The sequence below is a fragment of the Pinus tabuliformis genome, chromosome 5_1, assembly GCF_031772625.1.
Source record: "Pinus tabuliformis cultivar Carrire ecotype Pingquan chromosome 5_1, CPIR1, whole genome shotgun sequence".
In the NCBI taxonomy this organism is placed as follows: domain Eukaryota; kingdom Viridiplantae; phylum Streptophyta; class Pinopsida; order Pinales; family Pinaceae; genus Pinus; species Pinus tabuliformis.
The window spans coordinates 450,033,494-450,277,286 of record NC_142305.1 but is presented as its reverse complement, the minus strand read 5'-3'; the positions used below and the strand labels follow the sequence as shown (position 1 = coordinate 450,277,286).

The window sequence follows — 243,793 nt, the reverse complement described above, 5'->3', positions numbered from 1 at the left end:
AACTTACATATGAGTGTCATCTCCATTGGTTTAAATGATTCCATGTCTATGTTTTCTACATTTTTAATATTCCAAGATTTGAGTAAATTGCATGAAAGAAATCTAATGAAACTCCTCCAAAATCATGATTATTATTAAATGGACACTTTATCCACAATTAGAATATCTATATATATTTAAATAAAACATTATATAAACAAAATTGCAAGGAGAAAATACATGAACACCACCATACAAAAGCTATAAAAAGAAAAAAGTTTACATCGAAAATTCTTGAACCAATAGGCTCCATAAATTACACATTAAAAAGAAAAACGAAATTATTATATAACATCTTGCAAAAAAACAACATGACAACAACACTATTTTTTACCAATTTTTTAAATAATTATTACATTTAACTAAAACTAATAACATCATAACAATACAAAATAAATTAATAACTAAATTAAACTAAACGACATAAAACACCAACTATACAACCTTATTTTATTTTAAATTTAAACATTCACATATTAAATAACATCCAACGTATAACACTTAAAAATTACAATATATCTATAAGCTTCCTAGGTCAAAGCTTTTATTGAAGAATCAACATAGACCTCGTATACCTACGAGTTTCCTCCAACAAAGCTTTTTTTAAATAAAAAATTGACATAGATGTTTCGTATTGAAAAGACAAACATGATATCCAACAAAATATGCATATATATAACTAAACACACAAATATAAAAGTTAAATGATACATTGTCCTGATTTTTTTATTTTTATTTTTATTTATTTTTTAATGTTTTTAAACGTTACGTCTCCCACTTCCTCCCAAACAATCCATATCGCTTCATATTTCTCCGTGCCGCCTAAATGCCAGGAAGACTGAACGAACACCTTTTCGTCTCCCCTGTGAACATTAATTTATATTATATAAACAAGAGTAAGTAGAATATGCAAATGAAAATAGGATCTACTCTGGACATGCGGGGCCGAGTGGCACCTCCCGCCCTCATTTATATTCTCCCGGCCTATTTCTACAGTGTTTTTTTAATATCTCGGGATAGGTAAGAGCGGAGCGGAGCAGAGCTGAAGGGGCTTAAAAACTTTATATTTTCCCGGCCAAGAAAACGAGATCGAAAATCTAGCCTCCGATGCAAATCTCGGTGGATTTTCGCCTCCATGCAGCTGCCCGGGTCATCTCTTGTCGCGATCTGCCCGCATTCCGGTCCCATTTCGGCTCCGGCGCAATTCAAAATCAATCCCAGAGCATTTGCTGAAGGTTCCGTTTTAGGAGGGTTTGGGGTCTATCGATTCAATTGTCTTCATTGGCGGGATTTTTCCGTTTTAAAGTTTTGTCTGGACGAAAGAGAGCGCAGAACATGCTGTGTGCATCATCAGCATGGGCACATATTAGTGCGTGGTTTCGCGACTACGATAGAGTGCAATCCCTGGCTGTTATTCTGCTATATATACAGGTAGTTTCTGGTTAATTTAATGTCAATTCTGTAAATGCATTGAATATAAGTGAGTATTGTTTTGGCTTAATGGGTCAATTGCATTTTCTACCTGGATAGATCACATGGTAGATGAATTTACAGGAACTCGACAAGTGCAAAATTAATTTAGGGTAATTTTAGCAAGTGTTGTAGAAAGACGACGGTTCTCTTTTTTGGGTAAATACTGCTCTTGTAACTATGCTTGTTTTGATTATTATTAATATAAAATATGGCACAGTATTTAATATAACATTCAATTTAAAAAATGGGCCGTGAAAGCAGATTTCTACTAGCAAAATGCGGCAGTCCAAAAGCCAAAGCACCACTTAGTGCGAAACAATATGCTTATGTCCAAACATCCAATTATGCCAATGTGAATTGTTGTTCTCAACATTACGAGAAACAAAAGAGACTGGACTATTGGATTGCCGTTATCAGAATGGTATATTGATCTAGTTAAGGATTGGTACATAAATTGAACAGTCACGTGTTCACAATCTGCACCAACTTGTTTGTTTGTGGCATTGTTGTGGGGTTTTCTGTGATCACGTTTTCTGCCTCGAATTGCCAATGCATGTCATCTCTTGTTCCATAGTACAAATCTGCAACCTCTCTTTTGACAGTGATGATTGAAAATTTTTAAGCAGCCAGTGCGGACCTCCCAAATGAATGGTGGGAATGTGAATGGCCAGTAAGTGTGGAGCCTAGATCTTTTTTGATGTGGGTATATGTTATGTTGAGTTATAGTAGATGTTCGGTCTTCAGTTTTTCCTAGTGTAGTCTGTGAATATTTCAATTTTTTTATAGCTTTGTTGAATGGTGTCTGTCTTTATTGTAAATGGCGCTCTTTTAAATGTGGCTCCTCTAGCTGGGGTGCGGTAGGGCATCGTCGACTATGTGGAGATTACAGGGAAAAACACAAAAGCCATTGTAGCGTTTCTCCATGTACATGCAAAAGGTCAAACCCTTCCAAGTGAATGCCTTGAATCATGTTCCGTGAGGGTAAAAAATGTGCACATGCCCACACCTCACCTTGTTGAGTCGCCACTGAATTTGAAATCATCATGAATATTGGCAAGCAAAAACCCTAGAATGCCGTCACACCATTGTAACTCCACAAAAGCATTGAAAACTGTAGTCGAACAAACATAGACCAGCATATGAACATGCTGTGTCACTGCAAAATTTCATCTCTTTGACTAGAGGTTTCCTGGATTTTAACTCTGTAAATTTTCAGAGTTAGGGCTGTTATGCAATAAACAACAATGGAAATATTACAATATTTCACTTTTTAAACAGCCCAGACTTCTAGGCAAGCCCGGGAGAAAATCAAAGTTCTGGAGCAACTTATCCCATATAAATCACATCTAAAAATTCACTTTTATGGCAGTTATCACAGCTATAGAACAACAGGTATAGCAGCAGCAAAACAGGTTAAATCACTTAATGATTGCCCTTTTACTTATGTTCTATCATGAAGACATATATAGCTATAAATAGCAATACATGAAGAATACCTGTCCAGAAAATCAAATCTGGAAAATGAATAAAGTTTTGGACAGGTGGAAACTTCATTTATATGCCCGAGAAGCACATGTACTTGCCATAGCCTTATCTCAAGGTTAGTACAAGTCCACTATCTTTCCAAAACCCTAGCTAGGAAAAATAAGAAAAATGTAGCTCAACCAAGGGGCTCCACTATGCAAAAATCATTCCAACACATCCTCGAAGGCAAGAAATCCTAGTGCATAATCCTCCAAGGTCACATCTCAACATCTCATCGTCACCAATATCTCCTCCACAAGTCTAAACCCTAGTCACAAGAGCGAACTCCAAATCAAGACAACCTCTATCCTGTCCATAGTTTCTCCTAGGGTTTCCTCAAGAACTCTAGTGAATCACTTGAAGAAGAGTATGGTCCTGATGATGAAAGGACTCTCCCCTTAGAGGTAAGAAGCTCCAAGATGATATAGATACACAAGGTTAGTCCACATGTCACCATTAAAAGCCTCCATGAACTCCATCAATCCTTCAAGGCATGTACTCCAAGTCCCTTGCAAGAACATTGTTGTAGCTTGGGCATCATCAAGCCAACTTAAACTTTCCAAACAAGAATCTAAGCAATCTTGTGCTATCTACCAATTTGTTAAGAGAATTCCAACTTCCGAGGGAATAATATTGAGTCAATACTCAACTTCACAAAACTTGCTACTTATCAACTATGCTCCTCGAATCAATAACTATTATCTATGAACAAACTATCACCCATGCTATCACAACCTCTTAATGCAAAGAATAGTACTCACTTGTTAATATGAAGCAATATAACCTTGGAACAAAAGCAACTTGCCAAATTCCATTATCCTTAAGATCAATATTATGGGCCAAAACCAATGGACAGCGGATCACGATCTCCTAACATTTGAGAAGAGTACATCTCCATGCAAGATTCAAGGGAAGTGTATCACATCAATCAAAGGTCCAAAGATAGAAATCTACATAAACCAACTCCTCGATATTAGAACAAAAAGCACATGGTATGGGTAACAACCTATGCAAGGTCATCAACATGCCAACATAAAAATCCGTATCATGCACATCAAATTCTCTGACAACTAAAACGACTTGAACCAGGTTAACTTGCTCAAATGGAGAGAATTTGTGGGCAATTCCATTTGTTTGAGACAATCCATGGGCAACTCTTTTACAAAGAGTCCATCAACCTTGTCCTTGCGCTCTACAACACTCTTATTAGTGGCTAACCCATAATCAATCTTAGGATCATCCTCCCTCAAGGTATTGTACCTCTCCTCAACTGAAGAAGTAAAAGGTGAATGGATGAAAGAAAGCAATGCAATAACTAACATATCTCCTAGGAGGTATACTCACTTTCACTGAAGGTTTGGGTGCTCTGGTATGCTTTTGAGGCTCCTGCAATGTTTGGGTAAGCCATCTTGGCTTTCTATGTTCTAAAGTAGAAGATGAGGGCATGTCCAATCATAATCTCACCTTAACTCACTTCGAATTTGACTCATCTTGAGTCTTTGAATTAGTTTGTAGAATGACCACCTTCTCTCTCTCTCACATCGATCACCAAAGGAGAATCCTATGAATTGGAAGATCTCACATCCTCATCAAATATTGCATCTTTGCATGCCACAGTCTACCACTATGCCCAAATATTGATCTTGCAAGTTGTAGAAGTATCATTGTATCCATCAACAAAAGATGCTATCACAACATCCATAATAGGTTTTGAATTTGACTCCATGGCATCCCACCATGTATGGGCCTCCTTAAAGCTAGAAGGCTCATCTAGCCTCTTATTGGAATGTTCAAGTGCTATTGGATTGACAAGTAATTTGTAAAGGCCATCTTCTCTCACACTTCCAGTCAAAATCGCTGAACTAGCCAGACTACAGTCATTGATGGTGTATACTACTGCTGTCCCTCAAATACAACTCTCCATTGTATCACTTAGCTCAAGAACATCTCTTGGAGGCATATGAAAATAAATAGAGACAACGCCTCTTACAGGAAAAGTTTCATCATCATTGAGCACCATGCTCATTCCTCCCTATTGGTCCTGGATTCTATTGAATAAACACTTGCCATATGTCATATGTCTTAAAGCTCCATTGTCTACATACCATCCAACTATAGACTGATGTAATGTTAGAAGACAAACAAGAGACCATGGCCATATTTGTCCTTAAAATTTGCAATATGAAGAAGATCCTCCACCTAACATAGGTGAAAAACAATGGCATCTAGTGAATAATCGCATAGATCTACCCCCTGACGCAACAAATCAAACACTTGTCACAAGTCCTCCTAGGCATCGCACATGTTGAAAATACATCCATAACAACCATCAATGTAGTGGATTCATCATCTCTCATCACGAGAGAAACCCATCAAAACCTTGCACAAGTGTAAGTGCTCATCTCAAGCAACCTAGGGTATCACACCTAACAACCTCAACAAGGCCAACACTTTCCTTATGTAATATCCAGATGAAAGACAAAGCTTCCTCTTACTCTAGAGGCACTTCTCCTGGGCATAAGCTTCACTTGAAATACAAGCTTCTTCTTACTGTTATTTAAGCCACAACAAGCTTTTATAACATGTTGAAATTTTCCTCCCATGAATTTCAATGCAAAACAGAAAATTTACTAAAGCTTTCCCAAATCTTAACCTTGTGAAGTTCAGCCTTTTGGCTGTTATGAAAGAGTGTAAAACAGCAGTGGAAAGAGCACAGTATTTCATTTTAGAAAATATATAAAACAAATCATATAAATTTCAGCCCTCTAGGACAACTTATCCCATCAAAACAAAATTTGGAAATTTTCTTTTACAGCAGTTATAACAGCAGGCATAGCAGCTTTAAAATAAGCCTTAGATTCTCTAATGAAGATGTCAAATCACTTGTCTTTTTACTTATGTCAAATCATCATGATATATATGGCTATAAGTAACATTACATGAATATCATATATGGCTGAAAATCATATTAGTGAGATGCACAAGTTTTGGACAGCTGAAAACCTTATTTATAGAAGAAGTACATGTACATACTATGTAGCCTTCTCAACCTAGCTCAACCAAGGAGCTCCACTATGCAAGGATTACTCCAACATATCCTAGGCAAGACTCCCTTTTCTCTGCCTCTCCATTAAGGATACCCTAGGATTTTATCGCAAAACCTTAGTCTCAAGCCTCCAAGTGATAAGCCTAACTCTTGACCAAGCTACTCCAAGAAGATTAAGAAAACCTAGTGACTCCAAGAGAGAGAGAACAAGTACAAGTCAAGATGTCCAAATGAATTTATTAATGTCCAACAGATGACATCATAACTAGGTCCATGGCAATGAAGAAGAGTATAGTCAGTATGACTACAATGTGGGAGTGCAAACACATCTCCTAAAGAAATGCTAAAAATAACATGCAGAGAGAAAGAAACCAGTGGTAGTGTGTATAAGAGACTGCGACGCGATACAAAATAATAATGGCTTGCTAAAAAGGAATGAGTGAGTGATATGGTAAGGTCTGACAATAGAGAGGGAAGCAAATTGGTTATAGGTTTGTTTTCGAAGTCTCCTAGGGCCAACAATGGATCTGGTTGTATGATCCTATGGGAGGTGTATGAGTGAGGGATACTCCTAGCATTAAAGGTTGAAAAGAAGAAACTCTGATAAGTCTCTCGCTGCTTTTATGGGACTGGGAGGTAGTCAGATGTGTCAGGGGTGCCTTGATGTTGAGTTGGTCCCTTTGGTGCTTTGAGAACCTGCAAGCTTATGTATGGTTTGACATTGTCGAACTGGTATCAATGGTATCTGTCCATCCGAAGGCTACTTTGAACCTTTGCCTGTCTCTTGTGACCCTAGTTTGACGAATCCACATGAATGTATGAAGTGATTGTCCTAGTCATCCCAGAGTCTGGCTGAAAATCTCCATAATGAAGAGCTAGGCATCATTGGTCTTGGTAATTGAAGAAGGTAGAGAGGGAGCCACTCGAATCTCGATATAGACAGTGTTAGCGTCCTCTGATCTCATAGTATAGGAGACACCTAAAAATGAGGTGCATCTTTGTCTTGGCTCTTGTAGGTGACACAATTGCAGATCCTAACCTGTTGAGGTATATGGTGGTTCATCTCTATTCAGAGTCTAAGTGACTTGGATGTACAATCTGTAGGTATCTCTCTAATGGCCTAGTTCAATACTTGTTGAGTCGACAAGAGGTGGCTCGATGCATTGACGGAGAAACTGAATGGGGGAGACGCTTTAGGGAGATTGTTAGTGACTGGAGAAGCTGAGAAACCTTTGAGAACCAACCCCGAGCCCATTTTGATGAGGGGGGATTTAAGGCAAGAGCCTTCAATGAGAAAAGAGCAAAATATGGATACCTCTCTCTCCAGTGTCTGAGTCTCTGAAAGACTGGACTCTATGAAGGAAAGAAACTAAATGAAAAATGATCTTGAGGCGAAATGGGTGGACATCGAGAATTATGGGACCTATAAGTGCCTCCATGTTGTAAAGTTTGAACGAGATGTCCTAAAATTGACTTTGAAAACATTGTCTCTCAATTATGGCTAGGGAATGCTATCCTTTATTAAGTCGAGGCTGGAGTGCCTCTCGCATACCAAAACTAGGTCCTATGAATTGTAATCCCAAGTAGGTGTAAGCATGGTGATCTCAATCTCATTGCCTTGATAGTAGAAATGTAAGTTTGTAAGAGGTTTCTTCGATGCATGCCTAGAACCTTGGTTTTACTCAGGTTGACTGTCAATTGTCAAGGATCACAAAAGCTCGACATTGCATCGATCTGTCTCTGTAATCCCTTAGGAGAAGAAGCCAACAAGACCAAGTCATCCGCAGAAAGGAGGAGCGAATTCAACGCCTGGTGTAGGAGACAACCATCCCCCTCCTAGGTATGCTCACGTAGGAAAGACTCAAACTCATAAATATAAATCTTGAAGAGGCAACCTTGTTTGACTTTGATTGAGCCATAACAAAACTGATTCATATAGTCTTATAAAGAGAGAGTTAATTTTCTCATACTAGATCTAATTTATATTACTTCAACAATTTATTAAAACTCCAAAAATTATTTATCTTAAATATTTCTGAATTTGCCGAAAAATAAATACATTAGTATATTAACTAAAAAATGCAGTGGAAATAAAATGAAGAGATCAATCACACCAAAACAACAAGTTTACACCCAACTCAATCTTCATTAAATTTCTCTAGAAAATTATGGGTTAGACCCATAGAGAATATATAGAAAAATATAGTTGTTGGGTACCTGGAAACTTGAACCCACTAGGAAAATTGACCTCAAAGAATTTGGCCTTTGTACGACACTTGCACACTAGAGAAATTGACCTCCCTGGCTAATTCTACCCTCTTCTTTAGCAACTCGGTCCCCCTTTTTCTTGAACACAACCTCCTTGAATTTCTCCTGAAATTCCTATGACACTTCTCCTCACTTCTTTTCACTTTAGTCAAACCTCTTGCTTTAGAGAAAAATTCTTCCTCCACAATTGTGTCTTCATCTCTCCCTTATGCTTATTTTATAATTTCATTAAGCCAAAATTCCTAACCCTAATCTCCTAAGTGATCATTGGCTAGGATTAAATCCTTAGCCTCACTTGAGATCAATGTTTGATATTGTTACTAAGTCACTAAATAATTTTATTATTTATCTTTGGAACTTTGGCCTAATAATCCATAATGAGTAATTAGATTAATTATTATACTTTTCCTAAGTTAATCTTAGGAAAGAAATCATAAAATCAGTTACTCTACCAAGCAAGCACGTAAAGAGACAATCAAATATCTTCTACATGCTAAGACACAAAGTCAATGTAGAACACCTTTCAAGGCTACTACAAAATCAACACTCCCTTCTAGCAAGGAAGGGATTTCCACCATCCTTAGCTTGTCTCTGTAAAACACAAACTTCCCATTCAGCAACGGCTTGGTGAGAATATTTGCTAACTGCTCCTCTGTTGAGATGCACTGCAATCTCGCAACACCTTTCTGGACCCTGCCTTTGATGAAGTGGCATCCGATCTCTATATGCTTGGACCAATTATGAAACATTGGATTCTCAAAGAGCTTAATGCAACTCTGATTGTCACAGTGAATCATAGTTGGCCCCATCTCAAGACCAAATAATCTTGTGAGCATTTGCTGAAGCCATATGGCTTCACAACTCGCCAAACTTGCTACCATGTACTCATTCTTTGCCTAGCTAAGTGCCATTGCGTGTTGCTTCTTTTTATACCATAAGATGATGATTGATCCCAAGCTGAAACAACATCCAAAAGTAGATTTCTTGTCCATTGCACTCCTTGACCTATCCAAATCTGTTTACCCCTATAACTCCACCCACCAACTTTGACATATCTTAGTCTAAAGTCCATTCTACCTCGAAGGCACCTCAACATATTCTTCACTGCCACCCAATGAACCTTCCTCAAATCCACCATGATTTGGTTGAGTGTATAAACTGTAAAGCATATATCCAACCTTGTTAACTGGATACATCAATGGCCCAATCAACGGTCTGTATAAAGTGGGATCCACCAACTCAACGTTAGAAGCACTTAGTTTTCTCAATTTGGTGATTATAGGTGTAGACATCGGTTTGCAATCTTCCATCCTAAACCTCCTTAAAATCTCAACTACATACTTGCCTTGCCCTAGGAAAATATCTCTTGGTTGCTGCGGCACCTCTAATCACAAGAGGTAGTGCATCAATTTAATGTCCTTCATCTAAAACTCCAAAGCAAGGTCCTCCTTGCACTTCCCAATGAGCCTCTTCGATCTCGTCAAGAAGAGATAATTAACATAGAGGACCAAGATGAGTGGCTCACCATCAACAAGTACATAGTAAGTAGGTATCCATCTATCTTATAGGCTTAAGTCTATATAAGGCCTTCTTCAATCAATATACATGGGACTCCCTCCCATGCACCTCAAAGTCCCAAGGCTACTCAATATACACCTTTTCGTCAATTACCTTATTAATGAAGACAGTCTTTACATCCAGTTGATGTATCCTCCACTCCATTTGTTAAAATTGGAAATTAGGGCCAAATTCTTTTTTGGGCAGCTCCTTTGAAGAAGATAATTGTGGCGTTGAATTCCCCTTTTTGAGAGGACCAAAATCAACCTAAAGATCATCAAATTTGGACAAGGAAAAATATGTTTTTGAAATTAAGCCCTCACAAGTGCAAATTGTCAAGGTCGGCTTGGGGTAAATTAATTAAATGGAACCCCTCTCCAAATCCTATAAAAGGAAGTGTCCTCCAACCTTAATTGAAACATCAATCACACATTTGCTTCTCTCTGAAATAGCTGCAAAAGGAAGGTGTCTCTAGCAAAGGAAGAACGGATTGGTTGACGTCTGTGCAGGGTTGTTTGATGGGCTGAGTCCCCTAGGCAGAAGGCTGAGCTTCTTAGAGGTAAGTCTGGGCTTATTTATGAACTGATCTGAGCATGTTTAACTTCATTACAGGTACGAGTTATCCCTGAGGTTGATCGCAGGCATAAGGGCAGAGCTGGGGTGGTTAGATGCAATGTCACATGGTTCAGGTTTGAGTTCAGGTTCGTCAATGATTAGGTTCGGTTTGAGTTCGAATTTTTTGATGAGGTTCGCTATTAGGTTCGTCTATATATACATATATTAATTTAAAATGAATTATATGATAGAATAGTAAGCAACCAACATCAGTAAACATCAAAAACGCCATCACGGACATGGAAACTGCAAGGATAAATTACAAGCTTGAGTTATGACATGAAGTTATGAGTTTTGATCTATGGACTTGGTCAAGGGCTTTGAGGTTCGCCAAACCTCAAATTTTTTTTAAGGTTCGCCAAAATTCGAACTTCAGGGTTAAAGTTTGACAAACCTTGTGACATAGGTTAGATGTATTTCTTATGATATGAAAACCCTCTCTTAAGTGGGCCGTACATTCTTCTCAGGCAGGCCGCATGTATTGTGTTGCTGAACAGTGGTGCGTGAGGGTAAATACCTGCCTAGGTAGACTGCAGACCTGTTTTGGTGAAGGCAGATTGGCGTCAAGGTGTGTGCCACATGCCCTAACTGGGAGTAACTAGCAACAACAATATTCTACAACCTAAGATCTAATGTATATATGTAGCCTTGAATGCTAGTTGGATGGTTGACCTGATTTGACAGATGATAGCAGCTCCTTGATAGACTGGAAGTAGCTCTAACCAGTCCAAGCTTCTTCTACAGTATGTCACCAACCTGAGAAGGTATATCTTGTCAGCTTCAGAAGTGCATCTATGATTGAGGGCACGTAGTATTATTGTACTGCTCTCTCTCTGCTGAACATTTGATAATAATAATAAGAATTGATCAAGGGTTTTCCCCATCTTGGGGTTTTTCCCTGGCTTGAGCCATATTCTTGTGTTCTCTTGTCTTGGCCTGCCTTCAACATTTTTTGTCTATCTTCTTTCTTCAGTTACTGTCAAAATGATTTAAGTGATTGCTAATGGAAATATAATGGATTGAAAAATGGGCTATATGGATTTTTGAAGTAACTGTCTTAAGCAAAGAACATGTTAACCTAAAATTAACATGGTATTAGAGGTAGGAGAGGACAAGCCCAAGCAAGAGTGAAAAAGAAAGCAATCACTGGAAGAACTTTGTTGACAAGACTCTATAGACTTTGGAATGCACATTTGCTCTGACTATAAAAGAAGAGGGTCTCGAAATCTTCAAATCAGAAAGAATGGAAGCAGAGGGAGAAACCCTTTAATTTTGATAGCCCTAATCAGAGACTCAATTACAGTCCAATATGTAAAGGACTAGTTCCCATGATCTCTGTGCCAGAAGTCTGAGGAGCATGTCAAATTGTCATTCAAGGCTGAGCATCTTATCAAAGAAAGCAATGCTATAGTGATTCAAATTCATATCAGTGACCAATCTTTATGAACAATAGCTCGCATCTGTTTCAGATCTATGGGTCGTTTACCTCAGGATCTCGCACTCTCTTCTGGACTATGGCTTGCACTATAGATATCTCTTTGCATCTCTGTGGTAGAGCTATTCCCTCCCTTATGACAGTCTTGAATATGCACAACTACATGCTTTTTATCCAACTCCTTTATATTGATATGATCCACATCTCAATGGTATCAATGTTGATTATTACAAGAAGCTATATAGTATAATGATTGGTCTTGTCTGCCCTGGCACTATAATATATCTCAAATGACTGTACTGATTGGATGACCCCTTTTGGCATCATGTATCAATTTTGGTTCAACATAACTTGCCATGTATTGATGAAGGATCAGAAGTATTATAGTCATGTATGTTTTTATTGCAGGCTTGCAGCATTTCTGAGTCATATTCAATTCAATAAAGTCTTGCTCATAAAGCTGTCTTGTGGAGTATTTTCGGCCTAAGAATTTAAGCTAAATCTGGTCCAGTTCTGGAGAAGTGAAGTTGAGCTCCTGATGTAATCCATTTTTGAGATTGATTCAGATGTCATCTGTCACCCTAAGTATGACAATGTTTGCAATCTCTGTCAAGGACAGACAGTCTCAATCATTGCACAAAGGTTCAGCTCCAGTATGTTATGCGTAAGGGTTTGATGACTCATTGAAGTTAATATCGTATGGTTCTGATTAATGAATTCAGTGGCCACTTCAGAGATCAAATTCTTGTAAGTCATCTGTCAGATTTGATGTCACTGGTCCAGTTGGGAAATCAGTCTTGAAATTGATCTAAGATTGTTCTCAAAGATTAAGGAGATATTTGTAAAAGTCATTCTATAGCATCAGTCTTCCGACATCTCTTGATCTTATCATCTTACGAAGATTCTCTTCCTACAGTAATCCTGAGGCGTCTCATCACAAGCGATTGTCAATTTGGTTAGCAGAGTAAGCGTCTCATCACAAGCGATATTTGTAAAAGTCATTCTATAGCATCAGTCTTCCGACATCTCTTGATCTTATCATCTTACGAAGATTCTCTTCCTACAGTAATCCTGAGGCACCAAGTACATTTTGCAACAATATTGATCCTCTTTCAGGTTTGAGAAGAAACGTGTTATATCTACGGCCTAAGAAATCTCAGTGATCTCAACATGTCTCTATAACCTCGTGCACAGGAATCATAGGAAGAGCAAGGGTTTGTTTTTGGAAGGTTCATCTATTAACCATCTTTGCAAGGAGAGAAGAGGTTCAATGAAGCCTTGTTTGTGGAAGATCAAAGAATACCAGGTACAAGCTCTTCATTTACAGACTCTCGACCCTTATCCAGAGCACCAGTTCCAACATCAAAAGACTTGTGAATAACAAATGTACTTATGACCCTTCACCCTCTAGGGCGTCTCATCACAAGCGATTGTCAATTTGGTTAGCAGAGTAAGAACTTGTTTTGAAGTGGTTACATCCGCGTCATAGTCATCTCATTTCTCTATATCTAATAAAGTTATGGAACCTTTGTGAATATGAATGTGATCAATTCATAATGTCAGGCCAGGAGTAACTCCAGTTTGGTAGAAAAACTCAGAAAACTGATTCGTGTATATTCCATAGGTAACCCATTGTTATATACAATAGGGAGTGATTGTTCAGTTCATCTCCCGATGACTGTTCACCTTCCCAATTTATTTATTTACATAAAATTCCCAATCATGAAGATTAGGTGTCAACATTCCCCCCCTTAATCTGAAGGGATGTTGGTGAGTCCAAGCATCATTCTGAATCGTTCAAGCTTTTCCCTTCCAAGTGCTTTGGTGAAGATGTCTGCAATTTGCTCATTTGTGGAACAATGACGGAGATGGATTGTTTTGGCCTCAACATGATGTCGAATCAGATGATATTTAGTATTGATATGCTTTGTTCGATCATGGAACTTTGGGTTCTTGGCCAACTTTATTGCAGAGGTGTTATCAATCATGAGTGGAGTTGATTGTACTTGTTTTACCTGCAAATCTTCAAGAATTTTCCTGAGCCACACAATTTCTTTCGTTGCTTCAGCTGTTGCCACGTATTCTGCTTCTGTTGTGGAATCTGCTGGAACTGATTGTTTGCGTGATCTCCAGGAGACAGCTCCTGATCCAAGACTCATAGCATATCCTGAAGTAGATACCCCAGTTTCTTTGTCTCCATCGAAGTCTGAATCAGAGTATCCAATCAAGCTGAAGTCGTCCACCTGTGTATACTTGATTCCAAGGTCTTGAGTTCCTTTCAAGTACCTTAGAACTCTTTTTGCAGCAGACCAATGTCCCTCACAAGGCTTTTGCATGAACCTGGAGAGGATTCCAACAGTAAATGAAATGTCTGGTCGGGTAGTAGTGAGGTAGATGAGACTTCCTACAAGCTGTCTATACTTTGTTGCATCCTCAAATTCCTTTCCTTCAATAGATGTGAGCTTAAAGTTTTGTTCCATTGGAGTAGAAAGAGGATTGCATTCTGTCATGCCAAATCTGTTTAACAAATCTCCAATGTATTTCTTTTGAGAAAGAAATATGGCTTTTGGATGTTGGGTTACTTCAATGCCAAGATAGTAATGAACATAGCCCAAATCAGTCATTTCAAAACTTTTCGCCAATTCCTTCTTTATGGATGCAATGTAGCTTTCATTGTTCCCTGTCATTAAAAGATCATCCTACATATACCACAAGATACACAACTGTTTTGCCAACTTTCTTGACAAACAAAGTTGCATCATCAAGATCAAAATGACAACTTTCTTGACAAACAAAGTTGCATCATCAAGATCAAAATGATTGAAGTTGAGTTTCAGAAGATGCTCAGTTAGTTTTTCATACCAGGCTCGCGGTGCTTGTTTGAGGCCATACAAGGACTTCACAAGTTTGCATACTTTATGTTCATGTCCTTTCACAACAAATCCTTCAGGCTGGGACATAAAAACATTCTCTTTTAGATCTCCATTCAAGAATGCAGTTTTTACATCCATTTGATGGACTTTCCAACCGTTCTGAGCTGCTAGTGCAAAGAGTGTCCGGATGGTGGCCCATTTTGCTGTGGGGGCAAAAGTTTCCTCATAATCGACCCCTTCCTTCTGTGCAAAACCTTTTGCCACAAGCCTAGCTTTGTGCTTGTCAAGTGAGCCATCAACTTTGTATTTGTTCTTGTAGACCCACTTGCAGCCAATTGGTTTGGTTCCAAATGGAGGATCAACCAGCTTCCAAGTGCCATTCTTTATGAGGCCATGCATGTGTTTTAATTATTTTCTGGTTTTTTTGTGAGGTCCTTTTCAATTTTCTTTTAATTTAAGTGTGTGAGGTTTACCATATTTGCATGAGTTGAATCTTTCAGCGATTATTATTGGTTAGTATTCCTTCTGTTGATGCCACAATATTACTACGACGTTTGAAACTACTATTATCTGACCTTATTATATTTTCTTGATTGAAATCATATAAGTATTGTCAGGGTTACCCCTGTGGCGTATTGCTGGTCAGCCTATAACGCCTAGAGTGGGAGGGCTTGTAAGTCCTCAGTGAATGTGTCCTTAGGTTGTTCAGTTGTGGGAAAAATGTGAGCACTAACACAATGGCCAGGTCAAAACCCACAAGGGGAAAACCTAACCACATTCTTCTTCTATTAGATATGAATTGTTCAACAAAGAGTACAAAGTACAATGAGAGATGAGTAGTAGCAGTTGATGCAAACACTGAATCAACCTTCAAGTTTTGCTCTTGCTCTCCAAGTCTCTCTCTCTCACAATCTTCTTCAAGTCTCTCCAACTCTTTCTCTCAAGTTGAAATTCTTCTTTCACAATGCACAAGTAGTGAGAATGAGACGATATATATATATATGAGGAGCAACAAATTATGGTCATAAAGAAGGAGCAATACGCATGCCTTGAGGAGTTACATATGCCATTTAGGGAGGTACACATGCCTCAGTGACTTGTGCCATCATGGAGACCATTGTGTGCCAGCTCGGTGTTATCATGGAGACCATTGTGTTCATTGAAGAGATGATCTCAGCATGAAGAAGAATCAAGGAAGAAGGATGACTGTGTCTTGGTTTGGGAGTGGCAACATAGGTCAAGGGTTTTGGTCTTGGTACTTTTCAATTGGAATCTCTATAAGAAGAATTTGTGCGGGTTTTCCTCTCAAAGAGTTAGAGGTTTTGGCCCTGGCAGAAAGCCAACATCTTGTGTTCTTGTCTCTTTTTGTTTTGGTAACTATTTGATGAAGTAAGAAAACACACTCTAATAATAACAAGAGAAGATTGTGCCAATAAGAAAAAGTAAAAAGTACCTTACGAATAGTTATCATTGTGAGAAGAATCATATTAGCCTTATTGCCCTAGATTCTTCAACATGGAATCAGAACTAAGGTGCTTAAGTCAAAGGAAGGGCATAAAGACACACCCAAGGATCAAGTTTCAAGAACAGCTTCAAAGCAAGTTGAAGGTTATCAAAGAAATCGATCAATATCTACATCAAAGATTGAAGAATCAGTCTACAACATCAATCTACACCAAAAAGGGCTTTTGTCTCTATGATCAAGCAAACAATCTACAACATCAAGACAATTTAGGATAAGTACTACAGTGAGACTAGTTTCAATCCTTATCTGAAGTTCTCGGATAATTTCATGATAATAATCTTTGGTTCTTGGTACCCACAGTCTCGATGCTAAGCTGTTGAATCTTAGTGCCACAATAGAAGATCACAAGGTGATTAAGTAATCTCAGTCAAAAGATAAAGTCTCGATGCTAGATCATAGCGCTCAAAACTCGGGTACACGGTAGCAGTTTCGGTACCTCTCACAGTCTTGGTCTATGTCATACCACAGTGATCTCAATAATCTCACAATGGCATGATCTCAACATACCAATGATAGTCACAACCTTGGATTGAATCCTTTTTATAAAGAGAACAATCTTGACAACTCAGATTCCCATAGCTTGATGATACATACTCGATGGCATATAAAAGCGGATCATCTACAACATAGTGCTCAGAAATAGGTCTCGGTACTATAAGGTGATGATCATAGCAAGTGACCTCGATACTCTATGATTCTACACGATGCTGCATGCTACAAGGTTCCATAGTCCACTTGTGTGATAGCAATACAGTGCCATCTTAAGTATGTCAACAATTTGTTAATCATAAGGATCAGATGTATAAGTCGAAGTATCTTGAAGGCAAGAAGGCAAGCTTCCTATCATTACAACAAGGATCTCATCTGGAGGAAGCATCAATACATCTGCTTCAACCACTTTCAACATGATCAAGGTGAAGATTTCATCTTCACATGACAAGTAAGTATTTTTCATTCTTTAATCAATTTTGGTTAAATGACTTCGTTTTGCAAGGAAATCGATAAGCTGGTTGGGTGACCGAAGGTCCTTGCATGAAATAAGGAGGACTGTCATAGTCCTCGTAGATAAGTGAAGTCATGAAACATATCAATGAAAAAGGTCTCCTTTGAATTCATGAGAAGGAACTCTTAAGGTCCTCTCACATAAACAATATTGGAGACATCAAAGAAGCTGGAAGAAGAATTATGAACATTACAAGAAAAGAAAGTTCATATCACTGGAAAGGATAGGAGGAGTTGAGGAAAAGAATTCCATGGTAAGAGGGAGTAAGAAATCATTAAGATAGTCTCTCTCACTGGCTCCTAAATCCTGCATAGGTTATGTCTACAATAAGATGCGGTATGACATCTTAGAAGCATTAGAAATAAAGACTCGTGACATCATCACGAGGGTAACAAAATTCATGGGATAAGTAAGTTACCTTATTCAACTTGTGATTTCTATGCAAGATAGAAGAAGACAAGTTGAGGGCAAAAGTGTTGAGGACTCAAACATTTGCTGGAAGGAAAGGAAGTTTGGAAAATTTTGGTACTCAGAAAGGGAAAAAGAGCATAGCTGAAATTCAATGCTATGGAAGTAAAAGATTATGTACTTTACAGGAAAGATTGTTCTTAGCTTAAGAAGGACAATAACAAGAAGAATAGAGAAGAAGTCCATTTCACTGAAGAAATGGAGGAAGCTAAAAGAAGGAAATCCAAGGAAGAGAAGCATTAGAAGCAAGAGCTCGTGACATCACCATAGGGAAACATGAAGGACCGCTGGAACAAAATCTATGGTAGTCAACTTTGAAGAATATAGCTCTTGGTGACCTCATTGAAAGATCAAAGGAAGAAGTCATCCAGGACAAGTCTCATCATACATTAGTCAAAAGGGAAACATCTGCTGAATAAGAATATGCAAGATAGAATTCTCATTGAAGGATTCACCGATCGAGAAAGGAAGCAAGTGTTTCATCAGAAACTCCAACTTGTGGAGTTCATGGGATGATGGTATGATGACATGAGAAATAAAGCAGATCAAGGGGTTGAAGATCTTTTCAATCAAGAAAGCTGCTTGAAGAAGCCTAGATGACCTAAAGGTAAAATGAAGTATGTATGCTTGTATTTAATATTATAAAGTCATGTCGTATGGTTGCAGGTAACATGGATCACTACTTCTATCTTGAGAAACATGATCAAGGGAAAATGATCTCCTCCTATGAAGGGATGCAGGAAGGCATATGTCACACTAGATGAAATCAACATAATATGTCCTCATATGAAGTATGAGGTGGTTGACTACAATTAAGGAACTCTGATTGGAAGCTCCTGGGAATGGAATGTGTAAGGAAGGAAGAGATCGTGAGATATGCAAACCATGATGAAGGCGATCAACATCCAAAAGACCAAGAAGATTTGACTAGGAAATCTCCCAGAAAGATATGAAGACTCTGAAAAAGATGGAGACCCTTGACAATGGATATCTTTGGGAGATGTGTCAACATGTATGTAGGATGTTGATACCTACAGGAAGATGTCATGATGAAGAGCCATCTTGTAAGGTACTATTTGATTTAATGTTATGTTTTGATTTCTTGAATAATATCTGGATGGGTTCATGCAAGGCTACTGGAACAAGAGTTGTAAGTGCAAGTACAACTAGCATTCATGTGGTGGACTGAGATTCTTGAAAGAAGCATGATGAGAAACAAGTAGCTATATGAAGAAGGTTCCAGATATGTACCAAGAAGACCACTTTCCATGAAGAAAGGAATGACATGACGAACCAAGAAGGAAAGTGATTGATGGCTAATGCCCTACAAGGAAGAAGCTCGACTAAATTTCATGACATCAAGGAAAGAAATTGATTAAGCAGTTAAAGGACCCATGAAGAAGAAGTTGCTGATGAAAAGGAGAGTCCCTAGTTAAGAGGGAGCTCTGATAAGTCCCTAATTAAGAGGGAGCTTGGGCAAGTCCTTGGTTAGAGGGAGCTTGGGTACATTCCTTTATAGGAATGGGCATATATTCCCTAGTTGAGAGGGAGAGATAGACACAACATTCTTGTCTTCGCTTGGGAAGAAAGAATGGAGGATTGGGTAATCATATGGAATCTGATGCTCTTTGATGATATGTAGGGCATCCAAGATAAGAGTAGGCAAGAGGAGCTATATTCTTTGAGGGTTGGCAAGCCAAGACAAGAATAGTCCTAGAAGGTCATACTCCGTAAACCCCTGGGTGGGTATGTACCTTGAGAGATAATGATGAAGGTGTCTATAGTCATTGGTCTCGCCAACATTATCCTCTAATCTGATGAAAGATAGCGCTGTTAGTCAAGGCCTTGCTGTGGAAACAATATTGGTTACCATGATGCTATACAGATGGATTACCGATCCGATTCTTCTTATGAGAAATTCTTCAGATTGAGAATGACAAAATACCATTATGAATACCTCCCTAGTTAAGAGGGAGTGTTGTAGAATGTAACTAGGTTCGTTCTTCATAATGACATGTAATTATTGTAAATGATGCAATGAAAAAAATAATTTATTATTGGCTGGGTTCATGGGTTTCATGAGCAAGGTATTTTTGTTTTTAAAGTCAATGTCATGTATGACCCTTCTTGGGCATATAAAGAATGTATCTAGGTCTACTAGTTGACTATAAGCCCTCCAATAGACAAGAACAATCATCCTCTTCTTGATGTCGGCCTCAGAATGTATACAAATGACAAGTCGGCTCACATATGGAGACAAACCCTTTCAAATGGTCATGTTGGCTCAAATGTAGGGGCAAACAACTATATATAGGAGCTTATACCCCTCACATTTCCACAATGAGAAATCTTTGCATATCTCTATAATTTCGGATGGTAGAAGCAGAAGACAAGTTCAGACTTCTTTTGAGGTTTTGGTAATGGAGTATGGACATACAGAAGTTCGGATTCTCTAAGGTTTTGATGATGAATCATAGAGAGAATCTTGCAAATATCTCTAGTCTCGTACAATAGATCTCTCTGTGGTCTCGAATGGGCAGTAGGCAAGTCAAGTTCGAATCTCTATATTTGGTGAGCAATCACAGTCAATTCGAATGGGACAATGAAGGGACAATAAGGACTAATGAAAGGCCAACAAAGTATTGCCTTCGGATATCATGAATTAAGGGTTTCAGTGCTACAGTAGAAGAACATCACTTGATAGAAGCATATATATACTACATCTCTGTTCTTTGAAAGGGTCACAGCTCGATGTTATCTTGGAGACCATTGTGTGTTCATTGAAGAGATGGTCTCAGCGTGAAGAAGAATCAAGGAAGAAGGATGACTATGTCTTGGTTTGGGAGTGGCAACATAGGTCAAGGGTCTTGGTCTTGGTCTTCGTTAATTGGAATCTCTATAAGAATAATTTGTGCGGGTTTTCCTCTCAAAGAGTGAGAGGTTTTGGCCTTGGCAGAAAACCAACATCTTGTGTTCTTGTCTCTTTTTGTTTTGGTAACTATTTGATGAACTAAGAAAACACACTCTAATAATAACAAGAGAAGATTGTGCTAATAAGAAAAAGTAAAAAGTACCTCACAAATAGTTATCATTGTGAGAATAATCATATTAACCTTATTGCCCTAGATTCTTCAACATTGGGTCCTCTAGACTAAGGACATACCCCAAAAATGTCGGAGGTTTTTGAAGCGACAAATCATTAAGTTTGCCTTGGAGATCCTCGTCATTGGATTCTCCTCGTCTAGATGTTTCCAATGGTATGTGGCACGCCTTGAGAGGCCTCCTAGGTTGAGAGATATTTGTGTTTGAAATCGAGGACCCCAGTTTGTGGGCTAAAACCAGTGAGGGTGGCCATATGGTTCCTACACCATGGTCAAAGGTCAAAGGGAAATTAAAAGAAGTTTATCTAAAATTAAAATTAAAATTAATAGGAAACGTTATTATTATTATTTTTTATATTTATAATGATTGGTGGAATTAGTAACGCGTCGACTCTCGTACTCGCGTGACACATGGTCTATCTCGACGGCTGCCACCATAACCTACAGGAGCAACTGCATCGCCCCCAAGCACGACGCAGAGGTAAGTTGAGGTTTGAACTTGTGACCAACACAATGGCACAAACACCTTAGCAGTGTGTTTGCTAGCCAATAGCCGCACCCGTGGAGGCACATTAAAAGAAAACATTATTAATTATTAAAGTATAAATAAAAAGGAGGGAACATTATTAAAAAATGGGTTAACATGACTTTTAAATGTTATTAAAAATAATAGATTAAAAAACGTTAATCTTAAGTTGTTAAACTAAAAATTCCCATGGTTTAACATGTTTTTTAAATGTTATTAAAAACAATATTAATCCTAAGTTAAACAAATGTCTCCCTAACTTATGGAGTTCGTTGGCATTATTGAAAGCCCCTCCAAAATAGGATCCCATCATCGATATGGATGAAAATGATTATTTCTTGAAATCTTTGCAGCTCTAAAATAATTTATGTTTGTGGATTCAACAAAGATCAGAAGGGAGAGGTTTTTTTGGGGAAGTTCTATTTTGTTTTGCTTTATTGCAAGATTCATTTGATCATCTTGGCTCTCATTGTGACCTCATTTTTGTACACTTCAACCTCTCATTAGGGCACCACATTGCAGAATAAATCGGGGCTTATTATTGCATTTCTCTTTTTGGGTTTCCAGGGATTCGTTTGGGTTTGTTAAGGGCATCCAATTTTGGAACAAAGATTTACTGTGGGAACAAGGCATATCTTTGGTTGTTTGACCTTAATATCTCTGACTTTTTTGAATGATTGCATCTTCAAATAGTGCGTACTTGTAGCAACACTTTAGGGCTCCATTTTGTTTGTTGATCTTAAGGGTTTCAGTGCTTTAGGGACAAAAAAACACCTCAGATCTCCCTCAAGAAGATCAAGGTCTACCAATTATCTTCAAGAAGTATTTCATTGCACTTCTCTTTGATCTTTGAAGCTGTGTATACATCAGTGGATAAGTGTCTTAGGAATGGTCTAAATCAACATTTCTGGCTAGAGCCAACTATATGATTTGTTAATATATAGTAGAGTCAAGACATATCTCAAATTGCTTGCACAATTATCTTGATACAATAAGTACCCTGGTGAATAAATGGTTGTTGCACCACACAATCAAGGGTTTCTAAAGTAAGTTGAGATATGGTGTAACCTATAACCATGAAAGGATTCTATTGTGATTCCAAAAATTAATTGTTGAACAAATTGCCCCAAACAATTAGGATTGTGAGTTCTAAAGTTTGTTTGTTTATGATTAATCTTTGTGGCATCACTTGTAGACATCATAGTATTAGTTATCCTTTTCAGAATCAGTGAAAAAGCTTCATATCTCCTGCAACCTACATTCAAGGATCAAATGAACTAATCCAATGATTGATTTATGATTTTGTTGAGAAACTTTAGTGTGAGCTTGCATACATATATTAATAGACCCATAGTCCAATACAAAGTCTGGATCTGTCATTGATTTGCTCTTAAGCACCCCTCACACACACACACACACACACACACACACGATTGATCTAGAAGAAACCTTTACCATGGTATAACAGTAAAATATTTACTTGGCCTTTATTACTAACAATAATACTTATTGATGATCATTAGAACAATGACTTCTGTTTTGCCTTGATTTGACAAGTGACAATAACCTAAAATAGTGATAGAAACCTTATAGACAGTGAGATAGTAATTTAGCTCCTATAATGTGACACTTGACCATTGTGACTTTACATTAAAGCTATATAACTATGACAAATTAGGGATCTCAATAGTGTCCTTGACAAAGATAGTGATACTTGTATAAGGTTGAGCTTTTGATATACAATGACTATTGGACTACACAAGACATGGACACAATGACACCTGTGTTGGAAATACTGAGAGGGGGGTGAATCGATATTTCTTTTTAATTGTTACTTTTACCAGTTAGATCACTTATATTTGTTGAAATTTGGTACCGGAGGATAGGTGCTTCGTTAAGGCTTTGATCTTTGGCCTAGGGAAAAGTGTCCAAAAGAATTTAATTTTTCTCCTAAAGTAACTTTATAATTTTTATAAAGTTAAATCTAATTTAAAAGTGACTTTAAGTGATAAAGTTATTAAGTCTAATGTTAAAGTGACTTTTATAAAGTCAATGAAAAAATTAGAAAGGAAAAGTGACTTTGGAAATAAATGACTAAGTGGGTCTTTATTAAAGTGGGGTGAATTAAAAAATAAAAAGTGAGATTTAAATGAGCATTTAATTTATGCCTTAGATCTCAATCTATTTCAGCCATTGGATTTAGGGATCACCCAAAAGTCACTTGGATCACCCAAAAGTCACATGGGGTTAGATTAAAGGAGGAAAAGGAGGAAAAGGTCATTCATTCTTTCATGAGCAGATTGAGAGAAGGAGAGCAAGAGAGATTTCTGAGCAGGGAGGAGAAGGATACAACAGCTTGGCACACATTCCAAGGCAGCAGTTGAGCAAATTTGTATAGCTGGTTCAGCACACAGTGAAAGGCAGATTTTGGCACGATTTTCGAGGAGTGGTTTGCACAAAAATTGAAGAGCAGTTTGCTAATTTTTTGCACGCAAAACGAGGGCCATACAACGCATTTAATGCTGGCCATACAACAACATTTAATGCTGAAAGTGGGCACGAAAATCGAGGAGGCCGTACAACATTTATTGCTGTCCTGTTTGTTGTAATTTTCAGTTTGTTGTGAGGCATGGGAAAAGAGATAAGTTGTAAGTTTGCTTGCTGATTTTTGCTGAATATTTCTCTTACTGTAAAAAGGCATTTTCCAGAAATAAAGAAGAGCTCTTTAACTGGTTTTCCCCAAGAGTTGTAGGGTGTTTTTTCCAGGGTCATGTTGACCAAAAATCTCAGTGTTTAAATGTGTTTTAATGGCTGTTTATTACTGCTGATTTTTATTTCTGCAATTTCTAGCGTTCTGTAAAATTTCCAGAATTTGTGTTTTCAGCAAATTTATTTTTTCCAGCTTGTTAAATGTATGGTTATGGGAAATGACATTTAACTATATGGGAGAAATAAGGAGAAACTGAAAACCGGGGTGGGAAATGAGAAATTTCTAGATGGTATTGGAGCTTGAGTGCTGAAGGACAGTTTGGGACAGCAAAAGGAAAAATTACAGCTATTGATTTTTCATTCAGAAAATTCCAGCAGGCTGATTTTTTTCATAAACAACAGTTTTATCTTTACTACAACAGTGCTATTTTTCAGTTTTAGCAAAGCAGGATGTCATTGGGATTGAGGGTGGAGGATAGGCTGGGTGGGCATACAAATTACAACGTTTGGAAGGAGAGAATGCAGAGTATCTTTGAGGAGGCAGAAGTCTGGGATATCATGGTGCATACCACACAGAACCCTGTTGTTGTGCCTACTGATGCTACTCAGTTGACAGCTTATAATAAAAAGAACAACAAGGGTAAGAGGCTGATTCTAGACGGAATCAAAGACCATTGCATTCCTCATGTGAGAGGAAAGAGCAATGCCCATGAGATGTGAACATCATTGTCCAATCTTTACCAGAGTATCAATGAGAACCGGAAGATGGTCCTGAAGGAGAAGCTGAAAAACATTAAGATGGGTAATGATAGTGCAGCTGAGAGATGTGTTGGCAACGATTGGAGAGGCCATTCCACCCACTGAGTTGGTGCGGATTGCAGTGAATGGCCTCCCTCGTTCATTGTTGAACTTTCCTGATGGGGTTTGTGCACGTGAGACCCTTCCCACATGGAAGAGGTTTTGGGATGATTGCATTCAGACAGAGATCAGGAAAGGTCAGCTTGGGGCAGCCAAGCCAGTTGAGCAGGATGAGGATGTAGTATTGGTGGCAGGAGGCAAGAAAGGCAAAGGGAAGAAGCAGACTTCCACAAGCAGTGGTGGGGGCAAAGGCAAAGGTAAAGGTAAACAGGGGAACACACAAAAGGACTATTCCAAGTTGAAGCGTTGGAATTGTCAAAAGATGGGACACTATGCAGTTGTGTGTCCGGAGAAGAAGAAGAAGAAGGGGAAGAACCAGGACGTGGCAGCTTCAGCAGAGATTGAGGACTTTGCAGGTCGTTTTGACCGGGAGTTTGCGTTCACTACGTATGAGTCCTCTAGCGCAGGATCACCTGCCACACAGGTTCAGAGGGAGCATGCTTTTCCCTCGATTAACGGAGCATCTTCAGGTATCTGGTATGTGGACAGTGGGGCTTCACGTCATATGACAGGAGTCCGTGAGTACTTCTCAGAGCTTTCAAAGAGTGGCACTGATATAGAGGTAGTACTCGGTGATGATAGAGTTGTTAGAGCAGTCGAGGTGGGGACACTGACATTTCAGAGGGACTCCAAACCTCCCTTGAAAGTGTCAGATGTTCTTTATGTGCCAGGGATGAGGAAGAACTTCATATCTGTCTCAGCTTTGGAGGACAGAGGATATGAGGTACTGTTCAGGAGAGGACAGGTGTTGATGTATCCTAGGGGCACTGCAGCTGATTCAGCTAGAGTGATAGGTGTACGCCATGCAAAGGTGTACAAGTTTGCATTCCAGCCCCTTTTGGCATTGAACAATAGTACCGACAGCAGAGCTAGCAGTTCTGAGCTGTGTGAGATTTGGCACCGCAGGATGGGACATATGTATCATGGAGCCTTGAGGACATTGCGGGAGATCACTACAGGTGTGCTAGATTTCAGTACTGATCACTTTGATACTTGCAGAGGTTGTGCGATGGGCAAGTTTGCCAAATCCCCTTTTCCCAGCAGTGACAACAGAGCGACTGGGATACTTGATTTGATTCATTCCGATGTGAGCGGTCGGATGTCTCATGTTTCCTTGAGTGGATATGAGTACTATGTTTTATTCATTGATGATCACTCCAGGAGGACCTGGATTTATTTCTTGAAGACCAAGAGTGAAGTCTTCAAGCGGTTTCAGGAGTTCAGAGCTCTTGTGGAGACACAGACAGGTCGAAAGATCAAGTCCCTGAGGTCGGACAATGGAGGAGAGTACACCCTTGGAGAGTTTGTTGACTATTGTGCGGAGGCAGGCATTAGGAGGGAGTTCACAGTTCCTTACAACCTCCAGCAGAACGGGGTTGCGGAGAGGAAGAACAGATCCATCATAGGGGCTGCCAAAGCCATGTTACATGATCAGGGGTTGCCATTGTTCTTGTGGGCAGAGGCCTGCAACACAGTTGTTTACTTGCAGAACAGGAGTCCGCATCGTGCCTTGGGGCACATGACTCCGGAGGAGGCTTTCTCTGGGAAGAAGCCTGATATTGGTCATCTTCATATCTTTGGTTGCATTACATACTCCTATATACCCAAGGAGAAGAGGACCAAACTAGAGCCCACCGCAGAGAAGGGTATCTTTGTGGGCTACAGTGAGACCTCAAAGGCCTTTCGGATTTACATTCCTGCACAGAGGAGAGTTGTTGTCAGAGGGGATGTGAAGTTCGAGGAGGACAGGGCCTTTAGGAGGTCACGGGAGTTAGAGTATCTGGATCAGCCAGACCCTCAACAACAGTTGAGTCAGTCACAGGGATCTAGTGGGCAGGGATCAGGAGGATCCGGAGGTACATCTATGAGGATGTCAGGTCCGTCAGTGAGCAGTGGCTCGCCGAGCAAGAGGGGTGGTGCTCCGGGCAGCATGCAGAGCAATTCACAGAGCAGGGGAGTCCACTGATGGACAGTTCACACGGTATCTCAGCTCCTACAGGTTCAGGTGCAGGCAAGAGGACAACAGACAGACAGTCAGGTGTTCAAGCTACTGATGGTGATGAGGAGGAGGAGTTTCATTCTCCTGTGGGAGAAGCATGCTCAGGGAAGAGGAAGCCCAAGTGGCTTCAGGACACCTTGAGAGATGCCTCATCTGTTGCTGAGCCGAAGAGGCCGGTTAGAGAGAGTAGACCACTTGAGAGGTTTTGTAGCTATATGGCGATGGTTACCAGCATCCTTGACTCTGAGCCTTCTAGCTATGAGGAGGCAGCTAGCCAGCAGGTCTGGAGAGAGGCCATGCAGGAGGAGTATTCTTCTATCATGAAGAATGATGTTTGGGAGGTGGTGTCGAGGCCTGAGGGCAAATCCGTGGTTACTTCCAGATGGCTTTACAAGGTAAAGCATGCTGCAGATGGCAACATTGAGAAATTCAAAGCAAGGTTTGTGGCTAGAGGGTTCTCCCAAGTAGAGGGAGTTGATTATGAGGAGACCTTCGCTCCCGTGGCTCGATATACTTCGATCCGCTCCATTATATCGATAGCAGCAGAGATGGGTTGGAAGATCCACCAGATGGATGTGAAGACTGCATTTCTCAATGGCTTCATATAGGAGGAGGTGTACATTGAGCAGCCATAGGGCTTTGAGGTGCATGGGAAGGAGTCCCATGTGTGCAGACTGAAGAAGGCCCTTTATGGCCTGAAGCAAGCTCCCAGAGCTTGGTACTCCAGGATAGATACATATTTGCAGGGGATGGGTTTCACAAAGAGTGAGGCAGATCCGAACCTTTACTTTATTGTGATTGGTGAGGAGCCTCTCATTCTGGTGCTGTATGTGGATGACTTGGTCATTACAGGTGCAGAGAGACTCATAGAGCACTGCAAGAGAGATCTTGCGACGGAGTTTGAGATGAAGGACATCGGCTTGATGCATTACTTTTTGGGCTTGGAGGTGTGGCAGGAGGAGGGGCATTTCTTCCTGGGGCAGGGGAAGTATATTGTGGACATCCTTAGCATATTCCACATGGAGGAGTGTAGACCCATGTCGACACCGATGATTACCAATTAGAAGAAGCTTCATGCTTCGGATTCCGAGTTGGTGGATCCCACATTGTACAGGCAGCTGATTGGTTCCTTGATGTATTTGGTTAACACTAGACCAGATATCTGTTTTGCAGTCAACACGATGAGTCAGTTTATGTGTGAGCCTAGGAAGGTTCACTAGGTGTTTTGCGGTACTTGCAGGGGACAGTGGATTATGGTCTGGACTACAGGCAGGGAGATGGAGTGAGATTGGCAGGATACACTGATTCTGATTGGGCAAGTTGTGCTTCTGATAGGAAGAGCACTTCAGGGTGTTGTTTTGGGTTGGGTTCAGCAGTAGTGTCATGGTTAAGCCAAAAGCAGCAGTCAGTAGCACTGAGTTCAATGGAAGTAGAGTATATGGCAGCCAGTCTAGCTAGTTGTGAGGCTATCTGGCTTCACAAGATGTTGTTTGGCTTATTCGGTCAGTCGTTGAGACCTTCAGTGATTTACTGTGATAATCAGAGTTGCATTAAACTCACGGAGAATCCAGTATTTCACGACAGATCAAAGCATATCGGTATCAGATATCATTTCATCAGAGACTATGTTCAGAAGGGAGCTGTGAAGCTTGAGTATATTTCCACTGATGAGCAGGTTGCAGATATTCTTACCAAAGCCTTACCACGGGGCAAGCATGTCTACTTCAGAGACAAGATGGGTGTGGTGAGGAACACCTTCCACGGTAAGAGGGAGTGTTGAGATTTGGTACCGGAGGACAGGTGGTTCCTTAAGGCTTTGATCTTTGGCCTAGGGAAAAGTGTCCAAAAGAATTTAATTTTTCTCAAGTAACTTTATAATTTTTATAAAGTTAAATCTAATTTAAAAGTGACTTTAAGTGATAATGTTATTAAGTCTAATTTTAAAGTGACTTTTATAAAGTCAATGAAAAAATTAGAAAGGAAAAGTGACTATGGAAATAAATGACTAAGTGGGTCTTTATTAAAGTGGGGTGAATTAAAAAATAAAAAGTGAGATTTAAATGAGCATTTAATCTCAGCCTTAGATCTCAATCTATTTCAGCCATTGGATTTAGGAATCACCCAAAAGTCACTTGGGGTTAGATTAAAGGAGGAAAATGAGGAAAAGGTCATTCATTTTTCCATGAGCAGATTGGGAGAAGGAGAGCAAGAGAGCGAGAAGGAGAGCAAGAGAGCAAGGGAGATTTCTGAGCAGGGAGGAGAAGGAGACAGCAGCTTGGCACACATTCCAAGGCAGCAGTTGAGCAAATTTGTACAATTGGTTCAACACATAGTGAAAGGCAGATTTTGGCATGATTTTTGAGGAGTGGTTTGCACAAAAATCGAGGAGCAGTTTGTTGATTTTTCTGCACGCAAAACGAGGGCCATACAACGCATTTAATATTGGCCGTACAACAGCATTTAATGCTGAAAGTGGGCATAAAAATCGAGGAGGCCGTATAGCATTTATTGCTGTCCTGTTTGCTGTAATTTCCAGTTTGCTGTGAGGCATGGGAAAAGAGATAAGTTGTAAGTTTGCTTGCTGATTTTTGCTGAATATTTCTCTTTCTGTAAAAAGGCATTTTCCAGAAATAAAGAAGAGCTCTCAAACTGGTTTTCCCCAAGAGTTGTAGGGGTTTTTTCCAGGGTCAAGTTGACCAAAAATCTCAGTGTTTAAATGTGTTTTAATGGCTGTTTATTACTGCTGATTTTTATTTCTGCAATTTCCAGCATTCTGTAAAATTTCCAGAATTTGTGTTTTCAACAAATTTATTTTTTCCAGCTTGTTAAATGTATGGTTATGGGAAAGGGCATTTAATTATATGGGAGAAATAAGGAGAAACTGAAAACCGGGGTGGAAAAACAGAAATTTCTACAATATTTAGAACACAAAATATACAATAAGAATAAATGCTTTTATTAATTTCTTCAATAAGTCAAGTACAATGTATGTAGTGCTCCAATCTTAGGTGAAGGCACCGATCTTCAATCTCCCAAGCTCCAACCTATATTTGCCAAGCACCGACTTGGACTTCCAAGGCTCGAACCTTGTCAATTTTGAGGCACCAACCTCAAGGGCTCCAACCCTATATTTGGTTCAGGCTCCGACTTGGTTTCTTGAGGACTCCGATCCTCTAGGGCGACAACCCTCACTTTACTTCGTCAAGATGTATTTGGTTATACTTCACGGCTCCCAATGTCTTCTTCAACAAGCCCTGTCAATCTTCACTTAGTCTTCACTTTGGTCTCCACGTTACATCATCAATGACAACCTTGATCTCTTAGAAGGTGTCACCACTGCTCTTCATCTTACCCAAACGCTTTCTCCAAGGTCACCTCATGATGACTAATGCATCATGGTATTCAATAAGGCTTCTCAACAAGATGTCTTCAAAAGGCTGTCCCAAGAATTCTCCAACCAAGGGTGTCTTATAAGTCCTTCAATCAATTGCACAAGTTCTGCACAAGGTCTTCAAAACAACTTCAAGTACAAGGTTTGCTGCAAACTCTTCTTCAAGGCTTCAAATCTGTTCAACAAATATGCTCTAGCAAGGTTTAAGTCTCCACAAAAGATTTTCCAAGAGCTGTCCCAATAATGGCTTGCAAGACACTTCAACCAAGATGCCTTAAGGTGTCTTCACAACGTTTCCTCCAAATGCTTTAAGATCTGGTACACTCTCTTTTTGAATAGTCTGTAAGATGTTCCTTAAATTCTTTTCTAAGGCTACTCAATGCACTTCTTTAATAGCCTCTTTTAATTCTTCAACCAAGTGTTTGAAAGTCTTCTCCACACTTTAGCTCCAAGGATGTCTTCTAAATGAGCCCAAAAATACCTTCAATCTGTTCCAGGATTGTCTTCAATCTCGCTTCGGTAAGTTCCTAACAAGTTTTCCTCCACTGGTAGCTTTCCATTGTTCTCTTGTTTCAGGCTTCAGTAGATCACTGTCCTCCACAGTTCTGGCCTCAGGTCAGCAATCTGTCTGGGTGTGAGTTCTGTGACAGCAGAAGTATAGGTCTCAAAAATCATCATAGAAAACACTTGTCTGAGCCTTCTGTAACTGTTTTGAGCCCTCCACACGAGATTGTCATCCACAGGCAGAGTTACCAACACGCTTGTCACAAAAACCAAGCCTCACAAACACAGTCACTAGTCTGCTATAATGTATTTTGTTGTAATGTGGTCTGCTGTAATGTATTCCTCCTTGTCTTCCTTAAAAAATTGCCCAAACAATAAACTTCAATGTCCTCCTCGGCCTCTTATTTGCCTCTGAGTTCTCCACCAAATTCTCTGTTTTCTTGATCGAAATTTCTGTGTTAGAAATGAGGGTCTGCAGTCTCTATTTATACACATTTTGTTGCTTGATTGAAGGGACATGTCTCTGGAGGTAGGCCGACTTGTGTCTTTGAGCATAGGTCGGCTCAACATTAATTATATTTTTCATAGCTTAAAAATTCAATATCTCACAAACTACTGGGAGTTTCGGGACAAATAAAGGCTTGTTAAAAAGAGGAAAAAAATCCTTTTTAAGATGGTCTAGGATCCATTTTGAAAGGATGCCTCCAAGGTGTCCAAAATAATTTTTCTTTGTGACTGTCCTTAAATTTTTTATGTGCAGAAGGTGATTAGGACAACAAGGTCATTAGGGCTTCTTTATTGTTATGACTCCAAGCTCTTCATCATAGTGTGTCATCATGTATGTCATCTTGATAGTGTAGCATCATGTATCCAATAATAGTGCAGTGATATGTCATCCATATGTCATAGTGCAACATCCATCAATTTTCCATCAAGTGATTTCCAAGTCCTTCATGTCATGTCTCCAATCATTGTCCATGTCATCAAATGTAATGTGTTGTCATTGTTCTTCAATAGAGCTAGTTAGGGCAAGGGCTTGTATATAAGGATTAGGGCTCCATACATTGTCATTAGGATTAGGCATCCTTATCAATCAAGAAGAGCTTGTCATCATGAGCAAGGATATCATAATATGCATGAGGTTATGGAATCTTCATGGTTAGCTCAAGGACATCTAGGGCAACAACATAGCTCACAAGAATTTGCCATCACTAACAATGCCATATTGACATCAATGACAACCTTGATTAACAACATGGACAACTTGACATGCGATAATACACTAGCAATGTTATGACAGTAATCTACGAAAGAGCACACTTGGCATTTGATAGTATTTTTTGGTACTTGACAACGTTCCTTGTACATGATGTGAAAATTTCCTTAAATTGCAGCAACTGGAAATTTATTCTAACTGATTAATTATGCAGTTTATTTGCTATGGAAAATAATGAATAAATCACATTGCAATACTTCACAAATAAAAACGTTGCGGAAATAAATTAGGCACTGAGAAATATAGAGCACACACGATAAAATTTGACAATTATTTGTAGACAATTGTCCCGAGAAAAACCCAATGTGGAAAAACCAATGTAGCAGATGAGGGTTCTATTATTATGCAACAATGAAAATTTGAGTACAATCTATGGATGCCCAGTTGGCTATCCAATCAACAAATATCTAACAAAAATTATTAGAGAGAAAAATCTCTCTCTCTCCACAAGCAATCCCGACCATTGGCTCCCTTTGAAAATTGACTGTCCAACCCTTGCGCAGGCCTTTTGCGCTACCTCTTTGTAGGCCCTCACACGTGTGGCTTAGATCAGCCATAGATCAAGCTGCCTTACCTGTCTTTGTTGTTGGAAGTGATTCTCTGGATCTTTGGAAGACTTTCTCGGCTTCTGGAAACTAAATTGACCTCCTCTCCAGCTAAATCGAGATGCTCTGCTGAAGCTATAACGTAGCTTCAATGTCGAATGCTTCTGTCACTTGTCGCTGACTCTCCGGAATTGGAGTCTCCTTTGGAATCATTGTCTATGTCCCTCACTGACTCTACTTCGCCTTTGGCTTGAACTCCTCTTCCCTGCTCGGCTATTGTTGCTGGATAGCTCGATTTGCCAAGGAAATTGATCTCTCAAGTGTATCTAGCTCCAACTCCATCGACTTGCTCTTATAATCTCTCGTTGGCTCACCAACAAGCATGATTAAATCCTCATCAACGGCTAAGATCATCTTAACTTAATTGAGGTATCGCTAGGTGTTTTCTCCTGAAAACTTTTTTTTTTTTGGGTTTTGGAGCTCTAGTGTTTCTAAGCCTCTTTGACCAAAGTCGAGACTAAAACGCTTGTCCGATGCTACCCAACTATAAAAAACTAACACATGTCAATTTCTTGATGATAATATTACCCTAAGGACATTGTGTGGCTTGATGTTACGAAAGTACTTGACTGACATAACACAATGATACTTGGTAGAGTTGGTTTTGGTATAAAAGCAGCAGTGACAGTGTGAGTGCAACAGGTAATTGATGTGACAACTAGGGTTTGTAGTACAACTAATGCAGAAACATATTCCAGGGTTTGTTGTGTAGTGGTTTGGGTTGGCATTGTGATTAAGAAGAGGCATGTTGGACGATGAATGTTGTTTGAGGGACAATTGTGCAATGGTCGGTTTGAGCGCAGGGGGATCCAGTCTGAAAATTATGAAACGTGGTCTGCCCGCTCTTTAGGGTGTTAGGGTGGTGCAAGGCAGGTGATTGGAGTCACCTTTAGGTTGGAGCTTGAGAACACCTCAGGGTGGCAGGGTGGTGCTAGGGCAGATTGTTGCCTGCACAGGGCATTGGAGTGTCTGTACAATTGCAGCTAGTACACAGGGTGTTGGAGCATCCATAAGGTTGGAGCCTGAGATCTAGGGCATTGGAGCGTCCTCCCAGTTGCAATTGGTAAACAGGGTGTTGGAGCATCCAACAGGTTGGAAATTGTAAATGAGGGGGTTGGAGCCTCCTTCAGTTGGAGTTGAAAACTTGATGTAATTATTTTTAAGACAAATATTAAGAAGCATTCGGTGGTTTTTGACCCAAAGGGGGTTTTCCACCTAAAAATCTCTGTCTACTATCTTTATTATTGTGCATTGTTGAATGGTGTTATTTATTGTTGAAGAATGTTTATATGTATCTGATGTTAATGATAATTAATGCTCTATAAATAAAATAACTAATTGTAAGTGAAATACAGATTCACCCCCCTAAGAATTTCCAACATGCACTTGGATTAGTTTACCCCCAATCGACTTAGCATGCATGCATATATATATATATATATATATATATATATATGTATGGTGTGGTAGTTGATCCAAGGCTCAAATGAGGTTTTTCTCATGCCTTTAGACATGGGAGGGCTAGCACCATCTTCAGTGCCCTGGAGCCGATATAGAGACTTTGTCACTTGGAGATCCATGAGACCCAGTTTTGTGTGCTAAACCCACATTTGGGGGCCACAAGATAATTTGCATCGAGATACAGGGGCTAACCCTTAGATCTTGAATTTCTAGAGGCCTTCTACACTTGTCACGACACCAAAAAGCCTCAACGTCAGCCTTCTAGAAGCCCACACAAACATGATGTCAACATTTCGACTAGCATTTGTGGAGATAAAATTTAAATTGCAAACACTACTAGGCCGAGTTGTGACCTAGGCGATTATTTGCACATTATTTTATGTTTAGTGGGGTTTGTAGGCTAAAATAGGTTATGTTACAATACATATATATTGGATTTCACTAAGATAGATGCACATTCCAATCTTCAATATTCAATTACAAATCTAGTTTGCTTGTTTTAGTCCTGTCTGTAGGTGATTTTAAACATATGGAAACTTTAAAGAAACTCTTAGCATGGTGCAAGGTAAAGTTGGTGAAAGAATTTGACATGAAGGATGTGATGCACTACACTTTGGGTCTAGAGGTGTGGCACATTCTCAGTGAGGATTTCCTTTGGAATCGGTATGTATGTAGTGGAGGTTCTAAAGAAATTCTAGATAATGGATTGTAAACCCATGTGTACTCTTTTTGTAGCCAATCTATAGTCCTTTGTTGATTCAAATTCATATTTGATTGATCCATGTGTAGAGGTAGTGGATAGGTTCCCTCATGTAAACTGAGACACGTCTTGGCATTTGTTTTGCAATAGACACCTTGAGTTAGTAGATGGTAGAGCTCAAATAGGTTCATTGGGTTGCTTCAAAATTTGCTTTGGTACTTGGAGGGCACATTGAATTTGGTCTGATATATGTTGGTAATGGAGAGTTGTTGCTGCAGGGGTTTACAAACTTTGATTGGATAGGTAGTGTTAGTGAGAAGAGGAGCACTTCAGGGACTTCAGGGCTTTGCTTCTTTGGTTTGAGCTCATGTATGGTTTCTTGTATTAGTAAGAAACAAACTTTAGTGGCATCTAGCTTAGTAGAGGCAGAGAATATGGCTGCTAGCTTTGCCAGTTATTAGTCGAGTTGACTGATTAGAGCTTGGACACTACCATGATTTACAATTAGAGTTGTATCAAACTCTTTGAGAATCTTGTGTGTTCAGTGTAAGTCATAACATGTAGGCCAAACCAATGTGTCCATAGAACTTTGAAGCACACTTGGATTGGGGAGCTTGTTTGGATATCTAGGAATACTTGAGAAATCCAATGGACCGAAGAATTTGGCCTCCCATGGCAACATATTTCTTCATCTCATATTCTTCAATATGAAAAGTTGATATGAAAATTTTAAAACTTGTTACAATCATACCTATTTTCCATATTAATGGAGTCACCAAGTGAAACTTCAAATGCCTTTAAACCTTGCTAGATGTCATCACCTCTACAAACAATAAGTCCCTTCAAAATTTTCTAGAGCAAGGCTCCGTTCCTTGGTTGAGTTTTTAGACAAGAAAGATCTTCACAAAAATGCCCTCGACAAATCACTATAGCCAATCTACTAAATATTAGGAACTAGACTTTGTGCTCAACGACACCAATTTATCACTTTGCCAGATGTGGACTTAGAAAACTACTAAGTCCTTTAACAAAGTGCAACCCTATGGGCATTTAACAGGATTGCAAGTGCAACCCTATGGACATTTAAAAGGATTGCCCATTGTCAAGACAATGATGCTCTCTTGTTTTAGGATGGTTACTTTTTGGCATAGGTGGGGAAACCCTAGAAAAGGTTGTTTTTTGATATTTTCTTTAGAATAAAATGGATGGTGGAATTTATGAAGACCAATGCCTATCCAATTGGGTTGTGGTTGAGATGAATGAACAAGAGGGTTTGAATATGATGAAAAGGTGTAGTTAGGTTGTTAACAATATGTTCTAGCTAACCACATATATATACATATTTTTTTAATTGAATTCTTTCAGATCCGTCACACTAAGTTTTTTGAATCGACATTTCGAGCTAGCAAGTGTGGCTTATCATCAAGACAATGATGATAAATTTGATCAAGACCAATAGTTTAAATAGGAGAGATTTAAATGAGACACACAAATAAATGTTGAGTCAAAGATGAATTTTAGGGGAATAAAATCTAAAAAATAAAAGAACCCTAAAAGAAGGAAAAAAGAAACAATATAGTAATATATAAAATAATAATAATGTAATAAGATATAAATATAAATAAATATAACAATACATTAATAACAATCTATAACAATCTATAACAATATATAACAATATAATATAAATAACTATATATATGTATATGCAAATTCTAGATATTATTAATAATAATAGGAAAAAGAATTATATATATATACACAACTACTACTACTATTAATCATATTATTTTTTATGTGTACCTTATTAGTTAAGTATATTAAGGTTATTATGAATATTAATATGTGTTCTTGTTTGTTTTACCTAGATTTTGCGTTTATCTCCTTATTTTAGGGTTAATCTCCTTAATTCTTTTTCCTCTTATTATTATTATTAATTTTTAATTTGCATATATATATATATATATATATATATAGTTATTTATATTATATTGTTATATATTGCGGTTATATAGATTGTTATTATTGTATTGATATATTTATTTATATTTATATCTTATTACATTATTATATATATTATATATATTATTATTTTATATATTACAATGTTGTTTCTTTTTTTCTTTCTAGGTTTTTTTTTGAGATTTTATTCACCTAAAGTTCATCTTTGACTTAACGTTTGTTTGTGTCTTTCTCATTTTAATCTCTTTCCTATTTATTTTGTTGGTCTTGTTTGGATTTCTCATCATTGTCCTGATGATGAGCCACTTGCTGGCTTGAAGTTGAAATGTTGATTCAAAAAACTCAGTGTGATGGATCTGGAAGAATTCAATTAAGATTATTCACATAGATCTTCTTCAATATTTAGAAAATTAAAAGTGGTAATAATGTGCAACCCTAAATAAGAAAGGGCCAATAAAGGCCTCTCCATTTGCATAAATAGTACTAGTGATATCCATTAAATGAATAGTGATTACAAGAAGAGATAAGGAAGGTGAAACTTCTACCTTGATGTCTTCTTATTAGAGCAAAATTGCTCTTCTTCAAACATAACACCACAATTTGTAAGCGTAATTTACAGCCATAGAATCAACCCATGCAAAATATGAAAAATGGTTTTATCCAATTAGTGAAGCCTAATAGGTTGGGCTTGAGGAAGGCTGAAAATCTTGTCTGCATACATTCGAATCTTTACCTTATGTTCTGAAAAAGGCTGGGTATCATTTAGGGGCTGCAAAACTTTGGGTTGTGCAGCTTGAGAAGCCTAACTGGAGGTTTCTATGGCTCGTCCTGATTTGGGTGGGCATTCAACTTTTGTGGGATAGTACCTTGGTGACCTTAACTGTCACACTAAATGTCTTTTTCTACTTGTGGTTTGATTGTAATGCCTACTCTATGAAGGTAAATTTTGGTTATGCATCCCTTACAAATCTAATAAATAAGGGCAATTTTTGGTATTGCAATGACTCATGACTCATAAGTATTCTGATTTGTGAGTATGTGATACTTTTCTATATGATCATTTTCACTTTTTATCGAATTTCTTATTTTATATACACACACTGTTGAAGTTAGCTTGGACATGTGCTTCCACATAGGCTTGGTGTCTTAGCATGTGGAAGTGGTTGAACACATGTTTTTTCCCAATATGACTATATTTATAAAGTAACTTTTACTTTGTGACTTAAGTTGCCTTAATGGAAGTTAAGTCACAACTGTTGATCTCAAGAGTGTAAGATTTAATCTTGGCCATCCATCTCCTTGGAGATCTAAGGTTAGGCATTTGGTCATAAACAGATAAAAGCAAGTTGGGGGAAAAGAGGTACAGAATTGAACACGCAAGAGAACAGATGAGGGTTTGAGGCTGAGAAGGAGAAATAATGAAGGAAGATCGAATTGCAGAGGCTGAGAGATTGCAGATCAGATTGAGGTCAAGTTTTCCAGCAGTGCATGCATCCCAAGGCATTCATACTGTACCATGTGGAAGTGGTTGAACACATGTTTTTTTCCCAATATGACGATATTTATAAAGTAACTTTTACTCTTAAGTTGCCTTAATGGAAGTTAAGTCACAACTGTTGATCTCAAGGATGTAAGATTTAATCTTGGCCATCCATCTCCTTGGAGATCTAAGGTTAGGCATTTGGTCATAAAGAGATAAAAGCAAGTTGGGGGAAAAGAGATACATAATTGAACACACGAGAACCGCTGAAGGTTTGAGGCTGAGAAGGAGAAATAAGGAAGGAAGATCGAATTGCAGAGGCTGAGAAATTGCAGATCAGATTGAGGTCAAGTTTTCCGGCAGTGCATGCATCCCAAGGCATTCATACTGTACCATGTGGATTCCGTACAGCCAGTACTGTCGTATGGACTGCCGTAAAACTGCATGCTGGGGCAACATTAATGTCAGATACGAGGTTGGACAATGTCGGAAGATTGCTGGGCTGAAATTTGGGCAGTTTTTCCAAGAATTTATGAGCTGTACTAGGTTCATTTATTGCTGTAATTGATTTCCTGATTTCTCTAAGAGCTGAGAATAATAAACATCTGTTTGCTGGTTTTTCCCCATTGGGGTTTTCCAAGGTGAAGGTTGTCTCATTTATTGTGTGTTTTTTATTTTACCTTCGCATAAGTTTTCAGTGTGTTGCTGTTCATGGAAATCGGTTTTGTGAAAATATTTGAATCCGGGCATAAATTTTATTGAAACATCAACCAGATCTGAAACCTATGTAAAACTTACACACACACAGACAAAGAAATAAAACTGGGGGTTTGACTGGTTGGTCTAGCAAGGGTGGTGATATTCTCAACAAGGGTTCAATCCCCCCAAGAGCGTGACATGTTTAGCCCTCTGAAAAATCAGGGCCATCATGGCTTTGTAAGCAGGCTGGGTATGGCAAAGTTCCTATTTCTAGTGCTAAAGGCTTTCCAACTCGGTGTTGATTGGGTGGCATGAATAAATTAAAAGGGAGGCAGTTTATTAGTTTCCTTTTTCATTTGAAAAAATACCTGCCATTTTCCTGTTTCTTAAAATTTTTGAAGTGGTATGTAATTTAGCTTCAGAACCAATGGACACATACATTTTCTGTGTCTGGTGAAACACAAATAGAACTTTCGTCTTTCCTTATTCCATCTGAATATCCAATTTTAAGAAGTTTTTTGACTAGGCTTTAGAAGCTAGAGAAGACTTATTTTGTTTTCACATATTCTTTTGCTGAAGCTGAAGCACAGACGTAAACCGTTTGAATCTCTGATTCTATAAATTATGAAGTAAAATGGCGAAGGAAGAATTGACAAAGAGAAGTAAGCCTTGAACATTCATTTAAAGTATTTTATTGGTTATCACAGACTTGGAAGGTCATCTAGCTACATTGAGATGAGTTTGCAGTGTTGAAATTTAAATAATATTTTGGTTGGGGTTTTCAAAATATGGGTTTGTAGAACATTGTTACCTGCATCTGAACAGTTCAGATACTCATTTCAATGAAAATTAAGTGTGGACATCAAATTTGGATAAATGGGAAACTGGTTTTTGCTTTGCTGGAGTTGACTAATTAATCAGTTTTCACAACATATTTGCCAGGTTATTTTTTTAAAATTATTGGTTTCATATTAATTTCTGATTACTTGATTGGAAATGTTACTCGGAGTTTGATTGGGAGGATGGATTTATGGATGGTAGAAGTAAGATTTCCATCCTTGACACAATTTTAATAATGCTTTCGTGTTTTCCTTTTTCAGATTGCATGTGCTTTGATTGGGTCTCTTGGTGCATGTTATACAGGCGTTCTGCTAATTAACTTGGCAGTGGCTTTATTTGCTTTAGTTGCTATAGAGAGTAGCAGTCAGAGTCTGGGTCGGACTTATGCAGTACTGCTGGCCTCTGCACTTGCTCTTGACATTGCCTGGTTTATTCTTTTCTCTAGTGAGATATGGTAAATCTCTGGATCCTTGCCACAATTTTTAGTTCATGGAATAATTTAAAACAAAAACTGTTTGAGTCTCCTACAGCTTATTCAAATTTGCTATACATCTTGTATATTTCTGTATATTGTGCATATTTTCATGAAAGCCAAGGACGTGTTTTCTGGAAAAATGATTCCATTAGTTGAATGTAAGCATATGTAAGCAAATTGTTAATTTTAGGATAACAATGGTATGTTGAATGTTCTATACTTAGAGCAATTTTACTTCAATTTTCTTTATTAGCCCAATATCATATCCAGTATAGCAATCACAGCAACATGTTGTAAAATGCAGATAGAACATAAACAATAACAGTACAAGACAAGCCAACACAAGGGGACACAAGATATGGCGCCAGCCATGGACAAACCCCAATGTGGGGAAACCCTTGATCAATTCTTCTTATAATTCTTCAAAAGTTCAGCAGAGAGAGGGAGTACAATTTACAATATTCACTTGCCCAAACTGATCAGACAAAACAGCAGAAACAGAAATCCCTAACCAGAAAGTCAACGCTGGTCAACAGTTCTGAAATTGACCTCCAAAACAGCTCAGTCAACCTTAGTCAACTCGGCCTCCAACAGCAAGATAATGCAGCCCAAAACAGTCCGAAAATAACCAGTCAAATCTGGTCAACAAAAGTCAACACAACAACTTAAATTAGGGCAGTCAACGCTGGTCAATGCAGGGATCCAACTGACTCGGTTTTTGTGCCCAAAACAGTGGCTTGCCCAAACAGAAGTCTCCCTCACAAAACCAAAGTCAAACAGGGTCAACGCTGGTCAAAGTCAACCTCCTAAAATTTCGTCCTCCCTAAAGTTTCGGCCTCCTGAAATTTCGTCCGCCCTGAAGTTTCAGCCTTCTGAAATTTCTGTCAAATCTGGTCAACACAGCAGCTAGAAAACACAGTCTTCCTTTCGCACATGTGGAGAGAGAGGCCCAGAAATCCGTACTCAATCAAGATGAGAGAGAGAAAGATGAATGAGATGAGATGCCAAAATGAGGAGGAGGCACCTTGTATTTATATGCAACGTTGAAGGCTGGAGGAGGCTAATTTGATGGTTGACCGACCTTGACAATTTGTCCATAATCAAAATAAATTCATAACTTCATTTGTACATGTTAGAATGGGATGATCTTTAGATCAATCCTACACCTCTCGGAAAGAGGAATCCAAGAAAAATATCAGCTGCCTCATAAGAGCTGTCCAAAGTGATGTTTGGCCCTAGTTGCCAAATTTAACACTCCCTCTCAACTAGGGAGAACATCCCCTACCAAACTGTCTGACAATCTGTACCATCCCTATCACTGCACCACTGTACTCTGTTGAACCATGAAGAAGGAAGAAATGGTCGAGAATGTATCATACCATTCTCCACTGACCCGAAGTCAGTCTCCAACAATAGAAGAGTGTGTCATACCACTCTTAATTAACCCGTATTCAATTTCCATTGATCCCAGATCAATGTCAACATCCTAGCATAGGTACGACAGTAGACAATGCGTCCATCGGTAGTACTATGGTCCCTATCCTCATTTCCCTACTCATTGGCCAGATGAGAGGTACTTCCCATGAGTCACGGACTGTAAGGGCAGGATGTGCCAGCAGGGGAAGGTGAACCATTCATCTTGCTCATATGCCATAGGGGAGGGTGAACCACTCAACCTATGCATATGCCACCATGGGGTATCACAGGGGAAGGTGAACCATTCACCTTGTACACAACGCACCACTAGGGGAGGGTGAGTCACCCTATGATCAGTCATTGCTCCAAGAAGTACCCTAAGCCCCCCGGAGCTCCCAGAGCTCAATATCCATCTCATACAAGACCCTCATAAGAGGGTCTCTCCATGACTCCAAGTCGTTAACAAAAGGTTAAGAATCTAACCTTCCCTAGGGACTTCGTAAGAATATCGACGACCTGCTCATTGGTCCCAATATGATGGAGCCTTATTGCTCCCCATTGTACCATATCCTAGATAAAGTGGTACCTGATATCAATATGCTTGGAGCGATCATGAAACATGGGATTCTCAGAAAGACGAATCCCACTCTGGTTGTCACAGAAGATCATGGTGGTATCCAACACATGTCCAAACAACTCACTAAAGAGCTTCCTCAACCAGACAGCTTCACAAGAGGCCAAACTAGCAACAATGTATTCAGCCTCAGTGGTGCTTAAAACAACCAACTTGTGCTTCCTGCTCATCCATGATATTGACGCAGAACCTAGAGAGAAGCAACATCCTGATGTGCTTTTGCAATCCACCACACTGCCAACCCAGTTTGCATCAGAGTAACCACGGAGCCTCACATTCCCGGTAGTGTATCTCAGTCCATAAGTGATTGTGCACCAGAGGTATCTCAAGATATTCTTGGTAGCAATCCAATGTATATGATGAGGCTCGACTATAAACTGAATCAATGTGTTCACTGCAAAATATATGTCCGGACGAGAGTTCACCAAGAACATCAGGGCCCCTATGAGTTGACGATACTCAGAAGCTATGTCACATGGTTCGAGTTCGACAACGACTAAGTTCGATTTGAATTTGAATTTTCCAATCAGGTTCGAATGAGGTTCGGCATTAGGTTCGACTATACATATTTTTCAATATATATATATATATATATCTATATATGACAAAATAATAGAAAATTCAAAATTCTGTTAAGATACTGCCCAAAATAGGATTAGAAACTACCAGAAGCTATGCCTTTCTGACTGCTACAGGACTGTACCCTAGTGCTATCATAAACGCTGACATACTTATGAAATCCATTTTTAGAATAGGTTGTAGCCATCCGTTTTCAGAATAGGTTGTAGCCTGTAAGTTATGCCTAAGATTGATTTCAATTGATTAGATGACTTCAGTAGTCAAATCTCTGGACTGTAATCATGCTCGAGTCCTAATGGTTAACGAGGGAACCAAAGAAGCCCATTAACTAAATTGTCGCTGTCATTATTTGAATTTGTCAGTTTGTCAAGGAGACTATCTGATTCCCATGGGTGCTTAGCCTCATATTAGTCTTGTATTTTAAGGAATTGCACTGCATTCAATTTTTTTTGCATTGCTTCAATTTGCTGATGCCAATGTGATATGTGCTGTGTATTTGGTTCTTGCCAGTTTCTTCCCCCTAGGGCCTCCCCTATTGTAGGCAAAGTTCAAACTGTTGATTTCCTGATGATGTTCTTCATTACCCCTATTAAACTATCACTGCTGATATTCGTCCATGGTGATGAGGTTTTCACTTGTCTATCTCTTTGATTGGAAACTATCTACATTATATTCAAGCTGCTCCTGTTTAGATTGATTTATAGGAAATCTGGGAACTCTACTCGGGAGGTTCAGGTAATTGAATAAGAAATTTGCATTTTTCTGACTTTTAGATGGGTGTCACTGCATGTACAATATATATCCAGGCTTACAATTTGTTATTAGAAAGTGCATTCTCCACATGGCACAAATTAAACCATGAAATTAAATTCCAATACTTGTATGTTCAGCAGTAATGGAACATTTTCCAAATCCTAGAGGCAACCTCAAATACGATAAGCACAGAGAATTTGACAATCCGATTTCAATCCATGGAGTGTTTCCTGATGATTACATGCATGATTGTTATTCTTAATTTTGATGGAGAAAGTTCACAGGAGACATTGACCACGTCCATGTCCCGCTATTAGGAAGCATTGGTTTAAGTATTTTCAATGTTGCTTTATGGATTTATGTGAATGCAACATCGTTTGGGGGATTGAACTTGTCAACTACTGCTTCTTGCCCCTTGTTTCCATACTCTTAAAGGCTGACGGGTGCTGCGTGCACACTGGTGACTGCAGTCAAGTTTCAACGCCGACGCCGAAGCTCGAACTCGAAGCGTGCCGGTGCAGCAAATCGAACGGAGGTGCGACTGCGTGAGGGTGCAGCAAATCACGACACTGCGTCACGCGTGAGCAACGTGACTGCACAGCCTACGACTCACAATTCCTCAACGCTCACTGCTCAAGCCTCAGGCTCACACTGCATGACTGCACGTCTGCACATCGCAATCAACTCAATAGGTTGAATGGAACCCTAAATCGAACCTTAAAAAATTCGTTTAAATTCGTTTCAGGTTCGTTCAAGTTCGTTCAGGTTCGAAAATGTTCGTTCAGGTTCGACTTCAGGGTCGAATTTCAGGTTCGGTGAACCTGAATGAATTTCAATTTTTATTTTATTTTTATTTTTATTTTTTATTTTTATTTTTTTATTTTTATTTATTATTATTTTATTTTTATTTATTTATTTATTATTATTATTATTATTTATTTATTTATTTATTTTTATTTTTAGTTTTTGTCTTTCGATAAATATATATATATATATATATTATTATTATTATTTTTTTTTTTCCAGGTTCGCTGAATTTCGAATCTGAACCTTCAAGTTCAGTGAACCCTGTGACATAGCTCAGAAGGATTTCCCAAATTGGGCCCGACAACATTTCCGCATAAGTTCTTGAAGGCAAGTTCCATCGGAGTAGTCACAGACTTGCAGTCCGCCATCCCAAATCTTTCAAGTAGCTTCACAACATATTTTCCTTGAGAAAGGAAAATCTCACTTGGCTTTTGCCAAAGCTCCAACCCTAGGAAGTAATGCATTAGTCCAAGGTCCTTCATATCAAATTCGGTAGCCAACTCTCTCTTACATTGATGAATAAGAGGGTTTGCACCTGTCAGAAAGAGATAGTCCACATAGAGTACCAAGATGAGAGGTCTATCATTCTCAACCTTAAAGTAAAGGTTTAGATCAACTTCACTTTGTAAATCCCAACTTCATCAATCATCAAATAGCTATCGATCCTCTCATACCAAGCCTGGGGTGCTTGCTTCAACCCATAGAGGGCTTTCTTCAACTTGCATACATGTGTCTGACGATCTTGAACTTTAAACCCCTCAAGTTGTTCCGCATAGACTTCCTTTTTAAGTGAACCATGCAAGAAGGCAGTCTTGACATCCATTTGGTGTAGATTCCATCTTTGCAAGGCAACAAGGGCTATAATCGAAGGAATGGTGGTGTAGCAAGCAACGGGTGCAAATATTTCATCATAATCTACACCTTCCTTTTGAGAGAAGCCTCGAGCAAAGAATCTGGGCTTGAATTTCTCAGCACTTCCATCAACACCATGTTTGATCTTGTAGAGCTATTTAGAGGTGACAACATATTTGTCTTGGGTCTAGGGACCACATCCCAAACATTATTCTTCATAACTGACTCGTACTGTTCGTTCATAGCATCCATCCATACTTATTGCTTCACAACTTCTTCGAATGAGCAAGGTTCAGACTGAATAATGGTGCTCATAGTATTTAAGTACCCTTGGTACCTATTCCCTCGATGCAACATGTCTCTTTGCGTCTTCGAGAGTTTCCCTCAGCGAGGAGGATCTCCTTTTGGAGGAGGAGGGTTCATGAGGAGGAGGATCAATGGGATCCATTGGTTCTTCAACATCGGGCATCAGCTCATCTTGCAAATCTCCCTGATTTCTTGCATCAACTTCTTTGTCCTTCCTTGGAATAGGAAGGTTGCTAATCTTCCTTAGGGCAACATCCTCATCGAAGGTGACATCATGACTCAACTCTACTTCTCTTTGACCAGGCACATAGATTCTATATGCCTTAAAAGTTTCATTGTAGCCCACAAAAGTTCCTTTCTTCCCAAATGCCTCCAATTTACTTCTCTTTTCTTTCGGCACATGAAAGTACACGGGACTACCAAAAGTTCTAAAATGAGAAACATCAAGTTTCTTTTTGGTGAAAACTTCTTCGGGAGTTTTGGAGGCCAATGCTTGATGAGGGCATCGATTTTGAATGTACACAACAGTGTTGGCAGCTTCTCCCCATAGGAACTTTGGAAGACCTTGATCATGAAGCATGGCACAAGTGGCTTCTATAATGGAACGATTCTTCCTTCCAACAACACCATTTTGCTCAGGAGTATATGCAATATTATTACTCAATATCTTGATCTTCTTCCCTATTTGATGTTCCACCAAGGCTTTGAAGGCACATAACCATGAGAATATTTTGTCCTTCGTCTTCAAGAAATATATTCAAGTTTTGCGAGAGAAGTCATCCACGAAGATAACATAATATAAATATCCTCCTAATGATGTCACAGGCAACATACCAGATAGATCAGAATGAACCAATTGCAAAATGTCTGTGGTCTTGCTATCACTTAAGGGGAATGGTCCCCTTGTATGTTTTCCCTCGGCACATCCCTGGCATACACCTTCATGCTCTATTTTGAATTCGGGCATACTTGTAATGATCTTCCTTGCATCGGGTAGAGCCATATAGTGAAGATGAGAAAACCTCCGGTGCCATAGTTTGGATTGAAGAGATGTTTCGCAAGACATGGCTCCCAGTGGACTTCCTCCAACTTGATATAAACTATCAACCCTGATTCCAAGAGTAAATGCTTCTTTGAATTTTTTTTGCCACACACGTACCTTTCTATCGATGAATGCCACCTTGAATCTTTTGTCTTCCATCGCTGAGATAGACACTAGATTCTTCTTTAGATCAGGTACATATAGTACTTGAAGATGAACGATGTTACCTTGATTCAATTGAAGGGTAACATTCCCAACTCCCTTCACGGGATAGTTGGCATTGTCTCCAAGGATAATTTCCAAATTTGTTTCCTTCTCTATTAGATTTGAAAGAGCTTCCGTGTACTTGATGAAGTGCCTTGAGGCACCACTATCAATCAACCAATTTCCCAAAGTATTTGGAGGAGAGGTAGTAGAGAGGGTAGATATAAGATAAAATTCCTTTTGCTTAGAATTTACAACATTAGACTCATTAGACGTGGAGTTGTTCTTTTAGAAACTCTATCATTTCCAAGTTGAGTAGCGGAAGGATTCCTTTTCCCTTTGTTGTTGAACCCGCCATTCCTTTGATTGTTGTTGTTGCCCCTGGAATGATTGTGATCATCATCATGAGATGTGTCCCTTCTATTTGGACACTCCTTGGCATAGTGACCAAACTTGTTTCAAACGAAGCGTCTTCCCTTCCTTCCATTTTTAATCCCGGTCTTCCTTGACTTTGCTTCATTGAACTTGCATTGTTCTTCCTCATGGCATGAGTAGAGAATGCGGTAGGATTATTCCTATTCAAAGGCATTTCCAATTCCATCATTCTTGTTTCTTCTTGAGAAAATCTAGACAACAATTCTTCAAAACTTGGAATTCTGTCGTTATTGAGAATAGTAGTGTTGAACACATGCCATTCGGGAGGAAGACCTCCAAGGGAAATGAGAGTGAACTCCCTGTCAGCAATAGCTTCACCAATCGAAAGAAGATCATTTTTGATCTCGGTAATCCTCATGATGTAGGATTGAATATCTTCACCTCTTCCCTTCTTTATATCCTTCAGCTTGTTCTTGAGGAAAATAATTTGATTTGCATTGCTAGATTTGAGCATGCCAACCAACTTGTCATATATCTCCTTTGATGTATTCAAATCGGAGATGTAAGCAACTAAGTGCCTATGAATAGAATCCTTGATGATCTTCTTGGCTTTGACTTCACCCTTCTTGTACTTTGTCTTAGTAGCAGCCGGTGCATTTGAAGGAGGTTCTAGAATCTTTCCATGCACATTATCCATGACATATTGCTCTTCTAAGGTGAAATCAAGAGACATCTTCCATGCATGATAATCAGACTTATCATGAAGCTTATCATCAGACTTGAAGTAGGGTGTGGAGGCCATTGATACTTGTTCTCGATCAATGATTGCTCCTCTTAGTGATCGCTCTTCACTCTTGCTTGGGCTTTGTCTTCACCTTAGCTCTGATACCATGTTAATTTTAGGATAACAAGGGTATGTTCTATGCGAGCAATTTTACTTCAATTTTCTTTATTAGCCCAATATCATATCCAGTATAGCAATCACATCAACATGATAGTAAAATGCAGATAGAACATAAACAATAACAGTAGAAGACAAGCCAACACAAGAGGACACAAGATATGGCACCAGCCAGGGACAAACCCCAATGTGGGGAAACCCTTGATCAATTCTTCTTATAATTCTTCAAAAGTTCAGCAGAGAGAGAGAGTACAATTTACAATATTCACTTGCCCAAACTGATCAGTCAAAACAACAGAAATAGAAAGCCCTAACCAAAAAGTCAATGCTGGTCAACAGGGCTGAAATTGACCTCCAAAACAGCTCGGTCAACCTTGGTCAACTTGGCCTCCAACAGCAAGATAATGCAGCCCAAAACAGTCCGAAAATAACCAGTCAAATCTGGTCAACAAAAGTCAACGCAACAACCTGAATTAGGGCAGTCAATGCTGGTCAACACAGGGGTCAAACTGCCTCGGTTTTTGTGCCCAGAACAGTGGCCTGCCCAAATAGAAGTCTCCCTCACAAAACCAAAGTCAAACAGGGTCAATGCTGGTCAAAGTCAGCCTCCTGAAATTTGGTTCCCCTGAAGTGTCGGCCTCCTAAAATTTCGGCCTCCTGAAATTTCGGCCAAATCTGGTCAAAATAGCAGCTAGAAAAGACAGTCTTCCTTTCGCACGTGTAAGGAGAGATAGGCCCAGAAATCTGTTCCCAATCAAGATGAGAGAGAGAAAGATGAATGAGATGAGATGCCAAAATGAGGAGGCACCTTGTATTTATGCAACGTTGAAGGCTGGAGGAGGCTAATTCGATGGCTGGCCGACCTTGACAAGTTGTCCATAATCAAAATAAATTCATTACCTATCACATAAGCGTAGTGTTTACTGCTATGACATTTGCTTTTGATATGATACAGTATCTATTTTCCACATTCATCTTTTTTTTTCAATGAAAATTATGTGTGGACATCAAATTTGGATAAATGGAAAAGCCGTTTTTGCTTTGCTGGAGTTGACTTTGAAATGTGTTATTTTGATAAATGGAAAACCTGTTTTTGCATTGCTGGATTTGACTTTGAAATGTTAAAGTGTTTTCTTGTGTTTGTATTAAATATCAAGTACTTCTTTGTATTAAAATTCAAATTCTTTATAGTTTTGACGAGGGAGACATTACCTATGACATGAGCGAAATATTTACTGCTATGATATTTGCTTTTGATATGATTGCCATATCTAATTTTCCACATTCATCTTTTTTTATGTTTTTTTGTTTTGTTTGTTTATATATATATTTAAATTCAAATTTTTATAGGGCAGACCATATACCAACCACAGCTTTGTTTGATGGATTGCATTTATCTAAGTTACAACATATGTGAAATATCAGTAAGCTCAATCTCTCGAGGTCCAAGGTTCTGACTGTTATATTTTTTGCAGGAACATCGAGCCCCTTCAATTTGGAAAGTTTTCAGTATTTTCACTAAAGGTTGTATTTTGGATGCAAGCTATTGGGTTTTCTGTTCGATTGATATCCTCATTCATATGGTTCCAGATATATAGGTTGGGAGTATCTTCAGATATTTCTTCTGTTTATCAACCTGCCGACTTTGAGAACAGGCCTGGTTTTTCAAATCCACCAAGTCCTGCTCATGCTAGACAAATTTCAATTGAGGATAATGTATTAGGAGGTTCTATTTATGATCCAGCTTATTACGCCTCTCTTTTCCATGACAAACAAGATCTTGGACCTTCCTATGAGGTTAGTATCTTCTGTTCCTCTGAAGCTTCATTTGAAGTATGTTTCTTGTCACTTTCTGTATCTTCTTCTAAGTTTTATATATCTCAGTTGTTGGTGAGAGTAAATGCATTATTAAATTGCACATTCACAAGCTAAGATTTTCCAGGTCTAATCTTTACTCTTAACACATTCGGCTGGGATGTATATGAAATTGATGTGGTTTAGCCAATCTGTCCTGTTCATCAGTCTGGTGTCTTTTTGATGTTGAAAATTTTACCTGCAATGAAATCACTTCCCTTGCACATAGGACAAACTAAGGTAATGGACATCGATGGGCAAAGTGTTGATATGATCTGTGGGATGTTTGTCTGTGTGTATAAATCTTCTGAGGCGGAGAAAAATTTAACATAAGAATTCTAACCTTGCTACAACACTGACCATGGGTTGTGTCAATGACAATGAGGTCAATGACAGGCATGCCCAAGCTTCAAATTTATTATGAAGGAACTTGCAAAGGATGTGCCCTTGGGAAAAATGTCAAGAAATCATTCCCTAACAGTGATAGTAGGGCTAAAGAAATTTTAGATCTGATTCATTCTGATGTTTGTGGTTCTATGTCTGCAAAATCTCTTGGAGGTGCCTTGTACTATGTATCTTTAATTGACGATTACTCTTGCAAAACATGGATCTACCTCTTGAAGACAAAAGATGAGTGTTTGACAAGTTTCAGGAATTTAAATCCCAAGTCGAGAATCAGTCTGGAAAGAAGATCAAGAACTTGAGATCTGGCAATGGAGGAGAATTCACATCCAAGGAGCTGGTTGCATTCTGTAAGGAAGCTAGGATTAAGAGGGAGCTGATAGTTCTCTATATTCCACAAAAAAATGGAGTAGCTGAAAGGAAGAATAGATCTATTGAAGAGTCTGCGAGAGCAATGCTACATGATCAAGATCTTCCCATGTTCCTACGGGGAGAAGCCATCATGACTGCTGTATACATTGAAAATAGAAGTCCTCATCGAGTGCTGAACAACTTGACCACTGAAGAAGCATTTATTGGACAAAAGCAAGTGTGGATCACTTAAGGATCTTTGGTTGTCTTGTATATATTCACATACCTAAGGAGAAGAGGAAGAAGCTGGATCCTTTAGGTAAGAAAGGAATCTTGGTTGGATATGGTGAATCGTCAAAAGCCTATAGAATCTACGTCAAGGACAACGAAAAATCAAGCTTGAGATGTTACCTTTGATGAAAGTGTTGCCTTCAAGAAGACCAAGGAAGCTCTCATGGATACCAATAAAGATGAACCTAAGGCCCATCAAGAAGGAAGCTTGGATCGTACTATTGAATCACCTGCTGATCCCTTGGAAGAACCTGAAGAACTGACTGAACCTATGGATCCTATCTTTGTTCCTGAAAGAGACCAGTTTGGTTAAGGACTACATTCCAAGATGCAAAAGGACATGTTGCTCCTCGAGGCACATTTATAGAAAGCAAGAAGCCTAAAAGATATTCTAGGTATGCAACATTTATGACAAAGCTTATTAATTTCGAACGTTCGACCTATGAAGAAGCATCTTGTCAGCATGTTTGGAGAGATGCTATGACAGAAGAATATCAATCAATTATGAAGAATGATGTCTGGGAAATCGTGCCACGACTCGAAGGAAAATCTATTTTTACATCAAAATGGATTTATAAGATTAAACATATAGCAGATGGAAGTATTGACAAATATAAGGCGATATTTGTGGCTAGAGGATTCTCCTAGAAAGAGGAAGAAGATTATGATGAGACCTTTTCTCTGACTGCCAAGCATACAAGAGTTAGATCTCTTCTTTCTATTACAACATCTATGTGATGGAATATACTTCAAATGGACATGGAGACTGCTTTCGTCAATGGTGTAATTGAGGAAGAGGTGTACATAGAACAACCTCAAGTGTTTGAGGTTCATGGGAAAGAGTCTCACGTATGCAGGTTGAAGAAGTCCTTGTATGGCTTGAACCAAGCACCGATAGCATGGTATTCTCGCATTGATGCTTATTTGACAAGGCTTGGTTTTGTCAAGAGTGAAGCTGATTCGAAGCTTTATATCAAAGTTGTGAAGAATAAAACTGTGATCTTATTACTATATGTAGATGACTTACTTCTTACAGGTGTGGAGCATCTCATTCCTAAGAGTAAGAGGGAGCTGGTTGCTGAATTTGATATATAGGGTCTTGGATTGATGCATTGTTTTTTGGGTCTATAAGTTTGGTAGGAACCTGGTGAAATCTTTCTTGGACAAGGGAAGCATGTCATCAAGATCCTGTAGAAGTTTTGGATGATGGAGTGCAAACCTATGGTAATTCCCATGATAACTAACATAAGGAAGTTCAAGAGATTTTGATTCTCATCTTATTGATCCATCCATGTACTGACAACTGATTGGTTCTTTGATGTACCTAGTTAATACTCGCTCGGATATTTGCTTTGTAGTGAATACATTGAGTCAGTTTTAGATGGAGCCAAAGCATGATCATTGGATTGTTGCAGAGCACATACTTAAATATCTTTGTGGTACTGTTGATTATTGTCTGAGGTACACTGCAATTGGTGAGACTCGGTTGCTAGGATACTCTGATTCTGATTAGGCTGGAATCGTTGAAGATGGGAAGAGTATGTCTGGTGGATGATTATGTTTGGGCTCTACAATGGTTTCTTGGATAAGCAGGAAGCAATTATGCCTGGCACATAGTTTTGTTGAGGCTGAATATATGGCTGGCTGTGCTGTTTGTTGTGAAGCGGTTTGGCTTTGAAAATTGCTTACCAGAATATTTGATCAGGTGCTAGATTCTACTGTGATATTTTGTGACAATAAAAATTGTATGAAGCTTTCAAAGAATCTTGTCTTCCATGGTAGGACAAAGCATATTGGTATCGAGTATCACTATATTCATGACTTGGTGCAAAGGGGAAAAGTGGAGCTTCGATATCTCCACTGATGAGTAGGTAGCTGACATGCTGACCAAGCTTCTCTCCAGAGGGAAATTTGTTTATTTTCTAAATAAACTGGGACTTGTGGAGAATGCCTCTTTGAGAGGGAGCATTGATTTGACTACATCATGATATTCTTCTTGTGTCAATTTGACTAGAATTAGGAATGCTATCCCTATGTCAATTTGACCAGAATTAGGGAGAATGGTTTCATGGACAGAGATTCTTCCAGTGTCTTGTGCTGTGACCAGAATTAGGGATGTTATCCCTGTGTCAAGCACATTGACCAGAATTGGAAAGAATGGTCCTGTGGATAAATAATTTCCTGTGTTATGTATTGTGACCAGAATTAGGGATGTTGCCCGTGTCAAGTAAATTGACCAGAATTAGGAAAATGATCCTAGAGGTTGAGTTGTAGCCTCCCAGCATGATGCTCAGATCACTTTCTAGATAGAGCTTGTTTGATTGATCTATCTTTGGTAGACTTTGTATATGAGTACCATGGTTGTGAGATACTGGTTGTTTGATGATGCTGGTAATGTTGATTCTGATTTGATAATGATGCTAATCTAGTCTTGATGTTTCCTTAGAAAACCTTTAACTTGTTGACATCTTGTTAGACATTATGAATACCTCCCTAGCTAAGAGTGAGTGTTGAAGAATGTAGCTATGGTCGGTCTTCATAATCCTTGACGTACTTGTAATACTTTGTAAAAACACAAAAATAAAATTGTTGGTACTTGTATAAGAATGTTCTTGGGTTTTTGATGCACAGAGATAGAAGGAAAAAAGACAATAACTAGAACCTGTAACACGGCCCTGAAAAGATGAATTCGGTCCAAGGAATTCAACCTCCTGGAAATCGGCCTCAGAAGTAATTTCACATGAAGAAAATTGACTCCACTGATCGCCAGAAAATCGGCCTCTGTGACCAGCAACTCGTCATTGGCAATTCGGCCTCCCCAACAACTGTGCCTCACTTCAACAACTTGGCCCTACGATCTCCACAACCCGGCCTCTTGGATTTGCCCTCAAATTCTCCCGTACTTCTCCTCCACTGTGCTTCAGTCCACTGAGCCACACGCACTAGAGAAAATCTCTCTCTTGTGACTCGCTGTCTTGAGTTCTTGTGTGCCTTCACCTCTTCGCTAGGTTTCTTTTATAATCTTCATTAAGCCTAAATCGCTAACCCGAACCTCTCTTCTAGAAGATCTTGGAGATCAATGTTTGAGATTATTTCTAAGTCATTTAAACAATTAAATTATTTGTTCTTAGAAAATGACTTAATAGTCCACAATAATTAATTGTTTTTAATTATTGTTTTTCGAAGTTAGACTTAGGAAAGAAGACATAAATCATTGACTCCACTAGGAAAGCACTTAAAGAGGCAATAAATCATCTTCCACCTGCTCAAACACCAAGCCTAAGCAGAAGACCTTCTGAAGCTACCACAAGCTTCAACAAGATTAACTGTGCAACTGGAAAGACAGCCATGTGATGGATGGCTGTGATCAGATGAGGAACATTCTCCATGTGAACTGACATCAGAACACTTTTTAATGAAGCATTTTGTAGTGATTCTAAGATGGATGTAAGAAGTTTTTTTAAGAAAGATATGGGCCAACCAATTTCTGCGGGGGCTGACCAAACTCAGATCTGGGGCCAACTTGGGTTAATAAGATCTGAGGGCCAATCAATGATAGAGGGAGTACTTTTAGTGGCTATTAGGAAAGCTGAAAATAACAATAACCTATCAGTGATATACAGAGCAACAGCATTAAACAAATTTAACTAGTCTTTAAAACAGGCAGCAGAAAATCTCTTTCAGGCATTAAAAGGAAGCAAGTGTTAAGATTTGGTAGGCAGCAAATTCCCAGAAGTATTAGAGCTGCAAGGTCCACTCCTGGAGATATCATTGGGCCTTTTAAATGGCAGAATGCAGGGCAATACATCATGCATAGAGCAGAACCCTCAACCTTCTGCTGGTTGTTTTAAAGGCTAGTTAAATTTCTTTTAGGCTGCTGTTCTGTATATAACTGATGAACTATTTGCTGTTTGCAGTCCTCCAAATAGCCCCTAAAAGTATGACTTCCATCGCTGGTTCAGAGAAGCAAGATGCAATATACCTATTCTTTTTAAAAATGCACTCAGTATGGTTATATATATATTTTCTATTCAGATTGGCACATGCTAGTGTCTCAAATATTACTAACACAAGCTGGCCCCCAGATTTATTTAACACAAGTTGGGCCCAGCTCCGAGTTTGGTTGGCCCATATCTTTCTAAGGAAATATATCCTCTTATTGCCATCTCAGAATTGCTAAAAGAATTCTTCATTACCAAGTGTTGAGATGGTTGGCTCATGTGGAGAAAGTTCCTCATCTATTTGCAGCAATCCATGGCATGGCTGCCTTTCCAGTGGCACAGTGAACCTTCCTTCAGCAAACTGTTCTTGTTGGACATGTAAAAGGGCACTCCCTGCTTTCAAAGTTGATGAACTGGAATTGATGTATTTTGAAAACAGTTAACATAGCCCCAGCTTCCTGGTTTAAGGAACCATACAGTTCCTTTAATTGCAACCACTTTGCACAAAAAATCTTGAATCTCATCTACTGTGGCTGGAATTTTGCTTGGTTCTATTTTTTCTGTTGAGGTATGAGAATAAGATGTTACACTTGTCAATAAAATAGGACTGAGAAAGCTTTTCTACCCTTATCTTTCTTAGATCTGTGATCTATCTGATCTTTCTTGGTTTTCTTTACCTCGAGCACATATGAAGTATCAATGACTGCCCTTTTGCCAATGTTATTTCTCTCTTCTAAATCTGCTTGTTTGCCAACCATCATTATTGGTTTAAGCCTCTTCTACCCTTTCCCAATTGTTATGTTTTTCGCTCTTGCAGCCAAAAGAACCTTGCCAGGATCCACTATCTGGTTTGCCTACATCTACAACATTTTGACTTACTACCTCTTACTTCACAAAATTGGACTATCTTTGGCAAGATCCAACATTGCAGGCAAAACATACCTATCGAGTTCTCAAATGTGGAAGTTCCATCTTTATTAGACTGTTGAAAGTGCAGAATTTATTTTTTTATGGTTTTTCAGTTTAAGCTTCCATAACAGATGGAATTGCTAGATAACTGGCTCTCAATGTGAGATACTGCTTGCTTGCTCTCATAATCCTTGTCTTCAAATTGTTCTATGTTTGACTGTGCCTCAAGATTGTTCTCACCACAATTCACATCAATGTAGTGATTTTGAGCTTGCTTGGATTGTCATTGAGTTCATCTCTCTTATGCAAAACAACATATGCACCCTCAATATTTCTTTCCCCTTGTAGACTGATTGTCATTTGTGATTCACTTCCACCGGGGTGGTCTTGATTTGGATTTCTAAAATGATGAGCTATGAGGGGGTTGTGGGCAGTGTTGGGGATCACCATTAGGTGTTGGTATTGCAATGGGACTTTGTGTTCTTCTCCTCACATAATTTACGATGTGCTTAGACCTTTAGATATCCTCTTTTTAATCAAGATTCACACAAGCCTTGTTAGGATTATCCTAGAATATTGTAGGTATCATTGTCTTTCATCTTGTAGAGAGGTGACATGAGGTTTAGGGGGCTTTTGGGGTCACAACAAATAAGTTTGTCTTAGTTATGTGGATTTAGGTCATCGGGGTTTCCTCCATCCCTTAGGATCTCTATTTTATAGTTTGGTACTTTTCACCCACCTCCTTAGATTTTGGTATTCACAGATATTTCGATGAGGAGTTGTACCATGACTTTAATGGACATCATAGAATACTTTTACTTGTGAATTGATCCTTTTGGGGGACTTCAAGGTTTGTATTAAGACCAAACGTATTCCCCTCTATGGTAGGGTAGAGGATGCATTTTGGTTACAAGCGATTGCATCAGAATCAATTGGATTGTAGAGGTTGTTGGAGGATGCCATCGTACCCCTCTTAACCTATGATAAACTGCTTTTGCATCTAGGGGAAAGCCATGAGCTATGGATCTTGAATGGTATCCCTTGTTTCCTTGATTGCAATAGATTCACGTGGTTCCCTCGTGACCCTAAAGTGGTTTGCACTGGGAGCATTAGTGTGGTAGACTACGTCTTAGCCAACAAAGACTTGCTTTAGTATATATTGCTAACACTCCATCACTTGGATACCTATAATTAACCATGCCATCGTCTCATTTTATTTTTGTGTTGATTGTAGCGCCACCTCACCTTGCTCCACCCCACCCTCTTTCCTTCTACGTCCTCCTTGTAACACCATATTTTTGATGATAGGGACGAAGATGCTTACGTTGCCCACCTTTATGAGCTCCTTTCCTCACTCTTCAGTTTTGATTCCCTTGAGTCTTCCTCCTAAGTACAATATGTGACCTTTAGCTTTTACCCCCACACGACCAATGCCACCACCTCCTATCCCATGACCAAGTGGTACAATGAGAAGTGTAAAATTTTTCATATACACCTTCATTATATCGTCTTTTGTAATCCCACCTCCTACACTAGTGCGGAAATCTTATCGGCCCTTCATAACAAATGCCTCTTCATATCTCGATGAAGATGTGAATTGCATGCCTCCTAGTTGTGTGTGGGCTATCTATTTTGCCAAAGTTTCCCATGGAATTGTACTTTGCCCCAACCAATGTCACATTTGTTGGTGTGCATTCTAAGCTTCAGCACAAGCATGGACATGTTATTGGTAGGACACGAATCTTTGAGGAAAGCTACCTACTTTCATGAACCCAAGAAGACCTTGTCGAATGTGGATATAACTTAGATGGATAAATGAATGCATGCATGCCTTGAGGGTATAAGGAGATGTTTGCTAGAATGTCTTCATTCATGACAATGGATGACATGAATTCATGGAATTTTTATTGCCCTTTCTCGATGCTCTACATTTTTTTATGACTTCATGAATATGCCATATGCCATATATTTATATATTCAAAGTTATATAAGCTTATATCATTTGTGTGTGTGTATTTATGTATGGAATAGGTTTATGTATTTTGTATGTATATTTGTGCATATATACATTTGTCTGTGTACTAAGTATTTACCAATGTTGCACGACTCACACTCATAAGAGTCGGCGAGGCATCGACTCGTCTACTTGTATAAGACTCGGGAACGACCCTTATAAGACTCGTATAAGACTCGTCAAAATACAAAAAAAATTAAAATGTGGTAAATTTTAAGCACAAAAAAGAAACTAATGATGATTCTAATCCTTATAAGCTATAAAAACCACAATATATGCAATAATTCATAACATCATCTCATATCTATAATGAGGAGTCAAATTCATGGCCAAGGAAGATGGACTTGAGCAAGATCAAATGCATCATTTATCATAAGCATGGGCATTGTGCATCATAGTGTCCAAATGAGAACAAGAGTAAAGGGAAGTAGTAGCAAAAGCAAATGGCAACCTTTGTAGAAACTCAAAGGAATGAGCTTTCTACCATATTCCAGATGATTTCTCGATTGCATCTTGCCTTTCTACCAACACATTTCCAAGGGATACTTGGTATGTGGACAATGGGGTATATTGGCATATGACATGAGCTCAATAGATTTTTCCAATCTGAAAGGGCACAACTCAAGGCTTCAAGTAGAACTTGGTGATGATGTCAAGTACTCAGTAGCAAGAGTCGGTACCATTCCCTTCTAGTTCCAATCAAGTAACCTTTTAGACTTTAACAATGCTCTGTTTGTTCCAGCTCTCATGAAGAACTTGCTTTCAATTTAAGTTATGGGGAATAGGAGCCATGCAGTAGAGTTCAAGACCTAGTAGGTCCTCACCAGGCTAAAGGAATCTAACCTAGAAGCAGCACAAGTGATAGGTGGTTAGTGAAGGCAATTAATACAAGTCGTAGGATGAACCTATTCGAGCCCTAGCACATAACAAAGATGGCTTGTATGAGTTGTGCCTGTGGCACAAGATGATGAGGTAGTCATAGGTATTCTAGAGTTCAGCATTTAGCAACAAGGAGTATGGAAAGGGTGCACACTTGGCAAGCATGCCAAGGCTATTTTCCCATGCAATGAGCATAGGTCTAAGGAGATTTTAGACTTGGTGCATTTGGATGTCTATAGACTAATTTTATTAGCATGAATATTAGGAAGCATGTAATATGTTTCATTTATCGATGAATTCTCTCAAAATATTTGGATCTACTTCTCAAAGACCAAGGATGAGGTCATTAGCAAGTTTTAGGAGTTCAAAGCTCTAGTTGACACCAAATAAGGAAGAGGATCGAAGTCTTGAAATTAGACAATGGGATTGATTATACCCCCAAGGAGTACGAGGGCTTATACAAGGAGGAAAAATCAAGTGGAGACTAATTGTTCCAAAAAACCCAAAGCAAAATGGGGTTGCAAATTGAAAGAACTAATCCATCATAGGGACTACTAAGGCCATAACTCACGACCAAGATGTGTGAAGTGAAGAGTTACTTTGGTAAAATAATTTTTTATCGAGTTTATTAGCTTTATTTTAAAGATGATTGATGGGGAAAGACTAGTGCCAAATATCCCAAAGGTCATATGGAGCTATGAAGGAATAAAGAGAACTTGTTATGGATGATAAATATTGGGAGAAATAATTGTTGTTATAACATGCAGAAAATTAGTAATGGTTGCAGATTTAATATGGTTGGAAATAAAAGAGTAAAAGGCCCTTCCAAAGAAGTGCTTGAATGAACTTGAAATAGCATTAAGACGAGCTCCTACTTTAGGCTGATAATCAATAACATATCTTGCAATGAAATGACATGTAATAGATAAGGTCTGTCAACCACTATGTAAAAGCAACAAAAGCCTTAGATACAATGCACCTCTTCCAAAGCCTTTTTCCAAGTGACAAAAACCACACTTAGCTTCAAATTCTTATTGCAGTAGCATTAAACATGAATCCTGGGAATATAAATCAATAAGAGACGGAAGATGGAATGCCAGACATAAGATGAAACTTTGCTAATCATATTGTCGTTCGAAGATCTTCAATACAAGCCAAAACCAAGAGAATATTGTTTCCTCAAACCATCAGTGGTTAATACCAATGTTGCACGATTCCCTCCAATCACCCTTTTCCTCCACCTCATTTCCAAAAAGAAAAAAAACGAATTTTTGGACAGTTTGGGGATTTTGCTGCCTGAAGGGTCTTATAGGGGTCTGATGGGAGTCTTGTAGGCTACCCGCTGATCTTATAAGGGTAAACGGGTCTTGTACAAAACCTGCTGGGTAAGGGTAAAGAACACGGGTTTAATGAGGGTTACCCGTCCTCCCTTCTGACCCGTTCTTACCCAAGGGTTTAATAAGGGTGGTGCTTCACTGGTATTTACACACATTATATATATATATATATATAATGGTGAATTTATTAAATGTTTTTGTCCTGGCAAAACATAGATTAGCACATTTAATTGGAAACATATTTTTCATGGAATAGTATGTGGGAAGTACCTCATAAGGGGTTGGGAGTTTCCAATTTCTGTGTTCTTGAATTGGGCTTCACCTCTAATTGCATTGATTTTTCCTAAATGAGCTAGATAATCTGCAATTCTGTTAAAAATTCTATGGCTTTATACACTTCAAATCGATTTCAGTATGAATTATCCATGTCTCAATGGATTGGGAGAAAGCATTTTCAAGCATTTTTTAAACATCTTTTAGAACATATGGATGTGGAATCGTAACTCATCCAACACATGAATCAATGGAATCTCGAGCTTCTTATTGAAATATTTGTTCTTATTCTCATCAACTTTGAGTTTCTTCTAATGACCTGTAGTGTTTTCACAATAGGCCATGATTCTAGATCACATTCTCCATCTTGCCCGACCATCTGTTATTTTTTTGTTGCGAGAATGAACTTATGGTTTAGAGACCCTATGGTAAATTTGAGCAAGAAAGTTTAGTTTGAAGCACACAGATTGAGTGAGGGTACTATGTGTGAGGGGCCACAAGAACAAAGACACGGGATCTCTCTCACTTTGCAATATCCCCCCTCAAGAAAAACCTAGTAATTAAAAGTAAAAAAAAATCTTACAATAGTAAATAGATTTTGCAAGCCCCCCAAAATACCATTCCTTGAACTCAATTCATATCAAAACAAGAAATTGATTGAAACACACAAACCAATTGTAAACACAGTCACACGTGATGAAGCTTTGCATGGATCCACGAAGAAGAAAAAAATACCTTTTAAGAAACATGCCCTTGGCACACAATAAATCTGCACAACCTATGTGAGGTTCACCTTGTTGGAAAGGATAGTTGTTGATGTACTATGTAGCATAGGATAGTTGTTGATGTACTATGTAGCATAGGTCTCCTCTGAATAGAGCGTGCAAGATGCAAGGGGATATAGAGAACATGTAGCAACATAAGGTGCTGTAGGTTGAGCGAAAACAATACCCCTGTAATGGTTTAAAGATAATAAATATTTCTTCCGCAAAATGGTATGAAATGCTAACTGTAAAACACCACTAATCCTATAAAGATCACAACAAAAATGCAGACTATCAATTGTGTAAATTTTTTCTCTTTTTGCAAACAAAATTACTGATTGGGAATATGTTGATATCCAACTTAGATTGAACCCTTTTTTTTTAACAGAACGGACTTCTGGAGATGAAATGAAATGAATTGGATTCCATAGCGAGCTTCAACACAAAGGGTTAGGGCTTGGGGAGACATAATCCCTTAGCTTTGATACAATGTTTAAGTTAGAACATACATGCTATAAGAATGTAGAATCTCTGTAGACTAACATGTAAGATAACCACAAGAGACTCTGAAATTGACGAGTAACCTCATTACCTTGTTACAATTGAATAGGAAAGAGTGATATCTCACATAGTGATTACAATGTGGACAAGAGCACATTATTTAGGGACATCTCTAGCCTGATTACTCCATTAATTACAGTCCACCAGGCCACCTTCATCACATTAATGAGAGGCCACTAAGACCACCTTTTAAATTACCACATTAGTGAAAAAGCATTAGGGTCTAACACTAATGACTCTCATATCCACTAAGTCAAGATTACATCAAAGTACATGGTGGTTGATGAATTACACCTACAGATATTGGATAGTCGAGTAGTTGCCCATTTAAAGTTGTTTGACTTGCTGTTATTTAAGTTTTGTTTCTTCAAATTCTATTTATGGTGTTGTTTCAAGCTTTTATAAAAGTTTATATGCATATGATGTTTAGGGAAATTGGAGTTTTGTTGGTTTGGCCTTTCCTTTTTTTATTAATTGCCCCTTCTTTATGTATATTTTTTGTCTATTGATAAGGAGGTCATTTTAATGTGTTGATTTGGTAATATTTTATCATTGACAATTGAGTTTCTACTAGGCCTTTCCACCCCTTTTGTGGATAATTGTGTTTTAATGTTTGTCCAAATTGTTCTTTCTTAATTTGAGCTACAAATTGAAATGGTAGCAGTTCAAAATTTTTCTATTGCTAGTATAAATATGTATTTGAAAATTGAAGTATGTTATCTGGAATATTTTTTTAATAAATAAAATAAGAATACACTATGGTTAACTTAAAATTAACCATAGTCTTAATAGATTAGTTCATTGCTCAAGTGTAATGAATTATTTTATTGTAGTTTAAAATGAAAGCGAACATTGACATATCAACACTGTCTAAAATGACAAATATGAAAACACTTAATTTTTTATCTATCACAAAAATATTTGGGTGGATGTAAAAATGTGAAAACAAAAAACATCAATGACATTTTTAAGTGGGCCGTCGTTGGTCATTGTTGTTTAGTCAAGAGTCATAAGGAAATTGCTATTAAATATTTTGAATAATGTATGATCTGTATGGATAAACAATTAGAATTCAAAGAAACTTATCAGCGCAACAGGAATGTCTTTAACCTTGTGCACCTTTCTTTAACAACTTTAAATGTCTTTTGTAGATTGACAAGCATTGTTTTAGGAGTAATGGTCCAAATGCTTCTCTTAGTTTTGGATCCTCCCATTTGAATTTTTGTGTAAGTAAATCTTTTTGCTTTAGTCATTGGAGGAAATATATTGATATTTTTTAGTGAAGCTTTTCCTTATGTGTTGGATTTAATTTATTACATTTCTTCATTGTAGAAAGTAATCTTACTCATTGGTAACTTGGGTTTCTAGTCAATATTTCTCTACAAGCATGATGTTATACATACTACATCAAATGCATTTTTTATTATAAATTCTTAATTCTTGCATTGCTATCAATTTTTGGGTTATGTTGTTGGTTTCAGTTCTTGATTAAGCACATTTTTATCCTGTATAGTGTGTGTTGGCTTAATGTTGCACCAAAATAGTATGACATTAAGACTGTATTTAGTTTAATCTTAAGAAGTCTTGATTAGTTTGAATGCCCTTGTTTAGTTTCAAATTCTTTCAATCATATTGTGACGAATACTATTATGAAACTAATCCTTACTGAATAATTTTGACATACTTGTAGAACCACAAATTTTGGACATTGTAAATATTGTATGAGTTAAAACTTTTGAGAACTTGTAAAATGTCTAGACTTTGTAAATGGAGATCGAATCTAAATTATCCATATTTAAGGATACACCCCTGTAATAATGTTACTTATGTGCCTATCGTGTTGTCACTTGCTTTTAGTGGGTTGTAGTCAAAACTTCCTTTTGACCAATTGAGTAGTAAATGATGTAAAGTTGGAGATATATCATATGTTGGATGATTCATTGATATTTCCACCAACCATATGAAAGTTGGATCAAGAGAAAGCAAACACTCAACCCTTTTTTATCGTCTTAGGTTGATCATGGAGTAAGTTAGGTCATTGAGTTCAGTCTTGCGTTGGCCTTACATATTCTATGTGACAACTCGAAATCGATTTCTGATAGAGTAATCTTGAAAGATTGCTTTAGTTTTACTAGGGATTGTTTATTGATAACAATGTGGCATGGGGGAGAGTGCGTCATATTAATTGATTGATGGGTTGCTTAATTGCCTAACAAAGATAAGGTGAAACAGAGTGACTAACAGTGCTTGAGGAATACCATTATTAAGGTCTATGCAATAATCAACAAGGGCATATGTTCTATTTGGAGCTAATCAAGAATTCTCTACAAAAGGAATAGGCTTCTTTGGTTAGAGATTGTGATGCTTTTGTGACACTCATTTGCTAGCCTTTAGATCTTTTTGTAATCTAGGCACATTTGAATGAATGCATTTTTTATTATGTTATAATGGTTGGGACCATAGTTTTAAAAACGGGATCGGTGACCGGACCGGTCCACCTAATAAACTAGGTTTCAAATCAGAACCGGTCAAACTGGGACCGGTTAGATCACAATGAACCGGTTTAAAAAAACACATGAAATAATTATTTTTAATGAAAACAAACTATTTTTAAGATTTAAAACCATGATTCCAAACCAATAGACACAAAATATGCAAAGTTTGCTCATATATATACCATGTAAAGGTGAATATATCAACAACAAAAATATATAATCAATGAGGCTCTAAATGGCCTTTAGAGTGAAAAAACAAAGCCTACAAACTATGGGGCCACTCACCTACTACAAGTCTACATATATGATAATAGTGTTCAGCATTATCATTTGAAATTTGTCATGAGTCATCGTGATCAAACTTACTTGGTTGAGTGTCAACTCCCAAACTTTGCAACTGCTTGAGTCACAAACTTCTCTATTGGCTCAGTGACTTGAGTCTCAAACTTCTGAAGGTATTTTGCCATAATAGGCCCTATTACTTCATTTGGTGCTCCACATGGCTTTACATGGCCTCCTATCCCAGCGAAGTGTTGCTTGAAGCTGTTAATGCCCCTTCCTTCAATAGATTTTTGGCAATATTTGCAGATCATTTTGCCATCAAGCATATCACAATGAGCCCATGCTACTTGGCTTTTGGAGGCACGATGACTACTACTTAGCTCAAACTCTCTACTGTTCCACTACTCCAGCAAAAACTCAACTCTCTCCAAGCTCCCAATCAAACTCACAAAAACTCCAAACGAGATGTGTGAGGCAAATGAAAGGGGTGAGCTCCTTTTAAAGGCCTGGAGAGGGTGTTTTTGGAGGGAAACAACCCTTATTTTCCCTCCAAACCACCTTGGAACCTTCCTAAACTGCGTTGTATGGGTCCTCCGTAGCCTTGGCAGTGAATAGACCGGTTTGACCATAAACTGGCTGGTTCCGTCCTAAACTAGTCGGTTAGCACCGGTTTATGTGATTTTTGGGCAAAGAGGTGGGTTAACCCTGGTTTTTCTACCGGTTTGACCCGATCGGCTAATGAAATGATTGGTTTGACCTGGTTGGTTAATGAACCAAGCGGTTTAACCTGGTCGGCTAATGAACCGACTTGTTTTTAAAATACTGGTTGGGGCCTCGAGTCAATAGTTCAATAATGGAAGTGTATTGTTGGGTTGTGCTTTGAATAAAAAATTACGAGCTAACCGCGTGAATAAATCATGTGGGAGGGGTTGTATTATGCAACCCAAGTGTGGGACCCTTTTGAATTGTGATACAAGTTCATGCATCTTCATATCTATGGCTAGTTGTTGGGATAAATTCTTCTTTGTTTACTTGAGGCAAGGAAAACTATTTAGATTGTATTAGTTGGAATAGCTCCCTTTAGAATGATAGTAGTTGCAAGCATAGTTGTAGCTACAATAAGGTCATAATTTGAGGGTAGTAGAGTAATGTGACAAACTCCACTTAGGATTTGTGAAGTTTGTAATGTTCCTAGAAATTTATAGCCTAAGGGATGAAATAGCCTATCAATCCCCGTAGGCCACAATCCTCAATAAAGGGGAAACCCCAAAATACCCTTTGTTGGGCAAGTTTTGGGGCAACTGGGCAAAGAAACCCAAAAGTAGGCCTATCAAGATTCCATTGAGACAACTGCACGCACAAGGCATTCTTTTGAGGATCATCGACGAAAACGTTTGCGGATTAAAGTCGTATTAGCAACATCTCTTAGATTGATCGAGGCAACGACCCCGTGTAAGGCTTGCGGTGTAAAATAAGGATTTTCGAGCAACGAATTTTTCTCGAAAGTCAACCTCCAGTCCAAAGTTTGCCAGCATGGGACAATGGCCACCCTTTTGAGATACATACATTGATGTAATTGGTTGGGCAATTCTTGGGCATGAATAACGAAATTATCAAGGTACGTAGAACATTGTGAGGGGTTGGATGAATAATATTCAGTGTGGCATGATGACAATTTGATCATAATTTGTGGCCTGCCAATTGGTGACACCACAGGCAATTTGAATGTAATTGTAGCCGCATCATCCTGGGTTGGATCCACGACATTCTCAGCTCATTGACATGAGGCATCCCCTACGACACTCAATACATTAATTTACTAGAGATTCTGAGCGGATCAGAGACTTTGGAGGACAAATTATTTCGTATTTGGATAGATCTGAAGTTTTGGAAGGGAGTTGATACTTGTACAAGGAAGAAAAGGTTATGGTTGCAACAATTCAAGATTTATGGAACATTTTTGAGTTTCTAAAGACAATATAGAGGTAAGAAATAAACATGGTTTGGTGATACTTTAGGAAATTAGTCCAGACAAAAGCTCGAATAGGGTTTCTAGTGTTAGAAAACTATAATTGGATAGTTTGATGTTATTGGTTAGGGCACTTTTGTGTTGTTGAATTCACTCTGATTTATTGGAACTATATTATGGAACTGGAATCATACTGTTTGGTGGATTTTGTTGACTAATATATTCATTGATTGGTTTACTGAATTTTTGTTTAAGTATGTATTAATTGTATTGAGCTCAGCTATAAATATGTTGAAGCCCTGGGTTGGATCCACAACATTCTTAGCTCATTGACGTGAGGCATTCACTGCGACGCTCAATACATTAATTTACCAAAGATTCTGAGTAGATCAGAGACTTTGGAGGACAAATTATTTCCTATTTGGATAGATCCGAAGTTTTGGAAGGGAGTAGATACCCGTACAAGGAAGAAAAGGTTATGGTTGCAACAATTCAAGATTTATGGAACACTTTTGAGTTTCTAAAGGCAGTGCAGAGGTAAGAAATAAACACGGTTTGGTGATACTTTAGGAAATTGGTCCAGACAAAAGCTCGCATAGGGTTTCTACTGTTAGAAAACTATACTTGGATAGTTTGATGTTATTTGTTAGGGCACTTTTGTGTTGTTGAATTCACTTTGATTTATTGGAACTATATTGTGGATCTGGAATCATACTGTTGGGTGGATTTGTTGAATAATATATTCATTGATTGGTTTACTGAATTTTTGTTTAAGTATGTATTAATTGTATTGAGCTCAGCTAGAAATATGTTGAAGCCCTAGTGCCCTAAGAAATTTTAGCGAAAAATTACCTTAGCACACTATAGTGGTATTAAAGCAGAGATCTTGCCAACCTGGATGGTAATTAAAAATAGAACCACTGGAAGCAAATTTTTTGCGAAGGTATGCAGAGTCTTGGAGAAAGCTAGAAAAGATGGAAGAGCAACGAGCAAAAAATATTAAAAGGCTGCAAGAGTGGAACAAAATATTTGAAGAATATAACAAAACACCACATCTAAGAAAGGAAAAATGGGCCGACTTTTGAAATAGTGATTAGAAAAACAAACCAAGCAATATTGATCATAAGCCCAAGACTGAAAACAAAGTGTAAGAAAAGTTGAGGCAAAGACCAAAGCATGGACATGGCTATATCCCCCTAAAGAGGAAGTCGACAATCAACCAGAGTTATTTGAAAGAAATGAAGATGTGGTTGATGAACAACTGTGAAACGAAGATCAAGAATGTCGACCAAAAAATCCAAAAGAAAAACTTTACCATGGTAGATTCAATGGAGCTTAGAGCGAAGCAGGATGCAAGCTATAATGAAGCAGAATGCCAACCTTTGGAAGAGTTTCCCTCCTGCACTAAAAATATTGTCAAGTGTCAATCTGAGAAAGACATTCGATCAAATTTTCCACAAGATAGAAATGATTTTGCAAAGAGTAGATATAATGACAAAGGTCAAACCTTCCGAGATGTTCATGTTTTACAAACCTTGCCAGGTGAAAGTTCTGTCACTCATGTGAACAACTCCATACAAGGAACAAAAATGAGTTGCATGAATGGTCCAAGCACTTCTAATTCTCTGTCGCATGGAGAAAGGAGGTGCACATCACAAGAAGTGAGAGCAAATGTTGCTTCTACCTCTTGTCACAAGCAAGTGGCCTCTAGCTATCAGAGTGTATCAGGTAGGCAAAGCTCAACTGAGATAGAGCAAACATTCATGGAACTAGGAGATGATGATGATATCTTGTAGAGCATTGATATTGATCAGATTGTTTCCATACACTATCAGTCAAGCTCTACATAGAAGACTCCAGTTTTGAAATTTCCAAGCACAGGCCATAGTGTCACTCCTACTGGTACTAGAAAACAATCATATTTTATTGAAGCTAGTGTGCATGGTTCAACAATTCTAATACAAGATGAACAAAATTATATCTGTAATCATGGTGTGAAGGTAATTCTCTGTGCAAAAGCAATAGTAAATTTACCGGAGGTGAAGATGTTGAGAAATCTAGGGCAAGCAATTAAGTGGTTTCTCATCTATTAGAAACTACTTGTGAGTTCTTTTTACTTCTTTAGATTAGGATCTTCTTTTACTTAGGTTATTAGTGTTCTTCTTCATCAAACAACTACCAATTCATAAACCATAAAGAGACAAGAGACACAGAATATAGGCTATCAACCAGGGCCAAAACCTCTCCTACTTGAGAGGAAAACTCGAACAAGTTCTTCATCTTATAGAGATTCCAATTAATGAATACCAAGACCAAAACCCTTGATGAGATCTTTAGACAACGATAGTCAACTTTCTTTTGCTTCCTTTTTCTCGATTCTTCTTCCTCTTCAACCTCCTTCTGCTTCACACCTTCAATCTCCCTGAATTAGGTTTGCAATCTTATTTCAGAAACCCTGTCTTATGCACAAGAGCTTATCTTATGCCTTCACTTTCTTTGCTTTGGATAAGGTCTTCTTCTAGCTTGATTGGGCTTCTTTCTTGTCTTGAATTTCTTCCAACTCGGCTACCTTATTAGTATTGTTATCCTTCTCGGTTCTTTCTGCAGCAAGTATCCTCTACCTTCTTCACATGTGTGTCCTAAAATAATCCTAAAACATATCCAAGAGATACCCAAGAAAACTTTGCTCTTCTTTCTATCTTCACATTGGCTAGGAGGCTTCATTTTGCTGACCTTCACACTTCTTGCTTATTTCAGACTTGCCTTGAAATTCCTTGCTCTGAAATGAGGCCGAGTGTCCCATTTATAGTTGTTTGCCATCATAATAAGTAACATGATGGCACACTGGGTTGACGTGTCATTTGGTGAAGATATAATTATCCTTCTTGAAGTTGACTTGAGGAGGAGACTTTGCTTGGTCTTGGAGGGCCTTCCTATACATTTAATGACTCGTACAAAAGTGTAACATGCCCAAGAAGGGTCCTTCATACATGACATGGACTCAAATTGACTTTTATGACTAGATAACACATCCTAAAGGCTCACAGTGGGAGCTATTGTTGCCTGGATTGTATAAGCACCATGATAATGCTCAGGATGGGGGTTGTCACTCTGATCATCGCCCACTCCGTTCTAGTTGTCAACCAACAACAGGCTATGAGGGGTAGTCCCTATGAGGTGAGAAAAAACAAGTTGGAAATCAACTTGTTTAGGAGACACGGATGAGTGGCCTAGGCAATTGGTTAAATTCGAGCAAGATTATTGGTTAGATTAAATTTTAAAGTATGAGGCCTGTGCCTTAATGGAGTCACAAATTCTTTCTTATAATTAATTGGAACCAAATGACTAGATGAACACCCGTTGCTTAAGATGATTGACTAACCTGAATGATATGCAAACCTATGACCTATGTGTGATGCAAAGATCTTGGTTATTTTTAGTTAAATGCCTAATCTAGATTTAACCCCCCTTTAACTATTTTGAAACTGGGCTACAAGGTAGGTTGTGGGAAGGAGGCCAACAAGAAGCAGGCTAGGGCTTGATTAACGATACCTTTTGTTGTGCTCCTATCACTCGATGCCTCTGATTCTGTGTAGACTATGACTCTGAGGACTGCAAGGTTACTGTGTTAACCACCGAAGAGTTGTCGAGGCCCCTCAAGCTAAGTGAGAAAGGCAATCAATCCATCAAAGGTGCGAACATCCCATAGAAGGGAAAATCCACCATTGCCGCTAATGATAAAACTATGAGGAAAAATCTTGTTTCTCGCTTCTTTCGTGCGGGCCTACAGTTTCCAGTGGGATGGATCCACCGTTTGTTGAAGTCTCAAGTATCGTCAAATGTAAGGGTAGGAGCTACTGTAGCCGTATATGCTGCAGCTGCTCTGGAGTATGTTACTGCAGAGATTTTAGAACTGGCAGGAAATGCCAGTAAAGATCTCAAGGTTAAACGTATCACCCCAAGGCATTTGCAGCTGGCCATTAGAGGAGATGAAGAACTTGATACTTTGATCAAAGGTACCATCTCTGGTGGAGGTGTCATCCCTTACATTCACCTGTCACTTTTTGTCAAATCCACAAACAGAGAAACTAATCTTTCTTTGTGGATTTGCCACAAAGTGACGGGTGAATGTAAGGGATGACACCTCCACCAGAGATGACACCTTTGATCAAAGTATCAAGTTCTTCATCTGCTCTAATGGCCAGCTGCAAATGCCTTGGAGTGATACGTTTAACCTTGAGATCTTTACTGGCATTTCCTGCCAGTTCTAAAATCTCTGCAGTAACATACTCCAGAACGCCTGCAACATATACGGCTGCGGTAGCTCCTACCCTTACATTTGAAGATACTCGAGACTTCAAGAAACGGTGGATCCGTCCCACTGGAAACTGTAGGCCCGCACGAAATGAGCGAGAAACTGGATTTTTCCTCTCAGTTTTATCATTAGCGGCTGTGGTGGATTTTCCCTTCTGGGGGACCTTCGCACCTTTGACGGATTGATTGCCTTTTACTTTCGGTAGGCCCTCGGCACCTTTGCCAGATTGATTCTCTCCCACAACCATTGTGTCTTCCTGGTATAAACGCTTGGATAATCAAGTAGATCTATAGACCTTGAGTTTTCAGAGGTGGCGATGTGCACTTTATTACGGCCCACTCTTCTGAGCAATCAACCTAGCTTATGCTAAGAGGTAAATTATTAATGCAATCTAAATCTAGTATGCTTATGCAAAAGATTATGGGTGAGATTATCTTGAGTTAAGAGTGTTTAAGTTATTTATGTACTTATGTGAAATTTGTCTTAATGCAAAAGTACTTAACAATGTTGTCATGCAATCTTAAACAAGATGAGGGCTAAGAGGTACAAGTGTAAATTTCAAGTAACCAACTTATCCACCGATGAATATTAACACAAGATATTATGCCAATCAACAAGATCAATGTCGGATTCTGAGTGCAAAGATGAGATGAGCCAATTTCAAATCTATGGCAATTTATATCAGCAGTAAAAATTCAGACTTTATGAACGTTATAATAGTAGTGAAGAAACCACTTCAAATCATGAAATTTGCCTTAGACATAAACATACAATTTTTCAATGACCAACAAATGTAAATTAACCCATTTAGCCCACTTAGTGATGATGTATTCAGTTATATTTCAGATCTGATTGTTAGTTTGCAATAGTAAATAACTACAGATCAGCAAGATAAAGATGCTAAAAATAGATGGTCAATATGCCAAAAATAGTAAAAATGCACTAGAACTCAAAATTTTCAATTTTTAGAAGATTATGCCCAAAATGTCTAAAAATAGTAAGTTTTTACCAAAAACTGAAAATTCAATTTTTTGATTTTTATTAAGAATATGCTTCAGATATATCTGACCTGAATTTCATTGCTATGCTGTAAATTCCAGCAAGCTAAAATGTTAGATCTAAGTCAAATTGGACATGCCCAAGTGGCAAAAACTTGTGAAAATCTAGATTTTGCAATTCTAATCGATTTTGACCAATTAAAGTGTGATTTTAGGGCTTAGATATTAGTGATTTGACTGCTGTAATAAAACTGAAGCAAAACAAGGGTTTAGAGGTCAAATCCTAGGCCCAAAGCTTTGAAGATCTCACAGTTGAAATTTGTTAAAATTTTTGGGAACATGTTGCTGCTTGAAAAATATGAATTTTGAGACCCAAAGCCTCAAAAACCGCCAAGTATTTAGCCTTAAAACTTTAAATTAAGGTTTCAGGTCAATTTAGGGCAAAAGAGGCCAAGGAAATGGAGAATAAGGCTAAGGGAGATGAATTTGCGGGGATAGAAGCGCTAGGATGATAGATTTGGGCCCAAAGATGAAGGATAAGGCCTCAAAGAGGCAACACTATGCCTAATGAGGCTAGCGTTGGGCGATGGAGGGCTTATAGGCCTAGGAAGAGCCCTAAGGCCAAGGAAAGGAAGCCGCAAGCCCTTATAGGGCTGTGGCCTAGGGAGAGAGGGAGAAGAGGGCCGAGGGAGGATGGAGGAAGGCCGAGGGAGAAGGGCAGAGAGGGAAGGGGGCCAAGAATGGGGAGGCTGAGCGGAAAAGGAGGCCACAAGGCCTTTTGGGCCTATGGCTAGGGTAGAGAAGGGAAGCCACAACGCTTAATGGTCATGGCTAGCCCTGGGAGGGCTAGAAACCAAGATGCTGGAGGGAGAAAGGATGACGCTAAGGCCGAGGAAGGCAAAATCGAGGCTAGGAGCCCTAAAAAGCTTGAAACCCTTGCTCCAAATTTTTTTATGCTTCAGCGCTTTGATTGTGAAAATTTCTTTTGTGGAAACCTTGCAAAAAATTTCAAGAGACTAGATCTTACCTTCAAGAGCATAGATCTAGCTCTTCTTCCACCTTACTCCTACAAAAATAAAATTTACAACACCCAAACCCCAAATATATAAAAAATGAATCTAAAAACCCCAACTGAAGTTAGAGAAATAATTTACAATTTAATTTACAAAATATATATGCGTTTTTAAAATAGATTTTGAGAAAATAATTTTTATGATATTTTTTCCTTGAAAGAGTGGCTAAAACGCTTTTGAAAAATTTAATGCTCACAACAACCCAAGCGAAGATTCAATCCACCCAATAAAAACTAGAGATCCAAGACAAGTAACCTTTGCCCACAATCTGTGAACTTGGAGACCAAGGACTGAATACCTGCACACACTATGTATTATCTCAAAATAATAATATAAAGCACCACACAGGAAGCCCGTAGTCAATACATACCACAGATCAACGACAAGAACACCTCAAGTTGCACTAGAAAGTCTTTTATTATAGTAGAAAAAATAGTTCCCAACGGGACAATAGTTTACAAAATGCTTCAGCAACAATTCTAGCCAGAGATCAAGATGACTAGAGACTCAATTGACTCTCTAATTTATAGATGAATCCTCCAAATGGAAAAATAATGACTAGTTTCTTTGATCCTTGTCAAAATAATCTTGGTCGTTGATAAACACTTCAAGATCTTTTATTCTTGGCCCTTGATTTTTTATTTTTGAGGAATTTTTAGATTTATCATTTAATTCCATTTTAATTAGCTCAAAATAAAATTAATTATTTTGAGCTATTTTCTTCAAAAATTTGACCTTTCATCTAACCACCAAGGTCCAAGGGTCCAAATTTTCTTGAAAAATACATTATTCCTTTGGTGGAGGACCTTTGAAAATTGACTCTTTTAAGACCCACGAATTTTTCCATTTGTAGAATTTATTTTCCTAAGACAATATAACTTGACTCTAATTAATTAATTTTTTTGGCTTAGGATTTAATTTTATTTTGCCAGAAAAATTAATTAAATTACACATGAGGGGATTTAATTATTTTTCCAACCCTTTAATACATATGACTTTTCATTTACAGGGCTCAAGGAGGGAATACATATTTGTATTAGACCCTCAAGGCACATAACCCATTTGCGACTCAATATGTAAACCAAATGATTTGTAATAAAATAATTAAGGTAATTATTATTCTCAAACCACTTTTACATCAAACTCGACTAAAACACTAGGACTCACCTAATAATTCGATAATAAATTTCACCCTAGCTTTGGGGGTTTAAGTTAGAGGGAAAAAACTCTTTTCATTATCCTTGTCGAAAAACACAGGTAATTAGTGAGGTTAAAAAACCTCCTAGGATAGAATTCGTCATCAAATTCTAGGCTTACCTAGGTTGTTACATAGGCTCAAGGTTTTACTAAGATCATTTAGAATATATAACTTGCAGATTGGGATGACCATGACACACAGATTGCTGATATGTGATCTGATCCTTGTCGAAAAAGTTGGTACTTCCTCTTCCCTGAAACTTTGACAATTTGAGTGCAACAGGAGCCATCACTAAAATAAAATTCCTTGCTCATGAAATCCATGAGACAAGCATTACAATATTTTTTTTTTCAATTTCATAAAATCACAATTACAAATGTTATTACGAAGACCAAACCTAGTTACATTTTTCAACAGAAGATGGGCTTATATCAAATGGGTTACTTGATAACGTTGCTGAGCTAAGCTCTCAACAATTTGAAGTAGAGAAGCACATTGTATCTTGGCTATTGACATTGATGGATGGTCTAAAATCTTGATCTCGTGTGATTGTGACAAGAGCAACCAATAGTCCTAATAGAATTCACCCAAAAATTAGATGGTTTGGTAGGTTTGATTGTGAAATTGACATTGAGGTCCTGGATGAGGTTAGTTGATTGGATGTTCTTCACATCTTGAACGTATTTTGAAGTATACACATGGTTGTGTTGGGACAGATCTAGTTATTGCAACTTTGGTTTGCTATGTCTCAAGAAATATCACAATTGGCAGTATCTCAAGTTTTGGAACCTGACAATGTTGCTGCATATCTAGACAAGAATGAAGAAATTGGGAAGCAAGACTTTGATCTGTCTCAACTCGAAGGTGAGGCATCAATTTATTGTCTTACTACTGATTTGTGGACTCCAAATGATTGTTTGGACCATAAAAATGCAGGTAAAAGGGATCTTGTTAATCAAATAGGTACTGCAAAGGACAACATGCATTTCTTTATGCCTTTTACGAGGCACACTACTATTACCACAAGGATAGAGACATGCTAAAAGATTTCCCGTTCAAGTTAAAAGGCTTAAACATGAGCCCTTGAAATAGGAAAAGGAAGGTGACAAGAAAGGACAAGTACCTAAGTTTTCAAAAGTCATTGCTCCAAGTGGTTTACTTGTTGGGCTGAATCCAGGGGTTATCAACCATGTGAGAAATAATAAACAGAGTCATTCTCTCCTAGAGGCTGTTGTTGGATAAGATGCATTAACTGCTTACCCGAATAGTAAGGAAAATTTTCAACAAGCACCTAAAACCAGAGCATAATGGAAAATACATGCACAAGTGATACGATAATGGATGTCTTTGGAAATGGTGATTCAAGGATTATGGATATGCAACATGCTGGGAATGATGCATTAAAGGATGAAGATGAACATCAAAGTAGTGAGGCAGCCAACGGGAAATTAAAAGAAAAATCGATTTCAAATTCTTGTGCATCTGATGCAAACCTTAGTGAGGAAGGCTTTGAGCACCTAGTTGCCAGGGAAGATTCAATTCCACCTGCAAAGTGCAGTAGGGATTGGTTTTACTCAAACCAAACCTCGAAAGTACAGTGTAACTTCCCATTGCTTGAGGACAAGCAATATCTGAAATGGTAGACTGTAATGTTCCCAAAAAATTAATTGTCGAAGGGATGAAATAACCTACCAATCCCTGTAGGCTACATTACAGTCTGCCATTCCCGACATTGCTTTTCCTCAATCCCTACTGCACTCTACAGGTGGGATCGAATCTTCCTTGGCAGCTAGGTGCTCAAACTTCAAAACCTTCCTCATTAAGGTTTGCATCAATAGGCCTCTCTACAATGTCAAACATATGATCAAATGCACAAGAATTTGATATCAATTCTTTCCTTTAATTTTTTGTTGGCCGCCTCACTGCTTTGATGTTCATCTTCGTCCTCTAATGCATCATTCCCATCATGTTTCATATCCATAATATTTGAATCACCATTTTCAAAGATAGCCACTATTGTATCACTTGTTCCTAGTATTTTCTATTATGATATGGTTTTAGGTGCTTGTTGAAAAATTTCTTTTCTATTCAGGTAAGTAGTTAATGCATCTGATCCAACAACAACATGAACTTGTTTATTATTTCTCACATGGCTGATAACCCTTGGATTCAACCCAACAAGTAAACCACTTGGAGTAGTGACTCTTGAAAACTTAGGTACTTGTTCTTTCTTGTCACCTTCCTTTTCCTGTTTCAAGGATTCATGTTTAAGCCTTTTAACTTGAGCGGGAAATCTTTTAGCACGTCTATGTTGTTGTGGTAACAATAGTGTGCCTCGTAAATGAATAAAGAAATGCATGTAGTGCTTTGCAGTACCTATTTTATTAACAAGATCCTTTTTACTTGCATTTTTATGGTCCAAACAATCATCTGGAGTCCACAAATCAGTAGTAAGACAACAAATTGATGCCTTGCCTTCGAGTTGAGACAGATCAAGGTCTTACTTCCCAATTTCTTCATTCTTGTCTAGATATGCAACAATATTGTCGGTTTCCAAAACTTGAGATACTGCTAATTAATCGTTTGTTTCATCTTGTTTTATGAGAAGGCTTTCCATAGAGGGAAACTCAAAAATCTCAATTACAGAAAGTTTTATATCAACTTCTTTGTGGTGTGGGATTTTCTCAAACACTAGAAACTCATCCATTGTAGAAACATCTCATTATTAACTTTAGCATTATTGTGATTCCGTGGAAAATCTTCTACAATTTCCATGGGAAGGCCGTAATTTGACTGTAATTCGTGGGCTGTCGATTGGCGACATTGCGGGCAATCTTAATGCATTTGTAGCCGCATCATCCTACGACAAATCTAAGACATTCTCAGCTCACTGACGTGAGACATTCTTTGTGACACCCAATACATTAATTTACCAGGGATTCTGAGTGGATCAAAGACTTTGGAGGACGAATTATTTCCTGTTTGGATAGATCTGAAGTTCTGGAAGGGAATCTATACCAGTACAAGGCAGAAAAGGTTACGAGTGTGACAATTCAAGATTTATGGAGCAATTTTGAGTTTCTAAAGACAATACAGTGACAAGAAATAAACACGGTTTGTTGACACTCTAGGAAATTGGTCCAGACAAAAGCTCGCATAAGGTTTCTGTTGTTAGAAAACTATACTTGGATAGCTTGATGTTATTGGTTATTCACTCTGATTTATTGGAGGAACTATATTGTGGAACTCAAATCATACTATTTGGTGGATTTGTTGAATAATATATTCATTGATTGGTTTACTGAATTTTTATTGCAATATGTATTTTTTTTCTTTGGTTGGTCTAACGCACTAGGATTTGAACTTTGAATCTCATGCTTTACATATTACTTCATAACAAGGCGATGACTAATTGAGCTACACCCTCTGGGCAATTTTTTTTTTTTTTTTTTTTTTTAATTTCTTCATGGACTTTGATCTACCCGAAGGGATTACCGCTTGTTGGTTCAACCACAAAGCCTTGTATTGAAGTTACAAGTATGTATTATTTGTATTGAGCTCAACTAGAAATCTGTTGAAACCTTAATGCCCTAAGAAGTTCTAAGGCAAAATTATCCTAGCACACTACAAAGTTGAAATCTTGGGTGGGTTATGTTGAGAGAGTGTTTGTGACTCATTATATCATGATATTGATTTTGATCTAAGGGAAACTCTTAGTGAAGGATAATACATTTGTTGGGTGGGATGAATCTTTGGAGTAGTTTGTAAAGTTTTCCTAGTCTTCATTGTAGTATAGGTTGTAAGTTCTTTGGTGCAAATGAAATGTGCTGTTGAAAAATGGGTTGGTATAATTTTTTTTTTGGTAAATAAACAATTCTCTTCTTACTATACAATAGATGTTACATTGTAGAAGATAATGGTGGTGGCCCATAAATTTTCAATATGGTCCTAGAGTCCCTTAATTGCTTTACAAATGATGTATAATGGCCATTGCTAGTCCTAGTATTCAACATAGAGAAAGAAAGATCAGATAAAGTGGGGTTAATAAAATTTCTTTGTATGTTATTAACAAATATTATGTTGCCTTGTGGAGCTTTGATGACCAACACTTTCCTAACAAAGAGAAAATAAATAGGTATATTGTTTAAATGCTTTGTGCTATTTTATTTATTTATATGTGATTTGTTTAGTTAGTGGCAAATGTGCTATTTCAGTTTCTGGCAAAATCGCTAAATCGGAAGGAACACCTAGAACTTTAGTTTCACAATGTTTAGTGGACATGGGATGAGTTTTGTGCAGAGTTGTAGGAGCCCCGCTAGTTTTTGACAATAATAAATTTATATTAATTCAAAAAATGTTGCAACTTTGCTTGTATAACTCAGAGTACATATTATTGAACTTTGAGCTGCATAGGTGTAAGAAGATACATAGATAGGATTCCTGCCCCCAAAACCATGAATTGGGAGTTTCCGTCTTAATTGGAATTTGGTGTTGTACACCTTCAAGCTAACTTATAACAAAAGTGAATTAAAAAAACATTAGAAAGATACAATTTGAAACATATACTGGAGTTTGTTAGCCATATCTATTGTGTTGTTTGCATATTCATCTACATGAGAAGTTGGATAATTTCCCTTTGGTGAATATATCAAAAGCAAACCCATGGCTTCTAATAGAGGGGGATAAAAAGTTTCCTCCTTTGTTGTCCCTGAATGACCCAAGTATTGCCACATGCTTTTATAACCTATGTTGATTTTTTGAACCTAACGAAGTATAGATGTAGGGAAGGGGGGAAGGGTCTTTCTTTCCACTGAAGAGCTTAGATGATCATTTTAGAGTTCTAACAATTGTAAAGTCGCTTTGAATTATTTTCTAGAGCAACCTTACTACTTGATAGAATGCTAGAATTTAGCATCATTACATGTTGCATTTGCCAACACCCCATGCAAATGCTAGTTTGTGCTTTGTTTTGGAGTCAAAGATGACTCCTTGTGCAATTAACTCCCTGTGATTTTCTTTTAGTACATCATCAAAAAAGACAATGTAATGTTGTTGCAGTTTGATCCATTCTTGAATTTGCTTAGAACCATTCTCAATTTCCAATCGGATTCTTAGGGTAGATGAGTGCGCTTAGAGGCATGAGGCTTCTAGGATGCTAAAATTAGAGGTTGGATCCACTCTTGTTCCTGCGCTTTGAAGGTAAAAGCTTTCTTGTTCATCAGTCATGTTGGAGCCTCACTGCTCCTCTTTGCAAAGTATCAATGTGCCCATATCCAACACTTGCTCAAAACAATTCATTGAAGAGCTTAGCCATATTGCCTCATGCAGTATTCAAGGCAACAATCCTGTTTTTTTGTTCATCTAGGTCATCCAATCAAAACCATGCTGAAGCAAAGTCTTCACTAGGCTTACGACTATTAGTTCTGGCTATCAGGGTCAAGAATCTTGTCACTTGTCTGTTCATCACTCAAAATGTGAGTCTTATAGCTTCTCTTTGCACCATATCCTGGATATATTAATATCTAATCTCAATGTGTTTGGACCTATCATGGAACACATGATTTTTGCATGTTGGATCCCGCAAGATGTCATAGTATATCATAGCCATGCCCAACATATACTCAAACAACTCTCGAAGAGCTTTCTCAATCATATTGACTCACAACCAGTTATGCTTTCAACAATGCATATTGTCACTTAAATTTCAGTACCAGTTTCATTTTGGAAATCATGGCAGATCTAAGGAGACACTTACATGTGCTTAACATCATCAAAATATACATATAGTCTCAAGTATCTGACGCTGGGTCTAGCTCATAAATTACTTGCTTTGCAACATTCCCATATACATATTCAAGCTCTATACGACTCAAACAACATACTGCAAATCAAGAATCCTTCTGGGTGTCGACTCATCATGGGATTCCATCAAAACTGTGTCTGAAGAGGAGGCTCTCTCAATTGCTTCAATGTAAACCATTTTGCCAAGTCTGTGCCAGAAAGATTCCTTTGATAAGGGAATTGTCATCCTGCTTTTGTTACACTTGATCTCAAGAAGTGGAATCATCTTGGGTGCAAGGGTCAATTCCCTTTAGCACCAGATGCTAATCTTGTTACAAATAATTTGTTAGTTTATAAAACCAAATGCCATGTGCATACCTGCAATAAGAGAGATCAAAGATCGCATCAAATGTCCATCATTCCAAGTATGCCAAGCTCAAGGGACTTGCTAGAGTCCTTATGGAGCCTTCTTCAATCCATAATCATAAGTCTTCTATTCATGTTGAAGTAATTTTTGTAACCAAATATTTTAGACCAGATGTAAGGTTGAAAGCTATTAGGGATTAGATCCAAAAAATCTCTACTGAGAGGTGAAATGTCATATTTGCATCATCTTAAATATGAAATTTCCATACGAAGATGGACATAATGAAGGATGAATGGAACTAAAGGATATGGGAGCACACAACACAAAATGAAGCTAAAAAGATTTGCACCTATTAGAGTGGACTTTTGGCAGAGGTGAAATTGTGTGGCATTGATCTAAATGTTTGCATGTGCAGTTAACCCTAAAATTGTTTGTATGTTAAATTATTGAAGAAATAATTCAAGGATCCAAACATGGAATTCAAAGAGATAGCAGATATAATTTAAGGAACACAAAATTTGAGGAGCAGTGGTAAATTGTGATTCTCATCACATGATAGGTTTTCCACGGGTAATTTGCAAGGATGTTGATCAACTTGAGATGCGTTTTGGTTGGGCATGTTGATGGCTGTGGACACTCTTGTCTTGGTTCATCATGATGGTGCATGGGATGCGAAATGTCGAGGCAATGGTTTCTTTGGTGGCTTGTCTTGATATTTGGTTCTTTCTTCAATGGTTGCACTTAATGCTTACATGGATGGCTGTGTTGTGCTCTTTGTTATTGAGTTATGTGGATGGATCATGTGTTGATTATGTTAAGAGTTAGGGCAAGTGATACAAGACAAGCAAGTGGTAGAAAAGACTTTAAGCCATTATCTTAACTCATTGTATTGATCTCATGATCTGAATTTATAGTATATCAATTGGACCATTCTAGATTGTAACTCATAAGTGGATCATTACAACACCTCATCAAAGACAAGGTTTACAACTCATATCTAGGTGTTCTTGGACTTTGTGATTGTCTACTGACTGACAATCGTCCCTCAGTCACAAGTTTGAATAACTGTACCAATAATTTGTGCGATCTTTAATTTGAAACTGGGGAACTGAGCTTTGATGAATATATGCTTGAAAAATAGCCAATGCCTGGAAGTGAACAATTGCCATGCTTGAAAATTCCCATTCTTTTTGATTGTCATGGAGTTTGAGGAGACTAGTTGCTATGCTAGAATTCCCAAATGCTGATGGAATTTGTGATTCACTGATAGGACTTTTGAATAACATGGTGGTTTCAAGTTAATTACTAATCGTCTTCACTTGAATAATGTGGTGGTTTTGGATGACGACTAAAAAATTTGATTTGAACAATGTGGTGGTTTTGGATGACTACTAACGATCTTTTCTCCGTTAATTTACTCCCCACCTTAAAGGTGTAGGAGACTTTTACCATTTTGCTCCCTCCCTTGAGGTGTGCAGAGTAACATCTTTGACTTTAGAGAACATATATAATTAGATTTGGGTGATGCAAAAAATCATTTGGAATAACTGGTTGATAACTTTTTGTGTTTTCTACCTTTTTTCCTGTGGCTTTACCTATGTCTTGACTAGGCGGTAGTACTTATGCAACTTCTTTACTTGTAGACTCCATCTCCAAGAATTTATCCATCAACAATGAATTGTCTTCTTAACCCACTTCTACTTTTGGCATTTTTCTGATATGTGATTTGTCTTCCCATAATGAAGACAAGGATGGAGATAAAAAAGCTAACCCTCCATGTGACCAAATCTTGACAATGTTTGTAACACCACCTATGTTGATTATTGCATTTGTAAATATTTTATGTAATTTTGAATCTAGCATGGGAAAGAACTTTGTTTTAGCAGATGGAATTATAAATCAAAATTTATTTAATTTGAACTCGCTGGAGAAAAGGGACAACTGACAGGTCAAAATTTTAGGGAAAAATATTAGTTCTACTTGCTTAACTTGGAAAACAATAACCTTATCTTGTTGAATTCAATGTTGGAATCTTTGTGGCTAGGAAAAGCCATTTTCTTGACAAAGCTTTAATGAAATGAGATTGCGCTGATTTGGAGTCGACAAACCTAGTTGATAGTTATGTTGTGAAGAGACAGATCAACTAGGCATCACCCTTTTGATTTCCCCCTCTCACATCCTGAAGAGACATATCGGCTGGGCATCATCCATCCTGATTTCCCCCTCTCACAACCTGAAGAGGCAAGATTTGGAAGCGAAGGGATTATGGAACGAAGTGGTGCCCTCTCGGTTGTGCCATGGGATGCAAATGCCCTTTCGACTATGCTATGTGATGCAAATGCCCTCTCGGTTGTGCCATGGGATGCAAATGCCCTTTCGAATGTGCCATGGGACGCAAATGCCCTCTTGGTTGTTCCATGGGAGGCAAATGCCCTTTGTTGTACCATGGTACGCAGAATGTCGACCCATATATACGTAAAGTAGCAATGAAATGATGGTTTGACGATTGTTGGGAATTTGGTGTTAGATCTTTTGGACTAGTGTGGGTGCGAATTCACTGGGAGCTCTTTGCCTGTGTTGATCAACTAATTTTTCGCCTTTGTTTACACCGGTGTTACTAGCTTGGAAAGAAGTGATTGAATTGAAGGTATTGGGTGCTTGCTATTGGTTGTGAAACCACTAATTCTTGCTTATTGTTGCTGAACCACCCATATAGCTAACCATTGGGTGCTTAATGTTGATTGTGAAACCACTGGTGCTTGCCTAATTGCTGTTAAACCGCCTGATTACCGGGTGCTTGCTAGTGGTTGTGCAACCACTAGTGCTTTCTAAATTGCCGTTAAACCACCTACAAGCCTCAATGTAGTTGGCCTACAGTTGGGTGGAGAGTGAGAGTCCCTTCCCTAGTTTCCAGCTGAATTCAACTCATTCAGATAAGTAGAATGGTCTATGCTTATTTGGTTTATGAATAATGGGTTATGCTCAATTCTGATATCAAGCTTATATATATATATATTTTGTGTGACTCATGATTGAATGATGAAATCTCTATATATTCATGATGGATCGCTGCTTGAGATGTTCATGACTATTTGAATGTTTAGTATTGTTAATTCGGTTGTTGAATTCATAATTTTAGATTATGTCATAAGCTGAGTGATTACTCAATGCTCGAAGCATGTTGTACATATTCTAAACTTGGGATTATGGAGTTTGTGTCCTATTTATGAAGTTGTAGGCTCATACATTACATTTGATTGCCTGAATTTATTATTACATTTGGAAGTGACAAGATACCCTACAGATTTATGGTTTATGGTTGTATTAAGTGCTTGGACTAAGAATATTTCTCTTGACTGTTTAGTTGATATAGGTTCTTGGTTGTACTTGTTAATGCTATGATGATATTAATGAATTATGTGTTCAAGCTCTTTCTCTCCCTTTATCTAACCATTATACTTTATAAATAATAATTTAGCCTATTCGAGAGTATTGTGTGATGCTTGATAGTCAGGCTGTAGTTTTCCTTCGAGTAGCCATGCTATTTGCGAGTCTCCAGTTTAAACTAATTGGTAGTGTGCATATCCTTGGATAAAACTTAAGGAACCTGTATAAGCAATCACCTTGATTGGGGCAACTTTCCATTAGTAGCATGGATGTATTGTGTGAAATTTGGTTTGGGGTCATGCCCCTCTTGTCTCAATGACTATTAAGTGGGTGAATATGGATGCCTAATCACCAATTCATTACTGCGCTGTCAAAGTGTTGTGAAGTCCGTGAGTCTAGCCTTGAAGAATTTTCTTGTGTAGTGAACTACAAATTAAGATCTTCCACTCTTATTGCCTCGAACCATATAGTCTAAGAGCCAGCTCTGCGGGCGCTTGACCTTCGGGCCTTCGAGGTGTTCAAACATCTCCGGCTGAGAATGGGCCGATAGACCTAAGGGCCAAAAAAGTCAAGGTTAAAACCGTTGGTTTTTTGACCTTTAGTCCCTCAGGGAATCGAGTGCATAGTTTGGCGACTGAGGTTGCCTGATATGACGTGGACTAGTAAGTGTCGCCAAACATTGGGCCCTCAGACCCTCGGGGAAACATATATACAATCGAATGGAATACGATTGAAGGTCCCTGGTCTAACAAGACATGGAACAGGGTAGGTCTCGCCAGACCTTTGGCCATCAGGCTATCAAGCCCCAAAACAACCATGTGGTAGTGGATGGTCGAGATCGAGATGATGGCATTGATTGAGAGTGGGTCCTGTGAGTTCTCGTCCACCGACCCTCAAAGGACGATGAGTAGCACAGTCGAGCTGGACCGATCTGTTGTGACATGGCTTGAGGGTGTACCCTACCGGGCTCTGTTGACCTCTCCATGTCAACTACCCTATAATATTACACCCTTTTTTTCGCAAAAAAGATTTCATCATTCACACTATCCAAGATTCATCATCAGTGTTCAGTTTGTTAAAATTGTAAACCCATTCTGCATGTTTATAATGTAAATGATCTTAGTAAGACCATTATGTATGTACCAACCTAAGTAAGCCTATTATTTTGGTGACGATTTCTATCTTAGGAATTTTTTTGCGTCACTGATTCATCTGTGTTTTTAGACACAAATGATCGACAATGTTTTTCCCTCCGGCCTCACCCCAAAGCTAGGGTGGATTTTGTTGTTAAGATCTTAGGTAAGTCCTAGTGTTCTAGTCGAGTATTCTGTAAAGTGATTTGGGAATAACTTTAGCTAATTGGCTAAATTATTTTATTACAGATCACTTGGTCTACTAGATCATATTTGAGTTGCAGAATTGGGTAAATAATTGAGGGTTTATAACGAATGGTTTGCTCGCTTCATGGGTTAAACGTAATTATCTTATGTAAATAATATTTTAGCCATGATGCTAAAATATTATAAGGTTGGAAAAATAATTAATGCCCTCATCTGTCAATTAATTAAATTTTCTGACAAAAATAAATTAAAAATTATAAGCCAACAATTTAATTAATTAGAGTCAAAGTTAAGTTTTAGAAAAAATTAATTCTCCAAATTAAAAAATTTGTGGGTTCTAGAAGAATTAATTTTTGGAGTGTTGAAGAAAATGTAGCTAGGTTTAGTTTTCATTTTGACTTGTAATTATATTTTTATGTATAGAAGAATCAAATGAATTTATTATTGCTTGCATCATGGGTTTCATGAGCAAGATGTGTTTACCAAAAGAAGAATCTCAGACGTTTCTGATCAATACATCAAAGAAGAAAGAACACATTACAAGAAGCAAGAAGGTGATACATGTCTTAAGAAGTTTTCAGGTGAAGTCTGTCTTATCTCTGTCATCTCAGCGAAGGTTTGAAGATTGCTACAAGAGAGTGTCACAACAGTATAGTGATACTCTCATTGTTGAACTGTAGAAGCCGAGGAAGAAGAGAATACTAGAAGCCGAGGACTATACCTAGACAACGAGGGAAAAAGGAGACTTGAGGTCTGAAGTAACAAAGTGATATAACATTGCAAAGGAAGAGTTTTGAAGCAACACAATGCAAAGATAAAGGTCTGAAAATTGAAGGCCGAAGACTACAGGGGATAGTGACAAGTATCTTGGAGATTATCTTGAGTCAAACACTTTTGTTAAGGGTCTTGGTATTCGTCAATTGGAATCTCTATAAGAAGAATTTTGAGCGGGTTTTCCTCTCTAAGAGGGAGAGGTTTTGGCCTTGGCAGAAAGCCAACATCTTGTGTTCTTGTCTCTTGTATTTTGGTAACTGTTTGATGAAGTAAGAAATACACACACTAATGATATCAAGAGAAGATTGTGCTAATAAGCAAAAGTTAAAATACCTCACAAATAGTTATCATGCTAAAGAAGAATCACATTAACCCTAATTGTCCTAGATTCTTTAATACAGAGGTCCTCCACCAAGGGAATATTGAAAATATCAAGAAATTTTGGACCCTTGGGTCTTGGTGGTTAAGTCAAAGTCAAAATTTTGAGGAAATTAACTCAAGATAATTAACTTTGAGTTAAGTAAAAATCAATTAAATGAAAAATTCGAATTTTTCGCAAAAAATAAATATTTTTGCGATGATGATTAAAAGATAATTAAATCTTTATCAACGGTCGAGATTACTTTGACGTGGATCAAACCAACTAGCGATTTGGAGAATTTATCTATAAATTAGAGGTCATTTGTCTCACAAAGGATCCGGTCATTGAATCGTGTACTAGCTCTAAAGGTTCTCTTGTAATCTTTTTCTGGAATAATATAATGCAAAATATTTGGGGTTTCATCAATGGCAATGTTTATCTCTGGCTTCTTATGGTAATATTGTTTTAATGTTCTGCTGGTATTATTTTATAAGCTGTTGGTTAATACTTTTTGTGGAATAATCTATTGCACAAGTATCTTGTTTAGGTTATTGGATTGAAAGTAGCATTATAATTTGATTTGATTAGGAGGCATCTCTAATCCTTGACGTTTAAATTGCTATTTTATATCTCTCTTGATTTAATAGTCTAATCTTAAGTGTGCAAAAATCATTCGTATTCGAAAATTTGGGCATTTGGGAAGTCCTCGGTCGGACCACCCGAGTCCTTAAGTATAGGATCTGAAGAGCCTTCTTATTTGGAATCCTAAGATTTATCTGACGATTTTCCTCTTGCAGGGTATTTTTTGGGCTAGTACCTCATTAAAATTTTTATCTATCTTTTATAATTGGTGCTAAATAGATAGATCTGGCCAGGAAGAGCCTCAAATCTATATATCTAGGAGCGGTGTCAGACTCATACTCCTAAGATTTGATAGATCTGTAATTTATTTGTATAGATCTGAAGTTTTATAATATTATTTTAAATTTATGACAATTGGGTTTTGGGTCATAATTTAATTTTATATATATGTGGGATCCGGGGTTTCATTTTCATTCTGTGCAGGCATAGATCTTAAGATTGTCCGCGAGTTTTTTTTTTGGGTTTTGAAGCAGATCTAGGCCCTAGAGGGCAAAATCTAGCCTCAAAAATATTGTTTGCAAGGATAAATTACTCAAAGATCATTCAACCAAGGAAAATCTCGTCGGGATTTGGACAAAATTTTGGAAGAAGCGTGGGTTAATTTTTTAGGGCCTAGAGGCCAAACACTGGCCCTAAGGGCCCTCCAAAAACCTCAACGCAACCTTGACTGCCCTCTTTACCTGCTGCCCTGGCTACCATACCCTTACCCGCAGCTTCAAACCCTCATATCCATGTGTGTGACCTGCCTCTATTCCCTTCCTTGTTGCTCTGTCCTCCTATTCCATTCCTCCTATGCCCTGCTCCTTCCCTAGCCTAGCCTCAACTTTTATCCTCCTCCGTGTGGCCTTCACGGCAAACCTTCCACCCTTTGCTCATCTCCACTGCATATCCATTTCATCTTTTCCCCTCCTTAATGCTGCCTCCTTACCCTGCGTAGCCTCCTGCTGCTGCTCTGTTCCTTCCTTTCTCCCCTGTAACCTCTACCACAACCTTTTCCATCCCTGCCTGCCCTTTGCTGCACCTTGTCTTGGCCTCCTAAGCCTAACACAAGCCGTCCCAGGCTTGCTGCTGTCCCCTTAAGGATGCCGCTGAGCTGGGCTTGTTGTAGCAGCCTATAAAGGCTTACTGCAGCCTCTTTGGAGCCTTGACGCAACACTCTAAGGCCCATATCAAACAAACATTGACACTGTAATTTTTTGAAGCAGTCCTTGAAGTGTTTAAGCAAGCCCTCTAGCATTATTTGTGACTGATCTCTCATCGCTGAGGGGAGACGAATTAGTTTTTCTGAGTTGATGAAGATTCATGAGAAGTGTGGAAGAAGTTGGGTAGATCGCTTCAGGTTCTCTTTCTAAGCCTTTGCTCTTTTTCATTAAACAAAATAGTAATCAAACACATTAACAAGACAATCACTGGGATAAGAGTACATTTTAAATCCACTGTCTTGATTTTTCTAAAAATCTGATCATAATACTGGATTGCAGCATTAGTTTGATAAGATAATTAACTCGGGATTGTCTCATTAAGCATTAACTTGGAATTTTAAAATTCATTGGTAACTTACTACTGTCCTGAATGCATTTCTGAAGTTTAAAGCACTGAAAATAAATTTGATCTACTGCTGTTCCAATTGTTTCCTCACTGTTTTCATCATTGATAATGCTGAAAGAAATTATTAGCGCTGATTTCATTATCTGAAGTTGCATGTATATGTTTTTTTGGTTTCGCATCTTCAGTCTAAGGAGTATTTAGCATCTAGTTTTCTCTAATTGGCTTTCTTGTCTCATTGGAAAATCTAAAGATTTGTTCCCTTTGAGCTAAAGTAGCATTGAAAATTTGCTTCATTTACCGAACATTGAATAATTTGAATATAATTGATTAATCTGAGATCTAATTTATGTGTTGGGCATTCTTAAATAATTTACTTCGAGATTTCTGGGCATATTTACATTGAAGTTTGGATCAGTACTGAACCGCAGATTTGTGGAAAATTGTATATCTTTTGAAAGTTTCATTTCAGTCATTGTCTGTTGAGGTGAGCATTTATCTCTGTAACTGAAATTGAAGAACTTAGTGCATAACTCAAAATAAATCGTAAATCTAAGTGCTTCTAAATTTTAACATTTCGCTTGATCCTAATCATCTTTGCTAATCTTTCCTCATTGCATCTGCATTTTAAGTTAGTCTTGCATTTAAGAATCAACCTCCAAGCATACGCTTGGTTGAAAGAGAGATAGAAACACTTTTGCTTCTTCTTTTGAGCAGTGTAGTCTTTTTAGTGTCTAAAAAAGTGACCTTGTTGTAGTTAGAGCCACAACTTCTGCAACGTCGGAGGCACCGGGTACGTTAGATTTTAAGGAGAGGGATCGTTAATCACACCCTCGTGTGCTTCACCTTGACTTCTCTCTGCCATTTTCTATAAAATTTAGGCTCAATACAGACAAAGATCAAAGAACATACTTAGAATAGGCATTTAAGTAAAATTAACAAAGACTCCTGCATTTCACTTAAGGCGTAGGAATTGCTTCTACTTTTGAGAAGTCTAGTTTTTTTAGTGTCTAAAAAAGTGACCTTGCAGTAGTCAGAGCCACAGCCTCTGCGATGTCGGAGGCACTGGGTACGTTAGATTTTAAGGAGAGGGATCGTTAATCACACCCTCGTGTGCTTCACCTTGACTTCTCTCTGCCAATTGCTATAAAATTTAGGCTCAATACAGACAAAGATCAAAGGGCATACATAGAATAGGCATTTAAGTAAAATCAACCAAAACTTTTGCATTTCACTTAAGTCGTAGGAATTGCATTTTCATATAGGATAGTACTCATCAAAGCAGCAGTTGTCCATCCTGTACTTGGTCTCAAAATTTGTAAAGCAAGAGTATTGAACTCCATAAGGCACTTGTTTCAAATCTTATAAATCTAATCGAATCCTTAACATTTTGCTAAATCTAAACAAGTACTTGGTCCCTCAACTGTGTCTCCCTGATTAGTTAGTTCCCAACTAGTCCTTCTTAATCCCATTTCCATAGGGTCTACCCCCCATAGGTTGTTATTGGGAGACAACTTAAACGGAGAGGTTGGGGATCAAGGTGACAACCCCTGACTTGAGTTGTTGCGGTGCCTATACATTTTTAGCGACAACATTTTTTGGCGCTATTTCCAGGGATCAATTTATTGGACTTTGGTTTTGCGACATTCATCTTAATCATTTTCATCTCCTCTTTTCTCATCCTTTCATCTCTTACCAGGATAAGTTCCTTGTCCTTGGTTCCTTTTACTAACTTCCTTTTTTGCATCTGGGTTTATCAAAGTTAGATTTCTGTCCAGGCGACGATTCCATTTCTTTTATCTTCTACAGGAGTGTGTACTAGAAGACATCCAAGTAGCTTGGTTAGTTCTACTCCGGATCCTGAAAGGGCTCTTAGAGTACGATTGCGTAAGCTCTCTTCCCGTACATTTCTTGTTAAATCTGAGACAAAAAGCTTTGTGATATCCATTTGCTTTTTCTTGATCCGACTAAGCAAGACATCATGGACTTGTTTGCCCCTTGTAACTTTGCTAACATTCAAGGTTATCCCAATAATCTTCTGGAGAAGGGGATTGACAAATTGCCCTCTTTTCAGGGCAATAATGCAATTAGTGCTCAAGCTCATCTCAAAGATTTTATCTCTTGGTTGGGTAAACATGCTAGAAATGTCGATTATGATCATGAAGATGTGAAGATGAGCTTGTTTGTTCTTACCTTGGAAGAAGATGCTTTGAATTGGTTTACTGAAAAGCTCGATAATTCATTTGACTCATTACAATCGATTATTAATGTCTTTAAGGAAAAGTATGGAGATAAGAGAGAAGAAAGACATCTAGTTAAGGCTATCAGTGTCATAAGTGATATAGCCCACCTACAATTACAAACAAAATACGAATATTAGCATACATACGAGACATCCATATGATAGTTACATATACATGGGTCTCCATGTAACACACTATATATACACTGGCTAATACAGGGAAATGTCTAAATTAAGATAATAAATTGATTATCGAAATTAATCCCTATCTCACCAGAATATAATGAGTATATCAAATTAGATATTTGATACATATATCACCTTATATACATATATATGATAAATCTTTAATTAAAAGAAAATGCTAATTTTAATTTATAAATTATATTTAAATTTAAATTCATAAAATAATAACATAATTTAATTAAAATTATAAATTAAATAAATTTATTAAAATAATATAAATCTTAAATCAAACCAAATCCTACGTACTCAATAAAATCTATGAAAATCAAATGAGATTTGATTTCATGTGAAGTTCCACGTAACAGAAATAAAGACACAGAGATGGGAGGAAGGTGGTGGGAGAGAAATAAAAGGAGGAGAATCTTGGGAGAAGGGGGAGAGTGCAGGGAGAAGAAAATTACAGAGAAAGTCACAGACTGAGAGGAGCCTCAATTGTTCTTAGGTTTTTGGGCACGGGGGACCAGATTGCATCAATTGAGAAGCATTCTGGAACTGAGTACCTAGGTTGTACCCAGTTTGGCTAGGAGGTTTTGGTCTTTTGGTAGCGGGAGCAATTCTGAAGCATCTTCAACCATAGAAAAACTAGGTAGGTACTCAACATCAAATTAATGAATTCTGATATTATGAATTCTGGTTAAACTTTAAAGCAGGTTTCATATTCTGTTTAGCATAAATATCTGATTAAATTATTTAGAGCCCTACATTCTGGTATCAGAGCTAGTTTTCAAACCTTGGGATCTTATAGGCCTTAGATTTTATGACGATTTCCTTAGTTTCATAACAGGTTTTACAAATAGGTCTTTAATTCCTCTAAATTATTCAGTCTTGGTCCCTTTCTATAAGTAGGCTCTTTGCTGGCTTGTAAGGACTATATATGATTTGGTCACCCTTCAATTGTGAATAGTACTTTGAGATGATACAAGAATTTTGGTTCTTTTGAGGTGATTCTAGACCCTTAATTATTTCGGCCTTCACATCTACCTACAATCATATTTATGGCCTACTGCACTATGCTTATAGTAGCATTGAACTCAACTTAAACGACCTTCTGTTTTTGCGTTGTGGATTGAGGGTACTCGACCTTCCAAGCCATAGTTACTTTAGGCCATTACAGAAGAAGGCAAATGAAATCGTAGAAGAGTTTAATAGGAGATTTAATGGTATTATTAAGGAATTACCTCAAGATTATAAGCCTCTTGATAAATCTCTTTTGGATTTTTACGTTGATGCTTTTATTGCTGATACTTCTTATGAATTGAAACATGCTAAGAATTGTGACTAAAAGTTGCTCAGACTCTAGCTGAAGAGCTTGAAAAGGATAAGAAAGCTTCTTGGAAGTTTGAAATCCCAAGTTTTGATAGGGCTTCAACCAAATTGAAAGAGCCCAAAGGAAAAGAGGTTAAAGAATCCGATGATGATCTTATGCAAAAATTGATGCAGAAACTTGAAAGCATGGAGCTAAGTCAGGTGAAGTTAATATCTAACCATGCTAAGGAGATAAGTGCCTTGCAGTCTAGGTTGGTCCAAATGGAAAGGTCTCAAGCGAAAAAACTTCCAACCTAGAAATAATAATAAGAATCAGAATAATAATGCTTGGCATAAGAAAGGCCCATCTAATGAGCATAGACCACCAAGTCCTCTTGAGTTTGTTAATCTCGTGGATGAAACTCCTCCTTATTGTAGGGCTTGTGATGCTCTTCATGGATAGTGGGATGTTTGGAACAGGTAATCAAATAAATGTGGTTGGCAAGGAATATTCATTATGTATGGAAGATTGGATGGAAGTTGAGGAAAATAGTCATGAGGTTAGGCCTTCTACATCTTCGTTTTGTATAAATAACTTTGATCACGAAAATGATTTGATGGTTGAATTATTTGGTGAAAAGCCTTCTTCTGAGTAAGTCTTAGGAATTACAAAAGATAAAGGTAACTTATCAAAGAAGGAATAAGAATAAAATGATAATCAAATTAACTCGCGAAGTTTTAACCCTGGTTCAAGCTGTGGATTGGATGTTGATTCGGGAAGCTGGTTTAATAATACAAAAATTTGGGTTCCAGTCACCGAGATATTGAATATTCCTTCCCAAAAGGCTAAGTTATTAAAATCCATTGAAGCTCCTCGTGTTAATGTTTCTCAACAGAAGGCTCCTAAGACTATCTATCAGGATGCCCCCATATATTTGCAAAGTATGGATTCTAATAACAAAGATCATCAACCATTTTTTATTACTTTACTAGTAAATAACTATAGATTGTATAATTGCATGTTGGATTTTGGTGCCTCCGCTTGTGTTATGACCAAGAGGGTCATGGAGCAGCTTAACTTAAGAATTTCTAGACCTTACTACAATATATGTGCCATGGATTCTAAGAAGATTGAAGTTCATGGGTTGATTAAGGATTTACAAGTTCGTTGATTAGTTTACCCTGACATAATGATTGTAATGGGCATAGTTGTAGTCGATGTTCCTGATGCTTGGGGCATGTTGTTGTTTAGGAAATGGGCCTCTGATCTAGGAGGAAGTATTTAGATTAATTGGTCATATGCTACGATTCCTTCTCCAAGAGGTGATGGATTTGTTAGACTTAACAGAGAGCTTGAAAGAAGATTCCATGTTGAAGATCCCAAGAATCCCCATAATGAAATAATAAAGGAATGTTGATGAGAAGATGGGTGATTTGAAGAATAAGGTATGGTATATGTATTTCGATGGTGCATCTTCTAGGCATGGTAAATGTGTTGGAATTTTATTGAAGTCTCCCCTTGTTCATATTTTTAAATTTGCCTATACATTGGAGTTTGAAGCGAACAACAATATCGTTGAGTATGAAGCTTTATTGTTGGGCCTTGAATTGGCAAAAGATTTAAAGGTTAAGTTGCTAAGTATCAAGGGAGATTCTGATTTGGTTATCATGTAGATTAGAAATAAGTTTACATGTCAAAACCAAAGATTAAGAATCTAACGAAATGCTGTATGGGATACTATGGAATGTTTTGATGCTCTAGATCTAGAAGCTATCCCTAGAGAAAAGAATAACTTGGCAGATGAACTCGTTGTTGCAGCATCTACTTTGCAGTTATCTGATGAATTGTTGAAGGATAAGGTTAAAATGGAAATTATTTTTAGACTTTCTGTACTTGACAATATGGAGCATTGGCAGGTTTTTAATGATAAAGGACAGGTGATTCACTTTATTAATAAGCTGGATGAATTTGAAAACTTTGAGGTTAGTTATAAAGAGGATGGATATGAAAATCATGAAGATATAACTAATCGTACTCCTTGGAACATTATAGCTTTGGAGCAACATTTCGATCGTCATGATGCTACAAAGAATAAAGATGGATCCATGGGAGTTCATTGAAGTAAATATTGGTACCTCTAATTATGTAAATATTGGTACTTATTCCAAATTTAACTAGCAGTTATGTGTGTGTAACAACACATAAGTCAACACAAGTTCCAACCAAAAAGAAAGGAATGAGTAGCAGGATGGTGCAGTACAACATGAACAAAGTCCAATATAATCAAGAAGAAGAATCAATTGGGAAAGGTTGAAGGAGAGTTCCCTTGATTGAATGGATACCCTCAAGAGTCTAAAGGACGAGTTAAGAAGTTGCAAAGCAAACAACAAAAGGATTGTTAGAGCACAGGAGAAGCAAGCAAAGGTGAATGCGATGATTTTGCAGAGTCTATCAGACTTACAAAGGTAGAAACAACACAAGCTTGGTGCCAATTGTTTGGGCAAACACAAATCCAAGCAAAGTCCATGTGAGATAGGAAAGCATGGATTTGAAGCTAATAGAGAAGAAGGCAACACATCAAGGAAAAGGCACAAGAAAGATAGTGGAGATACAAAGAGAGGAGAAACCTTACCCAACACTCTAGAAAGAAGGGAAGGTAGCCCTGGTCAGTTGTTAAGTGCTACATCTAAAAGACACTATCGACGAAGGAGTGAGAAAGGCCTAATGTTGGAGAAGTTTAAGAAAGCAAAGCCCTCCACCTTTAATGGACAAAATAAGAAAGTTGAAGAGGCAAAACCATGGTTGCTGGGGATGAAGAAAAACTTCAGAGTACACGACTACTCTGAGAACATGAAGGTCGGAGTAGGTATTTCTAGCTTAAAGGGCTTTGAGAAACATCAAAGGCATTAGAGAAAAGGAGCTATCTTGGAATACGTTTGAAAAATATTTTCGAGAGAAGTACATGTTGGAAAGGTACTATGACAACAAGATTAATAAATTCCACGTGCTTAAGCTGGGACAACTTATTTATGATGAATACACAAATAGATTTTTAGAACTATTGAGGTATGCACCATACATCAAGGATGAAAAAGTAAAGATTCAAAGGTACCTCGGTGGGTTACCACAAGCATTCAGAGATAGGATTGAGTTTGATGAGCCCATAACACTAGAAGATACTATCTGGAAAATCAGTTACTACTACGATTAGTCTAAAGCATAACACTGAGACCCAAACTAATTGGAGGCATGAGGAGATCAATTTTAAAGGGAAAGGATCCACTCTGGCCAAATATGAATTCCAAAGAACGTTCCCTTTTGTTAATAAAGATCAGTCCACTAAACTAGCAGGAGAAGAAGCCGAGGGGTACAAGAAAACACCACTTCAATGTTGGTTATGTGAAGGAAACCACATGTGAAGGGGTTGTCCTCAACTATAGAAGTCGAACGATAGAAGGTTGTACAATGTGGAAGAGGCAATGGCGGTGAATGATGTGGCTTAGAGTATACCACAAATGTACGCAATGTTGGATAATGGGCAAGCGGATCATTAGGCCTCAGTTATTGAAATGGAAGGTACATTCATTAACCAACTAGTTTTGATTGTAATTGATCCAGGCTCTAATCTTAGTTATATTAGCCCTAAAATTCAAAAAGATTATACCTTGCAAAATAAAGAGCATACCAAGCCGTGGTTGGTCCAACAAGCTATGGGAGCTAAGAAGAAAGTGACAAAACTAGTAGAATCATGCCATGTAGAATTGGATGACGTACACACAACAACGAATCTCAACATACTTATGCTGGGTTCGTATGATGTATTAATTGGCATGGATTGGCTTTCGGCCCACAAAACCAAAGTGGATTGTTACAACAACTCAATAGAGTGCTTCAATGATGAAGGCAATGGAAGGACACTACAAGGGAAGAAAATTCCTATTTTAGTCAGGCAAATTTCAACATTACAAGTGAAGAATTGCAGTCGTAAGGGGTGTACCATGTTTATGATCCAGGTAAACAGTATGATAATGGGAAGCAAAATCGATCTTGAGGATCACCCCATTTTAAAACAATACAACGATGTATTACTGGAGGAAATACTAGGAGTACCACCCAAGAGAGACACCGATTTCTCTGTTGAATTAATTCCCGGTTCAGTGCCAGTTTCTAAGACACCATATTGCATGACCACACTTGAACTGGTGGAATTAAAACTAAGCTAAAAGAGATGTTGGACAAAGGGTATATCAGAACCAAGATATCACCTTGGGGAGCACCAACACTGTTTGTGAGGGGAGCACCAACATTGCTTGTGAAGAAGGAGGATGGTATATTATAGCTATGTATTCATTGCTGACAACTAAATAAAGCAACAATAAAGAATAAATACCCATTGCCAAGAGTCATTGGTTTATTTGACTAGCTAAGAGGAGCCACTGTGTTTTCTAAAGTTGATTTAAGATTGGCTATCACCAAGTCAAGATTAAGGATGAAGATATCCATAAGATTGTGTTCAGGACAAGATATAGGTGCTACAAGTTCGTAGTGGTGCCATTTGGACTTCCAAATGCTCCAACTACGTTTATGTGCTTAATGAAGAATGTGCTCAGCTAGTACCTAGACAAATTTGTGTTAGTATTTGTAAATGATATTCTTCTTTACTCGAAAACCAGAGAGGAACATGAGGAGCACTTGAAGACAATATTTTAGCTGCTGAGGGAACACAAATTGTATGCTAAACTCAATAAATGTGAATTTTTTAAGTCATAAGTTCAATATTTGGGGCTCATAATCTCAAAGGAAGGTATTGTTGTGGACCCTGAAAATATCATATCATTACTTACCAAATAAATTTTGATATATGGTTAACGAAAGGTTATATTGTTAGGACAATCCGAAGGTTATAACAATATGATATATAACCTAAGTAGTGATGCAAGCAATATTTATAAAGGTTGAGGTTTTAACTCGTATCGTAATTTTAGCGAGATCCTTAAATCTGCGTCCACCAAATTTAATGGTATAATAAATTATAAGTTTGGAGTAAGGAAAAAAATAGAATAATTTGAAGTGTATGGTATAAAATATGAAGGCTATAGCATAAAATATAAGGAAAATAAAAGAGTTTCCTATTAAATTAGGGAAGACTATTACCCAATACAAAGTTTTTAGGAAAAAAAAATTATATAAGTTTGAGAAGATAAGTAATTAATCTTATTATTAGTACAAGTCATAAGAAAAATTACATCAATATTAAGTGGGCAAATCAATTATCAATTTCATAAAAAAATATAGGTGAAAGGGAAGATGTTTTTGTGAGAAACAATATGAAGTCAAGGACGTACAAATCACAATTGATGATTATGAATGTATATCTTAGTTCAATGTCTTTTTTTTTTTCTAGTTAAAACTAATCTATTATATACAAAAACAAAATTCGGTTACATCATTTCAAGACAGAAAGAACCAGATGCCTGTAATGGCAGTTTGGAACAACTGAGACTACTATGTCCGAGGATTTAACCAGACAAAAAATGAACCAGCCCTTGCAGGGGCGCCAGTAGAATATCAGGATAATCCCACGCAGGGGAAAATAGACACATCCCACCCAAAGAACAAGAGCCCGGTACCCAAGACCCACACAAAGACAATTTGCCGACATAACAAGAACTTGAGACCAAAACATAAACAGAGCAGCGGGAAAGGCCGAAAGGCTAAACAGAAGTGCCGTAGAGACCTCGAACGATAGCGCCGCTATTCGTCCGGTTCCTCCTCAACCACCCGGCACCACCCATATTCCGCCACCTCCGCTGTAGTGGGAGCAGTTTCCATGTTGGCGTCTTCGCCATTGCTGATCACCTCCTTCTGAGCCAGAGGGCGATTAGAGACCTCCTCTGGTGTAGCCGCAGGTGTTTCCATGACTGTCTCTGAGTCTTCAGCAGGCGGCTTCCTGCGGTCATCAAGAGAGTCGCTGCCGTCCTGTGAGTCTTCGATTAAGAGAACCGAGACATGGGCACTGATCCTAGGGTAGTTCATAGAGCTATTGAAGTTGAAAATGGCAGAGCCGAAGGCGGGCGTTGAAGCAGAATCAAGAGCACTTGAGTCCAGGAATTGACTGGACTGAAGGGGGTGGGCGTCACGGGAACGATGACAGTTGCATCGGCAGCAATGGGGATAGGAAGCTTCTGCAGGAGGGCGAGAAGACCCCCCATGGGAGGTGCCGCGACGACTGAGCATACGTTGTCTAGGCCTGACCATAATTGGAGGGTCCGAATGGAGAATACACAGCGCGTGATTGAGGAACAAACCAGACCAGGGGATACCACGGACCGACGATGAAATGACCCGGACGGAAAGATAGCCTCTTGGAGCTGCTCGCAGCTCCAGCGGTTGCATTAACAGAACCTGGGGACGAACCATGAACATACCCTGAACAAGCGCAGTAACATCCGACCCCCCATTGCTTTTAACATGGTTGTCGCCCCGTTCGCCATTACTACGATCTCCATGCAAGCTGAAGCGCCGGACAGTGCATTTAAGCGGTTCTGGAGAGTGGCAAACATTTCATTCCCTAGCGGCCACAGACAGGCCAGCGCCCATGTGCTTCCCATGCGACGACGCGTGGCTGGCATGTGGCCCCAATTAAACGCGCGTCCCATCCAAGCTGTCACCTGCATCCGGGGATATCTTAGTTCAATGTCATAACCATGTTTGAATTTTTTTTGACATAATTCTCTGTTTACCCTTGTTTAAAGGATCATAGTCATAAACTACTTACACAAGTCAAGAAGTGTAAAGTTACGAAGCACAAATTAGAACAAGAAAATGAAGCTTTCGAGAAGAAATTCGATGTTTATGAAAAATTGAAGAAAAAGGGACAAACACTGATGCATATAATATTATCATTCAAAGTGATCCTAATCCAATTGAAGTGAAGACGTACTTAGAGGTTGTAGTTCAAATGATGGAAATCTCAAGTGAAGATCCAACAATTAGCCAAGCAACTTCCATACGTGAAGGAAATCAGATACCTCAAGTAAATCAAGAAATCACCACAAACAGGTTAAGGAGAAATAAGATCACAAGAACTCCTTATCGACACCCAAATCATAAAAAGAGACATCTCAACGAGTTTGCATATCCATATCACTTAAAAACAAGTGACTTGTGTTCCCAAGAATATCGATGTCACCATAATCCAGTCTTATGATAACGATTCATCCCAAGTTTCTAGTAATCACAAGATTCCACAAAAGATTAATTTGGGATGGTTAGATCATTTCATAGTACGAAAATTTTGTTCTGCACTTAGAAGTTCATATCGTCTTTTATCGTCGAAAATGTTACTTTCAATAATTGAGAAAGACGAGAAGACATTACGAGATAGAAAAATATATCAAGCATTGCCATAAATAAGCTTTGAGGATAAAACTTTTCTACAGGGGAAGGCAATGTTATGAACATGATATATAATTAATAATTACTAAATAGTTACCATATTGAAGGGACGTGTCTTAAAGGACATGACTATTTGTGAATGGGGCACATTGCCTAGTATATAAGCGGGGCCCTTGTTTGTAACTGTTAACATATCATATAGGATATCACTTGTACATTCAACATTGTTTATATAAATATATTACCTGTCCTATTATGGATATTTACTTATTCTAGATATTTAGAATATTTTGTTGTATGCCAACTCTGTTCGTTACAAAGAACTACATTTTCATAGATGATGAAATATTGAAAGTGAAAGACAAATGCTATATACCTTGCATGGGTAACTTGAAGAAGCTCATCTTGGATGAGTTTTACAAAAGACCTTATTCATGTCACCTGGTTATCAAAAAATGATAACAACCATGAAGAAGATGTATTATTGGCCATGTATGAATAAGGTAGTCGTTGAATACATTGCCGAGTGTCTGGAATGTCAACAAGTTAAAGTGGAATGCAGACACCTAGTTAGACTGTTGCAATCGATTCCAATTCCTAAGTGGAAGTGGGAAGTCATATCCATGGACTTCATCATGGAATTACCGAATATTCCAAGGCAGCATGATGTCACCATGGTGGTAGTGGACAATTTGAGCAAAGGCACGTCACTTCATACATGTCAAGTCTAACCACAAGGCCATTGACATAGCGCAAATTTTCATGGAGATATTTATATTGCATGGCATACTGAAGAAGGTTATCTCAGATTGAGATGCCAAATTCACATCAAACCTTTGGAAAGAACCGTTTGCTAGCTTTGTGACTAATCTGTCTTTCAACACAACATATCATCCTCAAACTAATGGAAAAACTGAGGGAGTTAGAAGACATGTTGAGGAAGTATGTTATGCACCAACAAAAAAGGTGGGAAGAGTTCCTACCCTTAGTTGAATTTGCATACAACAACATTTACCAAGAATCACTAAATATGAGCAGAAGGTGTAAGATGAGGCAGAAGGTGTAATACACCCATTAGTTGGGATGGCCCAGTATACAGAGTAAGTCTTGGACTTGATATGTTGAAGGAAATGGAGCAAGAGGTTATTAGTATAAGGCATAAGCTAAAAGCATCTTAGGATAGATAGAAGAACTACGTAGACCTACAAAGAATGCATAAAGAATTTCAAGTGGTATATCACATGTATATTTGCATTAAACCAAGGAGGAGTTCACTAAAAGTGGGATCTTGTGCTAAGTTAACACTCACATTCTGCGGACCATTTTTTATTTTGGAGAGAGTGGGGATAGTGCCTTGTAGACTAGCCTTACGACCCACCATAAAAACACACAATGCATTTCACAGACCTTGCTTAAAAATTATGTATGTGACACTAATCATGTGATCGATTGGTCTGGATATAGGTGGAATCCGAGGGAGAGTTCCAGCTAGAACCACTATGCATTTTGGACTAGAGGCAGACCGTATGTGGAATTGAGTAGTAGAGCAGGTCAAGATGCAATGGAAGCACTTTGGACTAAATGACGCAACTTGGAGCATACAGATTATTATGAGTGTTTTGTACCTTTTTTTGTTTAATATGTAATGGATGTAAAAGCGTTGTACTTATGAAGCTCAAATTTTGTTGTCTTTTTCCTTTGGTAAAACACCGGGGACGATGCTTGTTTAAGGGGTGGGGTTTGTAACACCCCTTGCTTTGACTATTTCATTTGTAAATATTTTATGTAACTGTAAATCCAATGTGGGTAAGTATTGTTGGCAAGAACTCTTGGAATTATAAATGAAAATTTATTTAATTTGAACTCATTGGAGAAAAGGGATGATTGATGGTTCGAAATCTGAGGGAAGATTGCTGGTTTCGCTTGCTTAACTTGGAAAACCATAACGTTATCCTATTGAATTTAATGATGGAACCTTCACGGCTAGGAAATGCCATTTTCATGATTGAGATTTAATGAAATGCGATTGGACCGATTTGGAGTCGGCAAACCCTGTGGACGGTTATGTTTTGAAGAGATGGATTGGCTGGGTGGTGCCCATCATGATTTCACCCTCTTGCGGCTTGAAGAGACAAGATTTGGAAGAGATGGCATCATGGAGCCAAGTGGTGTGCTCTCGACTTTTCCATGGGATGTAGATGTTCTGCCAACTGTGGCATGGGATGCAGATGCTCCCTTGGATGTGCCATGGGACGTAGGTGCCCTCTCGACTATACAATGGGACATGTTGCCCAAATTATACAGGCAAGATGCGACAATGCTTAGGGTGGGGGCTGTTACTCTGATCCCCACGCTCTCTGTTCTAGCTGTCTCCCTGCATCAGGCTTTGGGGGGTAGTCCCTATAAAACGTGAAGATGTAAGACCTGTCAGCAACCGACAAGTTCAGGAGACACAACTGAATGGCCTAGCAACTTGGTTAATTTAGCAAGTTTAGTGATTTGATTAGATTACCTTGAAAGACCAATGCCTTAAATGGAGTCAAAATACTTGCTTTACGTGAATTATTTACCAAGCCACTGGATGAGCAATTGCTTCTTTATGATGCTTCACTATCTTATATGAAATGCAACACCTAAAAACTAAGTGAAATGTAGGATCTTGGTTTATTTTATTATATGCCTATCTAAGTGAATCCTTCCTCTCAACTATTTTGAAGCTAGTGTCTAGTGTAGGTCGTGAGAGAGAAACCTAGGGGAAGATAGCAAAGGCTATATTAATGATACTTTCCCTGGAGTTCTAACCTCTCGATGCCTCCGACACTGCAGAGACTGTGGCTCTGAGGACTGCAAGGTCACCATGTTAACCACAAAAGGGGGTCTAAGCTTCGCAAGTTGGGTGAGAAAGGTGGTCCTATCTTTATATCAACCAAGGTTATGCTTGGAGGTAAATTAGTTAATGCAAGGCTAATCCGAGAATGCAAGTGCAAGATGAGTGATTATTCTTTAGGTGAGATTGTTAAGGGTCTTAAGTACCTAGAAACAACTTATAATGATATTCAATTTAGAACAATGAATAACTTAACAATGTATAATGACAATATTCACCAAAAGAGAGTGCTCAAATGATCAAAATAGATGGTGCCATAAAATGCTGCTAAGGTTACCAATAGACAATTGCTCATGAAATGACCATAAATAGGCAGATTGAATGCTTCTTTCAACAATGCTAGAATGCCAATTAGATAATGCTGAACTTTAAATACAATTAGCAACTCTGAGATTAACAATAGAATACCAATGTGCCAAGTAGATACAAAAGAGAAAGATTGAATTCCTTATGAACACAATTAGATTACCTCAAGACTTCTCTTATCACAATTATGATTAGACAAGTGCCTTAAGAGTGACTTAGATCAACAAGATTATGAATACAAGAAGTGCTTATTCCACAATAATAATGAAGAGAAATGTATTCTCTTGTCCAATAACCAATGATAGCAATGACAAACTAGAAGTATTCTTTTAGAAACAAGGCCACAATAATGCTAGCTATAAATAAGGAAAAGAGAGCATTAAGCCAATCTTATCCAACAATTGCCAACTTAATTATCCCTTTAGAGCACATATGTTCTTAGTTAGACGAGGATGCAAATAGTGAATGCTTATGCAAAAGTGTAATACATGCAATATGCAAATGGATGCTAGGGATGCAAATGCAATGAAATGCAAGATGGAGCAACCAAGAAGATGATGATTGCAGCGGTAAGAAAAACACCCAATTTGATTAGAAGACACTTATAAAAGATGCACAAGATGCAAAGAACAAGAGCCAAGTGAAATTAGACTGGCTACTACTTTTCACACCACTGCTATACTTAATTCAGACCTTATGCAGTATATATGAGTATATATTATGACAGCCTGCAAGAAATGATAAAATATGCGAAGAAATGCAAGCCCAACTAATGCCAATGATAAAATATGCATGCAAGTTAATTATTATTCCACTGTTAGGTGATTTTATCACTGTTGCTGATGATTTTAGATGGCTGTAGCAAACATATCAGATCTGGAATATACCCAACAGTGCACAAAAGTTCACTATATGAAATTAATTCAATCACATGATTAATATTTAATGCCTTAGGTGATTAGTGAGTGAATTTAGGCTTATTTTAAATGTGTTTAAGCCCTTAATATATTGCTCTCATGAAATACTTCAGAACTCAAGGGAAACAATGATGAAGCAAAGAGGCTTATAGGGAAAAGCACTAGGTCTAATGGCCTTGTAGATGACTAGTTTGGCTCCTTCAAGGCACTTGACCACTTGCAACCACCAACTTAGCTCCAAAATAACTGCAAGACAAGATGTTAGAGACAAAATGCCAATGCAAATTAAATCAATGATTGAAGAATCACTGGATGAGGGCTAGAAGGATAGACTAGGGCTAGGAAAAGGCCAGTGATTAGGGCTAGAGGCTAAAGGAGGCCAAGAAAAGGCAATGATAGGCCAAGGGAGGATAGAAGGGACCACCGCTCACGGAAACAAGGCAAAAGAGGGGGGTCGAGAGGGCTTAAGGTCCCTCCAAGGATGCAACAAGGCCCTAAGGGCCTGCGACTAAGCAAGAAAATCCTTTTTAAGGCTATGACCAAGGAGGAAAGGGGCAATGGCTAGGGGCTAAGGCCCTTAAAGGCATGTGGCCTTGAGAAATAGGCCTCTTGAGGCTCACGACAAGGCTGGAAGAGGGGACGGGTATGCCTTAGCGGCCTCAAAAAATTTCAGAACCCTGCGATCATAAAATATTACCATAAAATTCCAAAATTTGCTTCTTGAGGGACAACATTTTTCTTTCTTGGTTGGACGTTGAGCTTGGAGGGAGTTTAGAGGTTAGATCTTGCCTTCCTAGGCCTAGATCTGTCCCAAAACCCCAACAAAAATGCTCGATTAGGCTAGACGTCTCACTTGGAGGATTGAAACCCTTCAAACCCTAGCCTTAGGGCTAGATCTTCCACAAAAAAATTGATTTCCTATGAGGCTTTGAAGATCCACCTGCAAAATGAATGAAAGAATTTCCCAAAATCCCAAATATATACAAAAAATTTAAAACCTCAGAAAACCCCAAGAGCTACATAATAAAACAAGGGTTAGAAAATAATTTACAAATATTTACAAAATAAAATTATTGGCGCTCATTAGGAAATTAAATCTTTTTAGCCCAAGAATTGCATGGATGAATAATTTTGAAAGATAGACCAGCCAAAACCCTTGTTCAAAATAATTTACCACAATGAAAGCTTAGAGCCCAAACAAGGTAGACTCTTCCCAACAGTCTGTGAACTTGGAGCCCAAGGGCTAGCGTACTTGTAAATCTTTATAAATTCTGAAGATAAACTATTAATTGATATAGTGAATCAGATCACCTAAGATAATTCGTACCAATAGAATGTTCTTTTGACGGAAAAATGAAATAACAGTTAAAAATTATTCAGCGCAAGATAGGATAAACACATAGCTGAAACATATCACTGATCAACAGATAGAAGAATACCATGAACTGAATCCCAAAGTCTTTCTATTATGATAAAAAATGTTCTCAGTAGAGAATAACTCAGTTCAAGTGTTACAAAATTATCTCATCCAAAGATGGGAAATAGAAGGTAATGTTCGAATTTCTAAGTTTAACCCGCTAGAAATTCTTCCTGTACCATATCTTTTATTTCTTCCTACCTATGAAATCGGATTCGTTCAAAACAAGTCACGTGTTCGAATCCCACGAATCCGACATGATTCAAAGGGAATTCGAATCCAAAAATGGGACACCACGTGTCCTAACGGGACACCATCCAATCCCCGTCGTGTCCCATTAGGACACATCGTGTCCCAATTTTGGGATTCGAATCCCAAAAAAGTGAGGGTTTATGAGGTTTATGAGGGTTCATGAGGGAGGGTTTAGGAGGTTTGTGAGGGTTTATGAGGGTTTGTGAGGTTTGGGAGGGTTTATGAGGGTTTATGCAAATATTTGAATTTTGTATGTACTATGCATGCTATAATGTTACTAACTTTCTTTGTAAACAGTAAAACTAACATCTAAATGAAGATATATGTTTGAAATCAATGAATTTGTATCATTAATGAGAATTTATGTAAGAAATATGTAATTTTTAATATATATATATATATATTTTAAATGTATATATATATTTTTAATAAAATATTATATAACGAATCCTATGTGTCGTATTCCGGGGATTCAACGTGTCTGAATCCGACACTCGAATCCCCGTATCTTACGAACCCGAATCCCCGTATCAGGTGACTTAGCTTCCTACTGAAAATAAACCAGTGTTGCGAAAATTGCGATTTTATCGCTATGACATCAAAAAATCGCGATGTTTTCTTTTTCCTGATAATATCACGCGATTAATTCAGTGATTTTTTCATTTGAAAAAATCAAGATTTAATCCCAATTTTTCGAAAAAATCGCGATATTTTATTTTTAATTTTCATTTTTTTGCCCTTTTTTGTCTTTTTTTTTACCGATTTTATCCGAATTTTTCCCCGCGCCGATTTACTCCCGATAATGATTTTCGCAACACTGAAATAAACACAAGTACAGTATCAACATCTACAAATCATCAACTGAAAGAAAACAAGCACACAAGTGACACCGTTATTTTTGGATCGACGTCTTTGGAAAAACCCAATGCGGGAAAATCGGTGCAACACCCAGTCTGCCCCATGAAAACCTCCAAGTGCTGCCTCTTGGCCCTGCGTCAACTTTGCTAGCCTCTGCGTTAGCTTCTGGAGCCTTTGCGTCGGCCCTTAGACCCTCTGCGTCACACACTGGCCTCTCCTAGCTCTGCGCAGCTCCTAGCTGCCTCTGCGTAGCACCCAACTACCTTTGCGCAGCACCCAAATGCCTCTGTGTCAACCTCTCCCAGATCTGCGCTGTCTCTCTGGTACCAACTCTGCTTCTTTGCTATGTATTCACTGCCCCTCGCTGCTGATCACTGATTCTATCTCTCTTAGCAAACCCTGCTCTAGAGAATAGAATGACTGATCATTGTGGTGTGTTCTCCAACTGACCCTCAAGCCTCCTCTTATACTCTTCTCGTTGGTCCATCAACGACCGAGATTAAATCTATAATCAGCGACTAAGATTAGATTTGGCTTGATCCATGACTTTTGGAACCTTCTAACCCAATTTTATATTAAAACCCATTAATATTTTATTTTTCCTAAGTTTAGCCTTACGAACTCCATTAAAAATATTAATTATTTTAATATCTTCCAAACTGGTTAGAATCTGCCCACACCATTTCTGGGTCTTGGAGATCTCATGTGCTTTAGCCTCTCCACCAATTTTCATGGCTAGAGCACATCCGATGCTACCCCAAATCAACAGCTAAATGGCTTCCTAATATAGAGATAACCCGCTCTAAGTGGAAAATAATGGCTAATTGGCTTGATCCTTGTCAAAATAATCTCGATCGTCTAAAATAACTTGATCATATTTTAATCTCCATCATAAAATTTTTAATTTTTGAGGAAAAAATCGAATTTATTTTAAAAACCATTTTTTATTAATCCAAAAATTAATATTTTGTATTAATTTCCTAAAAAATTGACTTTGACTTAATCGCCAAGGACTAAGGGCTCAAATTCTCTTAAAATATCCATTTTTCCCTTGGGGCGGGCCTACAAAAATTGACTTCTTTTTGACTAACGAATTTTTGATCATTTTCCACTTGGAGAGAAATTAATTTCTGTATAATTGTTTTTCGTGTCAAAGTTAATTAATTTTTGGGCATAGGTTTTTTATTAATTTTGCCAGACAAAATTAATTAATTGACTCTAGAGAGGATTAATAATTTTTCTACCCTCAAATATTTTAGCCATGGTTTCTGATTGCGAGGGACCATGCACTAAAATATTTTTACATCAAAATATTACAATCAATTCAACCTTTAGAAGGGGAAATACACATTTAGACTAGATCCTTAAGAGATTATCCAATTCCGCGACACAATATGATCTAGTATGAAACCAAGTGTGCTTATAATAAAATAATTTAGCCATGGTGTTTTTATTATGAGGGACCATGAACTAAAATAATTCCTAAACACACTTTTACATTGGACTTGATAAACACTAGGACTCACGTAAAACCTTGTCAACTAATTCCACCCTAGCTGTGGGGTTTCATATGGAAGAAAAATTTTGTTGATTATTTGTGTTTACAAACACACATAATTCAGGGAGGTTAAAAAACTTTATAGGATGAAATCCTTTGCCAAAATCAGAGGCTTACTTAGGTGTTGTTACAAAATTAAATGGTCATACTAGCATCATTTACAATAAACTTTGCAGAAATTGGGTTTTACAATGAAGAATGATGGCAATTGATGACTTTGATCTTCACTCTGTTTCTTTCACATGCCATTGGCTTGATTTTAAGTCACCTTAGGATGTGGGGTACTACCAATTATGCACCCGAAAGCGATTTTTACAATGATTTGATAAAGAGAATGACTTGACTGGTGAGATCCTTATTCAATTTCAGATAGGTCTTGATGGTAATTTTCACAATAAAATTCTATGACTTATCATTCAATTTTTACAAATCAACTAGCACTTTAATGGTTCAAAAGACTAAAGTATTTGACATTGACAATGCTCCACACCTTATTTCTCCATGTGCATCATGACAATTTGCAATTAAATGCCAAAAACAAGACAACAACAAATGTACGCATCGAAGAAATCATACACAATGACAAGTTTCCTTAGACCTCCTTACTCAATTTTGGGGTGGTATATGATAGTGGAAAAATTATGATTTTATTATGATATTGTAATGTCCTAAGGTATTTTTTTGCCCTAGGGTTCCTCTGTTTGCTAGGGTTGTCTTAAATTCACAAGATCGTACAACAACAATATTCATTTATTCAATAGTGTACAACATTGAAAATTCACAAAATTTCCACGGTAATAAATATCTCCAGCAGTGATATTATTCTAATAATAGATTCCATCAACCATTAAAACATAATCTTGATTTCAAGATCAATATTTAGTGCTTCAACCAATTTCACTATGACTATTGTAATTTAACTTGCTTTCTAAAATCTGGCAGCCAATAATGTACTATAACAACTCATTGTCTACTTGTTGCTATCAAGGGAGGCATGTAGCAGTCCTGGCCAATTCCATGACTCCAATTGTCCATTTCTGCCTTGTTTCAGTTAGTGTTTGTTGTTCGAAACTTGGTCTCACCAAGGATCTGACAACCTGTCTTTACTCTTACAAGTCTGCGGCTTGAATTTTGCTTTGCAACGTTGCGAATGTCTACGACACTGTGGCAGTCTGCAGCACTATAGATATCTGCGGCTGCCTTGGGATACCCCAATTCATCCAACCAACGAGTAATAAATTTGCTTGGAATGCTACTAGTTTTTTTGGTCCAGATAGAGCTGTTTAGTGCCCAAATCCACGATTTTCCAAGACAAATTATAATAGAAAATGAATGGAGAATGATGGACTACTAGGGTGGAATCTTTCACTACAGAAATTAGTAGAAAGAAGGGGTCTTAAAACCCTCAGAGCCATAGCTTAAGAAAGAAGATATATTTGATCCAAAATGATTCCAACTCTCCTCTGTTTATTGATTCCGTCACAGGGTTTCTCAAATGTGAGGGGTTGCAATTGCAACCCCCAATTTGGGCTTTTTTCCCCTAGCCGACCCAAAATTTCCCAATGTTGCCCCAAAGATTGGATAAATGGGGTTTCCCCTCCATTATCGAGACAATAGCCTAGGGGATAATTAATTAAATAATTCTTTCTCCTCTATGGAAATTAATTAGAAAGGGACATTACAGTCCCCCCTTCCTGACATTGTTTGTCCCCAAGCAATTGCAAGTTTGGGTGCTACAAAAGTTGCCCCCCTAGTTTCCAGAATGAGGACTTCTCATTTTTCAACTCCATTTACAAATCAACAATTCTGTGTTCGTATGGGTTAGTCTCCTTTTGCACATTTGATCCCGTTCCATTCTCCATTTCGTTTGTGTGGTTCGTTTGGTTGGATCCCCCTTAGGCCATTCCATCCCCCTTAAGTTTAATCTCCTTTTGCACATCCGCAAGACAAGCCTTGATAATTTTTGACTCTCTCTACGACTACCAATTTCTGTTTTGTACTATCTGGAGTAAGTGCATACTGTTGACCAACTTCAGCAACCCTTCTCATTTGATCCAAGAGAACCCTCACCTGTTTTTCAAGACGTATAATCTTTTGTTTATATGACTCGACTGAAGCACTAGCTTATTGTAATTGCTTTGTTGTCTTCCTTATTTTAATAAGAAGAGAACTTTAACCCTGCTTTGCCTTCATACATTTTGATACACGCCTGTTATTGTACTCACCTCTCTCTGTTAGCTGCTGAAGTAATTGTTGATTTTGAGTTTGCATATCTTCATAAGCTTGCCCAGTAGTCTCAATCTCAGCTATATTGGCTTCTACTTCATTTTTGGCTTTCATAACTTCAACAAATCCTATTACGTGCTTTGCATCATCAAGCTTTTGCTTTGAGTCAGCTAACTCAACTTTATCAAAAACAAGTCTTTGTTGGTAGATTGCCTTAGCTTCATTCGTTGTTTTGAATTGCAATTCCAAACTGTGTACATTGATGGCCTAGTTTAACTTATGCACCTGTGCCCAATCCTTACCTTTTGCCTGCCTTGCTTCGATGACATACAAGTCCATGTAATTCTATTGTGATGTATAGGATCCTTTTGTATACAAGGATCCTGGGCTCATGGAATATGTTGTGCTTGATAACAGTTGACCTGTCCCAAGAACGAGTGCCCATTCCTGGCTTAATTGCATAGCACTCTTGTTGTCCGTACATCATAGATTTGTCTGCACACCGATTCCATCCATGAAGAGAACTTAGAACAGGATTTCGACCCTCCTCAGCGTGTCTTTGCCATCCAAAGGCACCATTATGGGCAGGGTTCCCATCTTCATTGCCCCACATATGGTATGGAATTCTAGCATGAACCATATCTATTAGGGGCTTTTGTCCTCTAAAAGAAGGTTGACTTGCATGCTGTTGTATGATATTATGGAAGACACTAGGTGGATGTTCACTCGATTGATGGTGAAATGGAATAGAAAGGTTACTTGACCCAGGTCCTTGAGCGTCTGAATTTCAATTTCTCATTAGCTCATTGAACTTACCTCTAGTAAAAGAGGCACTAGTGTTGCAATTAGCTCTTCCTTGATCCTTAGAACTATGCCCCTCTTCACAATCATCATCATTTGGACACAAAACAAAAGGATTGTCAATCCTTGGTCCAGAAGGTTGAACATGAAAAGGTGTACATTATTATAGAGGAGGTCCATCTGACCTAGAATTTGAGGTAAAATGAAACCATCTTGGCTTTTAGTAATAGTCATGTTATATGAGTGATAAGAAGTTTTAGGCCTTTTATTAGACACTAAGAAATGGCCCAAAGTGAAAAACTGTTTGGAATAAAGATCAATACTAGAAGCATCACCTAATAGCCCAGTGACTGTCGAGTCCATGGCATGCATTGATGGAGTTTTGGAGAACCTATCACCTTTTGAATCATTCAAGTGAGAGCTCCAAACTTTGTTTGTATTGCAAACCCTATTTTTATTTTGAGACCTACAACTACAGTCTTCATTGTCCTTGAAAACAATTACAGACTCTTTGTCTCTCATTTTATTTGGATGATATGAATGTCGTCCTCATCTATCTGAATCCCCAACATGATCTACAGTTCTCCCTGCCCTTGTCTCTCCTCGCATACAAGTGTTGGGATGTAGAATTGGCACCTTTTACACCTATTTTCCTTACCTTTTCTAAATAGTTTGACTCTCAAAGCCATACCCTATCAGCCTGACAATCATCATTAACTAAAGTATGGTTCCTTTTTGTATGTCATCCTTATTACTTATTTTTGCTCATAATTTGACATAGAGGCTAACTGCGTTAGACAATTTTAACAATAAATTTCCAAAGGACTGTTACAGGCTCTATGGCTTGTTGAGGTGCTGTTATAATAATGAAGATCGATTTGGAAAGATACTCAGTCAATATATATAGGGCTCCAACCCATTGCCAAGCACCAACTTGGTCTTCTGTAAGGCTTCAACCTCTAGGGCACCAACCCTGTCTTGTCAAGGCACCAACCTCCGATTTAGGAGCACCAACTCCAAGGACACCAATCCTTCCAATTCTGAGGAACCAACCCCAAGGGCTCCGACCCTATCTTGTCAAGGCACTAACCTTGTCTTGCTCAAGGCTCCAACCTTCCGGGCACCAACCCTCTGGGCTCCAACCCACTGCTATATTTTGTCTAGATATGTTTGATAGTTATTCTTTGCTCCCAAAATCTTCTTCACTGAATTCTATCAATCTATAGCTTCACTGGTACATCAATGACAACTTGTCTTCATATGAAGGAGTCTTCACAACTCTTCATATTGCCCAAACAGAGTCTGCAAAAGTTACCTCATGATGATTTTAAATAACCGTCATGATCTCCAACAATGCCTCCAAATCTGCTGATGCTTTTCATCAAGATATCTTTGATAAGTTGCGCTAAGCCCTCAATGTCTGCACAAAGGCAATTCTCTGTTTTCAACCCTCTGTTCTTTACTGTTGTGGTAACTGTTTCAGGAGTGATTACTTCTCACTGTTCTTGCTGTCGCGATCTCTTACTTCCGAAAAACAAATTCACAAACGCTTCAATGTTGTTGCTGGCTACAGCTCCCTTCAAACGATGTCAGTTGAAACTTTATTTTTCCTTCAAGGAACTGTTCTTCACGCTGCGTTCTGTACTTGATTAATTCATCACTGGTTCAAGCCTTTCAAAGGTTAACCCAGTCAATAGAGTTGCTTGTCCTTCGGCTTCCTTCTTTCTTGCTGGACCTTCGATTTTCCCTTCTCGCTCGATCTTCAGCTTCCTCTATTCCTTCAAGTTCACGAGTTGTGAACTGTTACTTCTTCTCTCTGTAGTCGATGGCCGAATCACCTACCTCTAGGGAAGCGTTTCAACTTGTATATATATATGAGTTTTGCCAATAAATGAAACGACACATTCATTGGTGGAGGGGCCCACTTGTGTGCGAGGTGGTATATTAAAATATATCGGAGGGCCTTTTTAATATTCAACCAATCATAGACTTGTTATTCACGGAAATTACATAGCAACATAGCAAAAACCATATTATGATGGATAATGGGTGGTCCTACTTGCCACGTCATCACCTTGCCCCCGCAATCGCAACCTTCATGAAAATCAGAGGTTTAACTAGTTATGGACATGCTCTATCTTCCGATATAACATAGCCGATGCCCCTACTTCGACGAAGCATATGCAATATTCAATAGCTGTTTTTGATAGGCCAATCGGGTCCATAATATTATCACAATCGGCAGTGTCCACTCTATAACAATCGACATTTCATAAGACTCATGCAATTGCACATGTATGAAAATCTACATTAATAGAGGTCCCCACATGCCACATCATAGTTTTAATCGCAATCACAACTTTCGGAGGATTAGACATAACATAGTCTATTCCCCTACGGGGCGGATGTGATATAATAATAAACAGTGGTTAATAAGTTCATCGGGTCCACAACCTCTATCGCAATCGGCGGTTTGGCTATGTCAACCCTTAAGACTTGCAATATAACTCCCGATCAGGCGAACACGATATTGCATAAAGGTGTATTCTAATGGAGATGTCCCCTCTGCATATTATATGACAATCAATGTTTTAATATTACATCCCTTTAAGCCTTGTGATATGAAAATTCCAATATGCGGATGCGATATTACATTAGGGTGTTTTATAATGGAGAAATCGGGTCCACATTACATATCGCAATCGCAAATTTTCAATGTGACACGTAATAAAGCCACCGATACAATTCCTCCGATGCGCTTGTGTACTTTTGTTGAAAGGTTTCTATGGTTTGTTTCTTAGATTGGGTTCTTAGCTCCTTCGATAACACTGTTTATACTGCTCTGCCGATGTGTTCCTCTTTGCTTCTAGATGGTTTCCAATGACCTCTTCCTCTTACTCTTTGGCTTCATGATGGCTCGCGATAAACTGCTTCCGATGAACTCTTCCAATAACTCTTCTTTGACTGCTCCTGTTCTTGACTTCCAATGGCTTCCAATGGCTTCCCTTCTTGGGTCTACTGCTTTTATTCTCTTTGTATATATGTATTTAATCCACTTGGGTCATCCATCTATAAAACTTTCATCACTATGAGCATTATGATCAACGGGCGTCAATAGGTAACATCATGTATCAAAGAATTTTCCATCACAAACACTGCTATATTGACATCAATGACAACCTAGATTAACAATTTGTGGACAATGCAGCTGGTCTAGTTGAAACAGTTAGGATTCTTAATTGACAATTCATTGCAATATTAGACAAGCTATTGCAACTTGTTTTCAACTAGGGTTATTTGTTAAAAGACAATTATTGTATATTCTTCCTCCTACTCTTTGGCTTCATGATGGCTCGCGATAAACTGCTTCCGATGAACTCTTCCAATAACTCTTCTTTGACTGCTCCTGTTCTTGACTTCCAATGGCTTCCAATGGCTTCCCTTCTTGGGTCTACTGCTTTTATTCTGTTTGTATATATGTATTTAATCCACTTGGGTCATCCATCTATAAAACTTTCATCACTATGAGCATTATGATCAACGGGCATCAATTGGTAACATCATGTATCAAAGAATTTTCCATCACAAACACTGCTATATTGACATCAATGACAACCTAGATTAACAATTTGTGGACAATGCGGGTGGTCTAGTTGAAACAGTTAGGATTCTTAATTGACAATTCATTGCAATATTAGGCAAGCTATTGCAACTTGTTTTCAACTAGGGTTATTTGTTAAAAGACAATTATTGTATATTCTTGGTTCAAATCACACGAGAATCGAGAGATTCTCATGGTTATCTTGTCTTTTGAAAATAGGAATGTATTTTGTAATTATAAAAGAATGTACTCTTTGCTCGCCAGGCACACATAGAAGAGAATAGAGGGAGTACTAACATTGTAATCACGTACTATAATTTTTCGTTAATGGAAATCTCTACCATCCGTGGTTGCATACCTTTCTTTTGAGTAGCTTGTGTGTTGTATAATTTACCTGCCCCTGCTAGGAAGGGCCCTCCTTCTTAGCAGGGATCACTAGTTAGAGAGGTACTGTAGCAGGTCATGATTCATGTGTGATTTACTGTTACTTTTACAATCTTGTTCATGCATCAAGTGGTGGTAAAATTCTAATCTTTGTTATTGTGTAACAACGCAGGTCTTTGACTAGTCCCTTCATTAGTGTGGCGTTTATTTGATTTTTGTTACAACTCTTGTTTGTTTGTTTTATTCAATGTGTGTTTCAACGATTGCTTGAGTGTTGATGGTTTCCAAGAGTGTTGTTTTTTCAAATTGGAGCGATTGTGTGATAGAGTGAGTTTTCATTTGCAATGTGTGTCTTTCCTTTTTGGAAGTGGAGTGAGAGTTGGAGTGTAACAACAAGTGTGTTTTGATTGATTGCTGTGAGTGACATTACAATGATTGGTTTGAGGTTTTATGAGTGTTAGTTGGCAATTATTCTTGCATATATTTCGCGTGATAGCCTTGAAATAACAAGCCTACCCGGATTGACAATTAATGGTAGAGTTGGATCAACTGTTCAATTAATGGGAGAGTTGGATCACAGGGGTTCACAGTAGCAAAAGAATTTTCCTGTTGTTTTATTTTTCTAGGGTTTGAGTATTTGATTTGGAAGTTGTTAGAATAGTGTATCAACAAGGTTGAGATTTGAAGACTGGTTGGAGGGTACATCCAACTACAGTACTTGGAAGGAGATGATAGCATGCATGTTGATGGAGAATCGGATTTGAGAGTTTGCAGATCAGAAACTCACCCCTCCTATCGATGCTGCACAACATGCTATCCATAACCAAAACAGTGTAAAAGCTAGGGGGTAGTGCTTTTTGGGTGAAGGATCATGTGATCCTTTATCTTTCCGGAAATAAATTAGTTACGAAAATACGAAAGGCTTTAACTAGAGTGATAACGTAATAGAAAAATGGTGTTGAGGGAAATGCTGAAGAGCACCAAGGTTTCCAAACAGGGACAATAACATCTTATCTCACCTGTTGCACACATATTCGTGATGAGTTGGTTGCATTTGGGGAGGCTGTGTCAAGTGAGGAGCTTGTGACAATGACCTTGAGTGGCTTCACAAAGCCAAGGTCTTACTTCATTAAGGGTATTGTGGCACGAGAGAAGCTTCTAGATTGGGAGAGGTTGTGAGATGACTTCATCAAGGAGGAGATTTGAGAGGAATATCTACATGGTGGCCAATAGAAACGTGATGATGAGAACCTTACCCTTGTGAGTCAGGCAATGAAGGGCAAGGGGAAGCCCAAGAAGAATGCGAGTGGGGAAGCTACTTCATATGATGGGAAGGAGGAGGACATGAGTAAATTTAAGTGCTTTGCATTTCACAAGTTTGGCCACCATGCAGTGTTGATTTCTGGTAGCATCGAATAGGCTTAGGCACATGTATTCCAAAGAACCTAGAAAGCGTTTTGAGAAATTCCACCCAGAAACAGTTTATGAAGATAATTATGTTTAATGAGTGCCTATGTCTAAACTTAGGAAAATAAAATAATTAATGGGTATTAATCCAACTGTGGGTGTAACTTCTAGAAGAAGACAAGGATCAAGCATAAATGATCTTAGCCATTGATTAGCTTCTAATCTAGACCGTTGAATGTCAATGAGGGGATTATTTAAGGAAGCTTGATGGTCATTTGGAAGACACACAGAGAGTTGATCAGTCAAATCGAATCGTTGAAGCTAGAGGCAATGCAATGGTTTGTAGTGATCACGTAGAGAGGGGTAGAGGATTTTTGCTGGAGGATCTTCTCTGGAGCCAAGGATACTTAGTAGAGAGGTGGAGAGACACAGAGAGGAGGCAGAGCAGAGGGCAGAGAGGGTGACGCAGAGCCAGGAAGGCCCCACGCAGAGTAGCGCAGTAGCTTCCAATGAAGAAGTCGGAGTTTGCTGAGGAAGTTGACGTTTCTGAATCGGGAGGGCTAGAATAGGCTTCTGAGGGCAAATCGATTCCCAGTTGAGCTGACACAGGGCCTTAGAGGCTAATGTAGAGCCCACGCAGGGGCAGTGCAGAAGTAGCCGGGAAACTCGTGGTTTAGGTGCCGGATCAGCCGAGACTTGCAGTGTAGAGTGAGTAATCTCACTAATTTCTTCTGCCAAGTAATTTTCTCTGTAACTGGATTGTTGGGAGGGCATCCAATGATTGCATTCAGTGATACTTTTGCTTAATAATAAAACCCTCAAATCTGTTGCACCGATTTTCCTTCATTGGGTTTTTTTGGGGACATTTGTCCAAAAATAACTGTGTCATTTGTGTTGTATTTTCCTTCTTGCTCAGTTTCTTGTTTCGACATATAAATTTAAATGGTGTAGACTGCAGTGTATGTATTTCGATGTTTGCCGTAGGAAACTGCAAATAAATTGTTCATAAATATAACAAGTAGGAGAAATATCATCAATGTTGTAATAGGAATTCTTGGGTGTAGGAATTTTCACATGCAGGTCAATGTCTGAATAGGAAGGGCAACAAGGTGAAGGCATAGGTAGCAACTTCAGTAGATTCACAAATCAATGAATTTACCACCAGGTTCGAGAAGGAGTTTTCACTTGTCTGTTAAAATTTAATATTAGGTTTGATTATTTTTCTTCAATAATTACCTAGAAATTGTTTTCCTTAATAAAATTTTGAAAACTACTAAAAATAAATACACTAGTATTTTAACTTCACAAATAATTTTTAGCGGAGATAAATAGAAAATCAGCTAGAAGAAACAATGGAAACATCCTCCCAACAAATTTTCCTTCACTTTATTAACCTAGGAAACTTAGGGCTTTGGGCACGATGAATACATAGAAAATACAACACAATATGAAACCTAGATTTTGGCTCCCTTGGAATTTCATCCTTCAGAGAAATTCAACCCTCTGGAATATGACACATTGGAAAAATCTTGGCCATGGAAAACTCGGCTCAACCTATAAATTGTCGTCCTTTTCGTCACTTGTATGACCATCTTATGCGTTGAGGAGTTTAGCCTTGTTTCTTTGTGGAAACCCTTGCCTAGAAAACTCGACTTCTTATTGGTCTTAGCCTTCTCTAATATCTCGTCCTTCTTCTCCAATATCTCATCTCCTTCTCCACAAGCTTTACCTCCTTGAATTGCTCTCTCGAAATTACCTTACATACCTTTCCCTTCTTTTCATTATTTGAGTCTCTTAGTCCTTAAGAAAATCGCTTTCTCAATCAGAATGTGTCTTTCAACTTTCCCTTAGGCTTATTTTATATCTTCATTGAGCCAAATCCCTAACCCTAATCATAGTTTTAAAACTCGGACTCAGAAATGGTAGAGGGTCAACATCGACTCGGTATGGAATCAGACTAGTTGATTCCAATGACTTGGTCTTTGTAAAAAGTACATTAAATATTTAATTTTAATGAAAAAGCATATTTTTAAAGATTTTAATTCATGTTTCCAAATTTAGAGTATTAGAATAATAGAGAGAAGAGAACACCTGATCAAAGCATGCTCATGAATATATCTATTATATCAAAATGGCAACGAGTGCACTGTCCAATACATGTAATATATAAAGATTAGAACGAAAACACATAACCATTGTTGCTCCAAAAACCAACTTCTCAATGCTGTTCCAAAAAGCAACTCCAATTGCTCGCAAAATCCTCACAAATGCTCACATAAATGCAATGAGATAGTTGTGAGGAAATACGAGGGGGTTGGGTCACTTTTATAGGCATGGGAGAAAGGGTAGAGGGGCTAGGAAATAGTTTAAACAAAAAAAAACAGATTTCAAGTCTGCCAAACCCACCTTTTTTCCCGCTGCCGAGACCGACTATTTTAAGTTGGGCTCGGTCGATTTGGCCTGTCCATTACTGAACGAACCAAATCAGTGACCAACTCGACCGATTTAGTAACAAACCAGATAATTGACCTAGTCGGTCTGGGTAGGGGTATGGCTCGGTCAACCAGGTCGATTCGAGTCAGACCGGCCTAGTTCTAAAACTATGACCCTAATCTCCTAAGTGATGAATGGCTAGGATTAGATCCCAAGCCTCACTTGAGATCAAAGGTAGATATTAGATCTAAGTCAGTTAAATAATTAAATTATTTATATTTAAAAACTTGGCTTAATAGTTGACATTAATTAATAAATTAATTAATGTACTTTTCCTAAGTTAAAGTTAGGGAAGAGATCATAAATTAATTAATGTACTTTGGACAATGGTACTTCTTGTCACATAATAGGATAACGTGAGTTGTTCACCAACATTTAAGAGGGAGACTCAAGAACTATATGTGGAGCTTGGCAATAATGCCAAGTGTGCAGTAGAGGGTGTTGGGACTATCCAATTTTAGCTAGAGTCAGGAGAACCTTTAGAGGTCACAAAAGTATTGTATGTTCCGAGGTTGACTAAGAACCTTATAGTAGTCTAAGCCATGGAGGATAAGAGGTATGATGTTTACTTTCGAGATGGACAGGTAGTTGTCAAGTCGAGATATTCCAATTCGAGCACAGATCGGGTGATTGGGAGGATAGAAGGGAAATTATACATGCTGAAGGGTCAGCTGTCACGTCCCTTGGTTCATGATAGTGACGACTTATGTGAGTTGTGGCATGGGTGGATGGCACATTTACATCACAGGGCTATGCCTTTATCGCTGGAGATTGTCACTGGTCTTCTTGAGTTTAGAGTAGAGCAGTTTGATGTTTGCAAAGGATGTGCACTTGGCAAGTATGCCAAGATTGCTTTCCCAAATAGTGGTTCTAGGTCCAAAGTGTAGTGGGTTCTAGTACATTGTCCTATATTAGTAGGGTCTTTGAGTGGGTATTGTTGAATTTTGTAGCTATGGTCGGTCTTCACAATGTAAGATTTGTATTTGTAAAGATGCCTTGTAAGATTTGTATCGGTCGGTCTTCACAATGTGAGAAAAGAAAATTATTTCTTCCAAGGCATGTTCTTCATGGCATTTTTCAAAAGCAAGGCATGTTCTTCATGGCGTTTTTCAAAAGCAAGAAATTGAATTGTTAAATTTGGATTTAGACACCACAAGATTTCAAGTCGGCCTCCCTAGTGATGAAGTCAGCTTAGCCCCTAGGGGCACCCATTCAGACCCTTTCCAATGCTGTAAATTAGCCATTTGACTTCCTGCAAAGACACAAATTCAGATCTCACAAGATACTTATATTCTTTATCTGGAGAAGACAAGAAGGTTGAGATGAGAAAATGTCAGCTAAAGAGTTAGAAGAAGAAGGCACCTCACATAAGGTCTTTGATAGGTACGAGTCTTTGATAGGTATGAGTTTTGTGTGAAGATAAGTCCAAGATTCTTCTGCGATTACAGTTTGAGATTTTGTGATTCTAGTTCGAATTTTTGTGGTGCAAGTGCGAGCCTCTGTGGTTTATATTTGAGCTTTTGTTCGAGGTATTTATGTGGTGTTAGATTGAGAGGCTTCTGTGGAATGGTTCAAGATTTCAATGGTATAGTCCAAGCTTCCTTGTGGTACAGTTCGAGATCTTCTGTGGTATATAGTTTGAGATATTTTCTTGCCCTAGCCTAAGTTCTTGTGGTATGATTGTGATCTTTTGTGGGAGAAGGTCTAAATTTTGGCCTCCATTACAGACTTTTGTGGACAAGTGAAAGAGGTTGGACTTGACATCTTGTGGTTGTCTTGTGGAAAGCATCTTGTTGGTTAGTGTGACCTTGACCTTGACTTTGATGTATCTCTTGTTGAACTAAATATTTCTCTAAGAAGAAGGTTGTTGGGTTTTTCCCCCAAGTGGGTTCCTAGGGTAAACATTGTGTCTCTCTTGTGCATTGTGATCTCTACTGCTTCATTGTCTTTATGGTTGAATTTCTGAATGTATAATTGCTTAATGATACATTGAAGTGCTAAATAAACATCTACATCATTGGAAGTAATTATCAAGTTTTAGAAATAAGTGCTTGTATAATTTTCACTCAAAAAATCAATGGGTACAACTATTATGAGACATTTATAGATGATTGTTCCAAGAGGACTTGCATCTATTTCATGAAGACCAATGATGAGATCTTCATTCGGTGCTACGATTTCAAAGCTCATGAAAAATCAGATTGGGAAGAAGATCAATGTGCTTAGGTCAGACAAAAGCGGTGCGTATACCTCTAATGAGTTCAAGGAATTTTGCAGAAAGGAAAGCATTAAGAAAAGTTGACAGTTCCTTTCAACCCACAATAGAATGGAGTTGTTGAGAGGAAAACAAGGTCGTCATGGTGGCTGCCAAAGCCATGATCCATGATCAAGATTTGGCCATGTTCCTGTGGGCAAAAGAATGCAATACAACAATCTATATTTAGAACAGGAGTCCTCACAAGGTCTTGGAGGACAAGACTCTTGAGGAGGTGTTGATAGGAGTGAAATTGGACGTGGGGCATTTCTATATCTTTGGGTGTCCAATGTATATCCATGTACCATCAGAGAAGAGGACAAAGTTGGAGCTCTCAGGACAAATGGAATTTTTGTTGGGTATAGTGAGACTTCCAAGGCATTTAGGGTGTGCTTTCCATCACAAGGGAAGATTGTGGTGAGCAGGGATGTAAGATTTGATTATGAGTGATAGGCTCTAAAGGTTGAGAGGCCAACAACTCCAACAATAGGTACTTAGTCTTTAGATTAGGAGGAGCAGGAGGCACCTTCTAGTTTTGCCAAGAGGAGACCGAGATGGCTTATGTAGACGTTCAGGAGCATGTGGAGGCTCCTAGGAGGACTTTAAGGGAGAGTAGACCACCACAAAAGTTTTCTAGCTACATGGCACTTACGAGTAAAGTAAGTGATTCCAAGCCTTCTAGCTTTGAGTAGGTAGTAGATCAACCAACTTGGAGGGATGCCATGATGGAAGATTATTCTTCAATTATGAAGAATGATGTATGGCATATTGTGGCTAGGCTAGAGGGGTAATCAATGGTTAGTTTGTGATGAATCTTCAATACTAAACATGAAGTGTAAAGCTAGGTTCATGGCAAGAGGGTTCTCCTAGGAGGATGGAATGGATTATGAGGAGACATTTGATCCAATCACGATATCCATGTACCATCAGAGAAGAGGACAAAGTTGGAGCTCGCAGGACAAAAGGGAATTTTTGTTGGGTATAGGGAGACTTCCAAGGCATATAGGGTGTGCATTCCATCACAAGGGAAGACTGTGGCAAGTAGGGATGTGAGATTTGATCATGAGTGACAGGCTCTGAAGGTTGAGAGGCCAACAACTCCAACAATAGGTACTAAGTCTTTAGATCATGAGGAGCAGGAGGCACCTTCTAGTTTTGCTTGGAGGAGACCGAGATGGCTTAAGTAGACTCAGAGACGTTCAAGAGCATGTGGAGGCTCCTATGAGGACTTTCAGGGAGAGTAGGCCACCACAAAAGTTTTCCAGCTACATGGCACTTACGAGTAAAATTAGTGATTCCAAGCCTTGTAGCTTTGAGGAGGTAGTAGATCAACCGACTTTGAGGGATGCCATCATCCATGATGGAAGATTATTCTTCAATTATGAAGAATGATGTATGGGATATTGTGCGTAGGCTAGAGGGGTAATCAATGGTTAGTTTGTGATGGATCTTCAATATCAAACATGAAGTGCAAGGCTAGGTTCATGGCAAGAGGGTTCTCCTAGGAGGATGGAGTGGATTATGAGGAGACATTTGATCCAATCACCATATGCACTTCTATCAGGGCTATTATGTCTATTACTTCAGAGATGGGGTGGATGATACATCTGATGGATGTGAAGACAACCTTTGTCAATGGTGTGATTAAGGAAGAGGTGTATATTGAATAGGTCAGGGTTTTGAGGTGCATGTGAGGGATTTCGTGCATGCGGGTTGAAGAAGGTGCTACATGGTCTCAAACAAGCACTTAGAGCATGGTACTCAAGGATTGATGCTTATATGCTAGGCATGGGCTTCATTAGAGTGAGGTGAATCCCAATCTATACTACATACTAGTTGGTGATGATCCAGTTATTTAGGTATTGGATGACCTCTTTCTCACGGGGTTAGAGAAGCTCATAGAGATGTGTAAGAGAGACTTGGTTGCAGAGTTTGAGATAGAAATCTTGATGACACACTACTTTTAAGGATTGGAGGTGTGGCAACAAACATGTGAGATATGCCTTTGACAAAAGAAGTATGTTGTTGAAAAACTGAAGAGATTTGGGTGGTGGATTGCAAGCCTATGTCGACACCGATGATTACCAACTCCGAGGAAGTTGAATGCTTTTGAGTTTGAGTTGGTAGCCAAGCATGTGCTAAGGTATCTACAAGGTACAATGGAGTATGGGCTTCGATACGTGAGGGATGGTGGAGTGAAGTTAGTGGGCTATATATACGTACATTGGGTTGGGAGTGTAGTTGACAAGAAGAGCATCTCTGGGTGCTGTTTTAGTTTGGGGCCAACAATATTCTCATGGTTCAGTAGGAAACAGTATTTTGCAGCACACTTAGTTCAACAAAGGCAAAGTATATGGCAACTAGCTTGGCGAGTTGCAAGGCCATCTAGCTTCACAAGATGCTCACATGGTTATTTGGTATTTAGTTGGATTTGAAGGTGATTCAATGTGACAATCAGACATGCATCGAGCTTTTTGGGAATCTAATGTTTTATGATAGGTCCAAGTACATAGAGATTACATGCCACTTCGTCAGAGACATGGTCCAGAGGGGAGTTGTGAAGCTTTAGTTCATATCCATAGATGAGAAGGTTGTAAATATTCTCATCAAGCCCTTGGTGAAGGGGAAGTTTGTTTTCTACAGAGATAAGCTGGGGGTGGTGTAGAATACCTTCCCAGCTAGGAGGGAGTATTGATGTTAATAGCTTGGATAGGTGCTTTTGCATTGGCAAGGTGTCAAGTATGCAGAAGATATTACACTGCCTCTTTAGGTTCTCGCTCGTGAGGAGTAAGTGACTTTTAAGGAAAAATACATTAATAGTTCATGAATTAATGTTGACTTTTGAGCTAAGTTTCTAAGGATAAATAATTTAATTATTTAATTGGTCTAGATTTGATCTCAACCGTTGATCTCAAGTGAGGCTTAAGATCTAATCCTAGCCATCCATGACTTAAGAGATCGAGGGTTTGAGATCTAGCTCAATGAGAAATTATAAAAGACGCCTAAAGGAGAGTTGAAGACACATTTTATTCTTGGGAGAGTGATTTTTTTCTCAAGTGAAACCAAGACTGAAAAAAGGTGAAAAGTATGCAGCTACAAGAATTTTGGAGTACTGGTTTGTAGGTTGAGTGCACAAGAGGGCCAAGATTTGTTTGTGGAGGAGGCCAAGGGTGTGCCATATGGAGGAGGCCGAGATTTGTGAGGCTTAGGTCTAGCAGCCAGGCCATGAGATTGGCAATGCCGTGAGGGTTTATGGCAGAGTTGGGAGGAGGCCAAGTTGCTACAGGTGGGACGAATTGGGAAAAACAACCCGCACAAGTGCAAACCGTATTTCTGATGGGGTTGAGTTGCTGGGTTCCATTGCTGTATTTTCAGTGTATTCTCTGTGGGTTGATTTCCTTGTTAAAAACTTAAATGAGGCCATAAATTTCCTGAGTAATAGAAAGTGAAGTAGAATTTGTTGGGCATATATTTCTGCTATGTTTTGTAACTGTTTTTCCATTTTGCTGCTGCAAATTTTATTTAAAGTTGAAATACAAGTGTATTTATTTTCAGTAGTTTTCAGAAAAGTATTTTACTGGGTGAAACATTTTTCTGGGTTTAAAATAAATTGCTAAGAAAATGAAATCAAATCTGGTATTGGAAAATTAACATTTTGGACTCTAGAGGCCATTTAGAGCCTTGCTGATTATTTATTTTGTTTCAGATATGTATTTCACATAGTTCCATTTTGATATATTCACCCTTACATGGTCTGTATTATCAACATACTTTGCATATTTTGTTTCTAATGGTTTGAAATCTATACTGGATATTTTTCTTTTAAATTTTTAAATTTTATGTATTTTTTAGTAAACTAAGTCAAACTTTAAACTAGTTTGATTTTGATCCAAGCTCCGGCAGACTCTAAGCTGGTTCTGATTCCAAGTCTGGGTTTTAAAAGTTTGGCACACACACATACACCTTCACGCCTCGAGAGGGTGGGGGTGGTATTTCCCATGGGGTTTCCTCCCCCTAGGATATTCCATCCCCTTTATAGCAGAGAGGGTGGGGGTGGACCGTGGTATTTCCCATGGGGTTTCCTCCCCCTAGGATATTCCATCCCCTTTATAGCAGCCATTCATTTGCTTTCTTGACATTGTGAAGGAATTTCCCTGTGTCTGTAGTTGTGTCCACTTGTAACAGTAGTCAGGATAATGATGGTCTTCACAAAATGGATGGATGGGAAATTTTTTTCATTACCACAGATTCCTTGCTCAGTGAGACATTTGCCACATGTTGCAGTGTCCAACGTCAAGCTTTCTTGGTGTTGACAACTCAAATTGACTCGACTTCTTCTTTGAGAAGTTGCTCTCTGAGTTTCCATGTTGTTTCAATTCATGGCTGAAGAAAACTTTCCTGAGATTATCTCGACAGAAGTCTTTTTTACCTGAGGTTTGCAATATCCTCATTGTCCAATCACCTAAGTGAAAATTAGCAGGGGATGGAGCCGGTAAGTTTGGAAGTCTCTTTTCTTGGCGGTGACAACTCACATTGACTCAACTTGACTCTTTCCTTTAGAAGTTGCTTTCTGAGTTTCCATTTCGTTTCAATTCATGGTTGAAGAGAACTCTCCTTGGATTATCTACACATAAGTCCTATTTACCTGTGGTTTGCCATATCCTCAATGTCCAATCAACTAAGTAAAAATTATCAGGGGATTTAAGCTGGTAACTTCTCTTTTGGTTTAGACCAACAGGACATCTAAACCAAAAGAGACTGTACCTCCTTCCCATTAGGCGTGCTGCTCCACTGAGATGCAATCGACTCGATAAAATTAAACATATTTCTCCAGTTGCTTTTCCGGGAAATTAGAGATTGCAACGTAGTAAATTTGTTTCAAATATAGGGATGGCTGGCCTAACAAGCTCCTTCCCATCTGTTTTTCATCAGGTTCAGTATCCATGAATGGATGTAGATATATTTGGTAATGCATTTTCCCTAATCTACAACCCTCTTCACTCAAAATTCGTTGCTTATATCGTCAAACATGAGGTCTAGGCAATGTTGCAATGCATGTGGTCTTGAAAATGGTTGGGTGTTTATATCCTCCAACAGCATATTGGTGACAAGATAGTTGGAAGCATTCAGTGATGCCTTAAATAATGACAAGCATATTTCACATGATCTGGATGCAAAATACCATCCATCTTTTTTTTTTGATGTAGGGTTTTTATAAACATGAATTGGAGCAATATATCAAAAGGAATTCCTAACGGAAGGGTCATTGGAGGTGGCTTCAAAACAAGGGTTTCTACCTCCACTTTCACTGGCGGGAATCTGTACCCTGCTCCGTATGTATTAATCCATTTTTTGGGTCTTTTCTGCATGAACATCCTTAGTAGATGCTTGCGTTTATTATCTAACATCATTTGAACATAATGGGATGGTGTAACTTGCCATGGATGCCCGCTTAATGTGGTGTCAATCTATGTATCTCCTTCTTTGAGTTCCTTTAGAACATTTGTGTATTTTTTTCCCATCAACTTGATCACAGTGCGTCCTTGCAGGGTCTTCTGTGTTCTTTGGGGTGTTGATTTTGGGTAGCATCGGATGTGCTCTAGCTCCTAAATTTGGTGGAGGGGCTAGAATACATAAGATCTCCAAGACCTAGAAATCGTTTGGATAAATTCCACCCGGATTGTGAGTTGTTAAAATAATTAATATTTTTAACGGGGTTCGTAAGTCTAAACTTAGTAAAATAAAAATATTAATGGGTATTAATAAAAATATGGGCGAGAAGCTTCTAAGAGACGAGGATCAAGTTTGTTTTAATCTTAGCCCTTGATTAGGGATTTAATCTTGGCCGTTGATTCATCAACAAGAAAAGTATAAGAGGAGGCTTGAGGGTCAGTTGGATAGTTGATCAAATCAGTTCGATTTTTCTGGGGTGTGGTTTGCTGAGAAAATAAAACCAGTGATCTGAGTTGCAGTGAGAGGGGCAGAAGCAGAGATTTGGATCGGAAAGGAGTTTCGAGTTAAAGAATACCGGGCAGAGAGGCAGCGCAAAGGCCTACACAGTCCTGGAAGGGGCTTATGCAGCGCTGACGCAGGCCAAGAGGGTCTCTTGCCGTGGCAGTGCATGATATTTGTCATAAGTTCGAGATTTTGTTGGAGAAGCGAGGTTCTGAGCTGGGAGGGTTGAACAACAGTTTTCCTCCAAGAAATCGATCAAGCAGAAGGGGTGACACAGTGTCCTAGAGGCAAGACGCTGGCCCAAGCAGTGATTGCGCTGGGATTTCGCAGTGTTTGCAGGAGTTAGGTCACTCAGTGGATTAGTAGTGACTTGGAGAACGAGGTAAACCCTCGTATGTATTTCTTGCTGCCGTGATTTCTTTGTAAAGGCTAGCGGGTGTGAGAGACAACCTGTTGTACTCAGATTCTGCTTGCTTAATAATACAAACCCTCTATCTGCTGCACCGAATTTCCTGCATTGTGTTTTTCAGGGGACATGTTGTCCAAAAATAACGGTGTCCCTTGTGTGTTCGTCTCATTTATCATTTCAGTTTATGATCTATATGTCAGTGTAGTCTGTAGTAGTGTTTTTCATCACTATTTATAAATTAAATTACTTGTTGAATGAAATAACAAGTAGGAGATGCTAAACGAGCGACTGCAGTAGGATTTCTGTTTGTAAAGATTCAGAAATTTTCACACGGGGCTATGATAGTGTCTCAGCAGAAAAAGTGCAATTGCAAAACATATCCAATCAACAATTTATGAGAAAAATAACAAGGGTTTGAAATATTATTGATTTACCTTTGAATGGGCACAACAATCTGGTCTCAAATCTCTTCCAAGATATTAGATGATATGTGGACTGCTGATGTAGATGTCAAATCCACCGAAAGTAGCCCACAAACAGTTCCAAATCAACCCCATGCTCACTCTGAATCAACTTTGGTGTACATACGTTTTAGAACGAAGGCTCCTGGAGATGTGAGAAATTTGTTTAGAAAGGGTACAAGGTTAATCTTGATATTTTGTTATCAAAAGGATCTGTTCAGAAACACTGTCAAATGGTTAGAAATGCATGTCATGGTCATCAGGCCTATGTTCTGTCTTTCATCACTCTGCTGAATCAATTTTAGTTTTAGTTTTGATTTTTATTTATTATTACTATTATTATTAGTAAATATCAATATCCTTATTGTGATCAGTTACGGCATGTCATGGCATCAGGCCCATCTGCTGTCTTTCATCACTCTGTTGAATCAATTTTAGTTTTGATTTTATTTATTTATTATTATTACCGGTAGTAAATATCATTGCTTGAAATTTCATTGAAATGAATGCTTTAATGAATAACTCCTTTGTTAGTTTGAAAGAAGTCAATTTGTCTTTGAGACCTATTTCTGAATAATGGAGCCTTTGATCTTGGTCCTATTTATGAATTTCTGTCTGTGACCAACTTTGAGTTGATTTTTAACTGAGAATAAATACGTTCATTGTTATTGTATGCAGAGTACAAGGCTGTTGGAAGGACCTGAAAGTGTATGACATGTAAAGAACCGATTGATCCAGAGGATGTCCTATCTACTCTTCCCTAAAGTTGAAGATGTACAGTTGTACTATATTCATCTATTTGTATCTCTGAAATTGTTGCTGTGTAATACATGATTAACGTGTAATAAATCTGTCGCAAATTTGAACTAAATCTCTATCTTGCATCGTGGGGTAACGTGAAATCTATAACAAACAACTTTCTTGGGCCTTTACGAGTAATTTGCATTTGGTAGTTCCCATGCGTACCATGAGCGGTGGTGGTTTGATAAGTTAATGCCAAGTTTATATCACGCGAAAAACAATTGGTTAGAGGCATATAGTTTCTACATTTTTCAACGGCACTTCGAGAACAATCGCAAGGAGTTATGTTATTTATGAGTCGGATTATATTGGGAATAAACATAATTGAAATGGAAGTTCTTGTCCTAAGGTGGTAAGCGTAATCATTGTTTTTGTCACAAGGACTCTTTTAGTAATGACTGAGAATTCGTACCAATTTTTTGTGGGTAACCTTGCCATTTTGAACGATCAAGGTCCTCCATGAACAAATCTATTTTTAGAGTCTATTCATTTTGAATTGAACAGCTCAGATAGGCAAAAAAAGTATTTTCCATGTGTTGTATTCTGCAGAGGAATATGATTATTTGGAGATTATTTCCACATACCCTCGTTGTTTCTACTATTAACTCTAAAACTCTGTTTAGATATCTTATGTGCAGATCATTCTCTTCTTTGCTGATGAAGGTTTCAACGGGAAATTGTAGATATAGTAAATACAGTAGCTATTGTGCAGACACTTTTGGGAAGTCCATGGCTTTTATAATGGCCATATAGTACACTTCGATAACGGAAATGACCATTTGTCCAAACGATATATACTGACGAAATTAAGGGATTACTTTGTTAGAAGTTAGAACCATTCAACTCGGCTATTTAATATAGTATTTAATCTTCTCAAATAGTTATTAATGGATAATAAATCAGTGGCACCAAGTCCATCAGGTTGTGGTCTAGTTATCAGTTAAGAATAACTGTGTACGTGAACTAGGTTCTATCCTATGTGGGCTTTCTCCTTATCCAAGTAATGTATTTATGATGGAGGAGGAAAAAGATGCTCTGCCGAAGGTTTGATTTGCACAAAAAGAGAAAAATAGTGGCACTGGTCTCTCTCTCGTGTATAAGCAAATATTGTTATACAGTCGAGAATAGTAGGTCATTAGATGAAAGTCAAAGATAGCCATAATATATGAGGAAGCTGAGGTATGTATGTGTTTGTTGAAAGTGCTCACAATTGTACTATTCAAATTATCAATTTAAGGGCTTGAAATGGGGAGGATGAGAGAAATGGTCACCAACCTTAGGCCTTAAAGCTTTGTAATCACAACTTTCAACATTTTCGGTTTGGATGCTATTTTGGACATCTTGTAACACTTTTGATATGGGTAAATGTTGTGTTTTGTACTCGCTGTTTTCCAAAAGGTGATCCAATTTTACTTTGTGACAAATGATTTTTATCCATCAAGTGAAGCGAGGGATGCTTTTTGTTCCTCATTTTTGCTTTGCAACAATTTTAGAGGTGTATGGTTATGGTCATTTGCAGTTCCCAGCTATCTTCAAGATTTTTTAATCGATAACAATAATTTTGGCCTATGGTCTGAATGGTTTATTATTAGTATATTGTTCTGAATGGTTTACTATTAGTATATTGTTTTGGGATCAATATTTGTCTATACCATATCAATGAACATTTGATATCTAAATATATAAAATGGACATGTAAAGACAAGTATATGAGTATTTACCAATCCTTTTCAAGTATGAAATAACATAGACTAATATGCCAAACTGTTTGACCAAGAACTAATTGGCAGCACAGATTGCACTAATGGGTTTGAGCAATCGTCACTTGATATACTAAACTAGTCAACACAAAATATGTATTAATCAAATTTATATTCGTATAGTGTAGCAAAGTACATCTTTTAGTCAGTGAAATCCCATTAACATATTTTCTTGCTACAACACTTTCTTACTATGCTGAGTTTATCCCATCTCTCCCTACACTACAATGAGTATTCATTTATCTACATTGCTTTTCAGATTCTGGTTGCATTCCAACAGTCACGTCTTTATCTCTTCATTGTAGGGATTTGTATTGCTTCAAGTTTTGCTGATTCATCTTATGTCATGCAATTTTTTTTCTTTTTCATCATTTCAAAACTGTGCTGTTTCTTTTCCCTCTATTCACATGTTTCATACATATATTAGTTAAAGCTGTTCTATCTATTTGTGTAATGCCACTGGCACACTCTAATTGGTTTCCATTCACACGATATTCTTGCACATTCCCACGCTTTCATCTAGGTGTATTTCTTATTCCCATCTTTGCACATTTTCCTCTCAAATTAACATTTGCACATAATCTCGACTTGTACACTTTCTTTACAACTTTAACCTACTTTTGTTCGAAACTTTAAAACACTTTGTTCTTCCACTTATTATGCTTAGATATTTTGATATGGCATTACATCATGAAATAACTGATCAATTATGGTCGATGATGCTAAAATCACTTATGCATGAGAGTTTGTTTATATTTGTGTATATAAATGAAACACTTAAATGTCAAACACTAGGTTCAATTGTAACTTCATGTTTTATAGTGTCATTGATTTTAACACATTACATTGTAACTTCATCTTTAATGGTAACTTCATGTTTTATAGTGTCATTGGTTTTAACACATTACATTGTAGCTTCATCTTTATAGTAATCATTGATTGATTTTGCTTTATTTTGGTTATTTGAAGTTTTTCATTTGCATCCTTTCTCTTTTGGTTGAAATGCTTTCAATGAACACCATGAACTTTGTTCTATTTGCAAAAAAGTGTGTTGGTTGACAAGGGACAAACATATCACTACACATAATGTTCACCAACAAGGCAAGCCTTTGTTGGCATACTAATTGCTAAGAAATGTGCTTCCTCATAAGAGGTCACAAGTTTGAATCTAATGTGGGGTAGATTATGTACACCTCCGTAAAATTTAGTAGTTAAATCACTGTGTGAAGTAAGGTCTCTTCTCCCACAAATAACAAGGTTTCATATGCCAATTTGGTATCTGTCTTGGCCATGACCTTAAAATAGATAATTATTATTATTATAAATGTAACAACTCTAAGTTTTATTGTAAACAACAATAGTGGAGAATGCATATTTAAAACTAATTTGTATGCTGTTGTAGTTTAATGTACGTATTTAAAACATATATTATTATGTCTAATTGTAAGTTTCTTGGAGAATTTGCCACGATATTTATTTTACAAAGTGATTGACATTGCTAATCCTTAATTGGAATCATCATCAGAGCCGAAAGTTGAGTAAGGAAGAGCAAGAGATTATCATTAATAGATGCAGGGCCAGTGGGGGAAGAAAAAAGGTGAGGAAGAAGGTCGACTACATAAGAAACCTAGAAATTTACAGTGGAAAAAAATCCAAAAAATATATATAATATACAATAAATTAATAGAGATATTAGAAGGATTATAGAAGTATTCTACATATTAATAATTGGTACTACCATACGATAAATATAGATATTAATATTAATATAGTATAGGAAGTAGAATTATTAATATAAATAATAAAAGTATTATAGTATTAATAGTATACACATCTATTAATATAAACTGTAAGTCTATGAATACTAAAATAATATTATAATATTAATATTGATATTAATACTATAATATAAATATTAATATTACAGTAATAGATATAAACATTAATACTAAAGTATTAGAAATATAAATATAAATATTAATACTATATTACTAATATTAGACTATTATATTACTAATATTAAACTATATTACTAATATATAGAGATATAAATATTAATATTCAGAATTAGGGATATTGATACTAATAATATTGTACCATAAATATAATAAAAATAAGATATTAAAAGTAATAGATTTGGGTTAGGGAAAGTAAGATGAACGAAGAAAAGAGGAACCATACCAAAGAGGGGGAAGACAAGAGAGTAGGGTGCAAAAGGAAATAATGGAAAGAAGGCAATTACCCTTGATTGGTGATTGTCCTTAATTGGTTGAATAATGGAAGCTACCTCTTACTAATCTCCAAGCCATCGTCTTTATTCATGTTTTCTGTGTTTTTCACGATCTCCAAGGCTTCTTTTACACATTTGTCGTGGTGATTCTCTTGGGTGAGGATTTGAGTGTCCTCTAGGTAGACATTATACCTTGTTTTAACTAAATGCTTTGCAAAGAGTGAGGTGCAAACGCTTTCATTTTTGATACCGTCCCCATGTTCCTTCATCCCAATTTTAAAAGATCTTCCCATTTCTCCAATATAGCATAGGCTATAGGAGTAAGAAAACTTATAGACACCTTTTTGTTGGTGGCTATCGATATTATCTTTCATAAATCTCATTCTTCGTTTCACAATTATTAAGGGTTTGAATGAGGTTTTGATAGTTTAATTTATTTATGTATTTATGTTTATCAGAACATTGGTAATCCTATAAGTTACTCAAATGTATGGGATGTAGGCCTTTTTGATATTATTTCCCAGTAGATGCGTTTTGTAAGATTATTTTCTTCCTTTCTTATCAAAGGCCTCCTTTATATCTTTGTCCTTGTAACCAACACTTTTGAAGACTTTTGGTAGGTGGCTTTTTTATTGTTTGAGATGCTTATTGTTGGATATTCTCATTTCTCTTGTGGCTAGTGTTTTGAAACTCCAATCTTCTACATAGGGTCATGATGAGAGTTGACATGTAAATAGCTCTTGGTGTGGGTTTTCTTTATGAAAACATAGTGCCCAGGGATCCTATCTTGTTTTGAGTGCCTAAGGCATCTAAGAAACGCATGTTCTCATTGTCCTCTAGTTACATTGTAAACTAGATGTCATCCGAGATTCCATTGAGGTGAGCTAGAAACTTTAAGCTGTTCTCCTCCATGGGTACATTTCACATTGATATTGTTAACATACCTTTTCCAACGTGTAGTCTTAAGGTGTTACAAATCCAGGGCTCTTCTTTCGAACTTTTCCATGAACAAGTTTGTACAATGGGAGGAGAGTGCAGACCCCATTGCCGCCCCACTTATTTTCTCATAATACTCTCTTTGGAAGTGAAAAATGTATAACCTAGTTACACTTTTGCTAGTTTGGCTATATGAACATCGTAACCTCTTTTAAAGCCTATACAACTTCATTTGAAGGGATTTTGGTGAAAAGTTGGACCACATTGAAACTAATGATCATGCCTTCCGGTTGACTCTTTCCTCATTAATGAGGTTCATGAAGTGGCACGAGTGTTTTATGTATGAATCAATGTCACGAACTAGGGGGTCCAAGATCTTGGCAACATATTTTGCTAGTTCGTAAGTAGGTGAGCCAATGATAACTATTGGCCTCAAAGGAGCTCCTTTATGTATTTTGGGAAGGCCATATATCCTTGGGGTGATCTTGAATTGGACACCAATATTTTCTTCAACTCATGAAAGTTGGATTCTTTTATGACTTTCTTAACCTCTTTAGCCACCTTGAGGTTACTTCTATGCTTCTTGTGGCTGCCACAGGTGCTCAAATATTGTTTCCATGTAGTTTTTTTAATTCATAATCACTATAGCTCCTACATTGTTAACTCTCAATACTACTATTTTCTTGTTGTTTCTCAAGTGATAATTGTTAATTCTTCAAAAAGTTGTTGCTTGGTGGCTTAAGTCTTCTCAGTATAAGGGCACATTGTTGTCTCAATGTCTCTTTATCTTCTCTTAGATCCTTAATTCCATTTTCTATTCAATAAACTATGTCATCCTCCAAAATGACCTTAGGGGCTATAGTGAACCTCAATCCCTTGTTGAGAATGCTATTGTTTGATAGATTAATAACTTTATTGGAAGTGGTATCATTTCTTATACTCTTGGCTTCACCGCTTGTACCATTGATTTCACCATTTACACCACATATTTCATTGCTTCTCTCACCTACACTATTTATACCATTGTTTTCACAACTTATACCACATGTTTCATTGCTTTTGTTGGCTTCAATACTTATACCATTATTTTCATTGCTCCCATCATGGATTACATTGCTTACCCTATGAATATCACATCTTCTCTTCCCCACAAGCTTCTCAAAATTTCTTTGCTATATTTGCATAATTAAATGACTCTCATTTTCATCCTTGAAACTATAAATGCATTAATGACTATCCATAGGTTTCTACAAGTTTGGTTGGCAAGCTCTAAGTGCCTCTTCAGTGCTGTACATGATAGGGTATCAGGATTGGCTACAATTCTTCTTATCTCACAACTGACTACTGCTTGACTAAGTTGAAGGAATGCTTTTGAAGTTCCAATCCTTTGCAAGAGTGGTAGTTAAAATCACGAGGGCTTCATTGGGGGAGCAATACCATACAACGTGCGTTTATATTGGGGGATGTATATTGAGGAAAAAATGAAATAATATATTGAACATATAGTAGGGGGTAAGGGGTTTTTGTATGCTGTGTATAGAAAATGGAGCTCAAAGTTAATGGAAAAACATAGTGGTATAAAAAATATTAATGAAAAAATGGATCTACAATATTGAGTGAAACTAGAGGTTTTGTAAATTGGGAAGGTGTATTGGGTTTGTATTGGTAGGGAGTTAAATAAAATGATTTTTAGAGGTATTTTCTAATATGTATTCAAATTAAGGGTATTGTTTAGTATGCCACGAACACACGTGCTATGTCAGAGGTCAATTAAGTAAAGCCGTCATGGTTAAAAGTTACAATCGCTGCATCTAATAAGAAAAATCAAATTATATTTCCTTTCCTTTAGTTTAGTTTTTAGTTTTTTTCAAAAAATGGATTTTATCCCACGCTACCTCTCCATACATGTTAGAAATGACAAAGTTACTTACATTTCAGCTCTCATCTCCACCATATGCAAAATATTGGAGTTTTGAAAACACTTGCCATGAACAATGGGAATATCCAAAAATAAGCACCTCGATGAAGAAAAAGGCCACCTAGTATAAGTCTTCAGAAATATTGATTATAAAGACAAAGATATAAAGAAAATGGTTAGAAAAAGAACACCATCTTGTCTTACCCATCTAGTGAAAAATGATGTCAAAAAAGCCTACCTCCTATATATTCAAGGAGTAATTAATAGGATTACTAAGTAACATAAAAATAAGAGTAGAGTATTGAAACCTGTGTTCAAACTGTCAATATTCAAAGAGTCTCTAGTAAAAAGGATGCATACATATTTAAACAAAAATAAATTTTCTATACAATATAAAAGAGATATAGATATGAAGTTATATATTTAATAACGGCCTGGAGTATGCCGTAAAACTGCTTCTGCTTGGCTAAGAGCTCGTCTTCCTTGGACGTAACGAAACAGGTTAACGGCCCAAGACCCAGAGGCATTTGGCAGGAGTGAAAGCCTGCTCCCTTACGGACCACCAGCGGGTTATTACAGGTGGCGTGGTTTTCCTTGATAACGGTGATGAGTCAAACCGACATTCGCGGATAGCAGCCAGAGATGGCTGTCCTCACTGTTGGTTTGACACCCGAGTTTGATAGGTTTTGCCACCTTCGGAAAAAAAAAAAAGTTATATATTTAATAAAAAGTGTAAAAAAAAAAAAACGTATGTAGCAGTCGACTATATGCCGCACATAGTCACTCCTGTTCCTGTTCTACTTGCATTGCCGCTGCTGTTGTCGTCTGACTTCCCTGCATTGCTGCCATTGTCTGCTTAATGGTTGTCCCCTTGATTTCCACTATTGTTGTCCGACTTCCTCGCATCGCCTTCGCTATCTTCCTATTAGTTCTATCCCCCCCGTGCTCCCATTGCAGTCATCGCTGTTGTCACCCCGCTGCATTACCACTGCCATGCACCAGACAACTGCCACTATCCAAAAGCCGAGTTTAAAAGAATAGGCATATGTGTTTTTCTTCCAACGACCATACCAAGTGTCGATACCCAATAAGGAATATTTGGTCAATTGGGTGCAAACAATTGATCACCAAGCAAAGTATTCAAAGTCGTAGAGGAAGTTGAGCGATTGGAAGACGCAATAGTTGTGAATTACACCAATCTTACAAAACAAAAAATAAATAAATCTGCCAAGCATTCGAAAATTTGTCATGTATAATTGGCAGGATATGCACTATCTCCATGCATTTGAACAATTATTACAATAGTTTCATTGGAAGGTGCTGAAATTATTTCCAAAAGCTTCCGTTGTCGACTATTAATATATAGCCACTATATGTATATCATTACTTACCAAATTAATTTTGATATATGGTTAACGAAAGGTTATATTGTTAGGACAATCCGAAGGTTATAACAATATGATATATAACCTAAGTAGTGATGCAAGCAATATTTATAAAGGTTGAGGTTTTAACTCGTATCGTAGTTTTAGCGAGATCCTTAAATCTGCGTCCACTAAATTTAATGGCATAATAAATTATAAATTTGGAGTAAGGAAAAAAATAGAATAATTTGAAGGGTATGGTATAAAATATGAAGGCTATAGCATAAAATATAAGGAAAATAAAGGAGTTTCCTATTAAATTTGTGAAGACTATTACCCCATACAAAGTTTTTAGGAAAAAAATTATATAAGTTTGAGAAGATAAGTCATTAATCTTATTATTAGTACAAGTCATAAGAAAAATTATATCAATATTAAGTTGGCAAATCAATTATCAATTTCATAAAAAAATATAGGTGAAAGGGAAGATGTTTTTGTGAGAAATAATATGAAGTCAAGGACATACAAATCACAATTGATGATTATGAATGTATATCTTAGTTCAATGTCATAATCATGTTTGAATTTTTTTTGACATAATTCTCTGTTTACCCTTGTTTAAAGGATCATAGTCATAAACTACTTACACAAGTCAAGAAGTGTAAAGTTACGAAACACAAATTAGAACAAGAAAATGAAGCTTTCGAGAAGAAATTCGATGTTTATCAAAAATTGAAGAAAAAGGGACAAACACTGATGCATATAATATTATCATTCAAAGTGATCCTAATCCAATTGAAGTGAAGATGTACTTAGAGGTTGTAGTTCAAACGATGGAAATCTCATGTGAAGATCCAACAATTAGCCAAGCAACTTCCATACGTGAAGGAAATCAGATACCTCAAGTAGATCAAGAAATCACCACAAACAGGTTAAGGAGAAATAAGATCACAAGAACTCCTTATCGACACCCAAATCATAAAAAGAGACATCTCAACGAGTTTGCATATCCATATCACTTAAAAACAAGTGACTTGTGTTCCCAAAATATCGATGTCACCATAATCCAGTGTTATGATAACGATTCATCCCAAGTTTCTAGTAATCACAAGATTCCACAAAAGATTAATTTGGGATGGTTAGATCATTTCATAGTACGAAAATTTTGTACTACACTTAGAAGTTCATATCGTCTTATATCGTCAAAAATGTTACTTTCAATAATTGAGAAAGACGAGAAGACATTACGAGATAGAAAAATATATCAAGCATTGCCATAAATAAGCTTTGAGGACAAAAATTCTCTACAGGGGAAGGCAATGTTATGAACATGATATATAATTAATAATTACTAAATAATTACCATATTGAAGAGACGTGTCCTAAAGGAGATGACTATTCGTGAATGGGGCACCTTGCCTAGTATATAAGCAAGGCCCTCATTTGTAACTGTTAACATATCATATAGGATATCACTTGTACATTCAACATTGTTTATATAAATATATTACCTGTCCTATTATGGATATTTACTTATTCTAGATATTTAGAATATTTTGTTGTATGCGAACTTTGTTCGTTACAAAGAACTACATGTTCATAGATGATGAAATATTGAAAGTGAAAGACAAATGCTATATACCTTGCATGGGTAACTTGAAGAAGCTCATCTTGGATGAGTTTTACAAAAGACCTTATTCATGTCACCTGGTTATCAAAAAATGATAACAACCATGAAGAAGATGTATTATTGGCCATGTATGAATAAGGTAGTCGTTGAATACATTGCCGAGTGTCTAGAATGTCAACAAGTTAAAGTGGAATGCAGACACCTAGTTAGACTATTGTAATTGATTCCAATCCCTAAGTGGAAGTGGGAAGTCATATCCATGGACTTCATCATGGAATTACCGAATATGCCAAGGCAACATGATGTCACCATGGTGGTAGTGGACAATTTGAGCAAGGCACGTCACTTCATGCCTGTCAAGTCTAACCACAAGGCCATTGACATAGCGCAAATTTTCATGGAGATATTTATATTGCATGGCATACTCAAGAAGGTTATCTTAGATTGAGATGCCAAATTCACATCAAAACTTTGGAAAGAACCGTTTGCTAGCTTTGTGACTCAACTGTCATTCAACACAACATATCATCCTCAAACTAATGGAAAAACTGAGGGAGTTAGAAGACATGTTGAGGAAGTATGTTATGCACCAACCAAAAAGGTGGGAAGAGTTCCTACCCTTAGTTGAATTTGCATACAACAACATTTACCAAGAATCACTAAAGATGAGCAGAAGGTGTAAGATGAGGTAGAAGGTGTAATGCACCCATTAGTTGGGATGGCCAGTATACAAAGTAAGTCTTGGACTTGATACGTTGAAGGAAACAGAGCAAGAGGTTATTAGTATAAGGCATAAGCTAAAAGCATCTTAGGATAGATAGAAGAACTACACAGACCTACAAAGAATGCATAAAGAATTTCAAGTGGTATATCACATGTATCTTTGCATTAAACCAAGGAGGAGTTCATTGAAAGTGGGATCTTGTGCTAATTTAACACTCACATTCTGCAGATCATTTTTTATTTTGGAGAGAGTGGGGATAGTGCCTTGTAGACTAGCCTTACCACCCACCATAAAAACACACAATGCATTTCACAGATCCTTGCTTAAAAATTATGTATGTGACACTAATCATGTGATCGATTGGTCTAGATATAGGTGGAATCCGAGGGAGAGTTCCAGCTAGTACCACTATGCATTTTGGACTAGAGGCAAACCGTACTGTGGAATTGAGTAGTAGAGCAGGTCAAGATGCAATGGAAGCACTTTGGACTAAATGAAGCAACTTGGAGCATACAGATTATTATGAGAGTTTTGTACCTTTTTTTGTTTAATATGTAATGGATGTAAAAGCGTTGTACTTACGAAGCTCGAATTTTGTTGTCTTTTTCCTTTGGTAAAACACCGGGGACGATGTTTGTTTAAGGGGTGGGGTTTGTAACACCCCTTGCTTTGACTATTTCATTTGTAAATATTTTATGTAACTGTAAATCCAATGTGGGTAAGTATTGTTGGCAAGAACTCTTGGAATTATAAATGAAAATTTATTTAATTTGAACTCATTGGAGAAAAGGGACGATTGATGGTTCGAAGTCTGAGGGAACATCCCTGGTTTCGCTTGCTTAACCTGGAAAACCATAACGTTATCCTATTGAATTTAATGCTGGAACCTTCACGGCTAGGAAATGCCATTTTCCTGATTGAGCTTTAATGAAATGCGATTGGACCGATTTGGAGTCGGCAAACCCCGTCGACAGTTATGTTTTGAAGAGACGGATTGGCTGGGTGGTGCCCATCATGATTTCATCCTCTTGCAGCTTGAAGAGACAAGATTTGGAAGAGAAGGCATCATGGAGCCAAGTGGTGCACTCTCGACTTTTCCATGGGATGTAGATGTTCTGCCAACTGTGGCATAGGATGCAGATGCTCTCTTGCATGTTCCATGGGACGTAGGTGCCCTCTCGATTGTACAATGGGACATGTTGCCTAAGTTATACAGGCAAGATGCGACAATGCTTAGGGCGGGGGTTGTTACTCTGATCCCCACGCTCTCCATTCTAGTTGTCTCCTTGCATTAGGCTATGGGGGGTAGTCCCTATGAAATGTGAAGATGTAAGACCTGTTAGCAACCGACAAGTTCAGGAGACACAACTGAATGGCCTAACAACTTGGTTAATTTAGCAAGTTTAGTGATTTGATTATATTACCTTGAAAGAAAAATGCCTTAAAATGGAGTCAAAATACTTGCTTTACGTGAATTATCTACCAAGCCACTGGATGAGCAATTGCTTCTTTATGATGCTTCACTATCTTATATGAAATGCAACACTTAAAAACTAAGTGAAATGTAGGATCTTGGTTTATTTTATTATATGCCTATCTAAGTGAATCCTTCCTCTCAAATATTTTGAAGCTAGTCTCTAGTGTAGGTCGTGAGAGAGAAACCTAAGGGAAGATAACAAAGGCTATATTAATGATACTTCCCCTGGAGTTCTAACCTCTTGATGCCTCCGGCACTGCAGAGACTGTGGCTCTGACGACTGCAAGGTCACCATGTTAACCACAAAAGGGGGTCTAAGGTTCGCAAGTTGGGTGAGAAGGGTGGTCCTATCTTTATATCAACCAAGCTTATGCTTGGAGGTAAATTAGTTAATGCAAGGCTAATCCTAGAATGCAAGTGCAAGACGAGTGATTATTCTTTAGGTGAGATTGTTAAGGGTCTTAAGTACCTAGAAACAAATTATAATGATATTCAATTTAGAACAATGAAGTACTTAACAATGTATAATGACAATCTTCACCAAAAGAGAGTGCTCAAATGATCAAAATAGATGGTGCCATCAAATGTTGCTAAGGTTACCAATAGACAATTGCTCATGAAATGACCATAAATAGGCAGACTGAATGCTTCTTTCAACAATGCTAGAATGCCAATTAGATAATGCTGAACTTTAAACACAATTAGCAACTATGATATTAACAATAGAATACCAATGTGCCAAATAGATACAAAAGAGAAATACTAAATTCCTTATGAACACAATTAGATTACTTCAAGATTTCTCTTATCACAATTATGATTAGACAAGTGCCTTAAGAGTGACTTAGATTAACAAGATTATGAATACAAGAAGTGCTTATTCCACAATAATAATGAAGAGAAATGTATTCACTTGTCCAATAACCAATGATAGCAATGACAAACTAGAAGTATTCTTTTAGAAACAATGTCACAATAATGCTAGCTATAAATAAGGAAAAGAGAGCATTAAGCCAATCTTATCCAACAATTGCCAACTTAATTATCCCTTTAGAGCACATATGTTCTTAGTTAGATGAGGATGCAAATAGTGAATGCTTATGCAAAAGTGTAATGCATGCAATATGCAAATGGATGCAAGGGATGCAAATGCAATGAAATGCAAGATGGAGCAACCAAGAAGATGATGATTGCAGCAGTAAGAAAAACACCCAATTCGACTAGAAGACACTTATAAAAGATGCACAAGATGCAAAGAACAAGAGCCAAGTGAAATTAGAGGATTGCCTACTACTTTTCACACCACTGCTATGCTTAATTCAGACTTTATGCAGTATATATGAGTATATATTATGACAGCCTTCAAGAAATGATAAAATATGCCAAGAAATGCAAGCCCAACTAATGCCAATGATAAAATATGCATGCAAGTTAATTATTATTCCACTTTTAGGTGATTTTATCACTGTTGCTGATGATTTTAGATGGCTGTAGCAAACATATCACATCTGGAATATACTCAACAGTGCACAAAAGTTCACTATATGCAATTAATTCAATCACATGATTAATATTTAATGCCTTAGGTGATTAGTGAGTGAATTTAGGCTTATTTTAAATGTGTTTAAGCCCTTAATATATTGCTCTCATGAAATACTTCAGAACTGAAGTGAAACAATGATGAAGCAAAGAGGCTTATAGGGAAAAACACTAGGTCTAATGGCCTTGTAGATGACTAGTTTGGCTCCTTCAAGGCACTTGACCACCTGCAACCACCAACTTAGCTCCAAAATAACTGCAAGACAAGATGTTAGAGACAAAATGCCAATGCAAATTAAATCAATGATTGAAGAATTGCTGAATGAGGGCTAGAAGGATAGACTAGGGCTAGGAAAAGGCTAGCGATTAGGGCTAGAGGCTAAAGGAGGCCAAGAAAGGGAAATGATAGCCCAAGGGAGGCTAGAAGGGACCACGGCTAACGGAAACAAGGCAAAAGAGGGGGGTTGAGAGGGCTTAAGGTCCCTCCAAGGATGCAACAAAGCGCTAAGGGCCTGCGACTAAGCAAGAAAAGCCTTTTTAAGGCTACGACCAAGGAGGAAAGGGGCAATGGCTAGGGGCTAAGGCCCTTAAAGGCCTGTGGCCTTGAGAAATAGGCCTCTTGAGGCTCATGACAAGGCTGGAAGAGGGGATAGCTAGGCCTTAGAGGCCTTAAAAAATTTCAGAACCCTGCAATCATAAAAAATTACCATAAAATTCCAAAATTTGCTTCTTTAGGGACAACATCTTTCTTTCTTGGTTGGACGTTGAGCTTGGAGGGATTTTAGAGGCTAGATCTTGCCTTCCTAGGCCTAGATCTGCCTCAAAACCCCAACAAAAATGCTCAATTAGGCTAGACGTCTCACTTGGAGGAGTGAAACCCTTCAAACCCTAGCCTTAGGGCTAGATCTTCCACAAAAATTTTGATTTCCTTTGAGGCTTTGAAGATCCACCTGCAAAATGAATGAAAGAATTTCCCAAAATCCCAAATATATACAAAAAATTTAAAACCCCAAAAAACCCCAAGTGCTACAAAATAAAACAAGGGTTAGAAAATAATTTACAAATAGCTCATTAGGAAATTAAATCTTTTTAGCCCAAGATTAAATAAAAATTTTGAGAAGCTTTTTTTAAGTAAATTGCATGGATGAATAATTTCGAAAGATAGACCAGCCAAAACCCTTGTTCAAAATAATTCACCACAATGAAAGCTTAGAGCCCAAACAAGGTCGACTCTTCCCAACAGTCTTTGAACTGGAGCCCAAGGGCTGGCGTACTTGTAAAACTCTATAAATTCTGAAGATAAACTATTAATTGATATAGTGAATTAGATCAAACAATGTAAACTTTGAAACGGGAACTATAAACTCAAAACGGGAACTCTGGCAAAAAAACCCCAAAAAAACATCAAAAACAGTGCTAAAAACGAAAAGTGTTGATGCTGGAATAACACCTTTTTTTTTTTTTTTTTTTTTTTTCTTCGGTAAATTTTCAACATGTTTTAAAAATGGTGGTGAAAACCAATTTTTTGCACAAAAATTATCCAAAAAACACCCTCAAAACAAATAGTGTTAATTCTGGAAGAACACTTTTTTTTTTTTTTTTTCGAAAGTAAAATTTCAACATTTCGAAATAGCGGCGTAAAATATTTTTTCATGACCCCGAAAAACATTAAATTTTAAAAAAATAATAAAAACATAAAATAAAATAAAAAATTAAAAATTAAAACAATGAAAAAAAAAAAAAAAAAGTTAAAAAAAATAACAAAACATAAATTAAGATATATAATAAAAACAAACACAAAACAAAAATATAAAACTTAAAAAAAATCAAATATATAAAAAAAAAATATCGATCATAAAAATGTAAAAAAACAAAATTAATGGTAAAAATTAAAAAACCAAAAAAAATAATAAATTATAAACAAATAAATAGTGAAAATAAAAAATAAAAAACCATCAAAAAATTGGCAAAAAAAAAAAAATACGGAAAAGAAACAAAAAAAGCATTTAAAATAAACTAAAAATTATGTAGGTAAAAATAGAAAAAAAAAAAAAAATTAAGGAAAAACAAAAAAAATTAAAACCAAACTAGATTTAAAAAAATATAAAATTAACAAAAATAAAAAATAAAAAAAGTTAAAAAATAAATTATATCACAAATGGAAAAAGAATTTGGAATATATATATATATATATATATATAAAAGTAAAAACAGAGAAATTAAAAAAAAAACATTAGTAAAAACCGGGAAAAAAAAGAAAAAGAAATTAAAAACAAACTAGTTTTAAAATTTTTTTAGAAAATTAACGAAAAGAAATTTAAAAACTAGTGAAATTAATATGTATAAAAAAAAAAACATCAAATTATAAAAAAAAAAACCAAAAGAATGCATATTTTTTATTAAAAAAAAAAAATCTAATTATTTTTTATTAAACCTACAATTTTTATTTTAAAAAAGGAAAAAAAAAATTTAAATTTAAATTTTATTTTAAACAATCTTTTTTTAAACATTTTTTTTTTTTTAATTTTAAAATACAAATGATAAAAAACTTTTTTATTTTTTTTCAAACAAAAAAATTAATTTTTTAATTTCAAATTTAAAAAAAATTATTAAAAAAAAAAAATTAAAATTTAATTTTTTTTTTAAGGGAATTTTTTTTAAACCTAACCTTTTTATTTACAAAAAAATTAAAATTAAAATTATTTTTTTTTTTAAACATTTTTTATTTTTTATTTTTATTTTTTATTAAAAAAATTATAATTTTTTTTAAACATTGTTATTATTATATATATATATATATATATATTTTAATTTAAAAATAGAAATAATTAACAAAAAAAAAAAAAAATTAATTTTTTAATTTGTATATTTAAAAAAATTATTTAAAAAAAAATTTAAAATTTAAATATGTTTTTAACGGAATCTTTTTTTTTTTATTAAAAAAAATAAAATTTTTTGGGCCCCGCCCCCCGGCCGCCCGTGGTGGCGCGGTCGTGGGCGGAGGACCTGCGGGGAGGCACCTCCGCCCACGGCCGCGCCACCACGGGCGGCCGGGGGGCGGGAGGTCGATTCCCGGATCGACCTCCGCCCATGGCCGCGCCACCACGGGCGGCCGAAGTGGCGCAGCCGTGGGCGGAGGTGCCTCCCCGCAAGCCCTCCGCCCACGGCCGTGCCACCACGGGCGGCAGGGGGGCGGGGGCCCAAAAAAAATTAATTTTTTTTTTAATTAAAAAAAAAATTTCCGTTAAACAAATATTTAAATTTTAAATTTCTTTTTTTAATAATTTTTTTAAATATGGAAATTAAAAAAAATTATAATTTTTTTAATTAAAAAAAAGTTTGTTTAAAAAAAATTATAATTACAATGTTTAAAATTTTGTTTAAAAATAATAATGTTTAAAAAAAATTATAATTTTTTTAATTAAAAAATAAAAAGTTTGTTTAAAAAAAAAATAATTTTTATTTTTTATTTTTTAAATAAAAAGTTTAGTTTTAAAAAAAATAATTATTATTAACTTATAAAAAATAAAAAAAAAATAAAAAATATGCATTTTTTTGGGTTTTTTTTTTAATAATCTGAATTTAAAAAAAATAAAAAATAGGTATTTTTTTTTTATAAATTGTAAATGTATTTTTATTTTTTATTTATTTTTTCATTTGAAAAGACATATTTTTTCCGCCATTTTAATATTTTTTTTGGGTTTTTTTTTATAATTTGATTTTATTTTTGTTTTTTTTAAATATTAATTTTACTAGTTTTTTCATTTTTTCGTTAATTTTCTATTTTTTTTAAAACTAGTCTGTTTTTTATTTTTTTTTCCTAGTTTTGTTAATGTTTTTCTTAATTTCTCTATTTTTACGTACTTAATTATATATATATATATATATAATTTTATTTTTTTTTTCCAAATTCTTTTAGGGTTTATGAGATAATTTTTTTTAACATTTTTTATTTTTTATTTTTCTCTTTTTTATATATTTTTTATATTTGTTTTTTACAGAAAATTATTTCATTTGGATTGAAAATTTAATTAACAATGTATAAATATGTAGAATATCGAAAATGCAAAATATCGACATTCTTCTTTAAATATGCAAAACAATAAAAACCTCACTACAAAAAAAATTAAAAAAATAATTAAAAACAAGATAATATGAAGAAGAAGACCACTTCCAAAATTATTAAATTTAAAAAATAATTATTTACATTTCATACAATAAAAAATTTAAAGTCAAAAAATAGGTCTTTTAAAAAAAGGGTGCGATGCAGAATAACCACTTTTTTAAATCAGCATGAAAATCACTACCATTCACTACCATTCTAAAACGAAATGTACATAAAAAAAATTAACGTGCCAAAAACTATGCTCTAAAAAAAACATGTGTGTTCTGCATCAACCCTTTTCAAAATCGGGTCACTTTTTTGCTATCTTTACAAAACGGGTAACAGTATCAGTTCCCGTTTCAAAGTTTTATCACCTAAGATAATTCGTATCAATAGAATGTTCTTATCACAAACAAATGAATAACAGTTAAAAATTATTCAGCACAACATAAGATAAACACATAGCTGAAACATATCACTGATCGACAGATAGAAGAATACCATGAACTGAATCCCAAAGTCTTTCTATTATGATAGAAAATGTTCTCAGTAGAGCAACAACTTTGTTCAAGTGTTACAAAATTACCTCATCCAAAGATGGGAAATAGAAGCTAATGTTGGAATTTCTAAGTTTAACCCGTTAGAAATTCTTCCTGTACCATATGGTTTATTTCTTCCTACCTATGAAACCGGATTCGTCCAAAACAGGCCACGTGTCCGAATCCCACGAATCCGACATGATTCGATGGGAATTCGAATCCAAAAATGGGACACCACGTGTCCTAACGGGACACCATCGAATCTCGGTCGTGTCCCGTTAGGACACATCGTGTCCTGATTTTGGGATTCGAATCCCAAAAAAGTGAGGGTTTATGAGGTTTATGAGGGTTTATGAGGTTTGTGAGGGTTTATGAGGGAGGGTTTATGAGGTTTGTGAGGGTTTATGAGGGTTTATGAGGTTTGGGAGGGTTTATGAGGTTTGTGAGGGTTTATGCAGATATTTGAATTTTGTATGTACTATGCATGCTATAATGTTACTAACTTACTTTGTAAACAGTAAAACTAACATCTAGATGAAGATCTATGTTTGAAATCAATGAATTTGTATCATTAATGAGAATTTGTGTAAGAAATATCTAATTTTTAATATATATCTATATATATATATATTTTAAATATATATATTTTAAATATATATATTTTAAATATATATATATATATATATATATATTTTAAATATATATATTTTTAATAAAATAATATATAACGAATCCTACGTGTCCTATTCCGGGGGGTCAACGTGTCTGAATCCGACACTCGAATCCCCGTATCTTACGAATCCCGAATCCCCGTATCAGGTGACTTAGCTTCCTACTTGTTTAATTACTTAAAAAGTTATTTACCATGTAAATACTGAAAATAAACCAGTGTTGCGAAAATCGCGATTTTATCGCTATAACATCAAAAAATCGCGATGTTTTCATTTTCCCGATAATATCACGCGATTAATTCAGTGATTTTTTCATTTTGAAAAAATCAAGATTTAATCGCGATTTTTTGAAAAAATCGTGATATTTTATTTTTATTTTTATTTTTTTGCCGTTTTTTGTCGTTTTTTACCGATTTTATCCGATTTTTTCCTCGCGCCGATTTACTCCCGATAATGATTTTCACAACATTGAAATAAACACAAGTACAGTATCAACATCTACAGATCATCAACTGAAAGTAAACAAGCACACAAGTGACACCGTTATTTTTGGACCAACGTCCCCAAAAAACCTAATGCAGGAAAATTGGTGCAGCTATTCAGAGGGTTTTATTATTATGCAGTTTTCTGAATACAACCAGGGTGCCAGAAATGGCTCACCCAACAGAGAATGCCCTCGGCAGTAGTACCTCTCCTCAGAGATAGATATTCCGGCCGATCAATCATCAAATGAACGATCCCACAACAAAAATTGTAGGTTCACTGTCCTGCATCACTTTGATAGGGACCGCGTCACCCTTCCTGACTCACCAGCACCCAGTTTGCCCCATGAAAATCTGCCGCTACCTCTTGGCCCTGCATTAGCTCTATTAGCCTCTGTATCAGCCCTTAGACCCTTTGTGTCACACATGTTGGCCTCTCCTGGCTCTGCGCAGCTCCTAGCTGCCTTTGCGTCAACCTCTCCCGACTCTGCGTTGTCTCTCTGGTACCAACTCTACCTCTCTGCTATGTATTCACTGCCCCTCGCTGCTGATCACTGATTCTATCTCTCTTAGCAAACCCCACTCTAGAGAATAGAATGACTGATCACTCTGGTGTGTTCTCCAACTGACCCTCAAGCCTTCTCTTATACTTTTCTCGTTGGTCCATCAACGACCGAGATTAAATCTCTAATCAATGGCTAAGATTAGATTTGGCTCGATCCATGACTTTTGGAACCTTCTAACCTAGTTTTATATTAATACCCATTAATATTTTATTATTCCTAAGTTTAGACTTGGAGCTCCATTAAAAATATTAATCATTTTAATATCTCCCAAACTGGTTAGAATCTACCCAAACCATTTCTGGGCCTTGGATATCTCATGTGCTTTAGTTTCTCCACCAATTTTCATGGCTAGAGCACATCCGATGCTACCCCAAATCAACACTCCCTCTTAGCGAGGATTGTGCTCTAGTAATACTCCACACTGAGTATCACCCTGATTATCCAGCACCGGTCTCTGTGCTGATGCTAGGCCTCCCTACCCAACATCCTCTGCACTGCTGCATCTTGTATTGCTGCCCATGGCCCTGCCATTGCCACTGCCACTGCTGCATCCTGTACTGCTGCTCCCTCTGCATTCGTGTTGTCATTGGTCCATCCTCCCAGCACTGCATCCCCTCTCATCATGCTGCATCGTGTTGCCCATAACGCTGCCACTGCTAACTGCTGCACTTCAACTCAGTTACTGAGAAGTAAGTAATTGATTCACCCAACTTCTAACATCCCTGTCATGCTAGAAATGCCCCCGATGTTGAAGCTCCCTCTGCCGCTAACAAGTGCTCCCTCTACTGACCTCTACGCTGTTGCAACAACTCCCTACATCTCGCACCGTTGCACACCTCTCTGTGCCATCCTGCACTGGTGTAACACTTCTGTGCCTCTCGCACTATTGCAGCCTACTAGCCTCGCGCTGTCCCGGGGAATCCTACACTGTAGCACACTCTGCCGCTCCATCCACATCTGTCTCTACTGACATCCGCAAGTCTTGCTACTCCTCTTCAGAGCTCCCGTAGCAAGGTACAATCCAAGAGGTTGGGTACCTCAAGGATCTTACCCCTCATTGCCTGTAGTCCATCTAACTACAGCTCGATGTCTCCCCACTTCTTCTCAAGTGGCACATGAGCACTCATGGCACAATCATCATCCTCCTCGACTTCTTTCTCTGCCCTTGCTGGTGCAACCTTAGTCTCAGAAGCCTCTGCCTTGCTTTTCTTCCTCGGACACTGGTTCACAAAATGACCCAGTTCCCCACAATGGAAGTAGTTGACCTTAGAGAGGTCCTTCTTCTTCCGCTTCTCTTGCTTTCCCGCAGATGCTAGAGTCACATCCTCTTCTTCCTCCTTCTTGATTCCGACGCTTTATCGCTACTCCCCACCTTGGTCAGATGTCTGATCTCTTCTTGACGAAGAGCCGTCCACAGTTCTTTCGAATCTGGAAGCTTTGACCTGCCCAATATGCTCTGGACAAATACTTCCCAATCCTCAGAAACTACGTTCAATGCGGTCCTCACCAACATCTCCTCATCCGGCGTGGCCCCTATGGAAGTCAGCTAGTCCCGGATCTCCTTCAATCGACTGAGGAAGACATCTATCTGCTCTCCCTTCTGCATCTGGTATGACCGCAACTGATTTTCAAGTAACATCTTCCTCTGCACGGAAGTATGCTGGTACAATTTCTTCAGGGCCTCCCACATCTCATTTGCCGTGTCCTTCTCGGCAATATGCGGCACCACATGATCCTTGACCCCATCAAGGATGATGCACTTCGCCCTGGCCATTGCCTCCTTGTACTTCTCATTTTCAGCTGGGTCAACTAGGATCACTATTGTTTTCAAGGCAAAGTCCTTGATGCGATATCTGTCTAAAATGGACAAGATCTTGGCCTTTCAGACCACAAAGTTGGACGCTTCGTCCAGCCTATCCTGATCTCTTAACCCGTTCACGACCATCTCGCTGCTCTTCTTTCGACTCCTCCGAGTCTCTCCACTTCCCTCCTGGAAGTCCTTTGTTCGACTCTCGCTGAGTCTCTCAATTTCTCGTCTGGAAGTTCTCGGTTCGACTCCCTCTAAGTCTCGATTTCTTTTCTAGAAATCCCTCTACCAATGTCGAGTTGCCCCACTTCGATCGTCTCTATAATTGCACCACTGATTTGGATTCCTTGGCTAGAAATCCGCCTCGGCAGCAACTCCCTCCTCCTTGGTCTTGCCCTGTTAGGTACTGTTCTGACCACAGTACCCCACCAACTTCGCTCTGCAAATTACCCACAACCTCTTATGCCCCAGCAACTGAAGGACTGAGCCTCTAGGCTCTGTGCAATCCTGACACCGACAAAATCTGCACCTCCTGGCCACATCGTTGATCCTTCTTGACTGAGAAAGATGACCGGGCACTGCGTAGGTCAGATCTGCTCCAGCCTTCCTTTGCATTGATCCTCCTCCTGGCTCGAGTTGATGACCAGGCCCTTTGCGTCACCCCTTCCTTGCTGCTTTCTGCTAGGAACAACTTCTGTCACTCGAGACAACTATTTTTTACTGCTACTACTTTGCTAGCTGATGCCTTTAGTTATCCTGTGATCTATAACCACACTCTGATACCATGTTGGAATTTCTAAGTTTAACCCATTAAAAATTCTTCCTGTACTATCTGGTTTATTTCTTCCTACTTCTTTAATTACTTAACAAGTTATTTACCATGTAAATACTGATAATAAACACAAGTACAGTATCAACATCTATAGATCATCAACTGAAAGAAAACAAGCACACAAGTGACACCATTATTTTTGGACCAACATCCCTGGAAAAACCCAATGCGGGAAAATTGGTGCAACACCCAGTCTGCCCCACGAAAACCTCCTAGCGCTGCCTCTTGGCCCTGCGTCAGCTCTGCTAGCCTCTGCGTTAGCTTCTGGAGCCTCTGCGTTAGCCCTTAGACCCTCCGCGTCACACACTGGCCTCTCCTGCCTCTGCACAGCTCCTAGCTTCCTCTGCGTAGCACCTAACTACCTTTGCGTAGCACCCAACTGCCTTTGTGTCAACCTCTCCCAGCTCTGCGCTGTCTCTCTGGTACCAACTCTGCCTCTCTACTATGTATTCACTACCCCTCGCTGCTGATTACTGATTCTATCTCTCTTAGCAAACCCCGCTCTAGAGAATAGAATGACTGATCACTCTGGTGTGTTCTCCAACTGACCCTCCAACCTCCTCTTATACTATTCTCATTGGTCCATCAACGACCGAGATTAAATCCCTAATCATCGATGAAGATTAGATTTGGCTTGATCCATGACTTTTGGAACCTTTTAACCCAATTTTATATTAATACCCATTAATATTTTATTTTTCTAAGTTTAGCCTTAGGAACTCCATTAAAAATATTAATTATTTTAATATCTCCCAAACTGGTTAGAATCTGCCCAAACCATTTCTGGGTCTTGGAGATCTCATGTGCTTTAGCCTCGCCACCAATTTTCATGGCTAGAGCACATTTGATGCTACCCCAAATCAACAACTAAATGGCTTTCTGATATAGAGAAAACCCCTCTAAGTGGAAAATAACGGCTAGTTGGCTTGATCCTTGTCAAAATAATCTCGATCGTCTAAAATAACTTGATCATATTTTAATCTCCACCATCAAATTTTTAATTTTTGAGGAAAAAATCGAATTTATCTTAAAAACCATTTTTTATTAATCCAAAAATTAATATTTTGGATTAATTTCCTAAAAAATTGACTTTGACTTAACCGCCAAGGTCTAAGGGCTCAAATTCTCTTAAAATATCCATTTTCCCTTGGTGGGGGCCTACAAAAATTGACTTCCTTTTGACCGAAGAATTTTTGATCATTTTCCACTTGGAGAGAAATTAATTTCTGTATAATTGTTTTTTGAGTCAAAGTTAATTAATTTTTTGGCTTAGGTTTTTTATTAATTTTGCTAGACAAAATTAATTAATTGACTCTAGAGAGGATTAATAATTTTTCTACCCTCAAATATTTTAGCCATGGTTTCTAATTGCGAGGGACCATGCACTAAAATATTTTTACATCAAAATATTACAATCAATTCAACTCTTAGAAGGGGAAATACACATTTAGACTAGATCCTTAAGAGATTACCCAATTCTACGACACAATATGATGTAGTATGAAACCAAGTGTGCTTATAATAAAATAATATAGCCATGGTGTTTTTATTATGAGGGACCATGCACTAAAATAATTCCTAAACACACTTTTACATCGGACTTGATAAACACTAAGACTCACCTAAAACCTTGTCAACTAATTCCACCCTAGTTGTGGGGTTTAAGATGGAAGAAAAACTCTGTAGATTATTTGTGTTTACAAACACACATAATTCAGGGAGGTTAAAAAACTTTATAGGATGAAATCCTTTGCCAAAATCAGAGGCTTACCTAGGTGTTGTTACAGAATTAAATGGTCATACTAGCATCATTTACAATAAACTTTGCAGAAATTGGGTTTTACAATGAAGAATGATGGCAACTGATGACTTTGATCTTCAAAAAATTTCTCCACTTCTTTGTACTCTGCTTCCCGGATTGTTGACAAAGTGTGGTCAATAGGACGCAGAAGGGCGACACATATATACACAACCCAAAAATGAATTGGGGGTTCAACTATCTTTGGGAATTTGGTGTTAGATCTTTTGGACCAGTGTGGGTGTGAATTCACTAGGAGCTCTTTGCCTATGTTAGACCACTAAATTTTCCCGTCCGTTTACGTAGGTGTTACAAGCTTGAAAAGAAAAGATTGTAGCACAATGAGCATCAACCACATGTATTATGTCTTGTGCGTCACAGGTTGCATCAACCCTTTGCATGATTTCATCTATATCACATTCAACATCAAACTTTTGGATAGAATTATTTGTATCATTTGTTGCATCAATCTTTTCTAGTAGCTCCTCTGCCTTACAACTTGCTCCAACATTTTGGACGAGTTCATCGATATCACAAATTGCATGGATCTTTATGTATGGGACCCTCTGTGTGACAAATTGCATTGACTGTGGCTATAGATGTTGCATCAAGCATCTCATCAATATGATCTTTTCCTTTCTCTTATTTTTATTTGAAGTGCCTCAATAAATTGATCCTTCATATCTAGCTCACTTTGAAGATCATTTACTGATTGTAGTGTGTCAACCATGTGATCAACCATGTTTTGTTTATGATGTAAGCCCTAATCAAGTGCTTTAATTTGATTTTGTAATTCATGGTTGTAGTCAAGCAAATTTTTTATTTCTTGAGAGGCGTTTGGTAAATGCTTTCCTACTTTAACCATTTTTCTCACACTCACTTGTCACAGTCACTTGCACTTTGTTTCTTTCATATGCCAATGGCTTGATTTTAAGTCACCTTAGGATGTTGGGTACTACCAATTATGCACTCGAAAGCGATTTTTACAATGATTTGATAATGAGAATGACTTGACTGGTGAGCTCCTTATTCAATTTCAGATAGGTCTTGATGGTAATTTTCACAATAAAATTCTATGACTTATCATTCAATTTTTACAAATCAACTAGCACTTTAATGGTTCAAAAGACTAAAGTATTTGACATTGACAATGCTCCACACCTTATTCCTCCATGTGCATTTTGCAATTAAATGCCAAAAACAAGACAACAACAAATGTACGCATCGAAGAAACCATACACAATGACAAGTGTCCTTAGACCTCCTTATTCAATTTTGGGGTGGTATATGATAGTGGAAAAATTATGAATTTATTATGATATTGTAATGTCCTAAGGTATTTTTTTGCCCTAGGGTTCCTCTGTTTGCTAGGGTTATCATAAATCCACAAGATCATACAACAACAATATTCATTTATTCAATAGTGTACAACATTGAAAATTCACAAAATTTCCACGGTAATAAATATCTCCAGCAGTGATATTATTCTAAGAATAGATTCCATCAACCATTAAAACATAATCTTGATTTCAAGATCAATATTTAGTGCTTCAACCAATTTCACTATGACTATTGTAATTTAACTTGCTTTCTAAAATCTGGTAGCCAATAATGTACTGTAACAACTCATTATCTACTTGTTGCTATCAAGGGAGGCATGTAGCAGTACCGGCCAATTCCATGACTCCAACTGTCCATTTCTGCCTTGCTTGAGTTAGTGTTTGTTGTTCCAAACTTGGTCTCACCAAGGGTTCGACAACCTGTCTCTACTCTTACAAGTCTGCGGCTTGAATTTTGGTTTGCAACGTTGCGAATGTCTACGACACTGTGGCTGTTTGCAGCACTACAGATATCTGCGGCTGCCTTGGGATACCCCAATTCGTCCAATCAATGAGTAGTAAATTTGCTTGGAATGCTACTAGTTTTGCTGGTCCAGATAGAGCTGTTTAGAGCCCAAATCCACGATTTTCCAAGACAAATTATAACAGTAAATGAATGGAGAATGATGGACTACTAGGGTGGAATCTTTCACTACAAAAATTAGTAGAAAGAAGGGGTCTTAAAACGCTCAGAGCCATAGCTTAAGAAAGAAGATATATTTGATCCAAAATGATTCCAACTCTCCTCTATTTATTGATTCCCTCACAGGGTTTCTCAAATGTGAGGGGTTGCAAGTGAAACCCCCAATTTGGGCCTTTTTCCCCTAGCCGACCCATAATTTAACCAATGTTGCCCCAAACGTTGGATAAATGGGGTTTCCCCCCATTATCAAGACAACAGCCTAGGGGATAATTAATTAAATAATTCTGTCTCTATGGAAATTAATTAGAAAGGGACATTACAGTCCCCCCCTTCCTGACATTGTTTGTCTCCAAGCAATTGCAAGTTTGGGTGCTACAAAAGTTGCCCCCCTACTTTCCAGAATGAGGACTTCTCATTTTTCAACTCCATTTACAAATCAACAATTCTGTGTTCGTATGGGTCAGTCTCCTTTTTCACATTTGATCCCGTTCCATTCTCCATTTTGTTTGTGTGGTTCGTTTGGTTGGATCCCCCTTAGGCTATTCCATCCCCCTTAGGTTTAATCTCCTTTTGCACATCCTCAAGACAAGCCTTGAGAATTTTTGACTCTCTCTACAACTACCAATTTCTGTTTTGTACTATCTAGAGTAAGTGCATACTGTTGACCAACTTCAGCAACCCTTCTCATTTGATCCAAGAGAACCCTCACCTGTTCTTCAAGACGTATAATCTTTTGTTTATATGACTCGACTGAAGCACTAGCTTATTGTAATTGCTTTGTTGTCTTCCTTATTTTAATAAGAAGAGAACTTTAACCCTGCTTTGCCTTCATACATTTTGATACACGCCTGTTATTGTACTCACCTCTCTCTGTTAGCTGCTGAAGTAATTGTTGATTTTGAGTTTGCATATCTTCATAAGCTTGCCCAGTAGTCTCAATATCAGCTATATTGGCTTCTACTTCATTTTTAGCTTTCATAGCTTCAACGAGTCCTAATATGTACTTCTTTCCATCATAAAGATTTTGCTTTGAGTCAGCTAACTCAACTTTATCAACAACAAGGATTTGTTGGCAGATTGCCTTAGCTTCATTCGTTGTTTTGAATTGCAATTCCAAACTGTGTACATTGATGGCCTAGTTTAACTTATGCACCTGTGCCCAATCCTTATCTTTTGCCTGCCTTGCTTCCATGACATCCAAGTCCATGTAATTCTATTGTGATGTATAGGATCCTTTTGTATACAACAAATTATGATTATGAGAAGTTGTAATCCTAACGTTATGTATCCTCATACAATAGGTTATCCGAGGCTGATCATTGAATATGTTGTGCTCGATAACAGTTGACCTGTCCCAAGAACGAGTGCCCATTCCTGGCTTAATTTCATACCACTCTTGTTGTCCGTACATCATAGATTTTTCTGCACACCGATTCCATCCATGAAGAGAAATTTGAACAGGATTCTGACCCTCCTCAGCTTGTCTTTGCCACCCAAAGGCACCATTATGGGCAGGGTTCCCATCTTCATTGCCCCACATATGATATGGAATTCTAGCATGAACCATATCTATTAGGGGCTTCTGTCCTCTAAAAAAAGGTTGACTTGCATGTTGTTGTATGATATTATGGAAGACTCCAGGTGGATGTTCACTCGATTGATGGTGAAATGGAATAGAAAGGTTACTTGACCCAGGTCCTTGAGCGTCTGAATTTCAATTTCTCATTAGCTCATTGAACTTACCTCTAGTAAAAGAGGCACTAGTCTTGCAATTAGCTCTTCCTTGATCCTTAGAACTATGCCCCTCTTCACAATCATCATCATTTGGACACAAAACAAAAGGATTGTCAATCCTTGGTCCAGAAGGTCGAACATGAAAAGGTGTACATTATTGTACAGGAGGTCCATCTGACCTAGAATTTGAGGTAAAATGAAAGCATCTTGGCTTAGTAATAGTCATGTTATATGAGTGATAAGAAGTTTTAGGCCTTTTATTAGACACTAAGAAATGTCCCAAAGTGAAAAACTGTTTGGAATAATGATCAATACCAGAAGCATCACCCAGTAGCCCAGTAACTGTCGAGTCCATGGCATGCATTGATGGAGTTTTGGAGAACCTATCACCTTTTAAATCATTCAAGTGAGAGCTCCAAACTCTGTTTGTATTGCAAACCCTATTTCTATTTTGAGACCTACAACTACAATCTTTATTGTCCTTGAAAACAATTACAGACTCTTTGTCTCTCATTTTATTTGGATGATATGAATGTTGTCCTCATCTATCTGAATCCCCGACATGATCTACAGTTCTCCCTGCCCTTGTCTCTCCTCGCATACAAGTGTTGGGATGTAGAATTGGCACCTTTTTACACCTATTTTCCTTACCTTTTCTTAATAGTTTGACTCTCAAAGCCATACCTTATCAGTCTGACAATCATCATTAACTAAAGTATGTTTCCTTTTTGTATGTCATCCTTATTACTTATTTTTGCTCATAATTTGACATAGAGGCTAACTGCTTTAGACAATTTTAACAATAAATTGCCAAAGGATTGTTACAGGCTCTATGGCTTGTTGAGGTGCTGTTATAGGATTATATCTCCCAGTTTTGCCTCGCCAAAAATGGAGCGAAGACCTTGTTGACGCTGTTGATACACATTGAACTCTTTTTGGACATGTTGTTCTCTTGTGTTTAGTAATGAAGATCGATTTGGGAAGATACTCGGTCAGAGCTAGCTTGACCATCCAAGGAGATACTTGTGTTGGAAATACTGAGGGGGGGGGGGGGGGTGAATCAGTATTTCTTTTCAATTGTTATTTTTACCAGTTAAATCAATTATATTTAGAACACAAAATGAACAATAGGAATAAATGCTTTTATTAATATAATCTTTACAATAAATCAGGTACAATATATATAGGGCTCAACCCATTTCCAAGCACCAACTTGGTCTTCTGTAAGGCTCCAACCTCTAGGGCACCAACCCTGTCTTGTCAAGGCACCAACCTTTGATTTAGGACCACCAACTCCAAGGACACCAATCCTTCCAATTCTGAGGCACCAACCCCAAGGGGTCTGACCCTATCTTATCAAGGCACTAACCTTGTCTTGCTCGAGGCTCCAACCTTCCGGGCACCAACCCTCTGGGCTCCAACCCATTGCTATATTTTGTCTAGATATGTTTGATAATAATTCTCTGCTCCCAAAATCTTCTTCACTGAATTCTATCAATCTACAGCTTCACTGCTACATCAATGACAACTTGTCTTCATATGAAGGAGTCTTCACAACTCTTCATATTGCCCAAACAGAGTTTGCAGAAGTTACCTCATGATGATTTTAAATAACCGTCATGATCTCCAACAATGTCTCCAAGATCTGCTGATGCTTTTCAACAAGATATCTTTGATAAGTTGCGCTAAGCCCTCAATGTCTGCACAATGGCAATTCTCTGTTTTCAACCCTCTGTTCTTTACTGTTGTGGTAACTGTTTCAGGAGTGATTGCTTCTCACTGTTCTTGCTGTCGCAATCTATTACTTTCGAAAAACAAATTCACAAACGCTTCAATGTTGGTGCTGGCTACTGCTCCCTTCAAATGATGTCAGTTGAAACTTTATTTTTCCTTCAAAGATCTGTTCTTCAGGTTGCGTTCTATACTTGATTAATTCATCACTGGTTCAAGCCTTTCAAAGGTTAACCCAGTCAACAGAGTTGCTTGTCCTTCGGCTTCCTTCTTTCTTGATGGACCTTCGATTTTCCCTTCTCACTCGATCTTCAACTTCCTCTATTCCTTCAGGTTCACGAGTTGTGAACTATTACTTCTTCTCTCTGTAATCGATGGCCGAATCACCTACCTCCAGTGAAGGGTTTCAACTTGTATATATATATGAGTTTTGCCAATAAATGAAACGATACGTTCATTGGTGGAGGGGACCACTTGTGCACGAGGTGGTATATTAAAATATATCAGAGGGCCTTTTTAATATTCAACCAATCATAGACTTGTTATTCACGGAAATTACATAGCAACATAGCAAAAACCATATTATGATGGATAATGGGTGGTCCCACTTGCCACATCATCACCTTGCCCCCGCAATCGCAACCTTCATGAAAATCAGAGGTCTAACAAGTTATGCACATGCTCTATCTTCCGATATAACATAGCCGATGCCCCTACTTCGACGGAGCATATTCGATATTCAATAGCTGTTTTTGATAGGCCAATCGGGTCCATAATATTATCATAATCGGCAGTCCGGGGTCCACTCTATCACAATCGACATTTCATAAGACTCATGCAATTGCACGTGTATGAAAATCTACATTAGTAGAGGTCCCCACACGCCACGTCATAGTTTTAATCGCAATCACAACTTTCGGAGGTTTAGACATAACATAGCCAATTCCCCTACGGGGCGGATGTCATATAATAATAAACAGTCGTTAATAAGTTCGTCAGGTCCACAACCTCTATCGCAATTGGCGGTTTGGCTGTGTCAACCCTTAAGACTTGTAATATAACTCTCGATGAGGTGAACACGATATTGCGTAAAGGTGTATTCTAATGGAGATGTTGGGTCTGCATATTATATCACAATCAATGTTTTAACATTACATCCCTTTAAGCCTTGTGATATGAAAATTCTAATATGCGGATGCGATATTACATTAGGTTGTTTTATAATGGAGCAATCGGGTCCACAGTACATATCGCAATCGCAAATTTTCAATGTGAGACGTAATAAAGCCACCGATACAATTCCTCCGATGCGCTTGTCGACTTTTGTTGAAAGGTTTCTACGGTTTGTTTCTTAGATTGGGTTCTTAGCTCCTTCGATAACACTGTTTATACTCCTTTGCTGATGTGTTCCTCTTTTCTTTTTGATGGTTTCCAATGACCTCTTCCTCTTACTCTTTGGCTTCATGATGGCTCGCGATAAACTGCTTCCGATGAACTCTTCCAATAACTCTTCTTTGACTGCTCCTGTTCTTGACTTCCAATGGCTTCCATTCTTGGGTCTACTGCTTTTATTTTGTCTGTATATATGTATTTAATCCACTTGGGTCATCCATCTATAAAACTTTCATCACTATGAGCATTATGATCAACGGGCGTCAATAGGCAACATCATGTATCAAAGAATTTTCCATCACAAACACTGCTATATTGACATCAATGACAACCTAGATTAACAATTTGTGGACAATGCAGCTGGTCTAGTTGAAATACTTAGGATTCTTAATTGACAATTCATTTCAATATTAGACAAGCTATTGCAACTTGTTTTCAACTAGGGTTATTTGTTAAAAGACAATTATTGTATATTCTTGGTTCAAATCACACGAGAATCGAGAGATTCTCATGGTTATCTTGTCTTTTGAAAATATGAATGTATTTTGTAATTATAAAAGAATGTACTCTCTGCTCGCGAGGCACACATAGAAGAGAATAGAGGGAGTACTGACATTGTAATCACGTACTATAATTTTTCGTTAATGGAAATCTCTACCATCCATGGTTGCATACCTTTCTTTTGAGTAGCTTGTGTGTTGTATAATTTACCTTCCCCTGCTAGGAACGAAGGGCCCTCCTTCTTAGCAGGGATCACTAGTTAGAGAGGTACTATAGCAGTGTGTTTATTTCCTCTTAGTTATGATTCATGTGTGATTTACTATTACTATTACAATCTTGTTCATGCATCAAGTAGTTGTAAAATTCTAATCTTTGTTATTGTGTAACAACATAGGTCTTGGACTAGTCCCTTCATTAGTGTGGTGTTTATTTGATTTTTGTTACAACTCTTGTTTGCTTGTTTTATTCAATGTGTGTTTCAATGATTGCTTGAGTGTTGATGGTTTCCAAGAGTGTTGTTTCTTCAAATTGGAGCGATTGTGTGATAGAGTGAGTTTTCATTTGCAATGTGTGTCTTTCCTTTTTGAAAGTGTGAGTGAGAGTTGGAGTGTAACAACAAGTGTGTTTTGATTGCTGAGAGTGACATTACAATGATTGGTTTGAGGTTTTATGAGTGCTAGTTGCCATTTGTTCTTGCATATACTTTGCGTGATAGCCTTGAAATAAAAAGCCTACCCGGATTGATAATTAATGTGAGAGTTGGATCAACTGTTCTAGATTAAAAGGGAAATTGATTTGCCCAACATTTTGGCGCCGTTGTTGGGGAGGCTATAGAGGTGCATATGTGTGACTAGTTTATATGCATTGATTGAAAGTGTGGTAGATGTGTTCATGACTCTGAGGTTTTCAAGCAGTAAGATGAGAGGTAAGAACTTGCACATCGATTCAACATACCAAAGTGGGCTCAGCCTCATAAGGAGTCAGGGCAGATAGGATTATATTGCATTAATAGTGAAGAAGAAAAATATTGCCTTGAAAGAAACTATCTGTGCAGGTAGGAGTGGACATGGAAGAAAGAACAAGAATCAAGATCTGGGAAGGGTAATAGTTATACAAGATATAATCTCGAAAGCTGAAGAAAAATCATCTACTTGAGCAGCAACACCTAAGAAAAAAAGATCAGGTAAAGCTATTCAACAAAGGCTAGTATCTCCCGAGCCTTCTGTATTGGGTGCACACATTTGGGAAGCATAATTTTATGAACCTTCAATCTTAGAGACAAGCCCTAGAGTTTCTAGTCATTCTATATCAACATGGACAAATATCAAGATCTGATAGAAGGACAAGGGGATAAAGATGAACGAGACTTAGAATCAAGTCTTGAAGAACAACCACTTGATCAATACATTTTGTATTTAGGCAGTGCGATAAGACAACCTGCTGAGCAATTTGTTGTCGATGGTACAAAACTTTGTTTTAAAGTGCCACCCCCCTTTTCATGATGAAGATGTACATAATTTAGCCAATGTGAAGAAGCATATAATGTAAAGGGTCCGTTCCCTTCATTATAATGTATGAGTCTAACCAATATTTTGAATCATGTATCAATGTGGAAATAGAATGATGTCACATAGGGGTTGCCCCCTAGCTTAAGTTTGTGACATGGTAAAGTGGTAAAAGACCAAAAATTTAGTCACCAATCACATGGGGGCTCACTTATTGAGAAATATAATAAAGGTTGGACTACCGTGGGTCCATGGGATGTTATAAAGGGGTCAACCCCATATTTGGTTCATAATGATCCACTTAAATGTCGTATAATGGGGCTATCATAAGCTGCCTGTAGCCTAAATTATTGTGCTATTTTTTAAGCTCGTGGAAGCTGATGTTCAATGAAGCTACCATGCTAAAATAAACCATGGAGATTAGAGCTGTGTAGCACCGAAAGCTTGACATCAATTTTAGTATTTTGGGCATATGACATCAATTATGGAGTTGCATTGCCTACTATAGATGGGATATGTATGGAGCCACATTCTACCATTAGCCTTGGACAACACACATGTGGAATCGTTAGTTGGAGGTTTCCCACTCATGTTTTATGGTGGAGTGATTGGCTTGATTTTGCATTTATGGACACTTTGAAAGCTATTGGAATTTGATTACATGGTAAATTAACAACTTCGAGGAGGTGTTTACATTCTCATGGTATTTATGGTGACTTAGTTGCAGGTAGTTAGAGAAGATAATGCTATTTTTGTTTTCCTAGAATATTTTATTGGAGGAAGTTGAGATATGGAGAAACATATTGCTACTCCATTTGCAACTTGGATTATAATCATTGGTTAATGGAAGAACTTGCGAGCAAGCTAGTTCCAATCATGGGAGGATAAGGTGTCTTATGTATGTAAGTGGTGGTTTTGTTTATCATTTTTTATATTGTGGATATATGTTCTAGGGTGCATTTTAGAGGTCATAGTTTGTAGGGTATTATGACAATGGCAAGTGATGTGATAAGAGGAACAACATGCTACATTGGAGGAGCATATAGTGGTGAGGTAAAAATATGACTATAGTCCATGTGCCACTTAAATAACATATCATTACACTTTCTATATTTGATTATGAGGTGTGTTTGTAGACAATCATTGCTAGGGGTCACCTTATTGTTGCATTGAGCAGTGGATGTTGAGTGACCCTTTCCCTCATAACCTTGTAAAATTTTAATTACCAAAACTTAAGGGTGCAATAATTCACATTCTTAGATTGTTTATTGACCCTAAGTAATTGTAAAACCAAGTCAAGGCTTATATGCCCTTGACTTACCTTCTTGAAATTGCTTAAATGATTAAATAGCCTAAATTGATAATGCATTGGACTCCCTTTCACTCATCACACCAAACCCATTCGTTTATCCTTTTTCATCTCAATGTTTTCAGTGTTGGAAATAATACTGAGAGGGGGGGTGAATCAGTATTATTAAGCAATTTACCAAATCTTCCTTATTTGATCTTTTGAATTATTCTTGCATATCAGTACCATAAAATAATGAGCTTGAATAAAGAAAATAGACAGTCACACCAAAGAACACAAGATGTAAGGTGGAAACCCAATGCGGGAGAAAACCACCTGCTGCAATATGTCTCTATCTTCTTTCAAGAAAATCTTTTACAATGATTTTGTACTGGTGCAGTCCTTTACCAGCATGCAGGCTGCAACCTGCAGAGAGCTACAACTCTCTCTCGTTTTCCAGTTTCTCCTGGAAGGGAGCTACAACCCCCTACTTCTTTTCATGAAGAATCAAATGATCAACAAGTATATAACAGATACAGTCCACTACAGATATCAGATCAGTAATTACAGAAATAACCCAGAACACCTTATGAACAGAAATATACAGTCAACAGATCATCTTAAGACAGGGACGCATATTTTCTTTCTGTGGCCTGCGACTGGACGCATTCTACCCTCCGTTGTTCTGCGTGCAGACGCACTGTTCCTCTATGCTTTGCTGCGACCGGCGCACCCCGAAACACTATCGCGCCGCGTCTTTTGCTTCAGAGACGCACCCAATAACACAGTCGCGCCGCGTCCTTTGCCTCAGAGACGCACCTGAGCCTTTACTGTACTGCGTCCCGGCGCACTTGCCCTTCACTGAACCTGCGTCCCTTCAGATATAAAAGATATGAGGACTTCAGAACCAACCCAAACACTCAGATCCACAGATCTGATCATGCGCCATAGAGATCACAGTCCATTAGAAGATTCGCCCTCATAGATCTGGACTAGATCTCACCAAAAGATATTCAACCAAGATGATACTTAATCCAAATGAACTCCTTTGCTTTATATAGGCAAGCTTCTCCCCAAAACATGGAACAATACCACGAGCCGACACCATAGAAACACAAAACCGTCGGCTAGATACCACGCAAGAAACCCCCACGTGCTTTTCTCTGCCTTGAAATGTGTGCACTGGGCGGACGCACCTCCTGAACGGCTGGCCGGCGTCCCTGGACGCGGGTTCTGTATGGTATACCTGCGGGGACGCACTTGCTGAACATATTTCCTGCGTCCTTCTTGATTTATCACTTGAATGGGTTTGCCATCAAGGACAACACCTGAATCATAATGCCAACAATCTCCCCCTTTGGACTTGATGGCAACCACATAATCTTCAGCTTCATTCTCCCCCTTTGACATCAAGAGCAAAGGGTATGCTCCCCCTATGCTCATGCATCTCCAGATCTGTAACCAGAAATCCATCATGAAGGAGATAGAGACATATTGCAGCTATTTCCAAGATCTCCTTCTCCATAATGCCAACAATGCATTATGTGCTCCCCCTGAGCCTATACCACCAATAGGAAGATGATCAACAGTAAGATGATGCATCAACAACCCCCAGCTTTTGCCTGAGGTATTCAAAAGTGTCCTTGGGCAATGGTTTGGTGAAAATATCAGCAACTTGTTCCTTAGAAGGAACATACTCCAACTTGACCTTCTGTTCAAGTACTTGTTCCCGGAGAAAATGGTACTTGATTGGTATGTGCTTGGTTTTTGAATGCATAACCGGATTCTTTGAGATGCTGATTGCACTTGTGTTGTCACATAAGATAGAGATTGGAGGTGTACAAGTGATTTGATAATCCTGCAAAGTCTGCATCATCCAAAGGAGTTGGGTGCAACAAGATGCAGCAGCAACATATTCTGCTTCAGCTGTAGACAAGGCAATTGAACTCTGTTTCTTGCTGAACCAAGAGACCAGTCTGGGACCCATAAAGAACGCACCACCACTTGTGCTTTTCCTGTCATCCACGCTTCCGGCCCAATCTGCATCTGTATAGGCATGAAGAGTAAGATCTGTATCTCTAGGATACCATAAGCCATAATTTTGAGTCCCTTGAAGATATTTGAAAATTCTCTTCACTGCTTGAAGATGAGTCTCCTTCGGATTTGCCTGAAATCTTCCAACTATTCCAACTGCATGCATGATGTCTGGTCGGGTACCTGTTAAATATAGTAAACTTCCAATCATAGATCTGTAGGTTGGTTGATGTACTGCTGCAGATTCATCATTTGCACTGAGACTGCATCCTGACCATGGGTGTACATACTGGTTTTGCATCTTCCATGCCATATTTCTTCAAAATCTGCTTGAGATACTTGGTTTGAGATAAAAGGATTCCTCCTTCCTTTTGTTGGATTTGCAAACCAAGAAAGTATGTCAGTTCTCCTAGCAAGGACATTTCAAATTCTTTCTGCATGACTGAGGCAAAGCTTTGACTCATAGCTTCTTCATTGCTGCCAAAAATAATGTCATCTACATACACAACAAGTATTAGCAATTTGTCATTTTCAATTTTTATATATAGATTGCTATCTGCTGAACCTTTTGAAAAACCTTGTTGATGAAGATATTTGTCCAACCGGTAGTACCAAGCCCTTGGGCTTGTTTGAGACCATAGAGAGCCTTTTTCAATCGGCATACAAGATTTGGATCATTTCCAAGAATGAAACCATCTGGCTGTTCAATGTACACTTCTTCTTCCAAGTCTCCATTCAGAAAGGCTGATTTTACGTCCATTTGAAATACTTTGAAATTCTGAGAACTTGAGAGAGCAAGGAACATTCGGATGGCCTCAAGTCTTGCAACAGGAGCAAAAGTTTCTTCAAAGTCTATTCCTTCTTGCTGTGCATATCCTTTACAAACAAGTCTGGCTTTGTTTCTAATTACTTCTCCATTTTCATTCAATTTATTTTTGAAGACCCATTTTGTTCCGATAACATTCTTATCCTTTGGTCTAGGAACCAGCTCCCAAGTGTTGTTCTTTTCGATTTGCTCAAGTTCTTCATCCATTGCTTTCACCCAACATTCATCTTTGCATGCCTCTTTCACATTTTGTGGTTCAGTAGAGGAGAGTAATGCCAAATAACTTGAAGCTTCTGCAACTGTTCTTCTAGTTTGTATACCTGCTTCTTTCTGTCCCATGATCTGAGATTCTGGATGGTTCTTTTGAACATATCTGGATGGAGTCTTTTCTTCTATTCTTGTTCGTTCTTCTTCTTCTTCGTGAGGTTCTTCTTGAGATTCTTCTTGCGGTTCTTCTTCTTCATCATTCTGTCTTTGAGGGTGGCTTTCATCTTCTTCGATGTCTTCACGATGTATTTGCCTAGGAATGTATCCCTTCTCATCAACCACTACATCAATGCTGTCAACAATTTTGCCAAGTCTTTTATTGTAGCATTTGTATGCTTTGCTATGTGGAGAGTAGCCAAGAAGAATACCTTCATCTGCTCTAGGATCAAGTTTACCAAGCTGCTCCTCAGTATTCTTGATATAGCATTTGCTCCCAAAGATTTTGAAGTGCTTTACCGAAGGAGTTTTACCACTCCAGAGCTCATGAGGAGTTTGAGTGCTGTTCACTCGGACATTTGTCTTGTTGAGAATAATAACCGCCGCATGTGCAGCTTCACCCCAGAAGGTTGCAGGGGTTCCTGATTCATCAAGCATAGCACGAGCCATTTGCTGGATTGTTCTGTTCATTCTTTCAACTACTCCATTTTGCTGAGGAGTTCTAGCTGTAGAAAATTCTCTCCTTATCCCATGTTCATCACAAAAATCGAAAAATTCATTTGAAGTAAATTCCCCACCTCTGTCAGATCTGAGGCACTTAATTTTGTGACCTGATTCATTTTCAACCAAGGCTTTGAAGGATTTGAATTTTTCGAATGCTTCATCTTTGTGCTTCATAAGTCCTAACCAAACAAACCTGGAGAAATCGTCAATAAATAATATCAAGTATTCCTCTCCTCTAGGTGTTCTTTTTCTGAATGGTCCACATACATCTGTATGTACTAGCTCAAGAGGCATGCTGGCTGATCCTTCTTTCTCTGGAAAGTTAGTTCTGGTTTGTTTTCCAAACTGACATGATCTGCATATGGTGTTGTCAGGAATTTTGATATCTGGAAGATCGCGAACTGCCTGATATTTGCAAGCTTTCCTTATTTGTGAGAAGCTTAGATGTCCCAACCTTCGATGCCATAGCCAGTGCTCTTCATCCTTGCTTAGATAGCATTGTTGTTGTCCTTCATTAAATATGTATAGATTATTTGGAGTTCTTTTTCCTTTGAGAACTGTTTTACCTGTATCAAGATCACGAACAAGGCATCCATTTGATCTGAATATAACCTCGGTTCTTTGATCACACATCTGGCTGACACTTAGTAGATTATGCTTCAATCCATCAACAAACAAAACATTTCCAGCCTTAACATCTTCTTTTAAAGGAGCAATACCTTTTCCTTTTATAGTTGCAGGAGTATCATTTCCAAAAGAGACTTTCTTTCCCTTTTCTAAATTAGAATAAGACTCAAGTTTTTCTTTATCACCTGTCATATGCTTCGAACATCCACTGTCAATGTACCATAGATTTTCTTGTCCTTCTGCATAAAATGCTATCCCACATCTTTCTGTTTGAGGTTCCTTTATTCTCCATGTTTTGGTGCCTGAGGCTTGTTCCTTTTTCTGCTCTTGTACCTTTCTTTCCGGAAACCTGCTTTTGCATTCAAAGTCTTTATGTCCAAAATTATTGCAAATAGAACATTCAACTTCATTTTCAAGAGCTGAAAAGTTGTTATAGGTCCTTTTTGTAATCCCTGTCATACTTCTTTGTTTTTGAGCTTCCCTAGTCATGATTGTTTTATACGCAACACATTGAGCTGCTTTGTGACCAAAGTTATGGCAAGAAAAGCATTGTCCATTGAAGAAGCTTCTGCGATTATTGGATCTACCAGCCAACTGATTGTAATTTCTATTTTCATCTATTCTTGAACCAAATTGAGAAGATTTTACCTGTGGCTGGTTGTGGCTTTTGTTCACCCTTAAGCTGGATTGCCCCTGATAGTTTCTGTTTGACATTTGTCCCTGCTTTACCTGATGATCTTCCTTGTGCTCTTGCTCATTTCTTCTTGCTGCATCAAGATAACTTTTTGAAGTGGATGCTTGAGAAGTTTCTCCATTATAGCCCAAACCTGTCTTATTTAGTGGAGACCGCTGCACACTGATAATCTCATCCAAAGTTTCAGATCCTTTGACAAACTTGAGATTAATAGTTTTTGTTTTCTCAATTTCTTTTCTAAGACCAACAATTTCACCTTCTAATTTTTCAAGATGTTTTTCCTTTTCATCAATTTGGAATTGTAGAGTATCAATAATCATGTTCTTTTCTTCTATGCATCTCTTGAGTCTAGTAATTTCATCATAAAGGTTATCCACATCTACAGCATCCTCATAATCATCATCTTCAAATGCCATTAACAACCTATATTTATTACCTTGTTCATCTTCATCACTGTTTGATAAGCCATCACTATCTTCATGGGTGTAGTAGCTTTTCTTATTTGTGCTTTGTTTCTTGTTCCATCTAACTGGTTCCTTTCCTTTATCCTTATAAGAGCATTTTGCAGCATAATGACCTACTCTTCCACAAGCAAAGCATTTGAAAGGTAGCTTACCTCTGAACCTTCCAGAACCTCTTTGAAGATTTCTGACAAAATTTGATTCTTCTTCCTCTTCTTCTGGATCATGGCTTGCTTCATAGTAATCTTCTTTGCCTGATGCTTTAAAAGCAGCCTCCCTTCTGTCTGATGGTCCTCCCTTTCTCATTTCATAAGCAGTTAGAATTCCATGTAGCTGAGACATAGTAAGAACACGGAGATTTTCTTTTTCTTCTATTGCAGATACTTTGGATTCAAACTTGGGGGATAATGATCTTAGAATCTTTTGAACTACTATGGACTCCTTTACTTCTTCACCCAAATTTTTCATACAATTAACAATCTCATCTACCCGAAGAAAATAATTAGCCACACTTTCATCATTATACATCTTGAGAGTCTCATATTGAATCCTGAGAGTTTGAAGTTTAGCTTGTTTTACCTGTTCATCTCCTTCATAGCTTGTGATCATTTTGTCCCATATTTCTTTTGCTGATTTGAAGTGCATTACCTTCATGAATTCTGTTTGGGATATACTTCCTAATAGAGTACTGACTGCTTTTGCATTTGTTTCATACTTCTTTTTCTCAGCTGGATCTGTAGGAGTAGCTGAAGGAAAAGCATAGCCTGTTTCTACAATGTCCCAAACTTCAGTACCAAGAGATTGAAGATATGCAGTAACTCTTACCTTCCAATAATTGAAGTTTGTCCCATCAAAAACTGGTGGCCTGATTGATGCTTCTCTCTCGTAGTTGCTCATGATGAACGATCTACCTTCAAGCGATCAAGCTTTTCTGAAGGACCTGCTCTGATACCAATTGTTGGAAATAATACTGAGAGGGGGGGTGAATCAGTATTATTAAGCAATTTACCAAATCTTCCTTATTTGATCTTTTGAATTATTCTTGCATATCAGTACCATAAAATAATGAGCTTGAATAAAGAAAATAGACAGTCACACCAAAGAACACAAGATGTAAGGTGGAAACCCAATGCGGGAGAAAACCACCTGCTGCAATATGTCTCTATCTTCTTTCAAGAAAATCTTTTACAATGATTTTGTACTGGTGCAGTCCTTTACCAGCATGCAGGCTGCAACCTGCAGAGAGCTACAACTCTCTCTCGTTTTCCAGTTTCTCCTGGAAGGGAGCTACAACCCCCTACTTCTTTTCATGAAGAATCAAATGATCAACAAGTATATAACAGATACAGTCCACTACAGATATCAGATCAGTAATTACAGAAATAACCCAGAACACCTTATGAACAGAAATATACAGTCAACAGATCATCTTAAGACAGGGACGCATATTTTCTTTCTGTGGCCTGCGACTGGACGCAGTCTACCCTCCGTTGTTCTGCGTGCAGACGCACTGTTCCTCTATGCTTTGCTGCGACCGGCGCACCCCGAAACACTATCGCGCCGCGTCTTTTGCTTCAGAGACGCACCCAATAACACAGTCGCGCCGCGTCCTTTGCCTCAGAGACGCACCTGAGCCTTTACTGTACTGCGTCCCGGCGCACTTGCCCTTCACTGAACCTGCGTCCCTTCAGATATAAAAGATATGAGGACTTCAGAACCAACCCAAACACTCAGATCCACAGATCTGATCATGCGCCATAGAGATCACAGTCCATTAGAAGATTCGCCCTCATAGATCTGGACTAGATCTCACCAAAAGATATTCAACCAAGATGATACTTAATCCAAATGAACTCCTTTGCTTTATATAGGCAAGCTTCTCCCCAAAACATGGAACAATACCACGAGCCGACACCATAGAAACACAAAACCGTCGGCTAGATACCACGCAAGAAACCCCCACGTGATTTTCTCTGCCTTGAAATGTGTGCACTGGGCGGACGCACCTCCTGAACGGCTGGCCGGCGTCCCTGGACGCGGGTTCTGTATGGTATACCTGCGGGGACGCACTTGCTGAACATATTTCCTGCGTCCTTCTTGATTTATCACCTGAATGGGTTTGCCATCAAGGACAACACCTGAATCATAATGCCAACATTCAGGTTCTCTTTACTCCCACTCATTACAATGCAAAGTGAGCCTAGTTAACCCTTAGGGATACATCCCTTAACTAGGTGTCTTTTGTAAGTCTAAAATGTAGAGGAGAGTTGGTGAGGTGATAATGACTAGCCTCCTAAGTTTGACAAGTGTAGTACCTTTTGGGACTTTAAGTTGAATGCGCTAGTTGGTGTGGTGACAAGCCCAACACATCTCCTTGTTGGAAAATGTAACTATGTTCGATCTTCAATAATGTACTTGAGTCATTATGTCATGTACTTGTCAAAAGAATAAAGAAAAGAATTTTTATTATTATTGTTGTGACTTATTAAAGCATGGGTTTCATGCTTGGGTCACCATGTTTTAGGTCAAATTCCCCATTGAGGACTTCTAGGATTTATTCAAAGTCTATAGAATTAATGTACATTTAAAGAGACCCTTCTTGGGCTTTTGAATCATGTAAAAAGGTTAAGTATTGAGTCAAATATAAATTATGTAACCTCCACACCATGTGGGCCTAAGAGAAGATCAAGTCGGCCTAAGGACTGATTTGACTCCACAAGAAGCCTATAAAAGGAAGCACATCGAATTCATTCGAAGCATCGAATTCAAACTCTCTTGTTGCTGGGTAGAAGTGCAAAATTCTCTTGTAGCTGGGAAAAGGTGCGAAGTCTGTTGTCGGGAAGCCGAAGTGAATGCGAGTTTGGGGAAGTCTAAGGAGACAAGGAAAATCAAAATTTTGGTGGTGGTCTCTCTTTGTTTCGTGCTCTGGATTGGGAGATCGAAGTCTTCCAAGTTGGACTATTGCTGGAAGCTGCCAGTTGCCGTAAGTTGCTGCATAGTCGAAGTTGTTGGGAAGAGGTCGAACTTCTAGAGGTTGACTTGGTGTGGAGGGAAGGTCTGGTCTTAGTCTAGGGTGAAGAGTCTCAAGGAATATTATTGAAAGGAAGAACTATCTTGACTATGTTTTCCCCTCAAGGGGGGTCTTGCCCTGGCATGTGCCTACATCTGGTGTCTATTGTTTTATGTGCTGTTGCTTTTGGTAATTGCTTGATGAACTAAAGAAAGAAGATATAAAGAACCGTAATAATAAGAAACATCATAAATAATTATCAAGATCAAGAAAATCTTTACTGCCTTTCCGATTTTCCAACACTTGTTAAGATGGTGTGTTATTTAATAAGTTGTTAGATTGACACTTGCTCTTATATGGTGGTTTGTTGGTTGTTTTTCAAGTGTCTCCATGCAAGGTGTTCCTCCATTAGATGTGCAACATGTCCTCCTGTGCCCAATGTTTTTCAACATGTGAGCCAAGTTAGTTACTTGTTCGAATGCTTCTCTTGAACATGCATTTACGTCCACAACCTACCATGATGAAGTATGCTCCTTAACCTAGGAATCTTGAAGTAAAGTATCCAACATCCAAGGTGTATGCCACATGGTCCCATGCTCTTAGGGCTAAGTTCCCTTCTCCAAATTCTTAGAGCTCATTCTTCCAGGTAGGTACCTTCCCTAATCAAGCAATTGACTCCCCCATTGTGTGCTACCAATGGGTTTTGTCATTGTGCCACATAGGATAACAACATCCAAGGTAAATGTGTTATGTTAACACTCTATCTAATGTCAATTTTCCACTCAAATTGTGTTATCTATATGTATATCAAGCATGACCAAGGGAGAAGGAACCCAATACTCTTGTAACTAGGTGAAAACACTTTTGGAGCAAAAGATATTGCTTCCTCTTTATGAGAAAAGTTGCTTTTGTAATACTAATCAATTCTCGTTTTGTCTGCAACTTATAATTTTTGTGCCTTCACAAAGTTGAGAGAATACTCCATCGTGACATCAACATCATACCTATTCTACATGAGTCACTCTGACAAGTACATGTCAACACATCTCATCATCCAAGCTATCATCACTCAAAAGGGCGTGTCTCTCTCTAAGCAAGCAATTGAACTCTTATATCATATCCTCACTTTAGCTTGTAGTGATTGCATAAATAATCTCATAATGTCCTCATGGATAAGATCATAATTAGCAACAATTCTATAAATATCAATGAGATGGTCCATAATAGAATACCGCCATCCTACTTGATTGTGCCATTGGAGTTTGAACGAAACAAAGTCATCATGTGAGATGTATGTTCCATGTGTTGCTGCTGACCAAATATATATGTAGCTAGAAGTACTAACACCTTGATCCTTGACAACAAGATGAAAATGTTATCACCTAGAAGTACTCTTTGATAGAATCAATCCTATCCAAGTAGAATTATTACATGCACAACATGCTTATATGGTCACCAAAAGATGTTGATGTAATCTTCATTATCTACAGTTGTAGAGAGTACATAGTTTGATGAACTTGGATCAAAATATCACACGCTCAAGGATCTATGGGAATGCAAATATTCTGTCATAGATTTTCTCATCTCACATCACTTGAAGTCATGAATATGGTGGTATTATGAGAGATACATCCAATGCAAGAGCTTGCAATTTACTCGAAAATTCCAAGGTAGAAGAGAGGAGAAGAGAGGAGTAGCAAGAAGAAGGAAGAAATAATGAAGACATCGAGTATTTCCACTTGGAGTATTCCAAATCCAACCAAGTGCTATGCTTAGTGTAGTTTAAAAGAATAGTACTTTACAAGAATAAGCTAGGTGTCCTCTTTAGAGATTTGAATTGTATAAAAACAAAGTGCTTCCTTTAGAGCTTGAATTATGCACAAATGCAACACTCTTCTTGCCTAGATATGCACAACTACCAACACTATTGGAGAGGATAAGACAAAAATAAAACAACTTGACTTGTCAACCAGTAGAGTTTTCATTCATGCTTGAAGAAGTGTTAGTAAAATCTAACAATAATGCCCTTCCTTGCATGAATTTGTTAACCATATATTACCTTGGATGCATAATGGAGAAGATGATTTCATGTCAAAGAATATCTTCTATACTGAGCAATTTTTAAAACTCCGACTTCGGTTCGGAAAAGACAGAGGGTCAGCTCCAACTTCGACTCCGAGTTGGTATCGACTCGACCGGTTTGATTTCAATGACTCGATCGTTGTAAAAAATACAATAAATATTTTTTTTATTTATAAAAAAACATAATTTTAAAGATTTTCATTCATGTTTCCTATCACAAAGCTTTAGAATATAGAGAGAAGACAACATATGATCAAAGTAGGCTCATGAATATATCCATTATATCAAAATGGCACCCATTGCACTGTCCAATATAAAGTTCATACTTAGCCACCAATGCCAGGATTCTTTTCTGCTTTAGCCCAAGGACAATCACTAGACTACAACAACAATAATACCAATTCTTTGCAACCAATCATAGCTTCCCAAATGATAAGCCAATGAATTTATCAACATATGTCTTCAAATTTGCGCCTTTGCTATAAGATGCCCGTCTCATGCTTCTACCTAGACTGCTGGAGATGATTTCAAGAAATCTGCCCCTAATGAAGTCTCAAAACCCTTGATTTAATTATGGTCAAGCTCCAGAACAATCAAAGGTAAATATGTATTTAAGACCTCTGTGGTTTATTATTTTCGACTTAGTCACCTTTCATTTTTAATATCAGCTCCATGTTCCTTGAGTCTGGTCTGCAGGGAGCGACCCGTTTCACCAATGTAGCTTTTCCCACATGAGCAATCGATTTTATAGAGCCCTTTAAGTTGATGTTTATCAATATTATCCTTAACCGATCTCATACTTTGCCTAATTGTTTATGTTTATCAATATTAACTAATAATAATTAATAATAATTAATATAATTAATAATAAATAATTAATATAATTAATTACTATATTAATATAATTAATTTTCATATTAATCATTATTCTAATAATTAATTATTATATTAATTATTATATTAATAAAAATTGATATAATTAATTATTATATTAAATAAATAATAATAATTTAAAATAATTATAATCATTTCAATTAATTTGAATAATAATATACATTATTTGATATTACAAATATTACTAATTACTAATCATTATAATAATAATAGTTGAAGTAATAATAATCGATCTTTCAATTAATATTTCTATTTCTAATTATTATATTATTAATAATAATTAAAAATAATTATAATCATTTTAATTAATTTCAATAATAATATATAATTAATAGTACTTATTACTAATTATTATATTGATAATAATAATTAAAGTCATAATAATCATTTCAATTAATTAAAATAAAATAAAATTAAAAAGTAAAATTAATTAATCAATTAAATCATGAGGGAGCCGACTTCTCAAAAATTGAGAGCCGACCTTCCCTTCCCTTCTTTTCCCTCCTCATTTCTATTTAAACCCTTAAAGTCTGCTCTTCTTCTATCAAAGCATTCAAGTTGTCCTGATGATGGATCCCGGTTGGGATTCGAAACGTTGGCAGAAAATGGTTCTTACTGTGGATTCTCCGGTGACTAAGTCGAAGGTAAATATGTATCTATTAGTCCATTTCCAGAACATTTTCCTTTTTAAAAACATTGTATGGCTCAATGCATTGTTTCAGTTTTATAATTCATGCCACTAGGATAACCATACTTCGGCCTTGTAATTTTCAAAACATTCTCACATTGATAAATTACTTTAGGGCTATAAATATGCAATAAACAACAACCCAACTATTGATATGTAGGAGGTGGAACAACTTTTGACAAATGTGCTTTAGGATTCTTTTCAAAGAGCCGAGCCAACCGAGTTTTTACTGAGCTGGCCAAGTTGTTACCGAGCCGGCCGAGTCAATGAATGCCTCGGTCGGCTCGGTAACAACCCGGCCAACCGTTCTCTTTCGGCCACCGAGCCGACCCAGCTAGGCATTGGCTCAGTCTGGCTTGACCGAGTCAGAGTCGGCTCGGCTGTTTTTAAAAAACTAATACTGAGGCACCCTCTTTGTTGAAGTATCGGGTGCCTTGAAAATGCAACGGAAAAGGCCCATGCTAGAGCACCCAACCTAACTAAAATAACATTAGAAGGAAATAGATAAGGTTCATGAATACGACATTGAAGTTAAAAGAGAAATGATAAAAAATGGATCTGAAAATAGCATAATAGATCAACCCTAAGCAAGGCACCCTCCTCCTTGCACAAAATGACAGATTGCTAAATTTTGTTAACAATGGTACGTTCTATGCTTAGCACAATTACTTCAATGTACTTTAGCAGCCCAATCACATTAACCATAAATCACATTGACAGTAAAAGTAGATAGAACATGAAACAAAATGCAAAAGACAAGCCAAGACAAGAGAACACCAGATTTGGCAGATGCCAGGGAAAAACCCCAATGTGGGGAAAACCCTTTGATCAATTTTTATTATTATATCAAATGTTTAGTAGAGAGAGAGAGTACAAAAAGTTAAAGTTAACTTGCCAAATCAAAGTCAAAACCAGTGTTGCAATATTCATGATAAAATTACGGTTTTTTAAATCTGACGATAAAATCGCGTGATAAATACACACTTTTTTTTTTCGGCGGTTTTTTTGAAAAACTTCCGATTTTTTGGAAAAAATCGTGATTCGATAGAAAAAAAATCGCGTGCCATTACAACAACGCGTTTATAAAACAAAAATCATGATTTTTTGACATTCATTTGCACAGACAGCGGCACGCCGGTAGCGACGGGGTTTTGGAGTGACCTCTTGGTCGTTTGGGAGCTGAATCCGCTGATTGGAGGAGAAAAACGGAGTGAGAGCTAAGGAGGAGACGAATTTTCTCCATCAAACTGGTATGGGCAACAAATTTTTGTGTTTTGTAGCTTTGATTTGGTGTGTGTTTTTTTTTGGTTGGGTTTGGAATCTTGATAACCCATTGTTTATCAAAATAATTCAATGGGTTATCAAATATTTTTGAATTGATTTGAATCTTGATGGGGTTTTTGTCATTTGATTTTTCATTTTGTTTGTTAAAATTTCTTAAATTGTCAAAAATTCCATGTGTTTTGTTATGTTACTCATGTATGTAATTTTTTTTTAGTTTTTGTAAATTGTAAGTTTGTAACTTGTAAATTGTAATCCTTATTTTTCCATAGGTTCACCAAATCACCATTCAACTTCAAAGTTCAAAGTCAAACATGCCAAGGAAATTAGACCTTTGTGGGAATTTGGTGAACCTGATGGAGGGATTGATAGAATAAACTTGTCTTGCAAGTTGTGTGGGTAGCATATGTTGGGGGGGGGGGGGGGGGGTTTACACTTTACAGATTGAAGTATCACCTTGCACAAATCCCTGGATTTGATGTAGGGCCTTGCACAAATACAAATCCTGAAATCATTTGAAAAGCCATGGGATCATTGAAAAATTTAGAGCACAATAGGGAGGCCAAAGCAGAAACAAAGAAGCAACTAAAAAAGTCTGTGTTAGGCTCAGGTGAACAAGGAAGTGGCACTGGTTCTACTTCAGCATCAATATCTACAACCAACCCGGTAGCTACCTCATCATTTTTTGTTCCTAGAACCACACCTGGTTCACAGCTATCTATCAATTCAATGCTTAAAAAAAATGAGAAAGAACAAGCTGACAAGTTGTTGGCCAAATTTCTCCTTTGGAGTGATATTTCTTTTAATGTTGTAAGGAATAATCCATTTTTCCAGCCTGCTGTTGATGCTATTGCAACTGTTGGCCCAGGGTACAAAATTCCTTCTTATGGTGACTTTAGAGGCCGGATTCTTCAAAATGAAAAGGTTGACTGCACCAAAATATTGGAGGAGTTTAGGGAATCATGGACACAAACAGGGTGCACTGTGATGTCAGATGGTTGGACTAACCAAAAGGGGAGAACCCTTATAAACTTTTTGGTTAGTTGTCCTAAGGGGACTATGTTTATGAAATCTGTTGATGCATCTACACATATCAAAGATGCAAAAAATTTATGTGATTTGCTAGATGTGTTTATTTTGGAGGTGGGTGTAGAACATGTTGTCCAAGTCATAATAGACAATACTGCAAATTATGTTGCTGCTGGTAGGATGCTTATGGAGAGGCATCCTACTTTATTTTGGACACCTTGTGCTGTACATTGTATTGATTTGATGTTGGAGGACATAGGGAAAATTTCCTTTGTCAAAGATATTGTTGAGTCATCAAAAAGCATTACAAAATTTATATATAATCATACATCTGTGCTTAGCTTGATGAGAAAATTCACCAACAACAAAGAGTTGGTGCACCCTGCCATTACACGGTTTGCCACCAGTTTCATATCTCTTCAATCCCTCTTGAATTCTATGTGGGATGTGAAGAGAATGTTTCTTTCAGAGGAGTGGCGTGCTTTGACAATAAGCCACAAACCAGAGGGAGAGGCCATATGTAGACTAGTTTCATACCAGGAAGACTTCTAGGCGGGAGTGCAGGAGGTGTGCACCGTTACTGAACCTTTGGTAAAGGTTCTTCGATTAGTTGATGGTGAGAAGCCCGCAATGGGCTATTTGTATGAGGCCATGGACAGGGCGAAAGAATCCATTCAGGCCTACTATGATGATAAGGGAGATGAGGGGTTTCAGAGACAACTCCTCCTATGGGAAGTGATTGATGAACGATGGAACAACACACTCCATAGTCCCATTTATGCTGCAAGGATCTCCCTGAACCCCGCATTTTCTTACCCATGTGGGTTCATATTTGATGCTGAGATCATGGATGGATTCTTAACCTGTGTTCAGAGGATGGTGCGATCTCCAGCAAAATGTACAGAAATCTCCAAAGAAATTGAGACATACAGGATGGCAGGTGGCACATTTGGCTTTGACATGGTTGTGACTGATAGGACAACTAAAATGCCAGGTATTTTTTAGTTTGTTTCAAATTTCATTGTCTCTTCAAGTTCATAACTTCATACTTTGATTCAACTTTCAAATTTCATTTTTTTTCTTATGTTTATTTAAAATTTTATTTGTAATTTTGTTGTAGATGCATGGTGGAGAATGTATGGTGCCAGGGTACCCCTTCTGCAAAAGCTTGCCATTCGAATCCTCGGCCAAACATTTAGCTCCTCAGGATGTGAGTGCAACTGGAGTGTATTTGAAAAAATACACAACAAGAAGCGCAACAGGTTAACACTTAAAATATTGCAAATTTCCAAATAATTTTTTGAATTCATTAAACAATATTTTTTTTTTATAATTATTATTTCATGATCTTTGTACAGGTTGGAGTCCCAGCGACTTAATGACATGGTCTATGTCTACTACAATCTTCGATTGTGGGTGAGGCAGCTTGAGAGGACACTTGATATGGAGGCCATCTCATTGGATGGGATTGACACTATTGTTGCATGGAGGGTTGAAGTCGAGAGGCCTCTCATGGAGTCTGCTGATGATTGGTTAGTGCAGGAGGTAGTGGAGGGGGAGAGGGAGGAGGAGGAGGAGGAGGAGGAGGCGGATCAACAGGAGGAGGAGGTGACACCACCTACCTGGGCTACCCCTACCACCAGTAGAGGACGTGGTCTACCTCCTATAGCTTCTAGTTCTTCAGCTTCTAGAGCACAACAGAGTCCATTGCCAACTCCACTAGCATCTACATCTAGAGGGAAAGGAAAAGCTATTGCATTTTCTCACAAGAGGGGCAGAGGAAATCAATAGTATTAGACTTTAGTTATTTGGTTCATTTCATTGTATATGACATTATGACTCATGATATGACTCATGAGATACATTGTTATATTTTTTTTTGATATTTTGAGGTTGAGTTGGGAGTCATGAGTTAGGACTTACTATTCAGGACATGATTCACTGTTATGTGTGATGTAGCACTAGAAATGATATTAAACATCTTATATGTTAGTTCTTTTATCATATTTATGTGTCTATGTATTTATTTTATGTTGTAGATGCTTTAGATATTAAAAAAATTGAAAAAAAATGAATATTTTTGTATGTTACGATTTTTTTCCCGATTTTACAATTTTTTCCCCGCGCCGATAATATCCCGATAACGATTACTGCAACATTGGTCAAAACAGTCTTGTCAAATCTGCATCCAACTGTAGTCAAATTGAGCCCTATCCAGAAAGTCAACGGTGGTCAAAACAATAACAAAATGTCTCCTTTGAAGCTTGGTCAAACCCAATCAAACTCGGCTTGAACAACAGGTCAAAATTAGCCCAAAATAGTCCCAAAGTCAGCAGTGAATCTTGGTCAAACTTCTACCTTGAAGTCTGCGATCAACTCGTAATTTTTTGTTGCAATCAAAGTGCCCAAAATGCCTCAGTTTCTATGCCAAGGTGTACAACCTGCCCAAACAAAATCTGCGCAAAAAATTGAAGTCAAAATTTTCCTAGAAAGTCAAAGTCAATGCTAGCCAAACTGCAGGAAAATATGAAATTTTCAGCCCTATAATTTTTTCTAAAATTTGTCCTCCTTTGCCACGTGTGAGTGAGAGAATATGCCCAATAGCTGTACGAACCAATGAGAGAAGGAGAGAGAAGAATGTGTGAGTGATGATGATGCCAAATGAGGTGAGAGGACACTTGTATTTATACAAGTCGTTGAGGGTGAAGAGACATGTCTATTGGGCTTCATGAGCCTACATGATGATGTGGCCGACCTGAACAATTTGCACATGTGTGGGCATAAATTCAAAAATACACTTCTGCTTGACCAAATTAGATCAATTTTGGTCCTCTCGAAAAGAGGAATTCAATGCAATCATCATCTCCATCAATTGAGGTGTCTAAAGTGGAATTTGGCCCTAGTTGCCAATTTTAACCCTCCCTCTCAACAAGGGAGAATTCCACCTTCCAATCCATCATCATCATCGATCATCATGTCATCCTGTCATTATGTACTGTCTCTGTATCTCATCTCAACTCTGCTTTGTTGAACACTGATATGAATAATGAAGAAGAATCGATCGAGAGTGAGACACAAGACCTTACCACTCTACACTAACAAAAGTCAGTCCTAAGGTAGAAATTCAGTTAGACTTGATCCCAGATCAAGTTGTTGAACACCATGCATCCTACACAGAGGGAGTACAATAATACACGATGCGTCCATCGGTAGTGTTATAGTCCCTATCCACTTTTCCTAACTCATTGGCCAGATGAGAGGTACTTCCCATAAGTCCCGGATTACATGGGTAGGATGTATGTTGGGGCATCAACTGGAAATGGTGAACCACTCATCCGGGTCATATGCCATAGGAGAAGGTGAACCACTCATCCTATGCATATGTCAATCTTAGGGGAAGGTGAACCACTCACCCTACACACATGTCAACCATCATGGGGCATCACAGGGGAATGTGAACCACTCACCCTGTACACAACACACCAATAGGGGAAGGTGAGCCACTCACCCTATGGTTGCTTGTAGCTCCAAGAAGTACCCCAAGTCCCCAAGAGCTCCCAGAGCTCAATGTCCAACTCAAGTGGGACTCCCATGGGAGGGTCTTTCCATGAATCCAAGTCTCTCTCAGAAGGCTAAGAATTTGACCTTCCATAAGCGCTTTGTGAGGATGCCTGCGACCTGCTCATCAGTCCTGATGTGTTGGAGCCTTATTGCTCCCTGTTGTACCATATCCTGGATAAAGTGGTACTTGATATCAATGTGCTTGGAGTGGTCGTGGAACACGAGATTCTCTGAAAGGTGAATCCCACTTTGGTTGTTGCAGAAGATCACAATGGTATCCAACACATGCTCAAATAGCTCACTAAAGAGCTTCCTCAACCAAACAACCTCACAACAGGCCATACTCGCTGCAATGTATTCGACCTTGGTGGTGCTTAGAGCAATTGATTTCTGCTTCCTGCTCATCCAAGAAATTGAAGCAAACCCCAATGAGAAGCAACATCCAAATGTGCTTTTTCGATCCACCACAATGCTAGCCCAATCAACATCAATTTATCCATGTAGCCTCAAATTCCTGACAGTGTATCTTAGTCCATAGTTGATTGTGCCATGGAGATATCTCAAGAGATTCTTAGCAATAATCCAATGTATGTGATGAGGCTCGACCATAAATTGACTGAACGTATTCATAGCGAAGCATATGTCTGGATAGGAATTTACCAAGAACATCAGGGCCCCCACAAGTTGTATATATTCAGAAAGGTTTGCTAATTCGGGCCCAACAACACTTCCACATAGCTTCCTGAAGTTGAGTTCCATCGGAGTAGACACAGACTTGCAATCCACCATCCCACATCTCTTGAGCAACTTCACAATGTATTTTCCTTGAGAAAGGAGAATCTCCCTTGGCTTTTGCCAGACCTCCAGGCCTAGGAACTAGTGCATCAGTCCTAGGTGCTTCATCTCGAACTCAGAATCCAACTCCCTGTTGCATTGATAAATGAGAGGGTCTGCACCTGTCAGAAATAGATCATCTACATAAAGGACCATAATGAGAAGCATGTCCTTTTCAACCTTGAAGGTATAGGTTAGGATCAACATAGAGGGCTTTCTTCAACCTACATATGTGTGTTCTTCGATCTTGTACTTCAAACCCCTGAGGTTGTTCCAAGTAGACATCCTTCGTAAGCAAGCCTTGCAAGAAAGCAGTTTTAACATCCATTTGATGTAGGCTCCATCCTTGAGTTACAACAAGAGCAATTAATAGATCGAATAGTGGTATATCGGGCAACTGGTGCAAATATTTTGTCATAGTCTACTCCTTCCTTTTGAGAGAAGCCTCGAGCAACGACCTTGGCCTTATACTTCTCAACTCTCTCGTTAGCTCCATATTTTATTTTGTAAAGCCATTTAGAGGTGACCAAAAACTTGTCCTTGGGTCTAGGAACCACGTCCCAGACATCATTCTTCACGATAGATTCATATTCCTCATTCATCGCATCCTTCAAGACTTGGTGATTTACTACTTCTTCGAAAAAACATGGCTTAGTTTGAACAATAGTACTCATAGCAGCTAAGTACCTTTGATACCTGTTTGGCTTCTTACTTTCATGAAATGTCCCTCTTTGAAGTTTCCCAACTGCAACCCTGAAAAACTCCTTCATGATTTATGTTGAACTCGGGCATACTTGTGACCATCTTCCTTACCCCAGGTAGGGCTTTGTAATGAAGGTGGGAAAATCTCTGGTGCCATAATTCAGATTAAAGAGAAGTATCGCAAGTCAATGCTCCCAAAGGACTTCCTCCAACTTGATAGAGACCATCAACCCTAAATCCAAGTGGAGATGCATCTTTATGGTTTCTTTGCCAAATACATACTTTTCCATCAATGAATGCTGCCTTGAAGCCTTTATCTTCCATCGCAGAAATAGACACCATGTTCTTCTTCAGATCGGGCACATACAATACTTCTTGTAGATGAATGGTTTGACCTTGATTCAAGTGAAGAGTGACAATACCTATCCCTTTCACGGGGTAGGTGGCATTGTCTCCAAGTATGATTTCCAAATTAGTCTTCTTTTCAACCAAATTTGAGAGGGCTTCCTTGTACCTAATGAAGTGCCTTGAGGCTCCACTATCAATCAACCAATGATCCAAGGTATCTGGAGGAGAGGTAGTAGATAGAGCGTAAATAAGATAAAACTCATTTTGTTTTTCTACAACATTACTTTCCTCATACTTGGAATTTCTTGTCCTTTTGGGAGGTCGATCATTTTCATATCAAGCAGCGGGAGCATTCCTCTTTCCTTTATTGTTGAACTTGTTGTTCCTTTGATTGCCATTGCCTTTGAAATTATTCTTGTGAGGTCACTCTCTAGCATAGTGGCTGAACCTGTTACAATTGTAACACCTTCCTTTTCTTCCTTCTTTGAATCCCTGCTTGAATCCTTGACCCTGTCTCCTTGGAGCAGCATTATTTTTCCTCTTAGCATGATCAGAGAAAACAATAGGTTCGTTTCCATGTGAAGGCATCTAGCCAATAATTCATCGAAACTAGGAATCTTGTCATTGTTGAGAATGGTGGTGTTAAACACATCCCATGCTCTTGAAAGACCTCCAAGTGCAATGAGAGTGAGCTCCCTGTCAGCAATAACTTCTCCAATAGATAGTAGGTCATTCTTGATTTGTGTTATTCTCATAAAGTAGGATTGGATAGACTCCCCTTTATCCATCTTGATGTCCTTCAACTTGTTCTTGAGAAAGAGGATTTGATTTGCATTGTTTACTTTGAACATCAACCAACTTATCATACATCTCCTTAGATGTTCCCAAATTAGAAATATAGGCAACCAAATGCTTTTGAATGGAGTCTATGATAATTCTCTTAGCTTTGACCTCACCTTTCTTGTACTTCGTCTTTGCAGCAACAGGTGCATTTGAAGGAGGCTCTACCACTCTTCCCTGCACATAGTCCATGGCATCATGCTCTTCCAAAGTCAAGTCCAAAGTCATCTTCCATGCATGATAGTTAGATTTGTCCTTGAGCTTATCCTCAGATTTGAAGTAAGATGTGGTAGCCATTGAGGCTAGTCCAATAGCCTTGTCTAACATATTCCCCATAGTGAGTGCTTTTCTCTCTTGCTTGGGCTTTGTCTTAACCTAGCTCTAATACCATGTTAAATTTTGTTAACAATGGTATGTTCTATGCTTTTAGCAAAATTACTTCAATGTACTGTTGCAACCCAATGACAGTTTCCAATAGCAATCACATTAGCCATTAATTATATTGATAGTAAAAGTAGATAGAACATGAAACAAAATGTAGAAGACAAGCCAAGACAAGAGAATACTAGATTTGGTGGATGCTAGGGAGAAACCCCACCGTGGGGAAAACCCTTTGATCAATTCTTCTTATTATTATATCAAATGTTCAACAGAGAGAGAGTACAAAAAGTCAAAGTTGACTTGCAAAATCAAAGTCAAAACAATCCTATCAAATTTGCAATCAAATTCAGCGCTAACCAAAAAGTCTATGGTGGTCAAAACATCAACAAAATTTCTCCTTTGAAGCTTGGTCAAACCTAGTCAAACTCAGCTTGAACAAGAGGTGAAAATCATCCTAAAATAGTCCCAAAGTCAGTGGTCAAACTTGGTCAAACTTCTGCCTTGAAGTTTGTGGTCAACCTACAATTTTCTGCTGCAGTCAAAGTGCCTAGAATGCCTTGGTTTTTGTGCTAAGGTGTACGACCTGCCCAAACAAAAATCTGCCTGGAAAGTCAAAGTCAATGTTGGTCAAATTGCAGGAAAATCTAAATTTTTTGGCACTATAATTCTGTCTGAAATTACTCCTTCTTTGCCACACGTGTGAGCGAGAGAATATGCCCAATAGCTGTACGAACCAATGAGAGAAGGAGAGAGAAGAATATGTGAGTGATGATGATGTTAAATGAGGTGAGAGGACATATGTATTTATACAAGTTGTTGAGGGTGAAGAGACCTATCTATTGGGCTTCATGAGCCTACATGATGATGGGGTCGCCCTGAACAATTTGGACATGTGTGGTCATAAATTCAAAAACACACTTCTGCTTGACCAAATTAGATGATCTTTAGATCAATTTTGGTCCTCTCGAAAAAAAGAATTCAATGCAATCATCATCTCCATAAATGAACTGTCCAAAGTGGAATTTGGCCCTAGTTTCCAATTTTAACATGAACTCAGACATTGTTTAGAGTTCAACTATAGGAATAGAAAAGCATCATTGTCCTATTAGAAACTGCCTAGGATACCCACAAGTGGTGTGCCTTAGTCTGCTCAAAATAAATTGGATGAGTTGTGGATAATGAACTAGATAGACTTCATGATGGGTACCCAACAATTCCTGAAAAACACCAAGGATAAGAACTTGAAAAAACATAATGGACAAAATGGTTTCATGCCAAAAAATATCTTCTCTAGTTAGGCATCTTCTTTATTCAAGGACTAGGTGCCTTTAAAATCAATGGAGAAGGCCCATGTTGGAGCACCCAACCTAACTAAAAATACTGCTAGAAAAGTAGTAGATAAGGTTCATGAGTGAGGCACCTAGGTTAAAAGAGAATAACAAAATTTGGATCTTAGAATAGCACAATAGTTCAACCCTAAGCAAGTCACTCTCCTTCCTACATAATATAACACATGAAATTTGTTTAGGCATGAACTCCATGAGTACAAAAGAGTTATCGTTGAATATGCATATGTGCACCTCGACGTATCTAGATATAATAGTGTCTAGAAATAAAAACCATGTCCAAAAATCCCAGGGACACTATGTAAATATAAAACAATCCATAAATAGAGATCTTGCTTTGATCATAACATGAACACACTTGCTGAAAATAGTCTTACTTTTTAGTAGGCATGTCTAAAGATTAATGTGTGTTTGAAATCATCTACTTGTAATCCCAACACACTTGAGATAATTGATAGTAAAAATAGACACTTTTCAAATTAGAAACCAGCTGAAAATAAAATGATAGCCGTGTTCAAGCTCTTGGCACCTTTGCATGTCGAAGTTACATCATGCATGTCTTGCATGCATGCACATAAATATCTTGTTGAAAATATAAAGTATATAGATTCCGTCATGAATGGAAAGCTACAATAGTTTGAGTGTGATAACAATCTTGTTTGAAGAAATTTGAAGTGAAGATCCCATGTAAGGACTCTCCAAGGAATTCCCATTTTTGAACATGGTTGGTTCTAGTTTTTTATTTTTATATCTTGTTTTTTTTTTTAATAATTTGTTGTCTTCCATGAGAAATATATTTATATTCCATATGAGGAATATACATGTTTCGTTCCTCGATGGATTGCTCATAGTCAACAACAAGGCTTGAAGCCATTACAATAAAGCTCAACATATCACTTGCAAGAATTGACCTGGGTGTGGAGGATAATGATCATTCCTCCCAACCACTTGAGATAAACCTAATTGACCTATAGGTTCTTACCAAGCCAAGAATTTAACTCGATGACAATAATGAAATAATGAAGTCTAGTTTTGAGTGATAAAAAGCTTATGATGTCAAGGAAAGAACATTGACTTGAAGGTGACAAAATTCAGAGATGGAGACTTGAAGGTTGAGACGAGCAATAGTCGAAGAAACACAACAAAAGTATTTGTCTAGTTGGACCCCCTAGAATATTTGAAAGAAACATTAGGGGTATTGAAGACTCCTGAAAAAATATTTGCATTAGTAAATGCCAAAGAAGGGAGATAGAGAAACACTTTAAATTGATGCCTAGATGAGTGTAGAGCATAAACTTCTTGTACAACTAATTTTGAAGGCTTGAGTTGTAGTGATACATGTAGTTAGAATTGTGAAATCGAGAAGGGGTAGAGGTATCCAAGGCGTATATTAGCTGAGAGGGACATGCCTAGTTTGACATTGTATGTACAGAAAGAGCATGAAACAATGGAAATTGAATATGGGTTGTAGAATATAGAATATATTTTTGTTAACTATTTGTGACGTGGGCACATAAAGCTTCAAGCATCCCTACACATATATTGTAGTGGGTAGAAATTGTGATACTTAGATATTTATTTTGCAAAGCAAAAATGCTAGTTTTGTAAGATATTTAGCCATACATGCATTCAAAACATAGATTCTAGGGTATAAAATGTAGATAAAAAAGTTTTAGACTTTAAATGTACCACTTTTTTGTGCTTGAGTTAAAAAAAATTGTTGAATATATTTGTCATAGTGTTTAGAGATGAAATTGTTAGTTTCTCCACCTAGTAGAAAATCGACAAAATATTGCCCAAACCTTAATTGATAACACCAATAAGAGATATATCCATTTCTAGAACAAATGTCCACCATTTAATTAAAAGTATCTAAGAAAGTGAAGGATGAAGCTTGTCTAGTGTTTAGTGAACATGTTCAGAGAAATCTCGTAGAGAGTTTTCACGTAGTTGAATTTGATGAAGAATTTTCACAAACTCAAAAGTGTGACATGTTGAGATTGGTAGCTTGGGAGGTACTCCAAAGCCTAGGGTTCGGGGTCGTGGAGGAATTGGCACCACAAAAGTGCTTTGTGGGCTAAGAAACCAACATGTGGGCTTTGCACCCAAGCTTGTGGATGTGAAACCAAGAAGACTTTTGGACATTTGACCCTTGGAGATGGAAGAGCACCCTTAGAGGAGCAAGGGGCAACTTCAAGCACCAAGAGAGGAGGTCTACAAGTTGAGAAAATAATTTTTATGTGTCAAATTGTGGAGTTGCAATTAAAAGTGACAAGTCGACCTAGAGTAAGGAGTGCCCTTAAGGGCTAATTGTCACACCACAAGTGGCATATAAATAAGGGAAGCTGTAGAAACATATATTCTGATTGGGCCGTAGACCTTGGAGTTCAACGAAGAGGAGGAGATGAGTTAGGGCTACTTCTTGTGATTGTTCGGCAGATTCAAGGAGAGGACAAGGCCAAGTATTTCTGGAAGGATTTATGAGCTGTTTGTGCGAGTTTTTGGTGGTGTTTTCTCTGTATAACTTGGCCACATTTGATGTAGCAATTGCAAACAGGTCGAGGGTTTGTAGTGCACTGTTTGGAGGGTCCAAAAGGCCTATAACAAGTGCAAACCAACCCTAGAAGGTAGTGAGTGGGAGCAACATTATAGATGAGGAAGGTTGCGACTGAGAAGAGGGTTTTGGGAGCAAGAAAACAAAGCTGATACTGATATCAGTCTTAACCAGACTGCAAACCCTACAATAGATGCACTATTGGAAAATGTAACTAGTTTCGGTCTTCATAATTGTCATTTTGTCTCATGTCGTGATGTAATTATGTATTGATCAAAAGAAGAAAGAATATTGTAAAAAGAAAAAATTATATAAATCATGGGTTTCATGCTTGAGTCTTTGGTCAATAGGTCAGGCATCCATTGCATGCCTTTAGGATTGTCTTGAGTCAAAAGATCATTGTCATTATGTAAAGACCCTTTTGGGCATCATTTTGTATTTTAGAAAAATGATGTTTATAGTGCTCCCAAGTATAGGTCGGCCAACTAGCTAAAGTCAGCCTCACAGTGGGCTTGAAGAGCTCTTGAAAGGCTATAAAAGGAAGACATTCAACCTCCTTTGAGGATGATTATACACACTTCATTTTCAGAGCAAGTCTACAGTCAAGAAAGAATGCAAAGTACAAAAGAAGAAGAGACAAGTTTAGTTGAAGAGCAATCTACCCTAGAAGACATGGAAGGTCTGTAATATGTGAAATTCCTTGGATGTTTTCATATCTGAAGTTGCAGGAAGGCTATACAGTTTATGATTGAAAGTCAAGAAGAGAAGATGGGTTAGCTGGTTGACCTATGTCTTGATGGAAGCAAAGGGTCTTGTTTAGGTCTTGGAAGTCTCCTTTGAAGTTGATAAGAAGAGAAGTTCTTGTGGGTTTTCCCTTGTTGGAGGGGTTTTTCCCTAGCATGGAGCCTATATCTTATGTTCATGTCATCTCTATTGTTTAGCATTTATTTGATAAAGAAGAACATAAACATAATAATGATAAGAAGATACTAGTATCACAAATTAAAGGAGTAGTTATTTCGGTCCAAGTTTACTGAAGAAGGAGGTTAAGGGAGTAGTTATTTCAGCCCAAGTTTACTGAAGAGAAGGAAATCTTGTAGTGATATAGGGCAGCCCTCATGCCCTAAGTTTTCCTCATTGGAGCAGCACATGAAGACAATAGTGGGAAGAAGTCCCAAAGAGTTGAGGATTAGTAGTGGGAAGTCCCAGAGTTGTTCACAAACAGAGTTGTGAACAACTCAACAAGAGTCCCTATGTGTTGAGTCATTGATGGACGAATGATCAGCTAGAGGGAAAATGGAGAGCCGTGTTCAGTGACCTAAAGGATCAGGATCCATTAATAGAGGCAGAGCTGCAAATTGGGAGCAGAAGGACCAACATATGTGTTCATGGTACGACAAAGAGGAGCTGTGAGGGCATGCTACATCAGCTAGATGATCAATTGTACTTTGTTTAGGGTAGATTGGTTGTCATAGTAGTTGACACAAAACCCTAGTTGTATTCCTTGTATCAGAGATTGTATGAGGGCCATTATCCATAATATAGGAGCCCTAGACGGTTGTATTACAATTTGTTAATATTATGAAGTTGGGTTATTGAAAAATTGTAAAAAGTTGTCTATTGTGCACTAGTTGATTTACTGTTGTATTTATTCCGATATGCAAAGTAGTTTGTTGTGTCATAGATTCTAAGACCCTAACCTAGATTCTCTAGTGCCGTGGAAAATCAACGGGTTACACACTTGTGTTGTTTGCTGAAAATACTCCTTTTTTCTAAGGAAAACCTTGTAGGGAAACCCCTAGGCACTTCCTTGTGTTTTGTGGACAATATTCAATGTAAATCTATCGACGTTGATTTCAATGTTTGGCTTGCTAGGGATGTTAGTGAGGCAAACAATAGAGGCAACCATCCCAATGGATTTACCTTGATAACTCTTTCATGAAGGTCAAAGCACTCAAGCACTTGAGCCAACCCATTGTGCTACCTGAAAAATGTTATTGTAGGATTCTATTGTACATTTCAGTAATTGCATGGGCTAGTATGTTCAGGCTAGTAAGTATCGCATCTTCTACCCACTATAATATATGTGCAAGGATGTTTCAAGTGTTATATGTCCACATCACAAATAGTCTACAAATACATATTCTATATTCTACCACACATATTCATAAAGATGGGAAAGAATTTTGATGGTTTAATAAATTGTTAAAAGCCTCTAGGAAAATTTTGCAAAATTTGGAATGCCTTGTTTGATTGATTATCAAGTGAATCCAATCGAGTTATGCCTAAAAAGGATATGCAAGGGTGTTGACAACCTAATGGAATTGGGATGTTGTTTATGTTGAAAATAGTGCAACTAGGTTCGGTCTTCATAATGTCAAATCTTGTAATAATGTAATTTTGTATCAAGAATTTTTTTTATATTTTTGCTTGAGACATGGGTTTCATGCTCAAGAAGTTTCTTGGTCTAGTTGTGGCTCCCATTGAGAGCCTTAGGATGAGTCATGTAAAATATTGTTACACTTGTAAGTGTTGTAAGTCAAAATTCCTTCTAGATCGTTAATGAAATACTCCAAAATGTACCCACCGAATTGATGCAAAGAAGCCACTTGAAATAATTTATTTGGACAATTCTGGAAGCCTCCTATTATGTTAGCTTAATCAAGAGATCACATTGGCCTAGAGATGAGGAGGCAAGCCTATATAAAGGCAACGCTGATACCTCCTCACAATACATTCATTCTCATTCATTCATGAAGAAAAAGCGAAGTGAAGGGGTAGAAGAAGAGGTGTCCGCAGTCAATGAGGAAGTCTGTTCTCACGTGCGAAATTTTGATCTGATCTAGGGCATCACTTTGTATGAGCATGTTATTGGGTTAGAGGTCCGATCCAACAACAGTTTGAAGGAGGAAGTCATTGCCAAGGAGATCGAGGTCATAGAAGGGCTAGAAGATCCCTAGCCCTCCTCGCACGTGTGTCTACATTCTGAAGTGGATGGTTTTGTTCTCGCTGCCCCAAAACAGTCACTTTTTCGGCATTACGAAATCTCACATCGAGCTCAAATCAAAGGGTTATAATATGTGCGAGCAGTCTACAGGAAGAGCAAGGATAAGAGAAGGCTATATGAGCCTATCCTAAACCTTATTTGCTGACTATCATACTCGTTGCAGACCTACTATGCTGTTCAGAATTGCAGAAGGAAACAACTTGTTTGGGTACATTTTGGAGGTATTATCATTTTGATGTTGAAGGCATTATTAAGTCAAAGTTTGGGTCTTGGAATTCATCAATAAAGATTTTATAAAAAAGAGTTCAAAGGGTTTTTCCTCTAACGATTTGGAGAGGTTTTTTCCCTGGCTTGGTGTTAATATCTTGTGTACTTGTGCATTGTTGATCTTCTTGTTTTGAGAGCTGTTTGATGATAATAACACATGGTAACAACAAGACGCAGAATCTAAGGAAATAATATCACAAGTAGTTATCATAGTTAAGAGAAATTGAATATTTAAATTGCCCTAAATTTCTCAACGTGGTATCAGAGGGACGTTCTACAAAAGGCTTGAAGAAGATCACTTCACTCTTGAAGAAATTGGAAAGCATTGGATCATTTATGATAAGCTTCATCAATCAAAAGATCAAGCATGGGTTAATCTTATCTCCAAAATTGACACATCTACAAAAGCTGATGGCTTATTCTCCACACTCTCTAGCATGTTTCAAGATGAGAATATTTGGGTAATCGATAGTGGAGCTTCAAGGCATATGACGGGACACCATCACCAACTCAAGACTCTCTCCAAAGGAAAGTCTTCCTATTCTATGGAGCTTGGTGACAACAAAAATTATCTGGTAAAAGGCATTGGATCTACCTCCATCAAGCTTGAAGACGGAAGCAACATTCATCTCAACAACATCCTTTATGTTCCAGGTCTGTGCAAAAATATTATTTCTATTTCATCTTTAGAAGAAAAGGGTGATAGAGTTGCTTTTATAGATGGAAGGGTAGTTGTTTGGGCTAAAGATTCAAGCATTGAAAAGGCTAGAACCATTGGTGTCCGAGAAGGTAGATTATATAGATTGGCTTCTCCTATAAATCAAGCACTTGTTCATATTGAAATTTGTCCATGTGAATTATGGCATAGAAGATTGGGTCACCTTCACTAAAAAATTCTTCCAACCCTAAATTCCATAGTAAATGGAATCCCGAAACTCAAGGAAGAACATGAAGGGGTATGTAAGCGCTGTGCATTGGGCAAGATTGCGAATAAACCTTTTGGGCATAGCACAACTCGTGCTCAAGAAATACTTGATCTCATACACTCTGATGTTTGTGGTCCCATGACCAAATCTCTTGGAGGACATCTATACTATGTCACCTTCATAGATGATCACTCTAGGAAAACTTGGGTTTACCTTCTTAAGTCCAAGGATGAAGTCTTTTCAAAATTTCAAGAATTCAAAGCTGAAGTGGAGAATCTCATAGAAAGAAAGATCAAGACCTTAAGATCTGACAACGGTGGAGAATACACTTCTAAAGAACTTATAGCCTTCTGCAAGGAGGCTGGGATTAAGAGGGAGCTCATAGTTCCATATAATCCTGAGCAGAATGGTAGAGGGGCGCTTTGCCCCTTTCTCCCTTACTTGGTGGACGGCTCCTTTATAATCTTGCAAGTATAGGTTACAACTCCTTAGGAAATAGACTATATAGGTAGCTGAATGGAAGAACAGGGCTATAGAAGAAAGTGTCAAGGCAATGCTTCATGACCAAGATCTACCAAAATTCCTATAGGGAGAAGCAACGAAGACTACTGTTTATATTCAAAATAGAAGTACGCACAGGTCTTTGAATAATCAAACTCTTGAAGAAGCTTTCTCTGGAAAGAAACCTAATGTAGACCATCTTCGAATATTTTGATGCCCGGTGTATATCCACATTCCCAAGGATAAAAGAAAGAAGCTCGATACGGCAAGCAAGAAGGGAATATTTGTGGGATATAGTAATTCATCCAAGGCTTACAAAATCTACATCAAGGAAGGACATCAAATAGAGGTAAGCCGAGATGTAATCTTTGATGAGAATATTGCATTCAAGAAGTCGAAAGACATTTCATCCGATTCCAATGAAGAGGATCTTCCTATATTTGAGGAAGAAGTCAATAAAGAAGAAGAAGATGCTCATCAAGAAGATGAAGGTCCAAGCAAACTTATCACTATCCCTGAAAAGAGGAAGAGACCTAATTGGTGTTAAAATTTGGGTACCAGAGGATAAGTGGTTTCCGAAGGCTTTGATCTTTGGCCTAGGGAAAAGTGTCCAAATTTATTTTTTATTTTTCTCCTAAAGTGACTTTATAAGTGGTAAAGTCAATTTAATTTAAAAGTGACTTTATAAGTAGTAAAGTTACATTCTAATTTAAAAATGACTTTATAAGTAGTAAAGTTACATTCTAATTTAAAAGTGACTTTATAAGTGGTAAAGTTACATTCTAATTGAGGGCTGCAAGAGAGATCTTGCTTCAGAGTTTGAGATGAAGGATATCGACTTGATGTATTATTTTCTAGGATTGGAGGTGTGGTAGGAGGAGAGGCATTTCTTCCTGGAACAAGGAAAGTACATTGTGGATATTCTTAGCAGATTTCACATGGAGGACTGCAAACCCATGTCTACACCTATGATCACTAACTGGAATAAGCTTCACGCTTTTGATTCCGAGTTGGTGGATCCTACTCTATATAGACATCTAATTGGCTGTTTGATGTATTTGGTCAACACTCGACCATATATATGTTTTGTAGTTAACACTATGAGTCAGTTCATGTGTGAGCCCAGGAGAGTGCACTGGGTGGCTGCAAAATACATTCTTTGTTACTTGCAGGGGACTGCGGATTTTGGTTTGGATTATAGACAGGGTGATGGAGTGAGATTGGCAGGGTACACAAATTTAGATTGGGCAGGTTGTGCATCAGATAGGAAGAGTACTTTCGGGTGCTGTTTTGGGTTGGGTTCGGTAGTTGTGTCGTGGATCAGCTGGAAACAACAGTCAGTTACATTGAGCTCAGCTGAGGCAGAGTATATCGCTGCTAGTTTGGCTAGTCGTGAGGCCATATGGCTTCGCAAGATGTTGTTTGGTCTATTTGGTTAGGCATTGAGACCTTCAGTAATTTACTATGATAATCAGAGTTGCATAAAACTCACAGAGAATCCAGTTTTTCATGATAGGTCAAGGCATATTGAGATCAAGTATCACTTCATTATAGACTATGTCCATAAGGGAACTGTCAAGCTTGAGTACATTTCCACAAATGAGTAGGTAGCAGACATTTTCACCAAAGCCTTACCACGGGGCAAGCATGTATACTTCAAAGACAAGATGGGAGTGGTGAGGAACACTTTCCTCGGTAAGAGGGAGTGTTAAAATTTGGGTACCAGCGGACAAGTGGTTCCTTAAGGCTTTGATCTTTGGCCTAGGGAAAGTTGTCCAAATTTATTTTTTACTTTTCTCCTAAAGTGGCTTTATAAGTGGTAAAGTCAATTTAATTTAAAAGTGACTTTATAAGTGATAAAGTTATATTCTAATTTAAAAGTGACTTTATAAGTGGTAAAGTTACATTCTAATTTAACGGTGACTTTATTAAGATCAATGAAGAATTAGAAAGTGAGAAAGTGACTATGGAAATAAAAGGCTAAGTGGGTCTTTATTTAAGTATGTGAGTTAAAAAATAGAAAGTGAGAATGAAATGCACATTTATTCTCATCCCTAGATCTAAATGAATCTCAACCATTAGATCTTATGGTAACCCAAAAGGTCATTTAGAGAATAAAAGGCGAAGAAAAGAGGAAAATATCAATTCATTCTTTCATGAGTATTTGAGAGAAAGAGAAGAGAGAGCAAGGAGAAAATTTCTGAGTAGTGAGGAAGTGAAGGAGAGCAACAAGAATACATTTCAGCAAATGTGGACAACAACATTTATTGGCACACATCCTGTTGGAGAGGTAAATCCCCTCTACGGACAGAGGCGATCCCACTAGATCAAAATGGACCTAGCAACAATCAATTCACGCTACCATGCAGGTTCCTAGTTGCAAATCGAAAGTGGATTATGAGGACCAACCTGGAGTCCAACGCTAATGTCGAAGACGAGTTGATACTCCCGTTCCCTTGCTCCGGCAGGTCACAATCCTTGCGATCCCCGCGAATGGATACCTGCACATGCAAAGAGCAAAGCGAATACAAGCATAAAATCCACTAAATACAACTATATTTCAGTCAGAAAGGAAATAGATCAAACATTATCATGATGAACAATAAGATCAGAACCATAATAGTAGTCGTTTATTAATAAATAATCAACAGAGAAAGATACAACCAAAGTTCTGACGTTGAACCTCTCCTCTGGCTGGGCGAGCAGCTATACATGTCTTGCAATAGACCTTCTCTCTCTCAGACTTCCGGCAGCATAACCTCCCTATGCTTCAAGACTCTTACTATCACTCAAGACAAGCGTTATCACAACTAGCATTACTCCAAAAACTAGCTTGTCTAATGCATGAGGACAGACTTTTATAGATGGAAGAGGGGAGGAAGATACAATGCACCAGGACACCCATTATGGATTGGCATTATCTCCAAAAAGCCGCTGTGGATAGATGTCAAGGATAGATGATGACTCTCGACATCTAGAAGATGAGCTTTATCCTCAAAAGACTTCATGACTTGAAGGGAAAAAACATCTAGGCGCGCGTTTGTCAAAAATCTTTACCAAACTTGGTTGGCGCGGGTGTTGTTCTAAGATAGAGCGCCAATGGTCGCAACCTCTTTTGAGGATCTCATTGATTGGCGCAGGTAGGACATTGTGGACCCGTGCTAATGGAAAAAGGGCACTTTTCAGGGATATTTTGCAGGAGGTGTCTTCAGAGAACATGAAGTACATACTTAAGGGAACATAATGCAAGTGTTTTTAGGTTATGTCACTGTTCACAAGTCCCGGAATGAGTCCTCCAAAGTACGGGAAAGGGGTAACAGGGACGATGACCAATGGTGACAAATTACTGTGTAACAGATGCCCCCTAAAGCATGAGGCCCGAGAGAGAGAGAGGGGTGAAATGCTTTACAAGAACACATGTAGCTGCCGCCGAGAATCTGCATTGAGAGATACGACTGATAGCTCAAGTACATGATATAAGTGGTATGGTCGCAGCCATCCATAAGAGAGTACATAATAATCTAGATCCATAGTATGGACGCAGCCATCTGGTTAGGATCAATGAATCGACTCAGGTATGGTCGCAGCCATCCAGTGAATGAGTCATGTATCAAGAATCACGCCTGGATTACAACAGACAAAATCCAGGGTCTTGCGCTCCATCTCGACCCGAACAAAAGTACAAGTTCAAGCATGCGAATATATGAGCTGAAGTCGAACATGCATGAACATCGTCTGATTACCAGTAAATAATGAAAACTGTTAACAGACGCGAGAGGTACCACCAATAATGACAATGGCCCTCAAGGTACTATAGGTACAATCTACGGTGTGCGAATTAGTGATCTGGCGTTGAACACCTGTAGAATCATTCGATCGGAGGCCAATGATGAAAACCTCACGTCGAACACGAAGAACCTGCCATTGAGGCATGCAGGTTCCAAGGCACCTGAAGGGAGTCTCTAGATCAGTTTCCTGGATAATGAGCTGAAGTCGACAGGAAGTGACCTTGATCGAAGGTGGGCCATAATGTTTCCCACATCATCGACACGAGACAGAGAGATAATGTTGTGAATCAAGATTATGTGAGCTATCAGGGGGAGGTTGTTTCTTTTGCAAAAGTCAACTTCTCTTGAACATATCGGCGGCACGATAGTGGAATTGGCAGTATTTGACATCAATGGATCAGAGGTCATGGTGATGAGGCAATGAGCAGATGGCAGGTCAAACAGGATTACCCAAGTCCACGGAGGCAAGTGAAAAAACGAGATGAGATATCCCCACCCAGACACGAAAGCAGAGAAGTGCCATGTTCAAGAGCGACATACTGCCGACACGACAATAATTATGGTTCCTTTTTCCCTCGCCATTTCTGGCGAGTACCCCAATTATTTTTAACAAGCTTGATGGGGATAACATATGCTTGTGGTGCGTCATTTCGACAAAATCCGATGTCATCAGGTTTTAACGAGTCTGACAAAGGAAGAACTCGGCGTCTTTTCATGTTTAGAGAGTTTGAAAAGACAACGGAAAAGGAAACTCCAGGGGTGTCCTTTTTCGTAAAGTTGTGTCTCGCGAGCCCGAAAAAGTATAAAACAATGCTCGAGAGAACCGCCCGACCATTACGATCGAGGAGTACTTTTCATAAATAGTGATTTTGATCTGAAAAAGTAAAAAAGTGATCAAAACCACGTCGTTTCGTAACCATTAACGAGTTTGAAACGACAAAAACCCGGTAATCTTTTTATGTTTTAACGGTCGACAAAAAGAACTTAAAACGACCGCCCCTTATTAACGTTTAACGAGTCAAGAGGAGTAACTCGGCAATCTTTTCTTCTTTAAACGGTCAGAAAAGAGCTGAAAGCAGACCTTAAAGTAACCTTTTCACATGTTTTACCGAGCTTGAAAAAGTAGGAAAAGGAGCTCGTTTCGTTGCTTGAGTTGCACCAACCCCTGTCATCATACAAAAAACAGCGTAAAACCCACTTTGACATAAATATATTCCAAAAATACCCAAAAAATATTATTTTTAATGTATTTTTAGGTCAAAAAATGCTATAAATAGTGAAATGGTAAAAAACAAATTTACTTTTTACTTTTCACCTTGTGAGTTTACCATTGGAGGGTTTTGGGTGCAAACTTCAACTGCTGATCGTGATCAATCCAGGAAAGCAATCGAGCTGCCGTCCGGAGCAGGTAAGAGGTCTCATCCCTAGCTTCATTTTCATTCCATTTTTTCAGTTTTTCATCCATAGATGGGTCCCCTGCAAGAGGAATTGCAAAATTTTAGGGCTGCACCATTGGTGCGAGTTTCCCGCTCGGGATCGCGCCAATGGGATTTTTTACCCAAAGGGGGTGCGACTGTTTTGAAAACAGTCGTGCCAACTGCGCGACCTAATTTTCCCATGAATTTGACCGTTGATTTTGCAATTTTCTTTGAATTTTGGTTTCATCAGTGATCTAATGATGATATTTTCGACTTTGTGGTTGCAGGAATTTGTCAGAATGGCTGTAGAATGGAGAGAAAGAGAGCATGATGACATAGATGCCATGGCATTGGAGGATGATGCCTGCATGGATGCTTTGAGGGACTGCGGCTTGAAGAAATTCTTCCTCACTTCCTATTTACGTGCACAACCTGAGTTGCTACGATTTATCGTGGATGCTTGGGACACGGAGGATCAGGTATTCCGCCTGAAAGATCAAACATTGGAACTGGATGTTTCTGATGTCTACTTTATCACTGGACTATCGCGGAGAGGTGCACGACCCATCTTGACTGGTAGTAGGCCCTCCGGGGAGAAGATGGGGGAGGTGATGGAACGGGTTTGTCCTGGGGCACAGTTTGGATCAAACAGTGCCAAGGTAGATATTATTACAGTCCCAGACCTGGTATTACGGGTGATATTATTCACTATCACACGGACGGCTGGGGTACAGGCGCCCCACGAGGCCAGCAAGAATCATTTACTGCTGGCAACCGAGTGTCTCCAACCTACACTGTTTGACTGGGCCACAGCTGTGACTACAAACATCAAGAGGCAGCTTACGAAGTGTAAGCGTGGTAACAAACAGTTCGGGTATGGATCCATTGTGGTGTCTTTCTTCCTAGAGCGACTGCCGATATTCCGGATTCAGGGAGGTATAGTGGCAGATCCAGTGCCACGGGAGCCGAGGTTGACTCGATGGGCAGCACTCATGCCCAGAGGAGGAGGGGGCCAGCAGATGGCCTGGAGGCCCGAGTTCTTCATATGGCTCCGTCACCAGATGATCGTTATAGAGGACTGGCCCTATGCGGGCACTGATTTTACTGGAGACCCAGATCTCCCATTGCCTGCGGGAGAAGACTGGGATGAGGAGCTTGGTAAGAACTCTTTGTGTTTTTGATGTTTTTTATGTATTTAAGTTTTTTTTTTGTAATACATGCCTGTCTCTGACAACAACTATATATATGTATGAAGATGTTGGTGCAGAGCGACCAGCTGATCTGTCTCATATAGCACGGAGGGCATAACCTGCAGCCGACCCTTAGCAGGCAAGGGGTGCCAGAGGAGAGGAGCTGCTGGTGCAGAATCTCGAGGGTCTTACCCAAGGGATTTCGGACTATGCTAGGCTAGCGGACGTGCCTTTCGAGTACCAGAGGCACACAGTGGGAGTACCAACTCGCGTCCATCGTATGCTGAGACGTTTGGTGCAAGCGGTGACATGCTATCATGAGCATCACCGTGATTAAATGCCTAGGTTTCATTTTTGCATATTTTTGAGAGACATGTTGTTTGCGGCCATATGAGATTCGGACATGTATTATTTTTTGGATTATGTAATGCGCGTGGCGCAAACATTATGACACACACGTATATATATACATATGCCTACGGTTTATTATTGTGTTTTCATGTGCTTGCTTGTATAATGTTTTGGTTACAAATTACGCAAATGTCTATCTAATACATAATTAGCCAATGCATCAGATAATGTGTTTAATTGTCGTGGAATATGTTGATATGTGATAAAATCAAAGTTCCTTTCTAACAATCTCACACGTAAATACAACCTTAGAATGCGATGGTCTCTGACGGAATAATGCCCGTTGAGCTGGTGGACGACAAGTTGAGAGTCCAGGTTCACTACCAATGCACGAATGCCGAGATTAATTGCTTCAGCAAGTAGCTCGATTACAGCACAATATTCGGCGACATTGTTAGTGGTACGATCCAAACACACACCCTGAAAATCTATCAGCTCGCCATGAGGATCATAGATCACCCATGCCGCAGAGGACAAGTTGCGAGTACTGCGGCAGGCACCATCAGCGAAACCAACATAAGGTGCATTAGACATCTGCACAAGAAGTGAAAAACACAATAAGTGGCAGTTACGCCTTTAAAACTGACACACACACACACAACACACTTGCTAGAGTACATGTATGTACAAAATAAAATGTACCAGCATCACGCATAGTACTTTTTCAAATACAGCCCGTTTCGGGGCTTCCCAAGAGGGTTCCCTTCATAATCAATCAGCTCGTAGGCCCCTTTCTGCAAAACTTTCTTGACAATGTATGGGCCTAGCCACATAGACTCGAGCTTTCCTGCTCCTAGCTTATCTTTTGCCTGATCGTAGAGCAGGACTAAATCTCCCTCAACAAAAGAACGTGGACGTACGGTCTGATCGAAGTGAGTCTTGACTCGCTTCTTTTGTGTTTCGATGGCCAAAGAGGCCAGGCGACGAGTCTCATCTAGCCGTTCCAAGTAAAGAAGGCGTTCTTCTAACGGAGTGGTGTTGGGAAGTAGCTCGACAGCCAACTTTAATGAAGGGACTTCACATTCAATTGGAAGGGTAGCCTCTAGTCCATAAACTAGTTGGAATGGAGTGAAACCAGTGGCATCCTTCACAGAGGTTCGGTAGGCCCACAAGGCAGGGAACAACATCAAATGCCAGTTAGACTTATGCATGCCAACGGTACGTTGAAGCATTGTAACCAAAACCTTATTGATAGCTTCAACTTGGCCATTGGACTGAGGGTAGTATGGAGTTGAACTATCGTGCTGCAAGCCTAGCTGGGTTGTTAATTCCGACATCATATGATTACGGAAATGCTTCCCGTGATCAGTGACGATGGCTTGAGGGACGCCAAATCGCGAAATAACATGATTAAATAAAAATTGCGCCGCTGTGTGACCGTCTTCAGTTAATGTAGGCATCGCCTTGGCCCATTTAGTAAAGTAATTGACGGCAACGATAATAAACCCATGCCCCCCGGCCGAGCGAGGGTTACAGGTCATATAATCAATGCCCCATTTTGCAAAAGGGCCAACGGTGACAACAGGGTGCAATGGAGCAAGAGGCGCTCGCATCTTCCGCTGGTATATCTGGCACTCATGACAAGAGCGGACGGCAAGAATGCAATCCTTGAAGATAGAGGGCCAAAAGTAGCCAACACGGAGGATTTTTTGGGCAGTAGCATATCCGGACATGTGACCGCCACAGGCACCGGAGTGGCAGTCATTCAAGACCCGCTCAGCCTCCTCGAGAGTAAGACAACGGCGGAGAACAGAGTCGGCGCCGAGGCGATATAATGTATCCCCAATAATACGATATGGTTGAGACTGATGACGAATCCTTCGCCAAGCGTCTTTGGATACGCCAGGGCGAAAGGAGGACGTTTGCAGATATATGATGATATCGCTGTACCAGGGATCGAGGGTGCTAATGAGAAATAAAGTCTCATCCGAAATTTGATCCTCTACGTGAGAGGTCGGGGAAGAAGATGGCAAAGAGCAAATTAACTCAGCGAATACAAGGGATTTCTTGGACTTGGCAGTGGTAAATTCCAAGTCAAACTCTTGGAGGATAACAATCCACTTTGAGTACTTGCCCCCCAGCAACTGGCGTGACAAAATATACGTCATGGGGTTGCAATCAGAAATCACGGTAGTAGTACGCAGCAGAATATAATGACGGAAACGTTGGACAGCACAAACGATGGCCAAAGCCAACTTCTCGACATAAGCATATCGAGTTTCCGTGTCTAAAAGGTTGCGGCTGAGATAATAGATAACATGCTCAGTGTCATCATCGTCAGTTTGAACAAGAACCATGCCGATAGTGGTGTCGGCGGCGGCCAAATACAGAGTGTAGTCACGATAATAATTCGGAGGACGAAGCAATGGATCAGAGACAAGGAGACCCTTGAGACGCTCGAACGATTCCTGAGCAATGGTATCCCAATGAAAAGGGACATCGCGCTTTAGTAATCGTGTAAATCCTTTGGCCACCTCGGCATAGTTTGGAACGAAACGACGTAAAAAATTTGCTTTACCCTGCAAGCTCTGCAATTGTTGTAAGGAAGCAGGGGGAGGGAGATTCACTATAGCCTCGACTTTAAGGGGATCCAAACGGATACCCTCTCGGGAAACGACGAACCCGAGAAGTCGGCCAGATTCAACGCAGAAGACACATTTGTGAGGATTAAGCCTGATTCGGCAGTATCGACAGCGAAGAAAGATTTCGTGAAGGTGTTTAGGGTGGTCGTGACGTTTGGCTGAATGAGCAGGGAGATCATCCAGGTACGGCTGTACAATGTGTCGAATGTCATGGAATGCATAGGACATTGCACGCTGGAAGGTAGCACCGGCATTTTTAAGACCGAAAGGGAGCTTCTTATAGGCAAAAGTGCCCCATGGACAGATAAAGGCAGTTTTGTGTTGATCAGCGGGAGCAATATTGATCTGGTTATAGCCAGAAAAACCGTCCATAAAAGAATACATTTCACTTCCGGCACACTCGTCAATAATTTGATCAATAAATGGTGTGGGAAAGTTATCTTTAGGACAGGCTTGATTTATATCACAATAATCGACACAAACACGGATTGTACCCTGTTTTTTAGTCACAGGTACGATATTAGAAACCCAATCTGTAAGCGGAATAGGATAAATAAAACCGGCTTTAAGAAGCTTCTCTACCTCGGCCTTAATAGCTGCAGCCTTTCGGGGGTGTACAGGGCGTAAACGTTGACGAACAGGCTTAGCTCCTGGGTACGTGATTATCTCATGCACCACTATGCTAGGATCAATGCCGGGCATTTCTTCATAGGACCATGCAAAGATGTCACGAAATTCGCGAAAAAGATTAGAATAAAGTTGAATCTCCTCCGGAGGACAAGTGACTCCAATATGAAGATGCTCGACAATCCCTGGTTTCACAGAGATGTCGATAGGCTGGGTTTGCATAATATTTGCCATATTCCCTTCAGAAGACACCTGATAAATCTGAATAGGTGTTTGTAATGGGAGACAAGGAGCAAACCGCTCAAGGCAAGTGAGAATATCCTGAGGGGCAGGGAGAAATGAGGAACGATGGTGAGAATCATGCCAAGGAAGTTCCTCGAGAGACATAGTCTCAATAATGGCTTCGTCGGAAGAGAATGTTTCTTGTAAAGGATCCGAGGAAGTCTCATCTACAAACCCTGAGGATGGAGTGAATGAATGGAGAATCGTGCTCGAAGGAGCAAGTTCAGAAGAGGGAGCCGATGCAGCAATGATTTCAACATAGTTGAGTTCGGCAGGACTCAACGACATCTGGTTGCCTCAAGAATCTACTTGGTCTGTGGGAGGAATAATCCACCGATCAGAACGAGTAGTAATCATATTAACAGAAGCGACGTTAGGAGGTGGGAGCGGAAAAACACCCATAAGGGCGGGATCTTTGAAAAGTCCAGCTCCCAGACTCTCAGATAATTTCGAGGTATGCTCCACAAAAGGGATGTTGCCTTCAGAAGAGGAAGCGAAGAATGATAGCTGGTCTACGGTAACAATCTTCCCTTGATGAGGGAAACGGATGATACGAAACAAAGATGAAGCTATAGCTTTCATCGCGTAGATCCAGCTACGTCCGAGAAGGAGGTTGTAGGTAAGAGTAGCATCAACGACTTCAACTTCCATTTCGACCGTCTTCCCTTCCAAAGAGATGGGCAAACGTTGGAGTATACCATAAGGGCGAGAGGCTCTTCCATCAAAAGCTTCCAAGGTTGTGGGAGACTGGCTCAGCGTAGGAGATCCAATAGCTTTCCAACAGGCGACAGACATGATGCACGTTGAAGCACCTTCATCAATGACTGTACGATGAATCGTTTTGGAATCATTAATAACCTGTATAAGGAATGCGATTTGGGGAGGAAGTCTCTGCGTATGGCGTTCTAAGTCAAAAGTAATTAAATCCGAGTCGGCCGGGTCTATGCCACCAATAGCGGATAGCAAGGACTTCCTCTGAGAAGGGCAGATCTGGAGAACTTCTAAAGCGGACATAGCTGACGGAGTCTGCGCTAAGTCCTCAACGATGTTGTAGTGCTGTGCAGCACAAGCATTTGGGTTGTAAGAAGATTTCCGGAGTACTCCTTTTGGAGGGGGTCGAAGAGGCGTCTCAGTGGTAGGTCTCTCAATGTGGAGTGGACCTGAACTGAACGGTGGAGCACTAGAGGGGATCTCAGGCTCTTTCCCGGCAGATGGCGGATAATCTTTTGTTCGAGTACTGATATTGACAGGTATCGTTCCAGCCATAAACACTTGAGAACCGAAGGAAGAGGGAGGCTGAGAGGGGTCAGCCACCATTTGAGTTTTTTGAGTTTGTTGTGAGGGAAAGGGTTCTTTGAGCACCGCAGGAGTCCCGGGAGCGCCTTTCAACAAACGACTAACTTCGGACCGCCTAGGGCAGTCTTTGGTATAGTGATCTTCGTCACAGATAAGACAAGGATACTTGGGTTTGCGTTTGGCACCGTCCTCGGGCGGAGGTTTAGGGGAATCCTGTTTAGGTGGATCTGGTTTATTCTTCGCTTTCCCTTTCTTCTTTCCTTTCGAGGCTTTATCTGCCGTGGTGGATTGGACGGCATTGACCTCGGAGGTAACATTAGAAGTGGGTATTACCTGAGAAGTGGGTTCATTCGAAACAGGTGATTTTTGCTTCCCAGGGTTCGCGGGATTCTTCTTTGAGGACGAATTAACAGAACCAATAATACCGTCAACAGTTGGTGTTGGCGGGGCTTTGGAGGTTCCTAGTCTCGGGGCGTCAGGCAGATAATCATACAATGTACCTGACTGAGAATAAACCAAGTCAAGGTACTGAGCGCGCGCGATAGCTTGCTCTTCAGTGACACACGCCCCCATGGCAATGTCCCGAGCTATTGGAGGAACGAACGAAGTCGTAAACCAATCGGTAAGAAGCTGGTCGGGAATCCAAAATTTAATCATACGTCTACGCCGTCTCCAATCATGGATATGATCAGAGATATGTGTAGCCGTTGTTTGTCTTAAGGATGTGAGGAGGTGTGTACCTGTTTCATATCGAACGGGCAACTGAAAATGAGTGAGGAATGCCATAGCCAGCGAGTTGAAATCCTGAAAGGATCCGCGATTGAGCTCAATATACCACTTAGCTGCAGAGCCAGTGAGAGTCCTTTGAAAAAGGCGAAGCTGAATTGAATCATCAAGCCATGAATTAGATGAACACCACAGGTGATAAGTCATGACATGAGCTTGTGGATCTTCATTAGGTTTACCATCGAATTTTGGACAATCATCGAGAATTTTCGTTGGAACCGGAGGCCAATATGGATTATGGAGAATCAAATCATTGGTCAATTTGGACACATCCGGTAATTCTAAAGTTGCTAAGAAAGGTAATTGAGGATTGAAGGACATCTGGGGCTGCTGCTAGATGGAGCACCAGGGTTCCAACCAACTGGCGGTTGCCCCCAAGGGCTTGGTCCGGGCGGATTTGGCCCCATAGGGTTTTGTCCGTAGGGACTTAAGTTCTGCCCCCCAGTGTTCCATGGATTACCAAACAGTCCTGTAGGAGCACCATATGGTTGCGGATAATTCTGATAAGGATTCGTCTGCAGTTGTTGGTAATTTTGGTATGGGGCAAACAAAGGTTTCCCTTGAGGTTGCTGGTGACCATACGGTGGCTGGACTCCAAACTGAGTTTGAGAAACAGGCTGAGTTTGATAGGTTTGTTGAGATTGAACTCCAGCTTGCATTTGAAAACCGGATGGGGTCTGGGGTCTAGCCTGGGGCAAAAAACCAGGTTGAGCAGTGCCAGAAGGATGTCTTGTAGGTTGGGCTATCTGGCCGGAAGGATAACCTTGTTGATATTGATGTTGGCCTCCCTGCCCAGAAGGTTGTACCTGCTGGGAATGGAGTTGTACAGCTGAAGGTTGTCCCAACGGACCAGATGGCTGAGTGGGCTGGGCAGTTGGTTGGCCTGATTGGATTTGAGGCTGACCGACTTGCCCAGAAGGTTGACTAAACTGGACGGTAGGCTGACCATGTGGTTGAACAGCTTGTCCAGATATTGAACCATACTGGACATTGGGTTGGTTTGGATTAACATATGATTGACCAATTTGTCCAGTAGGATAACCTTGCTGGATACCAGGTTGGGCTTGTTGAACAGAAGATTGACCTGAGTTACCAGAAGGTTGAACATAAGAAGGGAAAAATGGACCACCAGAGGCAAAAGGGTTTCCATGGAAGGATTGCCCTTGTTGGTCTTGAGGAGGTTGCCTTGGAGATTGCGCAGACGATACTTGGCCACCATGAAAAGAGGTGGAACCCCAATCAATTGACAACGGAACTGATACCTCAACAATCGGTTGAGACGGCAAATATCGATCGTATGGCCCCTCTGTTGGGACATTTGACGTAGGATCAAAGACTCCGAATAAAGAAGCCGAAGGACGACTAAAAATAGGAGTCGAAGAGGCTGCACATACCGTTGGAGTGGTTGTGATTGAGGTAACAGACGCACTGCGACTTTGTTGAGTAAAGGGCTCCGTGGTGGGAAAAGCAAGTTGCGACCAAATAGAACCCGTGAAAGGGGTTCCAGAGGGCATAGTATCCCTGAATGCTTTATAGCCTGGTGGTAGGTTCGCAGTAGTAGGAGTGCTACTGATAGGTGTAGGTTCCGTTGCGGTGGGAATTTCACTGCTCGTCGCAACAGACTCGTCAGTCGAAGTAGGGGACACGTCCTCCATGTCGGAGGAAACAGGGGGGACTGAAACACGAGGAGAAGTGTAGTCCCAAAAAGGGACACTGTCCTCAGAAGGTTCCCAAACAGGGTTCCAATGAAACTCGTAAGTCTCGTCGCCTGGAGCACGAGAACTAATCGGTTGTATACTCGGAACCACAGGAAGAGTTTCACTCACAACCGGTATCTCGGAAGAGGACGAAATTGGAAATTCCGCCAGGATGAAACTTCACAAAATCCTAGGGAATCTAATGAGACAAAACCCTACTCAAACTAACGCAAACAAAATCTAACCGGGTAAATGTTATCGTGGCCGAATAAATTTTAAGACGCAAAGACACAACTTGACCTTTTCATGTTTTAAGAGTCGAGAAAAGGACAAAAGATGACTCTAGTCTCCTTCGAATGTTTAATGAGCACGAAGTGACAAGACGCTCACTGGCACCTTTTCTTTTAAGGAGTCTGAAAAGGATCAAAAGTGACTACTCTGGAGACTCTAGGCAAAGGGTTTACCAAACAATCCGTAAAACTGCTTATACACCTTGGCAATCAGATGAAAACCAAGGACTTCCCGTACGGCAGTCAATCTTCCCGAATGCTGTGTTCAGTGCATTACGGCTTGTAAGGCGGTAGACACGGCTTCCTGTGGATAAAGGATGATAACCTAGTGGGGTCTCCCTTATATACGCGATGGTACGTGGGAGCTCAGTCCGTGCTAGACCACTATTGAGTCACAAGAGGAGGAATCACCCAACCATAATGTGAAACAATAGTGACTAGGTTTAACGACGCCGGAACACGTCTCTAGCCTAGACCTCTAGAATATGTGCGTTATGTTCCAATGCGTTGTTAGATTCATTCGGTTTATTTTACAGTTGATCTTCAATTAAGTTTCAGTTTTTAGGTCCTACCGTATGTGATCTCTCAAAAGTTCCTAAATGCAAACTATATGCCAAAATTATATCATTTCGTTCAATGAATGCTAACTACAGGAGAGTTGAGATTTTCAAACAAACAAAATGAACAATAAACAATCAACAAAGATCCTAATGCAGCTAATAACAAGAAATGAAACTTTTTCGTTTTCTTTTTAAAAGCGACTAATTGCCAATAACAATAAATGCTAACTAATATAATGCAAAAAGATCATTTGTTTCTTCTTTTAAAATGGCATAATGCATTTAAACAAATCTCGAGAGATATTAACAAGCATAAACAGACAAAGTTCACCCAATGCAAATAGAACCAAATCTGAAACACCAAGATAAGCTGTCAAAACAAGGAAAATGACAAAGACTTCAATGAACCATGTGATCTAAGCTCAAACGAAGTCAATCAAAATCCAAACGAGCTAGAGGTGAATTGCTCGAAGCACAAAATAACAAGCTTTAACAACCACTAGAAAGGTGCGGAAAACAACCAAAAAGTTGACTGGGCAATCAAAGAACCAAAACTCCCACAGAAGGCTCGATATGCAAAGCCACTAGATGTTCTAGGGCTGGGATATAAAATCGATAGAGATAGGCAAACACCTGAAGGATAGAGGTAAAAAACCAGTCAAACAGAATTCCAACACACTTCCAGAAGCTGCAGAGGATGTAAAAAGACAAAAATCTGAGTTTAAAGAGCTTCCAACAAACACACTGGCAAAATTCACAGGACTGGCGCGACTGTCAGCCTGCAACTTGCGCTATTAAGGAATTGGCGCGAGTTGCTGTTATGCAACCTGCGCCAACTGGCGCGACTGTCAGGTAGAAAAACGCGCCAACAAAGTTTGCTGGCCCAAAAAATAAATAAAGCAGCCCAGGGTCTGGTTAACAGTACTCAGACAGATCCAACAGCAAGAAACAACTTTAAAACTGACCCAGAAGGCTCATTTACGCAAGCAGGCAAGAGAAAACTAACATGCAAGACAAACTCCAAGCTATTCGGTTCATAAACCAAACCAGAGATCGACTGAAGTGGCGTTGATCTACTCCGCTAATGCAAAGCAATAGCGTTTCAAAGGCTGCCTGGCCGTGCTTCAGACTCCGTCCAAGGTTTATGAATCAAACAACAAATAGCTATCCCCAGTGGAGTCGCCAAATTGTTGGAGAGGTAAATCCCCTCTGCGGACAGAGGTGATCCCACTAGATCAAAATGGACCTAGCAACAATCAATTCACGCTACCATGCAGGTTCCTAGTTGCAAATCGAAAGTGGATTATGAGGACCAACCTGGAGTCCAACGCTAATGTCGAAGACGAGTTGATACTCTCGTTCCCTTGCTCTGGCAGGTCACAATCCTTGCGATCCCCGCGAATGGATACCTGCACATGCAAAGAGCAAAGCGAATACAAGCATAAAATCCACTAAATACAACTATATTTTAGTCAGAAAGGAAATAGATCAAACATTATCATGATGAACAATAAGATCGGAACCATAATAGTAGTCGTTTATTAATAAATAATCAACAGAGAAAGATACAACCAAAGTTCTGACGTTGAACCTCTCCTCTGGTTGGGCGAGCAACTATACATGTCTTGTAATAGACCTTCTCTCTCTCAGACTTCCGGTAGCATAACCTCCCTATGCTTCAAGACTCTTACTATCACTCAAGACAAGCGTTATCACAACTAGCATTACTCAAAAAACTAACTCGTCTAATGCATGAGGACAGACTTTTATAGATGGAAGAGGGGAGGAAGATACAATGCACCAGGACACCCATTATGGATTGGCATTATCTCCAAAAAGCCGCTGTGGATAGATTTCAAGGATAGATGATGACTCTCGACATCTAGAAGATGAGCTTTATCCTCAAAAGACTTCATGACTTGAAGGGAAAAAACATCTAGGCGCGTGTTTGTCAAAAATCTTTACCAAACTTGGTTGGCGCGGGTGTTGTTCTAAGATAGAGCGCCAATGGTCGCACCCTCTTTTGAGGATCTCATTGATTGGCGCGGGTAGGACATTGTGGACCCGCGCTAATGGAAAAAGGGCACTTTTCAGGGATATTTTGCAGGAGGTGTCTTCAGAGAACATGAAGTACATACTTAAGGGAACATAATGCAAGTGTTTTTAGGTTATGTCACTGCTCACAAGTCTCGGAATGAGTCCTCCAAAGTACGGGAAAGGGGTAACAGGGACGGTGACCAATGGTGACAAATTACTGTGTAACAAATCCCAAGGCAAAACCGTATAGCAGGAAGAGGGACAACACAGAAATCGAGGAAGAGGGACAACAACAAGGGCACAAATTTCAAGGCAATGGTACTGTTGAAATCTATACGGTCCATATAGTCCACACATCAAGTTCTAGGCACACTTTTCGAGGCAGGCCGTACAACATTTAATGTTGTTTTATTGCTGTAATTTTTTTTTGTTTTGGCTGGTTGCTGATTGGCACGATTTTCGAGGTGGAGTTCAAGCACGGAAATCGAGATAAGTTGTAATTTGTGTTTGCTGGAATTTTTACTATATATTTCAATTTCTCTGTAAAAGAATTTTTAGAAATAAGGAAGAGCTCTCAAACTGGTTTTCCCCAAGAGTTGTAGGGGTTTTTTCCAGGGTCACATTGACCAAAAATCATTGTGCTATTTTCTGTGTGTGGCTGTCATAATTTTGTTGTATTTTATTTCTGCAATTTCAGCAATTGTGAAATCTCTAAATTAGCATTTTCAGAAAATTATTGTTATTTCTAGATTTTAGGCTTTTTATCAAGCTTGGATTTAAAACTAAATGCATGGAGTGATAAGGAAAACTGATAATCGAAGTGGGGGTTGAAATTTCTTCAATTGGTTGATCTCCATACTTCAAGATGCTGAAAGATGCCAGGCAAGTGGCAAATTTAGAGAAAGAAAGAAACCTAAAAGGTACTTTGGGTATGTAGCCTACATGTCAAAATTGATAGAAGATGAGCCATCCACATTTGAAGAAGCTTCCAAGCACTCTGAATGGAAGTCTGCCATGAATGAGGAATACCAATCTATAATGAAGAATGGTGTTTGGGAAATTGTTCCTAGACCAGAAAACAAATCTGTGGTAACCTCGAAGTGGATTTACAAGATCAAGCATGCTGCAGATGGGAGCATAGACAAATACAAAGCCAGGTTTGTGGCTAGAGGTTTCTCTCAAGAAGAAGGAATTGACTATGAAGAAACCTTTGCTCCTACAGCAAGATATACAACCATTCGTTCATTGATTTCTCTGGAAGCATCCATGAAGTGGAAAGTTCATCAAATGGACATAAAGACAACATTTCTGAATGGCACCATAGATGAAGAAGTCTACATTGAGCAACCTTTGGGATTTGAAGTCAAGGATAAAGAAGGCTATGTTTGCAGGTTGAAAAAGGCTTTATATGGCCTCAAGCAAGCACCTAGAGCATGGTATGCCAAGATGGATGCTTATCTGCAAAGACTGGGCTTTATCAAAAGTTCGACTGATCCCAACCTCTACATCAAAGTAGTAAAGGATGAACCTATCATCATCTTACTATATGTAGATGATCTTATACTAATAGGTGTAGAATAACATGTTCAAGAATGCAGTAGATGATCTTCTACTAATAGGTGTAGAAGAACGTATTCAGGAATGCAAGAAACAGTTGACTACAGAATTCGATATGAAGGATTTGGGATCCATGCACTATTATCTGGGACTAGAAGTATGGAAAGAACCCAATGAGATTTACTTGGGTCAAGGGAAGTATGTAATTGAAATTCTCAAGAGGTTTGACATGATGGAGTGCAAGCCTATGACAACTCCTATGATTACAAACCTGAGACTGTTAAGAAACTCTGAATCTAGTCTGGTGGATCCCACAAGGTATAGGCAATTAATTGGATCCCTGATGTACCTGGTAAATACTCGGCCAGATATATGTTTTGTAGTGAATGTTCTCAGTCAGTTCCAGATGGAGCCCTGTCATGATCATTGGGTGGCAACCAAGCATATATTGAGATACTTGCGAGGAACCATATATCACTGCCTAAAATATGAGAAAGGAAAAGATGTACTTCTGACAGGATTTACTGATTCCGATTGGGGAGGCAGCAAGAAGGATGGAAGGAGCACTACCGGAGGATGCTTTAGTCTAGGATCCTCGATGGTCTCTTGGATGAGCAGGAAGCAAGAGACAGTTGCCTTAAGCAGTGTTGAAGTTGAGTATGTAGCAGCATGTGAAGTCAGCTGGGAAGTGGTCTGGTTGAGGAAATTGTTATCTGACTTGTTTGTAGGACCGTTGGCCCCTACAACTATTCATTGTGATAATACCAGCTGTATAAGATTGTCTGAGGACCCAGTGTTTCATGGGAAGACAAAGCACATAAATAACAAGTATCATTATATTCGGAAGCTGGTGCAAGATGGTGTGTTGAAGCTGGAGTATGTTCCCACTGATGAGCAGACTGCCAACATATTAACGAAATCGCTTCTGAACAAGAAGCTTGTGTATTTTAGAGACAAGCTTGGTCTGGTTGATATGTCGTCCCTATTTGAGCAGGAAAGATAGACACTACATTTTTGTCTTTTGAGAATGAAGAAGAAATGGAGGATTGAGTTATCATCTGGCATCCGACACTCTTTGAGGATGTGGTAGGGCATCCAAGATAAGAGTGGGCAAGAGGACCAATATTCTTGAGGGTTGGGAACCCAAGATGAGAATAGTCCTAGTAGGGCATACTCGGAGAACACCTGAGTGGGTATGACCCTAAGCGAGACAATGACGAGTGTGTTTATAAGTCATTAGTCTCGCCAACATTGTGCTTTGATCTATTTGAGAGATAGAGCTGTTAGTCAAGGCCTTGCTTTATGGAAACAATGTTGTTTGAAATGATGCTATAACAGATGGATAACTAATCCGACTCTTTGCTTATGAGAACTCTTGTATTGAGAATGTCCATGTACCATGTATGTATGAATACCTCCCTAGTTAAGAGGGAGTGTTGAAAATAGTGTAACTAGGTTCTGTCTTCATAATGTCAAGTCTTGTAAAAATGTAATTTTGTATCAAGAAATTTTTTATATTTTTTCTTGAGACATGGGTTTCATGCTCAAGAAGTTTCTTGGTCTAGTTGTGGCTCCCATTGAGAGCCTTAGGATGAGTCATGTAAAATATTGTTACACTTGTAAATGTAATTGTTGTAAGTCAAAAGTACCTGTAGATCATCAATGAAATACTTCAAAATGTACCCACCGAATTGATGCAAAGAAGTCGCTTGAAATAATTTATTTGGACAATTCTGGAAGCCTCCTATTATGTCGTCCTAATCAAGGGATCACGTCGGCCTAGAGATGAGGAGACAAGCCTATATAAAGGCAACGTTGATACCTCCTCACAATACATTCATTCTCACTCTTTCATGAAGAAAAAGCGAAGTGAAGGGGTCGAAGAAGAGGTGGCCACAGTCAATGAGGAAGTTTGTTCCCTCATCCGAGTTCATCAACAAGTCTGTTCTCACATGCAACATTCTGATCTGATCTAGGGCATCACTTTGTATGAGCATGTTATTGGGTTAGAGGTCCGATCTAGCAGCAGTTTGAAGGAGGAAGTCATTGCCAAGGAGATCAAGGTCATAGAAGGGCTAGAAGAGCCCTAACCCTCCTCGCATGTGTGTCTACATTTTGAAGTGGATGGTTCTGTTCTCGCTGCCCTAGAACAGTCACTCTTTTGGCATCACGAAATCTCACATCGAGCTCAAATCAAAGGGTTATAATATGTGTGATTAGTCTACAAGAAGAGCGAGGATAAGAGAAGGCTAGATGAGCCTATCCTAAACCATATTTGCTGACTGTCATACTCTTGTTGCAGACCTACTATGCTGTTCAGAATTGCAGAAGGAAACAACTTGTTTGGGTACATTTTGGAGGTATTGTCATTTTGATGTTGAAGGCATTATTGAGTCAAAGTTTGGGTCTTGGAATTCATCAATAAAGATTCTATAAGAAAGAGTTCAAAGGGTTTTTCCTCTCACGATTTGGAGAGGTTTTTGCCCTAGCATGGTGCCAATATCTTGTGTAGTTGTGCATTGTTGATCTTCTTGTTCTGATAGTTGTTTGATGATAATAACACATGGTAACAACAAGAAGCAAAATCTAAGGAAATAATATCACAAGTAGTTATCATAGTTAAGAGAAATTGAATATTTAAATTGCCCTAAATTTCTCAACAGTTTAGGTGGGGTCCTTGTACTTTTGCTTTGTTAATGATAGAGATGACAATGTGATAGAGAATTAATGAAGGGATGTGGTTTTGAAGATGAAGATAATTTGAAATTGTGGCATGACCTTCTTCAAGTATCATTGAGCACTATGGATGGTTGTTGAGATGCCTAGTATAACAATAACAAAAACACAAAGAAAATCGAGTTTGCATTCATGATGAGAAAGGAAAAACTTTGTCATAAACGGTTACAAGCTAGTTGAGTCAATTCACTTTATGAATGCGGGATAGACTAAAAAACACACTAAAGTGATCATTATAACCTAATTTCTAATTAATCATTATAACTTGACATTTACTTTAACACCTTCCCTTAATGTTCAATTTATTAAATATACCAAGCTCACCCTGGAATTTTACATAATTTTCAAGACCAAAAACTCTGAAATTGTCTACAATTTGGTCCTTTGTGGGATGATATTCCAACTCAATAGATCCATCCTACAAGTCGTTTGATGAAGTGACAATGTATCTCAAAATGCTTGGTACACTTGTGAAAGACTTGATTCTTTGCTAGTTTGAGAACCCTTGAATTGTCATAGAATAAGGTGTTGACCCTGTCTGTTGCATCTTCTTGTTTGAAAACATGCCCCTGAGCCAAAATGCCTCACTCGCTCCTTTAAATGCTTGTTGATATTTTGCTTTTGGTGATGAGAGGGCTATTGCATGTTGCTTCTTGCTAGTCCATGTGATTGCACTTGTGCCAGGTTGAATACATATCTGGAAGTTGATTTTCCATCATGCATACAACCTCTCCAATTTAAATTTTTATACCCACATCACCTATGGTATTTGCTTTTGTGCTATACAAAATGTCCCTTTCATATATCTCTAAAACTCTCTTCATTGCTGTCCAATGCTCTAACTTCAGTGCTATCATGAATATAGAAATGAAAGTCATAGCATAACTTAAATTAGGCCTAGTGGCTGTAAAATATTAAGCTACCCACTATCTATCTGTAGACTGACCATTAATTTTGTTAGAATAGGTCTTGGTTGATAGCTTTAGCCCTTTCTTCATAGGCATAGATGAGATTTTGCATCTCTCATTCTGAACCGGTCAGGGGAACTCCTGCCATATTTTGTCTATGAGACAAAAATGCTGCTACCCATTTGCTAAACTTTTATACCTAGACAACAATATAGGAGGCCTAGATCAATGATGTTAATGTACCATGTCCGGGGGTGCCTACTTTAGGTTATATAGAGCCTTCCTATGAATGTGAAACACTTGTGATTGATACATGTAGACCTCCTCCAAATCTCCATTAGGAAGGCATTCTTCACATTCATCTGATGGACCTTCTAGCAAAACTATGCTGCCATGTCTATAACTAACTGAATAGTGCCCATCTTTGCTGTAGAAGCAAAAGTATCCTCATATTGAATATGTTCTTGTTGAGAGAAATCTTTTGTGACCAATTGTGCCTTCTACTTGTCAAGTGTGTGATCTATTTTGTAATTGACCTTTTACACCCATTTACAATTACTTTGTTTCTTCCCTAGTGGAAGAGCTGTGAGAACCCAACACTGATTTTTCATCAGATTTTCATGTTTGGTTGCTATGGCCTTCTCCCATTTAGGTCTCTTTTTTTGCTCGAACACTTGTGGTTCATATACTTATTGAACACTGGCATTCAAAACATAGTTAACTGTGTTTAGTTGTTGTTTTCTCTTACCTCTCAGTGATTGTCTCTCCATCATTTCACATACTGGAACATATTCAATGGTGTTGTGCCACCACTTTGGTCTATTTTTGAAATTCATTAAACACTTCAGATTTCAATTTCAAAGAATACAATCACATTTTCCTATTATAGTCATCAAAAAACAGAAGGAAATACTTGGCACCAAGCTTGTCCTTCATTGAATGATGCTTCGTGTTTCTTCTCTGCCTAGCAAGCTTCATATACACCTTGAATCTTTGGTTGGATGTCAGGAATTCCATCTTCCAAATTCTCTCTAACTAACTAAGAGAGGTAGGTCAAGATGCCCATACCACAAATGCCAAAGTGTCCTAATGTTTGATGCACTCTTGGTTGCCAATGCATTCTTGTTGACTTTTCCAATCTCAACCAATCTGAACAGTTCATGGTCCTCCACACCAAGAACAATAGTTTTCTTGGTATTTTTTTTCTCCTATGTAGCATCTGTGAACGTTAAAGTTTACTCTAGCATGGGGCAGTGTCTCATAATCTGACCTACTGATGGTAGATTAAGCTCCATGCTCGACACATAGTCCACATAGGAAAATCAGCATTTGCACATTCCCTTTGCCAACTACTCTTCTCCATCATCGGAGATTACTGAATCCTTGGAGAAACAAGTAGTATACTGTGTGAACCAATCCTGTCTGTTGGTGAAGTGTTGTGAAGCACCTGGACTGATGTACCAAGTAGATGACCTGAGTTGATCTATTGGTTGCTTGGCCATGAATGCATAGAAGGCTGATTCCTTCTCCTTTGTATGCTTTGCAACATGAGCCTTCCATTGAGGCTCTCCTTGGTTAGTTTTCCAATCAACCAACCTCTTTTTGTGATGTTTCTTCATATGGCCCACCTTGTCATAGTATTGACATGCGATGTTCTTTCGACCCTTGGTTGCATCTTCATTGCTGCCTTGACCTTTATTCTTTGCCCATTTCCCATTGCTGTTGATATTGGCTGCAAAGGCCTTTAAAGAATCCTTTGCCTTACTGCTACTGGACTATTCCTTCCATCTATCATATTGTAAGAGCTCATTACATAGCTCATCAAACTTTTGGTCTATGATCATAGTGATGATGTTAAGGGTCTCAATAAAGTACTTCGTAATCATGTGGTAAGCTTTTCAACGTGATGACCACCATGTTCTCTGCTTCCATCTTTCAATGAATGGTGGACAATTTATTACAAAAGTTAGAAACCCTAGGTAGGGTTACATCACAAAACACATGAAAGAAATACACATAATAACACAATATGATATTATGAATAAATGATGAATTTTTAAAAATGGAATTTTACCTGATATACTAGTTTTCACTAAGCAGGTCATTTCCACTTATGAATGTGGAATGAACCTGTTTACACCAAAAATGAACATGAACATAACCTAATATCATAAAATGAATTTACTCCACAATAAGCCTTATATTATAACACCCCCTCTTAAATGCTATAGTATTAAAAGAAAAACTTAGTAACTGTAGACAAACACACACTGATTGAACACGAAAAAAAACAAAAGTACTTAAAACCAAACAATCTTCACAGGCCTGTTCTTCAAACACAGTTCCTGGATTAGATAGAGCTCCATTAAGCTGCCTTGTAACCCTGATAAAGGTGTATCTCTAGAGTTGAATTCTTGAGTTCTTGGATTCCACCTCCCTGAACTAATTATCAATCTCTCGAACTATCTGAAAAACCGTCCATGGTGAGCTGTATCTACTCTAGATCCCTTTCTAAATTCAAAGTGTAGGCTTCCTATAAGATCATTGCCACTGTCAGCTTTTGTTGGGTCTTTAACAATGGTTGCATTAGCTACATGTGGTTTATCTTTGACTTTTCCCTTGAGAACATCATTGGCTCAAAATCTATGGTTCCATGCTTGTGACCCATTTTCATGTAGTAACAAGATTCCACCTCTCTTGTCTTTAGGTAATTTGCTATGATTTTTTCTTGACTATAGTGCCATCTTAGGTTGAGAATCACCTTTGGTCTCTTTTGCAATGGCTTTGTTTTGTTTAGCTAAGAAGAGAAGGTAATTGACTAAAAGTAAAAAGTACACTATTATATTGACAAGGTAGATTGTTTAACTGAATGGCTTTGGCATCTTCTTCCTGTCCTGTAGCTTTGACTTTAGCTAGCTATTTGATGAGAGATCTCAGATTGTCTATGTGGCTAGACACAGTGACTTTGATAGATATCCTCAATCTGACTGATTGTAGCTGCAGACTCAAGTTTGCATTCACTGCTTGTGGTCCAAACAACTTATTTAAATTATCCACCTTGGATGTTTTTTCGAGATCTATATGCTGCAATTCATAGCTTTAGAGAACAATCCAATAATAGTTTTGGCTTTATCATCTCTGCTCAACAATTCTAATAATTTATTTGGATCTGTTGGGGATTGCAAAGTGTGTTTTACAATTCCCCACATGTTTTTGGTTTATCAATTACATCTATATTTTGACTTTATAGGTGAAATTGAAACCAAAATAATTTTCTAATGGCATATCCATGCCTAATGTCCTAACCTACGTTGCACAATACAGGGAAACGAGTATGAGTTTCCGAAATGGGAACGGGTACGAAACGTGGCCCCCCCAAATTTTGCCAACAGGGAAACACAATATATATATATATATATATATATATATATATATATATATATATATATTAGGACATTTAAGAAATATGTGCAATCATAAAGCATACATGATACATTCTAATTTATTACATTATGATTAAATTGTCAATGCATAAACTATAAGTCTCTAAATTTACATCACATTTCTCATGAATGATCACATAATGAAAATAACAATATCCAAAATCAGCAAAGAGAAATTTCTAATTTCTTGTGTCGTGCTTGATTGGGAGTCTCCTCCTACATAGTCGAACGACCTTAGTGCTCTTGATTAAATACAAGTTCCATACCCTAGTACCCTAGGTGCTCTTGATTATTGGGAGTCTCCACTGCATAAAGGGCTTGGTTCTCTTGATTAAATACAAGTTCCATACCTTAGTACATGGCAAAATCCAATGGAAACATTGCAATCCCCCCAATCCTGAAATCCTGAAAACCAGACAAGTCTGCTGGATTTTGAGTGAGATCTAAAATTCTTCTTTCTCCATATGAAATCCAATGAGGGCGAAACCACTCTCAAACATCCTGAGTCATTTCATGGTAATGTTAAAAATTTAAGTAACTGTATATCAACACTAGGGCCATAGGCTTGAACATTAGGTTGCCCCACTCAAAAAAATTATCTTTTTTATAACTTGAGAAAGGCATCTAGAAGCATCGAGAAGATATTTTAGTCACCCAATAAAAAATTAGAAGCGAAAAAATAAAAAAAAATACAAGAAAACATCAAGTGTTAACTGGAAACTCCGTCGTACGGCCTGGAAACTCCGCCCGTACTGGTCACATTTCCCAGTGTGAAACAAGCCAGTACGGCCGGAAACAAGTTTCCAGGCCGTATAGTACGAGTTTCCTCGTTTCTGTTTCATTTTCAGCCAGAAATGGACCCCTGGGCAATGTTTCCTGCAACTTAGGTCCTAACATAGGGATCCAAAACTACATAATTGTCTCTTTAGATTGTGCATAAGGTTACACAGATTTTTGTTTTCAATGAAAATACCATCATAAAACTTCTTTGTTTATACTTTGCCCCTTCTGAAATCATTGGAAATGAAATGAAGCAATGGAAAATTCGTAATATTACTTGCATAAACTTTGTCATTTTGGATTTGCAACTGTATTCTTTGTTTGAATGCAGATTTTCACAGTTGTTCATATTGTAGATAAATTTATGGAGTTGAACTATGTAAGTAGGTTGAAATGTTCGACATTTTAGGCAGACACTCTGCGCATCCTCAAGGACAAAAGAAGATTTTTGAATAATGATGTGAGAGTGCTTAGGAAAACATATAAAGAAGGGATAAGAGTAACGGGAGAAAGACAAATTCTTGAATTAAGGTCAAAACTAGTTGTAGGTGATAATAAAAAAGAAATTGGTCAAAATTAGCCGTTAGTATTATTAAAATTTTAAATTTTTTGATAATGTAATATAAAGAATGTAAAGGGGGGGGAGGGGGGCGGAAGTAAATAATAAAATATTAAATTAATAAAATTGTTTAAATCAAAAGAGAAATAATAATGAAATTTTTGGTCAAAATTAGAGCGGGCTGGGCTGGTGGGGGTGGGTGGGTTGAGAATAAGAAAAATTAAATTAATAAATTGGTTTAAATGAAAAGAAAAATAATAATAATTTTTTGTCAAAATTAGTCATTGGTATTATATATATATATAGTTTTGATAACTTGATATTAAGAAGGCAAGGGGGGCAAAGGTAAATAATAACAATTAAATTATTAAGTTGGTTTAAATGAAAAGAAATATAAATTATAATAGACTAGGTGGAAGGTGGATATTAACAAAAGATTAAAGGAGGTTTGAAAAGTACAAAAAGGTTTGGGATTGAAAAAATATTAGAAATTAAATAAAGGAGAATAATAGAAGGAAAGGAAGGGGAAATTATAAAGAAGGGGCATTGGAAAGGGGAATAAGGAGAGAAATTTAAAAAGAAGGGAAAGTTATAAAGAAGGTGCATTGGAAAGGAGAATAAAGACAAATTTAAAAAGAAAAGAGAAAAAAGCAGGAAGATTTAATAAGGAGGGGGAAGTATCAGAAGGTTAGAATAGGGGGACTTTTGGAATAAAGAACCCAACACAGAAGACAAATAATGAGATATAAGATTAAAATGAAAATGTGAGGAAAGACAAAAAGAGAGCCAGGGGAAAGAGGAAAAGGAGATACAGGAAGGAGAATTTATTAAAGAGGGAAAGGATATATGAAAGGTACAAAGAAAAGGATGGAAATTAGAGAGATTGACTTGAAAGGAGGAAATGAATCACAGGAGGGAGGAGGATAAGGGGAAGGGGTTAAACAGGGGAAAGGAGGAAGGGACAAAGGAGGATGAAGAGGATGAGGAGAAGGGTAGGGAGAGGAGAGGGATTTGGAGGAGAAACCTAATTATTATTATTATCATCTACGGCTAGTTTTGACCTTAATTCAAGAATTTTTCTTTCTCCCCTTACTCTTATCCCTTTTTTATATATTTCCCTTAGCACTCTCACATCATTATTCAAAAAGCTTGTTTTGTCCTTGAGGATGGCCAGAGTGTCTGCCTGAAATGTTGGACATTTCAGTGTACGTACATGGTTAAGCTCCATATGTCTATCTACAATAGTGTGTTCTTTGTAATTTTTTTTAAGAGTGATGGGACAATCTTCTCAAATTATTCCCAAAAAATGAATCTACAAATACCTTTGCAATCACTAATATGACTACTTGTACATCAGGCTGGTTTGATTTTAGTTGTTGATGGGGATTTGTACAATGATGGTATGAATTAATTAACACAATAGGTGGATAGATATCATTAAATAGGTTGTATGGTGACGGTGAATTGTTGTATAGTGGGTTTACAACAAGAGTAAGGTAGTGGAATTTTGGTTTTATGTCTATCTATTTGTTTTGGTGGCTTGTTGATTATTTATTTGAATTGGTAGTTGTGTAATGTAGATTGAAGGGTGACTCTCAATATTTTTATGGTGACAACTCCTTGAAAGCAATGGCGACTTCAACAATATTTGACCATGAACTCAATTTTCTAGTAGCTTGATTATCCTTTAGGTGACATTGAAGTTGCAAAAGTGGTAATCTTGTCTTTCAAAGGCTTAGGACCCTTGATGTGGCTTCTTTGTCTTATACCATGTTACAAAAGCTAGAAACCCTAGATAAGGTTATATCATGGAACATGAGAGATACATATAATATAGTGTAATATTATGAATAAATGGTGCATTTATTACAATGGAGTTACCTCCATATATATCATTGTTTATTGAGTAAGTTACTTCCAATCATGATTGTGGGATAAACAACTTTACACAAAAAGTGAACACAAACATAAATTGACTTGATTACAAAGTAAGCCTTATATTCTAACACAAACGTTGTTTGATATCTTTGATCTTGGGTAAGTGCTCTTGTAATGATCCATTCTCATCCATCATGATAAAAAACAACATATTCTTAAAAAATAAGGTTTTTCCCTTGTATGAAGTCTCATGCAACTCTTTCAAATGCTTCAAAATCTTTATTGAAGTCCTCTCTCTAGACCTTAAGAAGTATTTCATTTGTCACAAACAACTTAAGAAACATTACTCTCTCTCTATCTTGTTCATCAAACTTGTCTTGGTCTCTCCTTGTAACTTGTGGTTGAGTATTGTTACCTAGGATGGTAGCAACCAAGCACCTATACTCAAATATGGCCAACATACATTACTACCATTTATTACTGTCCTTGCTGGAGAACTTTTAGCTACCTTCCAACATGATGTTGGGTAAAGAGGCCATTAGTACAAGTCAGAAATGTAGAAATAGGCACTAAAAAATAGTAAAATGCTGAGTATACTTGTTCTTCGCTTCGTCAGTTTTCCAATCTTTGAGTAAGAACACTTGGATATTGGTTGTAAAAAACAATAATATCCACGTATCGTTGAGAAACCCATATATTTCTAATAAATTTGGCTTTTAAAAGCAAAATTAATCTTGGTTTGTAATGATCCAAAACCTTTTTGGTTCTTTGATGTGTCACTCAGGCAATACCTTGGTTTGTCTTTATTGGCAATAGTTCCTCGGCTTTATGCTCACATAGATTCTGTGCAACCCAGACTGTTGAAGTTGCAAGAGAAGAAACATTGTCTTTCAAAGGCTTCAAACTCATGATATGGATTCAATAATGTCGGTCTCTGATACCATATGATGATAAATAAACAAAAAAAACCAATATTGCATTCATAACGGGATACAAGCGAGTCTAGCCAATTCATTTCATGAAGCAACTTGAGAAACTTTAGTGATTCCAAGAGAGAGAGAGAGAGACCAATTTCAAATGTAGATATAAGAGATAGATGATGACTAGCAAACTTCTCTCTCTTGTGGTTGGGTATTGTTACCTAGGGTGGTTGCAACCAAGCACCTATACACAAATATGGCCAACATATGTCGCTTCCATTTATTATAGTCCTTGCTAGAGAATCTTGGGCTACCTTCCAACATGATGTTGGGTAAAGTTGCCATTGGTACAAGTCATAAATGCATAAATAGGCACTAAAACATAGTAAAATGCTGAATACACCTATTCTTCCCTTTGTTAATTTTCCAATCTTGAGGAAGAATGCTTGGGCACTGGCTCTAAAAAACAATAATATCCACGTTCACTGAGAAACCCATAGATTTCTAATAAATTTGTCTTTCAAAACCATTTTGGTTCTTTGATGTGTCACTCAGTCGATAGCTTGGTTTGTCTATGCTGGCAATAGTTCCTAGGGCTTTATGCTCACATAGATTATGTGGGACCTAGATTGTTGAAGTTGCAAGAGTGCAAACCTTGTCTTTCAAATGCTTGAGACTCATGATATGACTTCAAGAATGTTGGGCTTTAATACCATATAATGATAAACACATAAAAAAATCAAGATTGTATTCATAAGGGGTTACAAGCTAGTCTACTCAGTGCATTTTATGAAGTAGCTCAAGAAACCTTAAGTGATTCCAAGAGAGAGAGAGAGACCAATTTCAAATAAGATATAAGAGAGAGAGGATGATTAGTGAACTTCTCTTGTCACGACTGTAACACAATATGAACAAGAATAATTTAGTGATGGGTGAAGGACCTTCTGCTTCCTCTATATACGAGAGGTAAGAGAGGCCAATAATACATATGTTGATCAATGGCCTTACAAGCAACCTACAATAGCACATGTAGTGGAGCAATATACTCCAGGGGTGCATATGTCAAGCTCTAGGGTTGTGTTGTACATAATACGTGATCCAAGGTGATGTAGCTACACAAGGTGTGTCCATACTCTATCAGAAGTCCACGTGGACTCCATTGCTCCTACAACATGTACACTGCTAGGTCCATTACCCTTTTTATGAACATTATCACAACCCATGCATACCGAAGCCCAATTCCAACCTCAATTTGGGATTTCAAGCTACCCCATGCTTTCTAGGCTTTGAAGCCCTCCTCCAAGATGCAAAATACTCTTAAGTAGGGTGTTCTTCAATCAAGTAGTCATCTCCATGTTCTTAAAGACAAACTAGTTGTGATCACATTTGGAATCATCTTTCAACTCCCCATTTTCATATGTGTCAAAGTTGCCTATGTATAGTGGTAAGTTTAGGTTATACCCAATTATGTGTATTGACCAATGGAGTTGCTTTTTCAATTTTTTATTAATGATCTGTCAAATAAGGAGAGACATTCTTTTATTATCTTTCTATTATGCACTTATATGGTCGTTGGGTTGATCCATGACCTCGTAAATATAACCCATGATCATTTTATCCCCATCCACCATTTCACCCATCGAGAGGGTGGGGGAGAGGGTGTGTGCTTGTGTGGCGTTCCCATACACACACTCCCCTCTCCACCACCCATCCTTCTGGGTGCACCTCCCCATAGTTTTAGAAATAGTGGTTGAGTTGACTAATTTGACCTTTGAGGGTATTGAATCAACCTCCAAACTGACTTGAGGAATCAATTTGGTACCAAACTAGTCCAACTGGACCAAGTTCATACCTGCTCAGTTCAATTCATACTTGGTTCCCTGTAGGCAACAACGTTGTTTGGGGAAAAACAACTTGCTTGACACACACATTAACACAAGCAAACATGGAATGATAATATAAAATTGTTAAAGTATAAGGGTAGAAAGGGAAATAAAAATAAATTCGAAAATAAAAACTTTCACATAAAGTTTTTATATTATGACTAATTGTTTCTAGATGTTTGGGAGAGGTTGCAACCTCATTGAACCTCATACTTGGTTCCCTATTGGCAATAATGTTGTTTGTGGTAAAAACAATTTGCTTGACACACATTGCCACAAGCCAATGTGGAATGATAACATAAATTTTTTAAAACTAAACGGTCGAAGGGGAAATATAAATTACTTTGCATAGGGAAATATAAAGAAAATGGAAACTTTTACATTAACTTTTTATATTACTATTAATTGTCTCAAGATGTTTGGGAGGGGTTGCAACCTCATCAAACCTCACATGATGGGAATAGAATTTCATATCCCATCCAAAATTTAATAGACTTAGCACTTTTCAAAATTCTTTCAAACTTAACTGCATTGAACCATAGACAAGTCCTCTCAACCATTGCAAGATGCCAAATTTCATCATGTTCTTCTATCACATGCCACTTGTGAAACATGGATTGGCTAAAAATAGACATGCCAAAAATAACAGTTTCGACTCCAAAAATGTAGAAGCTCTAGAATACAAAAGTAATTGTTGTAGTCATTGAACATAAGACTTGTTATGGATCCCATTGTGACTTGGGGTTGATTGGTTTGGTTTCAGATCCACTAGTAGGAGTAACACCAAGCATGGTAGGCACTAACGATGCTTCTACTAGTACTATTATTGCAGTTTTATATGTTGCTATGGTTCATAAGCCTGAGCCAGAGGATGGCCTTGTAGCTCATTTCGAGTACCCTATTTCCAACAATGTTGATGAGTTTGATCATTGATCAGGCTACTAGCTTGTATGATGTTGTGTTTTGTGTTTGATGTTAATAGCTCAGACATGTGCTTTTGCATAGGTTAGGCGTCAAGCATGTAGAAGATGTCAGATTGCCTCTTTAGGTTCTTTCTCATGAGTAAGTGGCTTTTATAATCTATTTCTTAACTTTAACATAGGAAAAGTACATTAATTAATGTTGACTAATGAGCTAAGTTTCTAAGGATAAATAGTGTAATTATTTATGTGTCCTAGATCTAATCTCAACACTTGATCTCAAGTGAGGCTTAGGATCTAAGACTAGCCATCCATCACTTAGGAGATCTAGGTTTGAGAACTTGCTTAATGAGAAATTATAAAAAATGCCTATGGGAGAGGTGAAGATACATTTTATTTCTTGGGATAGCGATTTTTTTCTCAAGTGAGTGACAAAATCAAGACTGAAGAGAGATGAAAACTTAAAAGTGTGCAGCTATGGGAATTTTGGAGTACTAGTTTGCAGGTTGAGCGTAGAAGAAGAGGGTTGCGACTTGTTTGTGGAGAAGGCCGACAATGTACTGCGTGGAGGAGGTCGAGAGTTGTGAGGTCGAGTTCTGGTAGGCATGCTGTGAATTTGGGGAAGTACATGTGCAAGCTCAATTTATGAGGGTTCCAGGTTGCTAGGTTCCATTGCTATATTTTCTGTGTTTTCTCTGTGGGTGGATTTTCTTTTTAAATGAGGTCGTAGTTTTCTTGAATAGTAGAAAGTGAAGAATTTGTTGGGCACAATTTTTTGCTCCAAATTTTATTTAAAGTTAAAATACCACTGTATTTATTTTCAGAAGTTAAAAAAAATTAGTGGGTGAAACATTTTTTCTGGGTATAAAATAAATTTCTAGGTAAATCAAATTAGATCTAGTATTTAGAAAATTAACATGGCATCAGAGCAGTAAAACTACGAAGAGAAGGAAGATTGATTTGTCACAGGGGTTCACAGTAGCAAAAGAATTTTCCTGCTGTTTTATTTTTCTAGGGTTTGAGTATTTGATTTGGAAGTTGTTAGAATAGTGTATCAACAAGGTTGAGATTTGAAGACTGGTTGGAGGGTACATCCAACTACAGTCCTTGGAAGGAGATGATAGCATGCATGTTGATGGAGAATGGTATTTGAGAGTTTGCAGATTAGAAACTCACCCCTCCTATCGATGCTGCACAACATACTATCCATAACCAAAACGGTGTAAAAGCTAGGGGGTAGTGCTTTTTGGGGTGAAGGATCATGTGATCCTTTATCTTTCCGGAAATAAATTAGTTATGAAAATAAGAAAGGCTTTAACTAATATATACTAGAGTGATAACGCAATAGAAAAATGGTGTTGAGGGAAATGCTGAAGAGCACCAAGGTTTCCAAGCAGAGACAATAACATCTTATCTCACCTATTGCACACATATTCGTAATGAGTTGGTTGCATTTGGGGAGGCTGTGTCAAGTGAGGAGCTTGTGACAATGACCTTGAGTGGCTTCACAAAGCCAAGGTCTTACTTCATTAAAGGTATTGTGGCACGAGTGAAGCTTCTAGATTGGGAGAGGTTGTGAGATGACTTCATCCAGGAGGAGATTTGAGAGGAATGTCTACATGGTGGCCAATAGAAACGTGATGATGAGAACCTTGCCCTTGTGAGTCAGGCAATGAAGGGCAAGGGGAAGCCCAAGAAGAATGCGAGTGGGGAAGCTACTTCATATGATGGGAAGGAGGAGGACATGAGTAAAGTTAAGTGCTTTGCATTTCACAAGTTTGGCCACCATGCAGTGTTGATTTTTGGTAGCATCGGATAGGCTTAGGCACATGTATTCCAAAGAACCTAAAAAGAGTTATGAGAAATTCCACCCAGAAACAATTTTATGAAGATAATTAATTATTTTTAATGAGTGCCTATGTCTAAACTTAGGAAAATAAAATAATTAATGGGTATTAATCTAACTGTGGGTGTAACTTCTAGAAGAAGACAAGGATCAAGTAGAAATGATCTTAGCCATTGATTAGCTTCTAATCTAGACCGTTGAATGTCAACGAGGGGATTATTTAAGGAAACTTGAGGGTTATTTGGAAGACACACAGAGAGTTGATCAGTCAGATTGAATCACTGAAGCTTGAGGCAGTGCAATGGTTTGTAGTGATCACATAGAGAGGGGTAGAGGAGTTTTGGCTGGAGGATCTTCTCTGGAGCCAAGGATACTTATCAGAGAAGTGGAGAGACACATAGAGGAGGCAGAGTAGAGGGCAGAGAGGGTGACGCAGAGCCAGGAAGGCCCCTCGTAGAGTAGCGCAGTAGCTTCCAACGCAGAAGTTCGATTTTGCTGAGGAAGTTGACATTTCTGAATCGGGAGGGCTAGAATAGGCTTCTGAGGGCAAATCGATTCCCAGTTGAGCTAACACAGGGCCTTAGAGGCTGATGTACAGCCCACGTAGGGGTAGTGCAGAAGTAGCCGGGAAACTCGTGGTTTAGGTGTCAGATCAGTCGAGACTTGCAGTGTAGAGTGAGTAATCTCACTATTTTCTTCTACCAAGTGATTTTCTCTGTAACTGGATTGTTGGGAGGGCATCCAATGATTGCATTCAGTAATACTTTTGCTTAATAATAAAACCCTCAGATCTGCTGCACCGATTTTCCTGCATTGGGTTTTTTTGGGGACATTTGTCCAAAAATAACTGTGTCATTTGTGTTGTATTTTCCTTCTTGTTCAGTTTCTTGTTTCGACATATAAATTTAAATGGTGTAGACTGCAGTGTATGTATTTTGATGTTTGCCGTAGGAAACTGCAAATAAATTGTTCATAAATATAACAAGTAGGAGAAATATCATCAGTGTTGTAGTAGGAATTATCGGGTGTAGGAATTTTCACATGCAGGTCAATGTCTGAATAGGAAGGGCAACAAGGTGAAGGAATAGGTAGCAATTTCAGTAGATTCACAAATCAATGAGTTTACCACCAGGTTCGAGAAGGAGTTTTCACTTGTCTGTTAAAATTTAATATTAGGTTTGATTATTTTTCTTCAATAATTACCTAGAAATTGTTTTCCTTAATAAAATTTTGAAAACTACTAAAAATAAAGACACTAGTATTTTAACTTCACAAATAATTTTTAGCGGAGATAAATAGAAAATCAGCTAGAAGAAACAATGGAAACATCCTCCCAACAAATTTTCCTTCACTTTATTAACTTAGGAAAATTAGGGCCTTGGGCACGATGAATACATAGAAAATACAACACAATATGAAACCTAGATTTTGGCTCCCTTGGAATTTCATCCTTCAGAGAAATTCAACCCTCTGGAATATGACACATTGGAAAATTCTTGGCCATGGAAAACTCGGCTCAACCTATAAATTGTCGTCTTTTTCTTCACTTGTATGACCATCTTATGCATTGAGGAATTTAGCCTTGTTTCTTTGTGGAAACCCTTGCCTAGAAAACTCGACTTCTTATTGGTCTTAGCCTCCTCCAATATCTCGTCCTTCTTCTCCAATATCTCATCTCCTTCTCCACAAGCTTGACCTCCTTGAATTTCTCTCTCGAAATTACCTTACACACCTTTCCCTTCTTTTCATTATTTGAGTCTCTTAGTCCTTAAGAAAATCGCTCTCTCAATCACAATGTGTCTTTCAACTTTCCCTTAGGCTTATTTTATATCTTCATTGAGCCAAATCCCTAACCCTAATCATAGTTTTAAAACTCAGACTCAGAAATGGTCGAGGGTCAACACCAACTCGGTATGGAATAAGACTAGTTGATTCCAATGACTTGGTCTTTGTAAAAAGTACATTAAATATTTAATTTTAATGAAAAAGCATATTTTTAAAGATTTTCATTCATGTTTCCAAATTTAGAGCATTAGAATAATAGAGAGAAGACAACACCTGATCAAAGCATGCTCATGAATATATCTATTATATCAAAATGGCAACGAGTGCACTGTCCAATACATGTAATATATAAAGATTAGAACAAAAACACATAACCATTGTTGCTCCAAAAACCAACTTCTCAATGCTGCTCCAAAAAGCAACTCCAATTGCTCGCAAAATCCTCACAAATGCTCACATAAATGCAATGAGATAGTTGTGAGGAAATATGAGGGGGTTGGGTCACTTTTATAGGCATGGGAGAAGGATAGAGGGGCTAGGAAATAGTTTAAACAAAAAAAAAATGATTTCAAGTCTGCCCAACCCGCCTTTTTTCCTGCTGCCGAGACCGACTATTTTAAGTTGGGCTCGGTCGATCTGGCTTGTCCATTACTGAACGAACCAAATCAGTGACCAACTCGACTGATTCAGTAACAAACTAGATAATTGACCTAGTCGGTCTGGGTAGGGGTATGGCTCGGTCAACCAGGTTGATTCGAGTCAGACTGGCCTAGTTTTAAAACTATGACCCTAATCTCCTAAGTGATGAATGGATAGGATTAGATCCCAAGCCTCACTTGAGATCAATGGTAGATATTAGATCTAAGTCACTTAAATAATTAAATTATTTATATTTAAAAACTTGGCTTAATAGTTGACATTAATTAATAAATTAATTAATGTACTTTTCCTAAGTTAAAGTTAGGAAAGAAATCATAAATTAATTAATGTACTTTGGACAATGGTACTTCTTGTCACATAATAGGATCACGTGATTTGTTCATCAACATTTAAGAGGGAGACTCAAGAACTATATGTGGAGCTTGGCAATAATGCCAAGTGTGCAGTAGAGGGTGTTGGGACTATCCAGTTTTAGCTAGTGTCAGGAGAATCTTTAGAGGTCACAAAAGTATTGTATGTTCCGAGGTTGACTAAGAACCTTATAGTAGTCTAAGCCGTGGAGGATAAGAGGTATGATGTTCACTTTTGAGATGGATAGGTAGTTGTCAAGTCGAGATATTCCAATTCGAGCACAGATTGGGTGATTGGGAGGATAGAGGGGAAATTATACATGTTGAAGGGTCAACTGTTACATCCCTTGGTTCATGATAGTGACGACTTATGTGAGTTGTGGCATCGGTGGATGGCACATTTAAATCACAGGGCTTTGCCTTTATCGCTGGAGATTGTCACTGGTCTTCTTGAGTTTAGACTAGAGCAGTGTGGTGTTTGCAAAGGATGTGCACTTGGCAAGTATGCCAAGATTGCTTTCCCAAATAGTGATTCTAGGTCCAAAGTGCAGTGGGTTCTAGTACATTGTCCTATATTAGTAGGGTCTTTGAGTGGGTATTGTTGAATTTTGTAGCTATGGTCGGTCTTCATAATGTACAATTTGTATTTGTAAAGATACAATATAAATTATATTTGTGACAAAAGAAAATTTTGTTTAGCATGTTCTTCATACTTGTGAGAAAAGAAAATTATTTCTTCCAAGGCATGTTCTTCATGGCCTTTTTCAAAAGAAAGGCATGTTCTTCATGCCATTTTTCAAAAGCAAGGCATGTTCTTCATGGCCTTTTTCAAAAGCAAGAAATTGAATTTTTAAATTTGGATTTAGACACCACAAGATGTCAAGTTGGCCTCCCTAGTGATGAAGTCGGCTCAGCCCCTAAAGGCACCCATTCAGACCCTTTCCAATGCTATAAATTAGCCATTTGACTTCCTCCAAAGACAAAAATTCAGATCTCACAAGATACTTATATTCTTGATCTGGAGAAGACAAGAAGGTCGAGATGAGAAAATGTCAGCTGAAGAGTTAGAAGAAGGCACCTCACATAAGGTCTTTGATAGGTATGAGTTCTGTGTGAAGATAAGTCCAAGATTCTTCTGCGATTACAGTTTGAGATTTTGTGATTCTAGTTCAAATTTTTGTGGTGCAAGTGCGAGCCTCTGTGGTATATATTTGAGCTTTTGTTTGAGGTATTTATGTGGTGTTAGATTGAGAGGCTTCTGTGGAATGGTTCAAGATTTTAATGGTATAGTCCAAGCTTCCTTGTGGTATAGTTCGAGATCTTCTATGGTATATAGTTTGAGATATTTTTGTGTAACAGTCTGAGTTTCTTGCCCTAGCCTGAGTTCTTGTGGTATGATTGTGATCTTTTGTGGGAGAAGGTCTAAATTTTGGCCTCCATTACAGACTTTTGTGGACAAGTGAAAGAGGTTGGACTTGACATCTTGTGGTTGTCTTGTGGAAAGCATCTTGTTGCTTACTGTGACCTTGACCTTGACTTTGATGTATCTCTTGTTGAACTAAATATTTCTCTAAGAAGGTTGTTGGGTTTTTCCCCCAAGTGGGTTCCTAGGGTAAACACTGTGTCTCTCTTGTGCATTGTGATCTCCCCTGCTTCATTGTCTTTATGGTTGAATTTCTGAATGTATAATTGCTTAATGATACATTGAAGTGCTAAATAAACATCTACATCATTGGAAATAATTAACAAGTTTTAGAAATAAGTGCTTGTATAATTTTCACTCAAAAAATCAACAGGTACAACTATTATGAGACATTTATAGATGATTGTTCCAAGAGGACTTGCATCTATTTCATGAAGACCAATGATGAGATCTTCATTCGGTGCTACGATTTCAAAGCTCATGAAAAACCAGATTGGGAAGAAGATCAATGTCCTTAGGTCAGACAAAAGCGGTGCGTATACCTCTAATGAGTTCAAGGAATTTTGCAGAAAGGAAAGCAGTAAGAAAAGTTGACAGTTCCTTTCAACCCACAATAGAATGGAGTTGTTGAGAGGAAAACAAGGTCGTCATCGTGGCTGCTAAAGCCATGACCCATGATCAGGATTTGGGCATGTTCCTGTGGGCAAAAGAATGCAATACAACAATCTATATTTAGAACAGGAGTTCTCACAAGGTCTTGGGGGACAAGACTCTTGAGGAGGTGTTGATAGGAGTGAAATTGGAGGTGGGGCATTTCTATATCTTTGGGTGCCCAATGTATATCCATGTACCATCAGAGAAGAGGACAAAGTTGGAGCTCTCAGGACAAAGGGAATTTTTGTTGGGTATAGTGAGACTTCCAAGGCATATAGGGTGTGCGTTCCATCACAAGGGAAGACTGTGGTGAGCAGGGATGTGAGATTTGATCATGAGTGATAGGCTTTGAAGGTTGAGAGGCCAACAACTCCAACAATAGGTACTTAGTATTTAGATTAGGAGGAGGAGCAGGAGGCACCTTCTAGTTTTGCTAAGAGGAGACCGAGATGGCTTAAGTAGACGTTCAGGAGCATGTGGAGGCTCCTAGGAGGACTTTCAGGGAGAGTAGACCACCACAAAAGTTTTCTAGCTACATGGCACTTACGAGTAAAATAAGTGATTCCAAGCCTTCTAGCTTTGAGGAGGTAGTAGATCAATCGACTTGGAGGGATGCCATGATGGAAGATTATTCTTCAATTATGAAGAATGATGTATGGGATATTGTGCCTAGGCTAAAGGGGTAATCAATGGTCAGTTTGTGATGGATCTTCAATACCAAACATGAAGTGCAAAGCTAGGTTCATGGCAAGAGGGTTCTCCTGGGAGGATGGAGTGGATTATGAGGAGACATTTGATCCAATCACGATATCCATGTACCATCAGAGTTGAGGACAAAGTTGGAGCTCTCAGGACAAAAGGGAATTTTTGTTGGGTATAGGGAGACTTCCAAGACATATAGGGTGTGCGTTCCATCACAAGGGAAGACTGTGGCAAGTAGGGATGTGAGATTTGATCATGAGTGACAGGCTCTGAAGGTTGAGAGGCCAACAACTCCAACAATAGGTACTTAGTCTTTAGATCATGAGGAGCAGGAGGCACCTTCTAGTTTTGCTTGGAGGAGACCGAGATGGCTTAAGTAGACTCAGAGACGTTCAGGAGCATGTGGAGGCTCCTATGAGGACTTTCAGGGAGGGTAGGCCACCACAAAAGTTTTCCAGCTACATGGCACTTACGAGTAAAATTAGTGATTCCAAGCCTTGTAGCTTTGAGGAGGTAGTAGATCAACCGACTTTGAGGGATGCCATCATCCATGATGGAAGATTATTATTCAATTATGAAGAATGATGTAGGGATATTGTGCCTAGGCTAGAGGGGTAATCAATGGTTAGTTTGTGATGGATCTTCAATACCAAACATGAAGTGCAAGGCTAGGTTCATGGCAAGAGGGTTCTCCTAGGAGGATGAAGTGGATTATGAGGAGACATTTGATCCAATCACCATATGCACTTCTATCAGGGCTATTATGTCTATTACTTCAAAGATGGGGTGGATGATACATCTGATGGATGTGAAGACAACCTTTGTCAATGGTGTGATTAAGGAAGAGGTGTATATTGACTAGGCACAGGGTTTTGAGGTGCATGTGAGGGATTTCGTGTATGCAGGTTGAAGAAGGTGCTACATGGTCTCAAACAAGCACTTAGAGCATGGTACTCAAGGATCGATGGGTATATGCTAGGCATGGGCTTCATTAGAGTGAGGTGAATCCCAGTCTATACTACATACTAGTTGGTGATGATCCATTCATTTAGGTATTGGATGTGGATGACCTCTTTCTCATAGGGTTAGAGAAGCTCATAGAGATGTGTAAGAGAGACTTGGTTGCAGAGTTTGAAATATAAATCTTGATGACACACTACTTTTAAGGATTGGAGGTGTGGCAACAAACATGTGAGATATGCCTTTGACAAAAGAAGTATGTTGTTGAAATCCTAAAGAGATTTGGGTGGTGGATTGCAAGCCTATGTCGACACCGATGATTACCAACTCCGAGGAAGTTGAATGCTTTTGAGTTTGAGTTGGTAGCCAAGCATGTGCTAAGGTATCTACGAGGTACAATGGAGTATGGGCTTCGATACGTGAGGGATGGTGGAGTGAAGTTAGTGGGCTATATATACTTAGACTGGGTTGGGAGTGTAGTTGACAAGAAGAGCATCTCTGGGTGCTGTTTTAGTTTGGGGCCAACAATATTCTCATGGTTCAGTAGGAAACAGTTTTTTGCAGCACATTTAGTTCAACAAAGGCAAAGTATATGGCAACTAGCTTGGCAAGTTGCAAGGCCATCTAGCTTCGCAAGATGCTCACATGGTTATTTGGTATTGAGTTGGATTTGAAGGTGATTCAATGTGACAATCAGACATGCATCGAGCTTTTTGGGAATCTAATGTTTTATGGTAGGTCCAAGTACATAGAGATTACATGCCACTTCGTCAGAGACATGGTCCAGAGGGGAGTTGTGAAGCTTTAGTTCATATCCACATATGAGAAGGTTGCAAATATTCTCATCAAGCCCCTGGTGAAGGGGAAGTTTGTTTTCTACAGAGATAAGCTGGGGGTGGTGTAGAATACCTTCCTAGCTAGGAGGGAGTATTGATGTTAATAGCTTGGATAGGTGCTTTTGCATAGGCAAGGTGTCAAGTATGCAGAAGATATTAAACTGCCTCTTTAGGTTCTCGCTCATGAGGAGTAAGTGACTTTTAAGGAAAAATACATTAATAGTTCATGAATCAATGTTGACTTTTGAGCTAAGTTTCTAAGGATAAATAATTTAATTATTTAATTGGTCTAGATTTGATCTCAACCGTTGATCTCAAGTTAGGCTTAAGATCTAATCCTAGCCATCCATCACTTAAGAGATCGAGGGTATGAGATCTAGCTCAATGAGAAATTATAAAAGAAGCCTAAAGGAGAGTTGAAGACACATTTTATTCTGGGGAGAGTGATTTTTTTCTCAAGTGAAACCCAAGACTGAAAAAGGGTGAAAAGCGTGCAGCTACAAGAATTTTGGAGCACTAGTTTGTAGGTTGAGTGCACAAGAGGGCCAAGATTTGTTTGTGGAGGAGGCCGAGATTTATGAGGCTTAGGTCTAGCAGCCAGGCCATGAGATTGGTGATGCTGTGAGGGTCAGAGTTGGGAGGAGGCCAAGTTGCTACAGGAGGGCCGAATTGGGAAAAACAACCCGCACAAGTGCAAACCGTATTTCTGATGGGGCTGAGTTGCTGGGTTCCATTGCTGTATTTTCTGTGTATTCTCTGTGGGTTGATTTCCTTGTTAAAAACTTAAATGAGGCCATAATTTTCCTGAGTAATAGAAAGTGAAGTAGAATTTGTTGGGCATATATTTCTGCTATGTTTTGTAACTGTTTTTCCATTTTGCTGCTGCAAATTTTATTTAAAGTTGAAATACAAGTGTATTTATTTTCAGTAGTTTTCAGAAAAGTATTTTACTGGGTGAAACATTTTTCTGGGTTTAAAATAAACTGCTAAGAAAATGAAATCAAATCTGGTATTGGAAAATTAACATTTTGGACTCTAGAGGCCATTTAGAGCCTTGCTGATTATGTATTTTGTTTCAGATATGTATTTCACATAGTTCCATTTTGATATATTCACCCTTACATGGTATGTATTATCAACATACTTTGCATATTTTGTTTCTGATGGTTTGAAATCTATACTGGATATTTTTCTTTTAAATTTTTAAATTTTATGTATTTTTAGTAAACTAAGTCAAACTTTAAACTAGTTTGATTTTGATCCAAGCTCAAGCAGACTCTAAGCTGGTTCTGATTCCAAGTCTGGGTTTTAAAAATTGGTACACACACATACACCTTCACGCCTCGAGAGGGTGGGGGTGGTATTTCCCATGGGGTTTCCTCCCCCTAGGATATTCCCTCCCCTTTATAGCAGCCATTCATTTGCTTCCTTGACATTGTGAAGGAATTTCCCTGTGTCTGTAGTTGTGTCCACTTGTAACAGGAGTCAGGATAATGATGGTCTTCACAAAATGGATGGATGGGAAATTTTTTTCATTACCACAGATTCCTTGCTCAGTGAGACATTTGCCACATGTTGCAGTGTCCGACGTCAAGCTTTCTTGGTGGTGACAACTCACATTGACTCGACTTCTTCTTTGAGAAGTTGCTCTCTGAGTTTCCATGTTGTTTCAATTCATGGCTGAAGAAAACTTTCCTGGGATTATCTCGACAGAAGTCTTTTTTACCTGAGGTTTGCAATATCCTCATTGTCCAATCACCTAAGTGAAAATTAGCAGGGGATGGAGCTGGTAAGTTTGGAAGTCTCTTTTCTTGGCGGTGACAACTCACATTGACTCAACTTGACTCTTTCCTTTAGAAGTTGCTTTCTGAGTTTCCATTTCGTTTCAATTCATGGTTGAAGAGAACTCTCCTTGGATTATCTACACATAAGTCCTATTTACCTGTGGTTTGCCATATCCTCATTGTCCAATCAACTAAGTAAAAATTATCAGGGGATTTAAGCTGGTAACTTGACAGTCTCTTTTGGTTTAGACCAACAGGACGTCTAAACCAAAAGAGACTGTACATCCTTCCCATTAGGCTTGCTGCTCCACTGAGATGCAATCCACTCGATAAAATTAAACACATTTCTCCAGTTGCTTTTCTGGGAAATTAGAGATTGCAACGTAGTAAATTTGTTTCAAATATAGGGATGGCTGGCCTAACAAGCTCCTTGCCATCTGTTTTTCATCAGGTTCAGTATCCATGAATGGATGTAGATATATTTCGTAATGCATTTTCCCTAATCTACAACCCTCTTCACTCAAAATTCTTTGCTTATATCCTCAAACATGAGGTCCAGGCAATGTTGCAATGCATGTGTTCTTGAAAATGGTTGGGTGTTTATATCCTCCAACAGCATATTGGTGACAAGATAGTTGGAAGCATTCAGTGATGCTTTAAATAATGACAAGCATATTTCACATGATCTGGATGCAAAATACCATCCATCTTTTTTTTTCGATGTAGGGTTTTTATAAACATGAATTGGAGCAATATATCTAAGGGAATTCCCAACGGAAGGGTCATTGGAGGTGGCTTCAAAGCTAGGGTTTCTACCTCCACTTTCACTGGCGGGAATCTGTACCCTGCTCCGTATGTATTAATCCGTTTTTTTGGGTCTTTTCTGCATGAACATCCTTAGTAGATGCTTGCGTTTATTATCTAACATCATTTGAAGATCACGGGATGGTGTAACTTGCCATGGATGACCGCTTAATGTGGTGTCAATCTATGTATCTCCTTTGAGTTCCTTTACAACATTTGTGTATTTTTTTCCCATCAACTTGATCACAGTGCGTCTTTGTAGGGTCTTCTGTGTTCTTTGGGGTGTTGATTTTGGGTAGCATCAGATGTGCTCTAGCTTCGAAATTCGAAATTTTGTGGAGGGGCTAGAATACATAAGATCTCCTAGACCTAGAAATCGTTTGGATAAATTCCACTTGCATTGTGAGTTGTTAAAATAATTAATATTTTTAACAGGGTTCGTAAGTCTAAACTTAGTAAAATAAAAATATTAATGGGTATTAATAAAAATATGGGTGAGAAGCTTCTAAGAGACAAGAATCAAGTTTGTTTTAATCTTAGCCCTTGATTAGGGACTTAATCTTAGCCGTTGATTCATCAAAAAGAAAAGTATAAGAGGAGGGTTGAGGGTCAGTTGGATAGTTGATCAAATTAGTTCGATTTTTCTGGGGTGTGGTTTGCTGAGAAAATAAAACCAGTGATTTGAGTTGCAGTGAGGGGCAGAAGCAAAGATTTGGATCGGAAAGGAGTTCCAAGTCAAAGAGTACTGGGCAGAGAGGCAGCACAAAGGCCTACGCAGCCCTGGAAGGGGCTCATGCAGTGCTGACACAGGCCAAGAGGGTCTCTTGCAGTGGCAGTGCATGATATTTGTCAGAAGTTCGAGATTTCGCTGGAGAAGTGAGGTTCTGAGCCGAGAGGGTTGAACCACAGTCTTCCTCCAACAAATCGATCTAGCAGAAGGGGTGACACAGTGTCCTAGAGGCAAGACACTGGCCCAAGTAGTGATTGCGCTGGGATTTCGTAGTGTTTGCCGGAGTTAGGTCACTCAGTGGATCAGTTGTGACTTGGAGAACGAGGTAAACCCTCGTATGTATTTCTTGCTGCCGTGATTTCTTTGTAAAGGTCAGCCGGTGTGAAAGACAACCTGTTGTACTCAGATTCTGCTTGCTTAATAATACAAATCCTCTATTTGCTGCACCGACTTTCCCGCATTGGGTTTTTTCAGGGACATGTTGTCCAAAAATAACGGTGTCCCTTGTGTGTTTGTCTCATTTATCATTTCATTTTATGATCTATATGTCAGTGTAGTCTGTAGTAGTGTTTTTCATCACTGTTTATAAATTAAATTACTTGTTGAATGAAATAACAAGTAGGAGATGCTAAACGAGCGACTGCAGTAGGGTTTCTCTTTGTAAAGATTCAAAAATTTTCACACGGGGCTATGATAGTGTCTCAGCAGCAAAAGTGCAATTGCAAAACATATCCAATCAACAATTTATGAGAAAAATAACAAGGGTTTGAAATATTATTGACTTACCTTTGAATGGGCACAACAATCTGGTCTCAAATCTCTTCCAAGATATTAGACGATATGTAGACTGCTGATGTAGATGTCAAATCCACCGAAAGTAGCCCACAAACAGTTCCAAATCAACCCCAAGCTCACTCTGAATCGACTTTGGTGTACATACCTTTTAGAACGAAGGCTCCAGGAGATGTGAGAAATTTGTTTAGAAAGGGTACAAGGTTAATCTTGATATTTTGTTATCAAAAGGATCTGTTCAGAAACACTGTCAAGTGGTTAGAAATGCATGTCATGGGCATCAGGCCCATGTTCTGTCTTTCATCACTCTGCTGAATCAATTTTAGTTTTAGTTTTGATTTTTATTTATTATTACTATTATTATTAGTAAATATCAATATCCTTATTGTGATCAGTTACGGCATGTCATCGCATCAGGCCCATCTGCTCTCTTTTTTTTTTTTTTTTTCTTTTTTTTCCGAAGGTGGTAAAACCTATCAACTCAGATGTCAAACCAACAGTGAGGACAGCCATCTCTGGCTGCTATCCGCGAATGCTGGGCTTGACTCATCACTGTTAAATAGGAAAACCATGCCACCTGGCATAACCCTGCTGGTGGTCCGTAATCGGGAGCAGGCTCTCACTCCTGCTAGATGCCTCTGGGTCTTGGGCCGTTAACCTGTTTCCTTACGTCTGCTGTCTTTCATCACTCAGTTGAATCAATTTTAGTTTTGATTTTATTTATTTATTATTATTACCAGTAGTAAATATCATTGCTTGAAATTTCATTGAAATGAATGCTGTAATGAATAACTCCTTTGTTAGTTTGAAAGAAGTCAATCTTTCTTTGAGACCTATTTCTGAATTATGGAACCTTTGATCTTGGTCCTATTTATGAATTTCTGTCTGTGACCAACTTTGAGTTGATTTTTAACTGAGAATAAATACGCTCATTGTTATTGTATGCAGACTACAAGGCTGTTGGAAGGACCTGAAAGTGTATGACATGTAAAGAACCGATTGATCTAGAGGATGTCCTATCTACTTTTTCCTCAAGTTGAAGATGTACAGTTGTACTATATTCATCTATTTGTATCTCTGAAATTGTTGCTGTGTAATACATGATTAACTTGTATTAAATCTGTCGCAAATTTGAACTAAATCTCTATCTTGCAGCGTGGGGTAACGTGAAATCTATAACAAACAACTTTCTTGGGCCTTTACAAGTAATTTGCATTTGGTAGTTCCCATGCGTACCATGAGCGGTGGTGGTTTGATAAGTTAATGCCAAGTTTATATCATGCGAAAAACAATTGGTTAGAGACATATAGTTTCTACATTTTTCAACGGCACTTCGAGAACAGTCGCAAGGAGTTATGTTATTTATGAGTCGGATTATATTGGGAATAAACATAATTGAAATGGAAGTTCTTGTCCTAAAGTGGTAAGCGTAATCATTGTTTTTGTCACAAGGACTCTTTTAGTAATGACTGAGAATTCTTACCAATTTTTTGTGGGTAACCTTGCCATTTTGAACGATCAAGGTCTTCCATGAACAAATCCTTTTTTAGAGTCTATTCATTTTGAATTGAACAGCTCGGATAGGCAAAAAAAGTATTTTCCATGTGTTGTATTCTGCAGAGGAATATGATTATTTGGAGATTATTTCCACATACCCTCGTTGTTTCTACTATTAACTCTAAAACTCTGTTTAGATATCTTATGTGCAGATCATTCTCTTCTTTGCTGATGAAGGTTTCAACGGGAAATTGTAGATATAGTAAATACAGTAGCTATTGTGCAGACACTTTTGAGAAGTCCATGCCTTTTATAATGGCCATATAGTACACTTCGATAACGGAAATGACCATTTGTCCAAACGATATATACTGACAAAATTAAGGGATAACTTTGTTAGAACCATTCAACTCGGCTATTTAATATAGTATTTAATCTTCTCAAATAGTTATTAATGGATAATAAATCAGTGGCACCAAGTCCATCAGGTTGTGGTCTAGTTATCAGTTAAGAATAACTGTGTACGTGAACTAGGTTCTATCCTATGTGGGCTTTCTCCTTATCCAAGTAATGTATTTATGATGGAGGAGGAAAAAGATGCTCTGCCGAAGGTTTGATTTGCACAAAAGAGAAAAATAGTGGCACTGGTCTCTCTCTCGTGTATAAGCAAATATTGTTATACAGTCGAGAATAGTAGGTCATTAGATGAAAGTCAAAGATAGCCATAATATATGAGGAAGCTGAGGTATGTATGTGTTTGTTGAAAGTACTCACAATTGTACTATTCAATTTATCAATTTAAAGGGCTTGAAATGGGGAGGATGAGAGAAATGGTCATCAACCTTAGGCCTTAAAGCTTTGTAATCACAATTTTCAACATTTTCGGTTTGGATGCTATTTTGGACATCTTGTAACACTTTTGATATCGGCAAATGTTGTGTTTTGTACTCACTGTTTTCCAAAAAGTGATCCAATTTTACTTTGTGACAAATGATTTTTATCCATCAAGTGAAGCGAGGGATGCTTTTTGTTCCTCATTTTTGCTTTGCAACAATTATAGAGGTGCATGGTTATGGTCATTTGTAGATCCCAGCTATCTTCAAGATTTTTTAATCAATAACAATAATTTTGGCCTATGGTCTGAATGGTTTATTATTAGTAATTGTTCTGAATGGTTTACTATTAGTATATTGTTTTGGGATCAATATTAGTCTATACCATATCAATGAACATTTGATATATAAATATATAAAATGGATATGTAAATACAAGTATATGAGTATTTACCAATCTTTTTCAAGTATGAAATAACATAGACTAATATGCCAAACTGTTTGACCAAGAACTAATTGACACCACAGATTGCACTAATCAGTTTGAGCAATTGTCAATTGATATACTAAACTAGTCAACACAAAATATGTATTAATCAAATTTATATTCGTATAGTGTAGCAAAATACATTTGTTAGTTAGTGAAATCTCATTATCATCTACATATTTTCTTACTACAACACTTTCTTACCGTGCTGAGTTTGTCCCATCTCTCCCTACACTACAATGAGTATTCATTTATCTACATTGCTTTTCAAATTCTGGTTGCATTCCAACAGTCACGTCTTTATCTCTTCATTGTAGGGATTTTATTGCTTCAACTTTTGCTGATTCATCTTATGTCATGCAATTTTTTTTCTTTTTCATCATTTCAAAACTGTGCTGTTTCTTTTCCCTCTATTTGCATGTTTCATACATATACTTAGTTAAAGCTGTTCTATCAATTTGTGTAATGCCACTGGCACACTCTAATTGGTTTCCATCCACACCATATTCTTGCACATTCCCACGCTTTCATCTAGGTGTATTTCTTATTCCCATCTTTGCACATTTTCCTCTCAAATTAACAATTGCACATAATCTCGATTTGTACACTTTCTTTACAACTTTAACCTACTTTTGTTCTCAACTTTAAAACACTTTGTTCTTCCACTTATTATGCCTAGATATTTTGATATGGCATTACATCATGAAATAATTGATCAATTATGGTCGATGATGCTAAAATCACTTATGCATGAGAGCTTGTTTATATTTGTCTATATAAATGAAACACTTAAATGTTAAACACTAGGTTCAATTGTAACTTCATGTTTTATAGTGTCATTAATTTTAACACATTACATTGTAACTTCATTTTTAATTGTAACTTCATGTTTTATAGTGTCATTGATTTTAACACATTACATTGTAGCTTCATCTTTATAGTAATCATTGATTGATTTTGCTTTATTTTAGTTATTTGAAGTTTTTCATTTGCATCCTTTCTCTTTTGGTTGAAATGCTTCCAATGAACACCATGAAATTTGTTCTATTTGCAAAAAAGTGTGTTGGTTGACAAGGGACAAACATATCACTAAACATAATGTTCACCAAAAAGGCAAGCCTTTGTTGGCATACTGGTTGCTAAGAAATGTGCTTCCTCATAAGAGGTCATAGGTTTGAATCTAATGTGGGGTAGATTATGTACACCTCCGTAAAATTAGTAGTTAAATCACTGTGTGAAGTAAGGTCCCTTCTCCCACAAATAACAAGGTTTCATATGCCAATTTGGTATCTGTCTTGGCCATGACCTTAAAATAGATAATAATAATTATTATAAATGTAACAACTCTAAGTTCTATTGTAAACAACAATAGTGGAGAATGCATATTTAAAACTAATTTGTACACTGTTGTAGTTTAATGTACGTATTTAAAACATATATTATTATGTCTAATTGTAAGTTCCTTGGAGAATTTGCCACAATATTAATTTTACAGAATGATTGACATTGCTAATCCTTAATTCGAATCATCATCAGAGCTGAAAGTTTGAGTAAGGAAGAGCAAGAGATTATCATTAATAGATGCAGGGCCAGTAGGGGAAGAAAAAAGGTGAGGAAGAAGGTTGACTACATAAGAAACCTAGAAATTTACAGTGGAAAAAATTCCTAAAAATATATATAATATACAATAAATTAATAGAAATATTAGAAGGATTATAGAAGTATTCTACATATTAATAATTAGTACTACCATACAATAAATATAGATATTAATATTAATATAGTATAGGAAGTAGAATTATTAATATAAATAATAAAAGTATTATAGTACTAATAGTATACACATCTATTAATATAAATTGTAATTCTAGGAATACTAAAATAATACTATATTATTAATATTGATATTAATACTATAATATTAATATTAGAGTAATAGATATAAACATTAATATTAAAGTATTAGAAATATAAATATAAATATTAATACTATATTACTAATATTAGACTATTGTATTACTAATATTAAACTATTATATATAGAGATATAAATATTAATATTCAGAATTAGGGATATTGATACTAATACTATTGTACCATAAATATAATAAAATTAATATATTAAAAGTAATAGATTTGGGTTAGGGAAAGTAAGATGAACAAAGAAA

General features: G+C 38.2%; 2 protein-coding genes and 1 long non-coding RNA gene across 4 annotated transcripts; 2 read left to right on the top strand and 1 right to left on the bottom strand.

The window, feature by feature from the left end:
• The first annotated feature begins 848 nt into the window (after nucleotides 1-848).
• LOC149165431 (uncharacterized) lies at nucleotides 849-128,772 on the top strand. Of its 2 annotated transcripts, XM_089432304.1 has the most exons (5): nucleotides 849-1,470; nucleotides 40,258-40,451; nucleotides 49,817-50,138; nucleotides 63,069-63,143; nucleotides 128,441-128,772. In XM_089432304.1, the coding sequence occupies exons 1-5, from the start codon at nucleotides 1,375-1,377 to the stop codon at nucleotides 128,474-128,476; spliced, it is 723 nt and encodes a 240-aa protein (XP_089288430.1). In that variant the 5' UTR covers nucleotides 849-1,374; the 3' UTR covers nucleotides 128,477-128,772. The 2 variants fall into 2 exon arrangements, with proteins under 2 accessions (XP_089288430.1, XP_089288431.1); XM_089432305.1 differs by lacking the exon at nucleotides 63,069-63,143 and having other exon boundaries at nucleotides 850-1,470.
• Nucleotides 70,752-71,225, bottom strand: LOC149165432 (putative histone H2A variant 3). Its single transcript, XM_089431137.1, has 2 exons — nucleotides 71,175-71,225; nucleotides 70,752-71,129 (listed from the first exon to the last, which is right to left on the bottom strand). Exons 1-2 carry the CDS (start codon nucleotides 71,223-71,225, stop codon nucleotides 70,752-70,754), a joined length of 429 nt encoding a protein of 142 aa, XP_089287263.1.
• Nucleotides 128,773-225,873: 97,101 nt separating the features above from the next.
• Nucleotides 225,874-240,009, top strand: LOC149165430 (uncharacterized). The gene is made up of 2 exons (XR_016260333.1): nucleotides 225,874-226,081; nucleotides 239,757-240,009. It is a non-coding gene; the product is annotated as an uncharacterized LOC149165430 (long non-coding RNA).
• Nucleotides 240,010-243,793: the final 3,784 nt, after the last annotated feature.

Excerpts from the sequence above, each read along its gene's own strand:
- LOC149165431 (XM_089432304.1), top strand. The coding sequence starts at position 1,375 with ATGCTGTGTGCATCATCAGCATGGGCACATATTAGTGCGTGGTTTCGC. Across the intron at positions 40,452-49,816 it reads CTTTTCTCTAGTGAGATATG|GAACATCGAGCCCCTTCAAT; the intron begins GTAAATCTCTGG and ends TATTTTTTGCAG. Across the intron at positions 50,139-63,068 it reads ATCTTGGACCTTCCTATGAG|ATTGACAAGCATTGTTTTAG; the intron begins GTTAGTATCTTC and ends TGTCTTTTGTAG.
- LOC149165432 (XM_089431137.1), bottom strand. The coding sequence starts at position 71,225 with ATGGTTGTGGGAGAGAATCAATCTGGCAAAGGTGCCGAGGGCCTACCG. Across the intron at positions 71,130-71,174 it reads GTGCCGAGGGCCTACCGAAA|GGAAAATCCACCACAGCCGC; the intron begins GTAAAAGGCAAT and ends GTCCCCCAGAAG.